We start from the raw sequence: 233982 nt of genomic DNA, 5'->3' as shown, positions 1-233982 counted from the left end.
GTTGTAGTTTGCCTGTATTTTATGTCTGAGGATATACTTGGACTTTAGAAGTGAATGGATATTATATATGCATGAATACTGTTGTTTATTTTTTTAAGATTATATAACGATATGAAATCGATTGTTGAATAATTAATTAAAACGACGAAAACTATTTATCATTCGTACCTACATTAGGACATAGACCAGAAAATCATAATTAGAATGCAATTGGTTGATAAAATAAAAATAATCTTAGTTGTGTTAGTTTAATGTTAGGAGTATTGAAATTCACCAATAAAAAAGGGGACCCACGACACATTAATGTTAATCACGAGACCATGCCATCGTTCACGTCGTAGTTATAAAGAAGACATCTCTTCTCGCATACAAGATGAGAGCAGAGACAACTATGTATAGCGTACAAATCAAATGAATACACAAAAGCCTAAATCAAATCAAATGACGAGTTTTTGCTGGATCATTGTCATTTTGACACATTGCATTCTTAACAATGCGGGCAGACAGTCACCGCCTTTAATGGAAATAAATGTTAGACAAAATTAATGGACTGTTAAACAATGTACATATTTTAAAATAAACATATAACATATCCTAGATGATTGCACCTCGTGACATCAAAACTCATTTTTAAAGTCAAGTTAAAGTATAAACAGTAAGCGTACGGAACTAGACTACGACGCTACGACGTTACGACGTAATAAGATTGGAAACTACGACTAAAACGTGTCAGTACTTTGCCCCGATGTTGCCCTAACTAATATTACAAATGCAAAAGTGAGAAATTACGAAGGAAACCTAATTCATGACTCCTTCACACTCTCTCATACATGTAGGCAAAGCTACGTGCGGAACCTAGTCGGAATGAGTTTTAAGACCACAAAAGGAATCTATACATTTACCTTACCAAGGTTCACGAAAACTCATGCAACGTCACGTAAAATGTACCCGAAAACATATTATACCTTACTATGTAATCATTATCATTTTCGTCATCATCAGCCCGTTTCAGTCCATTGCTGGGCAAAGGCCTCTGCTAAGGCACGTCACTAAGCTCGATCTTCAGCTCTCCTCCTATAATCCCTGGCTACGGGCCTATTATCGTCCCATCTGACTTAAGACCGTCCTACGCAATGTTTACCAACTATATTATTATGATAATTATTTATTTGTAAACGTAGTAGCATAATATTGATGTAAACGAATCTACTAATATTAACTAATGTATATGATGACTAATGTATGTGATGACTAATGTACATGATGACTACTAACATCTAAACCACTCCGAATGTATTTTAATCAAAGTGAAACAATCAAAACAACAAAAATCAAAGGTTACAATAAGGTTTAATTTGACTTTAAGATCGCTAATTTCCTGCCATACAAAGGCATATAATATTAAAATATAAAATCTAAATATAAGAAAAATACTAATATCAATAAGGTTTAATAGAAAAATACCATCAGTTACGACTTGTGAAAGTCTCGCCTCATCGATCGAAGAATAATTGTAATCTTGGGGATATTTTTGTCCGTGTTTTTTGGTATAATACGCGGATAAGTAATTTTATTAAAAGCTTTTATTTAACTTGCAATGTATGTATATATGTATGTGCGGGTGGAATCTTGCTACTCAATTTTGAAGCAGATATCTTTAACCGGAATTAGGGATACTGCACTCAGTCTTCTGATTTTGTATCTGAGCAATCGGATTCAGAGGGTTGATATAAATGGAAAGAGATCTCCCGGGTCTCCAGTTACTGTGGGGGTCCCTCAAAGATCAATTCTTGGACCATTTCTCTACCTTGTTTATATAAATGACCTGCCACATCTCCTAGGTGATAAACTCGAGTATGTTTGTTGATGATGTTGAGTATTGTTTGCTGATGATACTTCTTTAACTTTTAAAATAAAAAGACGTTTTTCAATATATGACCATGTGAACAATGCTCTCTCCGAAATAGTAAATTGGTTTAGTGTTAATAATTTAATGTTAAATAGTAAAAGGACAAAATGTATTAAATTCACTGCTCCCAATGTAAGATGTGTCAAAACGAGTGTACTTTTAAACGGGGAAGCATTAGATGTTTTAGAATCAACAGAGTTCCTTGGAATGACAATAGACTCTAAGCTCCAATGGGGCCCCCATATAAATAAATTGGCGAATGGAATCAGCTCTGCAGCCTATGTGGTAAAAAAAAATAGACTTTTGACTGATGTGGATACGGCTCGATAAAAGATCCGTTAAAAGAATTTAAAGAAATTAAAATAATGACTGTCGCTGCTCAATTTGTTTTTGATAATGTTATGTATGTACGCAAAAACATAAATGATTTTCCCAGAAACGGTGACGTACATTCTATTAACACTAGGAATAAAAATAAACTTGTTACTCAACGTACCCGATTATACAGGGTTAGTAACTCTTTTTTGGGGCAATGTATACATTTTTACAACAGGATCCCAGAAAATGTTCAAAATTATTCAATTATAAAATTCAAAAGAATCGTTAAAGAGCGTTTGTGTGCTAAAGGATATTACAAAACTAATGACTTTTTAGTTGACTGCACACCTTGGGAATGAAATGATCGCCTCCAGGCTGTTTCAAATAGCTAAAATATAATTATGTACAAGCTTTTATGATTTAAAAAATTGTGTATAATGAGGTTATAAATTGATAGTTAAAATTTTAAAGGAAAATTTTATTTTCTTCTTTTTAGAGCATTTAAATAAAAGCTTTTTTTAAAAAGTATTTTCACTTTGAATTTATTTCTTATAATAATATTATTTATCGTTTTATTTTATCTATATTTATATATTTTTTATTATTCGATATTCAAATTCTAATCTTTATAAAAATACGTACAGCGATGTGTCTTTATAATTATATCATACTAGCTGAACTTGCGCTATACCCGCGCCAAATTGATGAAACTTAACCTATAGCACACAAACCGTTACCCCCAATTTTACACATTTGAGGGGTAAATTAAAACAAATAGCCCATGAAGCTTGCTGCTTTAAATATAATCATAAAAATAATAAAATGTGATATCATTTAACATACAACCTGTATAATACTTAAGTAATATTCATTGATAACAACCTATATATAAATGGGAAAATATAGGAAATGGTTAGTAGAATAACATTTGGAACAGCAAAATGACTCTATTCTGGGTTTTGGGAGTAGCACTCTTCGCAGGTTGGCATTTGATCAATTATTACTACTTTTTTTATTATTATTATTACTTTTTTTACCATAATGTTTTAATAGTCCATTAAGTCATTCATTCCAAATTGAAATAATCAATTCTCAAATGTAAAAAAGTTAGCTTAACGATGTTGCTTTTTCATATTGTTTTCCAGGAGTTGCCTCGGCAGGGAACTATGCTTTGGAAACCTATCCATCAACGGTTCAAGTAGAGTCTTTGGATATCACCGACTTGGATACCTGGTCGCAAAGTTGCGCTGCCAGCGTTCTCACAACCAGATATGTCCTCTCTGCTGCCAGTTGCTTCTCTGGACCGTAAGTTTACAATTTATAAAGCTATATACTTAATAAATAATACTAGCTTTTTATTTCTAACATTTTTACTTCATTGACCATTAAAAAACAAACGAAAATAAAATTATAAACGCGATAGAAACTTTGTTATGCTTTCACTGTCCAACTACAGAATCGAAATTCATGGAATTTGGTATAAAGTAAATTTGAACCCCAAGGACATAAATTACTTTTTGATACCTAAAACCTAAGCCCTCCCCCCCACTACTGCGGGCGAAACTGCAGCCGAAGAGTAGTAGTATAGTAAACGCAAAAAAATCCTCGAATTAAACGAATCAGGTGTACAAAGGAGTTTAGATAAATGTCAATAATGTCTTTCACATTTTATTCATAGAAAATTTATGTTTTAGTCTCTACCAACGTGAATTCCGTCGTATTCGCGCTGGCTCAAGCACCCGTAACACTGGTGGTATCATCGCTTACGTCGAAATTGAAATCAACAACCCCAATTGGGCCAGCGGCACTCTTAACGACGTCTCCGTCGTGAGACTGGCTACCCCTCTAGTGTACAGCGCATGGATCAGACAAGCCACGATTGCTGGTGTCGGTTCAGTAATCCCTGAAGGAGTTGGCATTGTTCAAGCAGGATGGGGCACTGGCGAGGTAAGTTGAGAAATATTATTTACTAATTTTATTAATTACTATTTGTTTTAACTTCGTGACGGTAGGGCTTATAATTAAAAATACACCACCCACTTATAATTAAAAATATATTCTATCGCCAATTACTAAGTACTTAGTATGTATAAAGGATAAGTAAACCAATTTACACTGGTTATATGGTCAAGGGACAAAACATCTAAGTTCCCAGGGTTAATAGCACATTGGCGAAATAAGAAATGGTTAAAATTAATTTCTATACAAATATCTATCTGATGACTATATATCATTAGTATATATATACTTGCCGGAACGCCTGACAATTTTATTAAAAAAAAAAGTATTTTTCCTATCTGTACCTCAGTCATGAAATATACCTACCTATACATAGGTATATAAAATAGTTTGATACTTGTATCAACTAATTATTATTTTAATACGATGGGTTTTTTTTATGCATGAGTAGAATAAACAACAATTAAATAAAAATAAAAAAAAAAAAAAAAAATATATATATATATATATATTTATTAAATTATTTATTAATACACGACGACTAATTTTTAAAGTGTTAATTTACATTCGAGATATCAATCAAATCAGACTTAGCAAACACGTTTATTAAAACAGTACTGACAATGTCATTTTTTATTCATACATTGTTATAAATTTAATATTCCTCAAAGCGATCTGCTTGGCCTTAGATCGGATAGAAGAAGGAGATAGAAGGCCGATGGGCATACATCATTGGGTTTTTTAGTCTTTGTAACTTTATCAATTCAATAAACCATTAAATTTTCACACGACCGATGCACTATTGGTTCTAGATGGTTTCATTAAAATATAGATACTGAATTTTTCGCTAGTGAAAAAAATCCTATGACTGTTAACGCTACAGCTAGTAACCACTGTTCCAATCGTTCGTCATTAAGATATGTATAATCAATATTTCTGCATGAATTTCAGACATCCGACGAACTCAGCATCTATTCTATGGTCACCGTGAATGTTGCCCAATGCGGCAGACGTAGATTAACGAAGCGAATGGCAACTTTCGCTGAAGGTGAAGATAAAGAAGATATCGAGAACGAGAACGAAAATGAAAACGAAAATGAAAATGAAAACGAAAATGAAAATGAAAACGAAAATGAAAACGAAAATGAAAACGAAAACGAAAACGAAAACGAAAATGAAAACGAAAATGAAAACGAAAACGAAAATGAAAACGAAAACGAAAACGAAAACGAAAATGAAAACGAAAACGAAGATGACAACGACAATGATGAAAATGACGTCGAAAGTGAGTCTAATGAAAATGAAAGTGACGAAGAAGATGAAAGTGACGAAGAAGATGAAAGTGACGAAGAAGGTGAAAGTGACGAAGAAGATGAAGGTGACAATGAAGAAGATGAAGATGACAATGAAGAAGATGAAGACTATGAAACAGATGTCAATAATACCTTACTTTGCGGTGCCTACAGCGAGTATGTTAAAGACTCTAACGCTGACGTCGGTGGCCCTTGGTTCTTCGGTAACATAACTCTTGGTATTATCGCTGGAGTGAACAATGCCAACAATTCCTGGTCAGGAATCTTGAGTACATCTGTTGCATCTTACACCGACTGGATCATCAGTGTTGCCGTTTAAGCTTAAGCGATCGAATGATTTATAATATGTAATTTTTTTATGTATTAAATAAAACAAAATATATTTTATCTCTGTTTTTGGGCCTTACTCGCTTAAGTAATAAATATAATAAAACAATAAAAGAATACAGCCGGGTGGTAATTCATAAACCTCATATCGGCACTAACCATGGAACATAACATGTATTATCACTTATGCTTATAGTAACGCCTTTCAAACCAGATTGACGAATTAAAATCGAAATATACTTTATTCAAGTAGAGATTCACGAGCATATTAAATGCTGTGTTAAAAGTAAAGCTACTATCAATTCGGAATTTAGATACTACCAAGAAGAACTAGCAATATTCCTAGGCCTACATCAAGTACAATGACAACCTCGAAATGCAAATTCAGAAAACTCCCAGAGCATTCTGGACCTATCTAAAGTGCAAGCGTAGTAACTCAAACACATATCATCCATCTGTCATGAGTAATGGAATTGAAACAGCTATTAGTGGCATTGATATATGTAATATGTTTTCGAGTCATTTTGCTTCTAATTATGGTGATTCAAATGACGTCTATGGTTCAGACTCTACTTTCTACTTACGAAAGATTTGGGTATTAGCGAAAATCTAGCAACTCTAGATATAAGTCAGAATGATATCTTAAAAAAACTAAAAGAACTGGATACTTAAAGGGAGCGGGACCAGATAACATACCGCCAATATTCTTAAGAAAGTGCGCGACTTGTCTAACTTTGCCTTTACATTTAATTTTCTCAGCCTCGTTACGCTCTGGTACTTTTCCAACTATATGGAAAAAAGCAAAAGTTGTTCCAATATTTAAAAGCGAAGACAAGAAATATATACATAACTATAGGCCCATATCACTTCTTTCGGTTCTCGCCAAAGTATTTGAATCTCTGGTTTGTCCGCTCATTCAAATGCATTTTAATCGTTTTATTTCTGAACATCAGTACGGATTTTTGCCACTAACTTGGTTTTAGTTTTGTCTCTTCAATATCTGAAGCGATAGATTCGCAGAAGCAGATGGACACCATATACACTGATTTTAAGAAGGCGTTCGATAAAGTGCCCCACGACGTTCTTATTGAAAAACTATCGCATTATGGATATTCAGGCTCAGTGCTACAGTGGATATCATCATATTTACATGAACGTTCCTTTTATGTTGTCATGAATGGTTTTAGCTCTGAAACTAATATAATAACGTCAGGCATCCCTCAGGGTTCACATCTCGGACCAATTTTATTTAATGTATTTGTCAACGATATTGTATACTGTTTTAAGCATTCAACACCTTACCTATATGTTGACGACATGATTCAAGTTTACTACAGAGCGATTTAAATAGAGTAACAAATTGGTGTCTCTTTAATGGAATGCAACTTAATTGTAATAAATGTTTGCACATAAAATTTACCCTTCAGACCTAAAGACAAATCTTATACGAACACGATACATTTTGAATGGTAATACGCTCAAAGAAGTGGAGCTTATAAGCTTTTTATAACTAAATCCTGATTGATATTCAAATACAGTAAGGATGGGCATTTGCGCAGACAGTGTTAAATTCCTAATTAAATTAAATGTCATTATACAATTATTATAAGATTATTTATATTGGTTAATTTCTTTAAATATAAGTGAAGTGTTAAAATATAATCATTTCCATTATTTTGCCAACCGCTAAACATCTATACCCCATTCCAACCATAATAGGAAAAAAGCCAAATAAACAACATTTGACAGCAAATTGATGCAGTTGAGAGCTTTATCCATGATATTCACAATGGATCTGCGTAAAAATGGCGTTTTGAACGACGACGAAATTTGTATTGGAATTTTGTAAGTAAAATGAAAGTGGAAATAAGTATTTAAGTGTAATAGTGCTGTATTATAATTAATATAAACTCTCTCATATTAATCATAAACGTAATTGTGCACAATATAGCTGAGTTATTAGTTAATCGCATAAAATACGTAAATCTAAGGTTTGTTTATCTTTTTTCCTATTTCCACTGAAATGGGCTATGCATGTTGTTACATCCGAATATGAATTAAGGTCCCATCCGTTTTAAATATTCTTTACATACTTCGTTAATATATATGATAATCGAAAATCAGAAGTAACGTACCACAAACACCAAGACCCAAGACAACATAGAAAACTAATGAACTTTTTCTACATCGACTCGGCCGAGAATCGAACCCGAAATCGAATTTTATTTCATAACAATTTTTTCTGTTACTGTACTTTTCCCATCCATCATTATACACCCTCGATGGGTGAATTAAAAAATACCCTGTGTCCTTACCGGTACTTGAACTATCTACACACCAAATATTATCTAAATCGGTTCAGCGGTTGAAGCTTGAAGAGGTAACAGATTATTTACGCATTTAGAATTTTTGTATAGATAGATATGGATCAGGGATTACAGTTATTATTGGATTATAATTTGCTTAGAATTATCAACGTAATCAATTACATTGAATTGAACTTGAAAGATTAATTTATTTTTAGGTGTCATTGAATTTCAAATTTACCCGAAGACCACTTGATATCGCTTCTAATCTAAAGCAAATTTGATCCGTTTGAACGAGATATTTCCTATCATATTATAGCAACAAGAAAATATCCAAACTTGCCAAGTTTTCACTATTCTTATTAATTTTTTTTTGCGTTTCATTAAAATTGTTCTATCGATCGATAAATTATTAACATTAAAAGCCTCTAAATTTCCCACTGCTGGGCCAAGGTCACCTTTCATTTTGAGGAGAAGGTTCGAGCATATTCCACCATGCTGCTCCAATGCGGGTTGGTTGATACACAATGGTGCAGGATTTCGTTGAAATTAGACACATGCAGGTTTCCTTACGATGTTTTCCTTCACCGCCGTGATAAACACAAATTAAGCATATGATAATTCAGTGGTGCTTGACTGGGTTTGAACCCGCAACCATCGATTAAGATAAAGGCGTTTTAACCCATCTCGCCAGACCATCTCGGGTCTAATGATCGATAAATACTGATCATAATCAAAAGTTGTGATCCCGCTATTAGCTTACTTTTTATTAGAACATAGTACCACCAAACGTGGCAACTTTACCACCAGGAGAGTGCAATCCTTTATTTCTTTCATTATACAGATTAAATACATTTTTTAATTTTGTAACGATTTTTAAAAGAAAATACGGTTATCAGTTTCTAAAACCAGATTGAATAGAGCAATTCCGCGGCATCAATTTTTTGCAATTATCAATTCGAAATTCGTCAGACATTTATCGTCTAAACTCTGTGTTCAAGAACTTTTATGCTAAGGAATTGATTAATTACATTAAAAATGCCTTAGTGTTTGAATTGTGTTTTATAACATTATTAGCAATGTTTCCGGCCTATGCCGACTAGCATGGGATGGCAACTTTGTCATGATTTGTGTTGACATACGGGTGTAGGGGAGCCGAGATGGCCCAGTGGTTAGAACGCGTGCATCTTAACCGATGATTTCGGGTTCAAACCCAGGCAGGCACCACTGAATTTACATGTGCTTAATTTGTTTATAATTCATCTCGTGCTCGGCGGCGAAGGAAAACATCGTGAGGAAACCTGCACGTGTCTAATTTCAACGAAATTCTGCCACATGTGTATTCCACCAACCCGCATTGGAGCAGCGTGGTGGAATATGCTCCATACCTTCTCCTCAACGGGAGAGGAGGCCTTAGCCCAGCAGTGGGAAATTTACAGGCTGATTATGTATGTTTATTATACTTCATTGCAATCGAATCGGCAACGTATCGTAATCGTTCTTTTTAATTTTTAGTAGAATTGATACAATTTTATGATAATTATCTACGCGTGTAAACTAAATCTTTCTGTTTATTGAATCCTTATAAATATTTATGAATAACTTATAGGAACCATTCACACCTGACATATACTATCTATTTAATACCCCTGTATCTCGGTTATTAGATTTCAAGTGACATTTTCAAATTTCGCAATAAAGGCTTAAAGTATTTAGATATTATTTCGACTACTGTTTCTTGTACTTTAATAAAAAAACATATACATGGTGTTTATTTACTTGTGTAGAAATAAATATGAATACTAATTAAATCATTATCTTTTTGCGTTTTCTTTTAATAATCACAAAATTATAAACCCAAATTAAGCACATGAAAATTCAGTGGTGTTTGCCTGGGTTTGAACCCGAAATCATCGGTTAAGACGCACGCGTTCTAACCACTTGGCCATCTCGGCTTTTTAGAGATGATATAAATATATGTAAAATATTTTGTTTTAAAAAAAATATATGACATTTTTGCAATTTCGCTTACTTTCGGTCAGTCAAGATTAAATCTCTTTTAAATTTACGTCTCATCGCACGAATTTATTTTATTAGTCAACTTTAGTTAAATGTTTTGTAAGAGATAAAACTTTTTTTTTTATTTAATCTATAAAAAAAATTAAAAGCTTTCTTTTAGTATATAAAAATATTATTAAATCAAAATCAAAATATACTTTGGTAGCTGCGGCGGTAGCTCCGGCTTTAGGTCTAATTCATCACTGTAGCATGACGATTCAGAATTAAATAAATAAATAAATATTGGACAACATCACATACATTACTCTGAACAAAATGTAAGTAACTAAAACACTTATGTTATGGAAAATCAGAAGTAACGACGGTACCACATACACCCAGACACAAGACAACATAAAAAACTAATGAACTTTTGCTACGACTCGGCCGGGAATCGAACCCGGGACCTCGGAGTGGAGTAACAATGAAAACCGGTGTACACACTACTCGACCACGGAAGAATTTAATAGGAATTGCTTTTAAGAGCCTATTTGAATAAAGAATATTTTGATTTTGAAACTCAGTAGTTACTTTTACTTAAAGCACTATTCTAATTCGACGTTTTCCCTTTAGAAGGTGACAGGGGTGACTGCTGTCAATAATTTTACCCTCCATATGCATAATGCAAAAGTGAACCATTTTTGAATTATCGAGGGAATACATAGATTTACCAATAACCGTTTATATATCCTAAATCTCAACTAATACTAAGTCGACGTTTTTTATCTTTAGTATAATCTTGTATTGAATAATATGCCTTGTTTATCAATGCGTTTTTGACATGAGCTTTATATTTTTTAATAGGACAAGTTAAAAGTAACTGTGGAATCTTATTATAAAAACGAATACCCCAGGACGGATATATTAACTTTGCGAAGTCGAAAACTACGTGTTACTAACATACCTTCCTTCCTCTTGTCTATACAATGATTGTCACAAATTCTTTCGAAAAGATCTATATTATTGTGAATAACATAATATTGTTGTAAACATACTATAAAGTAACTACAAGTATATCTATTTTATCAAAATTATTCCGAAGGCAGCTCCAAGATTATAGATAGATTGAAGATAAAAAAAAACAGCGTAATCACTTGCAACCGTTTGATTAGTTCTTCGCTCGTTCGATTATTTCAGATAAAGAAAGTATCAACCAATCACATTAGTTCCTAATTATTTAAAATTATGTTTAATTTGTTAATAATAAATATATCAAGCGAAATGACATTAATACTAATCATAATTAAATAATTGTGCTTTATTTTAAGGACTATAGAGTACAAAATTAAATGCAATTAATTTAAAAAGGTATCTTAAAAATAATATTAAAATAGTATTTGATTTTTTAGGTGTTTTATATCACAACGTTTTATATTTTATATTAAATATGTTTGTCAACTTATAATCACTGAGAACTGAACTATATTTATGTGAAAAGGTGTTGTTTTTGTTTGATAGTGTACCCAAAGTACCATACCTAAGTACTTACCATAAGTACCATAATTTCGATTATGCGAACTAGTCTGGGTCTCAATTACTTCAGATACTCGAGGTTCTATTGTACATAAAAATAGTAGTACAGCTTGACAAACTAAAACGAGTTGGTGTAGCAACGTTTTAAGCTTTGCGGCGCTTTTTTGTCCGGGTAGACATGACTCCACTCCATCTGATGGTAAGTGGAAGTGGAGTCCAAACGCGAAGAAGACTAGTACAGAGCAAGAATGAGCTGCACTTGTCATGCCGGCCCGCAAGATGCCTCTTCACGCCTCATTTGAAGGTTATAAGGTTATAGGTTACAAGGTTACCCAGGTTATAAGAGGAAGGGAACTCGTGTGCTGGTAAAGAGTTCCGTTTTTTGGCGGCGCGACAACGAAAAGAGTTGCCAAATATCTTTGTGCGCGATGGGTTCGATGTCACAGTTAGGCGGTGACATCGCGAGCCAGCACGCGTAGATCTGCGTAGGAAAGGGGAAGCAGAAATTAAAGAAAATAATTCCTCAGAGCACTCGCCGTAATACAGTCGATAGAAAACGCTCAGCGCTGCTATTTCTCGAAACAAGCGTAAAGGTTCGAGGGTGTTTGTGACCTCTACGGCGGCCATAATACGGACCACACGACGCTGCAACCGATCCAAGGCTTCCATTAAGTACTTAGCGGAGTCATCCCTGAGATGCGAGTAATATTCAACGCGAGAACGCACCTGCGTTTTGTACAACAGGAGCAGTTGTTGTGGCGTGAAAAAACGCCGTAACTTGTTCAGGATCCCGAGTTTCCGTGAGGCTGTTTTGATAACAGCCTCGATATAATCCCTTGGATTAAAGTCACAGCGATCGTCAATACCCAGTACGGTAATTTGGCTTTGCATCGCTAGTGTAGTGCCACAGAGGGATAGAACAGGAAAAAATGGTTACTTTTTCGTAGTGAAGCGCATACCTCCGTTTTCTTGGCATAAATTCGACAATATTATCAGAACCCCATTTGGCAATGAGTTCTAACGTCCTTTCGAGTTCAACAACAAGATCCCTCCTCTTCTCTTTAGTTTCGGCTCGTCCGGCTACTGCGCGTCCGTAGTAACTCCCATGCACTGTACTCTGCTTGTAGTTATAGAGATTTGATTCTGCTATAAAGTGAATTTCGATAATTATATACGTTCTTTTTTTGTTTCGTCCAACTCCATGGCATAATATTTATTTTTGCCAAATTTTTTCTACCTAAAAATATAATGAACCAAGTTTTTAATCTATTAAATTATTTAAAATTTCCTTCGACCTAAAAATAAGTGGTAATTTTAAAAATAAATCGTCGTTTCAATTATTAGACAGGTAAATTAAATACTACCTACCTGGGTAGGTAGGGAAAACACAAGGACTCATTGTCAGTTTTGAATGAATATGTTAAACTAAGATTATTAGTTCGATTAGTTAATCGAAACATATTTTTTTTCGTAAAACAAATGAACAATACTCGCTTTTTGAAAAAGTTATTGATCAACACTTTACGTAGAGGTAGTAAAATCATCGATGTAAAGATGGTCTGAAAAAAAATGAGCAATAATAATTAAAAAATATATATAGGTATACCTAGTTCATAATTTTTATATAACTAACAATTTTTTAAATAATTAATTGCAATCAAGAATCCTTTTTAATGTTCTACACATCTACGGCTGGAGCTCTTCAAAATGAGACCATAACCGATTTTTTACGTGCAGCTATCGTGCCATACTCACTGGGACAATAATCGGTTTACGCTATTAATATGTAAGATATAGTTATTGTTTATAAGTTTTGGATAACTAACGAGTGTTTAATTTATTTTTCAATAAAACATTGAATCACTCACGACGCAGAGAAATAAGAGGCAGCAGAGAGCACGTATTTGGAGTTGAGGATGCTCGCGGCGCAAGTCTGCTCCCAGAAGCCCAACGGCCGGATAGTCTCTACTTGCACGATGGAAGGATACGCTTGCAAATAGTCAGCTGATGTTGCACCTGATGGACGAAATCATTTTGTAGAAATATATTCATAGACTAATTTATTCTTATACGCTAAAGAATATAACATTAATAATTTTCCGAAATTCGAAATCGTTGACGTTAATGTGTAAGACAGATGTCGAACTTACCCACGAGGGCGAGATTCAATAACCAGATGAGAGCCATTTTGATTCACTTCTTTACTTCGAATGATCCATTTAATGTTTCCCAAATATTTATATAACAGGTCGCAATCATTGTAATCTCCAATAATTACATCTACATAATATATCTATATATAATAACTTTATCTTTTCATTATAAAGGATAAACAACCAGATTACAGATTCTTAGTAACTACTGACTGCCTTTTTTTAATAGATAATATATAAATTATATTAGAATAGTTTTATTTATTTAAATAAAATTATGAGCCATATATCCTAAACATTTATATATGTGTTTTTTGTTTATTTTTTTTATATTTTAACCCAAGATCACTTATTTGCAACGCTTAATACTAACCTTCGTCGTTTCGACTGCGTCGTATAAAAGGAGGCTTGTAAGGGTTTATGGAATAAAATATTTATATGTGTTTTACTTATTTATTACAATAAACATGTTTATAAGTTTTTAATTTACTAAAATTCAATGTTGTTTACACCTGTAATGATTTATTCACCTAGATTTAATACCCTATATCTACTGCTAAGTGAATGTGTTAGTGATAAGTCGACGGTGTAACTATTTCCAATAAATAAATAAATAAAATGACATTATAATTATCTTGACAGTCTTTTGATTGAGACCAGAGTTTTTACTTAGAACATTTTTGTTTTTTTTTAAATGCTTAATTTTTTTAACACAATATATAACATAACTATATATAAATGCAATTTTTAGTATTCCTTAAAAATTACATAAAGGTTAACGTCGAGTTTTTCGACTGAAAGAAGCGAGAGAACACATTTGGTCCAAAGTGTCTACTCCGCCCTTAGTTTGATTGTAAAATTCGACAGTCGTGGGCTTTTAGGTCATCTCATAAATTGTCCCTTCCTCATCACAATCATATTACAAAGCACGAAAAGCTGTTCATTGTACGCCTGAACTATTTTCCGGTCGTGTCGGATTTTCCGTGCCATCGTATTATGAGATTTAGTGCACATGTGTTCCTGCATACAATTGTGCACAAAAATATGTCTTGCGTAGTCTAGTCTCTCTTGAGATAGGAAGCCGTGGCTGAAATCAGCCAGGGCGACATCATCATACATCTTTTTAATAAATAAAATCTATGATATTATCCATCCGATTATGATGAAATTATAGTGAGGTATTCTGCTTACGAGAGCAAAGGCACTGGATCAGAAACCATATTTCTATGCAGACCCTTATTATAGAATAAGGCAAGCGAAGCAGTTAGCATATATAAATAATTATTGGTGGTAGGGCTTTGTGCAAGCTCTTCTGGTTAGGTACCACCCACTCATCAGATATTCTACCGCCAAATAACAATACCTTGTATTGTTGTGTTCCGGTTACAAGGGTGAGTGACCCAGAGTAATCACAGGCATAACGGACATAACATATTAGTTCCTAAGGTTGTTGGTGCATAGGTGATGTAAGGAATGGTTAATATTTCTTACAGCGCCTGTGTCTATGGGCGGTGGTAACCACTTACCATAAGGTGACCCATATGCTCGTCCGCCAACCGATGCCATAAAAAATATATATTAATAAAATTTAGATGACAAACATAATTTTATCGATGAGTTAAATTAAATATGAATATCATTTTACCTAAAAAATTAATATTAATAGTTTATTATCTATATTCATAATATAAATTATATTAGGAAGAGATTTAATAAAGGATTTCATATGTAATTGACATTCACATATTGAGGTAATTCCAAGGTTTTCATAATCAATTTTTAATATTAATCAGTAGATGTTTACAATTTAATCATTCTTATCTTTTTTTAAGTTCAAAACCTATTAAAGGTATTTGACCCAGCTTGTTTTAAATTTCTTTGTAAAGATGCGGTCATCAAAATCAAAATAGGTTGTATTTGAGTTGGACTTTACTTGCTTTTAAATCGTCGTGTACAAGATTTTATTGAATGTAAAGCTACCACTGGTTCGGAATATAGCTTTTACGGTGATAAACAATGACTCAAATACATTATCTTAGGGAACCGTCACTGCTGTAAATTATATTATATTAAGTACATAACGGGTCGTTTAAAATATATGGCATAAGTAGGTGGAATGGGCACCTGATGGTAAGTAGTCACCAAAGCCCATTAATTCCTTACAACCATGGGAATTGAGATATTATATCCTCATGCATGTAACACTGCCTCACTAAACATTCAAACCGGAACACAAAAATACTAAGTATTGCTGCTTGGCGGTAAAATACATGATGAGTAGGTAGTTTAGCTTGTACTACCAAACCCAATGTACTACCAAAAAGCAAGTAAACAATTATTGACCGACTGCGCGACTGGTATACTATAGTTACTTTCACGGTATAGTCTTACGGCATTTTAATTTGTGTTCCCGCAAAGTAAATGTACATTTGTACAGCATTCGGTATTCAGTGAGGCTATTTACGTCATTTATTATAAGAATATTTGCATCGTTTGTTTGTTTTAGTAAACAATATGAATTGATTTAGCCCACCATACTTATCTGTTTATATGTGCGCGCACCGACACTACTGTAGGGATTTTCAAACTGTTTTCACTAAAAGATAAATTTACTGTTGTGTTATTTCATCATCGTCAGTCCGATAATTATTTGACAGAGGTGAGTCGTAAATCGAACGGCCGTGGAAAAATGAAAAAATCACGTCGCTTTTCATCTCATTCAGAATTCACCTACCGTCGCGCCACTTCGGTAGAACATCGCAGTTTTATTATTACTCTCTAACAGAATACTGTAATTGATAGGATATTCCATCAGAAACATAATACAGAAAGCTACCAGATTTATCTTGAGTTTTAGACTTTCTTGGTAACCTGCATTGAATTGAATTACGAGGCTTTTATTTAGAGAATTTATATTTATAATACGAATGAAACACAATTTGAAATAGGTTTAATAGTTTTCTTTTAAACTGCACATATTGTTGTTACCTATATTTATAGTTCGTAATCTATATATTACCTTTAAAATAGATCTTTACGTGATTTAGCAACTTACATTAATTCATTGACACCATTTTTTGATGTCATGTGCTGTCATACATGCAGTTTTCACAAAACAAATTGCAAACATTTTTTATCGCCTTCGTAATAATATAGGGGATCAATTTAAATAAAATGTTTTTCTGGACTCACGTACGTTCCGTTAGGAATTATTTTACAAAATAAAAACCTGCTACACCCACTGTTAAGTCCATGCGTTGTATCTAACTTAGTCATTCTAAAATTTTATTAAATTTGAAAACGCATAACACGATAAGTATATCGTGTAACCTCTTTTCCTCTATCAACTCATTAAGTCGTTTTATATCAAGTAGTTTGTAGTGTTACAGAGTTGTTCGAAACTGATGATTATAGGAGTATATATGTATATATATTTTTTACTTTAAGTCATTCATAATAAATGCGACTTAACGAAATACGTTTTGTTTTTTATTCATTGTTTATCTTGTTTGACGTTATTAAGTTTTTTTACATTTCATTGTGCTACAATGAGCAAAATATGCACAAATTAGACGCACAACTAATAACGAAAAGTATAAAGTTGCTCTCAGTAAACTTGTGACGAGTTTCCCTCCTGAAGAGATGGAATGAGTACAGTGTTTTCAGTGGGTATTTCGGTAAGCTGCGGTGCACCAGGCATTCTCGATACCTGTGAATCTCACATACCCAACGCGTAAGAACGTTTTGTTCAGCGAGAAAAAAATTTTGCCCTCATTAAATTTTTGCAATGTAGTCCAATCATTATAAGCAAAAAACAGGCTGAGAAATGCAAGTGAACCGAGAAGGCTGGCTGTAGAACGTAAATGAAGCGACAAAAAAGTATCTTATCATAATCTCGTATCACGACACACAGCCGAGTTATCGCAAAAAAATGCAACACTTTTTACAAGATGGCGGCGGACGCACATAGGAAATCACTTTTCTAAGCCCCTCCTACAACATATTCAAAAATCAGCTTGATCGGTTTATTTGTATATGATGACTGGACTAATGAACGAGTTGTGCGACCTTTAAGTCAGATAGAACTTAATTTTATATATCACACTTTTAGGTCTAACTTCTATTGAATACCCTAAACAGGTAATACGTTATCTCTTGTGATATTGCTTTACATATTGCCATCATATTTTTCTCATGTAAATTAATTACATAAGAATTTGTTTACATGATTTAAAAAATCTATTATCCATAAAGGAAAGGAAGTCAATTAAAAAAAATGTTCGAGTGTAATAAATATGTATTATTTATAAAATACATCTTTGGTAGGTACATGGCTAGGGGTCGTCTTTTGTTCGGATCACGTCGTTATATTATACAGCGGTTCTGACGATCCAGTTGGTGAAATAAGCGATGGGGGTAGCGATAATGCCAGACCACGAGCTATTTCCGTGGTCGACTCCGCTAACGACACCCACTGTGACGTTGCCCAAGAACCAGGGACTGCCGCCGTCAGCGTTGGAGACGTTGAACCCTTGAGTCAGAGTTCCACAGAGGACGTTAGAAGTGGAGTTGAAAGTTGTCTGGTTGGCCGGTTGGTTGACACCGCAATGACTACCACTGACCGTCCTTACTTGAGCAAAGCTGAGAGAGTATGAGGACTGTAACAAAGAGAATAATATATTTATAGACTCAATCGATTATTCATTAATAACTTCATACAAGTACATAGAGCTCCCATACGGAAACGTATCATGGAATTAATATACAACGAATAATATGCAGTAATCAACTCACATTGCCACGGCCCCAACCTCCTTGCGCCAAAACTATTCCATTAGGGATAATTGTCTGCGGCTCTGGAATAGCAGCCCGTTGTATGAGAGCGTTGTACGTGAGAACGGACGCTAGTCTCACTACGGAGATGTCGTGAACCTGGTTGGTAAAGTTTCCTGTGGGGTAGTTGGTCACACTGTCGACATAGTTGATGATACCACCGCTGTATCGGGACGCAGCGCCGGCGCGGATACGATGTAACGATGGTCTGAAAATATGAGCATTAAGATAATAAAATATAATAAGAGCAATTATTGTAAAATGTATTCTTAAATTAAGCACCGAAGAACTCACGATGTTGAGAAACAAGAGGCAGCAGAGAGCACGTATCTGGAGTTGAGGATGCTCGCGGCGCAAGTCTGCTCCCAGAAGCCCGACGGCTGGATAGTTTCCACTTGCACGATGGATGGGTATGTTTGCAAATAGTTAGCCGATGATGCACCTGATGGTCGAAATAGTTTTGTAGAAATAAACGCATCAACGAATCTCTTCTTTCAAGATACAGATTATATATAAATAAGGCCTTAACGTGAATAAGTCTTTTGAAAATAAAAATAAATTATCGCTTCCCGATATACAACTTACCGACGAGGGCGAGACTCAATAACCAGATGAGAGCCATTTTAATTCGCTTTTTTGTTTCGAATGATCTTTTCCGATCTTACCTAATATTTATATACAAAAACTCTGTTATCTTTGAAGATTACAACAACATAATATATCTTTAATAACTTTATCGATACGGGCTAAACAGACAGATTATAGATTCTGAGTAAAAAATATTTAATAACTTGATGTGAAAGGAATACCAAGAAAAAAATTAAATTTTTGCTTTTCTGCGAATCAATTAATATCATCTTGATTGTTTTTTTGTCTTATATTAAAATTTTACTCTTAAAATACAGACTTTTTAATTTTCGAGTATATTTTCGGATTTAGTTGAATAATTTGTCAGATTATATAATTAGGCCAGTCAATAAAGCCCGTGAAGGTCAAGTAATTATTATCATTATGATTTTTTGATATGTGGTTTGGGACGTTAAAATAATAACAAATTAAAATTTTCAACCCTCTGGGGTGAACGCTAGGGGGTGGGGAGGATGAAAAGCGTTTTTGTTTAACCTTTTTTGTTCATTGCAAAATTAGTTATTAACAAAAAAGTATGTTTTCCAATAACAGTAGTAAAAACTTGTTTAAACGAGTTTAAATGTTTATAGAAATTTGTTAATTAGTAATTAATTCAAGAATCACCCTCAATGGTACTTGTTTTATTAGTTTTTCATAAACAAATTCAAATTTAACAATAATAAATGTGAAAAAAAGGGGAAAGTAGGGCAAAATGATAGATAACTTAGAAAATTGTCTTTAACATTCGTATTACAGATACGATTTTTGCAAACAACATTTTATTATTATTTGTTAATTAACAATTACATAAAAATCATTGTTTTTAGTTTTAACAGCTCAAAAAAATTAAAGCAACATTTAAAAGAAAAATTGGAAAGACACTTGAAAGAAAGAAAGAAAGAAAAAACATTTATTGACATACACACATATAAAGAAAAAATATATATACAAAAATGGATATAAAAACAACATAATAATAAAGAAAAAATAATTAAATATAATGAATATGACACTTGTGTGCAGTCAAAAGGAGACAGCTCAGGCTATGAGGGATTTTTATCCCTCTGCTGATTTTCAGCTGTCTCCCTTGTAGCCACGCAATGACAGTATCAACTAAAAAATAAACATCTGAGGGGCACGGGACGCAAGGCGCCGGTTGCGGCCGATCACACCACCGCTAGTCTCGGGAGTGTTTATGAAAGAAAAAAACAGGTTTCGCGCGGGGCGGGGGGTGCGCGGTCGCAACGTGGATGTGGACATAACGGAACACCGTCGACGACCGACGTCAGTGTAATCGTCACCGCACGCCCATGTGGATTGCATCACGTTGCGTCATTACAAACCTAATATGTTACTTATTCTGTGACGTGTTGTTACTACCTTAAAGTGATTTTATTTGCTTACATGAATTGCAAAAACAATACAAAGTGAACAACAAACATAGTAAAAGCAACACAAAAGAACTACCATAGATTAATTGAGATCATTTTTCATTTTTATGCACTAAACGATATTCAGCAACACATAATGCAAATGTCCTGTGCTACTGTAAGGTATGTAAGGTATTATTTTATTTAGTATATCTGTTAATTATATATAAAATTTAATCTGTTTGTGTTATATATTATTTACTTTGAAATATGCATATTATTAATGTAATCGTATTTTTGTATGTATTTTCAGGGAGTGAAATATCATAGGCGAGTCGAGGCAATCCGGCATCCGTGTTCAAGTACCTAAGGAGCAACTTCCATAATGCAAGATGGCCATAACCGATAGGCAAGTAGTTTATCAAATTATATTGTATAGACAAGATCTATGTCTGCTTTTGTAAATTTAGCAGATGGCTCTTGAATTTTATTTTAAAATTATTAATGTTTTGCAGGCTACGGATAGGCGGTGGCAAGTTGTTCCAGATTTTGCTCGCGGAGTACCGGAAACTGCCTCGAAAACTAGCGGAGCTGTGCTTATGCTGTTTGAGCATGTATGTGGTCGCCCTGGTACCATACGAGGTGTTTTCGTCTCTCGCCTTCTTACACAACTGTTGCTTATTCATCTGGTCCTTCCTCGATGTCTTCAGTTCCGAGATATCTACCTTGCGGTTCTCCAAATTGGTCAGTTTCGACATTGAAAATGTTTCTTTCCACTAAATCAATCTCGACAACATCAAGTTCCACTTCATCAACTTCAAATGTATGCCAGATAATAAGGAGTATCAGGTCAAAAACGGCCACGGCTTCAACCATGCTAGGTTGGAGTCAAAGTCAAAATATAATCTAAACAAAGAAGTATTAAAGTAGCTAACTGATTGTCCAAAATCTACCACCAGTTTGGACATAAGCACCTCGGACTTGAGAAAAACCGGCGAAAGAGACTTAACCTTATTTTGTTCATTTTAAATTTTACATTTGTAATTAGCAATCTTATATATAAAATTCTCGTGTCACCGTGTTTGTAATCAAACTTCACCGATACGGCTTGACCGACTTTTGTGATTAGGGTCTAAGAATAGGGCGTAACTATTTTCAGACCCTTAAGTGATAAGGGAGGTCCACACTAGATTTTTTTTTTGGCCAAATAGGACATTATTTTTTGTGGAAGGCTTAAGAATATTATTTATGGATCTGTTTTGCAAATCACCTAATTCCATGGTGTAATTTCATAATCGTCAGTCCGGTATTTAAACACTTCCGGTTAAAACATTAACGACAGTAAGTCGTAAGTCGAATGGCAGTCGAAAAGCGAAAAAATCACGTCGCTTTTCATCTCATTCAGAATTCATGCCTAAAGTCGCGCCACTTCGGTAGAAGACCGCTGTTTTATTATTGCTCGTTAACTGAGAATACTGTAGTAATTGTTGGGATATTCAATCAAAAACAATTTTCTTAAGTTTTAGAGATTTTTGGTAACCTGCATTGAATTGAATTATGAGCCTTTTATTAACAAAATTGTATTTACGGCCAGAATATGAATGAGAAATGCAAGTGAACCGAGAAGGCTGGCTGTAGAACGTAAATGAAGCGACAAAAAAGTATGTTATCATAATCTCGTATCACGACACACAGCCGAGTTATCGCAAAAAAAATGGAACACTTTTTTCAAGATGGCGGCGGACGCACACGGAAATTGCTTTTCTAAGCCCCTCCTACAACATATTCAAAAATCAGCTTGATCGGTTTATTTGTATATGATGACTGGACTAATGAACGAGCTGTGCGACCTTTAAGTCAGATAGAACTTAATTTTACATATCACACTTTTAGGTCTCACTTCTATTGAATATCCTAAATAGGTAATACATTATCTCTTGTGATATTGCTGTACATATTGCCATCATATTTTTCTCATGTAAATTAATTACATAAGAATTTGTTTACATGATTTAAAAAAATCTATTATCCATAAAGGAAAGGAAGTCAATTAAAAAAAATGTTCGAGTGTAATAAATATGTATTATTTATAAAATAAATCTTTGGTAGGTACATGGCTAGGGGTCGTCTTTTGTTCGGATCGCGTCGTTATATTATACAGCGGTTCTGACGATCCAGTTGGTGAAATAAGCGATGGGGGTAGCGATAATGCCAGACCACGAGCTATTTCCGTGGTCGACTCCGCTAACGACACCCACTGTGACGTTGCCCAAGAACCAGGGACTGCCGCCGTCGGCGTTGGAGACGTTGAACCCTTGAGTCAGAGTTCCACAGAGGACGTTAGAAGTGGAGTTGAAAGTTGTCTGGTTGGCCGGTTGGTTGACACCGCAATGACTACCACTGACCGTCCTTACTTGAGCAAAGCTGAGAGAGTATGAGGACTGTAACAAAGAGAATAATATATTTATAGACTCAATCGATTATTAATTAATAACTTCATACAAGTACATAGAGCTCCCATACAGAAACGTATCATGGAATTAATATACAACTAATAATATTCAGTAATCGACTCACATTGCCACGACCCCAACCTCCTTGCGCCAAAACTATTCCATTAGGGATAATTGTCTGCGGCTCTGGAATAGCAGCCCGTTGTATGAGAGCGTTGTACGTGAGAACGGACGCTAGTCTCACTACGGAGATGTCGTGAACCTGGTTGGTAAAGTTTCCTGTGGGGTAGTTGGTCACACTGTCGACATAGTTGATGATACCACCGCTGTATCGGAACGCAGAGCCGGCGCGGATACGATGTAACGATGGTCTGAAAATATGAGCATTAAGATAATAAAATATAATAAGAGCAATTATTGTAAAATGTATTTTTAAATTAAGCACCGAAGAACTCACGATGTTGAGAAACAAGAGGCAGCAGAGAGCACGTATCTGGAGTTGAGGATGCTCGCGGCGCAAGTCTGCTCCCAGAAGCCCGACGGCTGGATAGTTTCCACTTGCACGATGGATGGGTATGTTTGCAAATAGTGAGCCGATGATGCACCTGATGGTCGAAATAGTTTTGTAGAAATAAACGCATCAACGAATCTCTTCTTTCAAGATACAGATTATATATAATTAAGGCCTTAACGTGAATAATTCTTTTGAAAATAAAAATAAATTATCGCTTCCCGATATACAACTTACCGACGAGGGCGAGACTCAATAACCAGATGAGAGCCATTTTAATTCGCTTCTTTGTTTGGAATGATCTTTTCCGATCTTACCTAATATTTATATACAAAAACTCTGTTATCTTTGAAGATTACAACAACATAATATATCTTTAATAAATTTATCGATACATAATACTGGCTACACAGATTATAGATTCTAAGTAAAAAAAATTTTATTACTTGATGTGAAAGGAATACCAAGAAAAAAATTTAATTTTTGCTTTTCTGCGAATCAATTAATATTATCTTGATTGTTTTTTTGTCTTATATTAAAATTTTACTCTAAAAATACAGACTTTTTAATTTTCGAGTATATTTTCGGCTTTAGTTGAATAATTTGTCAGATTATATAATTAGGCCAGTCAATAAAGCCCGTGAAGGTCAAGTAATTATTATCATTATGATTTTTTGATATGTGGTTTGGGACGTTAAAATAATAACAAATTAAAATTTTCAACCCTCTGGGGTGAACGCTAGGGGGTTGGGAGGATGAAAAGCGTTTTTGTTTAACCTTTTTTGTTCATTGCAAAATTAGTTATTAACAAAAAAGTATGTTTTCCAATAACAGTAGTAAAAACTTGTTTAAACGAGTTTAAATGTTTATAGAAATTTGTTAATTAGTAATTAATTGAAGAATCACCCTCAATGGTACTTGTTTTATTAGTTTTTCATAAACAAATTTAAATTTAATAATAATAAATGTGAAAAAAAGGGAAAGTAGGGCAAAATGATAGATAACTTAGAAAATTGTCTTTAACATTCGTAATACAGATACGAATTTTGCAAACAACATTTTATTATTATTTGTTAATTAACAATTACATGAAAATCATTGTTTTTAGTTTTAACAGCTCAAAAAAATTAAAGCAACATTTAAAAGAAAAATTAGAAAGACACTTCTTACACAACTGTTGCTTATTCATCTGGTCCTTCCTCGATGTCTTCAGTTCCGAGATATCTATCTTGCGGTTCTCCAAATTGGTCAGTTTCGACATTGAAAATGTTCGTTTCCACTAAATCAATCTCGACAACATCAAGTTCCACTTCATCAACTTCAAGTGTATGCCAGATAGTAAGGAGTATCAGGTCAAAAACGGCCACGGCTTCAACCATGCTAGGTTGGAGTCAAAGTCAAAATATAATCTAAACAAAGAAGTATTAAAGTAGCTAACTGATTGTCCAAAATCTACCACCGGTTTGGACATAAACACCTCGGACTTGAGAAGAACCGGCGAAAGAGACTTAACCTTATTTTTTTCATTTTAAATTTTACATTTGTTATTAGCAATCTTATATATAAAATTCTCGTGTCACCGTGTTTGTCATCAAACTCCACCGAAACGGCTTGACCGATTTTTGTGATTAGGGTCTAAAAATAAGGCGCATTTTTCAGACCCTTAAGTGATAAGGGAGGTCCACACTAGATTTTTTTTTTGTCCAAATAGGACATTATTTTTTGTGGAAGGCTTAAGAATATTATTTATGGATCTGTTTTGCAAATCACCTAATTCCATGGTGTAATTTCATAATCGTCAGTCCGATATTTAAACACTTCCGGTTAAAACACTAACGACAGTAAGTCGTAAGTCGAATGGCAGTCGAAAAGCGAAAAAATCACGTCGCTTTTCATCTCATTCAGAATTCATGCCTAAAGTCGCGCCGCTTCGGTAAAACATCGCTGTTTTATTATTACTCGTTAACAGAATACTGTAGTAATTGTTGGGATATTCCATCAGAAACAATTTTCTTAAGTTTTAGAGATTTTTGGTAACCTGCATTGAATTGAGTTATGAGCCTTTTATTAACAAAATTGTATTTACGGCCAAAATATGAATGAGAAATGCAAGTGAACCGAGAAGGCTGTCTGTAGAACGTAAATGAAGCGACAAAAAAGTATCTTATCATAATCTCGTATCACGACACACAGCCGAGTTATCGCAAAAAAAATGGAACACTTTTTTCAATATGGCGGCGGACGGACACGGAAATCGCTTTTCTAAGCCCCTCCTACAACATATTCAAAAATCAGCTTGATCGGTTTATTTGTATATGATGACTGGACTAATCAACGAGTTGTGCGACCTTTAAGTCAGATAGAACTTAATTTTATATATCACACTTTTAGGTCTAACTTCTATTGAATACCCTAAACAGGTAATACGTTATCTCTTGTGATATTGCTTTACATATTGCCATCATATTTTTCTCATGTAAATTAATTACATAAGAATTTGTTTACATGATTTAAAAAAATCTATTATCCATAAAGGAAAGGAAGTCAATTAAAAAAATGTTCGAGTGTAATAAATATGTATTATTTATAAAATAAATCTTTGGTAGGTACATGGCTAGGGGTCGTCTTTCGTTCGGATCGCGTCGTTATATTATACAGCGGTTCTGACGATCCAGTTGGTGAAATAAGCGATGGGGGTAGCGATAATGCCAGACCACGAGCTATTTCCGTGGTCGACTCCGCTAACGACACCCACTGTGACGTTGCCCAAGAACCAGGGACTGCCGCCGTCGGCGTTGGAGACGTTGAACCCTTGAGTAAGAGTTCCACAGAGGACGTTAGAAGTGGAGTTGAAAGTTGTCTGGTTGGCCGGTTGGTTGACACCGCAATGACTACCACTGACCGTCCTTACTTGAGCAAAGCTGAGAGAGTATGAGGACTGTAACAAAGAGAATAATATATTTATAGACTCAATCGATTATTAATTAATAATTTCATACAAGTACATAGAGCTCCCATACGGAAACGTATCATGAAATTAATATACAACTAATAATATTCAGTAATCAACTCACATTGCCACGACCCCAACCTCCTTGCGCCAAAACTATTCCATTAGGGATAATTGTCTGCGGCTCTGGAATAGCAGCCCGTTGTATGAGAGCGTTGTACGTGAGAACGGACGCTAGTCTCACTACGGAGATGTCGTGAACCTGGTTGGTAAAGTTTCCTGTGGGGTAGTTGGTCACACTGTCGACATAGTTGATGATACCACCGCTGTATCGGAACGCAGCGCCGGCGCGGATACGATGTAACGATGGTCTGAAAATATGAGCATTAAGATAATAAAATATAATAAGAGCAATTATTGTAAAATGTATTCTTAAATTAAGCACCGAAGAACTCACGATGTTGAGAAACAAGAGGCAGCAGAGAGCACGTATCTGGAGTTGAGGATGCTCGCGGCGCAAGTCTGCTCCCAGAAGCCCGACGGCTGGATAGTTTCCACTTGCACGATGGATGGGTATGTTTGCAAATAGTGAGCCGATGATGCACCTGATGGTCGAAATAGTTTTGTAGAAATAAACGCATCAACGAATCTCTTCTTTCAAGATACAGATTATATATAAATAAGGCCTTAACGTGAATAAGTCTTTTGAAAATAAAAATAAATTATCGCTTCCCGATATAAAACTTACCGACGAGGGCGAGACTCAATAACCAGATGAGAGCCATTTTAATTCGCTTCTTTGTTTCGAATGATCTTTTCCGATCTTACCTAATATTTATATACAAAAACTCTGTTATCTTTGAAGATTACAACAACATAATATATCTTTAATAAATTTATCGATACATAATACTGGCTAGACAGATTATAGATTCTAAGTAAAAAAAATTTTATTACTTGATGTCAAGAAAAAAACAAATTTTTGCTTTTCTGCGAATCAATTAATATTATCTTAATGTTTTTTTTTGTCTTATATTAAATCTTTACTCTAAAAATACAAGATAAAAATACAGATAGTAAGGAGTATCAGGTCAAATACGGCCTCGGCTTAGCCCATGCTAGGTAAGAGTCAAAGTCAAAATATAATCTAAACAAAGAACTTTTAAAGTAGCCAACTGATTGACAAAAATCTACCACCGGTTTGGACATAAGCACCTCGGACCTGCGAAGAACCGGCGAAAGAGACTTAATCTTATTTATTTCATTTGAAATTTTATTAGCAATCTTATATATAAAATCCTCGTATTACAGTGTTTGTAAGCAAACTCCCCCGAAACGGCTTGACCGATTTTTATGTTTTTTTTGTGTATATTTGGTGGGTCTAAGACTAGGGCGCAACTATTTTTCAGACGGATTTTTTTTTATGTCCAAATAGGACAATTTTTTTGTGGAAGTCTTAATAATATAATTTATGGATCTGTTTTGCAAATCACCTAATTCCATGGTGTAATTTCGTCATCGTCATATATTTATTAAATAAAATTTATGGGAATTTAGAATAACATGTGTATATTCCATAGAAAAACTGAACATACTTAAAATACTCCTTCTGTTATACAAGTCGGTTAAAAAATACGAAAATATTGTTGATCAGGCCTTGATTCTTTCTTAGAATAAAGACCCTTCGGCAGCGAAAGTGGATAGCAGTTAGTTGATAATTGAAGGCTTTAAATTTGATACATAATTCAATTTGATACTTTAATACATAACTAGCTACATGTCCCGGGTTTGCAGCAGTAGAATAAGGTTTCACATAAAATAACAATCGGTTTACAAACCGCACATCAGTAAAACACCCAGTCGGCATGAATTCATCCGAAATCAACAGTCATCGTCAGCTTTCAGCCCAGCTTTTCTCGTGAATACCATCAATGGTGAAAACCATAAAAGAATCCGTTCAGTAGTTCTTGAGGTTAATGCCGTCACTCAACTAGACTGACAGACGCAACGGGGCAATCTGTATTATAATATTTATTGATCATTTGATGCACAAACATTGAGCCCATAGAATCAATATTTTATTATCATTTTAAACATTCCAAACTAAATATGTCTTATATTAAGTCAACATTACTGTGAATTACTATTCTCAAACATTTTCAAAGATTTAACCCTTAAACTTTGCTTTACGAATGATTAAAGATAAAAAAAATATCACAAGGACTAACGACAGGTAAGTGGTAAGTCGAACGCCAGTTGAAAAGTGAAAAAATCACGTCGCTTTTCATCTCATTCAGAATTCATGCCTAAAGTCGCGCCGCTTCGGTAGAACACCGCTGTATTTTACTAGTTAACAGAATACTGTAGTAATTGTTGGGATATTCCATCAGAAACAATTTTCTTAAGTTACAGAGATTTTTGGTAACCTGCATTGAATTGAATTATGCGCCTTTAATTTACAGAATTTTATTTACGGCAAGAATATGAATGAAACACGATTTCAAGTAGGTTTAATAGTTTTCTCTTAAACTTTTTTTTTTTTATATTAGAGGTGGCAAACGAGCAGGAGGCTCACCTGATGGAAAGTAACTACCACCGCCCATGGATATCTGCAACACCGGGGGACTTGCAGGGGCGTTGCTGGTTCCACAGAGTGGTTGTGCGAGGCAGAAAATGTCTTAAAAATCGCGCTGTTGTGAATTTTCGGACATCTAGGTGGTGCGGGTGATATTTTGAATTTTGACGAGATGTCCTAAGGTGAAATTCAGCAGCTGGGATTAATCCGAACAATTCCTCGGAACATTCCCCGTGAAAAAATCTGTAGAAGATGCAGAGCGATCCAACATCTCTACGTAAAGCCAAAGGGTCAAGCATATCGGAAAGGGCTTGATCGTCGATAATTCGAGCCGCTCTACGTTGGATACGGTCAAATGGAAGGAGCTGGTACTGGGGAGCACCCGCCCAGAGGTGAGAGCAGTACTCCATGTGAGGCCGAATTTGCGCCTTGTATAGTCTTAGACGATGGGCCGACGTGAAATACTGTCTTGCCTTGCTGAGCACACCGAGCTTTTTTGATGCTAATTTGGCTTTGCCTTCCAATTGACCGCGGAACTGAACGAGGCTCGAAACATCGACGCCAAGTATTCCGATACTAGCTGTGGCGGCTAACGGAATGTTCTCGAATCGTGGAGATACGACAAATGGTGTTTTTTTAGCAGTTAACGCGCAAACTTGCGTCTTTTTGGGGTTGAAATGGACTAGGTTTAGCCGGCCCCATTTCTTCCATGTGATTCCATGTGACTTTGTTTAACGAAGACTCGATTTCAGACACAAGTTTGTTCCGGTTTTCTTCGACGTTTTCCAGAGAAATATTAACACGGCCGGTGTATGAGGTGCTGTCGTCTGCATAGCAGTGAATGTTACTGATTTGCAACAAGTCATTGATATGCAGAAGAAACAGAGTGGGTGATAGAAGCCTTGTGGAACACCAGCATTGACGAATTTTAAGTCGGAGCATGCACCGTCGACAACGACCTTGATGCTCCGATCTGCCAAAAAACTGGTAATCCAATTGAGTAATTTCCCGGGAAGCCCATAGGAAGGAAGCTTCGAAAGAAGCGCTTTGTGCCACACGCGATCGAAGGCCTTGGCTATGTCCAGACTGGCTGCTAATGCCTCCCCCTTGCTCTCAACTGCTTCCGCCCAGCTATGAGTAAGGTAAACCAGAAGATCACCGGCTGAGCGACCCCGACGGAAACCATACTGGCGGTCGCTAATCAGCTGGTACTCCTCTAGGTACCGCAGGAGCTGGCAGTTTATAATGGACTCCATTACCTTGGAGAACAAGGAGGTGATGGCTATAGGCCTATAATTGGACGGGTCTGAGCGGTTGCCCTTTTTAGGGATCGGATGTACCAAAGCAGTCTTCCAGAAGTTCGGGAAGACGCCGAATGCATAGGATTGCCGGAAAAGACGAGTTAAGACCGGCGCCAACTCGGGAGCACAAGTCCGTAGCACGATTGAAGGGATGCCATCGGGTCCACTCGACTTATGAATATCCAAGGAAAGAAGTGCTTTACGAACTACACTTTGCCGGAATTTAACCTCCGGCATCGTGGTATCACACTGCGGGATTGTTGGTGGTGACTTTCCTCGGTCATCCAGAGTCGAGTTCGCCGCGAAGAGAGAGCCTAAAAGATCAGCTTTCTCCTTCGCTGTATGGGCCAATAACTTACCGTCCTTGTGCAGAGATGGTAAGGAAGGCTGACAGAAATTCCCTAAGACAGCCTTGGCGAGAGACCAGAACGCACGTGTTCCTGAAGGGAGGCGCACCAGTCTCTCGCCAATTCTGCCAATGTACTCCGTCTTCGCCTTAGCAATCACGTTTTTGAAGAACCTAGAGGCAGAGTTATATTCCTTTCTGAATGCGCTGGTATTTACATCACGAGACACCGATGCGCCAGCCCAGTCTTGATAGCGTTCCCATTTTCGGCGTGAAGCCGTTTTGCAGAAACGACCAAACCAGGGCTGGGACTTGCCACCGACGGGGACCGCAGACTATGGAATGAATAGTTCCATACCATTTCATATTTATATCATATCATATTCATATCATTGTTCAACTAGTTTGATGTTATTAAGTTTTTTTTCACATTACATTGTAATCCGATGAGCAAAATATACATTTATAAGGCACACAATTAATAACGAAAAGTATAAAGTTGCTAACGTATCTGTATCTTCTGTGACTAAGTTGCCGCCGCTGAAGCATCTCTTCCAGGAAACTTAACTTATATTTGACATCTTATTCGTAAACTATGTAGAAATAGGCTCAATAAATAAAGTAGATACTGATTGCGAATAAAATAATAAACATATTATTAAGTATACAATCACTGAAACAATATAGTTAAGAACTTTAATTTTTTTATCAATTTCCTTAACGAAGGTCATTCTTTTAATCTAGCCAGCTGACCATAAATAAATATATATATATAGTATTTACATACTAATTACATTTATACTTACGCGTAAAAGCGTTATTTCAGCGAGAAAAAAGAAAAAAAAATTGCTCTCATTCAATTTTTGCAATGTAGTCCAATCATTATAGACAAAAAACAGGCAGAGAAATGCAAGTGAACCGTGAAGGCTGGCTGTAGAACGTAAATGAAGCGACAAAAAAGTATCTTATCATAATCTCGTATCACGATACACAGTCGAGTTATCGCAAAAAAAAATTCAATCCTTTTTTCAATATGGCGGCGGACGCACATAGGAAATCACTTTTCTAAGCCCCTCCTACAACATATTCAAAAATCAGCTTGATCGGTTTATTTGTATATGATGACTGGACTAATGAACGAGCTGTGCGACCTTTAAGTCAGATAGAACTTAATTTTATATATCACACTTTTAGGTCTAACTTCTATTGAATATCCTAAACAGGTAATACGTTATCTCTTGTGATATTGCTTTACATATTGCCATCATATTTTTCTCATGTAAATTAATTAAATAAGAATTTGTTTACATGATTTAAAAAACTCTATTATCCATAAAGGAAAGGAAGTCAATTAAAAAAAATGTTCGAGTGTAATAAATATGTATTATTTATAAAATAAATCTTTTGTAGGTACATGGCTAGGGGTCGTCTTTAGTTCGGATCACGTCGTTATATTATACAGCGGTTCTGACGATCCAGTTGGTGAAATAAGCGATGGGGGTAGCGATAATGCCAGACCACGAGCTATTTCCGTGGTCGACTCCGCTAACGACACCCACTGTGACGTTGCCCAAGAACCAGGGACTGCCGCCGTCAGCGTTGGAGACGTTGAACCCTTGAGTCAGAGTTCCACAGAGGACGTTAGAAGTGGAGTTGAAAGTTGTCTGGTTGGCCGGTTGGTTGACACCGCAATGACTACCACTGACCGTCCTTACTTGAGCAAAGCTGAGAGAGTATGAGGACTGTAACAAAGAGAATAATATATTTATAGACTCAATCGATTATTAATTAATAACTTCATACAAGTACATAGAGCTCCCATACAGAAACGTATCATGGAATTATTATACAACTAATAATATTCAGTAATCAACTCACATTGCCACGACCCCAACCTCCTTGCGCCAAAACTATTCCATTAGGGATAATTGTCTGCGGCTCTGGAATAGCAGCCCGTTGTATGAGAGCGTTGTACGTGAGAACGGACGCTAGTCTCACTACGGAGATGTCGTGAACCTGGTTGGTAAAGTTTCCTGTGGGGTAGTTGGTCACACTGTCGACATAGTTGATGATACCACCGCTGTATCGGAACGCAGCGCCGGCGCGGATACGATGTAACGATGGTCTGAAAATATGAGCATTAAGATAATAAAATATAATAAGAGCAATTATTGTAAAATGTATTCTTAAATTAAGCACCGAAGAACTCACGATGTTGAGAAACAAGAGGCAGCAGAGAGCACGTATCTGGAGTTGAGGATGCTCGCGGCGCAAGTCTGCTCCCAGAAGCCCGACGGCTGGATAGTTTCCACTTGCACGATGGATGGGTATGTTTGCAAATAGTTAGCCGATGATGCACCTGATGGTCGAAATAGTTTTGTAGAAATAAACGCATCAACGAATCTCTTCTTTCAAGATACAGATTATATATAAATAAGGCCTTAACGTGAATAATTCTTTTGAAAATAAAAATAAATTATCACTTCCCGATATAAAACTTACCGACGAGGGCGAGACTCAATAACCAGATGAGAGCCATTTTAATTCGCTTCTTTGTTTCGAATGATCTTTTCCGATCTTACCTAATATTTATATACAAAAACTCTGTTATCTTTGAAGATTACAACAACATAATATATCTTTAATAACTTTATCGATACGGGCTAAACAGACAGATTATAGATTCTAAGTAAAAAATATTTTATAACTTGATGTGAAAGGAATACCAAGAAAAAAATTAAATTTTTGCTTTTCTGCGAATCAATTAATATCATCTTGATGGTTTTTTGTCTTATATTAAAACTTTAGTCTAAAAATACACACTTTTTAATTTTCGAGCATATTTTCGGCTTTAGTTGAATAATTTGTCAGATTATATAATTTTAAGCTCCAAGTTTTGTTCGTGCACAATTGTCAAAGAACGTTATTCCAGCATTCCCTTATTCATTCCGTTAAATTATAGATATTGTTTCTTTATTTAACAATACTTACTTTTGAATAATTACAGACACATCACGTGATATCTATCAATGAGTCAAATACTATAAATAATTACTTCATAGTCAATAATTTGTATTTATGTGTGGTGAATCTATTAAAATACAGGTAGAGAAATATTATTTATTGTTATATGAATCTGTTGGCAGTGTGTGTCATACATAGTATTTACCATGGCGTCGGTAGAAAGGTCATTACCGTCTTATCCAGGTTTCGAAGACCACGGAGCCGGTGCTAAAGCCCCCGGTGTTATTATTATTCTCGAACAGATATGCAACATCAACTTTTATACAAGTGTTACAAGTTAAAAAGCACATGAGGCAACAGTTCCCAAGACCTGCAGCGCATTGATGATGTAAGCAATGGTTAATATTACTTACAGGGTGAATGTCTATGGGCGCTGGTGACTTATCAGCAGGTGGCCCATGTCCCCGTACACATATTTAAAAAAAAATCTATGCCAGATAGTAAGGAGTATCAGGTCAAATACGGCGACGGCTTCACCCATGCTAGGTCAAAGTTAAAATATAATCTAAACAAAGAAGTAGAAGTATTAAAGTAGCTAACTGATTGTCAAAAATCTACCACCGGTTTGGACATAAACACCTCGGACTTGAGAAGAACCGGCGAAAGAGACTTAACCTTATTTTTTTCATTTTAGATTTTACATTTGTAATTAGCAATCTTATATATAAAATTCTCGTGTCACCGTGTTTGTCATCAAACTCCACCGAAACGGCTTGACCGATTTTTGTGATTAGGGTCTAAAAATAAGGCGCATTTTTCAGACCCTTAAGTGATAAGGGAGGTCCACACTAGATTTTTTTTTATGTCCAAATAGGACATTTTTTTTTGTGGAAGGCTTAAGAATATTATTTATGGATCTGTTTTGCAAATCACCTAATTCCATGGTGTAATTTTATAATCGTCAGTCCGGTATTTATTTCACAAGGACTAACGACAGGTAAGTCGTAAGTCGAACGCCAGTCGAAAAGCGAAAAAATCACGTCGCTTTTCATCTCATTCAGAATTCATGCCTAAAGTCGCGCCACTTCGGTAGAAGACCGCTGTTTTATTATTGCTCGTTAACTGAGTATACTGTAGTAATTATTGGGATATTCCATCAGAAACAATTTTCTTAAGTTTTAGAGATTTTTGGTAACCTGCATTGAACTGAGTTATGCGCTTTTTATTTACAAAATTGTATTTACAGCCAGAATATGAATGAAACACAATTTCAAATAGGTTTACTTACATAGTGCTGTTACCAGTATTTATGATCAGAATCTATATAATGAATTGATACCATTTTTAATGTTACGTGCTGTCATACAAGCACTTTTCACAAAACAAAATACAAACATTTATATCCCCCTTTACAATAACGTAAGTGAGCAATTTTAAAAAATTGTTCCTCTGTGCTCACGTACTATTCGGTTCGGGAATTCCACACAATTAAAAAGTCCCGGGACACGAGACAGCCTACAATCGAAGTCCCTGCAATTCCATTGACATCCAGACTTTTTAGATTTTTTCCATTTGTTTTCTAAGAGAGGTAAACCACTTTTTGTAGAATTTTAATTTAGTTAATTTCTGGTCAAAATTATTTAAAAATCAACAATTATTTAACAGAAAATTTATTCTTAATAGCTTTAACGGTAATTCCAGTCTTAATAATTGCTTTTTTATTTCTTTTAATCACACACACTTTCACCTTTAAGCAGTTAAATCTTATAGTTATCAGAGATACGAGACGTCCCGCGACCCAAACCCTGTCACCCGCATACTTTGAGTCACTCATAATGAATGCGAGTTCACCGGCGTGAAATACGTTTTGTGACGAGTTCATTGTTCAGCTAGTTTGATGTTATTAAGTTTTTTTTCACATTACATTGTAATCCGATGAGCAAAATATACATTTATAAGGCACACAATTAATAACGTCATTCTTTTAATCTAGCTAGCTGACCATACATAAATATATATAGCTAAAATGTCTTCGTTGACTTTAATTTGCCCTCATTCAATTTTTGCAATGTAGTCCAATCATTATAGACAAAAAACAGGCTGCGAAATGCAAGTGAACCGAGAAGGCTGGCTGTAGAACGTAAATGAAGCGACAAAAAAGTATCTTATCATAATCTCGTATCACGACACACAGCCGAGTTATCGCAAAAAAATGCAACACTTTTTTCAAGATGGCGACGGACGCACATAGAAAATCACTTTTCTAAGCCCCTCCTACAACATATTCAAAAATCAGCTTGATCGGTTTATTTGTATATGATGACTGGACTAATGAACGAGCTGTGCGACCTTTAAGTCAGATAGAACTTAATTTTATATATCACACTTTTAGGTCTAACTTCTATTGAATATCCTAAACAGGTAATACGTTATCTCTTGTGATATTGCTTTACATATTGCCATCATATTTTTCTCATGTAAATTAATTACATAAGAATTTGTTTACATGATTTAAAAAATCTATTATCCATAAAGGAAAGGAAGTAAATTAAAAAAAATGTTCGAGTAATAAATATGTATTATTTATAAAATAAATCTTTGGTAGGTACATGGCTAGGGGTCGTCTTTCGTTCGGATCGCGTCGTTATATTATACAGCGGTTCTGACGATCCAGTTGGTGAAATAAGCGATGGGGGTAGCGATAATGCCAGACCACGAGCTATTTCCGTGGTCGACTCCGCTAACGACACCCACTGTGACGTTGCCCAAGAACCAGGGACTGCCGCCGTCAGCGTTGGAGACGTTGAACCCTTGAGTCAGAGTTCCACAGAGGACGTTAGAAGTGGAGTTGAAAGTTGTCTGGTTGGCCGGTTGGTTGACACCGCAATGACTACCACTGACCGTCCTTACTTGAGCAAAGCTGAGAGAGTATGAGGACTGTAACAAAGAGAATAATATATTTATAGACTCAATCGATTATTAATTAATAATTTCATACAAGTACATAGAGCTCCCATACGGAAACGTATCATGGAATTAATATACAACTAATAATATTCAGTAATCAACTCACGTTGCCACGACCCCAACCTCCTTGCGCCAAAACTATTCCATTAGGGATAATTGTCTGCGGCTCTGGAATAGCAGCCCGTTGTATGAGAGCGTTGTACGTGAGAACGGACGCTAGTCTCACTACGGAGATGTCGTGAACCTGGTTGGTAAAGTTTCCTGTGGGGTAGTTGGTCACACTGTCGACATAGTTGATGATACCACCGCTGTATCGGGACGCAGCGCCGGCGCGGATACGATGTAACGATGGTCTGAAAATATGAGCATTAAGATAATAAAATATAATAAGAGCAATTATTGTAAAATGTATTCTTAAATTAAGCACCGAAGAACTCACGATGTTGAGAAACAAGAGGCAGCAGAGAGCACGTATCTGGAGTTGAGGATGCTCGCGGCGCAAGTCTGCTCCCAGAAGCCCGACGGCTGGATAGTTTCCACTTGCACGATGGATGGGTATGTTTGCAAATAGTTAGCCGATGATGCACCTGATGGTCGAAATAGTTTTGTAGAAATAAACGCATCAACGAATCTCTTCTTTCAAGATACAGATTATATATAATTAAGGCCTTAACGTGAATAATTCTTTTGAAAATAAAAATAAATTATCGCTTCCCGATATAAAACTTACCGACGAGGGCGAGACTCAATAACCAGATGAGAGCCATTTTAATTCGCTTCTTTGTTTCGAATGATCTTTTCCGATCTTACCTAATATTTATATACAAAAACTCTGTTATCTTTGAAGATTACAACAACATAATATATCTTTAATAAATTTATCGATACATAATACTGGCTAGATAGATTATAGATTCTAAGTAAAAAAAAAATTATTACTTGATGTCAAGAAAAAAAACAAATTTTTGCTTTTCTGCGAATCAATTAATATTATCTTAATGTTTTTATTGTCTTATATTAAATCTTTACTCTAAAAATACAAGATAAAAATACAGATAGTAAGGACTATCAGGTCAAATACGGCCTCGGCTTAGCCCATGCTAGGTAAGAGTCAAAGTCAAAATATAATCTAAACAAAGAAGTATTAAAGTAGCTAACTGATTGACAAAAATCTACCACCGGTTTGGACATAAGCACCTCGGACCTGCGAAGAACCGGCGAAAGAGACTTAATCTTATTTTTTTCATTTGAAATTTTATTAGCAATCTTATATATAAAATCCTCGTATCACAGTGTTTGTAAGCAAACTCCTCCGAAACTACTACTTTGGTGGGTCTAGGGCGCAACTATTTTTAAGACCCTTAAGTGATAAGGGAAGTCCACACCATTTTTTTTATGTCCAAATAGGACAATTTTTTTGTGGAAGTCTTAATAATATAATTTATGGATCTGTTTTGCAAATCACCTAATTCCATGGTGTAATTTCGTCATCGTCATACATTTATTAAATAAAATTTATGGGAATTTAGAATAACATATGTATATTCCATAGAAAAACCGAACATACTTAGAATACTCCTTCTGTTATACAAGTCGGTTAAAAAATACGAAAATATTGTTGATCAGTCCTTGATTCTTTCTTAGAATAAAGACCCTTCGGCAGCGAAAGTGGATAGCAGTTAGTTGATAATTGAAGGCTTTAAATTTGATACATAATTCAATTTGATGCTTTAATACATAACTAGCTACATGTCCCGGGTTTGCAGCAGTAGAATAAGGTTTAACATAAAATAACTATCGGTTTACAAACCGCACACCAGTAAAACACCCAGTCGGCATGAATTCATCCGAAATCAACAGTCATCGTCAGCTTTCAGCCCAGCTTTTCTCGTGAATACCATCAATGGTGAAAACCATAAAATAATCCGTTCAGTAGTTCTTGAGGTTAATGCCGTCACTCAACTAGACTGACAGACGCAACGGGGCAATCTGTATTATAATATTTATTGATCATTTGATGCACAAACATTGAGCCCATAGAATCAATATTTTATTATCATTTTAAACATTCCAAACTAAATATGTCTTATATTAAGTCAACATTACTGTGAATTACTATTCTCAAACATTTTCAAAGATTTAACCCTTAAACTTTGCTTTACGAATGATTAAAGATAAAAAAAATATCACAAGGACTAACGACAGGTAAGTGGTAAGTCGAACGCCAGTCGAAAAGCGAAAATATCACGTCGCTTTTCATCTCATTCAGAATTCATGCCTAAAGTCGCGCCGCTTCGGAAAGAACACCGCTGTATTTTTTAGTTAACAGAATACTGTAGTAATTGTTGGGATATTCCATCAGAAACAATTTTCTGCATTAAATTGAATTATGCGCCTTTTATTTACAGAATTTTGTTTACGGCCAGAATATGAATGAAACACGATTTCAAGTAGGTTTAATAGTTTTCTCTTAAACTTCACATATTGCTGTTACTTTTTTTTTTCCTTTTTTTTATATTAGAGGTGGCAAACGAGCAGGAGGCTCACCCGATGGAAAGTGACTTCCACCGCCCATGGATATCTGCAACACCGGGGGACTTCGGACATCTAGGTGGTGTGGGTGATATTTTAAATTTTGGCGAGATGTCCGAAGGTGAAATTCAGCAGCCGGGATTAATCCGAACAATTCATCGGAACATTCCCCGTGATAAATTCTGTAGAAGATGCAGAGCGATCCAACATCTCTACGCAAAGCCAAAGGATCAAGCAGATCGGAAAGGGCTTGATCGTCGATAATTCGAGCCGCTCTACGTTGGATACGGTCGAATGGAAGGAGCTGGTACTGGGGAGCATCTGCCCAGAGGTGAGAGCAGTACTCCATGTGTTGCCGAATTTGTGCCTTGTAGAGTCTTAGACGATGGGCCGACGTGAAATACTGTCTTGCCTTGCTGAGCACACCGAGCGTTTTTGATGCCAATTTATGTTTGCCTTCCAATTGACCGCGGAATTGAACGAGGCTTGAAATATCGACGAGCTAAGTATTCTCATAGAAAGAAAACTTCGAAGAAGCGCTTTGTGCCACACGCGATCGAAGGCCTTCGCTATGTCCAGATTGGCTGCTAATGCCTCCTCCTTGCTCTCAACTGCTTTCGCCCATCTATGAGTAAGGTAAACTAGAAGATCACCGGCTGAGCGACCCCGACGGAAACTGTACTGGCCATCGCTTATCAGCAGGTACTCCTCTAGGTACCGCAGGAGCTGGCAGTTTATAATGGACTCATTACCTTGGAGAACAAGGGGGTGATGGCTATAGGCCTATAATTGGACGGGTCTGAGCGGTTGCCCTTTTTAGGTATCGGATGCACCAAAGCAGTCTTCCAGAAGTTCGGGACGACGCCGAATTCATAGGATTGCCGGAAAAGACGCGTTAAGACCGGCGCCAACTCGGGAGCACAAGTCCGTAGCACGATTGGAGGGATGCCATCGGGTCCACTCGACTTATGATTATCCAAGGAAAGAAGTGCTTTACGAACTGCACTTTGTCGGAATTTAACCTCCGGCATCGTGGTATCACACCGCGGGATTGTTGGTGGTGACTTTCCTCGGTCATCCAGAGTAGAATTCGCCGCGAAGAGAGAGCCTAAAAGATCAGCTTTCTCCTTCGCAGTATGGGCCAATGACTCACCCTCCCAGTGCAAAGATGGAAAAGAGGGCTGACAGAAATTCCCTAAGACAGCCTTAGCGAGAGACCAGAACGCACGTGTTCCTGAAGGTAGGCGCACCAGTCTCTCGCCAATTCTTTCAATGTACTCCGTCTTCGCCTTAGCAATCACGTTTTTGAAGGACCTTGAGGCAGAGTTATATTCCTTTCTGAATGCGCTGGTATTTACATCACGAGACGCCGATGCGTTAGCCCAGTCTTGGTAGCGTTTCCATTTTCGGCGTGAAGCCGTTTTGTAGAAACGACCAAACCAGGGCTGGGACTTGCTACCGATGGGGACCGCAGAATACGGAATGAACAGTTCCATACCCTGTATATTATAAATATACAGGTAACAGCAATATGTGAAGTTCAGGATACATTTCATTAATTTATACCATTTTTAATGCTATGTGCATCACACATGCACTTTTCACAAAACAAAATACAAACATTGATATCCCCTTTAATAATAACGTAAGTGATCAATTTTGAAAAATTGTTCCTCTGTGCTCACGTACTATTCGGTTCGGGAATTCCACACAATTAAAAAGTCCCGGGAGACGAGACAGCCTACAATCGAAGTCCCTGGAATTCCCTTGACATCGAGAACTTAAAGAATGTTTCCATTTGTTTTCTAAGAGACATATACCTTATTTTGTAAAATTTTAATTTAGTTAATTTGTGGTGAATATAATTAAAAAAGGTTTTTTAAAAAAATCAACAATTATTAAACAGAAAATTAATTCTTAATAACTTTAACGTTAATTCCAATCTTAATAATTGCTTTTTTATTTCTTTCAATCACACAGATTCACCTTTAAGCAGTTAAATCTTATAGTTATTAGAGATACGAGACGTCCCGCGACCCAAACCCTGTCACCCGCATACTTTGAGTCACTCATAATGAATGCGAGTTCACCGGCGTGAAATACGTTTTGTGACAAATTCATTGTTCAGTTATTTTGATGTTATTAAGTTTTTTTTCACATTACATTGCACTCCGATGAGCAAAATATACATTTATAAGGCACACAATTAATAACGTCATTCTTTTAATCTAGCTAGCTGACCATACATAAATATATATAGCTAAAATGTCTTTGTTGACTTTAATTTGCCCTCATTCAATTTTTGCAATGTAGTCCAATCATTATAGATAAAAAACAGGCAGAGAAATGCAAGTGAAGCGAGAAGGCTGGCTGTAGAACGTAAATGAAGCGACAAAAAAGTATCTTATCATAATCTCGTATCACGACACACAGCCGAGTTATCGCAAAAAAATGCAACACTTTTTACAAGATGGCGGCGGACGCACATAGGAAATCACTTTTCTAAGCCCCTCCTACAACATATTCAAAAATCAGCTTGATCGGTTTATTTGTATATGATGACTGGACTAATGAACGAGCTGTGCGACCTTTAAGTCAGATAGAACTTAATTTTATATATCACACTTTTAGGTCTAACTTCTATTGAATATCCTAAACAGGTAATACGTTATCTCTTGTGATATTGCTTTACATATTGCCATCATATTTTTCTCATGTAAATTAATTAAATAAGAATTTGTTTACATGATTTAAAAAACTCTATTATCCATAAAGGAAAGGAAGTCAATTAAAAAAAATGTTCGAGTGTAATAAATATGTATTATTTATAAAATAAATCTTTTGTAGGTACATGGCTAGGGGTCGTCTTTAGTTCGGATCACGTCGTTATATTATACAGCGGTTCTGACGATCCAGTTGGTGAAATAAGCGATGGGGGTAGCGATAATGCCAGACCACGAGCTATTTCCGTGGTCGACTCCGCTAACGACACCCACTGTGACGTTGCCCAAGAACCAGGGACTGCCGCCGTCAGCGTTGGAGACGTTGAACCCTTGAGTAAGAGTTCCACAGAGGACGTTAGAAGTGGAGTTGAAAGTTGTCTGGTTGGCCGGTTGGTTGACACCGCAATGACTACCACTGACCGTCCTTACTTGAGCAAAGCTGAGAGAGTATGAGGACTGTAACAAAGAGAATAATATATTTATAGACGCAATCGATTATTAATTAATAACTTCATACAAGTACATAGAGCTCCCATACAGAAACGTATCATGGAATTAATATACAACTAATAATATTCAGTAATCGACTCACATTGCCACGACCCCAACCTCCTTGCGCCAAAACTATTCCATTAGGGATAATTGTCTGCGGCTCTGGAATAGCAGCCCGTTGTATGAGAGCGTTGTACGTGAGAACGGACGCTAGTCTCACTACGGAGATGTCGTGAACCTGGTTGGTAAAGTTTCCTGTGGGGTAGTTGGTCACACTGTCGACATAGTTGATGATACCACCGCTGTATCGGGACGCAGCGCCGGCGCGGATACGATGTAACGATGGTCTGAAAATATGAGCATTAAGATAATAAAATATAATAAGAGCAATTATTGTAAAATGTATTCTTAAATTAAGCACCGAAGAACTCACGATGTTGAGAAACAAGAGGCAGCAGAGAGCACGTATCTGGAGTTGAGGATACTCGCGGCGCAAGTCTGCTCCCAGAAGCCCGACGGCTGGATAGTTTCCACTTGCACGATGGATGGGTATGTTTGCAAATAGTTAGCCGATGATGCACCTGATGGGCGAAATAGTTTTGTAGAAATAAACGCATCAACGAATCTCTTCTTTCCAGATACAGATTATATATAAATAAGGCCTTAACGTGAATAATTCTTTTGAAAATAAAAATAAATTATCGCTTCCCGATATAAAACTTACCGACGAGGGCGAGACTCAATAACCAGATGAGAGCCATTTTAATTCGCTTCTGTGTTTGGAATGATCTTTTCCGATCTTACCTAATATTTATATACAAAAACTGTGTTATCTTTGAAGATTACAACAACATAATATATCTTTAATAACTTTATCGATACGGGCTAAACAGACAGATTATAGATTCTAAGTAAAAAATATTGTATAACTTGATGTGAAAGGGAAACCAAGAAAAAAATTAAATTTTTGCTTTTCTGCGAATCAATTTATATTATCTTGATGGTTTTTTTGTCTTACTTTAAAAATACGGACTGAACAAGTTTTAAATTTTCGAGTATATTCTAGGCAACGTTTTAGTTGAATAATTTGTTGGATTATAATTTTAAGCTCCAAATTTTGTTCGTGGACAATTGTTAAAGAACGTCATTCCAGCACTCCCTTATTCATTCCGTTATTCGTCTATCAATGAGTCAAATACTTTAAATAATTACTTCAAAGTTAATAATTTGTATTTATGTGTGGTGAATCTATTGAAATACAGGTAGAGAAACATTATTTATTGTTATATGAATCTGTTGGCAGTGTGTGTCATACATAATATTTACCATGGCGTCGGTAGAAAGGTCATTTCCGTCTTATCCAGGTTTCGAAGACCACGGAGCCTTCGCTAAAGCCCCCGTTGTTATTATTATTCTCAAACAGATATACAACATCAACTTTTATACAAGTGTAACCAAAATCACATGGAACAACAGTTCCCAAGAACTGCAGCGCATTGGTGATGTAACAATGGTTAATATTTCTTACATGGTGAATGTCTATCGGCGCTGGTGACCCTCGTCCCAGTACAAATATTTTATAAAATAAAATTTCTCGCCAGAAAGTAAGGAGTATCAGGTACGAATGTTAGAAGTTTCGGACTTATTACAAACGAGTTTCGGCCCTCGGCTTCGCCCATGCTAGGTTAGATTGAAAGTCGAAGTTATCAGAGTCAAAATCTGAATAAAGGAGTATTAAACTAGCTAACTGATTGTCAAAAATCTACCACAAGAAAGAACTACCGGCGAAAGAACTCAACGGTGTCGTATATCGTGTATGTATATAATTTGAAACAGACTGGATATCATTTCATTTCCAAGGTATAGGCATTAATCATCAAACAATTCGTTAGTTTTGTAATATCCATTCACGCAGACGTTCTTTAACGATTCTTTTAAATTCTACAATTGAATCTTTTTGAACGCATATTGGATCCTGTTGTTAAATGGTATACGTTGGCCCAAAAAATATTATTAATAAATTAATCCAAACAGTGGTTATAAGTGGATGCCTATTGGTGTATTCAGTATGTACGACACATTTTCTGGAAAAATCTTTAATGTTTTGCGTATAAACATAACTTTATCAAACACATAATATACTGAGGAGCGACAGTCCTTTTCATATTTTTTTAATTCACTTTGTTGTAAATCTAAGATATATAGATATTTAGATCTAAGATATAAATTGATCTCTTCTGCTGAACAAAAATTGTATTCATATCGGCTGCGTTACCTCAGAATAGAAGACAATTAATTATATTGTGGAAATAATACTCTAAGCGGGCCGTATCTTCATCGATCAACATTCTAACTGTTTTTTTACCGCGAAGGCTGCTGAGCTGTTTACTCGTCAATCTATTTATATGAGAGCCCCATTGAAGCACGGATTCTATCGTCATACCAAAGTCTATTGTTTTTGAAAAATCGAATACTTCCCCATCTATTATGAGTGCATTCCCGTTTTGCACATCTTACGTAGGTTATTAACACTAAGGACAGGGTTTGTATTGGGTAAAATAACGAAGAAAAAAATACATAAGGGATATTGCATATAAATTACAAAAAGGGATATCCTTATGTGCCGATCCCGCTCGGTGGAGGCGTTGATTCGAACCTCCCACGACACCTATGCCACGGGTCAGAGGCTTTGGACGCGTGAGGTGGGTGTATTCGTATCCTCTTTTAGAAGGTCCTAAGGAGGAGGAGTGCTCGGGGGCCAGATTACGTTTGTCCTCTGAGGAGAGCTCCGCCAAGCCACGAGCGGAGCACTGCGCGGAAGGGTCTGCCGCCCCGTTATCGTTGCGTATCTTACAGCCTTTCCGATCTGTGTCGTAGATGGCAATGGTTTCAATTGAGTTTCATGCCCCCCTCCCGATGTAACCCTCATTGGGGCTTAAATCTAAAACAACTCTGATATTACTGCTTATCGATATGAAAAAACCTAAACATTATATTTGTGTTTATATGTTATCTATATAGACAAAGTATTGTAGCACCATTTGGTAAAACTTATATAGTAGGAAACCATAAAATATATTTTATCCCTTGTATTCCCTTCCATTCCATCCAACCGTTTGTTGTATTTTGTAACTTTTTACAATAAACGGTAAGTTACATACATTTGCATAGTTTCATCTTCAAAACTGAAGAACTTGTAAACACCACTTCATATCCAAATTTACCCCCTAGGCCTTTCTTTCATTTTTTAAGATATATGTAGGTAGGCAACATATAGGTAATAAGCAACCTGATGTTAAATGGTCACCACCGCCCATAGACAATAGCGCTATAAGAAATATTAACTATTCCTTACATTACCAAAGCGCCACTAACCTTGAGAAATAAGATGTTATGTCCCTTGTGCCTGTAGTTACACTGACTCACTTATCCTTCAAACCGGAACATAACAATTATGGATATTGCTGTTTAGCGGTAGAATATCTGATGAATGGGCGGTACCTACCCAGACAGGCGCAAAGGCCTACCGCCACATAGATGGGTCAATTAAAAATATTGCCTATGTCGGGGCTTATCAAACTTACTTTTTATATATTAGAGGCATACGAGTCTATATAAACAAAAGCCTTGATGTAAATGCACTTGCTGGTAAGGCTGGCAAGCCCATGGTTACGTACCACTCGCACAGACTCTACCTCCAAACAGCAATACTTAGTATTGTTGTGTTCCGGTTTGAAGGGTGAGTGAGCCAAGGTAGCTACAGTCACAAAGGGCATCACCTCTTAGTTCCCAAGGTTAATGACGCATTGCTGATGTAAGGAATGGCTAATATTTCTTACAGCGCTAATATCTTATTTATTTGCTCAACCATTTGCTTGCTTTGGGCAAGCCTATAAAAAAGTATGAAAAATTTAAGTTTCAACGAAAAATCTTTATTCATATTGTATCTAGTAAATTATTGCTATTAATAAACAAAAGGTGTAATCTTTACTAAACTCAATTTTTTATATCATCGTGACAACGTCGCGCGGAAACCTGCTTTTCTTGGATGAACATGTGCCAAATGTGTAATCGTTCATTGGAGAGGTATATAGGAATACCTGCTGATATTCTTCCCAAATGATCTGAATTTTCGTAAAGACAAAAATTACGAGATGCTGATTATGAATATGGTAGGCCAAATACAAAAAAAATGTTTAGCGTTCATACAAAGTTCGCCTAAGAAACTCAGATTATCAAGTTCTAAAAAACATATAAACTCTTCAAAGAAATTTATTGCCAAAAACATTTTCTATTTTGATGTTATATTTTAAATGACAACGTCGGTCACTGCTGATTTTAGGTTATTTTGCTCAATTTCATAACAGCAGTCTATTACTGCATGCAGCGAGGTATCCGTTGGCCTTGCTAGACCAACGGATATGCTTCGTAGAATACAATTTTCGCTTCATTTTTCACGGATACGGAAACGCTAGCTGAAGTCGAGATCAGCGTTCACAAAGACCGTAAATTAAGGTGAGTAAGCTGAGAGTTGCAGAAAACTAAGACCGTTGTCAAACACACATCAAGTCGAAACATTGATAACTACGTGTTACCAACAAAGTAATATGTCATTTACAAAATGATTCGTGTTTCTGGTAACACTGAGCGCTGAAAGCCCCTTAATTCTGTCACTTACCTAACAGACCCAGCTTTAGGTATAGCTTCGAATTTTTTTTTGTGAATTGGAGTAAACAGCGTGATACCATTGAAACGCTTATTTGATTTAAATGATATGAAGTATCCGCTAAATTTTAGTAATTGGAATGAATAATAAAAAACCCTAATAATAAAAAGAAGATTAATGAAACCGAATTTGGACTTTCTACTTTCATTTTCAAGATTAAATCTAGAAAAAAACAATTGATGCTTTCAACGTTTTAAAAAACATTTACCATTGAATACAATTTTATATTTTTTAGAATAATTGGAACATTTTATTCATTTCTCAGATATCAGAATAGTTATCAGAATTACATGTTTACAGATATAATAATAAATATTTGCCTGATTTGAGGATTACATTTTTTTCCCATAATTAATATTGGTTTTATTGTGTTTATCAATGATGAGATTAGAATAGAACTCTATTATATAGAATAGATAATCCGACTTAAACGCTCCTAAGTTATAAATATTGTAATAAAATTGTCAATGTGTTTTATTTATTTTTCGAAGCCAATTAGAAAAAAGGAAGTCTTGGATTCATCTTTGTATTTCAATTTTATTTAATGATTATTATTATTTGCTATGGATTCAGTCCAAAGCGTTCTTACAATTTAATTGTAAACTTTTTATTTTAATATAATTACAAACAGGGCCAAATTTTTGAAATTGACTTTTATTTATGTTGTGCAAAATCAAAATCTTTTTTCAAGTACGCTTTTAAAAGTACTTTTTAATCGTCATGTTACAGTTTTGAATTCAATGTAAAGCTACCACTGGTTCGGAAAGTAGATTCTACCGGCAAGAGTCTCAGTAGTTACACATTTGACGATCTCAGTGGTCGAGTAGTGTGTACACCGGTTTTCATGCGTACGCCACTCCGAGGTCCCGGGTTCGATTCTCGGCCGGGTCGATGTAGAAAAAGTTAATTAATTTTCTATGTTGTCTTGGGTCTGGGTGTTTGTGGTACCGTCGATACTTCTGATATTCCATAACACAAGTGCTTTAGCTACATACATTAGGATCAGAGTAAGGGAGCGTTCAAGTATTACGTAACGCAATTTTTGAAGATTTTTGACCCCCCTCCTCCCCTTGTAATGCAAGGGGAGGCCCTTGTAATGCACCGTAACGTTTTTCTGTACCCCGCTCCCCCTCTCTAAACGTTACGTAACACTCAAGTGACCATTTTTACCCTAAAGACGCAGAAAGTTATGTTATAGTTATTATCTTTGGTATAGTTTTAATTAACTTTGCGGTAATAATAATAATAAAACAAGAGATTTTGTTTATTTTTTATAAATTTTTGGCTTTACACGTAATCGTTATCGTCTGAGATCCGAGTTTCGAGACAGTCTTGCCATGCACGTAACGACAGTGCATTTGAACACTCTTGTGAAATGTGAAATAGATCCCACAGGTTGCCAATTTGGGAGCTTTAATTCCCTAATTTTTTATTAAAAAAAAAAAAATGTTACGTAAGGTGTTGTAAGAAAGACCCCCTCCCGCCCCTGTAACGCATCGTAACGTTATACGAGACACCCCCCCCAAATTATGTTACGTAATACTTGAACGCCCTCTAATGTATGTGATGTTATCCAATATTTATTTATTTATTTCCACCAGATTAATTAAAAAGTATATGTGACATTATATCATGTCTAGAAATCAGCAAATACTAAATCCACGCCTTTTTAGTCATTAATCTTGACTTATTTATCAAGTTTCTGACATGACACCTTATATATCAAATATCTTATTCGGCACAGTTAAAAATAACTGTTGAATCTTTGTATAGAAATAAATACTGTGCCCCAGATACACCATACAGATACTCGTACAGATACAGAATGACATGCGACTTTGCGATCTCAAAACAAGGACATCAGTTGTAAATAATCATTACTAACTATATATTTATTATTTATGTAAATATATTTTTCCTTAATAACTAATCTATAACCTAAATTGAGTTATAAATTCGTATAAATAATTTCCGAAACCATCTGAATGTATTTCACGATCGCAATTCACTTGGTAGTTTGGCTTTGTGCAAGCCCATCTGTGTAGGTACCACTCACATATTCTACCGCCAAGTAACAGTACTTAGTATACTTGTATTCCGGTTTGAAGTCAGAGTGTCAGTATCACTCTATAGTACAAGGAGCATAATATTTTAGTTTCCAAGGTTGATGGCGATATAAGGGATACTTAATATTTTATACAGTGCAAATGTCTACACTTTATAGAATTTTTTTCCATCACAGGACACTAATTGTGAAAAAAAGCATTGTAAATCCGTTTATATGAAAAGAGCAACTATGCGAGTTTCTTGCCGTTTCTTCTTTCAGTCTGCTTTTCGAAACGGTGGTAGTGTTTGAATATTGACGGTTCCAAAACGCTTCATTATGAAGTTTACTTGAATAAAATACATTTGATTTGATTTTATGGGCAGTCAGCCCATCGATTCAATTAAAATAAATATTAAAAGTATCATCGGTGCCGTTGCTCAATGCCCTTATTGTACAAACAGATAGATATACGAATGTATAAATCTGATGTACGTGAAATCGAGCGATTACGTCAAAGAGGAAGTTAAAATTTGAATAATGATGACTCTTGTATCAATATTCAGCGACACGATAAAATATTAATAATATAATACTTATTGAGAAATTAAGCATTATCGTTAACTTTATCCTAATCTAGCTTTACGCCGATGACTTTAATAACGATAAAGAGATAGATATATATATTTTTTAAGATACTGTACATCTGTCTGTGCGTTTAGTATAGCTATATATGTGGGTACCTTTTCAGGATTGCCACGCCCTACCACGAAGTTATTTTTAATCATATTCCATTCTGCTCTCGTGTGAGTTGATAGCACGTGGCTGATTATTGAAATTCAACCCAAACAGTTCCTAACGACCGTTTACCAGATGAATTATAAAGACAAATTAAGCGTATGAACAATGGTAGCTATACTTTATTGTATTGTATTTTCAAATAGTCACAAAATTCACTATTGATCTCAAAATACAATAAGTGAAGATACACTGAGAAGTTTCTAGGTTTTTATCTCTTTCAATTACACCGACTACTCGCCACCCATACTCTAGACAGCGGCTGGTGGTACTTGTTTTTGGCTTGGCGATGATAAAATAACGTAATCGCCTCAAAATCCCCATTAAAGACGATTGAAACGTGACAAGTGATATACAAATTGTTAATTAATACGAGATCTTCATTATCTTCTAGGTTTTTACTATTATTAAATGAGACAGACGAAGTGACGCGACTAATCTTGTTTATTATAAATATTTCCTCATTTAAACCGAATGTTTTATGAATAAACTAGTGACGCGCCCCGGCTTCGCGCGGGTGCAATGCTGCTACTGAAAATACTGCCGAATGTGTCACAACGTTCACAGTATTTCAGTCGTTAGACAATACAAACCGCTATGTACGTGCCTTTTAAATCTGTAATATCTTCGAAAATATTCATTTAAATTACATACTGTAAAGGGCTATATTGATCTATATTAAATGCACAATGTATTTAAGGTACATAATTGGATAAGGATTAATGCTGTATCGCTTAAAATCGCTTCGAAAATAAGCCATTATTTCTCGTAAAAAGTAGAGGATAAAAAATTGTGGGTTATCGAACATTCTATATAAGAGATAGATATATACCATCGCGGACTTTTTTGAAAAACTTTTTAGGTATACAATACTGTAGTGCATTATTTTGATCTATCTCGTAGGGTTGAGCCAGCATTTTCAATGTAAGCGCAAAAAATGTGTTTATTTACGACATCACTTTAGAAACCTCTAAACTTATTAGTGTTTCTCTACTATATTATCCATGTATTATAAATATAAACCTTCCTCTTGAATCAATCTTTCTAATAAAAAAAAACACACATCAAAATCCGTTGTGTAATTTACATACATAGGGACAGACAGTGGTAAGCGACTTTGTTTTATACTATGTAATGATGTTTAATCTTTACAGATAACGAGTAAGCAACAAATAAGCCGACTGTGTATATAAATATCACGAAGTATCAGATCTTTAATCAAAAATCAATCGACAACAACCAAAATGGCATTCGTCTGGATCTTAAGCCTCGCCTTCTTCGTGGGTATGAACTATCTTACTTTATAATAAGTCCTATGTAGCCTCGCTATTTTAAGATCATTTTTTTGCTCCTTACAGTTTGCTCATTACTCTTTAAATTCCTCCGTTCCCATGTATAAAAAAGCGTATGTCTTGAATTAATTAGGTTACCATCTACTTAAAAACTTTCTGTAGCGGGTATCTAACTAATTTGAACGAGACCTAACTTACAATTATATCAAATATAGAATAATTCCTTATATACTTATGGGTTGACCTTTATTCCAGGTGCCTCGTCGGCTTCTCACTTTCACGACATCGCTGGAGCTAACTCAACCTTAGCGAGAGTCCCGTCTGTCGTGCAAGTGGAGTTCCTACAACCGTGGGGTGTCTGGCAGCAGAAGGGTGCAGCTACCATCATCAACAACAGATATGTTCTTACTGCGGCCTCTCTGTTCTCTGGACCGTAAGTACTTGAACTTGAACTTAAATAAATAAATAAACTTTTAGATTTTTTTTTATGTTAATCATGATTTTGACGACCTCCGTGGTCGAGTAGTGTGTACACCGGTTTTCATGGGTACGCCACTCCGAGGTACCGGGTTCGATCCCCGGCCGAGTCGATGTAGAAAAAGTTCATTAGTTTTCTATGTTGTCTCGGGTCTGGGTGTTTGTGGTACCGTCGTTACTTCTGATTTTCCATAACACAAGTGCTTTAGCTACTTACATTGGGATCAGAGTAATGTATGTGATGTTGTCCAATATTTATTTATTATTTATTTATCATGTATTTGCGTGCCGTAACGGCAAACAACATAATCTCTTTTACCGTCGTCTCTACTTTTATAGGGGTTTATGGCGCCTGTAGTACACGTGTATTTCATTGCTTTATATTATTACATACATATGTAAGAACAATATATTTATTGTAATAACGTAAATTATTTTATAATTAATTTCTTTAACTTATCATCAATTTCGAAGTTTCACGTCTGTCGGGCGTTCCTGGACGTTAACATTATTTTTTACAAAATATTTAACAACTAACGTGATTTTAATAAACTTTCAGAGATTATAACCCGATGTACCGTCGCGTTCGTGCTGGTTCCAACTTCCTTAGCTCCGGTGGTGTTATCAACTACGTCGAAAAAGCAAACAACTACCCAGCAGGAAACTATACCAACCAGCCCAGAGACATCTCTGTAGTGAGACTAGCCGCCGTTATCCAGTACACTCCTATGATCCAGCGGGCTTTTATTGCGGCGGCGGGATCCATCATCCCCAACGGCCTAACTCTGTCCCAGGCGGGTTGGGGTTCTAGAAATGTAAGTTAATTATAAATATTGTGTAATACAAGGTGTCAGACATCACACAATATAAACTTTCAAATAAATGAATATATTTTAAATAGTTAATCATTCGAATAATAAATAAATTCTTATCCTTATTGTTGCAGACATCAAACGCTTTAACCGTTGCTCCAGTCATGACGGTCAGCACCAACCAGTGCGGTTTCAACCAGACCGCTTTCAACCAGACCGCTTTCAACACCACCGTCCTCTGCGGAAGCCTTGTTCAAGGATATAACTTCTCCAACGCGGACGCCGGCAGTCCCTGGATCTTTGACAACATCACCATCGGCGTCGTCTCCGGTTTGAATTTCGAAAATTCCTCTTGGCCCGGCATCCTCAGTGCTTCAATATCTTATTACACCAACTGGATCATAACAACCGCCGTCTAATTGATGAGCGCCGCATTTGTATAGACTGATGCCATTTATAAATTCCAATTAAACGAATTTATTTAACTCTTCATTATTTTTTTTATTTTTTTTTTTCGTCTTGAAAAACTTATCTCTTAATATATGGTTATAATGTAAACCTAATATAAATATATTAACACGGCGTTACAATTGTTATTTATGAGGGTATTACTTATATCGATTTCTCGTTTAGTAAAAGATATGATATCAATTAATGTTACCAGATATACGATTCAGTTTGTGTTACAAATTAAAAATAACTAATAACCTATTTATATATAATCTGTTTTCGTATGCTAGTCACTAGACTAAAATTATGGGAGACATGGATCTTGTCATGTCATGGTGTCATGGGGTCATATTCCGGTTTAAGTCAATAAAAATAACCTTACAGCAACAAGGACGTAATCGCATATTTTGTTGATAATACAAATTAATCTTTACTTATTTTCGTAATTTACTAGGTCTCAAACCTACCAGTAACACTTTTTCCTTCTAAATAAAAATCGGCGATATTCAACTGGAACGTTATAAATTTATTATTTATCTAATAAATTTTATTGCACTCATTTAAGTTTCGTGTCAGGATAAGAGATATTTTAAAATAATATTTGTGTCGCGTTAACTATACGAAGATGACGTCGTTTTGGTTTTTTATTGTCTTTCTTTGTGTAGGTAAGTATTTCATATAATTTTAATACATTTAAAGTATTGTTTTTTACAATGTATTACTACTTTTTGTATTGGACATTACAAAACCAATGACTTTTAGAAGATTGCTCATTTTAGGAATGAACGATGGGCTCAAGGCTAGTTCAAAAAAGGATTTTGTATATATTATTATCGAAGTTAACAAAAAAAAAGATGCGCTCAGTGTCTTTTATGGCGCTCCTCAACTTTTTCTTTTGGAAACCGGGGTATATTTTGACTGTCAATAAACAAAAGTAACGCTTCGATATTGAATAAAGATTTTGACCTGACTTTATAGACTGTAATCACATATTGTTTATTGTGTATCGATAATCTACTAATATGCCTAAAAGAGTCTGTTCTAGGCACTTTATAGTGTTGCTTATGAAATTTATAAACAATAAAAAATAAAATATAAAATTAATACACTGCACAATTAATGTCCCACTGGTGGATGTCTTATCCAATCGAGGAGAAGGCCACCCTACGCCAATTTGGATTTTCATGTTTCCAATACATCTGGTATATTTTTATCCAACACGTGCAAGTTTCATCACAATGTATTCCCTTATCACCAAACACGAAACGAAAACAGACAAACGAGCAGGAGGCTCACCTGATGGAAAGTGACTACCAACGCCCATGGACATCTTTGGGGCTTGCCGGTGCGTTGCCGGCCTTTAAGGAAGGAGTACGCTCTTTTCTCGAAGGTTCCCAAGTCGTATCGGTTAAAATCGACAAGAAACCCAGTCCTGTACAATAGTTACCATTTCTATTGTATTCCAACATTTGAAATATTAAGCTATGTCAATCAAATACAATGAAATTAATCGATCTACAAGTATTGATTCACTGCTAGTTGATAACGTAACATTTCAGGATCCATAACAGCATCTCCTGATCGCATTGTGGGTGGTCAACCCACGAATGTTGAAATGTATCCTTCTATAGTGCAAGTAGAATTCCTGAGCCAACTTACAAGCATATGGTCGCATAATTGCGGTGCCAGTATCCTAACCTCAAGATTCGTTTTGTCTGCGGCGCAATGTTTTACTGGATGGTAAGATTTGTTAGGGTATTTTTTTGTTCTTTTAATGGTAAGTACACATATTCTAGTCCTATGCCAAAACATATATCAACTCAACATAGTTGAAGTTTTTATTACTAAAGTACTTTTATGCAATCCGACAAAGAGCACTTTCTTGTTTCACTTTATGTAATAGGTAGGTGGACGAGCAAATGTCCCTTGTGCATGTAGTTACACTGGCTCACTAACCATCAAATCAGAACACAACAATACCCAGTATTGCTGTTTGTTGGTAGAATGTTTTTTGAGTGGCTGGTACCTAGAAGGGCTTGCATAAGCACTACACTATTGTTTGGTATTACGTGTGCCCGACGAATCCAAAATACAAATTCTTCAAATTTAATTTACAAAATTTATATAAGGATACATCCTTAAAAATGTTCAATCTATCTTGTGAAGTATCTGCAATTCTTAAAGAGTAGTGTAGAGTAGTGTGTACACCGGTTTTCATGGGTACGCCACTCCGAATTACCGGGTTCGATTCCCGGCCGAGCCAATGTAGAAAATGTTAATTAGTTTTCTATGTTGTCTTGGGTCTGGGTGTATGGGGTACAGTCGTTACTTCTGATTTTCCATAACACAAGTGCTTTAGCTACTTACTTTGGGATCAGAGTAATGTATGTGATGTTGTCCAATATTTATTTATTTATATATTAAATTCTATCTAATTCTTGTCAATAAATTGAATTGATATTTTAAAAGCAATATTAAAAAACACTTTATCCATATTATTATTAGATAAAACTGGTTAATGCTTCCGACTATTGATAAGGTTGGTGAAGAGTTGATTTCCTTTCTTACATATTTCATAGGAACTCAGATGCGCCATTCCGCCGTATAAGAGCCGGTGCCACTTACCGTCACTTTGGAGGTTTGGTTGTATACGTTGACGAGGCTTTGAACCATCCCAGCTACGGGTCCAGCGGTATAGGTGGTGACATCAGCGTGGTGAGACTTAAGACTGCGCTGTTCTACTCCCCCACTATCCAGCAAGCTACCATCGTAACGCATGGTTCAACTGTGCCCGACAATCATGCAGTTGTATTTGCTGGATGGGGACGGATTTTCGTAAGATATTTATTGTTATTTTGAAATTCGAATAAAATTTAAGTCTATTTTTTTATGATATCGGTTGGCGGACGAGCAAATGGGCCATCTGATCGTAAGTGGTCACTATCGCACAGACAATGGCGTTGTAAGAAATATTAACCATTCCTTACATCGCCAATGCGCCACTAACCTTGGAAACTAAGCTGTTATGTCCCCTGTGCCTGTAGTAACACCGGCTCACTCACCCTTCAAACTGGAACACAACAATACTGAGTACTGCTGTTTGGCGGTAGAATATCTGATGAGTGGGTGGTACCCAGACGGGCTTGCACAATGCCCTACCACCAAGTAAAATAAATAGTTTAATATTGTTATATATGATAAATAATTATAATCAATATTTCGATTCCCGGTTAATGGAGATAATTTTACTGGTTATATAGTTATTTTCATCAATAGTTACACGTTCAGATGATTTTTAATGATATTTGATAAATTTAAGTATTTTTTTTTTCTGAAACAATGTACACGGGGCGTAAATCTCAAAAGTTTAAGAGATCAAATAATGCTATCTGAATAAAGTTATGTTTTCTGAAGGAGGGGTGTGTACGCACTTCCAATTACCAGACACCGGATTGCTACTCAAAAAGTTTCGACAGAAAAAGCCAGTACATTTTATTAGCTCAACCCGGGGTTTTATTTCGGGACTTCGGAGACTGCAACCTTATATGCTGTTGTTAAATGCCCAGTTGGTGCGATTTAAATTAGAAGACATAATGTCACCATTAAATGTATAACATACGGGATGACTAAAATTATCGACTCGAATTTTATTTGTACATAAAACATCAACATTTCATGAATACACAGATTTTTTTTTTGTAAGATAATCATATTATGTAATAATTACTCTCTTCAGTCAGGTGGTCCTCATTCGCATGTACTCCGTGACGTCACAGTATATACCATAAACAACGACCTATGTGCGCAGCTATACGGGCAGCTGTCAGTGCCGCTTAACATTACACAGGATATGATATGTGCTGGTGTATTGAACGTTGGTGGTCGAGATGCCTGCCACGATGACTCCGGTGGACCGGTGTACTTTGGGGACATTGTTGTCGGTGTGATATCGTTTGGTTACGACTGCGCCAATGGCAGCTGGCCGAGCATCAGCAGCGCTGTTGGATCATACACTGATTGGATTGTTGAAACTGCAGTTTTGACTTAATAATATCTAAATATAATGATACATTTTGTTTGTTTTTTTTTTCGAATTTTATGTAAAAATCTTTTTGTTTTTTTAGAGTTGAGACTTTAATGTAAATAAATCTTTTGGACATAAATGTTTCATTTGATTCATTTTATTTAATATCAAAAATATAAAAGAATAAAACGTGTCTGGTGACCAAAATGCTCGATTTTTTTTAAGGACTAATCAATTGTAATACAAAAAACTAATTTGAATTCAATTTCATTTTAATTTAATTTATTAGATATGTGTTTTATTTGTGCATACGCATAATTTTCTAATTTTTTTTATATAATATGCGATTTTATTGTCTTATATTCAAATATAGTCATTAAGTAAAAATTACTTATATACAATATTAATTTAATATATAATATATTTATAGGAATAAAGAAAATCAGAACCCATATTTTTTGATTCCAAAATGCTTGTTAAAACGTAGATACTTGATATTTGATTTGATTTTTGATTAATTCAATTTGACCACATTTAACTTAAAGCGGTTCGAATTGTCGACGATCAAAATCCTTCCTATCTTCTTGATCCTTTGGCTCTACACAGAAATGTTCATTGTATCTCTGAATTGTACTGATTAATCCCGGCTACTGTATTTCACCATCGGACATCACGTCAAATTCCGAAATTTCATCCATCACGGTAGAACTCTCTAGAATATTACTATAAGATTAAAACATGATTCATCCATGATAATATTCTCTCATCACCATCATCACCTCTTGTCGTACAAATATATATTTTTTATTATTATTTTTATTAGTCACTGACATCTACCGGATAAATGAATAAACATTACATATCTAACAGTTCTGACGTGTTAATTTTAATTCGACGCTTATCAACTAGATGGCTCTGATTGCTTAAAAATATTTTAAATATTTTACAAAATTTAAGATATCAGTGCTGTCTCTATTATAATATTAAATATTAATTAAAATGGCTAGATACAGTTATTACTTATTTAAACTCACTCATCTCATACTGAACGATTTTTTTTTAAATCTATTGAGTGTTGAATTGTTTTTTAGCCACTTTATACCGTAGCAGATCAAGCGCTCTTTTTAAAATAGTCTGCGTCGGGCCCCGCGCTTGCTTAATCCGGCACTAGCTATGTATCCATTTGTTTCATAAAAACTCTTTATTGTTATTATTTATAAAGTTCTAATACAATTCCCTAATTTTTGCGTGCACTAATAATCCATACATATTTTAAATGCGATATTTTAAATGAAATTTTGGATGATTATAGTTTGAATTCCGGGAAAGGACATATGCTACTTTGATTTATTTCACCCCTCGAGGAGGTAAAATGGGGATAAAGATTTCTATGCTATAAAGTTTTATAAATTACAGCTAGTATATAATAATTGTTTTGTATGTACATTACATTATTATCGGAGTATATTTAAAAACAAGGTTACATGCAAAGTTTATGCTAGTGACCCTTGAGGAGTTCCTTCGTCCGGAACCAATCCTGATATAGAATCCGGTCGTGCTTGCTATAAAAATGCTTTCCCTTAGGAAAATAAACCTACGTGTAAAATCAACACCGTAGGATACGAGAAAGAGATTCAAATTCAATTTTGACCTAAACTAACTTGCAAGTAAAATAAAAACACAGAATAGATCATATAAAAATAAATCTTAGAAAAAATATTTCGATATAAATGAAAAATCGGAACACGTTTTATCACGGTTACAGCGTTCATTAACAAAGGAAAAATATTGAAGGGAATTTTTTATGCTCGTAAAAAAATATAGGCAATCAAGAACTTGAATGGACTGATTAAGGGTATAAAACTAAGGGTAAGGTTATAATATAAGATATTATGTTTATCGACTAAGGCCATATACACAGAAGTTGCATATGACCTCACAATTGCAACTTTACAACAAATTTCTGTGCACGCTTTAATCGCTTTATTTTTATATCGAATATTCGAATACTAAAGAAATGATTATAATACTATAATAATACTTAAATTCTAAAACAGAGCATTTATATGATTGATAGGGTTTTCTTATACTCACTACGTCACGTAGTTCGTAAGTGTTCACATTTTATTTATAATATCATTTCATTATTTGCATTATCCACGTATAATCTTTAATTTAAAACCGTGTTTTAGTAGTTAAGTTTGTAAAATATTTCCTTCATATTTTGCGTTATTAATCTAAGTGAGTGAAATTACTTTGTATATTATATATTATAATATGTTGATGACCCATAATGGATCAGAGTTACAAGGGACAGAGATAGGAAATCGTTGGTTGTTAGAAAAACCAATTGTTCATTATGATAAAACAGCAATTAAAGGGTTATTATATTTTTGAAGTGATAACTTCTAATGGGAAACCGCTTCGTTACGTAACGCGTTACGGCGCCAGTCTGTCTGGCTTCCCTTTCTCGTACACATACGGCAGCGGTAAGTAGGCAATAATTATGCCAATAATGTACATTGTACATACACAAAATTGTAAATAAAATATACTTTGTAATGAATAAACGATTTTATCAATAAATAACATGTAATAAGTAAATCAAATAAGCTATCTTCAAGTTAAACAATGTCAATATTATATAGTTCAACTTAGATATGAATAAGTTATTACTTCTGTCGGTCGTCCCGAGACGCACTAGTATCTTTTATTATTTATTTTTGTATATTGTTATCAGTCAGAAAATCTACCATCGGTACTTATTATTAAATCAAGCGCGAGAAATCATCCCCGAAACGCTACAACAAAGACGTTGATCTGAGTAATATTATTTCATATATATTATATGTATGTAAAGAACCTCCAGTTCCGGGAAAGCTATATAAAATGAGAAGGCACAATATATTATATAGATAATGAAAAAGCGTGCAAACAGAGTATGTTTATTTTCATGTAGGATATGAATTTATTCATATTATTTTGTTACCTTGCTTGTATTAATATTAATAAACTAGCGATGCCCGCGACTTCGTGCACGTTTGAATTTAACAAAAAAGGTTTTTGTTGCAGCCTAAGTTACTCCTTATTACATCAGCTTTCTACCAGTGAAAGTCCCGTCAAAAACCGTCCAGCCGTTCCAGAGATTAGCCGGAACAAACAGACAGACAGATAGACGGATAAACAAATAAAAAAAAAATTAAAAATATGTTATTTTGGTATATGTACGTTTGCATATAGTAAAAAGCGGTTATATGTTAATATTGCAAACAGACACTCCAATTTTATTATATGTATAGATAATATATTAAAATCAATAAAAAATAATGTTAATCAAATCAAACTATATTTTATTTAACAATTTTTTCACTAAAACATTTTATAATCGTAAATATTTCAACTTTACCACTGTATCGGAAAGCAGCTTCTACCGAGAACAAAATGGCAAGAAAGTCGAATAGTTACTGTTTTATAACATAGCAGTTTTATGGTGAGTTTAGTATCCACAATTATTGTTCTTGCTCAATTCTTTATCCAAAAAGTTATTTTATTTTGATTATTAACATTGATTGATTACTTGTGTATTTTAATATTTTTAAAAAGTTAATTAGTAATATTTTCCGTTATTATATAATATATGCGAATTCCTTTGCCCAAAAATGTTATCTGTGCCGTATACAAGCAGAAAGGGTTTACAAGTTAGATTCAATTCTAGTATTCGGAGGTCTCTTTTGTGCAGAATAAATATAATATAATTAAAAACATGTGGAACCAGCTTTCGCCAGCGATTTTTCCGAACCGATACGACTTGGGAACTTTCAAGAAAAGAGCGTACTCCTTCCTTAAAAGTCAGCACTGCATCTGTAAGCCTCCCAGTGTTGCAGATGTCCATGGGCGGTGGTAGTCGCTTTCCATCAGGTGAACCTCCTGCTTGTTTCCCAGCTAACGCATAAAAAAAAAAAACAATATTTGAGGTATTACTCAATAACATAAAGTATGACATTAAAAGTTACTAAAATAAAAGTACTGGCTTTTATGTTGATATATTAAAATCGCAAAAATATCTTATCTTTATAAAGAGTTATGGAGAAAAGGAAGAATATCTTATGAGGTTTATTCAAAATCAGACACAAAATATTTTTAGCCAAAGAGACTCTTACACATCGGAAGGACTTTTGAATCGTAATTTTACTATATTATATTAATGTGTTTCGTTTTTGAATAGTAATTCTACCGAGAAAAATAGAGAAATTAAATAATTTTTTTTTCACCAATTACATAACTATTCATTACAAAAACATAATGTAGGTACCACTAAAATTGTTATTATTAGTAAGACAAGCTTGATTTGTTTTAATTGAAGAAAATTGGCATAAAGCTAATTATAAAAAATATAGATTATATTTCTCTAGAATTTCCTTAGCTAGGTGTTCCCGGGGCTTTCGATCAATAGCCCACCGATCCCAGCGAGGGAGACGCATGCGCGGCGGCCATTTTTCGTTCGTATCTAGACCAGGATAGTCTGTGGCTTCGAAAACAAAAGACTGCAGTAAATATTGCCAAAAAAATGAGTCCGGAGAGAGAAGTTCAAGGTATTTCAAAGTATTGTATTTAACTAAAGTGACAGTGTTATATAATAAATTAAAATCTTGTGTAACAGTGATAAGGATTCGTGATATAAACAGGAATGTGTTATTCTAAAACGAAAGCGATGTTAAATTACACGTATATGAAAATATTGAGAAATGTCAATTAATTTTATGAATAATTCAATGAATTGGAACAATTCTTTCGTTGTTTTTTTTTTTTGTTAACTTAATTCTCTTTACCTTATAATAATGTCAGATCGAAATTAAAAAAAAATACATTTTTAATTCCAATTTTCGAATGATGTAAGGTAATCAATAAAATAACATAATTAAACTAAAAATTATTATGTCTTTCAGAATCAGTAGATGTGATGGAGTCGATAGATGAATTAAAAGAACGATTATCGTCTATGAAACGTATGATGGAAGAACGGAAAAATGCCGGATCAGGCACCAAGGAATTGTTCCAAGGTCAAGCGAGGAGTCTCCAAGGAACGACCATGATCGATGGAAACTTTCTCAGTTTCGTATTTGGCGGTTCACTATTCGTAATCCTAAGTGTATCAGTGTATGCTTTTTATAACTTATACCACGCTGTTCTGAAGAAGTTCCCTTCGACGCACACGGAATTGTAAATTGGACTTTAATTCGTAGACCTAAGGTTTATATCGCGATGGATGATACAATATCTTGTCTTAAAGTTTAGGTGAAAGAGAAATGCTGATAGAATTTAAATGCCAATAAAGTGTGATTTTTTCGAACAACGTTAATTGTGTTTCATTTCTATACTATTTTAACTTGTGGCTTTGTTCGTGTAATGTAATAAAATCCATTAAACTTATGATTATAATTTCTTACTGTTGATTGAATTGATGAAATTAGATCAAAATATAATTTCTTTAAATTTGCTCTTAGAAGTACCTTTGAATCATGAACATTACAGTTTACTGTGAAGCTATCACCAGATCGGAATTTACTCTTCCGCTAATTAAATTACATATGTTAATTAAATGAACTTAAGCTTATATATTCTGTATGAAAATCTACTTATCATAATTATATCTATTTAAATAATCTCGAACATTCACTTTATGCAGATTCTTGCAAATTTTCCTCAAATAGATATCCGAAGAATTAAAAACAAAGAATTATCAACAAATTCCCTACAAGTATAATATTACCCTATTTATCTAAAACTATTTCACATTTAATAGCCAGAGCCATTACATAATACTTAGACAGATGACGAATATGATCGTTTGTTCGTTATTTTTGTAGGCAGGTGGACTGGCAAATATGTCACTTGGTGGTAAGTGGTCACCGCTGCCCATAGATATTGGTACTGTAAGAAATGTTGATCGCTCCTAATACTGAATGCGCCATTAACCTGGCGAACTATGTCTCTTATCCTTTTAGTTACACTGGTTAACTCACCGGAACACAACAATACTAAGTTTTACTGTGGTACCCGACGGGCTGACACAAAACCGTACTACCAAGTAAAAAAGTAAGACTGGCCTCCAAGTATTTACAACCTTCAGCTCAAAGGAATATTAAAAATTCGAAAATCCACAACAGCGCGATTTTTAAGACACTTTCTGCCTCGCACAACCACTCTGTGGAACCAGCTTTCGCCGGCGGTTTTTCCGAACCGATACGCCTTAGGAACCTTCAAGAAAAGAGCGTACTCTTTCCTGAAAGGCCGGCAACGCACCTGCAAGCCCCCCAGTGTTGCAGATGTCCATGGGCGGTGGTAGTCACTTTCCATCAGGTGATCCTCCTGCTCGTTTGCCACCTCTACAATAAAAAAAAAAAAAAATTATTTCCGACATACAAGCAGGTTTCTTCACAATGTCTTCTACCGTCCCTACACCGTCTTAAACCATGACCGTGCCATAATCGTATCAGATATTACACGTACTATCATGCTCGCTAGAAAGTATCAACGGAGCGTAACGACACCGCCAAAATATTCTTGTCATTAATTGTTGACGCTCCGTGCATGACCCGCGATGGTTTTAGTTGATGACGAAACGATATTATAGTATACCACCTACTTCTCCATACAAATAATATGTTCTAGTCTAACACGTTCCCAGCGAGGTCATGGCATGATACAATTTAATGGACAAGCTCCTGAAAATTCACGTATTCAATCCTATTTACCAATAGACTTTTTGGCATTAAACGATTTAATGGACAAGTCCTGAAAATTCACGTATTCAACCCTATTTACCAATAGACTTTTTGGCATTAAACGATTTAATGGACAAGTCCTGAAAATTCACGTATTCAAGCCTATTTACCAATAGGCTTTTCATTTTAATCTTAATTCTCAATGATGTATTATAGATCTAAAAGGACCGTGTATTCAATATATAGATCTTCAAATTCGGATTCACTGAGATATAATTATCATTTAATAAATTTTCAATTATCTCGTGCTGTTTTTATTTATTAGATTTGCCGACGGACATGTTTGCCTGGTGTTAAGTGGTCATCAGATCACATAGACATTGGTGAGTTAAGAAATATTAACCATTCCCTAAATCTCGTTAATGTGCCAACTACCTTGGTAACGAAGATGTGATGATCCTTTGTGTCCGTAGTATATTGGCTCACTAACCCTTCGAACTGGAACAAAGGTGAGTGAGTGAGTTAGGGAGTGTAATTAAAATATATATATTTAGCAAATTAATCTCAACGTAAATTATTTTATTACTTAATTCGATGTTTCCATTTGTAAAAGCTATTGTAATATTAAATTTACATAAAAACTAATAAATCCATTGCGTGGATTACTTACCACACAAGCGAACATTTTAGTTTAAAATGATATAAATGACTCGCAAAAAAATGGAATGAAATAATACAATTTGATGAAGTGTATTTGATATTTTTGATTAAATTTCGAAGTAACGTAAACAAGTAATGGAGGCAATGAGAAATGCTTTTAAATAAATGAAGGTGTTATAACTAAAAGGATATAAGTAATAAAAGTTCCGTAGGCTTAAAAAGTCATTTTCACTACTATTCGGTAAGACTATATTAATATTGACCAATTTATGAATGAAATGTATCTTTAAGTGGTTATAAAATGTGGTCAAGTCATTACAAAACTACAGTAACAACAAGTGACAACTAAATGTCTTAATAAATGTTGCTAAGTGAGCACACAGACATTCTTCTGTAGGCTTTCGAACCATTTTAATGGTTAAGTAATAGAAATTTATTTTTATTCTAGTACATTTCTCTTTTCTGAAAGAAGATTATTTTCTGAGCTTCAATCCAGTGTAATTTCAAAAGGTATTTTTTCGTCACTTATGTCCTTTCGGCTTTTATCTGCTTCCTAAGCCTTAACATCGCGTGACGTTTCTGACAATTCAAATATTTAACACGATATGTCGTTTAATATTATATCCCTGTTATTATTTACTTCACAAGCTTGTGCCCACAACTTTTTTCGCGTGTTGATTATAAAGATACATTATACAGTTACGTGTTATACCAATGGAAATGTTTTAATTTCCTAGTATTAAAATAGAGTATTTAAAACTAATTCCCTTTCAATAAACCGATTTAAAAAAAAAACGTGATTATTAATTTAATATACGTTAACTATGAGTATAAATTATCATAGCTAATAGATAATAGACTTCCGGTTTCTAAAACGCAGGTCAATTTAATGATTTTCGCTTTAACCCGTATTCTGATTGGTCAATATATCATGAGTGAGTTACGAAGTGAGTTTTAACATAACAGGTTTTTTGGTAAGTATTCTAAAAGTATATTTTATATACATAAATCTTCCATACTTGTGTATGTCCTCTTAAGCAGTTGGACCGATGGCTTTAGAATTTTTCAAAGTGTTATTGAGTGGGGATCGTTTGAACTGGACCTGATAGGTGGAGCTGCTATCGGAAAGTAAATACAATTCTTATTTCACACAAACAAAGGGACGGTTAGCTAGTTATGTATAAAGGATATTTTTAGTTACAAAAAAACGCAACTTGTGAAAATGAGATACCAATAACGACAAAAGAAAAATGTCTTGAAATTTTCAGCTCGGCAGTGGCTGTAATTGTTCGCTGGCACACGTCAAAGAGATCGTTTAAGGATGAGAATGTGAGCCGCACAAAGACGATTGTCATAGATATTATAAACATGAAATTGTCTGTGAGAAAGTTAATGAAAACCAATTAAATTATAACATACCCTGTTCTTAACACCTCATGAATAAATACCTTGTAGCGTAATACATTAAAAATAGGCGCGCCTATCACGTATACCTTGAGTTCGCTTTTTGCCGCGAAGTTTAAATGCTTCGGATATGATATTTCTGAGACATTGAAATTTTGTCGTTTTAGTTGGATTTTGTATAAAAGTATATTAATATTCACCAATTTATGACTGCAATATATTTTTAAATGGCTATAAAATGTGGGCGAGGCATTACGACAACGACAACAACAGCAACAAAAAAAAATACAAATAAATGAGTTTACAAATACTCCATTAAGTTTTGACCAATTAACAAGTACAGCGAAGTAAGCACACATACATGCTTCTGTAAGCTATCAAAGTATTAAAATGGAATATGAAAATTTGTATTCACTTGAGACTAGACAGGTCTATTTTTTAAAGGTCTGGAGGCTCAAATTAACGTCCGTACTTTAACCTGCAAGAATAACGATAATTAATCGATTATTTACGTAGTTTGAATATTTTTCCATCTTAATTTAATGGCACTCCAATATAAAGTGGATGAATGACATGACCGAAGACTGGGCGCTCAAACCTTGGCATACTCAGTAACTGAAACTCAGTAATTACTCTTTTCATTAAACATATATAAGTAATTACTGATACTAACTTTTATTTTTATGTAACAGAACCACTTGACATCAATTGATGTCAAGTGGTCACCACCGCCCATAGACATTAGCAATGTGAGAAATATTAACCATTCCTTACATCGACAATGGTGCACCAATTTTGAGAACTCGAATGTTATGTCCCTTGTGTCTGTAGTTGCACTGGCTCACTCACCCTTTGAACCTGAACACAACACTACTAAGTATTGCTGTAACCGAACCAGACTGACATGCACAAAACCCCCCCATCGAGCAAAACTTTAAGTTTTAATATAAATTTCTTTAATCTCTTGGTGCAATATACCTTATTTATGCAGACTTTTTTACCGAAATTATTTCCAATACGAATCAAATATAACAACAGTCTTAATAAAACAAAAATTAAATTAACTATTAAAAATTAAATTAACTATTAAAAATTAAATTAAAAATCTAAATTGAAAAGTAAATTTGTCTATCGTAACTTTGGCGTCAGTAATATTTAAACTTTAATTTTTATTTACAATTTATAGAAGCTGTAGTTAATTTTGCCTGGCGTAATATACTCGCACGTTACAATAACTTGCCACGTTTGCTAAAATTACACAGCCCTTGCAAAATTACCTCTATCGTAGAGCCATTTCAAATTTCAGTTCAACACCACACTTTATTATACAGTCAAAATTAAGCTCCAAGCGTAAGATTTAGAGTATAAATTTGATTTTATTTGCCTTGGCTTTTGTAACGTTACTCTTATAAGAATATATTTACTCGATAAATGCATAATGCAATTTGTAAATTGGTCTAATATTCGCTTTAGACAGAAGAATATCGTTAAAACAAAATTAAATTGTAATATTTTCTGCTAGAATTACTTTAATATGTCTGATAATCTTGAGAACCCTGTAGAACTGGATGCTAGAGCTTTGTGCGAAGTTGCATTTATAGGCATCGCCCACTCATAAAATGTTCTACTGCCACAAGCAGTACTTATTGTTGTTTTGTTTGAAGGATGGTGAGGAATCCAAGGTTGGTAACGCATCATCAAATGTAAGGTCACAAACACCCTCGAACTCTTTACGTTTGCGTCGAGAAATAGCGGCGCTGAGCGCTTTCTATCGAATATATCACGATTAGTGCTCTGAGAAATTATTCTTTCTAACTCCTGCTTCTCCTTTCCTTCACAAGTCTACGCCTGTTGGCCACGGTGTCATCGCGGTGTCACCACCTAACTGTGACATCAATTCCAACGCACACGAAGAAATTTGGCAACCTTTTTCTTTGACGTACCGCCAAGAAATTGGATTCTCTAACAGCACACGTGTCCCCCTCCTCTTATAACCTGAGTTCCTTCAAATGAGGAGTGAAGAGGCATCTTGCAGGTCGGCATGGCGAGGGTGACTAGTGCAGTTCATTCTCTCTGTATTGGCCATCTTGGAGTATAAAAAAAAGGATTGTTAATATTTTTAACAGTGCCAATGTCTATGGGCGGTGTTGACCATTTACGATCAGACAACCTATTTGCCAGTCTTCTAACCCTTTTTCAGTACATAAAAACTCTTGTCAAATCAAATCACTGATTAAAAACAGGATTAGAGCTAGGATACCAAAAAATGCTTTGGAATGCTTTTATATTTTCTTATTTTTGTTAAGAAATGTTTTTGATATTTAATACCAATCAACGGCTCCTATTATCTTCGTTAAGTTGTATTACATTACGTCATTATATTGTATTACAGATCTTATACTCCATACAAGTATTTAACGCGACTTTGCCCGATAATTACTATATTAAAAAAAAAACTATATTTTATTCTTCTTTTAAGTATCTATATATTATTACTGAAATATTAAAGTGCACAAGTCAGTGCGTCATACGTCACATGGCCACTCTCTAGTCACTCAGTGCCATACTATGTGTGGGATTTTCTCATTTCTCACAGCCGGAGAAAGTTTAGGCGCAAGATCAACGCCGGATGCGTTCGGTATTATCCGAAGTACAGAAATATGACATTGCCAACTTCCTAACTCTGGGTTCCTAAAAACTTTTATTCTCCTCGATATTTAATAGAACTAGCCAGGTCCTTCAAAAATAACCAGGACTCCTGAAAACGTTGAGAAAGTGCGGAAGGCGGTTTCGAAAACCCAACTGCTCTTGGAGTTTCTGATCATACAGTGAGACGATCTGAATGAGCGTTAAAACAGTACACACGGTACAACACTATGAATTTTTATGGAGATATCTTAAATCCTTGGGTAACACCAATCGTCCGAACGCCTTCGATAAGCTAAAGAACAATAAGAAAACTTGGATTTCTATATAAAACTTAGACAACGAGGACTATAACTATAGATTTTGACTAGATGTATTGAGTAGAACAGTGGCTACCTTCGTGATCATGAGCCTTACTTATTCAAAATGTGTATTACTTCATTAATTGATATTCTAAATTCTAAAAGTGAGGTTCTTTGTTACTTATTCACATCTTACTCAACCGATCATCATGAAATTCAGCATCCCAGGGGTAAAGAAAAGGACGTAGGGTACCTAACACCTGCAAAGTCTCCCCCCTCTCCCCAAAACAGGTGAAGTCACGTGCGGAAACTGATATACTTAAATTAATACATAAATTTGCGTGTCTGCTTAAGTCAAACGGTAAAGTTATGAAATGTCTTACTTTGTAACTTTTTATGTTCGAACTTAATTACGTGAAAACCCTGAAACAAACGATTTGAGTAATTAAACTAATAATGTATCAGACACTGAAGTGCCAAATTACAGAAATAATTCACGGAATAATATTCCTTATCACGTGTGATATAAAAACGAAAATGGCTTACAAATACAACCGTACGTGTAATCGAATTTTCGAAATTTCGAAATTCAGTCCTATTGATAAATTTGTATATCAAGATTGAGTGGAAGAGAGACAGAAATAGGATGACAGGGCGGGAAAGCGCTACGAGAAATATGGTACTGTCAAAGATTGTAAAATAAATAGAAGCGACAATTGGTGCTAGATGCCTTTCATTGTTTACACTATTTAATTTATTCAATGCAAAATTCTAATAATTTGTTTAAATAATATAAAGCTAACTTTAATTAAGAGATGTTTATTACATCAACCGTCATCATGATCAAATATGTAATATTAACTATAAACATTATTGATAAGTACTATTTGAAAAATATAACACGTGCAACCATTATAAAAGTGATAAACCATCCGAAGATTTAAATTTGACCTTAAAAACATCCGCAAACGCACGCTAAGAGGCTCAAAATTAAAAGAATATCAATAATTTCAAGTTTAAAATTTAATATTTCTTACTAAGAATTTGTTCTAATTTACAAATATTAATTAACACGAATATTAATTATCGCGTTAGGAGAATCATGGCGGCGTTTCACACTATTCAAAGAATTAGTTACACACAGACCGAAACGATCCGAGCGCAAAACGAACTCCTCTAAATTAACTAATCTTTGATTCATATTCTTCTCTCTTTTTCGCTTAAGAGTTTCTACATATATCTAACCTTGTCAGTGCTTGCGTGTACATTGCGTTCATAAGTCTAACCGCGTCATAACTTTTTCACCCCAGCCCCCGCCCAGAGGGAGGTACTGTAACAGGTAAAGGTATAAAAAGCGGAGCGTTTCAGATTCAGTCAGTGTAGCGGTGGACGTCGAGGCGAAAAGACGTGCGCGTTGAAGCCTCATTACTTGTTGCTTGAATGTTTTTAGAAAAATTGCGTTGAATTGTATCGGCTTTACCACGAAGTGAACGAATCGGTAAGTAAATATGATTTTCTTATTTATAGATGGAGAATGATAACGGAATACTGATTTGCAGATGATAATATTTTTGTTCGTACATAGTACAAAGGATTTCAACTGTTGCGCGCGATATAATCAACAAGTTGGATGTTTTAACGCCAATTTCTGCTAAACTAATGTTAAATAATTATATGAAATGAAAAAAAAATATTATGAGCGGTTAACACGCAATATACGCAACACGAACGACGAAATATAACTTTACGATCAACATAAAACCGTCTGAATTGCTTTTATTCGAGCTTCACAACTATTTAGTTAATATGTTACTAATTAATTCGTATTTTTAAATAATAATTAGTTTGAAATATATCTAAATGAATTCAAACATTTATTACTACGTATGTTTTAACATTTACTCGTCATATGCGCATATAGTTAAGGAACGTTCGTGTAAAATAATTGTATAATTTAACCATACCAACCAAAGGAAATTAAATATGATAAGTAATAAAACAAGATTTCTGTATAAGTTTCTAATATCATTTACAAAAAAACGAGGGATTTCGAACTCAATATTTTTTACAAAGAAGTAGCTACGATGCATAAAGAGATAAATCGTCAAACAAATTTGTATGTACTCGTAACAAAAACAGCTCGTGAGTCATAACAAAGACGGGAAAGGTTGAGGCGTAAAAAGGTCCTCGGAGTTACGAGTTAATAAATTTACCCTCCTCATGACACTAAGGATGTCCTAATCTTCCTCAAGAATTCTTTAGAAGCATATTAAATAATATTTTCTTATTTAAATTTGGCATTATAAAATACGACTCAAGCCATTAAAAAAAAAAATATGTCACAAAATTAAATGTCAAGTTTTGAATAAATCAGCTCATAGCATGAAACCAAAAAACGTATTTGTTCCACTGGATATCGCAATAAAAACAATGCCCTGAATCAAATAAATGGCCTTGAATGACGTCACTTACTCTTTTGTCTCTTTCTTTAGGGTGACCACGCTGTTTGCTAATCGCCGGCATATGTTACACTTTTCCTAATTACCTGAAAAATAGGGGGAAAAATGGAGAGCAATATTATACCTAAAACTTATTGAAATTATAATATGGTAGATCAATTCTCAATATGAAGAAGACCTTATGGTGTTTCTTAATTATTATAATCTGGATTTAAATGTTCACTTGTTTTCAGTCGTTTAATTAGTATTGCCATATATTTAGTTTCGAAAAGCTGAAATATAAACAGTATTAATATTTTGTTACTTTTTTTTACGGTCTTCGTTTCCGGGCGGTATTATGAAAGACGTTGATTTTATAAACATAACCCTAACTGTTATTATTGAAATTTTATTTTACATTACTTTGTTAATAATACCGATATTTTTACTGGCTTATAATAAGATAATTGTATTTTATCTGATAAAATTAATCTGGATTAGACACCTGACGTATCTTCTAAGGTAAAACCTATAGACCAAAATTATAAGCGGGCTATGGTATTACTGTATTTTTAAATTTGGAATACATGATTAATTTATAAGCTTAAGAAAATTTGAAGTGGTATTGTAATAACGACACTACGGACGTTGCTTATTTTTAACACGAATATAGTTAGAAAAGTACAGAATGAAATAGATATATCATTAATCTATTGTCACACCGCTCTAACATTAATCATTCTTAATTGCGACTGCGATTTTAGGATAAATAACAAAAACTAAAATGTCTCATGTATCCCTCGAAGCAAAGTCCACCTTTTCACCGAAATAGATGGTGGCATACGCCCAGCAGGGAGAGATACACAGCCCGTAATTAACTCATTATTACTTTTTTTTTAGTTTAATTATATTATCTTCTCAGACGTTATTATGTTAACGTACTTGTATTTTTTTTAACATGCTTTTATTAGCTTCGAATGTATATATGTATGTAACGGAATCTTTGAATGTGATTTCGATTCGCACATCAAAACGTTGGATTAAATTGAATCTTTAATTATCTATATATACTTTAATAAGTTTGTGCCATAATCTTGACCAGAATCTACTGCAAAAAATTAATAAAAAGGTTTCGTATTTCGGTTTTTTTTTATACTACTACATTTTATTAATATTAAGTAGAATAACAACATCAATTATAAGCTTTACGATTGCATACTGATGACACATGTGAGCTGTAAACTCTACGACGATATATGGTTCATTGACTCACAATCTGTCTTTTTATTAACATACTTTAAAAAAAAATACTCTGGCTACAAATATAATGCGCCATTCAAGACTTGAAATATATTTACGATCTTGTTATCAATTTAAAAATATAACCAATAGTGATTTTATTATTGAGCCGAGATGGCCCAGTGGTTAGAACGCGTGCATCTTAACCGATGATTTCGGGTTCAAACCCAGGCAGGCACCACTGAATTTTCATGTGCTTAATTTGTGTTTATAATTCATCTCGTGCTCGGCGGTGAAGGGAAACATCGTGAGGAAACCTGCATGTGTCTAATTTCAACGAAATTATGCCACATGTGTATTCCACCAACCCTCATTGGAGCAGCGTGGTGGAATATGCTCCATACCTTCTCCTCAACGGGAGTGGAGGCCTTAGCCCAGCAGTGGGAAATTTACAGGCTGATTATGTATGTATGTATGTTATGTAGTGATTTTATTTAACCGTTATAAAGATGAAGTATTAAAATATTCAACTGAAGAATATTTTTGTTGTTCGCATATAATTAATTCATTCATTTTTATTGGGGTCGGTTTTATGGCCACTATTTTATTAGGGATGTGAGGATAGAATGATAACAAGATGGCCGAAACTCGACTGCTATAGTTTCTATATTTCTATACTAATATTATAAATGCGGAAGTGATTCTGTCTGTCGCTCTTTCACTGCCAAACCGATGAACCGAATTTGATGAAATTTGATATAGAGCAATCAAAGCCGCGGTCGACAACTAGTTGTATATATATAATGAAAACAATTTACTGATGGGGTTTAATTGTTTCTTAGAAATGCCTGTCAAATATATTCACTTTTAAACTATCTATGACTAAGTGTATGATTATATTTTCATTGTTTGATCTACAATTAGTGTGTATATCAAAATGAAACGATCGCCTCCTGGTTATATCTTTATTAAATTAATTGTAAAAAGTAACAAAGGCAAAAAATATCCAGCTGAATTTCTTTTGACGTTTCCTCTCAGGTCAGCGTATTTTCTTAATCGGTGGTAGATTTTACTTATAACAATAAGTAAATATATATGTGGGATCAGATTTTTTTTGTTTTTACATTTCATTGCTAATTCACTTAAAATTTTACGTCTACACAAATATATAAAACTAAAGTGACAATTAAATTAATTTGTAATCCAATCCTGTAATGTTGGATATTGGTATTCGGCATAGCAATAGTCTATAGTGAGTCTATCTGATACCACAAGTATGTCAAAATTTAACCATTGTACCATTTGGTTTTACCATTTGCCCAAATACTCATCTCATTCCAAAACGGCTTCTAGATTTAGAAATGGTCTCTAGAGACTGTATTGAGTAATGTGAATTCTTAAAAGATCGCATGATGACTGTTTTTCATGTGTCGTTTTTGAAACGCTTACTAATGAAAGAACTTTGACATTTTCATTCACGAAAATATATCAGTGGAGTTTTCAACAACATATTTTACTGCTAGTGAATTTTTTATGTGATGTAGGTAGGCGGACTGGAAATCGGCAACCACTGCCCTGCACTAATGATCAGTGGTCACCATTAGACATAGAAATTGGTATTTTAAGAAATATTAATAACTCCTCACATCAATGCGCCACCAAACTAACTAAGACGTCATCCTTTTTGCATCTAATGTCACTGGCTGGAAGTGCTCGCCATAGATAACTAATATTTCTTTATTGTTTTACACACATAAACAAAAGACATTGCTTTATATGTTGAAATTATTTTGATACATATTTAACACCGGCTCATTCACTTTTCAAACCGGAATACAACAATACCAAAAGCCGTTTCGCGGTAGAATATCTGATGTGTCGGTAGTACCTACCCGCACCGCCTTGCACTACGCTCTACCACCAAGTAAAAGTATAAATACATTATGAAGATTAATGTGAACGTGGACTTTAGTGGAGATATTTAAGTATTTTTCATCGAACTTTTTTTATTTTATGGCATAGGTTGGCGGACGGTCATATGGGACACCTGCGGGTAAGTCACCACCGCCCATAGAAATATTAACCATTCCTTACATCGCCAATGCACAACCAACCTTGCGAACTAAAATGTTATGTGCCTGTAGTTACACTGACTTACTCACCTTTCAAACCGGAACACAACAATACTAAGTACTGTTGTTTGGCGATAGAATATCTGATAAGTGGGTGGTACCTACCCAGACGAGCTTGCACAAAGCCCTACCACCATAAAACACATGATACAAAGCGCTATGCAGATAACTGCGAAGATAACTTACCATAGCGTTCCATCAACACGTCGACCTATATAATTTAAAATATATCCATATAATATTATGCAAACTATTAATTGCAACATAGTGGCAACCGCTATTGAGCTAGTATTGACACTCTGTGGTCCAGCTACGATTCAATACCGATAGAAAAGCGAAATTAATCCTGATCTTCGGTTTCCAATTCGGTTTTCGATGTATTCGTGATTGCTACAAAACCAAGTTCATTAAAGTTACCTAGTACGAATTTGAATACAAAATTTATAAATTAAATTATATTAAAGATTTAATAATTCGTTACGGATTAGAAAAATTAAATCATTTATTGAAACAGAAATAAAAAAGGTATTTCAGCAATGACATTTTTTACCACTCCGAATTTAAAGCCCAAAGGATCGTATTACATCATTGAAAGCTCGAGTTATCGAGGCTTTTAGAAAAGTTATCAGTTTAAATTTCTATCCATCTTCCAATTTCGATTTAATTGGTTTGGAAATTTAATTATTATTCGTTAACTTACAATTAAACAATTATTCAACTGGCTGTTTGCCACAAAAAGCCATTAGGCAAAGGAATTATTTACTAAATTGAATCTATTTCAACTCTCCCCTACCAGCCATTAATTAATAAATATTGGACAGCATCACATACATTACTCTGATCCCAATGTAAGTAGCTAAAGCTTGTGTTATGGAAATCAGAAGTAACGACGGTGCCACAAACATCCAGACCCAAGACAGCATAGAAAACTAATGAACTTTCTCTACATCGACTCGGCCGGGAATCGCACCCGGGACCTTAGAGTGGCGTACCCATGAAAACTGGTGTAATCACTACTCGACCACGGAGGTCGTCAAATTGATGCCATTGAAATTCAAGTAATCTTTCTATTATAATAATTAATAGTTCGAATATTTTTATATCATCTTTATATATTTTAAAAAGGTACACAATCTTCATTTTAAATATTCTGTAAAATGATATTATTATAATTTGTTTATTGCTTTACCGATATTTCTTCTCTACTGTAACGTGATTGGTCGAAATCGAAATATTTTTAAATGTCCTAAGTAATGTAAAATTTAAACTGTCTGATTTTCCATATTATTACCGAACCAATGAACTGTAAAGGCTTAGTGATATGTATAAGGTCACCTGATTAAGGTGGTCACATTTTTAAACGCGTATCTTTGTAAATACCACTCTCTAAAATTATACTCTCTAAAGTTATTTCTAAAAATATTTGAGAACATGTACTCGTTTGAGCTTGAAGATCGCTTTTCAAACGATTAGAACATTTTTTGTAGATACTTTTGTAATATTGATCTTTCTATGTTTTATTATTATTATTTGTATATAATTTGAAATGGGGCGGCAGATTAGCAAAGTTGACATCTGATAGTAACTTGTCACTAACAAAGTCAATTCAAATCAAAAATCGTCTTTTTTTTTACAAACGAGCAGGAGGCTCATCTGATATAAAGTGACTTCCACCGCCCATGGATATCTGCAACTTGACGTGAGAAGTATAAAATTCATTCGTAAGACTACAGATACAGACATGGAAATATATACTATATGATACACGGGAACACAGCGGATATTATTGATTTTGTTAACGAAAATAGCTAACCTCGACTTGGAAAGCTACTGCAAAAGTTGCACTTTCACACTTGATCTCTGTGAACTCGTAACTCGCCTACGTAAACCTGCAGTAAACAGTTCTCACGCTTTTGGTGATCGAACGATCGCGCAAATCAAAAAGTTAAAAAAAATCCATAGTGAACCAATTTAATGGTTTTTAACGAACTACTAAATGAAGTTATAGCTTTCATATTTTTGATAGCGTTATTCAGAACATTTTGTAGCACAAAATAACCGTGTCGCAAATTGATTGAATACGAATGCACAATGTGATAATGATAACGTAATGATAACTATGACTTTGTTGTTCGCACGAATGTTACGCTAAGGGAATTGCATTTAGACACGTAACTTGAAAAATATAATGAAGCTTAAATGCACCTTGAGTTAATAATAGCTCCGGCCCGCAATTTCACTCCGATTTTTTTTATATTATTGATCGGCGGACGGGCTAATTTGCCACCTGATGGTAAGTGGTCACCAGCACCCTTGGACATTAGCTCAGTAATATTAAACGTTTCTTACATCACAAATGCGCATTACATATTGTTTTAATTTGAAAAAAAAAATGTCAGTGTGGGCCACGTCTTCCAAGAAGACGACAAGCTCGAAGTCCAGCGAAGATCTGCTGATGTTCAATAAAAATATAAAATAACACCAAAATTTATAAAAATAAAATTAAAAAAAAGGCACGGGCAACTGTGATCCCGTAGATATTGTAAATTAAATTTAAAAAAAAAACCTTGGAAACTACGGTGCTATGTCTTTTGTGCCTGTAATTATACTGGCTCACTCACCCTTGAAATCGGAACACAATACTACTAAATATTGCTGTAACTATATATTAGTGCAATGTACCTTATTTATTCACACTCATTTTCATTTATTTAATGACAAAAAGGATTTCCAATACAAATACATTGGCTCACTCACCCTTCGAATCGGAACACAACAATAGTAAGTATTTGAAGTATTTGACGTAGACGGTTGAATATCTGATAAGCTTGAACAAGGCCCTACCACTGAGTAACATTTTTAAGTTAACTTTGTTATTTAGTACCATGGACTAAATTACTAGACTAGACTAGACTAATTATTCTAAACCTAAAAATCTTTACGCTGTTAATGGGTAAGTAAACCGGTTTAATTTCTATAGAAGGATTTTAATTACAAAAACCAAGACTGCGAATACTTACCATGAGCGGTGATCGAATCTTTGACCACCAGTATAATACTATAGATAAAATATGTTCTTAATTTAAAATCCAAATAAGATACTTTATTTATCCAATTACGTATCTGATTTAAAATGAAAATGAAATTCGTTTGTCTAAACAAAAAAGAATCCTTTGTTTCGTACATCACATTAAATTCAACCTTGTAAGTTCATTTTGCTGAATATACATGACGTATGAAAACACAACTCACCTTTTTAATCTGAACTTCAATGCCCGAGGATTGTGTATTAATGTAGATATTTGTATAAAAAAGACTTTATTGTGTACCGATTTGTTATAATAAAATCTCTTCTAAATATAAATACTTGTTTTCAAGGTATTACTTATATAAAATCCAACTTTCCTCTGTAGTGTAATATAGTGATAATGGATACGATACACCATTGATGTTATGGAGCTCCGTAAAATGTACAGCCTGTAAATTTCCCACTGCTGGGCTAAGGCCTCCTCTTTCTTTTGAGGAGAAGGTTAGGAGCATATTTCATCACGCTGCTCCATTTCGGGTTGATGAATTCACATGTGGCAGAATTTCGTTGAAATTAGACACATGCAGGTTTCCTTACTATGTTTTCCTTCACCGCTGAGCACGAGATGAATTGTAATCACAAATTAAGCACATGAAAATTCAGTGGTGCTTGCCTGGGTTTGAATCCTCAATCATCGGTTAAGATGTACGCGTTCTAACCACTGGGTCTTCTGAGCTCACGTAAACGAAACTATCCGATATCCGAAATAAAAAAAACTATCAGTACAGGAAATCGATAAAAGAAAATTTGTTATAATTATGTTTTTGCATAGTGTTACACTGTCTTAAAGAGAGCAGCTAATTGTATTTTAAAGCTATTAGTTTTCTTTCTGTGATGATACCTAATACTAAATAATAGCCCAAAAAAAAGTTAATATCTTGATATTTTTCTTATAGAATTTTTAAATAATATAATATCAGTAAACTAATAAAATATTATTCATATATCCGAATTCATATCCAGGTACGAAATGGCATATCCATAACATACCTGTGGCACACGATGGGTAGCTCTGTGTGTCAGAATCTAAATACAAACAAAATTGAATAACCTGTCAAGGTGCAAATTGTAATTAATCATAAGTATGCCTATACTACACGAAGTCGTAGTGACTTTTGAAAAAATATATCCGCTAAATCGAAAATGCGACTCCCAATCGTTCGGTTCGTTAATTCGGCTTAAAAAAAATGTTGCTGTCACGGGAAGCCTGGCGTTAAATATCAACTATAAAAATTGATGGTTACTGAAAAATATGACATTTAAAGAAAATCAAATAAAATTGTTTAGTTGAGTAAAAGAAACATACAGTTTCGTTATAAAAATAAATATATTATTCTTAATATGCGGCACACCCGCCATGCACTCACAGGGGATATGACGTCATATAGAAGCATCATGGCGTTTGCCGTCTTGGTGTACCTTACAGTTTTAGCCTAAAAATCAAATTTACAAAAAATAAAATTTAATAAGTTAAGCACTATTGTTATTCAGTATAAATTTATATTATTTAATGTCGTAAATACTCAATAAAACATTATAAATTAACTCAAACATTTTAACACTATTATTGCAAAGAGTTTATATTTCTGCAAAGAGTGTATATTTCTTGTTTAAATACCGTTTCAGGAAAACAGCTAACTAGTTAGTTTCTTGCCGGTTCTCGATCTACAATCCGAACCGGTGATATTTAATCTTTTAAAGTGACGATTTAAAAATTCTCGCAAATTACAAGAATAAAATATATTTTGTTTTTTTTTTTTTTTTAAATATGGTAAGAAATATTTTCTGAGGGTTATTTTTATCGCCATTTCCTCTATGACAAAGGACTCGTCCTGCGTTCATCGCGTTATTCGCTTCGCTGCTTGGTGTATTACGCCTTGGTTATTGTCTTCTGAGAGCCGAGATGGCCCAGTGGTTAGAACGCGTGCATCTTAACCGATGATTTCGGGTTCAAACCCAGGCAGGCACCACTGAATTTACATGTGCTTAATTTGTTTATAATTCATCTCGTGCTCGGCGGTGAAGGAAAACATCGTGAGGAAACCTGCATGTGTCTAATTTCAACGAAATTCTGCCACATGTGTATTCCACCAACCCGCATTGGAGCAGCGTGGTGGAATATGCTCCATACATTCTCCTCAACGGGAGAGGAGGCCTTAGCCCAGCAGTGGGAAATTTACAGGCTGATTATGTTTATGTTATTATTGTCTTCTAGAATTATTTTTTATTTAAAAGCTAGATTTATAACAGCGTGTTATTTCTCAAGTTATGACAAGAACTAGCGGAGTTTTTTTATATTGCTTTTTGTGCTTATCAAGATGAAACAAATACAGATTTATTATTTCATGGCAAGATTTATTTAATGCTCTTAAAGTGAATTAAAATATTTATAAATGATAATGCTTTTACAATAGAAGAAAATATATTAATGAATATTTATTTTCTCAAATACTGAAGTTCATTTTTCTCGTAATGAAAATTAGAAAAAATGCGTTAGTCACAATAAAATTGTAAAACGTTATTAACACTTGGTGGATTAGTTTCTTGTAAGGCCAGCTGTACTTGGTATTGTCATGTTCCAGTTTATATGTGATTTAAATAAAAAAACTCGTATAAGGTCGGTCTCTCACCGACAGCACTCTCTCGCCGACTGTAATGGAACAAGCGAATATTTCATTTTGAGTACTCGCTTGCAGCTTGTCTTTTGTTTTAGAATAGGAACGAGTGGGCCAGTGTATCTACAGGCACAAGGGAGTTAGTTCCTTCTATATTGTCTATGGGCGGTGGCTACTTGTTAACATCAGGTGACCCGTTTGCCTTACCATCAACATATTATAAAAAAATGTATGTAACATTCGAAGATTATTTAATACAGGCATTCACGCATGACGTTTCATATATACTCGTACGTCATGTATGTTTTGTATTACGTCACAGATAATTATTTAAACTTTATTGCAGAGTGGGTGAAAATGTGACGTCATCACGTTCAAGTCAATACGTCAACGTCAATGTCAAGTCCAGACAATAGCGTAAGCACGACTTACTGTCATTAAAATTTAAAGAAAAAAGTTGAACTAATATTTTTAAATGTCAACTATGTTTTTACTAACTATAATAACTAACCATAAATAAAAAAAACCTTTTACGTAATTAATCATAAATACACCGAATTAAGAACGGAATATTTGTTTCTCTCGTGTATATTTTAATTATTTATTTTGTTTAATAGAACAGCTCGAATAAATTAAATACTCTGGCAGCACTGTACAAACTGCATTATAAACAGGAACTGGGGAACACGTTGTCTATGCCAGACCTCGTAGTATCGATCGCTAGAGATTTTGAACAAGAGAATGTTATATTTTAGAAGCGTTCTGTTGTACCATTTCGGTTAATGCATTTTCAACGCGAGAAAATAGGTTTTCGTGAAATACTATAGAGGTTAGACTTCAGATGTAGTCAGATTTATTAAAACAAAATATAATGTTATATTACTGTACATTTTTAAGGTATTCAAAATAAGAACTATATTTGAATTCCAATTCTGAATATTTTTCTTTTGTTTTTATACAATTTATTATCTGTAATTAATAATGAAATTATAACTTTTATTCCAAATATAATGGTTATTTTTTATTAATTTATATCGAAATCATTCTTTTTTTTTTCACTTTTTACGCTTATTAAATCTGCAATCCGTTCCTTTTAAATCAAATTTACGCCTATTTAGCTTAAAATCAATTTAGAAATTTCAACTGTTTATTCGTCTTATTTATGGTACACATTTTAAAAAACTGGCTAAACGTCCTCTGTTGATGATCAATCATAAGTTTAATTATGAGAATAAATAAATTTACCAAGAAATAAATTATACAACATAATATGACAAGTATTAAATTTTAAACCGATGTTTTTTAGTCTGTACACAACAAAATGGTTCGCATGACGTCATCGTAAAAAAAACAGGTTCTAAAAACATATTAGCACAGTTTTAATGTTATTTAATTAAAATGTGTAATCTAAATCCCCTTCAACAGCGGAAATTTATTATTAATAGAAAAACTCAATAAACTTCCATTGGCCTCATCCGAGATTTTACCTCAGGACTTATAGGTTAACGTTTAATGTGAAAACACATTTTTTATATGTAACTTCTGAGTTTTTTCTTTAAAGCTAAACTATATCATTTTTTTTACATTAACAGCCTGTAAATTTTCCACTGCTGGGCTAAGGCCTCCTCTCCCTTTTGAGGAGAAGGCTAGGAGCATATTCCACCACGATGCCCCAATGCGGGTTGATGGAATACACATGTGGCAGAATTTCGTTGAAATTAGACACATGCAGGTTTCCTCACCTTCACCGCCGAGCACGAGATGAATTATAAACACAAATTAAGCACATCAAAATTCAGTGGTACTTGCCTGGGTTCGAACCCGAATCATCGCTTAAGATGCACGCGTTCTAACCACTGGGCCATCTCGGCTTCTATATCAAAACATTATTAAATCAAGCTGTCTTGTTCGTCGTTCCAAGATCCTAGTTTGGTGTATTTCGAAATTTGAACAGGTGAAAGCTCCATTTACTTTGATAGCTTAACCAGACAACAGTCGATTCGAACAACAGCCCTGAAAGCCTATCTCTATCTAAGTTGTAAGGCTTTGTGTTTGAAGGCGTGTTTCGACCGTGAGATTACGGTTTCGTCAACTATTTTTTTTCATTATTTTGGTATAATATGTTAACAATATTAGAAATACGAATGTAACTATGTTTGACATGCTTTCAATTCGCACACACCTTTTCAGGAATAAAATCACATAGGATACCTTTCCTCACACCTGGGAAAAGGGGTTGGGAACCAGTAATTTTAATATATGTTAAAGCAAAATCAAAGTCAACGTTATTCAAGTTAGTCGATAAACATTTCAGTATTCACATTACAAAGTAAAGCCACCGGCAGGTTAACATGCAGATTCTAAGAACAGTCAAGAGTTCTAGTGTTACACGATCCTTTATAGTTATCCTTTGTGTTCGTAACCATGCAATATAGACTGGTTCTACAAGTTCCTACAAGTAGGTGCTTTAGAAACTTAAATATAATACAGTACAGTGAGCGTAGCATTTGAATATTTTCTTTGTTATAACTTTTATAAAATAATTGAAAATTCTCTCTGAAATATTTTTATGGAGATTAAGTTGAAACTTTACAAAATCTGAAAACGTGACAGAATGACGGATAAGACGATTATGACAATTCCGTTTTCATCCTTGAAAATGTTCTAGTTTACTTGGTGGTAGAGTTTTTTTTAAAAAAAAAAAAGTTTTTTTAAAGAGCCGAGATGGCCCAGTGGTTAGAACGCGTGCATCTTAACCGATGATTTCGGGTTCAAACCCAGGCAGGCACCACTGAATTTACATGTGCTTAATTTGTTTATAATTCATCTCGTGCTCGGCGGTGAAGGAAAACATCGTGAGGAAACCTGCATGTGTCTAATTTCAACGAAATTCTGCCACATGTGTATTCCACCAACCCGCATTGGAGCAGCGTGGTGGAATATGCTCCATACCTTCTCCTCAACGGGAGAGGAGGCCTTAGCCCAGCAGTGGGAAATTTACAGGCTGATTATGTATGTTATGTAGAGTTTTTTTGTAAGCCCGTCTGGGTAGGTATTATTTTTTATATAAATGCCCTCGCCCATAGACATTTAGAAATACATCTTTATTGCGCCACTAAACTTGGGAACAAAAACGTCATATCCCTTGTGCTTATAGTTACACTGGCTCACCCTTTAAACCGGAACATAACACTACCAAGTATTGCTGCTTGGCGGCAGAATACCTGGTGGTACTTACACAGATAGGCTTGCACAAAGCCTTATCACCTAGAACCCCCCCCACTCATCATAAATTCTATCGTTATACTTAGTATTATTGTACTCCGGTTTGAAATGTTGGCACATTGTTGTGATTCAAGGAATGTTTAATATTTCTTAAGGCTCTAAAGTCTAATAAACTTCCTTATATTTTCAATAGAAACTATATATTCAGTACATTGACCTATTCTGTAGTTTCAAAGATCGAGATACCGACACATGAAACTATGTGTTTCGCTGTTATTATGTATATAACGTTACGAACGTTTTTTAGTGATCGCTATCAGGAACTAAGTCGAGAATTATAAGTCATAATAAAATGCTTATGATTTTTAAAACCCTTAATTATAGTCCTTTGTATTAATTTTTATTTACAATATTTAAAAATATAATTTTCAGTTCAGGTTTAGTTATAGTGGTTTAAATATATGTATATATATATAAGAAGGGACAAGTGTGCGATCTGAATCGCATTAAAGACGTCCACGTGACCGATTTTTCGGACTCGAACTTGAGCCAAGAGCCCAGGAATATCTGTCTGTCTTTGAGGTGTTTTAAGCTAACCAGTATAGTCCGGTTCCACGTCATAATTGTATACATATATTAGTCATACGTCGGAAAAAATGGCATATATTATGAGAATTATGTCGAGGCCTAGTAAGCTTAACTAGAAATTGTCGACCAAGATTTCCTAAAAGCTTTCTTCGCTATCTTAAAAAAGAGGAACACATTTTGTTTTTTGTGACAAGTCGGCGCTCTGCCTTGATTTTAGAGTAAGCGTTGGCAGCAAACTAAGACAGTTGATTTACATACGATTTTCTGATAATCCAAAGAACGTTACGAAACGCGATATCTATAAATGTAAAACCGTATAATAAATTATCTAGATACACTAGTTCATTTAAATAAGCCTAATTAAAATGCATTTCGTTTTCAAAAAGAGGGTAAATTATTTGAAAAATCCCATGTTCTCGATTCGAAATTTGAATATTTGAGTTTTTACATTTCACTAACAAAACTGTTGTTGAATGTTTCCTAACATACGTCTATACTTTTATTGTTTAAAATAAAAACATATAAGTACATTAATTCACTTTGCATTTAAACAATAACTATTGTATGTACACAGGACACACTCGATTCCGCGGCCCTTAGGCAAACCAAATTTTAATACAAAAAATAGCATTTTAAAATTAATTGTTAATAATGTCTTTAAAACCAAATATTTATCCTATTTGAATACAGCAATGGCATACTTTCCTAATGTTGTAAAAAACTTCATAATGCAAATAACTATCATAAAGCAATTTGCTTTATGAAAGCAAAAAAAGTTGTTTGAAGTTAGAAAAGGGGCCCTGAAACAATTTTCTAGGGACATCATATTGTGGGTTACTCTGATCCTGTATTCGCAACATCGTTCCAATAAAGAAAAAATATTTTCGTGGATAACTGTGGTAACAATTTTAATTCTCGAAGCTTCAATTCGTATGAAGTTTAAATCCATTAAAATATCGTAGTATGTTAATTTTTTGTCCGTTGGGTAAAAACATTAATAAACAGAAATATATATCCAAAGTTTGTTGAATTATTTTATTGAAAATTCAAATATTCCATATAAAACTTCCACGAATAGCCCGACTGTTTTGTTCTCGTATGACAATCGATTCAACGGCCTGTTTCACGGCCGAGTAATTATAGTCGTCAGGAAGTACGATAATTGAAATAAAATATATATAATTCCACGCTATGTCTTTATGAACATTTTTATGACCTTTTTTAGCTTTATTTGTCATTTTAAACTTTCGATATATGAATATATATCATTTTATATCGTTGATAAGGTCAAACGCGTAAATATAAATCATATATAATTTTTAAATATTTTTTCTAAAAAATACAGAATTTTATTCTCCTTGCCATGAATTTGGTATTACTTATTAATGTTTTATAGTCTGTTATGTGTTTCGAAATTAATTCATTTTAATTGCATGCCAAATTATGGCAGATTGTTGTATTAAGTTTTTTGTACATACATGCACCGTAAACTACAATCAGCAACAAATAAACGTATTGAAATTTTCAAATGTGTTATGCGCCCATACTTATAACACAAGTATGAACATCTTTAAGTATATTTTAAGCTGAACGGCGTACGAAAAATACAAAAAAAACACTATTGAACAAAAAACGTGTATGTCATAAATATAAGTAGAGTAATATTCTGTAAATGTTGGGACATTTACAGAACACCCACTGCTGGGCCAAGTCATTCTCTTTTGAGTTGCTTTAGAACTTATTCCAATGAGTACGATATTTTTTTAAAAATAAAATATACGTCATTCAATTTTAAACTGTCGATTTTTTTTTGTATTTAAGATTCGTGTGTCCTTTATGCCATCTCGGCTATAAGTTAAATGTAATATGATTATTAATAATGACTATATATTTATAAACATCCAGTTGACTTTTTAAATATTTAATTCAGAGCTATTTGTTTAGCTCACAAAAAATCATTCTGATCGTTGAATATACAATACTACATAATTTACACGAAAATATGAATTGATACTATGTGGTAAGTGTTTTTTCTTTCATATCAATCGACATTCGAAAATCATAATGACAAAAGGCCGACGACCTCCGTGGTCGAGTAGTGTGTACACCGGTTTTCATGAGTACGCCGCTCCGTGGTCCCGGGTTCGATTCCCGGCCGAGTCGATGCAGAAAAAGTTCATTGGTTTTCTATGTTGCCTCGGGTCTGGGTGTTTGTGGTACCGTCGTTACTTCTGATTTTCCATAACACGAGTGCTTTAGCTACTTACATTGGGATCAGAGTAATGTATGTGATGTTGTCCAATATTTAATATTTATTTATTTATTTATAAAAAGGCAATCTGAGAAATTTAAGGTTTTCAAAATAATAAAACACATCCGTACACTCAAATCGTTAATTGTATTTAAAATGATAGTTTATAATGGCGGATTAATAGTAGCACGACAATTCGAAAGTACTTCTAAAACTGTATCAATTAAAACTCTATGAAAACATGACTTATTTTATAATGAACGTGAAAAATGTAATGTATCTATAAAAATGTTATACGAATATCAATAAAAGAAATAATGCATCAACGTGTGAGGCACACGCACACTTATATAAATAAAAATATGACAACTGTCGGCAACTGAAACTTTATTGTTCAAATCGTAGAGCGATATGTATCAAGTCAGATGTGAGTTCAAGAACGACGGATAAAGAAATTATTATATTTTCCTAGAACTGTTTCTCGGAAAATTGAAAGAAAATATAACCAGAAAAAGTTTCTAAAGAATATCATAATGAAAAGGTGGACAAAGGTGGCAGCGGTCCGCACGGACGTAAAATATTTTTATAAGCGGAAACTTAGAGATAAATACCTTTGTTGGGAGCACGGGATCTGTGATATATTTTTAAGCATTGTAAAGTAAAATGAAATACACCATTTAATTTCTCACTTACAATGAAAAATTAAATATCAAACTCTTTCTGAACAACAATGTATTGCTACAATACTTGTATGAAAGGTAGACAAATACCATAACGTACTGACGCAATTGCTAAGAACAGTTTATTGTTTAAATTTGTTTAAATTCTTTATTGTACACGTAAAACATAAATAATTATATATTAATATGATTACATATAAAAAAACAATTTGTAGTTTTTCATTCAGCAATGGGATGACTCGACCAAGACACCATAGACATTGGATCTGAAAGATATATTAACCATCAGTTACATCGCCAATGTGCCAACAACCTTGAGAACCAAGATATAAAATACCTTAGTTCTCCTACCTATAAATTTATATATCTAATAGTCGCCTGTGTTTGAACACACTTCACATCTTCGGTAAGTTTTAATGAACAATGTAGACCCATGTAGTAAAACAGTTTAAAAAAGAAAGTTCTTTACCGTGATGTTAGTTTTAGCTTCGTGCAATCAAGTTATGTACATTTACTGTGATCTTTCACCCGTTAACTTGAAACTTAGGAAAGTTTAAAGTTCATTCAAGCGTAAAAGGTTCAGTGTTGCATCCTACACGAAGCGTTAAAAGGTTTCTTGTTAGAACTTAGAATATTCTGTGAAATTTTTACTAAGAGAAACAAATTTATATCCGTATTCAGGGAAACACTATGAATAAAATTCATTAACGACGAACGAAATAGAACCACGAGCGTATGATTTTATGAACCTCTTTGTTCTATATTTTTAAAACTACGTCCCGTGATAACACATAGTTCGTACTACTTCGAAGACAAAGATAAACTATTCTTTATTTTTAACAGGAGGTGAGTTTATTAGTCTGCGATTTTCTCAAAGACGACTTAATCGTTTTGAATTTTAATTCGATTATTATCGAAACTCTTTCACAACAAACGGCATATGACCTGCGATCGCTGTGATCGTTTCAACATATTATATTCACCAATCTATAATATAAAGTCGCGCCTGAACGACTTTAAGAGTTATACAGATATAAATAGTACGCCTTCATATATAGTTTACTCGCTCTTTTCACAGTTCCATTTCACTTAGTTTAGGAGGATTTTGGATTATACGCCCATTTTTTATATTCTATGTATTAATGAGCTTAATGAACAACGCATTCACGCGCTTCCCCGCATGAATTGGGGTCTTATGGCTTATGGCAACCGAGTGCCGGAATACCCACTAAAAAACCAACGGTACCGTGTCCGTCTCTTCGAAGGGCGCTTGTACATACAACCGTGAAACTATACGCCCCAAAGACTAAAATAAATAAAATTATTCATTACCTTTATTTGTAAATTTATAAATTGATAGCTTATTGCTACGATCACAAACGCATTCCTTAACGTTTCGTTGACTATACAAGACTGGGAAGACTTCAAGTGCAGAACCAATAGCTAACATTCTTTCAGTAGCACTGGAGTGTAAACTCTGTCAGCCTCCAGACTTCAGCCTTCTACTAAGAGATTATCTACAGAATAACGTGATTTTTTTTTTTTCGTCCTATCCTTGGCTTGAACCGAGAACCTTACAATCAGCTGTATTCCGGTTTGAAGTTGAATGCTGTTAAGCGTTAGAATAATTTACAAATATCTAATATATAAAAAAAAATCACCTGTGTAAAATTAACACAAAACTCCACTGTTCTCAATAAATCAAAAATAATATGAAATTAAAATAAATTTAAAAACTTAAACGAAGTCGTTTCATTTTTATAGGTGAAAATACGTTCACAAATCTTTCCTCAGTTTACGTTTTAAGCTATAAAATAAAATACCCTAATCGTATTAACGGACCGATAGCTCGCAATAAAATCCCTGAACACTGGATTCACAAGTCATTAGCCAGCAATTTACTGAGCCATTTGTCTGCAATAAATTAAACTGTCCCAAGCTGGTGCAATAGAACTTCTACTAAGTCAGGACTTGCGACAAATTACTTTAATGAACTCTGGACGCTCTTGTTACTGAGTTGAGTTGAGTTGAGATACAAGTTCGTAAACAGTTTGATGTATCCTGTTAAATGTTTCGGAAAACATACAAAAAAATTCCGCAACAAAATTGGTTAACCAAAAATTCTTGATCTTTGAAGGACAAACATATTGTCTATCCGTCTGAAGATATTTTCCTTGTTATAGATAACCCATTTCGTATGTTGCATGATATAAAACATATATTATCCAAAGGTGGGCTTAATACTCAAAGTATTCCCAACCAGTCAATCTCGAGAAATAAAGTTTGTAGATGTTTAAATAAATATAATTCAATTTAATAAAAAAATAATTTGTTCATACTGATTATGACGTCATCCAGACGGCAGCCAATCGCAAGGAAGACATATTATAGTACACGAGTGTGCGTGCAAACATAGACACACTCTTTATTCCCTCTCTCGTAAGGGGATGACAAATCTGACAAGACTGGAAAGAACTCAGGCGCAGGACCAACAGGCTTTACGTGCCTCACAAGGCATGGAATTAAACATACATCCAACTTCCAGATTTGAGACTTTTATTGAGATATTTTCGATGGCAAAACCTAATAACTTAATATGCTAGGACCTCAGGATCTGCGGCCATATGTCTAGCCATTAAACTAACGAGGCAGTCAACTCATACATAACATATATACCTAAATACGCATATACAAATGAAAATGAAGTAATTTACTTGGTGATAGGGCTTTGTGCTAGCCCATCTGGGTAGGTACCTACCACTTATCAGATATTTTACCGCTAAACAGCAGTACGTAGTATTGTGTTCCGGTTGAAGGGTGATTGAGCCAGTGTAACTACAGCCACAAGGGACATAAGGTTAGTGGCCCATTGACAGTGTGAGGAATGATTAATATTTCTTTGTAGCGCCATTGTCTATGGGCGGTGGTGACCACTTAACATCAGGTGGCCTATGCTCGTCCGCCTACCTATATCATAAAAAAATACAAGACTACATTGTTAAATTACCACCGACTTAGTGACCTAAGACGTTACATAATGTACTGGCTTACTCATCTGTCTAACTTAAATATAAAAACAACTGACAATGGACTAATTAAGGCATTCTACGAAATGTAGGGATTAGCGCATATCCATCCACCTAACAATGCTATAAAAAATTGGTTTATTGATACATACCGGAACTGGCCTGTAGAAATACCTACCTACCTAACTGTATTTGATACTCTGTTGTTAGGCTAGCACAAATACCATTAGCAGAGAGCGACAAATTGTGACGTCATTTATTTATATAGATCTATCGAAATCATTTTCTGTTAACGCCTTTTTTAATGGGTTCTTTCGTTCTCATCAAGACCAATCAAAGTGTGAAATTGAAGTTCAATTTACAGTTCATCTTCGAACATCGATTCTTGTTTTATTCTTCCTTTTTTACTGATTTAAATTATTTTATACAGAATTTCAAGTGCATTCAAACGAGTTCATCGCTTTGAGTTCTAGTATTACTATGAAACAGATTATGAAATTAAATTTTGTTATCTAAAAATAAGTTTTTACGCACTGCTTTGCCCGCGTGTTCGTTAGGGGGAAAGGGGATGGACGTAAGGTATCGCTTTTTTTGTTGACAAGGCGTATAAAATATTTTATGATGTTCGGTTGAGCAGTAAAGACGACTTTCGCATTCATAATATGTTAGGATATCCGAATAGGCACAAATTAATATAATTGGGGTTCCGTACCTATAAAGGAAAAAAATAAACTCTTATAAGATAATTTCGTGGTCCGTCTGTTTATCTGACCGTCAAGATCTTTTTTCTCAGGGACGTATAGCGGTATAAAGTTTAAATTAATACCAAAACCTAAGGTCTGCAGTTCCTTGCAACCGTCCGTCGACGCAATCAAAATATATGGCGGTTTATGTCGGTTTTCCCATACAATCGCAAAAGGAGTCAAAACCTATTGGGTACTCTTTGTTGACCTAGAATATTAAAATTTAGCAAAAAGCAATATCTTTTTGCACATGTATACGAAAAAACCGTAAATTTACTGTTACATAAGAATCTGTTTGTCTATCTGTCTAGTTGTACGGAACCGTCGGCACGCGAGTCCGTATCGCTCTTGCCCCGTTTTTTTTACTTTATATAAATTTTTACAATTTTATTCATATCTTTTTATTTTAAATTCAGTACTGACGACATAAGTTCAATTCGAATGATAACTTAAAGTAAAAGTCTTCGAAGTACATCAGTTGTGACAAATTACAGCTAGAAACTTCAGTCGTTCGTGTCGCGATCCAGTTTAGTTTGAAAGCTCAAGTTTCATTTTGACAGAGCGTCGGAGTGGAAAATATATGACGTGTCATTATTGAACGTGTAGTTTACAGTGTTGTGGAATATTTTATTCTTGTTCAAAGTTATGTTAGATTTTCAGTCGTTGAAAAGTGTTTTGCAAAAGAATTCGAACTTTTAACGAATGTTAAGTACTCTTTGTTTTACAGATTGAATATGAAAATACATGATTTTTTTGATTTTATTTTAATTGATATATTTTATTTGAGCCGAGATGGCCTAGTGGTTAGTCGCGTGCCTCTTAACTGACGATTGCGGGTTCAAACCCAGGCAAGTATCACGACAAGGCAAGAATTTTCATGTGCTTAGTATTTATAATTCATCTCGTGCTCTACAGTGAAGGAAAACATCGTGAGGAAACCTAGCATGTCTAATTTCAACGAAATTCTGCCACATGTGTATCCACCAACCCGTATTAGAGCAGCTTAGTGGAATAAACTCCAAACGTTCTCCTCATAGGGAGAGGAGGCGTTAGCCCAGCAGTGGGAAATTTAAAGGCTGTTAATTTTGTATTATGATATATTTTATGTTATTGAAAATATATCTCATGTAGGCTATTACGGATACTTTTTAATTGACACTTTACAAGGTTTAATTTGATTCGAAATTTAGATTTTACTATAATGAACCAGTACAAACTCATTAGTCGTTAACATAACTCTTTACCACTCATGAAATCACATAAATACGTCGATAAAACACAATTATATTTATAATTAACAGCTACCCGAAAACAAAAATATATTTATTATTAGGAATCCATACTAATATTAATAAATGAAAAAGTAAATCTGTCTCTCTGCTCTTTCACGGCCAAACTACTGAACCGAATTTGATGAAATTTGATTTTAAACAAGCTTTATTATGATGAACCAACCACAAAACGCGAGCGAAGCCGTGGCGTAAACTAGCATTTAATATTTCCTTTTTATCATTATTTATCTATATTAGTAAGAAATTATTGTAACATAAAAATCAGAAACATCCAAACAAATTTAAAATGACAATCTATATGCCGATGAATTATTATTTCTATAAACAAATGAAGTATTCATTTGTTTATAGAAATAATAATTTCCTGAAAGAAATATATTAATTCTAGATACTCCAACGAATAATACCGAAGGCCTATCAGATTGTGTAATTTAAAAACATCTGCAAGATTCCCAAGAAGTCGTTTTATCTGTGTTTTGTTTGAGCTACATTTTAACGATGCCTTATATCAAGCTAAGGCAGAGTTTCTGCAAGTAATTAGGTCGGGTAACATGGTACTTGGTGTTCAAGCTGGGTTTGTATTCAAATTTAGTATATTTATATTTATACAGCGAAAAAATGTACATACATACATACATACATACATACATACATACATAAAATTTACATACGACTTATATACGCATATCAACCGTTCTCTTGTCAACTCCCAAGAGTTTAATTTGTAGCCACAATCTGGTCCTGACTATTTCGTTAATTTACTGAAAACTAGGTGTCGCCGGCGGTATCCCTCGCGTTGTATGGTTAGTCGTCAGATTTTTGGTATAAAAAAATAACCCACTTCCTTCCTTGGATTTCCAGTTCACTTCATACCAAATTTCATGAAATTCGGTTTAACTTTTTGGCATTGAAAGAGCAACAGACAGACAGAGTTACTTTCGCATTTATAATATTAGTATTGATGCACGCGATAATAAAATTTGACAAAAACACCCATGAGTATCTTCCGTCGGTTCTTCTCGGGTCAGGATATTTTTTTCAGTAGGTAGTTTTAGCTTTAATTAATAAATTGGTGTAATGCGTCTAAATTGAATAAATAAACTCAATTGATCATTACCAAATGCCGTTGAGTTGAAAATTGAATAAGCACCAATTGAATATACCAGTTCTTGGAAAATATTTTCAATATTTTTGTCTGTTATACTGAGTCGACCTCAATTCCAACCACTAAATAAATAAGTTATCGTATAATTTTCAATGAGTGTTCGTGTTTCATAAAAAATGGTAAAGGAATATACATATATAAATAAAAATTGAAGCTAGTAACATTAACTCTTAACTTTCACTAACCAAATATTTTACTAGTGCGAATCCTGAACACGTTTCAAGTACCAAAAGTAGATCTATCACTGGTCTTTAAGGAATATTTATAATATTTAAATTATATTGGATTTTCCATAAATTGGAAAATCTTAATTTAGGCATCCTAATTTAGTGTTTTTTGTTTTAACTATAATATAAACAATTTATTTCCATTCCAATTTCTTGCCCAACATTGAATCCAAGGTATTGTGTCCCTTGTAATAAAATGCATTAAACGCTTAGTTACCGGCTGAACCAGTAACTAAGAGTTTAATTCTTCTTCTTCTCCCATAAAAATCCTTTTATATCCTTATCATACTTTATATCATCCTTTATATCCTTTAAAGCATTTTTGTAAAGTGTGCAAATATCGCTTATGTATGAGCACTCTTTATTTCCTCACCCTCATAGTCTAATAGGACCGCAGCCGCAACATAGCAACTGGAGCGAGATTAAGGGCGGGGCATTGTCAACTTTCGGACCGCTCTAACTAGTTGGTGCTAACAAGACATAAAAACTATATTTTAATAGCCCTCCCTGGAATTCGGACTCAGGGCTATGGTACCTACATAACCTAACTACTAAACCAGGGAAGCAGTTACGTAATATACCGTTATAAATTATATATAATAAATGGGCATATCTAAAGATAAAATCTTCAGACAATGCTGTACCTAAAATGTATCAACAAATCACAGTATAGCGTGACGCCGGACCATATTGTACTTAATATATAATGACATTCTTCGAGTAAATTCTCAAAATAGCGCCCATCGATATCGATAAAAAAAACATCAGACACGTAGAAATAACAAATATGTTTTGATACATAAACATAAATAACATAATCAGCCTGTAAATTTCCCACTGCTGGGCTAAGGCCTCCTCTCCCGTTGAGGAGAAGGTATGGAGCATATTCCACCACGCTGCTCCAATGCGGGTTGGTGGAATACACATGTGGCAGAATTTCGTTGAAATTAGACACATGCAGGTTTCCTCACGATGTTTTCCTTCACCGCCGAGCACGAGATGAATTATAAATAAATTAAGCACATGTAAATTCAGTGGTGCCTGCCTGGGTTTGAACCCGAAATCATCGGTCAAGATGCACGCGTTCTAACCACTGGGCCATCTCGGCTCATGTTTTGATACTAACAAATAATTCATAGGTACCGTTCGTATCGCAGAATATATTAAACGTTGGATTTTTTTACGTGTCAGGATTTACTTTGGTTATTGTCAAGGAAATTCAATTATATAGAGATCACAAAGGGTCGTAAACATGTATTTACTTGACATAAAAAAATCAGTACATTGATATTCTTTTACTTGGAATATTCACAGATCCGATTGGCTGAAATAAATTGGAATTATAATAAGGTTTTACAAAGGCGATCTGCTATTCGCAATTATTTTATTCAATTTTATAACAAACTGGATTCATTTTAGTACTGCATAAGAAAACCATGACCGAAGGACAAGTGACTAGACATGTGAATCTTCATCTGATTAGTTGGTGTTAATAATTCATCTCGTGGTCGGAGGTGAAGGTAAACACTGCGGAAATGTGAATGTTACGACTGCCAACCTGATGCTAATCTTTCTTGGGTTTACTTTTGTAAGTAGTTTGGCGGTAGAATAAATGAGTGGTACCTACCCAGATGGAAACAAAGCCCTTCTGCCAAGTCAAATTAAAAAGAAAAAGAAACAGGCAAAATAATTCTACGTTAAGGTTCCGATTTGAAAATTTGGAAGTAACTCTTTTAAACAGATGATACAACAAAATGTCTGCTCGAGCGTGTGTAGCGACCATTAATTTAACGAACTCAGTCGCTAAAACAAATATGTAACCATAACCTTGACTTTTTATTTTTGTCGTATGTATATATGTCGAATTAACAGAGTATCGTCGTTGCTTTTGACAATGACATTTATATACATGTACATGCTTAGGAACATATCGATTTTATTTATGTATTTATAGACATTTTATTGCCAATATCAGGATTATTCATGACAGGTATATTCAAAATATTACTCACAAATTCAGTAAGTTCTTAATTAAACAGATCAATTACACAGATAAAATAACAAAAGTCATCAATATCGTTTCGTTATACAATATCATATACTCAAACACCAATAAATCACTGAATGAACTACAAAACTTGACAGAATACAAAGTGAGTGTTGGGTGACGCCACTTACTCATCATATATTGAACAACATTACGCGAAAAATTTAAAAAAAATGGTGCTTCACAATATATTTATGACAATATAATGTTTATACAGAAGAATATACAAAAGTATTCCATAAAAGCTGATATACATACTATTAATACAAGAAATAAGAATAAACTTGTAACCCCTACTTTCCGTTTGCATACGGTACAGAGAACGCTTTTGGGCAATGGTATACGCATATATAATAAGATACCGGGAAATGTAACCAATTTACCATTTACGAAATTTAAAAAGTTTATTAAGACTAAATTAATAAATAAGTCTTATTATTCATTAAATGAGTACTTTAAAAAAAACCGCCTGGATTTAGGCTCGGGTTCCATCACAGGACAGTAATTATTGTAAAAAAAACAGCATTGTTAATCTGTTTATTTGAAAAGAGCAACTATGCGAGATTCTTGCCGTTTCTTCTCGCTGGAGGCTGCTTTCCGAAACGGTGGTAGTTTTTTAATATCGACGATTCAAAAACGCTTCGTTGTGAAGTTTACTTGAATAAAATTGATTTGATTTGATTTGATTTGTACCACCAAATTCCAATATGTAGTACAGTTGCGTTCCGGTTTGAAGGGTCTAAGACAATGCAACAAAACACAAGGTACATAGCATCTTAGTTCCAATAATAGATGGCACATTGGTAATATAAGGAATGGTAAATATTTCTTACAGCGCCAGAGTATACGGCGGTGGTGACCACATACAATCAGGTTGCCCATTTGCTCGTCCGTCTACCTATTTCCGAAACCAATCCTTTGCCCCTTTTTTCTTACTTTTGCCGAGTTGTATAAAAATATTTTACTAATAAAAAATTATATACTTATTGTTTAATTATAGGCAGTAGTGACCACTTACTGTCGGGTAGCCTATTTGCCTGTCCACCTACACGATTATATTAAAAAAAAACGAGCGAAATAAACTAACTGTCAATTGAAGTCTTGAATGAAATTTCTTGGTATGAAAATGATCTGCCAAAGTGTACAGAACACGTTTTACATGAAAGAGCTGTCTACGGGCTATGTCTGATTGCTCGTTAGTATTCTGAGCCCGACCGCTGTTTGTATCGATTTCTCGTTCGCGTTTTTCAGAAATCCACGTTACACACTTTGTTAGGGTTATAAAAGCCGAATTCACAATTGTAATTTATTATAAGATGTTACTATTGTTTTTTATGTATTGTCTATTATTTTAAGGGGGGGGAAATGTAAACTTTAAAGGGTATTTAATAAAATTGTGTAAGTAATTGTATGATTTTTACCCGAATGAAGTCGGGACGGGAAGCTCGCAAACAATAAATATTGGTCGATGACCTTTCGTTCCTTTCGTAGAATGTAGATATACCTAATAACAATTACCAAACAATCTGAAATGTTTGTTTTTTTTTTTGAAAACAGAACAATTTAAATATCTATTAATATACACGATATTATCCAATTAAAAACAGTACAGATAAAATCAAGAACCTTATATGTATCGACTCAAATCACCGCAATTCCCATTCAGACGTATCCTTAAAGCAAATTAGAGGAAACGTACTGTCAATACCTTGATTAATATTCAGAGCAGATCGTTTTATCGATCGCTCGGATACCGGATTTAGTTATAACGTTGTGCAGTTCACACAACATTTATGCCGCTTCATACTTAACTAAGTAACATTATGTTAGACAACTAATTGAATGTTCTAACTAATGTTATCAATGCTAAAGTTAGTAGGTATGTTTATGTTGGTTACGCTTTAACGTCCCATGTTGGAAATCAACTGATCATGTTGCACACATTGTCAGGAAACCAATGGACGTAGAAAGAGAGACATAAAAAACCCAACCCCCTCACTCAAGGACAAGGACAGCGTTCAGAAATTAGTCAAATATAAGTATAAAGTAAAGGAATTTAGCAAATCGACTTTCATGTTATTATATATATAATTTTCGACATTTTTAAAGTTTAAACGTTTTTACGTTTAAAGGCTAAAGTAAAGTAAAAGTAAATTAACAGTTTAAAAATCCCTTTGCGGTTTTTACCTCGTCTTCTCTTACAAATAGCAATTATCTGTTTTCGTCCACTACGCCATTTTGTTCGACTCTGATGTTACTTAACATTAGAACAAACTTGGAACATACTTGAGAACTCAGATGTTGCGTCCCTTTTAACTACAAGTCACTTTACATCATCAGCTATTACGGCCATCAAAGGAATCCACCACTGGCGCATCACATATTTCTCGCTAAGCAGCTATACTTAATATTGATGTGTTCCAGCTTCGCCACAGTAACTACACTTGTGTTAACACCTAGTACAGCTGATGGCTGTACTTAGCTGATTGGTAGTAAAATAAATAAATAAATATTGGACAACATCACATACATTACTCTGATCCCAGTGTAAGTAGCTAAAGCACTTGTGTTATGGAAAATCAGAAGTAACCACGGTACCACATACACCCAGACCCAAGACAACATAGAAAACTAATGAATTTTTCTACGTCGACTCGGCCGGAATCGAACTCGGGACTTCGGAGTGGCGTACCCATGAAAACCGGTGTACACACTACTCGACCACGGAGGTCGTCAATATGTGAAATGCAAAAAGCAATCTGGTTACTCATGAAAGCACCTCCACATTAAACGATCGATGTGCATTAACGAACATAATTTAATTCATAACTTTTTTGATGTCTCTATTCTTACCATGCGTTATATCACGTATACTAAGATCTTTGATTATTTATATGTTTAGAGAGACTGTCAGATATGAGAACTCGTCGAAAAAAATAGTGACCAACGGTTGGTTTCTAAGTACACGCACACAAGGAAGGTAGTATGACGTTTGGCTACTGTTATGCGTGGCTGTCACGCACACCAAGATAATAAGGTTGACTTGTATGTTTTAGTTATTTAGTATAATAAAATCTAAGACGCCGATAATTTGGCGTGACTTCAGGAGTGAATAGCCCTAAGCCATCATTTGATTCAGTCATTTAGATATTGTGACGCCACGTTATATGCTAAGCCGTCAAAGCCATGCCACGACTGTTTCTGTTGGAACTGCCAGCCATGCCCGCCTGTGACTTTTTGTGACGACACATCCGATTATACAGTGACAGGAATTGAATACCCGAAACATTCTTTTCGGAAAGTCATTCGCTAGTTTAAGCAAGAGAGACTGTTGCCGATGGCAACCGTAGTAACGAAACAATATAACAGAGTTGTAAAAATATAAAACATTAATAATAAAAAAGTATGACTATATCACATACTAGTTGTATTATATTATAATATTATTAAAATAAATAATGGTAACATTTATTTGTATCATAAATCTTAATATCAACGTCCACACAACTGTTTATTAATTACCTAGTACTTAATTATTTACAGTAAAACTGTTAGACACAGCGCAGCCCATTAAATGAAACAATAATTTATTCTATTAAATTTCTGTCGGAAATTTAATTCGTGTGTTGTTTCTGCTTCGTGATTGGTGTCAACATCGAATTCGGTTTTCATCCTTAATTGTATTAGAAGTGTTTCGTTCGGTAAAATGATTTCGATAGGAACAAAGGAACGACGGATTCAAGGGCAATTGTATATTTATAAATTATTATATATTTATAAAATATTAGTAATTGACTAAGCATATTATTCTACACGAATTCAAGGTCATTATTAAAAAGTTAAAAAAGCAGCATGCAGACAACCTGAATAAGTTTTGGGGGATTACTAAAGACTTCAATTACTCTCCGAGGCTTGCACAACGAAACTATAAGAATCGCTGGCATTTTGACAGATCGTTTTAAAGTCCTCTAAAGCAAATGAAAAAAATTATAATACAAAGATTAAACTTTTTTTTTACAAAAAAAGAAAGAGTAAATTTACCTATAATTATTAAATAGTTTATATGTTAAACGCTTTGATTATATTTTTATGGTTAATTAACCCGTCAAAGCTAAGAACGTGTCTAAAAATACATTAGCCCACAGTTGGCCCCTAAGTTCACGCACACTAGTAAAGTATGACGTTTGTTGAGTATCAAGCGTGGCTGTCACACACACCAAGATAATAAAGTTGGCTGTTTTGTTTGATTTATTTTGTAGGGCGACATTCTATTGATTTGTATTTACATATAATCTACGGTTAGCTATTTCTCTATAACCAATCGAACATAGCCGATATCAGCAAAGCTCAAAATTATATACCTACTTTTATTCTGGTCGTCGTGAAAAGTCTGAACTCTGTGAAAATAAGTCGACCTATCGATCTGTGTCTATTTTTAAAGTTTTATTTAGTTGATACGAACTATTCTCTAAACTATTCTCTCTGCGACTTTATTTGTCTTTAGAATGGACAAAAGTAGATAGTTTTATAACTGCCTACCGTAAAACCTATTATTTTTATTATTATTTTTTTTATGTCTTAAGTGGCAAACGGGCAGGAGGCTCACCTGATGGAAAGTGACTACCACCGCCCATGGACATCTGCAACACCGGGAGGCTTACAGATGCGTTGCTGACTTTTAAGGAAGGAGTACGCTCTTTTCTTGAAGGTTCCCAAGTCGTATCGGTTCGGAAAAACCGTCGGCGAAAGCTGGTTCCACAGAGTGGTTGTGCGAGGCAGAAATGGTCTTAAAAATCGCAAATATTATTTCCGAGGCCAATATTTATTCTATATGGTTCCAGGAGTCGTTGAAACAGTGGTCTAAGCCCAGGGTTGACTAGTTTATGAAGGTGAAAATGATAGCAACACGAACATTGATACAAAACAAAATTCAAAGAATAATAACGTATTTAATGAAACATTAAATTATCGTTGACAGCCGAGATGGCCCAGTGGTTAGAACGCGTGCATCTTAATCGATGATTTCGGGTTCAAACCCAGACAGGCATCATTGAATTTTCATGTGCTTAATTTGTGTTCATAATTCATCTCGTGCTCGGCGGTGAAGGAAAACATCGTGAGGAAACCAGCATGTGTCTAATTTCAACGAAATTCTGCCACATGTGTATTCCACCAACCCGCATTGGAGCAGCGTGGTGGAATATGCACCAAGCCTTAACCTCAAAGTGTGAGGAGGATTTTATAAATTACAATTAAATGAATATGGTCCAATATTAGTTCGATGTAAGCCAATAAAAAGGTCTGCTGATTTAGCACACGTGCTGCCAATTTAAACACGTGAATCTTAAGCGATGTTTGCTCGTTCAAATCCTAGCAAACACTACTGAATATTCGATGCACCGATTTTATTTGTATTTTTTGGTTCATTTTTTGTCCAGAGGATCGGAATTACATTTCCACTGAAATGTATGCTGTTTAATAATATGCTGCTATTATTTTTGCATTCCACGCATCGTCGAGATTTATAAAGTAAATATTTTTAATTTTTATTTGTATATAATTTAAGCCTTACTGTAAATGATTCTCATGTTCATAAATATATATTTGTATTTGTTGCTCAACGGTGAAGGAAAATTTGTATGTGTTTAATGATATTCTGCTACATGAACACCCATTGGAACAGTCTAGTGGAATAAGTTTCTCTTTAGTTCTCTTTCCTTAAAAGAAGAGAGGAGCCTTAATCCAGCAGTACAAGAAAAAGTAATTCTAGTACAAAATAAGTTTTTTTTGACGCATAAAATTATCATCAGTTAAAAGATCACATATATTGTGTTCTACTTGGAGTAGCTGATCAAAATACCTAGGAATACATTTAGTATCGACATTATCTTTATGTGGGCCAAGGCCGATCGAAGCTCCAACGATCGATATAAGTCTACAAACTGTTTTGTTAACCGTGACGGTTTGTTTGCTTCACAGTATTGCTTGTAACATTATATTGTAATTGGCCCCTTTGTGTTTTTTACCTTAATTACTTTTTAATTTTATTAGAAATATAGGAACCATTTATAAATGTGTATATGTACAGGATGTTTAATTGATTAATTTAATTAACTGATGTGTGGAGTTGTTTTCATGGATTTAACATGTTTTAAGCGAAGTTTACTGGTTTTCCGAAAAAGCAATTTTATTAATTCATCTGTAACATTTGCGGACTTCAATGAGGCGGAAGCACCCAGTGGAAACCTTCAAATTAGTACCCGGGCGGTGGTAAGGGGACGTTGTCACAACCATGCTATTTGGTATTTTTTCCGTCTCAATATAACGAATCTCAATCATCGTCGAGTTCTTTTATTTTTTTCTTGACAAGAGACAGAGTTTAATCATGATTAGTAGGTCCACATTTACTTCATGTGAATTTTTATCACATCTTAAAGTGTATTTGTCAGATAAATTATTGTATATATTAAATAATATATTATTATTATAAAGACGACATAGGGAAATTATCACAGTGATATTCCGATCATTTTACGATTGTAACTACAAGATTATTCTTAATATTTGAAACTTCGTTCCGACAAAAGCTTGATACATATATTTTTCTATATTTCTATTTTCATTTAAAGATTATTGGTTTTTTTTTATTTAGTTTATATAAAGGAAATAGTAGTTCATGAGATATTATTTAATATTATTATAATTTTAGTAATAAGGATTGATCTGTCTTTATTCAAATCAAATAGCCTATTTATTTACTACTTAAATTTATTCAGATCTCTAGAGTAAGTAGTTAAATCCACACAAAAGAGAATGAAAAGGACAAGAGAATGTGCAAATACCAGTGTATTTTCAATTCCCTGTTGAAATTCCATCAGAGAAATATCAGACGCAAGACCGTCTTTATGTGAATTCCGAGGTACCAGAACCTTATCTTGACAACTTCAATCTTCTAATGAGATTACTTGGCAGATCTAATAACTTTAATCAACCTACACCCGAATTTCTTATATGTTAACCACTAGACGGACGATGTTGTTGCTGTCATTTCTTCGTTGTCAACCAAGGGAATGACTAATTCTAAAAACTTCGGGTTAGAGTAGAGAAATATATTCACGCGAGCACTTAGGAAAATTTGTGTCTGGCATTATTTTTGACGACAAGATAGATTATCTTCGATGTGATCATGTATACCAGAATATCTATGTGTTCATTTAAGATAAATTTTGATGACCTTATACGTCTTGTCGCGTTTATTTTAACCAATATTTTGTGTACTAACGAATATTATAGTTCCAATAAAAACGTAGTTGCAATATTTGCGTGCAATTTACTTCTTAATCGTCGTGCATTTAAGCTTTTCTTTTCTATTTTGAATCAACTTTGTGAACTTTTAAAAGAGCAATTGGAAGAGTTACGGTATGTCGCTTGCTTGAGATAACACGCGAAAACCTCTTTCCGAGTTTATTGATAAGTTGTCATCATTATATGGGTTGTTATTTCGCTAATGACCTTGATAGATGGCTACGCTTAAAATACAACGATAGGACTTATAGTCAAATTGTCAGGATTCGTATTCTTATTTGATACCTGCCCTTGGAAACGGCTAAATAAAATATATCTAAAAAAATACTTTTGATGAACGCTTTTTGAATCAATATCATATATAATTATAAACCGACTTGTTGAAATGTTCATGTCAGAATATTAAGTTTGGAGAAAAACATAGCCTGTGCTTAAAACAATTTATATACGAGTACATAATATGAATTTAACTGAGTTCCTTGCTTAAACATTAATTAAACTTTAAAACGTTGTATCTGAGTCAAAGTTTCATAAATAATCTTAAAATATTACCTTTAAATATTATGCCATTACCTTGAAATCTGTTTATGCAAGCATTTACATGACCACCAAGTAAAATTCAAATAAAATTCAATTTAGCTAGTTTCCAGTTTTAGCCCACAATATGCCAACACAAAAATAAAAAGAACTTAGTAAAAATAATCAAATGAAAGGCAACTCAATGTATCTAAATATATTTAAACCATATAACTGAAAATGCCAGCGCATTAAATAATAATTTCATCAATCGTGGAATTATTTCTCATAAGAATTTACCATTCACTTAAAATGAGATAGAATAAATATTTCTATACATTTGCAAGAAAACAGTTTTAACATCTGGGCCGTTGGATATAAAAGGCTTTATTTACTATAGCGAGGATATTAAATGTTTTTTTTTGAAATATTTTAATTTGAAATATGCCAACATTTATTTATTTTCGAGCTCAAGGAGAACCTTTTTAATTTTAATATTATTCTATTATATTATAGGGTTGAAGGATTACGAAAGAAGGATTACATTTAGAGATAAACCACTCCTCTAAAAATGCTTTTACATGCAGAGCCATTTTCTTTTTGTATATTTCATTTTTCTTTTTTTAACGTAACAGTTTTTATTTAATTAATTAATGCACTTAGTGCTTACCTCGTTTTACAAGTTCAATGTTCCATGTATCTTTGTGTATGTTTAATGGGTATATTTTAGTTTTTATTTACGATTTAATGTTTACAGATTACTGTCAATAACGTAGTTTCTCCTTAATTTATTTTATTAAAGCAATAGAATTCGAACGGGTCGATGTGAATGGTACTAGGTCTCCTGGGATTACTATCGATATAGGAGTTCCACTAGGATTAATCCTTGGGTGTTTTGTATTATTTATTTACATAAATGACATGCCTCATCTTATGGAACGCACAAATGATAAAATGTCATTGTGTTTGTTTGTATGATCCGTCAATAGATTTTAAATAAAAAGTAATTATAATGTACGTGATGCTCTTCGTGGTATAGTATATTAGTACAAGAAAATGAAATTTACAAAATTAGGTAGGTACTTAAAAAAATACCAAAATGATTGTAGGTTTTTTTACCAGATTCCCAGAAAACTTAAAAAATACCTTTGCTGGAACCTTTTTAAGTCGTAAATATACGTTCGTATGGAGATTATTATTAAATAAACGAAAGCATACATTGGGAATAGGACGCCAGCCTTCAGGCGTTTTTTGTACTAAAAGTACTAAGCGAGTAAACTAAGTTAATAATAATAATTTCTTTCACCAATTCTTATAATTTAAGTTCAGAGTTTTCTTTTTTCATTTCCAAAGCGGTGATTTATACTTTAGCTGTAATAAAAAATTGTGATACTTATACAATATATTGAAAAATGTATTATTTTTTACCATTTTCTGGAACAGTATATTAGCTGAGTAATTGTTATAAAGTCTATAGGCATTTAACGTCGCAGAATGTGTTAAATTACGACCGTGAAAATACTTCAATCGTGGTTAGACACGTTAAAACATTTAGCGAAGCTATAATCGTAAATACCGCAATGGTTATGCCAAATGTATATAGTAGTCCATTAAAAGACCCAAGAACGAAACTATCTCGCCATCTTCAATTTCATCGCTAGTTTGAGATTTTATGGTTCAGGATCTCGTAAAATTATGACATAATTTTCAGTGGACATTTCTCATGCCATCTACTTAAATATTAAAACAAAAAACTTTAACTAAGTAAGGAACTTTAAGATAATGTTTCTAAAAGTAATTCAGCCTTTCCCACTCGGGTGCGTTTAAATATCTTTCTGTAGGCACGTCGCTAAATTAAGTTAGTTAAAAAGATCCAAGTTACATTTACTCGCTGTGAGGACGGTTTTCAAGTATCATTAGGCTCGATTACTGCAGAATCAAGTAGGGTAATGCACTTTATCTCAATAGTGTATATTACTCTACGACATTATAGGTATTGTGAACTTAGTATTTATTGACTTCTAGAAAGGATATATTCTTTTTTACTGACATACTTTGAAATTAAAATGGTGGAAAAGAGTAACTACTGAGTTTCCTGGCGGTTCTTCTCGGTAGAATCTACTTTACGAACCGGCTTTAAATTTGATTCAACAGTGTAACATGACGATTCAAAAGTACTTTTATGAGACAACTTTAATAAAGAATATTTTGACTTTGATTTTATCTAATATAATAAACTGCAAAAACAAGGCGATTTATACCACAAAAACAGAGAGATATTACATATACAGAAGATTGCAAGAAAATTTGTCATATATCCTTCATTGTTGACCTGGTTCCGTCATTTCCATTACGTACTCCATTTAAAATACCCCGTCATTTCCCAGGAGACGCGACCCTTGCACTCCATTGCTATAAAACTCCATTTCAAATTATAAAACTGTCGCAAGACCCATGGAAAGTAAATATGTTTTAATGGAGGATAAAGATGAAAACAACTTTGGTGTTATTGTGGCAAGAATTGGGGACATCGTGATGTTCAATCACTGTGATGAAAATAACTAAATCACGTTTCCAATCTAACATAAAAGCGTTTGGATATCGTGATTGTTTACTAAGGCTTAAAACAATACAATTTTACATAAAAATAAAGATTTAATCCATCCGGAGCTAACGAGATTTATTGTCCGACTAAATGGCTTAATATTTGATCTGTTTTTTTTTCCAGCAATCACGTACCTACATACGTCGCTTGTTAGAAATTACATCGTGCCATGGAATTGAACGATTTAAATTTAATCCTCGCATAAATTTTGCTGAAAATATTTAAAAAGATAATTAGAATTAAGACCTAAGCTAACCTAACCTAATATGTATTAAAACGTATTACACACAATTAACACACCTTTTTCTTAAGAGAAGAAGAAACCCGTGCTCAATAGTAGAAAATTTATAGCAGCTTTTTTATAAATAAAAAGTTTTTTATGTTAGGAAGAGGGAGGTCGTAGGTTAAGTCTAAAAAAAGGAGCCTATTTCTTTCCTTGGAGTTCAAGCTTGCTTCACTTTCTTTACAGACAGACAGAGTTACTTTCGCATTTATAGAATTAATTTAGATTAGTATAGATTCGCTATGGAAGGTTAACTCTATGGTCCTTGCCAGTCGCATTACTATGAAAGTTCTGTAATGTATCTGTAACTCATCATTACAAACCAAATGACTCAAAAGTCCTACTACTAGCCCTTGAAGAGTTGCAATATCCTTCTGACTATTATCAGATCAGATGTTAAGTACCTAATTACAGATCAAATTGTTTCAGATGTCAATGTCAATGTCAATGTCAAATAATAATGTCAACGAAAATAATAAATCTTTTATATAATCTACTCATCGCTCGTGACATTGGCGAAATAATCTGTGCCTTTTTGGCACAAATGAAAGCCAACAAAAAAAAATTATCTACTCAATTACCTATTGTTTTTATTTTACTGAATCATATAATTGACTAGCTTTCGTTTCTGACATTGTCTTTTTTAAATAATTTAACACGTTTACTACATAAAATTAGGTTTCTGCCGTGAATACGTCAAAAAATTCACGCCAGATGTTTAGAACGATTAAGAAATGTCGAATGCAACCAATACAAACAAACGGAAACGTAATATTGAAATAACTCAAACACAAAAAGTCTCATTTAGGTAACTTGTCCATTCTTATAACCGTTACTTCTAGATTGCATTTACGAACACCAGAAATGTATGCAAATTTTCAGATTGTATAGAATTAATTTAAAATTCAGTTGTAAACACTAACAGGTGAAATTAAAAAAAAGCTTGTAAAAAGTAAATGAATACGCTAAATTTCGAGTCCAATACAACGTTAAAGATTATTTCGAAGAAATTACCATTTATATTGAATAACTTTTCTCAGTTAAGTTATGTTTATTATATGAGGTTTGCTGTCTGTGAATTTTACGAAAAAATGGAGAGACCAAATATACCAAATATATAATATTTTTGTATGTTTCTAATAAAATACAAATGTTATACAACTAGTATAGGTATGTACGTTTTTTTGTTCTATCTATCTTAGTAGTTACTTTATGGACAAAGGATTTTTCAGTAGTCTAACTAGCTAGACGGCCAACGTGTTTGCCAATCCGTGACGTTCACTCAACGACACTTCTTTGAGATACGTAACCAGCATTGCTAATTCCGTAATTAATGTGAAAGTTACGTCCGTAACTGCCTCTATTTTCTGAATTATCTCGTTTAAATCTAAATCCCTCAAAGATACTTCGAGCAAAGTAAAGCAAGCTGTCATGAATTTCTGGACGAATTCATGAGTCAGTTTATTTCTCTTTAAGTCTAAAAATAATGATGTGGAATTTTATGTTTCCCTTCATTTCCGATCAAACTTTAAGTTTAGGAAATTCAGAATTTAAATAAGACAGGTTTTTACCTTTGGAATGAAAGATCACAAACAATCATAAACGTAAAAAAAATTACATATTTTTTAAAATAAATTCGCGTGTCAAGTCTTAATCATTCATTCCTTTAAATGAACGAATGAGTGAAGAAAAAAATATAACAGCTATTCTTCGAAATATTCCTTTACGTAAGTAATAAATTACAGGGAAAGGTGCAATTAATTTTGTGTGTTGATGTATGGAGCCGTTATTAACTGCCCTTTGGCTGTTCTTATCACTTTGACTCCATGCCATTTGTACAACAATCAATTTTACTTATGGTTATAAATTATGACGATACCCAACTCGTATTATAGTACAAAGCCCGTAACATTGTTTGTCTGTGTCTCCACAAAAGATGTCTTTTTTAGAACGAAGATCTTTTACTCCGGATACAGTAAAATGTAGTAAGATGAACTGGTAGTAAACGTCACGTAAGGAAAAAGTTTGATGTCCCTCCAGGAGAACCTTCTCTCTCCTTCTTTTTCTATTGTAAAATATTTATATAATTGTTTTGTTCTTTTATTTATACGGCTTTATAAAAAAAAAATATTTTTTTTTAAATTCACACGGTATGTTTAATAATAATTTTGTAATGAATTATCAATTAAATAATTTCAAACGTTTGGCAGTTATTTTATTATGTCTGTTATTTAATTCGTAATAAAAAGCTATTTATTCGTTCTAACCTTCGTGTCGACCACACATCTCGCTTTTTTTATTTTTTAAACTGTCGAATGAAATCTGAATAAACTCGCTACATCATGTGTAAATCTCGACTATATAAAACTCACAAAACAAAAGTCACATAAGTACTCGGTACAAAAACAAACTGCTTTAATATTCCAAGCCCGTTGTCAGTAGCTTTGATCTCATATTTTCGCATTGTCACAATATTCTGCAAACAAATACGACCATGTATTTTTCAAGCATTTACTTGAAAATAAGCTACAATATTTTCTAGTCAAGAATCTTCAATACTAACTAACCGTGCTACTAATGATCTATTTCTTTTTTATGTAATAAGTAGGCGGAGGGCAAATGAACCACCGATTGTAAGTGGTCACCACCGCCCATAGACATTGGCGAAATAAAAAACATTCCTTGCATTACACCAATGGGCTCAAGTTACACTGGCTCACTCACTCCTCAAACCGGAACACAAAAGTATTAAGTATTGCTGTTTGGAGGTACCTACCGTGACAGACACGAACCCCAATACTATATATGCAAATATATGTGTGTAAAATATTATCTCTTCGTTTTTTATACAACCGCGTAACATACTCACAAAAGTAGTTTTTTTTTTTTTATTTGCATCCTAACAGTATCTATAACTATTATTAACCGACTTAAATAAAAAGTTCTCAATCCGGCTGTATTTGTTATTTTTGTTGTTACCTAAAAACTCCGTAATTTTTTAAACGATTATGAAAAAAGGTTTTTTTTTTGCAGAGTATCATTACACTTTCAGTTTGGTCCCATTTAAATTTGGAGAAAAAATTTAATTTATAATTTATTTTGTCAGCGCGACCTTCCCCTCATTCCCTTTCACTCTGTCCATTGTATTGGTTTAATTAGCAAACGGAATTTTTAATAATAATTTATTTATTATAATTTATATATTCCTAATATTTATGTCTGTTATTTAATATATAATATATACACTCTTTTTTATACTTAGAACATTATTAGTATATGAATTTTGTAATACGTGTGTATTTACATATGTATATATTTATTTACAAATATATATGTCAGAGATTCACATGGTAAGCCCTCTAAACGCTTAACTATTGTCTTGTGATTTTACTAATTCAGTCAGTACGCACGTCTGGCGCTGGCGCTGTCCCAAGACCAAGAGACCAAGTGCGTCACTCAACAAAGGAACACACACTGACAGATACACCATTAAATCTTTATATTTCCATCTTTGAACTGTTTAACAAAATACTTGCCCGTCTTATATCTTACAATTGACGTCTCTCAACTGACAATCTTTAAAAAGTTAATCACGTTGCGTGTTATTGTCATTCTAATAAATGAGGTCGTATACGCGTGTAAATTAATTATCTCTAACATATAGATATATATATAAATTAAACAGTATATAAGTTGATGACGTAGTGGCGAGTTATAACAAAGAGGTCTTATTAAAATGAAAAAAAAAACAGTGAAACACCGAGCATTCATAAATATTTATATGGAATAATTTCATGCGAAAATTGCAGGTTTCCTCACCAACATAACATCCATCACCACCAAACGTCTGATTTTTACACACATTAAAACTTGTTGAATGCCTAGATTCATATTAAATTTAAAAAAATATTATGTGGGCAATGAATATGTACGGTACTTTAAAACTTGCTTCATACATCGTAAACATGTACTCTAATGAATACGAACACTCTGTATAATGTAATATATTCGACTCGAATTAGTCTACAACCTTGCCCTGGTGGAAATTACAGAATGCTAATGAAAATCGATTTTCCTTTCAAACTTCAATTTCATTTTACAGCTTGCTTATAACATAATAACATTTTTAAGTTCGCTCTACTTACTGAGATCATCTATTATTTTTATTTTTTTAAGGCGCTAATGTCTGGGGAGTTGTGTGTGCTTGCCGTCCACAGGCGGTGTGTTTGATGTGTCTTTTCAGCTGTTTTGACTATTAAATGTGCTTTGAGTGCTGATGTCTGTACTAATTCCATTTATATCTGAATGCATAAAATAATCTTGAAAAATATTGTTTGTTGTAGGCATAGCTCTTCTTTCTTGTGTTAGATTGAACTCCATTCGTATTTTAAATATATATATGTGACGGGGAGCCGGCAGTATTGTTTGGTTCGGGGTCACCATCTTCGTCATACATATTCACGAAATAATACAACAAATCGATAGCTGGATTATCGTATATTGATTTTTACAATATTCCATTGGCCGCGACCACATCTGTCTTATCCTTCTTGACAACTGACATTCCATGTTTTTCTAACGTGACAAAGAGCGATTGACCTCAGTGGCCATCCAGAATTAAATTCCAAAGAGATTACAATCAAAGTATTTAATTATCTGACGCTGCGATATATATATATCGCTAATGCTCAATTTTTTTTTGTAGCTTTGGAAGTCGGATGGCACGTGGACCATATATACAGTGGTCATCACTCCGAATAGACACTAGCTTTGCACCACCAATGCGTCACCAGCATTGATAAACATAAACATAACATAATCAGCCTGTAAATTTCCCACTGCTGGGCTAAGGCCTCCTCTCCCGTTGAGGAGAAGGTATGGAGCATATTCCACCACGCTGCTCCAATGCGGGTTGGTGGAATACACATGTGGCAGAATTTCGTTTAAATTAGACACATGCAGGTTTCCTCACGATGTTTTCCTTCACCGCAGAGCACGAGATGAATTATAAACAAATTAAGCATATGTAAATTCAGTGGTGCCTGCCTGGGTTTGAACCCGAAATCATCGGTTAAGATGCACGCGTTCTAACCACTGGGCCATCTCGGCTCCCACCAACATTAGGAATTTAGATATTTTGTCATAAAGTCACACTTTCTCAAGCATCGTTATAACGCTAATGTAACATGCTCAGTTCCATGGTTGGTACATTGAAATAGTGATTTTATACATTTTACAGTCATAAATAATATCAGATAGACCAATGACATTTGTGTGTGTTTGTGTGAAAGAGTGGGAGGGTTTTGATGTCTATCTGATATTTTACAGTCATATGTAATTGTATACTTAAGTCCTTAAACATATACAAATATGAATTAAAAATGATTTCTGTATAAATCTTGACCGCGTGGAATGGTGGCAAGAATGCTAGCAGCATTTCCCCGTTGAATCGCAATTCCGATCCTCTGGGCAAAAAACGAACCTTTTCCTTTTAATTTACCTTTTAATTTACATATGAATTAATAATTCATATGTAAATTAAAATAAATGGTATACTTCTTACATATTATTTGATATCTTAGTAACTATGCTTTAACCAAAACCGAAAAATGATTTCGGGTTATGTATCTATTTCTAGAAGCATTTCTGCTTTTCTCAAAAAATTTCCGTCTTAAAAACATACCGAAATCAACTTTTTTCATCTAAAGAACTCGCAAGATTCTTTAACAGAGTTAGCAGAAATATTCCAAGCACGTTTCGTTTTTCGGGTTTTCTGTATAAGGATGTATAATGTCTTTAGATAAAGTTATTCTTTCGCCCACGCACTCTGCGATAGAATAATAATATATTCGAAACAGATCTTTGAATTGTTGAATAATAAATAAGTCTGGCTTTTTTCACGAACTCGATTCGTCATAATAAATCATAATATTCTTTATTTATATTTAGGCCTTTGTACGGAGACACATCTGTGTATCTTTCAATTATAGCGCCAAATAGTAATACCCCATAATACTTTCGGTTTCAAGGGTGAGTTCCTTTGTATTTGCGTACTTTAGTGGTGGGATACGTCCAATATCTCATAGTGGCGCTTCACCAGCCGCTCTTACCGTGATGTGGTACTTTTGCGCACCTGCCAATCTAAAATTAAATTAGTAAAATCAAAACAAGATTACATTAAATGCAAACTATCAAGCTATTAGTTAGTTCATGTCGTAGTTTTACTAAGAAGACACGACAATAAAGTCAGTTGCTTCTCTATTATACTACACAGTGTCGTTGAATTACTGTTATTCTTCAATAGGTCAATTTTATTGCACATTGATTCTAGAGCTGTCTTCGAAATATAAAGTTTCAACCGGCACTTCTCGAGACTCCTGAAAAGTTTTTCACCGTACCAACTTTGGCAGGCTATGGCGATAATCTTATTACCGTAGTTAATTCTTTCCTCGTTTATGAACAAGGAGATAGAAACGATATAACTGAGCCAAAGACAGCGGGTTCAAAGCCCAGAAAGCACCACTGAGCTAAATTAATGTTTTAGGAGAAAACATTCTGATGGAATATCGATGTCTTAGATGAACACATTTGTAACCCCCAAACTGTACTAGAGCAAAGTGGTGGAGTCCTCCTATTTTAGACGAGAAGGAGTTGCCCATTACTTTTACTAATAATAAAAAAAACTTAAATTCAATCAAAATATAGTTACGATAAATCAAAATATGTTTTACTAATTTTTAGCCGCGATTTCACTCGCGTTTTAGGGATTTGTTGTCAGTTATAATTCACATAATATCTCATTATAAAGTTTTATTAAAATCAATTCAGTAGTTATTGCGTGAAAGAGTAACAAACATCCGTACATATATTTTTTCATAATATTAGTGAGGATTCAAGTAATGGCTGGAACTGACTTGCCGAGTTAGCTCAGATATGAACTCGTTGACTTTTATGAGTCACTGTTTAATGACAAACACTACTGAGTTTGGATTTCGTGACATTCAGACGGTTACGAGCACAATTCGTGTTTGTTATATTCATATCGTGCAATGGAAGGAAAACATCGTGAACCTCCATATGCCAGATGAAATTTCACTTATATGCAATTTTCAGTGTGGATTATGGTCTTGTTTTTTTTTCTACATATATATAAGTAAATTTTTGAAAGTTAAAATTAAAATTAAATTACTTATTTTAATAAATTTATGTAGACTGTACACCACGTCGCAACTTAAACTACAAGTCGTCCACCCAAAGATCGTCTGGAAAAAATGGCCATTCAAACAATAAAGTAAAATATAGTTGTATGTTATTTTTTGATAAAATAATAATAGCTAATAAACTAATGTTAATATAAAAAAGAAACTTTAATATTTAATAATTATTATTACAATTATGGTGTCTGTTCCAAAGCACAATAAATTGCCTACTCAGTTCAATGGCAGCTATACACCAAGAGTCGCGCCCCTTGACGTTAAATTATGTTCAGCTTGCATCAATATGAGTGGTTGTTCATGTTTGTGATATGTCTTAGTGTGCGTAAGACGTTAAAACAGCAAAAAAACAAATGAGATCATGTTTGTTTAGTTACAAAGCCGAAAATTAAAGATTAAGGGCGTCCCTTCGTTAGTCAATAGATCTTTTTTTTAACTTAGTGGAAACCTTCAGAAAGGTATCCGGACCATAGAGGGCTATCGATCGCATGGCATCAGTATAGAGATCGCGAACTTCCTCCCTCGCGCCCCCCAGGATTTGGCAGCAATCTGTGCATGGCATCCGATATCTTCTCGTGAAGCCCAGGTATTTCATGTACTACACCCAAACGTTTATGTCATCAACGCAGACGTACGAGTCGGGCGGTTCCATGCTCCTTGGCAGTTTGTGGAACCATAGCCTGTCTTAACAGACGCTATCTAAAGACCCAATTCGCAGGTCTTAACGACAATAGATGAGAACTATGTGTAAATTAATATAAGAGACATGATAATGAAGAATATAATTTGTTTAATTTATGTCTGTAATTGATCTGTACGCTTTTTCTATTAAGTCCAATTCAAGAGCAAGCTTAAGACATAAATACAAAATATGCTTGTAATAATATAAAGATAATTATGATTGCAAAACTCATTAAGATAACCTTCATTTACCTGGCGATTATCTTGGTCCAAGGTTTCAAAGTAATAAAATTATTTCTGATGAACGTCAGAGTAGACCGCAGTAACAGTAAAAGTAAGTTGAGTTTTATGAAATTAACGATTATTATAGAAACGAGTAACCTTAATAAGAATCTCAAATCCTTACAATCACAAACAGTACAAATAACAGAAGCTAAAATTTGCAATTTCCATCTTTTTGCGTCAGAAACATTTTATTGAAACGTAACATATAGAATAAGTAAACGATACACCTAAGTGCCTAAGTAATTTTAACTTGTAGCCGATGGTTACTTACTTAAATCCCAAACGAGTTTTTTACATAAGCAGCCTGTAAATTTCCCACTGCTGGGCTAAGGCCTCCTCTCCCTTTGAGGAGAATGTTTGTAGCATATTCCACCCCGCTGCTCCAATGCGGGTTGGTTCGTTGAAATTAGACACATGCAGGTTTCCTCACGGTGTTATCCTTCACCGCCGAGCACGAGATGAATTTTACTGCACGCGTTCTAACCACTGGACCATCGCGGCTTTTAATGAGTTTTTATAGGGTACATTTATGTTTATAATTCGTGTTGTGCTTTGCAGTGGATGTATCGTGAGAAAACCTAAATGTATCAGAAGTTTGTAAAGTGTAAAATATAAAATATTGTTTCAACGTAACAAATTCTATTCCAGTCTATAATAGGCATTATATCAAGCCATGTCTCCGAAGACACGCCATAAAGATTTTTACAGCAAGATTGTTTATTCTTTAATTAAAACTTTGTAATCGCAAAAGATCGCTTCGTATATTTTATAAACTTAATAACGACTTAAGAACACAAAGTGCACTTAAGTAAGAAATTGAACTTCATGGATTTACTATGATTTGTAACAATTGGATTCCAACTAATTTTAATGTTAAAAGTTCGCAACTATTACTGACTATGTAGCGAGAGAATGTTAACTTAATATTGTCTTTAAGTAATATCGTAAAATGAAACGACATACTTTAACGTATTATTAAAAGATTACAGAATCCATAAGATCAATATATGATTTCTGAGAAAGGTCGTTTTAATTTATAAAACTTCGAGGTTATTTTACTTTGCCAATTATGAAGACGATACAGGATTTAAAAGTAAATACTCGGAAATTTCAAAGCAAGTTATATTAACTGATTGATTAATTATGTTCCTAATTGATGAAATATACTAACATTGCCGGTTCTTCGTGGAATCTACATTCCAAAACGGATACATTTACGATCAATTGAATCATTCTAAATGACAATTAAGAAGTTCTTGCTACGTACTAATTCAATTACGAATAAATAAAGTATACTAGATGAAAACCCGGCTTCGCTCGGTAAAATAGATAAACTAAACAAATATAAATCTACTAACTAAAAAAAAAACACGAAAATATCATTTGGAACACACTTTCTGAACGCACCCGTAAACGTCAAACATGGCCGCCCGGTTTACAGTCATGTCATTGAATTTCATGGATTTCATTATGATTCTATGGTTTATACATTTCTGGAGCTGTAAATCGATCGACGTCATAACAATTACTTAACTATACTGCCGAAAAAAAATCCTTAAAGTGTTAAGTTTTTTAGTCATTTTGGCTCGTATTACTCGTATTAATAATGTATAAACTAATTTACCGTAAGTTCCGTCGACTTCTATTGTAATTAGATTTGGTTGGTTAGAAAATCTTCTAGGACGAAACTACGAACATAAATATAATTAACGTTAAAACTAACTAAAACTACTCTGAGTAACTTTTGAGTTTCTTATTTTGAATTCAGAGAGAATAGAAGTTAAGAACAAAGTTGGTATTAGGAGTTGTGGTTTCTAACACAAGTTTAAAATCAATACAGACTCAATTGGTACTGTAAGAATAATTATCCATCTTTTATATCGTCAATGCGTCCCTTGGGGGCTAAGATTTTTTGTCCCTTGTGCCTGTTGTAACACTGGTTCACACGCCCTTCAAATCGGAAAACAACAATACAAAGTATGGCGGTAGAATATATGATTAGTGCGTTAGTACCTACCCAGTCAGGCTTGCAAAAAACCCTACCACCAAATAATTCTCTGTCTCTTTCTAAATTTAAGTTCTCAATTCAATTGTACTTTTTTATGTTTTTTATGTTTGTTATATACAGAACTCCGACAACCGATTTAGATCTTTTTTTTTGTTTAGGATTATTTCCGTTTTGTGCCACTTAAATTGGAAAATACCACTTCTTAATATGAAAAAAAAGACACGATGAAATTTATTAATGGGCTCGAATTTTATCTTCAATTCAGTTTCTCGAAATATTATTTGAAATCACACATGAGTTTTCACATTGTTAAAATTTTACATTATTTTTTCGTTTACAAAGAAAAATAATATATACATATTCGACATCATTATATTATTTAACTACGTCCTTACATTATATTGTAGTTGACATACTCTAGTATAAATACGAGTAGACCCATGTGCACACGGTTCCCCTCTTAAAGTGACGAAATATAACAAGGAAATGCTCATTTATTTACTAGGGTACATAATTATGTTTAGCGACTGAAAGGAAAAAAATAAAACCGTTCTTTGTTCTTAACATATCTTTGTTTTTCTCCTTTTCAGAAGATTTTATGGTTCGAGTCTCTTTATTTAGAGTAAAGGCGTGTAATAAACTGGCCATATTCGTGAAATTAGCTTTACTACACATATAAATTCTCTTAACGAATGCTCAGTATTAAGAGCACTTTGCTGAAACCTTGAATTAAAACTTAATATTATAAAGAAGTAGATTTTGTTTTATTATATTATATGAATTATTTAGTATTCTTTTTTTAATCTACCTCACGAGTAAATTAAATTAAAGGTTAATCTTTCTGAATGAAGGTTCTAGGGATAAGATCCGGCAAATAAAAAATATTTAAAATTAAGCTGTACTATTATTTTCCACTGAGAAAATTATATAAATATAGAATTATTATCTGATATATAAGATTCTAGTTATTTATCCTTTTTACTTGAAAAGAAAATAATGAAAAATTTTGCTTTTTGTGGAAAAATATCTGATGATTTGGTGGTACCTCGACTTTGATATATAAGTATTCATTTCCATAGACTAAAGGTCAATATTCCAACATCGAACTGAGCATTTCAGTAGCGTTAGAGCAGTTGTAACGCCACGTAGCACCCCGTTGCGACTCGTAGCGAATCGTAGCGTATGAGTAATTGCAAGGTTAGAGATCGAGAAAAGACGATCTAACAACAAAGTTCAGTATTAGATATATAATATATAATATATAATATTTTTACAATAAGGACAAAATCTAGACTTCTAGAACTAGAAAAAATCTTGTTGATTTCGGCTTGGACAGTTAAAATACACGGCTTTTCTTTACTATCCTATGCATGTCAGTATTATACATAGAAACATACCTCAAATCACTCTGTGTATTCATGAAAACTGCATTAAACCTAAGCTAAGATGGTAAAAAATACCTTTTTTTAATACTATATAACATTTAATTATAATAATCATTAAATTTATATTCGTTAAATAACAATAACTGTAAAAAGTATTGACTGATTACTTACTGGACTTAAACTACAACGAAACAGAGAGTTTATTACAATGAGTTTCTTAACTGATACACATTCACATACAAACATACATACATTCATACATACTAATGGTTTGGTCTAATTTATTTTAACTCTTTTAAAAAAATATTGCATAACACTTTGATATGGTAGAGCGAAGCCACCTGACAACCACTACTCACTAAGTATTTTACTAAGTGTTGCTTCCTCACCTGTCCTTGTTTAAGTTCTTTGTATGTAACACAATAAATATTTTTTTTAATAATATAAGGCGGACGGGAAACTTGGCAACCCTTGATGAAAACATGGAATCAGTAAGTCGGAAATGCTGTAATCGTTCAGGAAGAAGCGAATCATCATTATTGTCATCATCGTTTCTAGCAAATCGTAAATCAAACTACTTTAATATAATATTGCAATCCTATGTATGCAATATCAATTATCATTCCTCCCGCGTATTATGTAAATAACAAATGTAAACATAATACGTATTATGAAAACAGTGCTGGGAAATCGTGGATCGGGAACAATACGCTTAAATGAGATACACGTGTACAGACGTATAAACATATTTGTTTCGTATGTTTGCATATATTTGTTAGTAATTATATCTTTGTCGTTATATGACATACATATGCTTTCCGAGATGGCCCAGTGGTTAGAACGCGTACATCTTAACCGATGATTACGGGTTCAAACCTGGGCAAGCGCCACTGAATGTTCACGTGTACAACACAAATTGTGTTTGTAATTTATTTCGTGCTCGGCGATGAAGGAAAACATCGTGTGAAAACCTGCATTCGTCTAATTTCAACTTAATTCTGCCAAATGTGAATCCACCAATTTACACTGGAGCAGCCTGGTGGAATGTGCTCCTAACCTTCTCCCCAAAAGACAGAAGAGGCCTTAGACCAGTAGTTAGAAATTACCGGCTGTACATATTGTATGTTGTATACATGTGATTCGTTCATTCAGTGTTTCTTATTTATATTGTTATGTTTTAAACTCTCAATATCTTCTACTACTTCACAACCTCACGTAAAAATACGTAAAACTGTTAGTCTTACACCTGATTTATTTCAAATCATGTTAGATTATCTCATCGGACTATGACAGTGAAGAAATATAGTGCACCTATTTTGCAATATAACATATCCTATAAAGTTGTTTTTTCTCCTAACAATGGCTACCGTGATCGGACAGGAGAACATTATCCGTTAAGACTTTTCGTTCCGTTATGTTTCTCCGTTTGTAAATGTATAAAAATTATCATGGCAATCAATTGAACAGTTAGTTGATCTGCTGCATCATCAGGCGGCAGGTTACAGCAAAATGTATAGTATCAAAATCTTCCCCTGGAAAAAACATTCAATATCTGCCAACTTGTCAAACGCTATCGGAATCTATTAACTCAAACTCATTTAATATAGAATAATATTTCAAATAATTAAATAAACAAATATATTTTTCATATAACATCTAAATACTTTCCACATGTCAATTTTTTGTCCAAAGTAATCACCGATCATAATATACAGCAATGATCTGTCGTTTGTTTATGGATATATAATACAATGAATAGTTCAGTTTCAAAATTTCCCTTATATCCTTTACATATGGAGTTTAACTTTCGCCCGCTCTCACGTAGCATTCGTTTTCCTTGTTCGAGTTTCAGATAAAAGTTATATATCTATTTGTAAGCTATATGTGAAACTCGTGATCATCGATTAAGACTACGGCAAATTCAGTTAATATTATGTGACATAATATTCCATTATTTAACAATGATTTTCTTAGGAAATTTAAATACGTATGTATTGTTTACAGATAGTAAGTTTTATTTTACTGCAAATGTTAGTCTTCTTGTTCTATGCTAAGAATCGATGTTTCATAGGGATAAACTTTAGGTCCTTTTTTATTTTTGGTATATATAAATGGCTTTCCATTTTATATACTAAATTCGCTGACGAAATTTTATTCTTTAAAGTGTATAGAAAATTGGTAATTATGTCGTAAGCAATGCGTTATCACTGATACACAATTTGTTTAGAACAAATATTTTAGTTATGGTTTAACTTTAAATGTCAAAACATATGTAGGCCCCTCACTTATAAAAAAAAAGGAATATTTTTAACTATCATTAAACAATCTTAAAGCAATAAATGCTACACTGGTTTTAAAAATTCTTTAGATTCTAAACATATAACTAATTACTGAGGAACTACTGAAGTTATTTTCTGTACAGTCTATATTCTGAATTCTTAACTAACCTTATTTTCTCTTTAAGCAATATCCACTTAGGTGGTTTATTTAGCAATGTATGTATAATATAATAATAAAAAATCATCGCTAATCAAAACCAAAATTTATATTACAATTACAACCACAATTATCAAAACACATATTATTATTACAAACACATACATTTTTTACATTCGAAATGAATATTAAATCGAGTTCTTGGCCTAGTTAAAGTAGACCACGAAATTCCGAGCGTGTAAAGTTAAATATAATACTAAAGATTATATGTCACTAACATTCATGCCGGAAATGACATTCTGGATTTACAATTCTATACGAAACGAAGTTTATTCATCGCTTTTAATAATAATTCATTCAAATTTCAAAAATAGAACGAGAAATTTCATGAAACATATTTATAAAAGCGTTTTCAAAAAATTAAGCCAAGAAAGCCCAGTAATTGGAATCTCAATCGATTATTGTAAGTTCAAAATTGGCAATTATCATGGAGATCATGTGCTTCCGCAAATTCATAAAATTTGAAGCACAAGACACATAACATCTCAGATCCTCTAGTTGGTGGAAAATTTACAGAATAAGAAATGGCTTATTTTCTTAGCGTCATGAGCAACAATAGCGCAATGGTTTACGGACCGCCTAGCGATGTAAAAAGTCGCAGGAACTATCCTGACCTCTTGGGCTATTGTCATCCTCACTCCTAACACAAGTGATAAACTTAACTTAAATAGAAAAATTAGTAATTCGTTAATTAATTTGGGGTATTGCTATAATTCTTTTTTTTTTAAATGAGCACATCAAGGAGAAAATTTTAGCGTCTGCCTTCCAAAAATAAAAAATATACTACAATACAGTGATATTAATAACAAGAATAAACCGAAACTAATTCGACACTAAATTAGACACAATTCCCAAAAACGAATCCTTAATAAATCTAATGCTAATAATTTCAAATAAAGGCCTGGAAGTTAAAGTCAGTATAACACACCGCAGTAGTCAAGTCACGTACACACACACGAGGCGAATACGTACTAAATCAGGATTAGCAAGCAATAGTCTGAACGAACGAAAGCAATACGTGGACGAATAAATAAATAGGAAAACCCTAATCTGAGATATAATCAGAACTAGAATTCGACTGAGCTAAATTTAAGAGTAATAAGAATGGGCAGTTTTATTTGGAAAGGAAACAAATGTGCAGAATGAACAAGAGAATGGAAAAGTATTCTTAATATGATATTCACAATTCGATAACTGGTTGCCATTTTGTAGGTCACATAATCCCATTTTTATAGAAATTCCGAATAAAAAAACTGCGTCAATTAGTTAAACAACAATGGCGGAAATCTACTTTTTATTTTTCTGTTTTTGAATTGTCAGATTTTGTTGCAAATTTTTTAGTTACAAAAACAAATAAAAAATCCCCGACTTAATTTCGTTTCTACAATAATGAGGCAAACGAAGGGACGGCCATGTGCGGTCCACCTGATGATAAATGTTCGTCATCCATGTACCTACAACAGAAGAACAGAAATTGCTGATGGCTGGTCTTAAAGTACACTGAGCTCAATGTTTAAAAACTCACCAAAATTAACTGATAACGATATGCACTAGCAACAACAAAACATATATATATTAAAAACACCGGAATTACAAATATACACTTATTTGTAATTCCGGTGTTTTTTTTTTATTAAAAAGTTTTTTTTTTATTAAAAGAGAAGAAGTATATTTTTTTTAAATAGTAGAATAATAAGGTGAATGTTAAAAATACATATTTATAAAAAAATATCAACTATATAATAGAAAAAAAGGAATAATAATTACATTTAATTCGAAATTTAAATTTATAGATACCACGACATTTTTCAAAAAGGTATTTCCGAAGTTGTCCGAAGTTGTTGTTCTAGTGTATTTAATGCGTCTTGTGTATTTTTACAAATTCAATTTTATTTTTATACAAAATTATGGCTTCATTACTCAATTTCGCCATACTTGCCAAGTTTTACAGACCTCCGTCTCCCTAGACAGTTGAATTCACAAACTTTTAATGAGGCCTCACTGCTAATTATATTAAGACAATAATTTTAAGTATCAACTTGAAAAAATATGACCTATTTCATACATTTTAAAGTGCATCATTTGTTCGAACAAATCAAAAACAACCGACCTAATTTTGCATTGAAGTCTTGTTCTACTTACATTTTCTTGATATGATTGATATCAGAAGTATTTCTCTACATCTTTGTATAATTATCTACAGCTTCAGCTAATGAGAATAATTTATACAAAACATCCAAACTAAATGACTTACATACAATGCCCAAGCACACACACAAACACATAAAATATGTGTATGTGTGTATCTCAAAACAATAAGATACGAAGATTATAATTTTGACCTTCTAAAATCAATCACACTGGTGCAAATGTTTACGTAGTAAGGATACAAGTCAGATAAAACTTGCGTATAATGTTATCGAAGGCATCTCGTGCCCTGGACGAGCAATTACCGTCTTTCATGGCAATCTTGTCATTAATACACGCATGCACGGTCAAAGGCTACGTTATTATTGCCATCCCGTATTTTATGGACGAATAGTCAAGGGGTATATATGCAGTTCCATTTAACCACTGATTGCTAGTTATTCAGTCCATTTGTTACAATTTAATTATATATATTTTTTTAATTTAATTAATATTAATTGCAAATTCATTAGCTTGATAAAAGTCAAGCAATATATTTGTAATAAATATATTTGTTTTACTTTTTTTTTTTTTCATTTTGGCAAAGGGGACATAGAATGGTTAGTGGTCACAGCTGCCTATGGGCATTATTTCTAACAGAATATTTGCGCCTGCAACTTTGAGAACTAAGATTTTAAGAGTTTTTTTTTTAATGTTATATGTAATTATTGGTGGAAGAGCAAATGGGCCACCTGATGGTAATTGGTCACCACCACCCATAGACAATGGAACTGTAAGCTATATTCCTTACATTCCTTACATCGCCAATGCACTAAGATGTTATGTCCCTTGTGCCTGTAATTACACTGGTGCACTCATCCTTCAAACGGAAACACAACAATACGGGGTCCTCCTGTTTTATTTCTATTATATTTACTCAACCCTTTAAACTGAAATACAACAACTATTGTTATTTGGCGGCAGAATATATAATAAGTAAGTGGTTCATACACAGAAGCCAAAAGTAAAACTGCAAGTGGAAGACTGTTCTATAATTCTGATTACAACTTTCTTATATATGACACTAATTGTTTATATTGACTACGCTCGTATTTTAGAAGTCCGTCAGATGTTAAATATAAAAAAAGTCTATGTCTTTTCTAGGTGCTCAAACTTGTTTCAAAAGAAATTTCACCAAATTCAAAGTAACAGAAAGATACAGAGTTACTTTGGCATTTATAATGACTATACGTATCTGTCGGTTCACTGTCAGAACAGTGATTGAATAAGGTCCAAAAAGCCTTCTATTTATAAAGAGAGGCGACCTAAGATCAGCGACAATTTTTTTACAGGATTACTTTACTACGTTACGTTAAAGATAAGCCAGATTGGCCCAGTCGATAGAATAGATTAATCTCAAATGAAGGTCGTGGATCACACAGCACGACTGAGTTTGACATCTACTTAATTTTACATTGTACTTCTTTTATCGTTAGAGATGTAGCAATACATCAAAAGAACATTACAGGATAGATAAGTACATTCCGAATTGGTGGTTTAAATTTTAAGTTATAGTGGTTTTGTTTTTAGATAAGTCCTATAAAATTACAATTGAATCAATTATGCTTAAAAAACTTTGAACACGTTCTCCTTTTCATTTTTAAATCACAAATAATCAGACTGACATAATTCGAAATACTAAATAAACTGGTCAATATAAAGAGGTTTTATATCTCGCGTAACAAATTTCAAAAGCAAATATAAGTAAATCCTCTGAGCTTCAGCGACAAAACTTGTCACTTCTATAATACCCTCAAACCATTTTATGTAATATAATTGGTTGTTTAATTTATTTTGTTAGTAGCAAAGGCCTTTGAACGAATAACATTTATAGTAATATTATAATTAATTAAAAATAATAATTAGAGTCGATTCATTTAACAAGACATAAATCATGTATTTGGTAGATTTTTTTAAAACTGTAATATTTTTTTTTATATAGTCATAATGGAATAGGCGTTTGTCTTCCATCTCACCTGATGGAAAGTGTAGATGAAGACGAAGGTAGTTCACACCCATCTAAATTCTTCTTCTTTTGTCATTCTGTTCTTGACAAAGGCACTAAGGCTGTAACATGCTTGACTATTTATTTCTAATCAGACTGGCATATGCCTTTCTTACGCACTCATGCAAGGGAAGGTCCATTATAACCTTCACTTGATCTGTCTATCTCATGGGCGCTCTGTGACGTGCTCAAAAAACTTCTTGGACCCACTAGAAGCTCAATGAAAACTTTAGGTTCACCTGTAGGTATGTGACCTAAGAAATTAAGCTAAATAAATGATTAACTAGATGTTAAGTTCTTTAATATCGCATTAGTTGATCAGAAATTCTTTTCAAAACACTCTTAACATTCTTCTCCAGCACCACATCTCGAGAGCATCCATCTTCTTCTTCTATACTTCTCACAGGGTCTACGACTTTGAATCGTAGAAGAATATTATGTAGAACAAAAGAGGGGAGATTGTGATCATTATAATGTATTTTTTAATATTTTAGGAAAGCATTGGTGCAAATGTATTCAAACTGGATCAAAGATGCTACGCCCTTGTGTAATTATTATTACTAAAAAAAAACAGCTATGCATATAGCACAGAAATTTTGTATCTTAACTTTCTTATTAATTAACTAGTACCCGCGGATTCATCCTGGTAAAATCTGTATTATGTAATGGTTTATTTATCGACGTTCATCCTCCTTAGAACCGTATGATTAAGTTATATATCTTGTAACCTTCCATATATAAGTATACCATATAGACAACATATCGATCGCAAAATTATTCAAATCGGTCAGGTAGTTACTGAGATTAACACTTTAACAATATAACCTTTCTCTCTCCAACATATGTATATACAAATGTAGGTATTTATAGCAAAACTGGATCCCCTTTAATAATAAGCGTCGAACCGGTTGTATAGTATCACAATGCTTTGTCTCTTCCTTTCAAATGTAAAATTAATAAAGATAGAAAGAGATAAATCAGTGTGTATCTATTTCCTCGTTATATTTTCTCGTAAGGCCGTTAATCTATTCAATGAATATTGTATTATATGCAAGAATCGAATGCTTTATATAAAGGAAGCAATAACATTGCGGAATCGTAAGCTTGTTTATATAAAATTATCATACAAATGTCTCCGAAGCTGAAATGTCTCTTTATGTTTATTTCGAAGGAAGACATTTAATTTAAATGTAATTTTATTCAAATTTAGAGATTTGGATTTAAATGTATCGACAAACAGAATATAATGTACAATTTTTCATCACGTTAAAACATTTCAATGCAAACGATTGATTGTCTTGCTGATACCTACCTACCTATAGTCTTTCAATATTTAATTACGGATATGATAATGCACAAGTTTATGTGCAAACATAGAAGAACTATAGCGTTAGCGTTCGATGGTGACACATGACTGAAATCAATTCAAACACAAAACGATATGTTGGACAAATTCAACGTCAAAAATCTGTGTTCAATAGACATTACTTACTTAATTGTCAAAAAAATCTACCACCGGTTCAGAAATATACAAACAGACCCAAGAGGAAACGACAAAGGATACCCAGAATAAATCGTATATGTTTTTCAGCGAAAGCGTTTACAATACAATTATTCTTATTTCTATTTGGAACAACATAGCGGCATCATTCATTCTCGAGGCATGTTATTTTATATAAAAAGTAACGAGTCATATGATATCCTTTAACGTATAAACGTTTCCTTTGAATTTTGCGAATGAATAATTTTGATCGTCGGTATACATTGTCCAACAAAAGAATCATGAACCCTGTGAGTTCAGGTGCGTACGTAACTAAATAATTCTTGTTCATAATACCAATAATATGTACGTAAAAAATTCTACAAAATTTTAACGATTATACATTACATTTTTAAGGATATATTTAGAAGTGATATTCAATACTTTAATTTCTTTAAATTAACACTTTAGTTAGCACAGATGTTTTCGAAAACTGCTCGATCTGCTTTACCATTTTCTGTTGCGAAAACCCAATTACTTTCATTGGCCTGACCCTGGATTTAAACCCATAATCTCATGAACCGATTGCTGCTACAGCTGGCTATTAGAGCTCGATTACTAAGCAACCTAATAACCTTCTAATTGCAACATTTATCTCTATCACGGGTGAATATTAAAACTTTTTTAATTATTAACGCTGAAACTCAACCCTAAGTACATACTTGTCAGTGCTGCCTCTTGATTAAATTAACCTTAACATTATACACACGAATATAAAACTTATGTCATATGCGATAGAAACAAAAATAGAATGTGTAGAGATCGGGTGGAGGAAGCTAATAGTTCTCATGGGAAGTAAGTTGCCTAACAAAAAGGTTTCACACATAATACTTCGGTGAAAATAGTTCCTGCTTTAATAGAAATAAAATACTGTTTATACGAAGCTATTAAAACTGCTTGCTTAGTTTAAGGAAAATCCAATCTGAAAATTAAGTAAACGGTAATTTATAGAAGAATTAAAACTAATAACTGCTCCGCTGGTGTAATTCTTAACTTATATGGCTAAATATACTGAGATCATCATCGTCCTGCCCTTATCCCAATTTTACTTGGGGTCGGCGCAGCATGTCTTCTTCTTCCATACTTCTCTGTCGGACGTCATCTCACAAGTAACATTATTTCTAACCATATCGTCTTTCACACAATCCATCCATCGTTTCTTTGATCGTCCCCTACCTGTATATCCATCCACATCCATGCTCAAGACCTTCCTCACAACATGAAAATAAATATACTGAGATCCGCAGATCAAATCCCGGATTGGGAAGGTAAAAATTTTCTCAGTTTTGTGACAAGAAATTCTCAGTTTGGAGTCAGTAACACTGCTTGTGTCTAAGCCAACATGTAATAAAGATGACCTAGGTAGTAAGGACAGTATTCAGTAAGTTAGTCCATAAGATTTGCCGCCGTAAATGTTATTTATTAAAGCTTGATTTACTATAACACAATCACTTGGAACAAAAGGTGGACTTATCGCCATCACGATATCCTTGAAAGTCAACCTTTTTGATATGATATAATTCACGATAGCAGCAAAAAGAGTGTAAATTTATATTATAAAAGAGGATTTTTCGGCTGACGAATTAAAAAAAATATACCAAAATCACTTATGGATTATTTAAATATCTATTTTTCAAATATATTTTTTTATTTTATTTATTATGTAAACATTTTACCCTCATATCTTAGGTTCCTAATTCATCGAGACATTAAAAAAATATAAAACAAAGTTGATCTTTTTGTACATTTCCTTTCATCAATCACTTTTAAAAACAAGGATCACTTTTAACGAGTATTTTAAATATGGCAAAGAAATATAATGTTACCAGACCTTTTGTAATTTTGATGTTTCATTTTTATTTTGATGAATGTGATACCTATATAAAAACACCTTCGAATATTCAATAAAAAATAATGAGACAAAATTATATTCTTGTTTAAATATTTATAAATAATTTTTACTTTTAGTTTTTACTTGGTGGTAGAGCTTCGTGCAAGCCGCGTGGATAGTTACCACCCAGTCATCAGATATTCTACCGCCAAAAACAATACTCAGTATCGTTATGTTCCGGCTTAAAGGGTCAGTGAGCCAGTATAACTACAGGTACAAAGGACATAACATTTTAGGTTGGTTGTGCATTGGCGATGTAAGGAATGGCTAATATTTCCTACAGTCTATGGGCGTTGGTGACCACCTTACCATCAGGTTACTCATAAAAAAAATATTAATCTTATTTAACTTTGCCTGGAAAATGTGTATATTGGAAATTATTTTTGGCACATTCATGGTTGGTCATATTCCAACTGGATAAAAGCTCTAAGAAGGGTTGAGAATTTTCCACAACGCTACACCAGTACGGGTTTTTTATTCATGTTCAGAATTAAATCCGTCACATGGTCTTCTCACGATATTTTCCTTCAGCGCCGAGTACGAGATGAAAGTGGAGTAGTAAAATTATACGCTCGTATAAGTTGAAAAAATATGTTACGATGACGACAAAGTGCATCAGAGTGCTGCAACACTCGGAACTGAGGGTACAGCGAGATTGCTAACATAATAACATGTGACGTGAAATACGAGCCGGAAAATGTTTCCAAACAAGATTTCTCTTTGTTTTGCAGCAAAGTATATAAAATTTTTCTTTGAAATTGTTTTTGATGTACCAACATACAATTGAATGCTACATATGTTATAAGAATTAAAAATACTTTATTCGAGATGCCTTTAGTACCGTTAAATCGTTATTAAACGTAATTAGTCAAATTAAACACTACCGTCTGTTCGGAAAAGAATATCTGACCTGAGAAGAACCGGCGAAAGAAACTCAGCGGGCTTTTGTCGATTTGAAGTTCTTTATATATATTCAATATCACAAAGAAATAGGCTGCTATCAACCATGAACGTACTAAATGTATAACCTTTTGCACACAAGCGTTTCTTTAAATATTTTTTTTTAAGTTGGAAGTAATTCAGGGGTAATTCTTTTCCACCAATTAAATTAAAGAGGTTATAATTAAATACAATTAAAATAATAAATATTTAAGTTATTATTATCAACACTTCTCGTTTGTTAGAGAAAATCATCATTAATTAAACCATTCATGATCAATTCCTATTTTTGTACTCACAATTGTTGACTTTCTTTGAATTATACTAAAATATAATTTAATTGTATTGAAAAAACTTTTCTTTAAATATAAAACTATAAAGACCCTAGAGGGTTATTCCCGAGGGTACCTTACCTTTAAAAATTATTATCATTCAAGTAAGGATGGGAGGGACAAAGGAGCAACGTTTCAACGACAAGAGTGCCTTTTATACCGAGCTACTTTATTCAAATTGATAAAAACTTTAAATAATTTCATTGGTTTTTATTTGAAAATTGTTAGCTGTGTGATTTATAATATACTTCGCAGACTAATGTTGTTTTCAAACAAAAATATTTTTTAATAAATCTAGTAAATCTAGTTTTGATAGGTAGGCCAATAGATACCCTGATGGTAATTGGTCACCAATGCTTGGAACATGTTTGGGCATTGGTAAGATACACTAATCATTCCTCACATCACCAATGCATCAAAACCTCGGAAACTAGGATCTTTCTATTGTTTTGTATCACGCTATATTGATGTGACTATGTTAGATTTATTTATAGTATAAGTATAAGAAGAATTTATATTTCCTTTTTATTTATTATATTTTAAGGTTGTAAGACAATATTTACTTAAGCGTTATAATAGCTGTGGTAATGTTAACACCTTGCTGGTCCAGAAAAGACTGTCATATAAGGAGCTTCCTTTACTTATATAAGCCCCACTACAAATCACATGATACACAATAATGAACAGAGGAGTCAAAGTAGCGTCTTATAATAATAGTTATTATTAATACATTTATTGATTAAAACATACAGTAAATAATGTAAGGGATTTTTGTAATTATTTCATCATGTCTTACTTCACCCTGTCAACGTATATTTTCATTTATTGCCAGCATCACAATCTTAAAATACTGTAAATTTTGATGATCACACTCTCGAATGATTATGACTTATACATGATAATACTTTGACAATCTAGAATGAGATCTACTGGTCACGGAGTCACGTCAATATTGGTCTAGTGGTCAGAGTCAATCAATTGATTTCGCTTGTTAAGTGAGGTCGTGCGGAACTAAATGAATGATTCGTGCTGGTATTGCAAATTAATCTTTGCGTACCATCCTTTGAGTGCATTTGGTTTGATTAATTTTGACTTCAAAGTTGATTGTTCTTCAATTTGACGTTGGCGATTTCGTGCTGGACTTCATGCAATGCTGTCAGTTTAGATATCCATGATGACAGGAAGTTGGATAAGCTTAAAGATAGGCTTCTTTGCTTTGATATTAATAACAAAAAATGGTATTGGTTCCGTACAAATCTGATAAACGAAAACATTTATTTCGTTTGGCCGTCTGTTTTATTTGTTTGTTGTTGATAAGAAAATATGTGTGTGAGTTTTTTTTAAGATTTTCGTACAATATTTCGTCCACCACTTGACTTGGTGATAAAACTTTATGATGGGGTAGCCTTCTGGGTAGGTACCACCCACTCATCATATATTCTAACGCCAAGCAGCATTATTATTGTTGTGTTCGATTCCGATTTGAAGGATGAGTAAGTCAGTGTTACTACAGGCACAAGAGACATAACATCTCGGTTCCCAAAGTCGGTGATGTATTGGCTATGTAAGGAATGGTTACAATTTCATCAGGTAGTCTACATGCTCGCCCGCCTACCTATATTAAAATTAGAATCTTGCGGTTTAACCATTCTCAGATATGGTAGGCAGCTTTGATACATGCGTCAATTGATGCATAAAAATATAGTACAGATTGTAAAAAAGACGGTTAACATTATTTGGGCAAAATAATTTACAAATTATGAACACATAAGTATTATATAATAATATATACATATATATGACGCAAAGTTTATAATGAATATTCCATTTAATTTATTTTCACATTTACAAATACATACATTCAAATAAAACACTTGTAACGTATGTTCGAATCTCATGGGACATGTCTCTGTTTGGGGTTTGCAATATAGAAAAAAATGCAATATCCTTTCATATGATAACCATGTATCCCTCAGAGTGAAATACAGACACGTTCTATAAAATTGACTTGATTTCAACACAGACGTAGAATAAGGAAATATTGTTTTATATTTACTTCACCTTCCTTGTATACTATAACATAATAAAGTCATGTAATATAGCAGCAGGAACTTATCAGGAATCGTCTAGAAATCTCTGCACACCAGTTTTCATGGGTACGCCACTCCGAGGTCCCGGGTTCGATTCCCGGCCGAGTCGATGTAGAAAAAGTTCATTAGTTTTCTATATTGTCTTGGGTCTGGGTGTTTGGTTACCGTCGTTACTTCTAATTTTCCATACCACAAGTGCTTTAGCTACTTACATTGGGATCAGAGTAACGTATGTGATGTTGTCCAATATTTATTTATATTTATTTATTTACTCGTCTAGTGGCTAACTTAGAAGACCGGTAATTCTAAAGTCCTTAATTCAAACCTTTGGCTTGATTCAATTATATTTAATATTAAATTATAATTGTAAGGCCGACAGATCCGATATTGAACTTGCTTCAAAGTTTATTTCAACCGTTGTGTTAAATTTCGACGTTACTCGTAGATCATTGTAGCATCTTGCACGCTAAGCTACGAACGTAGCGCCTCGTAGCGTAGCATGTATTTTGCAGACAAATGGTTGGCTCACTGACTAAAATGCTTACAGTTTTTTTGAACTATGTTGGATATTAAAATTTTGTTCTACATCTGAACAAATAAAAAACAATATAATTGAACAACTAGCTCAGTCAATTCCAAGGATGCTCCACTATACTAACGTTTTACTAATAAAGCTATTAGGTGCCACTGGTAATCATATTTATTCAAAAAATTCCCAAATGCTATATGCAAACAATTAGCGAATCTTGCCATCGCGATTTAGAATTATCTACAATTTGACATAACGCCATCTAGTATTTATAAGTTGAAATATATATGTACATTAATTACGTATACAATAATTAAATGCGAATGTGAGTTTGTTTATTCATACATTCACGCTTTAAATACTTTAAAAACGATCATTATGAAATTTTACATACTTTTTCATAGTACGGAAAAGGAAGTATCGTTGCCTATCGCTTTTTTTTACTAATGGACAGATGATTTATGTGCAAGGTTTAGATGTATAATTGAATAAGGTTTTTTCTAAATTTAACTGATGTATGGAATTATGCCGATTTTTTTTATACAACAATTGTATACGGACTTATACGGACCAGCTGATATTTTAACAAATTTTAATCATTTCTAGTATACAGTATGTCCCTCATAAATGTGGTTAGACAGGCTCACTCGCTCTTCAAACCGTAACACAAAACAAAACTAAATATTGATGCTTGTCGCTAGAATGGATGATGAGTAGGTGGTACCTACCCAGACAGGCTTGCACAAAGATCAACAACCAAGTTAATGATTGTATTACAATAACAATACTGCAAACTGCAACTTCAGTGCAAAGACATGTTATTTAACGAATCTATTTACGGGAGAATATAGTAGTATTAAATGTTAACGTACATACAATGGAAATTAAAATACCATTAGCAATTTATGTTGTTCGTAGTATAATGTTTCATAAAATATATTTATAATTAATTAGAATTTTAACAGGTTCGTTGAATGTTTTAATTTATTTTAATGCTAAATATAATATAAAATTTAGGATTTAAGGAAATTAGGGCTTAGGGTACGTTGGTTAATTTTATCCTCGATTATATTTAAAATATGATTTACATGAATGTACTCGTACTAAAAATACAGGAAACTAAGTTATAGAGTACTCTATTTACCAAAGAGCTTATTACTACAACAAAATCTCTTCTTTCTCTTTTGATATCTTAAATCTTATTCGTTCTCTCCTATCTTCCAAATACTTTAGTTATGTCTAATTATAAACATAAATAAGGCACATGAAATGGAATGCATGGCTATAAATCATCATCATAATCATCCTATATCACCACTTCTGTGGAACCAGCTTTCGCCGGCGGTTTTTCCGAACCGATACGACTTAGGAACCTTCAAGAAAAGAGCGTACTCTTTCCTGAAAGGCCGGCAACGCACCTGCAAGCCCCCCGGTGTTGCAGAGGTCCATGGGCGGTGGTAGTCACTTTCCATCAGGTGAGCCTCCTGCTCGTTTGCCACCTCTAATATAAAAAAAAAAAAAAATATTAGTCCACTGCTGGACATAGACCTCACCCAGGGCGCGCCAATAAGCCCGGTCTTCGACCCTTCTCATACACATTCTTACTTTTATTCATACTTCTTCCACTTTGTGCCACAAGGCGTCCTACACTACGCTTGCCGATTCGCGGTCTCCACTCTAGAACCTTCTTGCCCCAACGGCTATCGATTCTTCGACAGATAAATTACGTCACTTGAATTCAACCGACGTACAAATGTAGATGGACAGACAATTTAAATGCAAATGTAATTAATGTGTTGACGCAGAGCTAATGTAATTCTGTTAGGACAACCGCAGACTTAATATATCAACAATTGTAATATTTTTTTTATTGCTTTCTAATATCGCCTTCATTGGGAACTAAGATGTTATGTCTATAGTTACACTGGCTCACTCACCATTCGAATCATAATACAACAGTACTATGTATTACTGTTTGGTGGCAGAATATTTGTCGAATGAGAGGGGCCCACACTCACGACGCACACAAATTCCTACCACCACGTTATGTGTACCTTTTTATATATATTTTAATATGTACGGTTATAAATTGAATTATATCAAATTATGTAGTAGCTTGTGGTAGCTATACGTTTAATACACTTCAAAAATGCTTGCAAAAGTCTACTTGAATAAAGTATATTTTAACTTAATAAACTTACTATATAACAAAATTAAGAAAATCTTATTCAATATAGAAACATTACACATTCCTCAGGCCTGTGAAGAACCGTCGAAAGAAGCTGACATACATAAAAAAGTATTCATTTTAAAAATGGCACAAATAATTATTCAAATCCGACCATTCGTTCCTGAGACTAATGCATTCGAACACTCAAACTCTCTACGCTTTATAATATAATGAAGATTTATACTAATTCTATGCTCGAAGTGATTTCGACTAATATTTGTTCCGTTCATAAAACCTCGACTCATAAATCATGGTTAGTAGTAAAGCCGTCGAATTATACATATAAATAACCAGCTGCTTTGCGCGGTTTCACGCACGCTAAACGTTCCTGCTCCGCCCCAGTTCGCTTTAACGTGATGCTAAATAGCCTATTATCTTCCTCAAGAATTGGGCTATAAAGAACATTTCAAGACTAATATTTAGATAGCACAAAAACTCTACAATGTTATTATATATATGACTATAGTATAACTAGTAATAATAAAAAACCAAGAGTATATAAATACTATGGTAACACACTAATCAAAGTTTCGAAGGCATTTTTAATGTGTTTTCCGGAAATTTATGTGGGCCTAAATGAACCGTTCTAATGTATTCCGGAATTTCCGAATTTTAATGAGCCGAAATGAACAGTTATGGCCCAGCTGTACATAACGTGTTTTACGGTGACTTTCGAGTTACTTCGATGTCAAAATGTGATATGTCATGGCTATAGCAATTATAAAATGTATACGATACACGTATCAAAATGATATCACCATAAGTAACTTACTTAAGTCAACATTTCACGAATGAGATACGATGTGAATTATTACCGAATCGCACACCATTAAAATTCGGTGAACGTAAACGTCACTGACAGGACCAGTTATATAAAACCTTTTAAAAATAGAAGACCTTATAAATGGGATAAACGCTTTACCTATTTTCGTTGCAACGAAGTTATTTAACAAAGAGTATTTTTGTCAATACAATTTTCTGTTTATATAAGAAGAAATATATTTTATTTTCATCTGACCAGTAGTTTCTAACTATCAAGCCTACTACTATTACTACGTAAGAGGCTACAAAAAAATCTCTTTTAAGATAAATCACGCCATCCTTGCCAACCACGGGTGTAAGACATTCCTTTCTTCAAACAACATTCAAAACTAAAAGCATTAGAAAGGATAGGTTTTTATCAGTAAATAAGGGTGTTAATATCACACATACGCACACACAACACAGGTTTTACTTTCACAATATTAATGATTTTTATTCGAATTTATAAAAGTAACAGTCTGGAACTGTACTGTGTACTGCTGTGTAATGCCTTCTTTGAAGAGATGAGTTGGAGCCAATTCCACCATGCTGCTCTAATGCGAGTTTTGTGGATGGAAGCACACATGTGGCAGAAATTCATTTAAAATTTGACAATTTGTTTCCTTACGATGTTTTCCTTCACTGCCAAGCACGAAATGAATTATAAACACGAATTAAGCACATGGAAATTCAGTGGTGCTTCCCTGGATTTGAACCCGCAATCATCGATTAAGATACGCCTGTTCGACCCACTTGGCCAGGTCGGCTCTCTTCAACATTTTTATAATAAATATATTTTTTTCTTTAAAATTTAATGAATAATAACGATATATTTATTCTAATAGAAGTCTGTAGGCGCCCTAAGTTCATAAGATTGTAATGCACTTATAACGCAGTTATGAACGTATATTACACACTATAGAATGTTACGATCCAATTAAGTTTACATGACTTGATGTTACACCACATAAAACAAATTAATAAGAGAAAAATGTATTTTGGTTTATAAATTGCTTTTATTGTTTCTATAACTAAATAGAGAATCCTTAGATTATTATTTTTTTATCTAAAAAGGGTGTCGCACTACAAAATAACTAAAACAAACTAGCCAACTTTATTATCGTTGTGTGCGTGACAGATACGCTTGACAGTCGCCAAACTACATACTACTTTACAAGTGTGCGTGTACTTAGTTTCCAACAGTGACCATTATTTTTTCGATGCATTCTCAGCTTTGACAGTCTATCCAGACGTATAAATATCAAAGGTCCTTATTTACCTTGATCACACCATAACTTAAGAACGTCTTAACCAATTTTAGTCATATTTTTAAAAATAATTTTCTTTTAAGAAAAATGTGCAGAAAATTGGAAATGTTTCGAAAAATTTTGAGCGTTTATGCCGTGTTAACAGTTTTTACGAGTTTTCTAATACGGACTGTGGGTCAATAATTATGTATATCTATATTGCACCTGTGCGAAGCCGGCGCAGGTCGCTTGACATTTTTTTAGCAGATGTACTTTCTAAAATTTTATAGATACTGTACATGTCTGCATGAATTCTATAAACTTCACTTTGAAACTAGAGCTATTTAACGAGTAAGGCAATTTACATAAGGCTCACCACGCAGAACGTACGCGAACATAAATATCTCTAGACATAAATGGCAGCCCGTTTAGCGATGTGTACTTCGTAAATCTAAAGCCTGTTGGCGATATTCTAGTCTAGTTCTTATATACAGTGTTCCATTGAATGGATCCATAAATATTATAGTTAAATTTTATGTCATAGTAGCTTTAATCCGCTAAGTCCGGCTATATATTATACTAAAACCCACAGGAGATCCATCAATTATCACTTGTATTATTATGTAAATTCACCCCTTTTTACCCTATTAGGGATGATTTATATGATGAAAATTCACGGGACTTAAACTATCTCTATAGAAAATTTCATTTTAAACGTTAATAGGTACATTTCATTGGCGTGCATTCAACAAAAATAAAAAGACCCTACCTAATATGACTACCCAGGTAATATGCTATAATGATTTATTTCAATAAAGAATTCTACGCTGTCTTGTGATGTGACAGCCTCTGTGTTATTCTGACGTATAAGGTGATGGTAGGTAGTTACCATTGCCTACAGAAATTGGTACTTTATGAAATATTGATCAGTCCTCATATTATCAATCAATAACCTTGGGAACTAAGATGTTTTGTCCGTTGTGCCTGTAGTTACACTGGCTCACTCAGCTTTCAAGCCGGAAAAACATTTTTGATGTCGTTTGGCGGTAGAGTGTATGGTACTTACCTGGCCCGGGCCTGCACTAAGCTATCAAGAAAACTCTATATTCTAGTTTGTCTATTGACAGTTATGAAAGTATTTGGTCCTGTGCTTAATTTCTTTGTATGTACGATGGGTTTTCGTCGTGAGACCATTTAAATTATTTAGACATAAATTATCCAGAATTAAAAATACTATAAGCTTAAGTTATATTAAATTGAGAACTGACGGATGAAACGAATTCCATAAGTTTTAGTCATTTTTTGTGCCATTGGAAATACAAAATGGCGGCCTAAAACTCGACAGGCTAATATTTAATTCATGGCAATTTACGTGGCGTTAAATATATACAACTTTAAAATAAATTTTGCCACTATATTTTTTTAAAGCTACCCAGCTATTTTGTGATCACGACCGATCGATCTGATTCCTTTCTCCTCCATCCATCGTGGCATTGATGAAATAGTAGAATGGTTTAAATGTGTAAAACAAACAATATATATAACATCTATTATATTGCTGCTTGGCAATAACATGCAGACACTTCATATTACTGAACTTAATATAATAGAAAGATACCCAAAAGACACACAGAAAGACAAAACGTCTTTGATTGTATTAGTTAAATGTAAAATGTGTATAAAGTATACATATAATAATTGTAGTTGAAAAAACTGTCAAAAATTATTCAATAACTTAAAATAAGAAGTCTAATATTATACTATGAAATTAAAGTAGTCTTTTAGTAAATTAACTATTTATAGAATTAGAAATAGATTTTGAAAAATCATTTCTACATAGAAACTGTTAAGCGATATAGATTATTTAAATTATTCTTTAACGATAGCGTATAAAAATATAACAAATCGAAAGAAATCTATTAATACAATATGAATGTTTCAGTCGAAGTTTTTCGGTTTAAAAAGTAAGTCATGTCTTTTTGTGATTTTTAAACGAAAAATAATTACTAAGTACATTTTCCTTATGAATTTTTGATATAGCGATACAGAACATTAAACAGACATGTCATATATTATGCAAGCAATTTAATTGACCGAAAAACCTTCTAGGGTTACTTACAATACAGTTTTAATATGTCATAAGAAGCAAGAATTTTTTGACCTGAAGGCCCTCATAAAACCTCATTAAGTCTGAAATTAAACAAAAAATAGCTTCGTGATGACATCCACATTAACATAAAGGACCGTAATAGAAGCCATTAACTTTAATAAAACAAAAAAAAGCATCAAGAAAAATGGTATATTTAGAATGATATACATATCCAAAAAAACACGATCGCCATGACAATGTCATAATCTGACAGCAAATGTCACTTGTCAAACGCCTCAACAAAACTGTCATTATGACTGACAGCTGTCTAACAGGCACGGGTGTCACCTCAACTCGCAGTCTCGTACGCGCAAGTGTCATTGGTGTAATAATCTGTGCTCTGCTCGTACAACAAAAAGCCTTTAAAAAACTGATATATTACAGGCACACAATAATTTTCTACACTATATATTCAATTGTTAAACACGCTCAAATAAAGCGCTTACAAGTTAATGTAAGCCAAACAGCTATTACGAAGAACATTCTAGAAAACTCATTTCAAATAGCAAACATTTAAATGCATTACTTCTGACATCCACGGAACGCGAGTGATTACATAACATGACCATTGCTTAACCTCATAGGTACCCTGAATACATAACATGTTAACAACGACATAGCTTTTCATTATCGTGACAATAAAAAGGACGCCAACTTCAATCTTCCTGTATTTAAATTTAGAACACTAACGGTTTTTATTATTTAGGAAAGAAGCTATTTTAATACAGATGAGCAATTTTAATAGTTCAGGTCTAAAGAAGAAGAGGAAGAATTAGAGATGGAAATTTTTAATTAAATAAAAAAATACCAGTTTCATTGTTAGTTACTGAACGTTTTATCCAGAATATATGAATTTGAAACAAAATTCAGATTGTTTTTAACCAGCTTTAAAGGTTTAAATTAATAAATGTATCTTTATGTAATTATACATTTAACTTTATTAACATTTATAGAATTTTGTTCTGAAAACGCTTACACAGAAGTAACATTATAATAATCTATCCTTATATTATAAAAGTGAAATTAACTCTGTCCGTCTGTCTGTATGTTACTCTTTCACGGCCAAACCACTGAAACAAATTTGATATGAAGCAAGCTTAAACCTCAAGGAAGGATATATGTTTTTTTATACATAAAAGCATTAAAACGCAAGCGAGGCCGCTGGCGACAACTAGTTAAAAATAAATTAACTATTACACAAACAAATGATTACTGGTTATGGGATAAAATATCGGAGAATTAATACGAATTATATCCGTACTTATTATTTAGTAAAAACATACAATAAACTTACGTCATAATTTATCACAGATTGTAAAAACAATTTGCAGTCACTTAAATACCGAACATAAATTTGTACTTCAATTAGTTTCCTTTGTGAAAGTATAACTCATTTCCATATTGTACTTAAGTAGCGTTATAAAGTGTATAGAACATTATTTCCAACCTAAATTAACACACGCTTTGAAGCTTAGAAGCAAATTCCTAGACACTACCTTTGATTAAGCAATTTATAATAAACTAACGCTACTCCATGGCTACGTAGGTTTAATATTGGAATTTCTATTTAAACCAACATAAATGTTAAATACTAGTTGAACCCGTTTATCTATCGCACACAAACTGTCACCCCCGTTTTACCCCCTCGAGGTATGATTTAAAAAAGTAGCCTCTGTCCTTCCCCGGGACTCAAACTATTTCCATACCAAATTGAATCGAAATCGGTTCAGCGTTTTAAGTGGGAAGACGTAACAGTCAGAGTTACTTTCGCATGTATAATATTAGTATAAATAATTTAAATTCAATTTTTATTTACAAAATTTTTAATTGTCCCGTACAAATCAGGTCTGTGTATAATTGAATGACAATTCCTATCCCACCAGTAGGGACAATGAGTGTATTATATTTTGGTCTCTTTAGTCTAGTAAATCTCGAGGTCCTAGGGTTAAACCCCAGGCTAAAGTACTCTGCGCCTGAAGTATTTCGTGTCCGATTATGAGAGTGAGGATACAGAGAATGCCCAGGAGCAAACCCAGGGGTTTGCGCAAACAGTTGTGCATATGGTTGCGTAGTTGACTGGTCTCCCGTGATCAAAATCGGTCAGAACGTCATCATATTTTTTATAAAGGTTTTTGCACTAATACTCTAAAGTCTAAGTGCTTTCAACGGCGCAAAGATTTAATTTGCAACACCGACTAATCCCTTATTATTAATAGATAGACCTTATCTTAATATACAGTACGATATGCCCTTTTATTTATACAAAGGTTTATAAAGACATTAAGAATAATTAAAAATACTTGACGTCCGAACGGCACGCTGTTCTTATAATCTTTCATTATTATAATTAAAACACGAATAGCTCATTTATAATTTTCATTACGAAATGCAAACAATTCCGTATTCAACTTTTCACTAAAAGAGAAAATTTTAAAAGGTGAATTAATTTTAACTTAACAATAGATTATAATTACATCCTGTTTTCTTGTTATGTTTTGTTAAAACATTATATTTAGATAGAATTATTTTATTAATTTACTTTTATAATACTGTATTTTTACAAATAACATTATAAAAATGTTTGGATATCGTAAACGTCTTATTTGTCCCATTATAATAAATCTTAAATTATTTATGTCTAGATAGACTGTCAAAAATTAGAGGCCAACTTGGCCACAACGTTGGCGACAAAATTGGCGTCAAGCGTAGCTTTCACGCACACTTAAATAATGAAGTTGGCCATTTGTTTTAATTCTTTTGTAACTCAACTATGTTATAAATATGTATAATTGTATGAACGAATATCTTCTATATATAAATAGGCAAACTTTTCCGTTTGTCTGCTCTTGTTTGATAGCCACTCGTATTAAGTAACTTTAGCTTTAGTTATGGATAAAAGAGCAGATGCACATGTTTAAGATATGGAAATTTCTATATGGTTTTCCTAATTTTTCAATATTGATTAGAGCTCATTTTCGACAACGAGTACGAGTTCATTTAAATAAAAATGTTATGTAGTTTATAATTACTTATAAAATATATTATACTATAAAATATCATCTTTAAGTATATACGTTATATTTTTACTCGAGCCTTGTAATAAAAATAAAGCATTTTTATTTCCTTAATATACATAGAAAAGTTAAAAAACGTAAGAATATATTACATTTCGATTTTTTCTCTTAAAGTCCCTGGCGGTTATAGGAATCTTCCATCAGTTTCCAGGTTTCCTTAACTGTGCTTTCTTTATCCAGTTTTGTTTTAAGCTCCAAAATTTCACCTCATGAGAAAAAATGCTCTTTTCTCAGCAATGGGAAAGGTTATTATATAATTGTATATGATGTCAATCAATGTCGAGTACACTTTTATGCATGTTTAACAGAATAAATATCGAATTACTGACGTAGCGAGGAAACGTTATATCTTTTTGAAGGGCACCCAAAAGACGTTTCATATCAAAGGTTGACAAAGGGACTTCGTCAAACAACCCACTTATGCTTGTTCTCAGAATAAACGTGTCCTTCATGCATGTTATGTTTTTTTTTTTATTTAAATCGTACAGATAAGTTGATATATTCTTTTGTACAGCCAGTATCTCATAACGAATTCCTAACATGGAATTCGGCCGGCTGTCAGTTATGTAGTGAATTTAGTAATGACATTTTTAGGCCAATAGAAAGCAATATTTTAATGCTTACGATTCTGGAATATCTCTCAATTAGGTTAACAGCCCTAAAATAATTTATTGTGCTCTGTTATTTCAAATTGGCTTAATTTAGAATATCTCAGGAATACTTTATTAAATGAGCCGACATGGCCCAGTGGTTAGAACGCGTGCATCTTAACCGATGATTTCGGGTTCAAGCCCAGGCAGTCACCACTGAATTTTCATGTGCTTAATTTGTGTTTATAATTCATCTCGTGCTCGGCGGTGCAGCAGCATGGTGGAATATGCTCCAAACCTTCTCCTCAAAGGGAGAGGAAGCCTTTGTCCGGCAGTGGGAAATTGACAGGCTGCTAATGTAAAAATGTAACTTTATTGAAACCGGAACACAACCATAGTAAGTATTGCTGTAAGGCAGTAAATATCTGATGTGTGGGTAGTACCCAGGCAGGTTTGTATAAAACTCTACACCAAGAATAGAGGTGCGTTCTAGCTTGGGAGCTCTTAAGAAGCTCATCTCACGTGGGCACCACTCTTCTCGGCTAAGTCAAAATCAATTTCGTTACTCCAATTTGATATACATTCACGACAAATATATAATTAATATAAATAAAGATAAACATTAATATTTCGCCCTTTTACGTCACAAAATAAAAATATTTTTCTCTCATAATTTTGATATCGTTACATTTCATTTCATCCAATTCCAGCCTGCTCGAGGGACTCTATCGATTCGAGTGCTTTATTTATTTACTTAGACCGAGTCGAATTTCCCTAGTGATTGTAGTGGATTTGACAAATTGGCCGCCATTTTAGTTACGCAATATTGGCCCAACGTAGCACTTGTTAAGTTCTTTGACAGTTTTTTACTAAAAACTTATTTTCTTACGTTAATATATATTTTTTTTAATTAGTCTAATTTTTAATTGGTAGCGCAAAAATAAAATTTCGAGCTTCTAACTTCAAAATGATGGACTTCCAGACTAGCCTGTATACGAAATGTCAACCCCCTACTTTTTCCCTTTAGGCCTAAAATATCAAGAAACGCTTAAATACGTATCAACTCATTTTTAATCAGTAGCCCATATATAAAGCTTCATGCTTTTAACTTCAAAAAAGACGGACTTTCAAACTAACCTATATAAGAAATGTCAACCCCTGTTAAACCCTTTAGAGGTAGAATATCTAGAAACACTTAAATACGTATTTAATCATTTTAATCAGTATCTCAAAAATAGTTTCATATTTTTAATTTAAAAAAATGACGGACTCCCATAAAAACTTTCAACCCTTATTTCACCCCCTTAGTGGTAGATTATCTAGAAACGCTTAAATAAGTATCTACTCCTTTTTAATCAGCATCCCAAAAATAAAGTTTCATGTTATAACTTAAAAAAATTGCGGACTTTCATACAAACGTTTTAGCCCTATTTCACCCCTTTAGTGGTAGGATTTCCAAAATTCTTCTTTATTCTACTTAGTGGGTGTCGTGATAAGTTAGTTTTTAAATGACAATACTTACAAACAAATTTCTACCTTTCACCCCCCCTTTTCAACCCTTTAAAGCACTTTTTTCCAAATAAAAAATATCCTATGTCCTTTCTCAGGGTCTAGACAATTTGTGTACCAAATTTCATTTAAATCGGTCCAGTAGTTTTGACGTGAAAGCGAGACAGACAGACAGACAGAGTTACTTTCGCATTTATAATATAGAATGGAAGTATGGATTGTTCTGTTATGGATTGTTATATTATATTATTACATAAATAATAAATAAATAGAATATAACATTGTATTTGTGTAATTGTATAGTGTAATAAATAAATATGATAAATTAATAAACTAATTATAAACACAATAATAATTCACCTACGTACCTAATAAAGTGCGAGTCGGACTCGTGGACCGAGGGTTCCATATACATATTTATAGGTATGTAAATAGCTCATACATCTACCAAAAGGGAACGATGCTTAAAGATATTTCCGTATTTTCAAGTTTTTTATTTTTTGCAATGTAAGCAGAGCCCTACTCCTAAGCAAAATGTACGCAGTGTGGGATCAATTTATATTGGTTTGTTATATAAACAAAAAAAAAAAATCATGATTTTCAGTTTTTTTTTAGTTTATTGTGCTATAATAACTATCTTCATGCCAAATTTCAAGTTTCTAGGACTACGGACTTTCAAGTAAAAAATACAATTCCCGTTTATTCCCTATCCCTTGGGAATACCGAAATATCCTAAAAATAGTTTTTAGTTCTTGTTATAACCTACTTGCATGCTAAATTTGAAACCCCTAATAATTATAGTTACGGAGATACTTTGGTTCGAAAATATAAATCCTATTTATTCCCTATCCCGTGGGAATTTTGAAAAATCCCGTCTTAGTGCACCTCTCGGATACTCAAAGTATACGTGTGCCAAATTTCAAGTCTCTAGGTCCAGTGGTTTAGGCTGTGCGTTGTCTGTCAGTCACTCAATCACTCAGTAACGGAAGAGTTTTATATATATTGATAATTGTAGATTTTTAACCAAGAATTAAATATTTTATCTATCTTCAATTTATCTTGCATAGTCTAAATTTTCTTGGTGTATCCAATTTATATATTTTATCCGGATTTTATTGCGAGGAAAACTTATGTAGTAGTATCGGAGGGCGACCGCAATTTTCATAGAGTTCGTGACCGAGTCTGACAACTGTCAAACGAGATAAAAAATGCACAAAAGCGGTGCAAACCGGAATTAAATTGATGAAATGGAATTTGTTTATTTGTCTCTTTTGTGGAAGCTTCTATAATAACGTATACTAATATTATATATGCAAAAGTAACTATGTCTGTCTGTCCGTTGCTCTTTCACCAAACCTCTGACATAGGTTATTTTTATAATTGACTACTAGTAGAGGAATATTTTATAACAAAAGTGTCGGGTCGGGTACCGGCTGCAAGCTCAGTTTAATAATATTTTTACTGTTTTTTTTTCTATTCAATCTATTTTTAATGTAAAAAACTTCATCAATTATTTTCAAAACCAACACACAAAATTCATTTTGTGTGTTGGTTTTGACTCCAATAAAGTCTATAGCAATTTTTTATTAAAAAAACTAGTTCACGAACCGATTTTAATCATCGAATGTACAAGTTGTTCTGTCAAAACTAATTTAATTAAGAAAAAAAAAAACAATGAATAGCTTAATTTCAAAACATAGTAATTATTTAAATTGATTGTATCTCGTTTATAATGCTGCCTTTCACAAGGAATCAAATACATTAGAATGAGCAGTTCTATTATATAAGAACTCACTCTGCACCCTGTGACTTGGTGGTGCATCTTTGTGCAAGCCAGTCTGGGTAGATGCCTACTTCTCATATATTCTACCGCCAAACTGCAATGCTTATTTATCGTGTTCCGTCTTGAAGGATGATTGAGTCAGTGTAACTACAGGCACGAAGGATATAACATCTCAATTCCTAAGGTTGGTGGTGCAATGACGCTGTAAGGAGTGGTTAATATTTCTTAGAGCGTCATTGTCAGGGCGATGGTGAACACTTACCATGGTGTAGCGTGTAAGGAAACACACGAGATGTTATTTGTCTATAATTTATTTACATTATTTTAATATTCTAATTCCAGCAGCATCCCAATTTAAATTATGTTTGCAAGTATATAAGTGAGCGTGTCCTTGAGTTACAATTACATTATACAATTATACTAAATGCTATAATTTTTATGGCAAATGGCATTTAAAACTTTCAAACATTTAAGTTTGATCTTACAGAATGGCTCACAACGGAGAACTCGTTACAAGTAACACCATTATGGACATACGAGCGAAGGTTATCCTACCAAATTTTGGAGCCCATAAAAAGTAGAGTAAACCAGTTCCCGTTTTACGAGACACGTATCGCAATATCAGGACTTAAAGTTTTTCTGTTTCGTACCGCGATAAAAACTTTATAAAACAAAAATAAAAATGATTGCTCTTTTGTAATTATAGATAAGTTATGCATTTTCGAGTACAAAGTTACAATAAGATGTAATTTAAAAATTGTATTAAAGTCACTAGTCATTTCTTTAATATCTTAAAAATATTTTATTTTGTCTGAAAACGGCCAAAAACGTCACCTGCGGCGTAGAAGTCTACTTCATAATTACTAACTAGCGACTGATTGAAAATTGCTTTAACTATTTTTTTTTTTTATTATTGTAACAAAATAAATCCAATGCTTATTGGGTTATGACAACAACGTTAAAATAAGGTTTGACAAAAACGCTAAATGAACGCATTATTGAAATTTTACACGTTATTGATAGTAATTGTATCTATAAGAGATTTTTTGAAAAGAAATATCGAAAATCACAAAGGTAAAAATCAAAATGCCTAAAAATAAAACGCTTGTGTTGTATAAAAGTATTCGTAATAAAACGTAAGCTTGGGTAACTATTTCACTCTGGATTTGCAACAGATTATCCGCGCTAACACTTGGAACGAAGATTAATTGCGTAGTTTCTGTGAAAAATCTGTTTGTAGCCGACGGCTTATTCGGACTCCAAACTGTCCTGTTGCCCTGAGATCTACTAATGATTGTTTGTTTAGCACTTGTAATAAATGTTTTTCTTTCATAACATAGATAGATTTAATATTCAAGTAGGATTATTTGTTGAAAAGACCGATCAAGTGCGAGTTGGTTCTAGAAAGATACTATAATAAATACTTTAAAAAACATTATTGTATTTTTTTTTAAGTCTTATTAAAATATTATCTTTGTTTTGGTCTATATTGGTTAATATTATGTTGATCTATATTTGTATATTTTTTTATTGTTTTCTAAGTTAATTATTTATCGTAATAACGATTCCTTTTCTTCGATTTCATTTGATACCTTATTTAAAGTTCTTTCAGTTTATTGTCTGAAAAAAAATAATTTTCTGAATTATTCAATTTTGCGCAACAAAACCGTTCACAACATACTCGTAATTCAATATCTAAAATTAAAACTTTTGAAACTGTTTTCTTTAGGCAAAGTCAGACAAAATAAGCCAAAAAGACGGACATTTTTCCAAAGGATGCAAAGAAAATGAATACGAAAACATGTATAAATACGGAAATTACCTAAATCAGTGTTTCACATAAATATAAATATATTATAAAGTATTATGTCTGGACAATAAGCTCACTCGATCCTAAGCATAATAAAACTAATACGTGCTACTGACAACCAAGTATCTTTAAAATAATTCATAGCACTATATGTATAAAACAGTAAACACTATATAAACAGCGAATCTTGCCATCGCGATGTAGAAATGTCTACACTTTGACATAACGCCATCTAGTAATCCTAAGCTGCAATATATTCATTAATCACGTGTACAATGTCCCTTATAATAACATAGCAATACAAATAATTTTTGATGACTGACTTTTTGATGAATGAAAACTGATGAGTCCGTCGTACCACCCAGACAAGAAAAACACGAAGCCCACAGCTCTAAATGTAATACAAAAACAACACTTACTATGCTTTTGAAATTTCTTCGAATTAAAACATAAATATCAATTTCGTTAAAAGGAATCGATTTTCAACTTCCTGGAACAAGTAATCTATTCAGTTATCAAAATTCAGAGAATTCTGTGTAATGACGTCAGTTGATATCAAATTCCTATTAACCTTTGTCAATACATCCCATTCTGAGTGGGTGGTTAAAAAACATTCGCTCGCACAACTGTTTCCATTTCAATAAATGATAAAAATAAACGTTGTGCACGTTATTTTTCTTGTTATATATTATTCGAAATTCAAAAATATATATTTGACTATATTATCATTTTAATCATTTCATTATATGCGTTTATTTATGTAACAAAAACTAGTTTTGCTCCAAATTTAAAAATATTCTATAAACAATATTTTAGGTATTTTAGGCTTTTGAATGTAATGTCTTGAATGTGACTTATATATGTGTTTATTGGTCAACATAAAAGAGTGTTTTGATTTGATTTGAAAAAATAATACCAGTGAACATACATAGCTCGTATCTATCTATAAATTATCTTACTTAAATACAGAGAAAAAATACGTAACTTAAACGGAAACCTGATGTGATTCCTTTATTAAAATCCGTCACTGTCTCTTAACTTATAAAAACAACAACAAGTCGGATTTTTCCCGCATCAGCCTCTGGGGTATTCAAATGTAAACAAGACATTGCTTTAAAGCCTTCATTTGTCTTAGTGATGACAGTTCATAATCCTCTATAACTTAAACAATGTTTAACAAGGATCAAGCTATAAGGGCGGTGACCTTTACAATAGAAAAATAAGTTATATTCTTATAATAGAATTGAAATACCTATTAATATAATAAATGCGGGAAAAAAAAGATTCTTTATTTAAAATTGTTACTGATAAAAAACAAGGCATTTTGGAGAGAACACATAAACTAGAATGGGGATACCAGCAAAATAATTAAAGCCAGAAACTTATGATATTTTTGAAATTAATATTGAAATAACTTTATTTATGACTAACAGCGCTACAGAAAAATATGTTAAAAATAAAAGGGCATACTATATTATAACAATAAGATGTCTACACAGCAGTGTACCGACACAAGAAGGTCAATCAGCTTGTGTTGAAACTCGGGGAAGCAGACAATGACGCTGGTTTTCAGTGACAACATTGACAGCTACAAATAAATCGATAAAATAAACTTCTGGCTAATATTAAATACTTTTTTAATTATTGACTAAGATTTCTAATACTTGTAATTTTATTGTATACAGATTTTATTTTTAAGTTAAGGTTAATGCTCGACGTAAACAAATAATATAATTTTCAAAATTGCACTTTTGCATCCAGCCACCACCAATCACAATTCTTCAATAAGTCCACCTGACTGAAGAGACATTTAATATTCTAGCTTCCGCCCGTGGCTTTGTCCACTTATGAGGGGGCATATTTTATGTACCTGTGTAAGTAAACCTTTAAACACTTTGTTGAATTATTATGAACTGAAAGCGTAACAAACTTACTTTAGAACCCTGTAAGATAATCGAGTTATATTTTTTTAACAAGTACGGATTCGCGTAATACAGCGATGTATATTAATGTCGATGTCAAATCAGTGCGACTATGTACCGTATGATATATATGTTTACATATCCCGAATTAATTAACATCGATCGATTCCTCACGGACGTGTTAAGGCGGAGTTTACAAAGCGTAACTTTTACCCGTGACTTGGTTTTAGACATTTCTTGTTCTGTACTCTACCTTAATTAAAACTTTGCTTCAACAAAATTAGATAGCGACTTAATCATTTATCAACGAGACTAAGAAATTAAGCGTAAATAAGTACAAAAGGGAATAACTAGCAGCAGACCCTTGAAGTTTAAAATAAAAAAATAAAAAATACCCCTCGAGTCGTAGCGTGATGTCATAGAACCTGTTAATTTTTTAATTGAGCTGGTATAGCCCGAGGTCAGCGCTTTTTTTTATTGCTCGAGTAAACAAAAAAACTCATCGCCATAAAGGTGAAGCAATAATCGTATAACAATTAATTATAAAAAATAACGTATTGGTAAATTGCCAATGATATATAAACATTTTTTTACCTTAAAATAAAAAATAAAAACTCTGCTGCTGACTGGCTGCACTAAATGAATTAATTCATTCATTTATAGCGGAGTGTCGAGATGACGTAAGGACACTTATGATACATTCAAATCTGTTAAAGTATTAAAAAGTTAAATGCGAATAAAGAAACTCACACACATAAATACGAGCACATACGTACTCCTTTTACGGCCGGCGTGTAAAACTATTTAATACAAAAAGAGTACGGGTGGCGTGAAGGAAGTGTGACTTTTTTGCGTCAAATGCATTTTAACAGCTTCAACTATATATAATAGTTATTTTAAATGTTGAAAAAGAGTAACTATTGCCGGTTCTTCTCGGTAGAATCTACATTCCGTACCGGTGGTAGCTTCATTTAATATAATTTTTAAAATATCTATCAAATGTACTTGTAAAAGCCTCCTTAAATAGAGTATATTTTGATTTTGAAACAAAATGGCATCTAATGATAAGTTAGTTCCATCCATTTGTATAATTCAAGAAGTATCAATACTATATGACCCTTATAAATTATAATCCCTTATAGCTTATCTAATACATGTCCTTTGTGACCCTAACTAAACTGACTCAGTCTTGAAACTTGAATACAGCATTATGCAGTATTGTTTGGCGGTAAAATCGCCGTGATCTCTAGTCTCTACTACCGAATGTTTACCTACCACAGTCCGCCTTTATGCTATAAATAAAAATTAAAAAGCGTAATACAGACATTATTTAAAAAACGCATATTCAAATTAGTTAATGTGGAAACAGCCTAATGAATAAATATGTTTCACAGTCGAGGATTTATTTGCAACCCATTTTGCTACAGATTTCGCTCGTTCGGCGGCTGTTTTAATTACGTCTGTGGGACTGTGAACATCGTCGAAATATTTGACACACAGCATGATAAATATTCGATATGATGTCGTTTGCAAATGTAATCGGGTTTCGGTTGGACAATTTGAGCTTTTGTTGAATGCGTTATTGATAGTTGCATTAATTATCTCACTTGTCTCATTGTTTTTTTATTTAAATCTGAACTGACGCTAATTGGAATATATTGCCATGGTGCGTGTTCAGATGAGATTCAAATTAGATCATCCTTTAGAAGCTACGTTTACTATGCACGCCTTCTCGGCTCAAATAACTATAAATATGAACTAGATTAAATAAAGAATATTACTTTTATCACATAAGGATATGTGTAATATATATATATACACACACTCACGAAGTCCTGCCCCTGCGTGCTAAATTTTATCAACGTTCATTAGTCGAGTGACACACGTGTAATGTATTAATATAAACAGCAAAAAAAATACGAATTAGATTATATTTTTAATGCAAACCGACAATTTAACGTGGAAAGGCAAAACACAACAATTCCCTAAAAAGTTGGAAGGTAGCGCGACCTAAATCACAAATGCATATAAAAGAAGAAAAACCGTGAACTTTCCTACCTTGAGAAATTCTAAGCAGATAGAAAAGCAGTTGATTGCGATTGACTGAACGATAATGCTTGTCATAATTTATTTATTTACATTGTATAATAATAATAGTTTTTATTTGAGCCAATTAATCAAATCCATAGTTAGAAATATACAAACAAAAAAGAAAAGAATTTTACATTTTAAAGAGAGAAAATAAAATTAAAATAAATCTTTTGTTTCCGCACTGATGCAGGCTACACGATTCTTATTCTTGGTCAAAATGAAGCCGTCATTGTCTCTGAGAATATTTAAGAAATCAGGGACTCTCACAATCATTTTGATCGTAATGTAAACATTATACACTAAAAGAAAAATGATTAGCCATTTCTTAATTTCTTATATATATATACATATAATAAAATTGGAGTATCTGTTTGTAATATTAAAATAACCGCTTTTTACTAAATGCAAATAGAGTATACACGGTACGTATACCAAAATAGCATTTTTTTAAAATTTTTTGTCTGTCCATTTGTTCCGGCTAATCTCTGGAACGGCTGGACCAATTTTGACGAGACTTTCACTGGATGATAGCTGATGTAATAAGAAGTAACTTAGGCTACTTTTATTTTAGATTTATTTTAAAAAATAATAATAAAGTCACACTGCAATGTCTAAATACTGTCCAATATCGCGCGCAACCCTTACGCATTCCACCACTCCGCCGTCACGTGGATGCCTCCCACCAACCACTTAATATCACAAAAGCTGCCTAATACAGAATTAATAAGTTATAGTAGAATCTGCGAACTACAATAACGTTTTTGTTTAATTAAAACGCGCATGAAGTCGCGGGCACAAAACATAAATTAATTTTGAAAAATTTAACAAAATTTTATGAACACTGAATAATTATATCTTAGCATGAAATCGCAAAAGTATCCAAAATTATTTTAAGCCTTATAAAAACACCCATTTTCATTACTTCACTAGAGTTTCTCGGCAATAACGTAAGTGCCGTGAAATACTCTTCACGGTTATTTAAAAGATTTTCGTTGAATCTTCTTAATGGCCCTTAATAAAAATGTAAGTCCCTTTTATAAAATTGCTCTCTGTTTCATAGACAGTAATAGAGTATACTTTATTGACACTTAATTTTTCACTACAGCAATGAGAGTGAGATCTTTTTCTATTTAACTTTAATTAAGTATTATAAAACTACAATTATTGTATATAAATTTATTTAATCATCTAAAGACGTCAGTGCCTTTTTCAGTTCCCTTTTGTATTAAGTCGTTACGTCTCCATTTTATTCTTATAAATAAAATTTGTCATATACAACCACATACCTAAGTTTACTTGTTCGATCGCAAATCAATATGTTGCAAACAAATATGATTAGCTATAATTATATTATTAGCACAACAAAATTTCTTTTAATAAATATATTACAAGATTATAATAATTAATAACAAATTATATATATAACAGTACAACAGTATTACGCCGACCGTATTACGTGACCAAAAGTGAATAAAATTAAAATCAATCTGACAGCTAACGTCATGACGTTCGGATAGTTAGACTAATTCTCCTTATAATATTATGTTATTTTATAGCTAATCGTTCGCTTATATTTCATTTTTCATGACAAATATTTGTATAGGACATAGGTTTTGGTCACGGGCTTGTTAAGTGTGTAAAAAGTGTTTGTCTTATATTCCTTGGAGAAAATGACGCTTTAGTACCTAACAGTAAGCAACAGTTACACGTTACATTTATTAAACTCGAACGTAGAAAAAATATAAGTCATATTTTTTGGTTTAAACAAGTGATTTTGAGTGAATCACTGTGAGTTATTACTATTTTTCATTCATCAAAGCCTATATATATACCAATACGATTATTTAATACATAGTATCGAAATAAATATGACGAATATATCCATTTAAAATATTATTCCTATGTATATCATTTTGTAAGTTTGATTGTATTGTTGAACTTCCTAGTCTCGGTGATTTCTAGTGTAATTTGTATTTAATAATCGATTTATATAAATTAAAATATTTTTTTGTGTAAATATAAATGTTAATTTATCTTTACATTAGAATTATTCACGTGATGGATTTAACTATATCCAAATTAAAAAAAGTTACTATACATGACATATTTATAATATTCTTATATATTTTTTTCCAGTTATGTCTCCGTGTCGTGTAGTGGCGTGTGTCGCCGCGTTGGTGGCTGTCTGCTGCGCCCCGGGGTCTGTCGAGTCTCTTGACCTCAATCGACTTTATGGACACCATAATAAACGCTCCGGTAAGTAAACAGATCGAAACATTTGTACAATATTATTACGAAACATAACTCTTAAATTCAACATTTTATTACATTCAGACATAAAAGATTAATTCCGTCTTGAATAACAAAAAATTATAACAGTCAACACTCACTTTACACCGACACACACACATACATACAGATACACAACTACAACTTTTACAGTTAAAGATGTGTATTTATTTATGTGGTGTGGTATATAGTATTTTCAGTTTTAATTCCCAATGAAATATTTTATGTATCAAATGTTTGTGAAATAGTGGGAACTAAACTAACCACATATTTTATTCCTATCCGACAATAACAATAAAATAGAGTATATAAAAATAGGTATATTTATATAGTTATATCACAACAGCACGCATGCTATTACTGATAACATTAAAAATTTCACACATTATTCATTTAGTTTGCTGTTTTTAATTAAATTCTGTGAAACTTTACTATGATACAAAGTCAAAGCCATCGTAAGTTCTGAGGTTTCGTCATTTTCTCGACTTTGAAATGCCACAAGTAAACTTTATATTTATAACGAACTTAAGATAAATGTTAGGTACGAACTTTGCCGTTTATAGAACTTGTTTCTTAGAAATATTCATTAAAATTAGTCTACAGTACAGTTTGGTCTGCCCACACTAGCGATTTTCATTTCTCAGAGACGATATATAATTAATTCATGGACGTTTTTATCTTGGTATTTTGTAAAATATATTCATTTTATAAAATCTTACTTTTTTATCTATGATGAGTCTATTTTAACTTTTTATTTTGCGATGTTATAATAAAATTCATTAATTTCTTAGAACTGCCTTAAGGAGCACTTTATGAAAAAAATTATAAACTATAGCAATAATTTAAAAAGTAAAAAACTTTTTTTTATTTCATATAGGTAGGCAGTCTGCCAAATGGGCTATTTGATAGTAATTGGTCACCATCGACCATAGACTATACCACGACCACAGACATAGATTAGCACTGTAATAATAACTAAACTTTACATTACCAATGCGCCACAACCTTGGAAATTAAAATGATTTGTCCCTTGTGCCTGTAGTCACACTGGCTCACTCACTATTTAAACTGGAATACAACTACATATGTTGTATGTATGTTTGGCGATATAATATGTGACGAGAGGGTAACCAAGTAAACCTATTGGGTATTCCAGTGCTGATCACTCTTATTTAGGCTTGGAGCTTATTCCATCTCGCCACTCAGTCGACATTCGAAACATTTTGCAATCATTATTATTTATAAAAATGTTTAATTTTTATTTCTAATAAAAAATCCCGCGTTGATAGAAGCTTTATCAAGTAGGCATCTTGATATTACGCATTGAAAATCGGCTTAGGAGTCGATATCGAGTTGATTTTAATAGATGAACATGTACATTTATATCTGCAGATATTCACACAAATATAAAGATACTGTGTGAATATCTATAAATATAATCATATGTTTTTAATACTATTAGAACAAATCACATGCTTTATAATTGTTTTTATCGTAGGGAATCTAAAATAATTACTTAATTATCTAAGGAACCACTATCTGCCCTTGTAATTGAAAAGCAGCATCTAATTACAAAGTTCCACACACCAAGAGAATTAGTAATTTATACGACTATTCATTGAGTACAAATTCGACACTCACCGCAGGAGACGATCGTAAAATAACAGAATGTTATGTACGACGAAAACTTAGAATTCCTTTTCAAATTAAATATCAAATTGAGTTCGACGTTTTTTCAACGCTCGTTTTCAAAATTTCAAGAGCGAGATGACTAGTGAGAATAGCACTGGTGATGTGAGGGGTGAGTCCCAGTGGCGGAACTAGATTACAATTTTGGGCAGGGCCGTCTTAACCATTCCAGGGGCCTTTATCGCGGATGACTTTATGACGGATGATTTTTTTCAACTATTTTAATATATATATATATATATACAGGCATTAGCCTGCACGATGCGAAGAAAACATCTTTGATATAATTTTCGTACATTAAGAGATATTTAATTAAAAATTTGAAACTGTACGAAACTGAGGTATGTATATATCCAACGCAGGAACTTTTAGTCTTAACTTTGGGAGCGCAAAGCTCCTTTAACTTTAACCGCGAGGTCGTGGGCGTCCCACGTCGCCCACTCCTTACGCCACCTTTGAGTTTTCCTGAGTAATTACAAACGGAAATATAACAATGTAGGTCACTACCTAATAACTTAGACGTACCGTGACGTACAAGAAATGAAAGATAAAGTGTCTATTACTTAAGTTCACGTAAAGGTCAAAAGTTTGATGCTGACCCTTTAATTCTAACATCACGCTTAATTAAATTAAAAATAATTATTAAAATGAACTAATAGTCATTACAAAAATTATCGTAATGGAATGTCAGTAATCAAAAAAAAATCAATGGTTTCTTAGCCGGATGAAACATTAGTGGAGTAATCAATGCCGTAAAATCAAAAACAAAATATACTTTATTCAAGTAGACTTTTACAAGCACTTTTGAATCGTCATTTAACAAACTATATTAAGTGAAGCTATCACCGGTTTGGAAGGCAGATTCTACAGAGAAGAACCGGCAAGAGACTCAGTAGTTACTCTTTTTCAATATTTAAAAATACAAAGTCATGTTAGTTAAATACAATTATACTTATATGTATGCAATACATCCATGCCGGGAAGTCAAGCTATTAGCTCCACGCTTTTTTATCATCTATATAATCTTGTATTGAATAATATGTCTTTTTACCAATGTATTTTTTACAAATGATCTGAATGTGTGAATCGGCAAAGTTAGCGTAAGTTGTTATTAAGGCAAGAGTCACTGGTTCAAATACTTGCACCCAATTATTGTTACGACACAGAACAAGACTGCGTCGGAATTTATCACGATTTACAAATTGATAAGACTGAGCCATTGTTACCACGACGGGTGTAACTCTTTCAAAACGTCGAGAAAAACAATAAAAAATATTTATGACCTCTGTTACCGACCCAAATATATTTGCAGTGTGGCGGAAAACGGTCGAACTACTTAAGAAGTTGACGCTCAGCAGTAAGACATTAAAGAGTTCTTCTTTTTGTGGTTTTTTTTTTGTAAATCACATATATCAAGATAAAAAAAATATTTCTCATTTTTACATTTAAAACACGTTTCATTTTCACGTTAGAAAACATAAATTAAAACGTAATTAGAACATCCTATTTTAATTACAACACAGGCAGCACTCGCCAATAATGTAACAATCCAAGAGTATTATTATATTCGCCTACAGTGGAGTCAGTTGTTTTTACAATTTCGGGCGAAGCGGTATAATGTTCTATTCTCCTGGCTCACTGACGTATTGTTACAAATTCTATCATTACAAGTCACTCACTTATGTAATACTCTAATCTGAACAATAATAAAACAGACAAATGCTCCCGGTGAGGGACCGCCTCATATAGCAATGCAAGAATCGATTTTGAGTGTTATATTACACACTGCATTCTGTTCTGTTATGTTAGAAATAGTATTATTACAAATAGTATTATTACAGATTGCATATTAAAATGCTCAGTTCTTCTCAGTCACAAATGTAATGTTCGAATCTGAATTGTTACATTTCAAAAGAATGATCCTGCTGAGTGATCGCCATTAACTGAAACCAAACTAGAAGATTATTCATCTTATACAGTGTTCTAATTAAAATTTTAATTTTAATGTTCTCGTTAAAATTTTACAGATCAAATTAGTACAAAAACTTTTGACAACTTTATTAATTTAATCCAGTGATTACAGAATGTCTAGCGGAATTACAGGATCATTTATCAGTTTAGCCTAAGATGGCGCTAATTTTATAAGACAGACATATCTGCTAAGTTTATAAGATTACTTTATACGGTAGCTAATATATTCATTTCATTAAAAGATATTTAATTATCAAAGTTAAAATATTATTTATTCAAATAGGCTATGTTGAATTAAATGTAAAGCAACTTAAATTTATTTCATTCCGTATCAAATTTTAATAAAAAAATCTTATTTTATTAAGAACAATATATTTTTCTCCCACGTATAATGAAATGTACCGAATTAATTTAGGCAAACGTTTTTTTTAATAATAATAAATTTTGGACAACATCACATACATTACTCTGATCCCAATGTAAGTATCCATGAAAACCGGTGTACACACTACTCGACCACGGAGGTCGTTTTAAATACGTTGTTATAAATTATTATCATAGAGAAAAAAGATTATCTTTAAATTGTATACCTAATACAAAGTCGACGTACGATCGCTTAATAATGGATTTTTAAACAGTTTTTACGATAAACTTTGTAATATCTTCCGAAAGGATTATAGCGTAGTGTAGTATATTCAAGAAAATGTAAAATGTCTAGTAGTAAAAATAAATGTACAAGAAAATTACATAAGTTGAACTAATATTTCAATAAATAGTTCTAATTATTTTTCTGATATCTTGTGTGCTTTTGTATAATTCAAATAATATTTATTATATTTTCATAAATCGATTTAATCGAATCGTTTCAGATTAACTTAACGATGTCTCGATTATCGTTCTTATTAGTTTTAAGCATTTTAAATAGACTTTTTACATAATGACAGGCAATTATTATTTGCGCTTTATCATGTTAAAACAACTTTAAAAGCAAAAGCAAAACTGTGTAAAATGGAAAATTAGGCGTTTTTTTATTGACTTTGATAAAATCAATCTTTATTTAATTTCAATTCAATTATTCCAGACTTTTATATTGACAATTGCTTTTCTTAACCTAGGCCTATACAAAATTACATCACGTCCTTTAGTCATATAAAAGAAATTACGGATATGTAATAAACATATCTATGTAAATTAATTGATTAAAAACAAATGTTCGTTTTCATTCCGAACCAATGGCAGCTTTAATATGTTTTTAATTTAAATATTTTGACACTGACACATGAGTCACATGGTCACCACCGCCTAAACACATCTGCACTATAAGAAAGAATTATCATCACGTATGCCTATCGAATGTGTCACAGACTACTTCGAGTACTAAATGTTATGTCCCTTGTGTCTGTGTACTACAGGGATGGATGGATATAAGGGACGGTTAATATTTCTAACAGCGCCAATGTCTATGGACGGTCGTGACCACTTAACGTGGTCAGTGTGTCGTGTTCAGGTGGCCCATTCGTCCGCCTACTTATTACATTATACACAAAAAAAAGTTACACTGGTTACTCACACAAACCGGAACACAATATATTAATACTAAGTATTTTTATACTGTTTGGCGGTTGTATGAAATATGTGCTACCATCTTACCAAGTAAAATAATCATCATCAATCACCCGACTTGAAAAAGTACATTTTGATTTTGTTCGATGAAAACAATTTTATAGAGTTAATTTTCTATCTTCATATAATATGTAGACATTAATTGTTGAAAGTTATGATAAACTAACAGGAGTTTCTAATTAAGCCTAGGGGACAACTCTGAAGCAATCCTAACTACGTTTAATTACTCGTCAGCCACGAGAATTCTCGAGTACCTATATCTTAAATGTTCAACATATTTACTAATTACATTATGAGAATATTGGAAACGTTAAACTTCTAAGAATCATTTTGAATCACTGACCGCACAGATCTGATCTGCACTGTCAGCGTTTTTAACATATTATTATTATTACAGATATTATTATACCAGTCAAAACGTAGTTTATCCATATCAAAATCAAAATCAATATATACTTTATTCGTTTAGGCTACTAGAAGCACTTTTGATGCGACATTTAACAAAACTATATTAAGTGAAGCTATTACCAGGTCGGAATGTAGATTCTACCGAGAAGAACCGACAAGATACTCAGAAGTAACTCTTTTACAACATTTAAAATACAAGGTTATATTAGTTAAATACAATTATATATCCTGCCTGAAAGTCAACAAGTACTTAGTTATTATTAATATATTATATATTAATGTATTTTTTACAAATTATTTGAATTTATGAATCGGCAAAGTTAAAAATATCTGCGGAGTTCTATTATAGAAACGGATACCTTGAACCAAGAAGGATTTATTGACTTTGCGGAGTCGGAAACTTGACGTTATAAGGTCTCGTGTACATACAATGATTATATCACTGATTCTATCAAAGGAAATAATGAATGTACGTACATACATTTGTGCAAATGTATGTTTGTATTTTTGTTTGAGATTAATAAACATCGACAATATTTAACCGATTAATGAGTTGGTACATTCATATATTTTTTCATAGAACGGGTTTTTCTAGTATCAATTTTGTTGTAGCATGCCGGTGAGAGATTTATGAGTAGGTACCATCCACTCATCATTATACCGCCAAGGAGTAATATAGAGTATTGTTGTGTTCCGGTTTGAAAGATGAGCCAGAGTAAGTACAAGCACAAGGCAGATAACCTAGGGCCCAAGGTTGGCAGCGCTTTGATGGTATGAGGAATGATCAATGTTTTCTTATAGTACCAATGTCTATGGGCTGTGGTAACCACTTACCATTATGTGGCCCATTTGTCCGACCTATGTTATAAAAAAAGAGTATAACAAAAAAGCAAATTCACCCTTCAAATACGTAAATATTTTCCAACTCTTTTGAATCCTTCCTCTCATTACGGCTTGCCTCTCCGGGGAAATACTTATAATCACAGCGCGGTATCTAGAATACGTCGTTCCGGCCAATTTATTTTGTACCCTCTGATAGGTCTGTTTGAAGCGGAAAATTTAGATAACGAATCAGTAAGCACGAATGAAATTTCAACGATATTATTTGTGTATTCACTACATTTATTTATATCAAATCTTAATTGCCGAGATGGCCCAGTGGTTAGAACGCGTGCATCCTAACCGATGATTTCGGGTTCAAACCCAGGCAGGCACCACTGAATTTTCATGTGCTTAATTTGTGTTTATAATTCATCTCGTGCTCGGTGGTGAAGGAAAACATCGTGAGGAAACCTGCATGTGTCTAATTTCAACGAAATTCTGCCACATGTGTATTTGTGGTGGAATATGCTCTTAGAAGCACTTTGGAAACGTATTACACAATTATTGGGTCCAATGATTTTCTTATATGGAAGAAGTATTTACATTGAATCCTCTACAACTATTCATCTAAGAAAAATACTCGTTGATGATGTGGATGCCACGGGCCAGCTCTAGGCCATTAAAAAGTTGTTCAAAATCAAAATATACTTTACTCGAGTATTAAGTTATGGCTTTTATAAGCACTTTTAAATCATCATTTTACCACCGGTTCGGAATGTAGATTATATCGAAAGGAATCGACAAAAACTCCGACTTTATCTATGTCCATTAAGTTTGTCTATGGTTTTACTATGTCAATTAACTACAAATATATTATATATGCTTCCTGAAAATCAACAAGTATTAGCTCCACGATTTTGATCATCTATATAATCTTGTGTTAAATAATACATCTACATATTATTTACTTTTTCTAACAGACGATTTGAATTTTTGAATCGGCAAAGTTAAAAAATCCCGTGCATTTTTATTATAGGAATCAATACCTTTCCCCAGGAAGGATTTATTGACTTTGCGGAGTCGGAAACTTGGTGTTATAAGCTTATCCTTATTTCTCGTGTTTATACAATAATTATCCCTAATTGTATAAGTGATCAACATTACTGGGTATATACATAGCATTGTTGTAAATATATTGTGACGAAACTGTAAATATTCGTACTCTCTAAAATCATCCCGCAGATAGTTTCTAGCTCCAAAATTATAAATAGACCAGACGGCTCTCCTTTATTAACTAAACTCGTTAGCCCATAAGACGTAATACTATGAAAGAAGGAAAATATACTAGACTATCATCATAACCATAAAAATTGATATACATGTATAAAAGCGAAATACCACTCACTGATTAATCACGAAATCTCAGAAACTATAACTCCTACAAAGTCAAAGTCAAAGTCAAAAATCTTTATTCAATATAGAAGTGTTTACACTTGCTTATTGATTGTCAAAAATCTACCACCGGTTCGGAATTTAGTAACTCGGACCTGAGAAGAGCCGGCGAAAGAAACTCAGCGGGATATTTTTTTTTTTTTTTAACCGTTTTCCATGTACAATGATAATTATATTTTAGTTATTTGAAGCAGCCTGGAGGCGATCATTTCATTCCCAAGGTGTGCAGTCAACTAAAAAGTCATTAGTGTTGTAATATCCTTTAGCACACAAACGCTCTTTAACGATTCTTTTGAATTTTATAATTGAATAATTTTGAACGTTTTCTGGGATCCTGTTGTAAAAACGTATACATTGCCCCAAAAAAGAGTTACTAACCCTGTGTAATCGGGTACTTGGAGTAACAAGTTTATTCTTGTTCCTAGTGTTAATAGTACTACAAACTTGAAATATGGCAGGTAGTCTCCTTATAGGAGTAGACATGCGTTAAGAACAGAACTAAAAACGGGGTAAGAAGTTTGTGTTTTATAAATTTCGCGCGAGTAAAGTCGCAGGTTCAGCTAGTTAAAAATAAAGCTTAATCGTATAACACGTTCCCTTCGAAGCCGGATACTTAAAAAACATGGTAATTAAGTTAAATGGATTTTGTTATTAAATAAATAATTAATTTACATTTTGTTTGAATAGAATTCTTGACTTGAACCTCGTTGAGTCGAGATGGTACAGTGATTTGAACACGTGCATTTTAACCAATGATTGCGGGTTCAATCCCAGGCAAGAACTTCAAATTTTTGTGTGCTTAATTTGTGTTTATAATTCATCTCGTGCTCGGCAGTGAAAACATCGCGTGGAAACCTGCGTATTATGTCTAATTTAATTAAATTACTACAAACAAATTGTATAAATCGTGTTTGGTCTGGTTTGAGATTAAATTAATAAAAGGCTCGAATACTATACAAAATATACATATATAATAATTAATTTTCTCAGAATATTTTTTGAAGTAGATTTTTTTCATGAAAATTTTATAATATTTTAATATGCAATGTAAAATCAAACTAAAGTGTACCAGATTAACTGTGCCGTGATTTATCAATGAACATTGAAGAACGTATATATTTATCGTAACTAACTAAACTATATACAAATCTGTTTTATTCTCCACTCCTACGTTTTCTAATCTATACTAATATTATAAATGTCTGTCTGTCTGTCGCTCTTTCACTGCCAAACCAATGAAACGAATTTGACGAAATTTGGTTTGAAGCAAAATTGAACTCCAAGGGAGGACATAGATTACTTTATTTGCCTAACACATGACAATTAACCCCTAAAACACGGTCGAAGCCGCAGGTGACAACTAGTTTATTACAAAGAACTCTTAAATGAACCTGTACAAATCCAGTGGGGATATAAAGTATATAAAACTTTGAAACGAGCTAATATTTAAATTAGAAAATATACTGAGTACAATAAAATGAGCTCCTTACATTTTTCAGAAATTACTTTTATGTATTTTTTTTTTTATTAAATAATTATATTTTTCCCAGAACCCTCCGTAAATGGAACACGTAATACAGAACCATTAAATTATTTTAATTTTGTAGACACGAGGTTTCTTTGCTTCTGAATTACCTTTTTATTCTATCTCGTTTAGGTAAAGGATAATAATTATTTAAGTGATAATAAAATTCTTAATTTTCTATTGCCTTCGAAAGTTGGTTTAAATTTATAAAAGTTTCATGCATAGTACCGTAGAAGCAAACATTATCATAAATTAATCAAATCAAATCTATTTTATTCATGTAAACTTCACAAAGCGTTTTTGAACCGTCTATATTTAAACACTACCGTTTCGTTAGTTATTAATATAAATAATTAATCTATACTTATATTATAAATGCGAAAATAACTCTGTCTGTTATGCTTGCAAGGCCAATGAAACGAATTTGATGGAATTTGGTATGAAAAATGTTTAAAAAATAAGAACATAGGCTACTTTTTCTATCAAATACCTGACAATCAACTCCTGTAGCGCGACCGACGCCGCGGGCGAAATCTATTTTAGAATGTAAATGCAACGGAGCGTAAATCAAAAACCTCAGAATTAAAAAAAAATACAAAGAAATTTAACATAGTTAAAAATTCATTATAAGTACACCTTTTTTAATTTTATTACCATTAAGATTTTTATTGTTTAACATCGAACGCTTACAAGTTAAGTAACAACTGTCACAGACGCAAATAAACTTAAACATCACAAAAAATATTTATTTATTTTTATCAATCGATCTCCATATATATCTACGTAACTTGGTTTGCTTTGAAATTTTTCAGAATACTGTCACCCCTACGAGCCATTCAAGTGTCCAGTCGACGGAAACTGTATCTCGATTCAGTATCTCTGCGACGGAGCACCGGACTGCATTGACGGCTACGATGAAGATTCCAAGCTTTGCACGGCAGGTAAAAATAACCTCATACCTTAATATAATCCACAGCTTCACGGTTTAACTTTTTAATAAAATTTGGGACATATATCGACGACCTCCGTGGTCGAGTAGTGTGTACACCGGTTTTCATGGGTACGCCACTCCGAGGTCCCGGGTTCGATTCCCGGCCGAGTCTATGCAGAAAAAGTTAATTAGTTTTTTATAGTCTTGAATCTGGGTGTTTGTGGTACCGTCGTTACTTCTGATTTTCCATAACACAAGTGCTTTAGCTGCTTACATTGGGATCAGAGTAATGTATGTGATGTTGTCCAATATTTTTTATATATATTATTATTCAATCACACTACTCCACTGTGAGTTAAAAAGATGTTCTATATTTGAAGAAATAACTATCGTATTTCTATTTTATTCAGAATAATATGTATCTCAGCATTACTTGAAATTTATTTATTGGGAGCATTTATCCAATGATTATTATAAAGGCAATTATTCCATAAAATAAAAAATGTTTAAAGTAATTGTGAATATACTTTATTAGTAGTTTATTCTATGTAGATATCATACATTTTTCTACGTGTGATTACCGCAACCAGAAACGTAATATCATGCTTTGGTTGGCGGTTTAAAAAGTGATTTATAATTCTTACAGTACCGTAACCAGAGGTCTAAAGATACAGCCGTAATATTGAGAGGAATATGTAAATTTTTATTTGCCTTTTAATTTTATTACCCATGGTGGGTTGTGGAAAGGTACCTAATGTTGTTGACATAATTTCTTCGATGTTTATTTTATAACTAACTAGCTGAAAGCGCGAAATTTATAAAACACAAACTTCCAACCTCCGTTTTGCCCCTTTAAGGGTGTATTTTCGTAAAATCCGTTCTTAGCGGATGTCTACACCCTTTAAGGAATACTACCTGAAAAACTTCAAGTTTGTCGGTGTTATAGTTTCTGAGATTTCGTGATTAATCAGTGAATGCTATTTCGCTTTTATACATATAGATATAGTAATGTTTATTTCAAGTATTGCGATGAAAACAACCGTTTTTCGAATTATTCACGAACTTCCATACAAATTTTCATCCTCCTATTTAACCCTCTTGGGAGATGAATATTCAAAATCCTTTAGTGCTCACCTACGTTACTACCATTCGTGTGCAAATTTACATACCGACTGGATTTAAACCTCGGTTTGGGAGAATGTAATACTATCGGGATTTCCTGTCAATTTTGTTGGCAGATTTTATACTCTCTTGCCTTGAAACGAACGTAAAGCCTGATCGCCTATACTGTTTCCGGTCTTATCGGATTACGAGTGATAGAATAGAGAGTACGCATGTATTTTCTCACAACCACGTCCGATTTAATACACGACGCAATCTTGCAAATGTTTTTTTTTTATTTAAGAAAAAAATTAAATGGAATGCAACTTAAGTAATTCTAAAAGTATTGTCTTATGAATAAGTTCGAAACAAAATACGAAAAAAAATTAATCAATTTCAGACTATTTTGAAGAGAACTTAAACAACATGTTACTAACGCTAATTGTGTAATAAGATAATTAAAATATAACATTTCCATATTTTTCTTTACCCGTAAACGGGGAAGCTGTTTAAGCTGATATTATTATCTTATACTTAAGCATTCCTTTGTAGCGTAACTTTCCATTATGTATATAAGCTATAAGTATAATGCTGTAAGGTACAAGTTTATGAAGATGTTTATGTATATGTATATTAAAATGTATATATTAAAATATACTCATATGGAGTATTAAGCTTAGCTTAGGAGTCAACTACAAACAGATGTAATTATAAACTGAGTTTCCGTAAATAGGAAGATGTTATGTGAAGTGCTTAAGAATAAATTGTTATTAAGATAAATATATCTTCTGACCAACTTTTTATTTCGAAGGCTAATAATTACCCTTTACTGATAATGAAAAAAATAACTATTTCTTCGAGCTGTCACGTCGACTTAAAATAGTAACTGTAGCAGATTCAGTAGGAGAATAAAATATAATTAAGACAGCTCTAAAGGTTTGTTTCCACTGATACATATGCGAATTTCCATTAATTAATAATTTAATTAAATAACGAAAATATGCACTTTAATGAACGTTAACATATGGTTACTTTATACTTACTTAACACATTCATAAATTCTTGCGAAAACCCACTCGGTCAAACAGTTGTTAAAACACAATTTATTACAAATTATACATTAAACTTGCATAAAATATACATTTTGGTCGAACTTTGGAAAAGTGTAGCTGAACCTTATTTGAATACATTTGAAATTCTGTAAGTTTCCGAAATACGGTCCGCTGTGCTTCGTTAATAAACCCACTGAATAAGTTTTGCATAAACACGTAATATTTTCTTTCAAAGAAAATTCGCATCAGTTTTCATCAAAACGGTTATACATTATGTAAAAAACATTTAGAGTTTTTATTCTATTATTTCTTTTAAATACTTCATTTCATTGAATGACGCTCACTCCGACATACGTTTAAAATATTATTATATCATTTTTTATATTTATAAGTACTCTAAGTAGCAACGTAGTCCTTCAATAAAATAAAAAATATATTTTCAATGCTACTTGTCAAAAGGTAAAATTTGAAAAGATACACTCATAACCACCTAATATTTTGCTCCACCACGAACTAGGTATCAAATAATCGTAAAATATCTTCAGACACATTGTGAATGCTCTCTGCGTGATAAAGATCATGAGCTGAATAACATCTACTGTTTGTGAAAAAAATAAACAACCAACAATTAAGAATACCTAATATTTTAGGTCTTTTACATAAAAAATTAGTACTTCTACTTCATAAAAAGAATAAATAAATGGAACCTTGTAATAAGGAAATCTGAGAGAAAATACTTGTTTGTGCAAGCCCGTCTAGATGAAAATGTACCTACCACTCATCATGTATCCTAGTGCCAAACAGTCAACAGTATAAAAAATAGTCAGTATTTTCTTTAAAAGCATACTCAACTTCTGATCAAACAAAACAAACGTTACAAACGTACATACATAAACACCAAACGAGTTTATAAAAATTAAGTGTTTAACGAGTAATTATTTATCTAGTCGCGTCACATGTTGCCATAAAACTGTTTACTTGGTCCAAACACCTAATCCAATCTTCTAATTGGTTTTTCGTTTAGAAAAGCTTTTAAGTTAATTGCACTAAGTATGATTAATGTTGCGTTCATAGAACTAACGTAAGATGTTCTTTTAAATAACTTTATGGTATTTTTTTTTATTTTCGATAACCTTAGATCAAATTATTTGACACAAAGTTTTAATCCATTTGAAAATAATTAATAATACATTTATTTCAACCCTTCGGCGAAAAAAAAACTATCGCTAAACAATTTAGAAAATGCAATTTCGGTTAATTAAATAACCACCTATGTATAAATACAACATAAAAATCTTTAAGAAAAAGAGTAATGAAGGCATATTATAATATCGGGTCGCTATTTGGCTATCCTTTAACGTTCTCTTAGTTTTTTCCTACTAAGCACCAAACACTTGCCAAAAATATAAACTTAACGAATAAACTAATGTAAATGGACAGCACTGCGGTTATATAACGAGCAGAGCATTTTTCTCTAAAGTTATACAATACTACTCTTGCCTTTAAAACGAGAAAAAGAAACTGCTTCTAAATAACAGACAAATCAAAACAATATCAAACAAAAATAACTTAATTTGTTATTTTATTAAGGTTTTATACAAATATTTGAAGTCGATACCAATTTATTTTAATCGAGTTCAGAATCAGAATGATTTATATTTTGTTTGAAAGTACATATTATATTTACTTGGCTCTTTGCTAGTCTTGTCGAGTCGTGTACCTTATACCCATGAGGTTCTCCCCACTCGACATTTATTCTACCGCTAATTAGCAAAACTAAGTAATGGTGTGTTTCGGTTAGAAGGGTTGAATGAGCATATTTATATATACTCGTATATATACTACGACACTAATTGACACAACTTAATATTTCAAAAATATACCTAAGCAGAGTATTTTGTTCAAAACTCATAAATATTTCTGAATACTTTTAAATTTTTTTTCTACATTTATTTTCAGCTAAACGACCACCTGTAGAAGAAACCGCTTCGTTTTTACAATCACTCATAGCTTCGCATGGACCCAATTATTTGGAAAAGCTGTTCGGGAGCAAGGCCAGAGATGCCCTAGAACCACTCGGTGGCGTGGAGAAAGTCGCTATTGCTCTATCTGGTAAATAATCTTAATATTTTCTAAATAGTAATTGAAACAGGAAATATATATAGGATTTTTTATTAACCTTATTTTCTATTGTAATATATTTAATGGCATACGTTATGGCTTAATTTTTTAAAGTACACAGCATATAATTTTCCCACAGCTGGGCTAAGGCCTCATCCCCCTTTGAAAAGAAATCTCGGAGCTAATTCCAACACGCTGCTCCAATGAGAGTTGTGGATACACACATGACATAATTTCATTGAAATAAGTCACATGTAGGTTTCCTCACGATGTTATTCTTCACTGCCGAACACGAGATGAATTATAAACAAACATTGAGTATATATAAATTCAGTGGTGCTTGCTTAAAACCGCAATGATCGGTGAATATATACATACGTGTTCTAACGAGTCGGCTATCTCGCTTCTGAACTTAATTATCTTTTTTATATATATAATCCTATAAAATATTTATATAAGTAAATATACACGAAATAATATAATAAAAAGGAGTGGCTTAAGCTCATTGGTTTTGTTACTATACTCAAATTCGCTTGCTCTAAGCAACGACTATAAAATACCAAACTACTTTGCTCTCAGCAATTGTCGCCAAATAACATTGAACTCATAATTTGAATAAATTATTTTACATTTATATTTTTATGCCCCGGTTTTATCAGACCTCGATATTATAACTATGAACTATTACTTAAATCATAATCATATTAATTGTATGAATTTATCCATTGATCCACATCATTTGGTCGTAAATATACTCATGATAAAATTCCGCACGTAAAGTGTCAAGTCAAGATTTTAAGTCGTATCGTATAATCTTATCAAAATTGGACTATTCTATGGACTAAAATTATAATTAATAATTATTAATTCCAGAATCGCAAACCATTGAAGACTTCGGTGCAGCTCTCCACCTGATGAGATCTGACCTCGAACACCTCCGCTCCGTATTCATGGCAGTTGAGAACGGAGATCTTGGTATGCTGAAATCTCTTGGCATCAAGGACAATGAACTTGGCGACGTCAAGTTTTTCCTGGAGAAGCTGGTTAACACCGGTTTTCTCGATTGAATAGCACCGGAGTCGGCCTCTGACTACTACCACGTCGTCCAATTTGGTCCCATCAGCTCCTCATTCTACAGCTATCTTCCCTACGACTCTTTTAAGTATAAGAGAAATTGAAATTTCTCTTTCCGCGCCCGTGAGAATGATGTATGCTTGAAATAAATTTCACGAGAAGCACTTGTTCGTATTCGTAATCTTCTTCTACAACCGGCCACGTGGAATCGATTCGAATCGAACGATTGCATCTCAATTTTTATTAAATATCTCGAATAAATCACTGCGTCTCTCGCATTTCTACATTTAAAATCATTTAGGTAGTCGATAACGATTAATTTTCGAATAACAGTTGGATAAGTAGATATATTTTATCTATTGTAAAATAGGCTTTATTTTAATTGTTTTTAAACCTGAGTTTTGACCAAGGAAATACTCGCGTCTACATCATGGAAGTGCTAATAAAAATGCTATTTCTAAATAGTATAGAATGTCTAACATCTGTAAAACTAGTAGTAAAAAAATATCACGTGGTGTGATTAAAAATACAAGTAGGTTTAAAAGCACTGTTCATAATCTTGGTTACGACTTTTTTTCGCTACGTTTGAGAGAATGAATGTCGCCCTTAATGAAAAATATACCTAAGGCTTTCTACCCCAAAACGATGTCAGAGGCGACTCCATTGATACGGCAATGTCCAAAAAAATAAAGGAATATATTATCTTAACGTCAAAAAAAAATTCATTTCTTAGGTAGATATATAGAAAATATGTATAAGGAAAAGTAAGGAATGCATGCGCTTTGTATCTGGCTTTTGGAAAATATTCCAAAGTAGGACCACGAGAACATATCATTGTAACTTAGAACTATTTAATATATTATAGATAACAATCAGTAGTGAATAAAGTACAATTATTTTAATATGATCGGTATTGTAGTGTTTATGAAACATTTTTAGATCTTTTTAGTAATTAGTGGAGTTCGATACATATCAAGCATCGATGGTGCTCCATTCAACACATACATATCAAAATTATGTGATTTAATAAATGTTAGAACGTGTTATTTAATAAATATAGTATATACGTAGTGGAGAACAAATCATAACTTTCTATCTTTATGGCTACGGTTTTGAAATTCGAATTAATTCTTACATTTGTCTTTTTAAAACTTTTGTCAAATGCGGGCTACGGTGACAACGAAAAGATGCTTTATGCAAATGAGTAGGCTTATATTCTGGCGATTGAGAATTAAAAGCGTAGTTTATAAAAAATGTAGCAACAAATATATTCTTACTAAATTAGATAGCAATATGGTGTGAATAACAAAATTTTACAAAGCACAATAAAGAAAGGAGAGACAAAAAAATGCGAAGATTTAAAAAATAAATACGTTATGGATATTTTTCATTAGTGCCCTAAGGCCACAGATTAAATTGGTAGGATTGAAAAGAGTGTGTACATGCCTGTATTTGTCAGAAGTTACTTGAGAAATCTTTACAATTCCTACTCTAAATATCACGTAGGTAATATATAGCAGCTACATATTACATTTAAAGTAGCGAACATCTTTTTAAGGGTAAAACCGTATATTTAACTTGCGTCTGATCTCTATAATTATATAGTTTTAAGGACGGTGTTGTCTATATAAATCTTTTAACTCTATTAGTTAATGTGTTTTGATCTATGTATATGGCTTATCTGTTCTTAAAAGACAAATAAATAAATGAATCATCTCGAATTCGACTTTTATTACAACCTAATTGTCCTTAAGGTATATAATATAATAACATATCTGAAGTACTAAAACTTTATATAACTCAAGACTTCTCTCTCCTGCCAGACTGTCAGTACACTCCACTCCACTCGGCTAACAGCCTCTTTGGTCATCCCATAAATTCAAATTAATTTATTCAATTCTATTTATACACACTAAGAGTAAAAACTACCGCCGAATCTGAAAAGAAAATACCCTAAACTAAGAACCAGCAAAATAAACTCAGTGAGTTTTAGAGTAAGATTAAATAATTTTCAATATTATATAGAAATAGCAGAGTCAATGTGAGCTTTCATATATGAACTCTGCGGTCGGATTTAGAGGCCCCAAAAAGAAAAGAGGGTGCGCCTCCCTCCCACAATACAGATTTCTTTCTATATAACAAAATGTAATAGTAATTAAATAATCAACAAGTATAGAAAAACGTTTGACGAAAGGCTATTTTATCACATAATTGTCTTTGAAAATATAGCCAATATTAAAATTTTAGAATGTCAAAGAATAAACAGGTTTCTATAATGGAATAAGTCCGTCTCTCTTCTATGAATGAGTGTTCTGGATCAATTTTAGGTCCATTTTTATTTTTGGTATATATAAATGACCATTTTTTTTTTAATGTTAAAGGTATTTGTGATATTGTATTGTTTGCTAATGATACTTCATTACTTTTTAAAGCTGACAAATTACAAGCTAATTATGACGACGCAAGCAATGCATTATCACATATTGAAACCATTTTTATGCTGCAAATAAAAGTTGTCCGATCTATGTTTTATCTTGTAGCTCGAAAGTATGGCCTTTGGGAATGTTTTTGATAATGTCTGTATACTTAAAATTGTGCGATAATATATTTACAATATCTTTATATTTATTCGCAATAATATACGTATTTTTGAAAAAACAAAGAGAAAAAACTAACTTCTGATTTTTTTCGCCGAATCCTTTTCGTTTGAATCTGCAGTCCAAGCCGATGGTAGTTTTACATTTAATACTATACACGACGATTCAAAAGTGCTTTTATGAACCTACTGGAATAAAGAATATTTTGATTTTGATTACTAATGAAGAGCATCAAACTGAAGTGCCCTAAAATATTTGCACAAAAGGAATTAGTGAAGTAAAGAAAAACAACAAAGGATATCTAAAATTTATAATTAACATATTTCTCAAAGTTCAACCTCAATATTTACAAGTACCTTATCAACTAAAAAACGTGGAGAAACGAACACTTAAATTATACTTACAAATTTACTTTATAACATAAAATAATATATTCAATACATATATTTTTAAAAAAAAATTATTCTTAATTCGAATACCTATTAAAATTTAAGCAATACTTCCTACATATACATTCATATGTATAAATATATAGAAAATATTAATTAAAGCTTTTTAAATCAACATAACAGAACATCTCCATAAACTAAAATATCGATATAACATTAAAATTACAATGACAAACTAAATTGCATGTAGGGTATATCAGCGCATCATTTGTTTTTTTTTTTGCGTCAAAAAATTATTTTCATGAAAATCAACTTATAAAAGGTTTAAAAAAATGGCTCTGAACAATGAACATGCTACAATTCTCGACAATAATATCACATAATCAAAAAATCACATAAATGACCAAAACAGAATTCTCTTCTTTTGAATTTATATAAAAATAATATATAAAAAAATATGAAATTCTCATCTTCCGCAACATACATTCGTCGCACTAAAAGACTCACACTCGTTAAAAAAAAGGTCTTAAATGTGTTAAGGATTTATTCTTCGACATATTTATCATAGACAATTTAGAATATACGCTAAATCCTGAATTCTACAAAAGTAAGAAAGTAACAGCCGTAACTGTCCTTATATAGGGCTACAACATTGCTGTATGGATCGGATGATCTTAAATGTAAATATTTTTCGCATTTTTTCGTTGACCTCATATAGAGATGAACTGTAACATTAATAATTTTAAAGGTTATATTGTATAACCTCTACGTAGAATATAAAGCAAAGGGGAAATTGTGCCTTGCCACTGAATCACCTTTAAGGAATATTCACCAAATACCGACAGCACTCGCGATATGCGTTAGTCTCCATTCTTTTACATGACGCATTTAGATCACTAACTTTTACATACCTATGTAATTTAAACTTGTGGTGCATCCTTATTTTTGATACATATGACATAAAAGAGGTAGGATCATCATGAAAATGTCACTCTTGGGCAATAACACTTCTATTAAAAATGACTGAATTGATGTCCATTGGAATGATATATATCTCATAGTTTCCAAATTATACGAACTTGTACAAGTGCTGCTCAAACTGAATTACGTCAATACAAGCATAAGATAAAAAATGAATAATCCTTATAAGAAACTATTCTAATTTACAAATACACTTTATTTCTTCCGTTTTCTTGTATTTCTTTCAGATCTCAATTGATCTTCTTCATCCATCTTACTATAATGAGATTGTATGTGTGCCAGTAATTTCTTCTCTCTAGTAAAAGATTCATCGCACATATTACACGTATATTTACTTGTCTCTTTTTCCTTTTCGCTCTGTTTCGAAATACTCGTCGAAGTTGAGATTTGCGATTCCTGAATTATATTATTAGTCGGCAACACATAGGACGGCTGCAACAATGGGTCAACATTGATGAAAGTAAAAAACCCGGTGTCTCTCGGTGGCGCGGCGTCTTCTAAAGTTACTGAAAACGGCTGCTTATTTGCTAAATCTGCTTTTACTTCATGTTTCGTTTTTCTTTGTTTCTTTTTAGGAACTTCCTGGACTGCTGTTTGTGGTTTTGACGATATAAGTAGTTTACTCGGGTTTCCAGTTTGTACAACAGTATATGACTGTTTTTTCATTGCTGGTGTGGTGAAAGTAGGCTCAGTCTCTATTTGAACATCAGAACAAGTGTTAGTTGGTAATGTTTTAAACAAACCCACTGGATATGGCTGGTTTGACGTTGAAGTATTATCTGATTTCGAAGCATTATCTGCCTTTGCAGCATTTTCTGTTACTGAAGATTTGCTTGCCGTTTTACTTCTTTTTGAATTAATATTTTGGCGACTATTTACTTTATCATTACCTGACACAATAGTTTCGACACTATTTGGAGTAGTGACTGATTTCTCGTGAGGTGAAGCATCGTTTTCTACAACTTTCTCTTCGACTAGTGTAAAAGTGTTGTTTGGACCCGGTAGAAGTTTATATCGGGTATTAAGACTGGGTAGAGTGGGAAATTGAATTGTTGGCTCTTGTACTGTTGAACTCAACTTTGGTTTAACATGAATCTGTGTTTGGTTATCAGATACAGGAAGTGAACTATCTTCTGAGGTGCTAGTGCTTCTACGTTTCACTCTACTAGCGGGACCTATTCTGGGTTTAGGCTTTTTTATTACTAAAGGTTTATCATCTTCGTCTTCGTCATCTAAATTGATAAACTGACAATTTTCATTGTTTGATACAACAGGTTTCTTAACTTCTTTTGTATTTATGTATTTAACGGATGGGATTTTTGGTGGTTCAGGTGGAGTAAAGCTTTTAGGACCAGCTATTTTAACAAGACCGTTTTTCGCACATGCATGAGACATAACAACTTCCTTTTTCAAGAAATTCCTATTACATATTTTACACTGAAATAATACACCCACGCCGTTTACTTTAATCATACTAACATGATCCATAATATTAAATGTGGATTCTGGTTGAGGTTTTGATGAATCATCTAAACTAAATGTATTTGTTTGCAAAATTTTCTTTTCACTACCATTCTTATTGTTAGATGAAGACTCAAGAGATGTATTACTATTATTAACTGTCTTATCCACAATCGTTGCACGTTTTTCATCAAGTCTTGTAGCTTTCTTTTCAATTTCATCTATTGTTTTTTCAACATTTGATCTCAAAGATTTTGTGACTGGTTCTTGATGTGGATTCTTAATTGCTAAATTACCCATTTTTGTTGGAGCATCTGTTTCTTTTGCTTCTTTTAAAATATTTAAAGTACTATCTTCCTCCTCTTCCTCCTCAATTAAAGGAGTTTTTTTAATCAACTTATTTATAACTCGAGTATCATCTTCACTTAGAGGCGGCGGATTAAGAGGTATATCTTTAATACCTTCCATCGCTTTTTTAATTAATGCATCACAGATATCATCATTGGATATATTTGACTGATTAAGTTTCTCTTCCCAGAGCTCCCGATGCCTTGGTTTGTTGAAAATAGGTCCTTTTGCTCCAACGGCTTTACGCAAACTTTTTTGCGTATTAATACATTTTTGTATAAATTCATATAACTCCTCCACCTTCGCTGAGCACCGAAAGCAAATTTTATGCGGTAAGTCATCATTTTCTGCAATCTAAAAAATAATTAATTATGTATCAGCAGCATAGCACTTGTTTAAATATAATCTTATCCTAAACAATCTTATCAAGATTAGATTTGTACTATGTTCAATTATAATTTCAATTTTTTATAATTTCAATAAGTCTTATATGTTAAATAAACAAAAAAAGCCTTTGAAAATCACAAATGCCTACGTCATAACTGGCAATATTTTTAATCCAACCTTAAATGTGTAGAGCTAGATTTTTGGCCATAATCTTAGCTCTATAATCTTGAAGACATAGATCTTAAGATCTTCGACATGGTTGAATCAGTAAGCAGAAAACTATCAGTGAATAATATTTATTCACTGATAGTTTAGATCATTAGATAGTTAGATTCTGGATTTAACAACACAGTTTAGAATTCACATTACAGAAAAATTAACTAAACCAAACATTATAAGTACAGCGCAAATAGGTATCAAGGTAATAAAGCACCGTTTGTTTAAAAAGATTTGCTCAAGAATAATACATTGGAGATCATTTATGTATACTGTATATAAAATAAAGAATAGGTCCTGAAATTGATCCTTGTGGAATGACAATACACAATAGCAAATAATGCATTTATGAAAAATTGTTGAGGAGACTCTAATTTACTTTAATATTATTTATTTTACATAAAGTGGTTTTAGCTTGTTTCACTGATCTGTCACAAGTATACAATAAAAAGTCTATATTTTTAGTGTAGTCTATTCCAACCACAATACAACAAAAGCCAAATACACAAATTTTACATTAAAGCGATTTTATTTTATTTTCTTAATAAAATAACATACAAAGACAAAACATCTACCAATACAGTTTCCAAGAGTAAAAAATACATAACAATGCAAGCAAACAAAAAATGGTGTTTTAAATAATGACAAAACTGTTATAGAGATTTTGGAAGTAAAATTCAAGTGGATATAAGTAGTTAAGTGGAACAGTGGTGTGTTATAAATAAAATTATATTAATCAAAAACTATTAGTAGTACACAATATAGCAGAGCTTTTAGAAAATGAGTGCAAGGTGGAATATGTAGATTTATCTTTATTCCTTCTTTGATTGAAATAGACTATACATATATTGTTTACATTACATAATAAACAAAAGATACTTTAAAATATTGGCAAAATTTTATGACAAACATTTTATCATCATCATATTATGTCATGTCAATCATTTTTCAAGTCCATAAAAATCCTCATTGTATTTAGTATAGTTACTAAATATTTGTAAAAGTATTTATATTAAAAGAATGTCTTTAAATAATCCCAGAACATAAAAATGGAGTCTCAAAATAATTCACCATAAAAAAGACTATGTTTGGAAAGTTAATAAATATATATCTATCAGAAATTTGTTTTTATTATATTTAATAAGTTTTTTATGTGTGTTTATAATTGCATTTGAAGCATGAAGCAGAATATTTTCAAATCTTCTTATTGAGCATATCAACATTTTTTTTCGCATAGCTGGTTGTGGTATATTCGATAGATTCTATTAAATTATTGAATAAAAATTTCATAATTTGTATGTATTTATGTAGCTGTGTTATAAACCCATTCTTAATGGCAAGAAAAGAATTAAAAAAGGGTACTAGTAATATTCATAAATAATAATTCATTGCAATGATAAAATCAAGGGATTCAAATAAAAATAATATAAAATGAATTACACAATCACATTTTTTTTTTCTTTAATTAAACACCCAAATCAATTGAATTTGATATTTAATTATTTTATCTTTTTACTTTTTATCACCCAATTTCTAAAAATATGAAATATCACTATAATATCATATTAACTGTCCTATATTATACATGGATAATTTCATTTTGACTGATATTCTTTATTTTCTATGATAAAGTAAATTACCACTAATTAGACAATGTTTTGAATTGAAAAGTAGCATTCTTTATAAATACAACACTGGCTTAGTCTCTCTCATGAATTGTTACATTTCTTCAATTAAAAATTCATAACAGTCTTAAATTAACAAGTGCTGTATCTTTCCTATCCTACATCTCTTGAATCCTCGCAGTATAACTGGATATCTAGTAAATTATAATACGAAATAAATATTTTTTACGCAAATCTTTAATTTTAACTTTCAAAACATAACTTACCCCAAAAGGCATCACAATTTCAATTTTCTTAGCAGTTACCTTATCAGCATCAAAAATGTTAAGAAAAGGCCCATCTTTCGTCTCGCAAAGTCTGCAAACCTTTAATAAAACAGGTTGATTTACAGAACTAAGAGCTGCGGCTATGACCTCAGAATTAATCGAATCAGTTATGGAAAGTGTTTTAGCTGATGTCACTTTCTTGGCATTCTTTTTCGCTCCTTTTTTCTTTGCCATTATAAAGTTCTAGACAGGTGTATTTTGAAGAAATATACAAATCCACGATGTCTGTTACTTTTACTAATCGGCCATATTGACCGCTTAACAGTTAACACAAAAAAAGGAAACACATTCACATTTGTCATTTAAATACAAGTCTTCTATTTTATTCAACGTTAATTTTGTTTCAGTAATAATCTCATTATAAATGAAAGTAATCAAAAGTAAAACCCGAAATATTTTTTTATAAGTTTTGGATATAATTAGTCTATGGATCTTATAATATCAAACATGACAGATCGTAGACAACATTTTCGAATTTAACAGGTGAGATTGATCGAAGGATAAAATAATTCGTTTCTTGGATTACTAAAATATGAATATCTATATAGTTTTTCATTTAAAACTTTGCTTTGGAATATTGTTTTTTATTTAATTACTTGAATTAAAAAAAAACTAATTATAATTGTTATTGAATTATTATTTTTATTTTTTACACTTACTACTACTTACAAATGGCTAACATAAAATTCGGCAGATGTGCAGACCCCAAGATCCTGAGCTCAAGCCTAACTTCATTAATTACATTAATAAGTTACTAAATTTTCTTCTAATTAATATTCAGTGGTAGCTCTAGTAGTAGAAAATTAGCAGTATTTACACTCAAGTGCTCTAAAAACAGGAAAATGGTTTTTCTTGAACCTGAAATATTTTAGAAAGTAGTGCATTCATGCTCTTGTCTCAGTTAACATACTTTAAATAGATAGGGTAGCTAGAATGAGCTAAAACGACTTTAGCGACATTTAAAATGAAAAAAATATTCTACAATTTTTAAGTTATATTTGTAAAGTATTTTTAATTTTGAAGTATAACTTTCATTAGTGTCTTGCCATTATTCGTTCTTTAAATTCACGGAAAAATAAAAAATGCATGTTTGAAAGGCTTGAAAATATTTTAGTAGTATTACTTTACCATAGCAACACTTTGTAAATTTGAGTCAGCCATCTTGAAATTAGTATTGTGCCAGTCGGGGGGGCGGTGACATATTTTACCCGTCATCGTCCTACATAATTTTGTAAATTTGATAAAACACGAAAATAAGTGTTTAGAAGTGTATAAAATCAGTTTATGTCCGGACTGAACGTGAGGATGGCGGGTCAAACTATAAACGACAGGCTCCTTGCCGCTCGCCACAGTATCGCGGGGCAGGGTTTAGCAAAATCTGTATGTAAAGCCACAACTGAAGAAATGATTGCACCTAAAAAGAAACATTTAGATTGTAAGTATTATATTTGATTAGTCAATAAAGATCTTATCAAATACGTCACGGACAATGTACATTTCTTTTTGCGATGTTCATGACATTGGCACAATCATTCTGGTCGATAAGCTTAGCACCCGAATAGTACCGACGGTGACAAATCTTTGAATCCTAAAATATTACTTTTACTAAATTATAGACTTCAAAGCGGTATTTACTTCGAAGGCTTTTACATAATTTTGTCCCACGATGTTAATTCGGCCTAACACATTCTCTATTATGTCATATTCAATAGACTGGAGGAACGGCTTAACAAGTCGGTGTCAAAATAAAAAAAAAATTGATTACCCACTTACAAGAATTTATGTAAGAATCTATTACATACAACCTACCATTAAATTTGTGTCATAAAGTGACAATTTTTCTTATAAGCTTTTGTTGATCGCTTATTTTTTTTAATTTTGTTATAAAAAAATATAAAACATCGATCTTAGTTACTAAAAAAATATTAACCCCTATATTTAAAGAAAGTTGAAAATCTAAAAATAAGTGTAGTAAAAAATACTATATGAATAACTAAGCTTGAAAAACATTTATTAATATCTGATTAATTGCCAAATACTTATTCTATTAATGAGAGGTATTATATTTCTGCACTACAATATAATAATATTACAAAATGAAATTTATTTGAAATGCATTATTATAGCAAAAAGATTTTCTTTTTTGTGATAATTGTCTATCTATTTATTATTTTGTATGTATTATCAGTGCAGTTAATGGTTTGTTAAAATAATGATAGACATTTATTTAAAACAATTTATTGTTCTATTTTATGATCTAGAATATGTTATTCAAGTTATTTTAATAAACTTTTGGCTATTATTACTTTCAATTAGTAAATTTAAAAAAGGTTCAGGTTAATTTTCAAAATCAGTGTATAGCTATTTATAATTAAGAAAACCATGTGTACACTGTGTATATGAATGCTACAGTACTTTTTTGGTACTAGTGTTCAAAAGATGGTGTGCAATTTATTGCCGTAATTACAATAAATAAAAATAAAAAAGACTGTGGATTAAAAATATAAGATATGGCAATATCATACTATATTCATTCCTTTGTTCAATATAGTCCGATTGTTTCTTCTATTTTAACATTATTATGTTGATTTACACTTGTTCTATGACTCAACCAACAATCATATGATTTATGTGAAAAAGTTCCCTAAATAAAAGAATCAAAAAATATTTTTACATTATATACATTAATGCAAAAATTATTAAATTCCTAAATTAATATTTCTATGTCTTATTACTAACTATTTACTAAGTAATTGTTATCTACGAAAAGATAAATTTATATTCAAATAAGAATTATGAAGATTAAGCTTAATATATAAGATTTGAAATTTAACTTTAGTTTTCTTTTCATGAAATAAAAATAAAAAAACATTGAATGTTCATGTCGTACAAATTGATGTGCATACTTTCTTCAAATACTTTCACAATAAAACACTGTTTTTTTTTTTAAATAAAATAAAATCATTGATTTATAAGGATGTCAACATATTACTAGTGCCTGTACGTCAAGTGTACTAATGTCAACCATCTTTTCTGTTGCACAAAATATTCTAAGTAAATTTATAGCACAACAATATATTTCTATTTCTATAGAACTTATTAGTTATACAGGAATTAATTACATTAAAATCCTAATTATAATCAAAATTACTGTATAAATAATGACCATGTGGAATGGTAACAGGAATCCTATTAGCATTTTCCTTTTGAATTCTTATTCTCAAGTCCGATCCTCTGGGCACCAAAAAATGAACCAACCCTCCCATTTCCAGTGGAAGCAATAATATGAGATGTTATACTTTTAATAAAGGTGCTAGTGTTTCAACTGAAAATAAAACAAAGACATAATTTTGAATAAGAGACTAATATTATTGTTATCAGTAGAATTACAAAGGATAGAATAGCAGCCCCTGTAATTTATAGTTGTATTTATTCATTGAATTGTCAATGTTTTTTTTTATAATCGATATTGTTTTCTGGTGATACGACCTTGTGATTCATCCGAAATAAAATCGAAAGTTTTTGTTTTCATTGTAACTGATAGCCATGTGTTTTGACCACCATATCTGGCTTAGGGACACATGCTAGTTATTAATTGTGATTGCAGTGAAATACGATAAACGGGCGGACAGCGCCGCTTCCTGTGTTATCGTTCTGTTTATGATATTGTCAATTGCTATAGGGTTACCAGTCCAAAGATATCGTTTTCAAATTCATTCGTATTTTGAAAATAAATTCGGAAAAACTACATCTAAATATTGTAAGTTTTTTTTGGAAATAGCCATTGTGGTAAAATTTCTATAAAGTATAGGTTTTTAATTTCTATTACATGAGAAACTGATTATTATATTTTAAATATTATAAATAAAAAAAAATATATGTGCGCCGTGGATATGATTTTTTTGTTAGTCAGTAAAAATGTTATTAATTTTAAGTGGTAACCCTAACTTTACGTATCGGTAAATTGCCTTTTAAGTCTTTGTTATTTAATAATTGTACGATGTATTTATTTGCGTAAATATTATTCATAAAAAAAAATACTTAAAAAAAAAATTTAAATTACCTACCTAAAAAGTTTTAGCGTAAAATTTTAGTAGAGTATTAAACGGTAAACAAATTAACCACCATAAATTCTACCGAACATATTACAGCGTTGAAAGCATTTAATTTAGTTTATTACATGCAGGCAACCGCCTGACGAAAATTCAACAAAATTAGATACAATTTATTTAATAGAAGGACTGAAGGATGCTTTTCTCCTCTTAATAAGGAAATAACGGTAATACAATAATGTACTATATAATATCGAGTTAAAATCTTTAATATTTGAATGCGACCATTTCATTTAATTATAGCTGAGCGAGCGAGCGGGCAATCCTTTTTATAAACATTGACGTTGTAAAATACTGAGATAAAAGATGTAATGATTATAAAATTAAACATTGGTAAGAGGGGAAAAACGTAGTTTTACATAAATCTACTGATTTATAACAAAACTTTTAATAATATCATTCGAGTATCGCAATTTTTGGAATTTAATCAGCAAGATTAAATGAAGTAAGGCTTATGTTTGCGTATTTTTTTTTTAAAAAGCATATGTTTTCTTAATATTTCTGTGTATAGGTTTACAGATTACAGATATAACGATTATTTTGTATATAGTGGATTAGCCATTAGATACTGCAGTTTGGTTGGTTGGTTGGTGTAATGTGTGAATTGTGTGTGAGTCAGTGTAATTATAGATGTACGTTAGGGACAATACAAGTTACGATCCCACAATCAGCAGTCGACAATACAGCTAAATTTGCTAATGTTCATGAACATATGACCTTTTGCCGTCATAACGTACATAATTTTCCTAAGACAAAGATCATTCAGTGATGAAAAGTATTGCGTATGCGTGAATTCCTCATTACCAAATACAAAATATACTTTATTCAAGTAGTCTTTTTAATTCGCAAGGATTATTTTAAATGCAAAGTTACCGATATTTTGTCTGTGAAAAATACTCCAAAAATTATACAATATAATAATCCGATATTACATTAAGCTCCGGTTTCCAAAACTGTCTAAAATTTGACATCGAGTCAAATTTTAGGTATCGATGGAAACCGATGACGCATTAGTTGACCAATGAGCGTTCAGTACTTATTCAGATTCATAAATCTGACTTTGACAAGGGTTTCAAAAATTAAAGGTTCGTTATGCTAAGAGTAAATGATATTTCTGAAAATTTCATTTCCTCATAAATCATTCAGTGCATTAAAAAAAGAAATGGAAATCATTTCGTTTAGATCGTAAAATTTTGTAATTTGGAACTTCTTTAGGTGCGATGGGAGTGACATTTCAATGTTGTGTAACGTTAACGTGAAAAGATTCTTATGATGTTTCACTTCTGTCGAATGAAATGAGCCTTAATAAAGTGTCTCAAAGTTATTGCCCCATATCCATTTGAAGATTGCTGAACCCATTTGATGAACCATTGAATGACATGCTGCATATATATGCAGCATAGAAACACTCACAGTCATAGATTCAAATTAAATGACATGAAACCGTGGATATTTGCATCTAACTGATATTCCATTATCATAAACTTTCAATATGTTTATTTGAAGATTTTATACGTAAATCTTCTAGGTCTGGATGTTTTAGTATTCGATATAATATTTTAATAATTTGCAAAATTAAATTGCAAACTTAACGTAATAAAGATCTCTTTTATTACGAATTTGGATATTATTTCGCCACGCTTCTTCACTATCGTATTATTAAATGTATTATTAAATGTAATTAAATGTATCGTATATTTAAATGTGGTAAAAATTTAATCCGCCACATAGAAGTTTCGTCATAATGTCCTTCACCGCCGATCACAAGATCAACCAAATTAATCATATGTCTCTGATTTGCACCTATGAACGTCGGTTAAGGTTTTATCGACTGGACAATCTATGCAATTTAAAATTGTAATAAATATGATATGTGAAAATAAAAATAAACTTAGGGGAACATGCAAACAAATCACACGGAACCCTCTTTCATTGGGGGAGCTCAAAAATCAATAAAATAGTCTCGACTATTAGTCAGACAATATTTTTTTCTACATACAGTCGCATAAATTGTAAGGTGACTAACGTTTATATTATGCATTTCTTTCTTTATTGCGTTTTGCAAACCATTTTTGTATGGAAACCTCTCGAATAAATTGTAAAATTTATCTTAGGAGTGGGGACAACGACCCAGTGGCAAGAGTTAGGATTGAACTTGAGACTTATATCGTTATATATTAAATAAATACAACTGCGATCCATTGCGCTGCCGATGCTTTAAATCTATACTAATATTATAAATGCGAATGTAAATCTGTCTGTTACTACATCACGCTTAAACTGATGAACCATACTTTACTTTTTTTAATTCACCCCTGGACGATTTGTGTGCTTTAGGTAAAGTTTTATAAATTTCCCGCAGGTGAAACCTGCTAGCTGAAGGCTCATGTATTGTATATTTTATAACATGTCAAGTATCGATTGAGTCGAAATGGTCCAGTGGTTAAAACACACGTATCTTAATTTAAAATCACGTTAAAGATAGAACAAGCACGGTCTCCCATTTTATGTACAGTTTACTGTATTCAAGAAACGATTCGTTATGTTTACGAACAATAGAATTGTCTACGGGGCCTAATTCAGTTGCTGCCTTTGGCTTGCTACTTATGGATCAGAAAGCGACGAAGAATGGATAGTAGTACTGTTGTTTCGTTTACAACTAATGGCCAATTTTAAACTTCCACCAAGTTAGAGCTTTTTGCAAGCCAGTCTGGATAGCTACCATTTATTCATTATATTCTTGGTGGTAGAAGCAACACTTAGTTTTATTGGGTTCCAGTTTAAAGGGACTTTTTTATTTTCTTGGTGGTAGGGCTTTGTGCTAGCCCGTCTGGGTAGGTACCAACCACTCATCAGATATTCTACCAGTAAAGAGCAGTACACAGTATTTTTGTGTTCCGGTTTGAAGGGTGAGTGAGCCAGTGTAACTGCAGGCACAAGGGACATAACATCTTAGTTCCCAAGGTTGGTGGCGCATAGGCAATGTAAGGAATGTTTCATATTTCTTATCGCACCATTGTCAATTGGCGGTGGTGTCCACTTAACATCAGATGGCCTATTTGCTCGTCCGCCTACTTATATAATAAAAAAAGGGAGAATGAGTTGTATAACTGCATCCAAATGTGACATACATCTTAATTACCAAGCTTAGTGGAGCGCATTGTAAGGGATGGTTAATATTTCTTACAGTGTCCATTTCTATAGTCAATGGTGGTAGCACATGTAATAGTCTGTCTTCCTATTTGTATTTTTTTTTTATCTATAATTTAATCGACTTAATAACATACAATGACATTAAAATCAGTCCATCGATAGATAATTAAATTTTTATTTGTAACAGTCGGTAAATTGAAGTATTATTGGGTCAAGTGCGAACGGACAATGTTCATTTTGTTACTCCTGACCTCACGCGCTTGATGGCCTTTATGACCTTCGTTTTACGCCGAGTTTTCAATTAAAATCTCTTTATTTGCCGTATGCCTAGGTAAAATTTTATTTTCATTTGTTGCTCGACTTGTGAAAGAAATAGGAGGGTTATGTTTTGAACCGTCTCTTCGTGTTAATAAGTTGATACCTTTTAGGGTTATAATTTGCATAATAAAAACATGTATAATTAATATAGGTATAATAATATAAAATTACTTGTAACGATTCAGGCCGGATGTAGTTTTATAAAAGATAAAATGTTTTATTTACCGTGTTAATTTAATTGTTAAATAATTAATTCACACTGTAATTCACACTGTGTGGAGTTGAAATGTTTGTTTTTTTAATATTTGAAAGTCATATTAAAATGGATTTAATTAAACTTCCCCTAAACAACATTTGTAGATCAAGCTGTAAGTTGATGATTAAACGATACGGTCTCCTTTTGTCCAGTGTACATCAGCGATTATAACAGGGAGATAACAGAGATTAACTAAATAACCGCTTATAAAGTATATAAGTAATTAAATTCGCTCAACACCATCTAATATTAAACATCACCATGAGAGCTATTATTTTGGTTTCTTCCCCAACTTGGACCACTTTAGTATTGAATATATGCAACGGTAAATTTAATATTTATCAATAGAACTAAGGAATTACCATAGCTTAACAAGGTGGCAGAGGAATATAAGCAGAATTAAAAAAAAGCTTTGAAGGTAATTTGTGGAATTGAAAGTTTAAATTAAAATTTCTTTATTCAATGTCCAATCATTCAATTTATATATTGAGTCGTAATAGAAACTACATAGCGTTGAAGCGATCCCGTGACGTCTCCCGTAAAGACGGAGTGGGTACCGCTGGTTTTTTAGTGGGTATTCCGGGGCCTTCACCGGTAGACCGGGAGCCCCATATACCAACAAAAACGGTTTTTCCGGCGAAAAAAAAACATTCGGCAACTCTTTGACAAATTTTTTTTTTTTTGTTATACTCTATATGAAATATAACCGCTTTTACGAGAATCGATATCTATGAATTGACTGATTGCATAAAAGTTTCTACTTATGAATTACTTAAAAATATCCATAATTTACTAACAAGCGTATATTTACAAAATCTTTCGATTGTCAAATTAATTATGACATAAAGATAGAAATACATTTTTTTTATCTATTTCTTACAATTTCAATTACAGCAGTGCGCTTCTGTAATGATAATATATGACTATTATACTCAATGTCGCATATTACATTCTGACATTTCGCGGTCGTGTTCGGAGGGTAGTTGCGAAGACGTGCCAGTCCAAGTTCAATTATTATTATCGGCATTAGTGCATTAGTGTGAGTGACGCTTGCGAATACGAATTGTCGTAGTGTGCGTGAGACTACAGACAAACTAAAGACAGCAAAAAAATAGTTAGTGTTTTAATGAAATCAATAAATATAAGAATTGCTTTATAAATGCAGTTATTACAGAAAATATATTAATTCAATATGTTATATCTCTGAAGCAGAGGCCTACTCTTCGCGATCTTCACAGGTATGTCTTATACATTCAAGAGATAGATAGATACGTATATCTACTCACTTCCGCATAGTACACTGATATAGCTGTTGCGACTCGCAACTTAAATTATTTTAATGCAAATTAATTAGTTATAAAGATTTTTGATTTGGTTTCCACAGTTACAATTCTTAGTAAACAGTTATATCGTATATATTTTGATGTAATTATTACTTAATTAAAAAAAAAAATGTAAAAGAGTTGTGTTTAAACGCATTACGAAGCGTGTCACCGGGTCAATTTATTGGCGAATTAAGGTCAACGTTACTTGTTTGTAATGTAATTAAGGCTCTCGGATCATTTATCATAATAAACGGAATACAAAATATTACATATAAAATCTTATTTTTAAAGCAGGAGTACTATATATCCTGTTATTCTATAGTTATATGATGATCGGTCTCATTCCATAGTCCATTAATTTCACTCGCTTGTTTATCCTGTACTTTGCAGAATACATTCGCCACCGTCGACATACACAATTGTTGTATATCGATTGAAGCCATATTTTAATCATTTCAAAAGTAAATTAGGAACGACTCAGACTGTGTGTCGTCTTTGAGCACGTATTTGTAATAGTTAATTCAGAAAATACCAAAATATGGGTTTAATATTTTTTTTATGAATAAAAACAGAATGTTCTTACATCTAGTACATTTTATATATAGCAGCAATTCACTTCACAAGCTACAAAAAGCCGCATTCATTCCAGGATAAAAGGTAAAATATGAAAAATTTTGAAGAACGAGATAAAGTATTGACCTAAATAAGTTCGCTTTGGACTAACTTCTAACCATCTCTTGGTTGGTTAGTCTCTAAAATCATTCGTGTAGGTTAAATTAAGATAAAATCGCTATTTATTTAATATTTGTAAATTAATTAAAGATTTTCTTCCTAAATAGTATACCTGCGGCACTCGTGACTTTCTGACCGGTCAATTAAGATCGTGCGTATTGTAATATACTAAGCAAATTAATCGTACCCTTCGTATACTTGCAAATCCTTAAAGTAAAGTTATTGTCTGTACACGTCTCACTCCTAGGCTAAGGAGCTAGTTAAGGAGCTAGAGCTTATTCAACGATGCTGCTCTAATGTGGGTTGGTAGATACAAATATGGCTGAATTTAATTGAAATTAAACACATGCAGGATGATTTTTTCCTTCACCGCCGACCACGAGATGAATTATAAACAAAAATCAAGTTAATAATTCAGTGGTGCTTGTCTTTGAACTCGCAATCACCGCGTAAGATGCACGCGTTCACACTACAGGGGCATCCCAAGCAAATCCCTAATAGAGCTGCAACTGCATTGTCATATGAAGAAATACATTTTCGTCTATTCCTAACATTTATCAAATTATTTTTTGTATTGCATCGTTTTACACGAGTTCAATTATCGAAGTATGTTTACTCGATTGGACTACCACGCGATAAAAGGAAAATCCCAGACAAAAAAATAGTAAATTCCATAGGAAATTTAAGGATACGTATGCGACTATGAATGGTTCACCATTAGTAGGTAGGTAGTTAAAATGTAAATAATAATCTATGTTAAGGTTAGCAATGGAAATTGTAGAAATATAAATTTAGAACGATCTCAACGTTACAGTTAGTGCAAAAGTTATTAAATGTACATAAACGATATTTATGTAATTATAATAATAATTTATAAAAATCCAAAACTGCTTTTAGATCTAAAGTCATAAATATAACAGCACGGATCAACGTTCATGTCGTAACCTCACAACTTACACAGCAATGGTCACGCAATATTGGAACTAAAACTGTACTTTACCTACTCATTGATGTTGAATTAACTTGCATGTTAAATTATTTCATGATAAACATGTGATATTAAAAAGCCTCTTAATGATGTACTTCTCTTTTAATACGGAACCTAAAATTGCTCTCCAGGCAATCCTAAGACTGAGGAAAGAAAGGTATGACTGTATTAAGACGAATATAAATTCGTTTACTAGGTTGTATTGTCACCAACACTGAAACTGCAAAATTTTCATTTGAATTTCTCAGGCGGAGTACACTTTGACCTTGACCCACACCCTAGGTAATAGGAACGTTGGATGAATGCTTGTAAAATAAAACAATAAATATATTTATCTTCCTTTTATTGAGTTTAGTTATCGTATTATTTGGATCCAGTACAAGTGTAACCGAATATTGCGGGTTCAATCTTGGGCTAGTAGGTACCACTGCGTTTTCATGCGTTTAAGTTGTGTATAATTCATCTCGTGCTCGACGCTAAAGGAAACATCGTAAGGAAATCGGCATGAGTCGGATGTAGTTCTGCTTCAAGAATATGCACCAAATTTCAGTTAAACAGAAAAATTCAAAAAGTGCCTTTGCCCAGCAGTGGAACATTTTCACTTTACTTAACTTACTTGGTGGTACAGCTTTGTGCGTCTGGGTAGGTACCACCCACTCATCAGATATTCTACCGCCAAACAGCAGTACTCAGTATCGTTGTGTTCCGGTTTGAAGGCTCACCCTTCAGAGCCAGTGTAACTACAGGCACAAGGGACGTAACATTTTGGTTCCCAGGGTTGGTGGCGCATTGGTGATGTAAGGAATGGTTAATATTTCTTACAACGCCATTGTCTATGGGCGGTGCTGACTACTTACCATCAGGTGGCCCATTTGCTCGTTCGCCTACTGCTATCATAAAAAAAAAATATCTACATATTTTGTTTTCTGCGAGTGAATGTCTATGTTCTTTAGCCTGCTCTATATTCCAAAACGATATCCAATCGAGTGTGCCACATTTATTTACAGCCATTAAACAATATAAATTATGAGTATCGACGTATTTATAGGTCAGCGCCTAAACCGCGGGTAAGACCAAGATCACATAAAGCGTGAAATTAATTTTACAAGATCATGTTACTGTTTAGCTTTCGCTAGGATACTCATTCATCTTATTCTCTTTACGCTTCAATGAATCGTATGTTTTATATTACGTCTTGATATATATTCCGTAGGTCTAGCATCTATCTACTTTGTGTATGAGTATTTACAAGTACGTGATGATACTCCCAAAAGACGGTCAAGGCGGCCGTGCTTAATAGAGACTTGCCGCCTACTCGGGACATATTATATTAAATAAGTATATGCGCTCTATTCGCATATACTTGTTTAGTATATGTCTCTCATAATGTGTGTGTAGTCTCATGACTGGAAAGAGTTGAGACGCTAAAGGCTTTCTTTCCGAGACACGACTCTGCCAACTTCCAGACTGCTGTCTCTTACTGAAAACTTCTAGATGTAAAACCTAATAACTTTTTTGTTGACCTCACTTTGGGATTGAAGCTATTCGAGAAGCCTGCTAACTTAAAAGGTAGCCACTAGCGACTCGACCAATGAGCGAGTTAAGTAGTAAAACAGCGTGGAAATTTCCCACTGATGCCGGGCAAATGCCTCTAGCCTTCTTGAGGAGAAGGTTTGGATCATATTCATAAACGCTGATCTAATGCCGTTTGGTGACACGCATAGCAGATTCGTCCTAAACATTCAATCGATGAATGATGATTGATGATGATGAATACCTCATGATGTTTTTCTTCACCGCCGAGCACGAGAAGTACATACAAGTTCAGCATATGATAACTGAATTTAAGGGAGAGTCCTCGCCGAGAACAGCAGCGTTCATTACAGTACTGCCTCACTGACTAACGAGCATTCTCTTGTAATCTTAACAATCTAAGATTCTAATCTGAACACACGACTGGAATCGAATCGATTGTTTTAACATTGTAATGCTCGATTCATCTCTCTCACTGATGTAATGTTACAAATTGTATAAATACAGCTGGTGCACTGTAATGCGTAGTTCTTATCACACATTGATGTTATGCTCGAATCTGTAAACTCTAAAAAAAATATTATGTATATTCACAGTAGCATTGATCACTTTGATAAAATCAGTGATAATCATTGTATGTGCACAAGAAGTAAGGATAAGCTTATAACGCTAAGTTTCCGACTCTGAAAAGTCAATAAATCATTCTTGGGGCATGGTATCCGTTTCTATAATAAAATTCCGCAGACATTTATAACTTTGCCGTTTCATAGATTCAAGTCATTTGTAAAAAATACATTGGTAAAAAGAAGGCATATTATTCGATACAAGATTATATAGATGATAAAAAAGCGTGGAGTTAATGCTTGTTGACTTCGAGGCAGGATATATTACGTACATATATAATTGTATTTAACTAACATGACTGTATTTTTTGATGTTGAAAAAGAGTAACTACCGAGTTTCTTGCCGGTTCTTCTCGGTAGAATCTACATTCCGAACCGGTGGTAGCTTTACTTAAAATAGTTAAATGACGATTCAAACGTGCTTCTAAAAGCCTACTTTAATAAAGTATATTTTGATTTTGACGAGAATAATAAGAGAATAAAGACGATTGCTCCCAGTGAGGGACCGACCTAAGATTCACATGTTCTATCGAATTGGCCATCTCGGCTTTTATGAGTAGTCTCTAAGCCGATTACACTAATCTAAAGCCCTTTATGAGTCATGTGTATTCCAACAGTTTGTTTTCTATGTGATTTGATTATGTATAATATGAGTTTGGACAACATTCATTTTATAATAGCATACGTCATATCTAACTAAATCGATTATTTAATATTGTCAGACAACAGAAAGATAATTCAATCATAATAAAAATAAATCGAACTTGTTTTTTTATAAATGGTCATGTCTAGAATTTTGAAGGGGAAACCTGTCGATAAATCCATTTTGGAGAAAAATTACCAGCGAATATGTTAATTTTTTACGCGAGTTTTTAAAAATTAACATATTGTATCGTAGCTTAGCGATATTAATATACCGGCAATATATAATATTATATATCGAAAATTAGGCTACACGAGACCAGAAAAAATATCGAAATTTGGCACATAACAAAACATTAGTTTAAATGTTTACACTTTAATATTAATCAATCAAAAATTTAAAATGTTACAATCATGAAATTGTTATTGTTATAATTATTTAAATAAATTCAGTCAAGCGATGGATAAGAAAAGCCATTGCAAACACTCTTGTAAATGACGTAAATGACTTAATTTCCTGACTTAAACCTCAGAAGTCGACAAACAGATGGTACACTTTGGCCCAGTTTTGCAATATAACCAGCTTTAAGACAAAATTATGCAGATTTAACAAGATAATTAACATATAATTTTAGATAAGTATTGAAAATTATTTATCACAGTTGCTAGTTGGCGCCCGCGGTTTCGCTCGCGGTTTGCGGGTGTTAGCTATGAAATGTTATGTCCTTCCTTGGAGTTCAAGATTGCTTCATACCAAATTTCATCAAATTCTGATCTGTGGTTTGGTCGTGAAAGCGCAAAAGACAGACTGAATTGGTTTCGCATATAAAAATGATATTAATCGTGAGTCTAGTCACTCAGGTGAAAGTAATGTTTCTTACAGTGACCATGTCTGTTGTCACTTTTGGTCACTTATTAACATTTGCTCGACTAAATTCATAAAATTAAATAAAAGCCTGTAAATGTCGCTATGCTGACCCATGTCTTACTGTCCTCTTGAAGCCTATTCTACCGCTCTGCTCCAATGAAAGATAATGGTAATTTTTCCACACAGGTTTTCTTATGGTATTTTTCTCCACCGCCGAGCACGAGACAAATTAATATAATTTGAACCCATTGAGAGTTCGTTTAAGTTTCGACATCTAAATATATATGGAAAAGTATATAATGATGAAATAAATGTCACGCAAGAAAGTACAGATATTAATAAATTATGTAAGAAATGTACGGTAATATATAACGGTGTGCTTTTGTATCTGTATTGTATGTAGTGTATCTTTATTCAATCTCAAACGCTTCAATTTTGTTTCTAGACTTAGTCCACTGCACAAACGAACCGAACGTGTCAATACCGCAGCTCGCCAACCTACTTGTGGAGCGTACACAGAACACCAATTGGGTGGTGGTTTATAAAGCCTTGATCACGGTTCATCATCTACTAGCATATGGAAATGAGGTAAGAATACGCTAATCATAAGAATGCCCAATTCGTTGGGCGTATTTTGGATTTGTAGGTTGGGGGTTGAAACCAAATATAAAAGCAAAATTCGTCAAACGTTGGAACAATAGTTTGATTGATTACAACATTTGATGAAAGAAGTGCATCGTTCATTTAATTATTCGGAAAATATTCAAAAAATTTAATTGAAGCAAAAACATTGACTTAAATAATAAAAATAAGTATACTCTTAATACAAAACAATGATAAGAGAACTAAATATAAAATAATCCATTAATGTTTTTTCGATATTCGGATATAATATCGGTCATTGGGAAAGCTTAAGAAGCTTTTATACGAACGAGCATGAATAATTCATAATGGGTTCTAAGAAAAGGTTGTCGTCAATAATGGTTTTCCCGAAACCGGGTAAACGAACTGAAATCTGTATATATTTTTAATAATAAAATTTGAATCCCTTATACATTTTCTTGCATTAGCTCCTTTACGGGGCTTTCTTCTTTTGAAACGTACTTGCTCGCCCCCCGTGGTCCGTAGTGTATAGTTATAGCATTGATATCTGTCTATATTATTATTCCCCCTTTTTTGGGTGTGCTGGAGGAAATCTCTTCAAGGGATAAGTTTGCCTTTCATACAGAATTTTCGTCCACATATATGTTATTATTATTAAGTTTTTCTTATATAATTTTATGACAATTATAAATAATGTTTTACTCGATGCCCAATGAAAAATATATATCCGAGTGTAAATTTTCCCGCCATGGCGATCTGTCAATAATTATGTTGCCAGATTAAAAAGATAATATTATAACGGTAAATATAGAAAGTGACAGATACTAGTCTGTAATATACAGATAATAATAATTCATATAATATTTAATATCAGTTCTTATATTGTATCATCTTTGCTTTATTATATTAATAGACTTGTATTGTGTAATAATTCTTTAACTATTAAGATTTAGAAAAGTTATATTCAAATTTATAAATAGACACATCATATCTAAATTATTATAAATATACATATTGTTGTGAACAAAAAGTTAACATATTGAATCTCGTGTTTATTTAATAAATAATAAAAATTTGCCTTACACTTTTTTTAACCAACAATAATAATTATAGGATAGTATTGTTCTTGAAGTTAACTCCAAAAACATGCAGACACAAATTAAAGATATCATGTCTGTGGAGCTAAAAATATAGACAATTTCGCGTACCACCAAGTCTGACTATTAAGCAAGTCTTCTCTTCTCTTGAATTAAAGGCGTGGAGCTTACTCTACCAAGTTGTTCCACTGTTAGTTGACACACACACACACAAATAGCTAATTTATAATATTGCATGGGTTTTTTGTGTTATATCGCCAAAGAACGATGAATATAAAACAAGAGTTTCTCCGATAGGCCTAAACGTAGTCACACTAAGCTTAGATTCCCTAAAAATTATATATATGGAAGTTAATGTTTTAAGAATTAAACAGTTATCAACTCACGCCGTTTCATCCTCAGATCGTTTCAATATATCCTTTATACTATTGACATACGGACCATAATTGTGTACGTTCAGTGTCACACAATGCGGCTAAAATGATCAAGTGTACTAAAATAGCGAGACATTTATTGACACAAGTGGTCGCATTGACGACATACAGCTGTAGATGTAATGTTACCTTAATTAAAATTCAAAATATTGTTATTGTAATGGACTTTAGAATTTCAATTCTTATGTCCTGGCACTTGAATTAGCCACAGCTAAGACGTGTAAATCTCAACCGATACGGTACGTAAGTCAAGAAATATAAAACAGTAGTCCTTAAAGTTAATGTCAATATAGTTATATATATATAGGCAAATGTCCATCTTTGTTAGGATAATTCATTTGTTTATTCTTTTAAGCTTTGAATTTTAAAGATGGCGCTGGCGATGCGCCGGCATTTATTTGACGCTGTAGGAAATATTAACCATTCCTTCAATAGCCAATGCCCGCGAACTTTGGAAACTAATTTAGTATGTCCCTTGTGCATGTAGTTACACTGGTTCACTCACCCTTAAAACAAGAACACAGTAATACAAAGTATTGCTGTTTGGCGGTAGAAGATAACCTGTGTGTCAAATTCAAATCAAATTAACCAATTTAAGTAATTTAATTATTTACAATTAATTTAATTTAAGTTCATACTTCCTCCAAAATTAAGGGAAAATACTTACTAAAATAATCGTAAAATTGACCATAATTAATACTTTTTAATTATTTATTATTAATAACTAGATCTGCTCAGTATGTTATTATGTTATTTAGGCCATGAGATGCCATAATATATAGATCATAAATATGAGATTTAAACTTAAGGTATATTTTAATAGTTTCCGTGTTATGTAACAGACCATTTAATGTATCTTATTAAATTATTTCCTTATTTATTACCACAGACATCCTGTAATTATCATTATTAAAATATATACAAAACCAACCCGTCAGTTTTGCTATTCTATTGTATATAACCTCTATAGTTAAATAATTTGACACGGTTTCAAGACTTGTGATCCCTTTTTAACCCCAAACACGCGATAGAGATAGCATTCTATTTAAGTTTATTTTATTTAAAAAGCTCGAAATATTCTGACATTGACACGTTTAATTGACCAAATCGTAGACTGTTCCAAATTTGAATGTTTAATTTAAAATTATATGATAGGATATAATGAAAGAAAACAATAGATGTATAAACTCATTTGAGTCTTGATTTTTCTTAATGTATTGTCTAAAACCGGAATCGAAACCATTGTAACTTGCAATGCAGATCAAAAACATACGCTTCGAACATAGTTGCTCCTCGTTTAGTCTGTTTAAGTAGACGGTAATCAAACCCGTCACCTCTGACGTAAGATGCAAGTTCAACGACTACCATGCCAGATGATGGATGTATCATTTTATGAATAGATTATGTAATAAAATCATTACAATTATTATATATTTGTAATGTGCAAAGTGACACATGCTAAGAATTTGCGGAAATTAAACTCGAGTTGGGTTGAATGGAGAAATTAATTACCATAGGATGACGTATCGCTGCAGTTCATTATGTATGCGATAAGAATACTACACTTTGTGAATGATTTTTAAAGAAATGACTTCGATATTTATGTTCTGAAAGCGTTGCTATTTTTTTTTTTTATTTAAATTTGGAATCCCGGCGAGCGAATGGTTCGGGTGGTGATTAACACGTAGGTAGTCTGTGCAAGCATAAACCAATTACACCGTCCATACACCTTCAGACAGGGGGACCTTCTTATATCGTTGATTTAAGAAGGTTAATATTTCTTGCAGTTCCATTGTTAATGAGTGAAGGTGATCACGTAACGTCACATGTCCCATTGCGAATATAAACTAAAGCGTATCAATAAAAAAATAATATTTTTATAAATAGAACGTTAATCTTTTTATTTATAATGTTGCTATATACTAAGAATAGTTAAAATTTATGTTTTATCCCGTTCTATCTTTTAACAAGTGATGTATAAACATTCGCCAATCGATCTATTCGATTTCGCACGTTACGTGGTAATGCATCATTGAATATTTTTTTCACGTGTTTATATATAATACACACAATATAACGAGATGTATTTCTAAAAGTATCGATTCGATTCGAATCGTAAATATTGCCTTTATCACATTACGATTATTATCTACATAAAACGTTAAAAATGAAAATGTCGTTTGATAACGATTGTTAGTTTCTGTCATTTAAACGAAAGGTTTGTAATAATATTTATATGTAAAGTAAAATCTTTGTAACCCCTTTTACGAAAACTGTAGGTATGGAGGGATACGAAATTTAGCAATGAAGTTATACGGAGAAGGATTGCAGAAAGAATATATTTTGCATTATATATGCATTAAAAATACGAAAAATTACACACACTACCGTGCGTTTGACACACACACATATATATTTAGTTTAAAATATTCATAGTTTACGTTTATACTACCAATGGCAACAAACGTCATGTCAAAATTATCGAATTATATCGAATTTTGACTAATGAGCCACGACTAGTATGTATAAATCTCTGATACACCCTTTTTAATATTAGTATGATGTTGCAATTAATCTTGAAAAAATAATAGTTTTATTCGCATTTTAAAAATATTTATTCAGCCGTTTATCCGAAGTGGAGTAACATCAGTTGTCACGACGAAATCGTGTCATCTCAATAAGAATAATTAATCGTTGCGTTGCGACGTCATTTCCCAAGCAATAAAGTCTATATTATGATATACGTGACTCGGTGGAATGGGGCGGGCGAAATGAGATATTATATAAATGGGTATGCCTACAATTTGAGGGTAGCTGTCTCGAGCGTTCTATATTTAAATCTTAAATAGTTAGTTGTTTTATTCTACTGTTTGAGGTTTGTTTAGAACGTTCGAATGTTTTTTTTTTGTTTATATTGCTATCGAGATATAGATACTCAACTTTGTACGCCCTATGGGAAAACTTATTTTAGTAAAATGACTAGAACATTCTGTATTTGAATTATTTGTATAGCTACACTTTCATCAGTTGGTTCATTTAGGTAATATATGATCGTTATAAGATAATAACTGGATATGTCTTTATTTGCCGGGATTGATATGATGACTTACCATCAGGGGGCCCATATGCTCGTCCGTCAACCAATGCCATAAAAAATATGATTTATGTATTTTTAAAATACAAATCATGTTGTTTTATCATGTTTTTACAATATAACTAAAATTCTGACAGTCAGTAGTTAACGGTACAAGACCCGAGAAGTACTTGTGCTCGCCTATAGACACGTTTGACGGTTAAGCTAGATATAAGGAAGATCCCGATGATCATGGCTTTGAATCGAAGGTCGAGCCGATAAAAAGTTATTGTGTTTTTCTATTGAAAAATTCACTAACAGTCGGGAAGTTGGAAGTGTGTACACTCCCGTGCCTCAGGGAGCATATAATGCCGTTGATTCTGCGCCTGAACCCTTACCGTTCTTATGGGATTTGTCGTCTCATCGGATTATGATATTGAGGTAAGACAGAGTTCAGCTGTGATTGCGCATACACGCGACTACATATACTAATATTATATTAGAATTTATTTGTTTGTAGGGGATACCACATCCGGAACTAAAGACTCAATTCTAAAAAAAAATCACTGGTTGAAAGCTACATTATTTCAGAGCGCTATAAGATGTAATTCATAATCATATGATTGTCTCTATTGCCAAATCGCATGTGCGAAGCCGGGGTGGGTCGCTAGTACACTATAATAAGTTGCGTAGACCAACGTGGGCTGGTCTCCCATGAGATTGGCTATCCCATCATCAGTATATATGTATGTAACAATTGTTGTATGCGTACATAGTAGATGTTCGATTTACGTAGAAAAAAAACTAGCTTAGACGTCGATGCGTGAAAACCGGAATGAACTCATTTACTTTCACAATAAGAATTTAAATTATCGACTATACTGTAATGTAATCACACTTTTAACTTCGTTTTCAGCTTCAATATAATGGGATGACTTTTCTTCGGCTCTTTAATTTTCGTCCCTCCTTTTGTTAATCCGTCTGAAGTATGACGCGAGGGTAGACTAAATAAATAGTGCCATTATTTGTACGCTCGGAGTTTTTTCTAAGGCTTTTCAGTTATCTTAAGCAATTTTGAATGGAAGTGTATTTATACTGTAATTTTTCCACTGACTGACTTATTACGAGGTCTATCGAAAGTATAGTTATATGGTAAATGCTATATTTTGCTATAGTAAAGTGCTATATTTAAGTAAAGCATAGTGATTTCGCGACGTGGACGCTTATTAAAAAGGATTTTTGAAAATTTCAATTTAAGAGAGAGAAGTTGGAATTTTGTATTTGTATTAATTTTACGAGATGGCCGAGATGGCCCAGTGGTTAGAACGCGTGCATCTTAACCGATGATTGCGGGTTCAAACCAAGGCAAGCTTCTCCGTAAAAGGAAAATTGCCAACGGTCTATCAGTGGTATATTTGCGAGTTTTTACTGATTATACGTTATAGCCCTAGAGCTTTACTAGTCCTACCAACCGGTATTAAATATTAATATTTCACTTTATATAAGTAGGAGGATGAACGGAACGGTCGTCTGATGATATTAACCATTCCTTACAACACCAATGCGACTCAAACCTTTTAAACTAAGATTAAGTCCCTTGTGTCAACCGAATACACAACAATACAGAGTTTGGTAGAAGAATATCTGACGAGTGGGTGGTACCTACCCAGACAGACTTGCACAAAGCCCTCCCTCCAAGTGAATTTTCATTTACAATGAGTTTTATTATTATTATAATGTAATAATATGTATTTTTGTATAATTCCAGAGGTTCACACAATACTTAGCGTCGAGTAATTCAACGTTTCAACTAAGTAATTTCCTAGATAAAAGTGGAGTGCAAGGTATGTTATCTTTTTGTTAAGTACTTTTTATATATTTATTATTAATAATAACAATCAATATTAATGCTGCAAATACAATGTGTATCGACGGTCATTTATTTTTTATTCGTTATTTAAATGATTTTCTCACAACTACGTCGTGAAATTTCACGTGACGAGTACTCAGACTACTTGAATATATTTTATTTTGATTTTTAACCTTTTGGTGGACTTCACGTGTGACTTGTGGATGTATCCTTCAGCTTAAAAAGGAATAAACGGATTTAGACATTGTAACATAATATTCTGTAAAAAATCTTGCTATTATAGAATACGTATTGATGAAAAAAAAATTGAAATAATGTCTTTTATATGCCAAGAAAACTTAAAATGTTCTAGAACGTTCTATACGATTCGGCCTCATTCGAACAAAGTAAAGAGGTCAAATTGAAATGTTTCATGTTATAACATTTGCAATGTTGCATGTTGTGGAGATGACATGATAAACTGTCTTTTCAATTTGTTAGTACTTTTAGACAATATTCTGAAGTTTTCGATATAAAATCCGTTAAAATCTAGCAAAATCTGCTTTATAATAACTTTGTTATCCTTAAATTTTGCTCATAATTCAACATATAAACAATATTTTTAATAGAACTTACATAACATACAATAATCATAACGTCAAAATTATTTCAGCACAGATTAAAACAGCATAATAGCGAAACCTCATTTCAAAAAATCTTACGTAACGCATACGTCATTCAGCTCAAAGCCTATGCCAAGATGCCTTGGCGCCAGTCACGGCCGTTATACTATATGTAATTACATATTGACCCGATATCTGAGTTCATCGACTCGACGTGACCCCGAGAACTAGACGTGTCCTTCCACAATTCATAAAAATAGATAGTTTAATTATATAAATAATTAAAAGGAATTCGTTTTTTTATACTTTAACAACATAACACTTGACGTATTATTTACATTAATAACTCAATTATATACAAGTGAAAATTAAAAATAGCTACGAAGAACTCGTGCAACATTTCCCTGTTGAATTGCAATTCCGATCCCGTAGGCGAAAAATGAATCGTACTCACCAATGGAGTTTTACATAAACCTTCATAGGGTGTACCTATATCAACTATGCTTGAGATACAGTAATTTAATTTTAATTAGTCATTTTAAACTTTAAGACGAGCTTGTATTTAATTACACCTGTTACGTATAGGTAAATTTTTGCAACTAAATTTGAGGCCCAATGATGAAAGCAATTAGAATTCAGAATCGATTGTTCCGTTGCCTAGATATTTATTTATTTATTTAATTGGAGAAGATACAACCGTTGATAAACAATAACATTAGAGAGACTGAGAAAAGGAAAATAAATGAAAAAAAGAACAAAAATGATCACAACAATACATATAAAACTAAGTGTCTGTAATAAAAAGGCCAGTGGGACCACAAGTTAAAAAGTTAAAAATTACTGCCTTTGCAAACATTTCTGTCATGTATCGCTTAACATTATTATGCTTTCTGCAGAAAATATCAAAATCTTCACAAACTTCGACAAGCTCATTAAGACTACCAGACGCTCTTATCAGAAAAGAATTCTGCCTATAATTTGTCTTAGCCGTTAGGACATGCAGTAGGGGCTGACGACGTCGATTTATGGTTTTAGTCAATGCGGCTATTTAATATATTTACAAGGAAGGTAATATCAGCGGTCCTTCGACGGACATTTAGTGGGAACAGATGAATCCGTTTACACGTTTGTTCATATGTTTCAATAGGTAGGTTAAATTTATATCTAATAAAATTCACAATTCTTTTCTGAATCGTCTCCAGTCTATTTACATAATGTTGGTAACGTGATATATTGATATCATATACTTATATCGGAATTGTATATTTATACAGGCATGTAAATCTTCTAAAATTATTAAAATAATAAACAAATACATAAAAACATATACATACAAACTTAATCTGTGTGGAGATTTGAAAGATTAAAAAAAACAATGACGTGAAACACAATCTATACCTACCTACTGGTTCTCTTGTTTCGTCTCTAGTTTTTTTATTCGAAACGAAATCTAAAATGATAATAAAATTATATTCATAATAGAGAAATTCACTATTGTTATGTGTAACCACTATTATTAAAATGGTGGAAAAGAGTAGGTAGGTAGGTAACTACCGCGTGGTCTTGTCGATTCTTCTCGATAGAATCTACTTCCCGGATCGGTGGTAGCTCTAGATTTAATTCAACACTGTGACATGATTATCAAAAGTGCCTACTTGAATGAAGAATATTTTGATTAGTTACAAATATAGGTTTATACAATTCAATTCCAACCAGGTAAATTGCTGTACTCCTAGCTAGGTTAATATTCGTATCAATTGAAAATAATTATTTCGATCTCCGCGCATTCTCTTAAACTTTCAAAGTAGTCTCAAACTGGAGAGGTATTTAATAAAAGCACATAAATATATTTTTTATATATTTTATCGATCGTTGTATTAGTGAGTATAAACTTAATATTACAAATGTGAAAGTAACTCTGTCTGTTTGTCGCTCTTGTACTGCACTGCCAATACAATGAACCGAATTTGACGAAATTTGGTATGAAGCAAACTTGAACTCCAAACATTGCCTACTTTATTTGCCTAACACATGACAACCAACCCCTAAATGCGAGCGAAGCCGCAGGCGACAACTAGTAGTAAATATACTGACTTATTAGTTAAATGTGTATACCGAGTAAATAGTAACCAACCGAGTCCTCGGCGTTTTAAAGAGAGAGGTACTAGATTATATATATAGAAGTTATAGATATATTTAATTTAAAAACGCATCAACACTCATACGATTCACATACTAATAGATTATGACATACATTAAATTAAAACATATATATTCGATCGAAAGTCATAGATTATTATATTTTCATGAATGATTCAATGTGATATATTAAAAAATGTTATAATTGTATGAATGTAATTAGATGACACGTTTTTATTATTTCAAGGTTGACGATATAAAATTTTTTGATTCATTTCTAAATATCGAAATTAATTCTAAACGAAATAATAATATAATGTTGTATCTTATCTTGTACTTAACCTGATTTCAAGTAATTGAATTTAATTGTTCTTTGCTTGAATCCTTGATGGATTTTGTTTCAAACACATGGAAATATATAAGATTGGTTTTCGCCTGTGTGTTGGAGGGCGTAGGTTTATATAAAAGACTATGTCGTTCCTTGGGGCTGAAGCTTTCTTTACTGTAAATTTCATCAAATTCGGTTCAATGGTCTATCACTGAAAGCGTAACAGCTAGACAGTAAATAATTTTTTTCTTTACTTTCGCATTTATAATATAATATAAATTAGAAATGGTATAGGTTATATATAAAGTATTAATATTATAATACAGTATTAACACTGACTTTATGACTCTCTTCGGGATGTTTTTAACAAAGTAGGAATACTTACTGTTGCGTTACAATATATTTACAACAATATTCACATATCACTTTGATAAAATCACTGATAAATAATCACTGTGTATGTGCACAAGAAGTAAGGATAAGCTTATAACGCCAAGTTTCCGACTCCGCAAAATCAATAAATCATTCTTGGGGCATGGTATCCGTTTCTATAATAAAATTCCGCAGACATTTTTAACTTTGCCGTTTCATAGATTCAAGTCATTTGTAAAAAATACATTGGTAAAAAGAAGGCATTTTATTCGACACGCTTTTTTATCATCTACATATATAATATATGTAGATGATAAAAAGGCGTGGAGTTAATGCTTGTTGACTTCCAGGCATAACATAACATACATATATAATTTTATATAATTAACATGACTGTATTTTTAGATGTTGAAAAAGAGTAACTACTGAATTTTTTGCCGGTTCTTCTTGAATTGAAATAATTTTATAAATGGTTAATATTATAGAATTTTGAGAATATTTTACTGTAAAAGTTTTCAAGTCTTGATTAAAACCTGTGGAGTGCGGCTTGAAAATCTTAAAGATAAACTACTTTTCTACCTTTCTAGACAATAGTTCTGAAAATGACTTATATTTAATATGTATTTGCTGCTACTGGCATCGTCGTAATTAAATACGTTATATTTGATATCTTATTGATAAATATTATCGGTAATTTAAAGAGCAGATCTCAAAAGTCGAGACGTAATACTAATAATAGAAATATTTTATTCCAATTATTCTTCTGACAGTACCTTCGGGGGCTTTTATACTTTCTCTTGTTGACAAGGAAAAATATCTCCAATATTAAATATAACCAACGTTTCATTATGTTGTTTATCTATGTACGAATTATTTTCATTAAATTGAGTTAAAATAATAGTCTTATATAGAAAAATAATAATAAAGATAACGATTCGTTGATCCGACATATCCGACGGAAATTGAATACATTGTATTTATCAAAGTATTAATAATTATACTATTTGAAATCAGCGCCTATATAAATTGCTGTTGATAATTTTAATATGCAGATAGATTATGGAAAGTTGACTTTATCCGAAAATAAATGCGAGGCAGCTTAAAAAAAAATAAAGTCCAGGGAGGGTTGCCAGGTTTAAGCCGGACGTGTTTGGGTTTTTGATATCTGTCCGAGCGGAATTTGTTAAGCTTTTTGTCGGCATACTGCACTGAGTTCAATGCAGTCACACGAGGTAATTCCGAATATTATAAAAGCGATGTCTAGTTTTGCAACCGAACTATGGAGATTTTAAAACAATTTTGATATTTAAATAATATGTCTGACTATTAAGGCAATATCATTGTTAGATAATTATCATCCACTCTTAGACATGGCCTGTCCCAGAGTGCGCCAAAGCTTTTAAACCTTCCGCGTCTAGTACTGATTACAATATCCCCATAGTTCCGAACTCAACTGATGCACAGTTTTCTGTTTTACAATCTGGCAACCCTATTCGAGAGTATATAGTAAACTATTTAAGCGCCACTAAATTTAAACAATGAATATTCATTAATATTATATTTGCAGCATTAATCATTATAATTGTTGAAATACGAACAAAAATGCAATTAATTATAAAATCACTACGTAGTTAATGATTCATTGGTCTTACATATCCGACGGTTATTGAATACATTGTTATTTATCAAAGTAATGTTAATATTTACGTGCTTGGAAACCAGTAACTATGTAATTAGATACAAGATTATAGTTAAAGAGTTTTTTGACCTCTTATTTAACTATTGTTATTATTAAAGAAAAATATTTCTTTCCTTAAATATGCGTCACTTTTTTTCTATTAAAATATATTTTAAATATGGAATGACAATAATATTTACATTATACTTACGACATGGCTGTATAACTTGAGCATGATGTATAAACAAGTACTGTTGTCACATACGTAATGTCTAAAAAAAAAAAACTTAAGCACCGCATGTCGATAACTGCATATTCTTTTGACTAAACTCTAGTTGGTTATAATATTTATATAATTACAATTTCGTTTCATTGAATTATGATGCATATACAATGTGCAACCAGTTTAGTATTATGTAAAGTTTTAATACATACTTATGCTATTTAATAGTCGTATTAAAATTGCCGATTTATGTTTTTATGTTTAACATAAATTTTAAAACAAATTAATATATAAATCGTTTTGCATTTGAATTTAAAAAAAAAAAAAAATTATTTCTTAATTTTGTGAATATGAAACATTTTTTTTTTGATTCAATATAATTTGAACATAACTAATTCCTTCGTATGAAACTTGTAAAATTACATCACAAATTACGTTGTGATAAATATTTGAAGCAAATCGACATGAATATAGCAGCTGAAAGAGTCTTCTTTAATTCTATATAATATGAATGTGTAGCATGACAGCGCTTTAAATTTTACTGGTTTCCGCACATAAATTTTCCGTACTTGATTGAAAATTTCACATATTCACTATCAAATATCCTTTTCTAACTTGAATTTCTTATCGCAACGGGAAGGCGCGGCCGGGGCCCGGATCGGTGAGTTGAAACAATATGGCCGCTTTGTTATGTGCTCGTATGTGTGAAGCAGAACACGCTTTGGATGTGGGTGCAAATGTCTTAGTCTTGCACTGTTTTTTTTTTATGCCCATTAATTTAATTCTTTTTTTAAATATAATTTTCATCGGCGAGTTCTTTTTTTAAATTTTCATTATTGCGTGGTTTTTGTTATTCAAATTTATTTGTAGGTATGTATGTGCTTGCCGTTACGTTTTTCGAAAATGCTATTTTGAGAAAATCAGACATTGACTTTGGTTAGACATTTTTGTCTACTTTTTTTTTTATTTAAATTGATACGATTAATAATTTTTCACTAGTCAGATATTGGTCAGAAATTATTTTCTTTTTTTTATATATATTTACAATAACGTTCAATGATAAAGATATATTTGTATATTATAAAGTCATTATTTTTTTAAATGAAGCCGTAAATCTAATAAATTATATGGCAATTGAATGTAAACAGCAGATAATTGTTCGTTGACTCATAATAGTTGCAATAACCTTGTCATGTTATATAGGTCGTAGGTACACCTAAGTTTATGCACTTATATAGATAAAATATGCACGTACACATTGCACGGATTTGTTTTTTTTTTGTTCTTATGTGTCGTCTAAACGCTTCCATGGAGTTTTTATATGTCACCCCCCGTATTCATAATTCAAATTTAGTTATTCGAAGGTTCATTCTTACGTAATACAGAATATAGAAAAAATATTATCATTTAGCAAAATCTCATTATATGTTTGTAATATTTAATCGTATGGTAATGTTTAATGAGTCCGTATACCTTTAGGCTATGATATGTCGCCGTTTATCCGGCGATACGCCAAATACCTGAACGAGAAGGCACTCTCCTATAGAACCGTTGCCTTCGACTTCTGCAAGGTCAAAAGGGGGTGAGTTTATTTATATTTTTTTTATAAACATAACATGGTTATTAATAAACAGACAAGATGGCTGGAACACGTTGATCTTAATTGAAGGTTGCTGGTTCAATTACTGGACATCAATGCGCTTCATTTGTGTTTATATTAATATGTGAATTATGCATCTTGAGCTCGTTGAGAGAAATATAGAGAGGAAACCTGCTTCCGAATTAAATTCTAAAATATATGTATCCACTAATCCACATTAGAGCAGTACGGTGGTATAAAGCTCTAAACTCATCCAAATTACTATATGCGTTAGTGAGTTTAATATAAATAATCTCAAATTAATCAAAATGGAGACACTGAAAATTTAACCGTGTTTTGTTTGCAGTAAGGAGGAAGGTTCCCTGCGCATGATGAACGCGGAGAAGTTACTCAAGACTCTGCCAGTGCTGCAGGCCCAGCTCGACGCGCTACTCGAGTTTGACTGCACCGCCAACGATCTCACAAACGGTGTCATCAACATGTGTTTCATGTTGCTGTTTAGAGATCTCATCAGGTGAGTTACATCTTACCAGCAAACCCCAGCAGACGTCCTGCAGCAAGCAACTAACTAACTAAAGATAAATTAACCTTCAATGAAACGCCTGGCTAGTTTACTAAACAGCGGACTGGATGACATCAGCCAATTCATCTTCCGTTTCGTGGCAAAGAATTTATCCAATAAAATGAGATTCATGGAAACATAAGTCATTGTTTTTTATTACAAAATAAAACTATATAGATCATATAAAATTCCACGTGTTCTTATAAAATTGTTTTTGGTAAGAAAAAACGTATAAAAGTAGCGTTCACGAAAGAACTAAAAACTTTTTTTTTTATTTATGTCATTAATATGACATTATAATTAATATTTTGGGGTTTTTTTCTGCAGATTGTTCGCTTGCTACAATGATGGCATTATCAATCTTCTGGAGAAGTACTTTGACATGAACAAAAAGAACTGTCGGGATGCTCTCGACCTCTATAAGAAATTCCTTATCAGGATGGATAGAGTTGGAGAGTTTTTGAAGGTCAGTTTCAGTAGTTATATAACACCAGTTTTTTTATTTTACAAGCAACATAACAGGTTTTTGTTAAATTTACTGAAACATTTGATCGTATTTGTGGCACACGCATGTATTATGCAAAAATAAATAGTCGGTAGCAGTGCTTTGCTAACGGTACCAACAAATGTCAATCTACGTCATACGTCATCCTTTCAACATTTGGAAATTTCGAAAACCACAGAGCTACAGATTATTATATTATATTGGTCTGTTCACTGACGAAGGCGTAAACTTATCGGTTTTAATAAAATAAACTTAACAAATATAATCTATTTGTTTTTTGCTGTCTGTAGTCTTAGTCGGCTCTCGCACATTAAACGTTTCGTACGCTCACGAGCTTATTTCACTTAATCTAATTAAAGCCGATAACAATTTAACATGGAGGGACGCGCCTTCGTAAAGAATCTATTATATAAGCGTTTTTAGATGTTTTGAAGCAAACTTGACATAATCATATATATTACATTTAATTTTAATAACCTATATTCGAAATTAAATTATATTTCATTCATTGCTTCAGGTAGCAGAGAACGTTGGTATCGACAAGGGTGATATACCAGATCTCACCAAAGCGCCCAGCAGTCTGCTCGATGCGCTGGAGGGTCATCTCGCGACGCTGGAAGGCAAGAAAGGTTCCGCGGCTAACACGCCTACACAGACCGCTAGGTAAGCCGACGAGCATCCTAATACCGCTCGTAAAATACGACATTGGAATGTTATTTTATAGCTTAAGATAATGTAGGTGTATGGATATTTTCTAATAGATTTTGGATTTAGGTCGGAAGCCTAAGTTGCTTCGGTTCAATAAGCTACATGAGATTTTTTTTTTATATTTTTGATATATGTAAGTCAAAAATCGTTTTAAATTCGGATAAATGCCATAAGCTCGGCAGTGAGGAGGAAACATCGTGAGGAAATCCACTTTTCTTGTGTGAAATTCTGCTATGCATTTCCTAATCCGTTGTGGTTCGTCGAGGCAGAATAAGCGCAATAATCTTTTGCTTAAGAAGCCTCTGTCCAGCTGCAACGCTGCTACTATTTGGTACCGTGATTACTTTTTGAGTAATCAAGTAACTCCATTCGGTGGTAGTTTCTGCATGCTGCTCCGGCTGACGAGTTCGGAGGCTCGTTGGCCACTTAGGGGCAGGCTGTTATAAAAAAGCTAAATAAGTATATCTATGTGCTCAGCTCCGAATCACTAAACGATACAACCCCCCCGCCCCCCCCCCCCCCCCCGGCCCGCAGCGCGCAGAAGAACGTAGCGAGCGTGATGGGCGCGCTGTCGTCCACGTCGACGTCGTTCGGCCACGCCGCCGAGCAGACGCACAACGGCGGCCTGTTCATCGACGACTCGCTGCGCCGCCAGGCGCTCGCCGAGGAGGAGGCCGCCATGAACCAGTACAAGGTAATGCAGGCGGCGGCCTTACTATTATTATTAGCTGGTAACTATATCTATAGTTTGAGTAGATATCAATTAAAATGCAAAATTTCTCAGGTACAATTATACCAGGGCGTAGAATTGACCGGTGAGGAGGACGTAACTCAGATATCGGAGCAATTTGTAAGATTCTGTCTCATATCGGGTATAGCTTTGTTCTAAGGCCGTGTCGTCGCGTGGGTCTGGGAAATTCGCTTCACTATGTTTAGCTTTATATATTATAACGTTCATTATTTCGTCTCTGGGTACGATGTGGTTCATTCAAGCGTTTTTGTAAGGTTTATATCATAATTGCAACATCCTGTATATGTGTTAAGTTGAGATGGATTTATAATTACTTTTTTTTCGATTTCCAATATTGATTGCTAAGTCGACCTTTATGATAAGGCTTATAAAACTTTCTCAACTGTTCATATTTTTGCTATTTGTCTATCATTGTGAAAATGTCATTTTGTATGTATTCAGCTCTTGGAACTGTGATGCCGTTCTTTTCATTGGGATTTGGTTATTCATCTTATGTTATAGGATATATTTATATACATCACGAAGGCGCGATCTTGAATGTTGAATTATCGACGTGCGTCTTAGTGTGCGTGAGATGACTAATGCAAGAATAAAGATAGAAGAATTAAATCAAACTAGTTGTCCTCCGCAGCTTTGCTCGCGTTGTAGGGATTGGTCGTCTGCTGCTAGGCATAAAAAGTTGCCTTCGTCCTCCTAGGAGTTCAAGCTTGTTTCGTACCAAATTTTAACAAATTTGCTTCAGTGGTTTGGCCGTGATAGACAGACAGACAGAGTTACTTTCGCGTTTATAACATTATTATGGATTACGGATTTGTTAGTGCACGCCGATAAAATTTAAAGTGGAGAGGCGCGCCTCCGTGATTTAACAGATGTACATTTTTATCACTTGTCATTTTCATTGTGGGCGAGCGCAGTGTACTCCTAACAAAATGTATCAAAGTATGCACTCGGCCTATGCCGGAGCGGGCGAGCGGGCCGAGCGGCGCAGAGAGTACATTCGGCTGCGTGTGTCGCAGAACAAGGTGCAGTCGCCGGGCGGCGCGGCCGGCAACCCGTTCGCCAGCGCGGCGGCCGGCGCGGCCGACCTGTTCGGGCCGGCGCCCGCCGACGCGCCCGCCAAGGCGTCCGACGACCTGCTGGCGCTCGGGAACCCCTTCGCCGACATGTTCGCGGGTGAGCCTCCTCGCGGCCTGTTGCAGCCGCAAACTGTTCCCACATTACACGGCCGTGGTGAGCGGTACCTCTTCGGGTAGCGTGTAGACGTTGTGACCTATTGATCTGTCGTTATGAAATATGACGATTGAACTATTTCCGTACTTAACGATTCGCACTCGACGCACGTTTTCAAAATAAATGTCGATGTCAGAAATTGTCTAAAACTCAGGAAAATGAACTTTCCTGCATAGAGTTTGAGGTTGAAATTGTTGATATGGACATTCTAAATATGTTGCACACAAACACTGTATAATAAAAGCACCCGCTTTCAGTAAACCCCCTGCACTGTATCTAAGAAATTTATTAATTTTATAAACCTCCTGGACACCGACAGATATGCGTTTATAGTTATTTTCCACTTCCCGTTAGTGGCGATACTGTTGTTTACAACTTCTGAAGTAAATTGAGCGAATTAACAATATTGCTATATTTTTCTGATAGGTACAAATTAATACATTTAGAAAATGATACATTATTCACTTCAAGATTACACGAACGTTAAAAACAAATAAAATGATATATTTTTGATTATTTAATTTAAAGAAGAAATTAAGTACTGTACTGGTAAGAAATTCGAATGGTCAAAAATCCTCTATATGTTATGAAGCTGTATTTTGTCTGGTTAAACGAACTTCAGGAACTTTTATTAGAATAATTATTTTTGTGTTTAGAATAACAATAATAGTACCAGTGTAGGGGTAGGATACCGAATATCTTCGTAGGAAAGATATGAATACAATCGTTCCTGACACCAATCAGGCTAAGCTGAGTTATCTAGTATAAAAGGTCGTAACCGACAATTAAAAAATGGAGCCGGCGCGCCCGTTCTAGCGGCGCCGCAGCCCGCCGCGCCCGCGTGGCAGAGCAACGGGTTCGCCGCCTTCCCGGCCGCCGCGCAGAACAACACGTTCGTGTCCGAGGCTAGCTTCACTAACGTTTTCAGTAACTCCGACGCCGCAGGTGAGGCGCTTTCTGTCCCTAGCCCGGGGTCCTCATGTGGCCGCGGTCTGACTCGTGTCGGGTTCTAAATTACTTTTCACTTTGTGACATATTATGAGGCACATGACGACTCCCCACTTATTGCAATTTTGATTAAAAGTAATTCCTTCTCTTTGGTGATGGGTAATTTTTACGATTGTTGTGTGCTATAAAATTGTGTACCCTCTAGATTATCTGTGTACTGATCTAGAATATTCTTGTGCAAGCCGCCGCGAACCCGTTCATGGGCATGGGGGATCCTACGCAACCGATGACGGCCTCCCCCGCCCGTCCCCCTCCCCCCAATCCGCAACCCAAATCCGCGTTCGATGACCTCGAAGACGTCATGCGGATGTCCCTCGGAGGATCTCCGGCGAAACAGAACCAATCGCAACCGATTACGCAGCAGCCTCAGCCGATGGGAGCGCAGTCTTTCGGTGATGTCATGTCGATGCCGATGCCGATGCCGATGCCGATGTCATCCCAGCCGATGATGTTCGGGTCGCCTGCGCGGCAACCGATGATGCCAATGGCAGCTATGGGTTCGATACGTGTTTAGACGGAATGATTTAGCTACCGGTTATATGTTTGGAACTAATACTGCAACTTTTATGAAATTTTAATAACAAAAAATCAGTTTCCCTTGAAAAAACATTAAATAATTGTATTTAAGTGTAAGATATTCTTGTTTAAACATAAAACCGGCGATGGCTCGTCAAATTAGCCTCGTGAGCTTGTTTCCAGGGCACGCGCTTGAACGATCTGTTCCTAGTGTACTCGCCGCACTGCGCATCACCGCCATTAACATTAATAATATATTTTTATTTTTTGTAAATATTTGTAAATTTCGTATCCTTGTGTTGTAAATAATAGCATTTTTGTTTTTTTTTTTTTTTATTTCAGACATGTTTCTTTTTAAGTAATCGTGGTTTTTTTATTTATTTTTTATTTACTTACATTGTTGAGCTAAAGCTATTTTTTTGTGAAATATTGTATATATATTTAACTGTAAACCAAGCATGGTGAGATGTTTAATTGTACCCCGACAACATTTAACATCCGATCCCGAGCTGCTTTTTCCATTATTTTATATTTTTAATAGTTATTAATCTATGGCAAAACTTGGCAATTTAAATTATTAATTATTATTATTAGTTTTTTTTTTAATTAATTTTTTTATTGTTTAATATATATTTGTTGTTGTATGTCTCAGCGTAAAGTTAATCACTTATAAAAAAATCTTAAATAGTTCGTCATGGTGGTGTTGACAATTTCCAGGACAGCAACAGCCGCAACAACAACCGGGCAAAGTGCTCACCGGTGACCTCGATTCGTCCCTCGCCCAGCTCGCTAACAACCTTACTATCAACAAAACAGCCACCGCTCAGAAGTGAGTATCAAAATTGTAGTCAGTTTTGTAGTGTATGAACCAAGTTTCTCTAAATTTTTCATAAAATTCAAAACCTCCTTTGAGACATCTATTGATGCATCTATTCTGTTGTACAAAATCTCTAAACTAGATTAGTTCGGTAGACTAAAGGCTATAAAGAAACAGGAAAGACGTTTAGTCGCGCCTAATTAATTTAATTAACAGATTTTGGACAACGATAATGAAGTCCTTGAATTTTAGTGTCAAAAAAATTTATGCGAGTCTTGGTCTATCTGGAATGTTCTATGATGAATTTTAAATTAAATATCATTCATAGGAGGTACCGAAGATTGCTTATTATTGAGTTTGAATTTAGTAGCTAGTTCAATCAAATTTCTTTTGATCATTGTCAAGTGACGTTTTTGTGAAATCATTATTTTTAGGTTTAAATCATCATCGAGGAATATTATGTAGATTTTTATGTATAAGAGTGTTTTATAAATTTTTGAAGTAAAACGTCTTATATCAATAATATTCTTGAAAGCATCAACGTGCACTTATTTTTATATTGTTGAAAAAAAATTGACAGATAATTTTTTCCGTAGATTATATTTTAATTACAAGTAGAATAGTATCACGATCATTCACATAAGTTTGAATTATTATTTATGAAGTAGATTCACAGCTAAGTATAAGTTCCGAAGACGGTTGTAGTTGAAACGAGACGGGATGATTACATGTATATGCTTTCACGTGTTTTATTGTTAGATTAGTCTGTTCTGATGTTTTTGACTCCGATTTCCCCCGATTTCCTTCATCTTTTGACAAAATTTGGTACAGTTTTAGTTACCTTTATTCTTCTGGTTTCTTTCGGGGGAGACCTACACCTTAAACATCCGAATGTAATCCCATTGCACGCATGCTTGTCTCGTGCTAGACCGATGCAGTGGAGCTCCCCAAAGAACGCGTCGAAACCGGGCGCCGCCTGGAGCCCGCAGCCGATACAGGCCACCACGGGCGCCGGCTACCGACCCATGGTAAGCTTAGCCAGCGTGACCAGTCATTATGTGTACTTTGAACAAACGAATAAACAAAGTTTACTTTTCTTTCGATGAAAGCACCGTTTCCTTAGTTGTTGTAATCTGTACCAAAAGCACATGTGGCATCTGTACTAGTATATACTATGTCGTATTTTGAAGTAAGAAAAGGAACCGATATCTAATCGAATCGTAAATGTCATTATTTAAAAACGGAATACCGATTTTCAATGTTTAACTATTCCCAAGTGACATTGCTGTTGAATAAAACGCTTACTCTTTGTTCTCGTTGCCAATGCTCTGGTCGTCCATCGTCTACTCCTGTTGCTTCTTTGTGTTGCATTGCAAATATCTGTTTCTTTTTATTTTTATTTCTTATTTGCAACGAACTCCCCGTAGCATGCCAGCATCCCTTTTATTTTGCGTTTTCCAGGGTCCCGGCATGACTCTGCCACCAATGCCCCATACATTACCCCATACGTATCACCCCCCGCATTTTGTTCTGGTAAGTTGCTATTTTTTTTTTTTTTTATTTGCTATTAGTTTTCTCCAGGTTCGAACATTCTTTTCACTGTTAGAAATATTAGAGCTATGTTATTTTTTTTAATAAAAATTTGTTGTATAATTAGTAAGCTAAAACTTTTTGATGAAAGTTTTGATCAGTCGAACTGAACTTATGAATTCTTAATTTGTTTAAACAGGACGTATCCTCGCCTCAGGTAAAGTACATTTCTATGACCGAATGCGTTGAATGCACGTGTGTGATATCAGCATGGCTACGATCATGTGTGCTATGTTCTTACACAATTCATTCATTCATCTCTTTTAAATCATTAAATGATTCTTGGCATTCAATTATGAAATGTATTTAGTGTGGATTTTTTTGAACGCGTATTTTTTTCCTATCTTTATTATCTAAAATAAAATAGATATGTGACGACAGTAATTTTTTGTTTAATCAACTGATTAGCAGTCGGTCATGGTATCTCATCTCATTTTGCCGTTGAGCGCCATCTTGTTTTATAAACTGATACGTCAGGGTATTTTTTTAAAACTTCATTATCAATTTTTCGAATATAAATATATAAGTAATTTAAACTATATTTTCGTAAATTCCAGCAACAACCGGCCATGGTAATGGGAATGAACTCGTCCCCCATGATGCCGATGGGAGCCATGCCCCCCATGCGGCCGACCCTCCCCCCGCAGCCCGCCAACCAGTTCAGTTAAACGTCACGTGTCGTATAAGAGTTTGAGTTCTTATAGCCTTCGAGATTGAGTTGATAATCGTATATAAAATATTTTGCTTATTGGAATTCAACGAAAACTCTCCATTAAACTTTTCTATTGAAGTCTTCTGATAAATATTGGCACAAAATTAAATTTGCATCGCTATTTATAATGCGGCTTTTTTATAGATTATGCTCAAAACATATTTAGTAATATTTTATCGTTTTAATCAATACAATCTCGACCGGCCTTCCACTCGGAACCTCGTCTAGCAGCAACGTTAGCGCGGCTCCGTGAGGTTATGTTTACTTAATATAGTCACAGATTATAATTGTCACAGATAACAAATGTGTGTGACGTAGTGTTTCAGCGATGTACATACATAACATGCTTAGTTTCGGTTTACTAGAAGGGTTCTGAACGGTAATCCTATCGTAGCTGACTTGTGAACCAGGTAGGTAGTTCTTACATATATTTTTTTTTACCTAGATTATGTCGAATTTCATAATTATGAGGTGTTCACATAAAATATTCAATATTTAATTATTTCATATTTTTTTAACGAATTAAATCATAGCGTTTCTTTGAAGAGAAACAGATAATAAATGAAATTAATAAATTGATTTAAGTTCTGCTTTGAATTTAAGTTATCTATAATTATATATATTCTGTCCTTCTTTCTTAAACTTTAATTTAATAGGAAATTTTACAATTATAGTCATCTCGCTTCTGTAATTAATTATTTTAAATAAAATTAAATTCTTATGAAACGGTGCGTAGCTATATGTTTTATTTACACATAAAAAAACAACTGAACATCACATTCCAAGTACGTACAAAATTGTATCATTATCTACAGTATAACATATAATATAGTTTTCATTCCTACCTTTTGACATAGTCAGCATTTATGATTTCGTAATGAAATATGGTACAGCCATTTATACATTAAATTCGACAGGTCTGTTTGAAATAATTAAAAACTCATCTCACTTAGGACGTCGAAATTTGAAATGTTATTCCCTTTATATCTCACTTAAATCACTTTAAAGAAAAAAAAGCTAATTACAAAGGTTGCTACACATAAAACTCATAAAAAATTACTTATATAATAAATAAGTAACGATATATTTTTCATTAATTTGGATTAAAAAAAAAATTCGTAGAAATATATTTTTTATCTGTGGCAACCTTTAAATGTAACGTATTAACTTATGTATAGTTACTGTATTAGATTGTTATAAAATTAGATATTACGGGTGTACATTTTACAATATGGCTGTCGATCATGTACTAGGTGCTTACTGTGTTGCCAGGTTTTTATTTGCTATTATGTATCTTAATAAAATCGCTCTTATATATAATAAATGTCTATTGTAAACAGTTACGTAATAATACATTGTTTGTTAACACCACTAAAGCATAAACCAATTATTGTATTTTCTTAAAAATTGCAAAGAGAAAGTTGAAAAAATATAAACTATAATAGATTTAAAAAGTCAGTCATATATTATTATTGGTGTGATATTTATTGTTTTCATAAGACTGTCATATATTTCGAAGTATTAATCCCTTATTATTTTTGTCTTATGAGTGCTTTCAGTCGTAACTAGTTTATTACAATGTTGCCATTTAAATTTTATTATTTACCTTTAATATAGTTGTTGTAAAAATGGTAGAAATGTGATTTTTAAATGGCAAATTAATGTTACTGCTTAATGAAATTGTTGTTTAAGATACATATTTACTGATCATGTAATACGTGTAGCTGTTTATTAAAATAATCAATATATTAGGTATAGAATTTAATGATTACGTTCAAAACTCAGTACGAGACACAGTAGTTTGTGTAAATATGTAACCTTTTTACATAGTAGATGTTTATTTTGCTGCCTTTACTAGACATTTAACAACAAAATATATCTTAAGAAAATTGTATTTTTACGGTGTCGGCTCAAATGTCTAATAAATGTATCAAAGTACTTTGTTCCCTATAGCTTACTTATGAATATTATTAGTATTTGGTTTAGATTAAAAATTAATGATATATAATATCATTTGCAATTGAATGTATGAAAGCAGATTTCGGTAGTATTATTGTGCAATATTTTATTAAAATTGTGTATCCGCTGTTATGAAAAAAAAAATATATCAGGTTTTAATAAAGACTTGCCGTATGAATCGTTTAATAATTACAGCTCAGCCATAATGATTAATTTATACTGTGATTTATAGTGGATTCGACTGATATGTTTTAGACGGAATTCGCTGTATAGTTGTATAGGGAATTTCGATTTTGAATACTCGCGTAGATAAAGTATGGGACTGAATATGACGCCTCTATTCACCTCCTACTCGCACACTATCGCTGTCTCTTTTCATAACCCGCGGGCGTGAGCTGAGGCGGCGACCCTGTGCGAGGCAGCTCAGCCCAATCTTTATTTGCACGGGTAGTATATTATTTTAAGAGCGAAATATTCTTCTTTTTTATTTTATTTTACTCATGGAAATTGTTAAGTTGTACATTTTATTCAATCATTTATCTTTTATGTAAATATCCTTTGCTGTTATACGCTAGCTGTCGTGCCTTTAGATATCCAATTTAGTTTATTTATAAAATAAATAAAATGATTTAAGTCTTCATTTATGTTTTTTATTTATTTGTGTTCGTTTTAATCTCGGGTCCAGTGTCAGCCTTCACGAGGTGCGTTCATTCACCCATATTTTTTTAACTGTAGTAATGTCAGTAAAAGATTAGCGTTTTCTACTTGAAATATATTTACCTCTTGTTCCAATGACAATACTATTAAAACCTACTATGTATTACGGCAAACATGAAAAAATATTGTAGTCTATACAATCGAGATGGATTTTTAATAAGAAAATGAAACTAAAATTCGTTAAAATTGTAGAACGAAGACGACTCCTGAACGGGATTATACTGATCATAAAGAAATAATGTGTAAGTTTTCTATTAACCATAGATTATGTCTATGGTTAATAGAAAACTTACACATTATCTTTTAATGAGGATTAAATAACTGGTATATGGTTGCTATGGTGTACACAAACAAAACAAGGTATCCGTCATTGTTCTACGATTATGACGAATTTAAGAACGGTCGTATTCGAATAAGTAATCTGTTTGGGTGTATCAGTACAGTAGTTAAAATAAGTGTTATTTAAAAAATATTCTTAGATAACTAAACTAATAATATAAAGTAGACTTCTGTTATTTAGCAATATCAAGCAAATGTTATAAGAATGTTCACAAGCACGTTATACTTAGCTTCTTGATAATTCATTTAGCGGTATATAGTCTTAACTTATATAATTAGACAAGTTATTCCCAAGAATATATGTCTAATTATCTAAGTGGATTTACCATTTACTCAAGAGGTATTCAACGTATAATCCTATATTTGTAAGTAAGTATATACCCGTATAGACGAGATATATATTTTTGTTAAAAATGGATTGTTTTCTTATTGTCCGTTTCCATAAAATTTGTATAAAAATCCTCGGCTATGTAAAATATAATTTTATGACTATTAAATGTATTTCAACGGAGAAAATTAATTCTGCACTATTATTAATATTGGTATTTGGTTTTTATAAAAGTTGAAGCGAAATCAGTCATTTTTTATTTGTAGAAAACAATCCATGTAAAGCTTAAAATGTGTGTGTTGTTGGGCCGTAATAGAAGCGGTTAATTATGTATTATAATACACTAAATTAAAAATAAATTGGCAATTTTATTTTTATACCACCTTTTTTTCAAACCTCCACTAACAATATGCTAAGTAATGTATAAAAGCGTTGTTAGTTTTAAATTTAAATCGTACAATCATGACGGTTACTATAAGAATATGTTTTTTAATTGAGTATTTTATTTTATATTTAAAATTAATGTTGCTATATATGTATATTTCAAATTATTACACTGTTAGGCCGATGACCGTAATAGTTGGCGCTTACATGTATTTTTCAATGGAGAAGATTTTTATAATATGTACTTTGTTGTAACTCACCAGTACATACTACAGTAAACTAGTTGTTTTAACGTTCTTTTGATATTCGAATATAGGTAGGTAATTACACAGTCAAGTTCTTGTCAAATGGCAACACTATGTGTAAAGTTTGAAAGGAAGAGCCAAAACACAAAATAATAAATTCATGTTTTTTCGCTTGTGTTAGCTTTCATTGACACAAGTTTTTCTGAGTTATCTGTGTTTAAATACTCATTTTTTGCAATCCTTTCATTAATTTTTAGTGCAAAAAAATAGTTTTTATAGTTTCTGAGTCGGACATAATTCGTTTTCAGTAAATGTTATATTATTATTATAGTATATTAGTTATTAAGTTACAGTAGATAGTAAATAATGAATGTCGATCCTCCTGAACTTCTCGATAATATGATTATGTTCTTCCGTTATTGAGACGGAAACTGAGACAGCTGAGTATCTCATAGGGGATTACTTATTTTTAGAGGATTATTTTGCAAATCAATTTTTGTTAAACATCAAAATTGTACTTTTCTCCCAAATTCGTCTGGAAAGGTCCCCCGCAAAGTTAAGTCCTCAGCCCTCTGCTTTACAGCATTTATACCCACAATCTCGTAGTGGCTGTTAATAACTTCTGTAACATTCTCCTTTAAGCTGATGATATTATATTATATATTATGTCATGATTTTGTTAAATATACTTATATTGTTATGTTTTTATGTATACTTATATAATTTTAATTGAAATAATAATATTTAGTACTGCTTTGACTTTTAAATAATTTTTTTTAAAATTGAAATAACATTTATGAAGTATGACTATTGATTCGGTTATCGACACCGTGTTGTGGCACTCCCGTCACTTCCGTCTCGTGGCGTTTGGAGGCGAGCTGGTACTGCCTGGCACGGAGAAGCGCGGGATTTTTAACTGGAGAGAAAAACTGAGGACGAAGGACGGATTTGCTGTTAAAGTTATAAGTAATATATTATGTTTCGAGTGGTTTTAATATAATGGAAGTTAATTTGATGTGAGTTGTTTTATTTTACTTCAGAAATGACACGGACCGGATAAAAAGGTATGTTTAAACAAATATTATACTGGTATCGAGAGATTTTTGTCTGTTGGAATGTTGTTTCAACGCCCACCAGCGGTAAATTATATACCATTGATTAATTAATATTTAATACTGTTAGCAGACAAATGAACTCGATATAACTTATTTCTCTTTGAATTGAGCTGTTGGCCGGCTTATTAAATTATTTAACACATGATATACTAGGATTTAGGAATTATATTGTTATTCTTATAAATAATCTACCATCCTGCCTACTTATTTACTTGGTTAATAAATCGTAGTACTGATTTTCTTTTTCCTTTTTTTTTATTTTGTCTTAATCTGATAATAAATTATCTTATTGATTTCTAGTCTTAAAATATTATAGAAGGTGATATGATATGGGTGAACTATGTGTGTTCATCGGATAATGTTAGGGGGTGACCTATGTTTGTTCATCGGATAATGTTAGGGGGTGAACTATGTTTCTTCATCGGATAATGTTAGGGGGAGAACTATGTTTGTTCATCGGATAATGTTAGCGGGTGAACTATGTTTGTTCATCGGATAATGTTAGGGGGTGAACTATGTTTGTTCATCGGATAATGTTAGAGGTGGACTACGTATGTTCATCGGATTATGTTAGAGGTAGACTATGTATGTTCATCGACTTATGTAAGGGAATGAACTATATTTTGTTACGTGTACCATTCTACTAGCGAGTATACTTCTCGCTGGTTACATTCTATTCATATGTGCTGGTTATAAGTAATATAATATGTTTCGAGTGGTTTTAATATAATGGAAGTTAAGTGATGTGAAATTTTTTATTTTAATTAGATCTGTCAAAATCTTAACATTGGGGAGCTCACCCCTATTCTCTTAAACTATAGTATAATGCAATAGTTCGTAGTCATTAGGACTATGGAATTTTTGTCTTAAATCCACTTAATAAAGCCGTTTTGGAAAAACTGAAAAAAAATCGATATAAATGCCTCAGAATAATTTAAGGAGCTATGTACACTTTTTCCCACTAACGCTCTGGAGTTGAATGTTTTGATTATCCACTTCAACTGAGAAGACAATTTTTATGCGATCGCTTTGTGGTAAAATCATTACCTTTATTCTATTCTTATCATTTAAGAAGATTGTCTCATTTATGTGCTCGTCCTAAAAGTCCATCCTTGTTATTAGGCAGTTCTTCTAAATTTATCAGACTCCCCCATCCTATCTTAAGTCTTCAGTCAAATCCTCTTTTATCCACACCTTTTGGATCTCTTTCAATAATCTACCAATTATCACAGAACTTGGTCTTATTAAAAGGTTTCTTGATACAAACTCTAAATTTCAAAGAAGTTTTCATCAAAACTGGTGAAATAATTCTTATTTTTACTGATCTACTTACTAACTTACTGCTCCTAAAATATCCTGATAGTTGTGTCGGTTCAGCCTGTTGGATCCCCAAATTCAAATTTATCCTACAATTTAATTCCCTTCCAAAACGCCCATCATTTACAGTGAAACGATTACCATATTGGAAGACAGCCCACTCCCATGACCTAAGGCAAACTGAAATTCGGACAGACTATATGAGTTGTTTTTGGCAATAAAGGAAAATCATAGAGGCATTGTTTTCTCGTCATCAAAAAAAGGTTTGTAATTTCGCTTGTCTATATTCCAAGCGACTCTGGAATAACCGGTAATGACGCTGCAGACATGTTCGCTAGAGCTGCTATAACAACTTGTTCAACTGAACATTTTAAAAATTCAACTCACTACTTGCACGCTCCAGCGAAAATTCACCTGGATAAATCCTGGAACTCTGTTTGGAAATCAAAATCAAAAGGTAGATTTACGTAGTAACTAGTCTTTTCACATGCAAACTAATAGTTAAGTCAACAAACTATCTGCCGCCTACGAACTGGACTTCCATGTATACATACATCTATACGCTATTCCATCCATAAGAGGAGAAAAGCCAAATTGAATTGACAACATTTTAGAGCAAATTGACACGATATCATTGGTCGAGAGTTTGTTAAATCTATGATATCCACTATGGAATTGAAAAATAAACTAATCATAAACTCTTAGTATTGCACAATATAGCTGAGTTATTAGAAAATCGCATAAAATACCGAAATCTAAGGTTTTTTAAGGTTTAGTGTTATCTTTTCCTACTTCGATTGGAATAGACTATAAATGTTAAATTAGGGTTACAGATGACTGTCTATGTGAATGTAGCCTAGACAAAGATTCCTTATTTCATGTACGACGTTCTCCCTTCTAAAGTACGTCCTCCGTCCCATTATCGTTGAATGTTGGAAATGTTTGTGACTTGTGTTTAGTCCACTTTGCTATTATTTATGTAAATACATTGAGCGTAATAAAATTAAGGTGTAAATAGTTTTGTGGTTGTTTTTATATGTTATTTTAATAACAATGTATATTAATCTAATCACACACAACTTATCATCAGGTGGCCATTGCTCGTGTGCCAAAATTTTATAACTCCTCATAAATCTTTAATATTATTCTTTTAAATCTTTATATAAAAAATAAGTTATCAAATGTGTTTACTTGTCGAAGTAGCCTAGACAAAGGGAAGGGACCTAGGAATAATATTTTGCTGTAAAAATGTATATAGTGTCCTCTCTTGTGGACACCCCAGGGTGTATCCGGTGTGTACTCCCAAAATAACTAAATCGAGGCCTTGTATTGATATTATTTATTTACGGTTATGCGAAAATGTACTGCATGATTTATTTTACAGCAAGTAATGTGTGCATAATATTTTTCCTAAAAAAATTAACATTAACGAGCAGCTGCATATGTATAGTAGTCCTTATAATAGTACAAAGTTTTAAACTTAATTTTTTACATGGCAACACAAATTGCACAAATCGATGACAGCAACGGGATTTTTCAGTCGGGAGGAGTGACGACATTTTGTCAATAAATTATTAATTTCGTTCAAGGAATTGTTAAATTTTTGTAACTAGTAGTGTTAAAAGCCCCAAAATGGGAGACAATGAGCAAAAAGCGATGCAATTAATTGCGGAGGCGGAGAAAAAGTTAAATTCGTCGAAATCGTTCCTCGGTTCATTATTCGGGTGAGGACAATGAGTTTCCTATTATTTTGCTAATATTAGCTCTAATGATCTTTATATTCTATTTTTTTGTTTTATGGATCCAACAAACTACCGTATTGTATATTTAGAAACACTTGTAAAAGTTGTTTAAACTTTGCAAAGTCATCAAAGTGAAATACTACATGAGTCAAAAATAAGGCCAGGTTTCAGTTCTAAAAGGTTGTAAGCAAAAAATTACGACAATGATTAAGGTACAAATGTCGATAAATATATTTATCCTCTCATGTCTGTCTGTCTTACAAAATGTAAGTGTTACATATTTAGACAATTATAAATATTAATTGAAACCTTTTGGTGTTCCCATCGAAATCAAAAATCATATAATACTGACATTATTTGTTGCATTACATTTTCTGTGGTAGCTTTCTAATGAAATCTAAAACTAGGGTTAAACAAATTCTTTTAGAATAATGATCAATAAACCATGTAAATAATCTTTATTTAAATCCACTTTTAGGGCAATCTCAAAATATAGTTTGCTTTTTTTAACAGTCTGTATTATAATTTTAAATTGCACATATATTTTATTAAAAACATTGTACCAACGTTATATATGCACTATACAGTATTTTATAATTACTAATATATTAAAAATACAATTAGGCATCCTATTCATTCTGTGTGCAAGTTACCATTATGCATATGATAGATTTATAAAAAAAAACTTCATACTAGTCTATAGGTAGATGACCTATAAATGTGCCTATACTGAGATAAAGATATCAAATCCTACTACATAAGATCATTCCATCTCATTTTACCACATGTGCAACTAAAATTCTCTTACATATACAGGATTGACCAATTGATTAAAACAAAATTACAAAGCAACATAGACATTTATATCATAACATATTTTTATTGTATGTTATACTCTAGGCGGTACTTTTCCATGAGACTAAGGACTGTAATTTCCTATCTTCATAAACATTAGGTAATTTACAAATTATATATATGATTAAAATGTGTGATAATACTGATTGTTTGTTGTCAGGCAAAGTCAAATTAACATGTCTATGTCTTTATTAATAAATTCCATCCATACAATGACAGGGTCGATCGCTAGCAAAATATATTTTTATGTATTCATTGATAAATTCAATCTGAATGTCACAACTTTTTTTTAATAGAGGATCATCCAAACTGGAAGAAGCCGTTGATTGCTACCTCAGGGCAGCAAATCTCTTCAAGATGGCCAAGAAATGGCCGCAAGCAGGTCAGGCTTTCTGCACTGCGGCACAACTCCATTTGAAGGCTGGTGTTCGTCATGATGCCGCAACTAACTTTGTCGATGCCTCCAATTGCTACAAAAAGAGTGACCCTAATGGTGAGTGCTGATTCTTGATATATAATTAACATTTATTTATGAGTCCTTATAAAAAAAGTGGTTTAAAGTTTGAAAACTTTTCTATGATTGTGTTATATCATAGGTTATTAACTAAAGTATTTTACATTAGACAGGACTGTTTTTATCTATTATTGATGAAATTAATTTTAAATATCATAATCGCTTTCCTAGTTAGTCGAGACAATAGATAACTATTATTACTCTAAAATATATAAAATAATTCGACTCATATAATCAATAATAAATATCTAATTTTCATGCAAATTAAATAATATCATATAAAAAACAAATTTATTAATAATATTACGAAATAAAATCCACACGCTCGATACATATTGAATGTATCGAGATAACTTTACCATACTGGTTTGTATGTTTTATGTAAACTGGTTAAGTAATTTTTCAGTTATGTATTACAAAATTAGGTAGATATTTAACGTGTCAAATCTATATCGAAGAACGTTAAGTAAACGATAAATGTCTCAGTGTGACAATGTTTCAAAAGCTGAGATATGTAAGTACTTGTATGTACTTTCCATGAGCGTGTTTTCGTGAACGTTGCGTGTCAAAACTGAAAAGTTTGCAAAGTTTTAACTTCAATTGAAAGTATGAATATTTTAAAAAACCTTTCCACAATTATGAGCTATAAAATTTAAAATTAAACAACCATTTATGAATTATAATCGCGATCGAAGTCTGCGTTATTTCTTTGTTAATAAGGCTACTGTTATTCTTTTAGTAATACCAATGTAATCATACACTATTTCATTTTTCATAATTAGTATTAACAATTAATAATTAATTCTTATATAAACCTGTCTGGTTCATGGTTCATGGAACTGGTAGCTAGCTGATTATTAAAAAATATCGGGATTGCAATTCGAGAGTGTTTAATGGTAGTACCAACCACTTTACGTGCTATCCTAGATTATGGGAGCTTTACTTAAAATAGTTTGTTAAATGACGATTCAAAAGTGCTTGTAAAAGTATACTTGAATAAAGTAGATTTTGATTTTAATATCTAAGAGCAATACTGTGGTCTAAACTGCAGGATACTTAAAACGTTTTAAGAAAACCAAATTATTTTTGAATTGCATGAGGCCGGATCTTTTTTTTATAATAAATGGTAAAGGGTAATACCATCGCCCAATTTATATACATTGATGCTGTACGAAATATTAAACATTCCGTTACATCCAAAAAGACACCGCCAGCATTGGAAACTTACATTTAACGTCCCTTGTGCCTATATTTACATTGCCTTACTCACCCTTCAAACCGGAACACAACGATACTAAGTACGGCTGTTTGGCAGTAGAACTAGATCAGAGAATCATTATTGATTTTAATGTATATACATATAAGAACCACGAATAATATGTACTGTGTTATTTCCGTATTAGAAAAGAGCTTTTGAGTATCCACTGGCATTGTAGTTGATAACAACATATTACGTAACTCAGAAATACTAGATTTCTCCTGACTGACTATGAAAGCACAGCCAAAACTATAGAGTACAGAAGGTTCATATTTTAACATAGGAATACTTTATGACGTAAGCATAAAATTAATTGGTTAGCTTCGACTTTTAGGACTAGAAATGGGAGACGTTATATATGAGTTTTGATTTTAGAAACATTAATTGATGATAATTATTATTTTACAATAATGTAGAAATCAGAGTCGTTGGTAATGTGCCTGAACTCTTTCCGGTCGAGACGGATTTGCCGTCACGTCGAATTTTTTTTTTTAATATATTTAAAATGTAATTGGACCGGTAAATGGGCGACCAGATGTTAAATGGTCACCACTGCCCATAGACATTGGCGCTGTTAGAAATATTAACCATCCCTTACTTCGCAAATGCGCCGCTATGACCTTGGGAATGAGTGGGTGGTATGTACCCAGGGTTTGCACAAAGCCCTACCACCAGGTATTAAGAGAGTAGAGAATGCACACGTGTTTGAGCTCACACTTGTTCACTTCAATATGTCCTGCATAGTTGGTTGGTGTCCCTTCAGATTGACCACATCATCATCACCGATGCAATAAATGTCGAACGGTTCACACTCTGTCTTACATCGTCTTGCTCACTGGGGACAAGAGCATAGTTCATTAGAATTGCCATAATTAACATGAACAGCCTGTAAATTTCCCACTGCTGGGATAAGGCCTCCTATCCCTTTGACAAGGTTTTGGAGCATATTCCAACACGCTGCTCCAATACGGGTTGTTGGATACACATGTGGCAGAGTTTCGTTGAAAATAGACACATGCAGGTTTCCCCACGATGTTTTCCTTCACCGCAGAGCACGAGATGAATTATAAACTCAAATTAAGCACATGAAAATTCACCGGTGCTTGCCCGGGTTTGAACTCGCAAACATCGATTAAGATGCTCGCGTTCTAACCACTGGGCCCTCTCGGCTCACCACCATAATTAATTAATAATAATTAATGCTGCTAGCATTCCTGCCACAACTCAACGCGGTCATGATTAGTATAGTAGCAAAAAGCTGGTGTTAATTTTGATCTATATAATTAAGTCCTTATTGTATTGTGTCTTGATAAGTTTTCTCCAGCGGTCTATCAATGATTAGATGAGATAGCTCCGTGGCCAAAACACGTGAATCTTAATATAAGCGCTACTAAGTTTTCTTTTGCGTAATTTGTTTTTAAATGTTTATAGTATTCGGCGGTGAGGGGAGATATCGTGACGATATTCGCATGTGGTGGATGTTCTTCTGTCCACAGGGGTTTTCTAAAATTGGATTTAGTTGAGCTTGCTCAAATAAGCGCCAAATTTTCTATTGAGGCTGGAGACACTTACTTTACTAGTTTCAGCCCGCGACTTCGTCAACCCTTGAGAAAATGGGATATAAGTTCAATCTATTTTTGTAACTTCACCGTCATAACTTTTGTAAATTTAAGACAGAACAAACAGAATCACTTACGTGTATAAAATATTATATTTTATTACTCGCTGTAACAAACGTACTAAAGATTTCATTCACAGAGCACATTTAATTAGGGTGGTGTCGAAATAAACTTAATGATAGACATATGGAGCTTTATCGTCTATCGTTAATACTGTTAAGGGTCAAGCCCTAGACACAACCACTGTCCCTCTTAAAGTTATAGAACAAAAAAGTTGTATTGCATTTTATGTTATGATTTTATTTTCAAAGGTAATGTAATTGCTTATCGAGCTAACTAGTCTACGTCCTCTGTTACACGTAACTTAAAGATACAAGATTCCCCCTCATTAGACTGGCACATCATTACAGTTCCTTATTTAAACCTCCCTTTATATTCTTTGAGGTCATAGTTAAAGTGCCTTTTTACAGTCGAATAAATATAACAAAAATATTGCGGGCGTTGAGTTTGTACAAAGTTCTATCACCGGTAATTAGATAAAAAAATCATAGATAGTCGTTTCCGCGAATGGCCTAATGGCCAAGAGCCTCGACCAACACCTTAAGAGGCTCTCGTTAGGCAGCTGGGTCAAGGGTCTGATGCAGAAGGCAGTACTCCTCGGCACGGCGCGTATTGTGAGGAAGTTCCTCTCTTTGGGGCCCTGACCACCGGTGGCTTGGACCCTGTTCCCGCCACTGGTTAGCCTCTGTATTTTATATTTTTAAATATATTTTGTATTTTATATTTAAAAAATGTATTATACATGATTGAGAATAAATTAATAATGTGAAACATCTTTCCTCTCGCTTTACCGTAATTGTGGGAGTGTTTTCGTTAGCGTGCGATTTGATTTGACCAATGAGTGCGCGCGATGCTAAAGTTGGCTGTCAGATAGTTCTAACTCATTTTCCGAAATTATATAATGTTAATGATGCTTAATAACAAGGTGAGATGTCAGATGTTTCACATCTCGAAGGCTCAAACGTATTACACATTATTACATTATGTTTAACAAATGTACGTAACTATGCATATATTATACGTATTCTTGGCACAATGTTGAATGGCAATCTGTCAAAAAAATACTGTATGAGGTTGTTCAACTCTTAGCAAATAACCTTCTTCGTCGAGTCGTCTTATTTTCTTTATTAGACTGTGTATTAAACATTTTTGTATTAATTTGGTTTTTTCCATTTATGTCAAAGACACTATTAGAACGTAATATAAGCATTGCATGCAATTTTTTTAAGTTTATTTTAAATCTTAATAATAAGCAAGTATTGTTGTAGACGCGGTAACTAGGGTAAATCCTAAGATTTAAGAGTAAGTCTTATGGTTTACCGATATAATGTAAGTATTTCTGAAAATGGGACGATTTTTTCGGGCGTTTACCATTCGAATTCAGTATATGCTAGGTTTTAACGCTGTCAGTTGGTAGATGTTGGTTTTAGGAATAAAACAATGAGTAATTCTTAATCACTTATTTCAATTAACTATTAGTCAAAACCTTGGGTATCAAACGATAGTAATTAAATAACTAACCTAACCTATTTAAATTATTTTCATTTCGGATATTATTTTATAAAAACGTTATGACATGATTTTTTTCAACGCTCACCGTGCCTTAAATGTAAATGTAAATCCTAAGATTTACTAAGTAAATGGTGGCAAAAATTCGAACAAGAAATCTTAGGTTTTACTGGAAAAATCTTAGGATTTACCGTAGTTCGAGCTTTTACAGTAACATATATACATACATAATTAAGATTTTTTTAAAAGATAATTAGAATTTTTGAGGAATTAGTTTTTACCCGACCAGCGATTATTTATATTTAATTATATAATATTTTCTTTTACGTATAAGCTTGGACAGTTTACATGTAATTAATATTAAAATGAATAGACTGTGTAAAGACATCCTTGAAGTGATGTTAATTGTCGACTTGCAAATTGCAGAAGCAAGTCTGGAAAGTTATGTTGAAATATATATCAAGGTTAATGATTCAATCGTTACTCATTTTGATATGAACGTTCTGTATATACTGGTATCGTTATCATATTAATTATTAACGTTATGTAATCTTTGTTATCGGTTATATATGTTCATGTTAGAAAAACACTGTTTTTTTTTTTAAAAAAAAACCTGGAAAAAAAAGAATCTGTTTAAGATTTTATTCCTGTTAAGATTTGGACCCGCCATCACGCTTTGCTTTAATAGTTAACTGAATGTAGTTTTGAGTGATACATTAATAGTGTAAGCCGATTATTGTCCCAGTGAGTATGTCACGATAGTTGCACGTAAATAATCGGATATGGTCTCATTTTGAAGAGCTCCAGCCGTAGACGTGCAGAAAATTAAAGATAATTCTTGATTGGAATTTAGTAAATCGTTACAATTTAACAAAGGATTAATTTTAGAAAGCGGAATAAAGTTACCGGCCGGTTAAAGAGCAGTTCTACGGCTGTATAAGAAAAAAAATAGAAAAATCCAATTCTAACTGAACTAATTTATACTATATGGCATTAAAAATTTAATTTAAATAAGGTTTCATACTTATGGCGCCCAATGTAGACGAGTGACTTGCAGTTTACAATGAAATGAAATCAAAATAGGTTTCGAGTTCCTAAAAAATCTTTTGAATAAACGCAAAGTTTCGCAGGAGACCCACGAGTTCGATATGAATACACGATTTATCGTTAATTTTATATTTGTCACCAGCGACTTGTGTTTTAAGGGTTGGTCATCAGGTATTGGCCAAAGAAAAGCCAATCCTTGGAATTCAAACTTGCTTCATACCAAATTTCGACAAATTCGGTTCCGTGGTTTGGATGTCGAAGACCTACAGACAGACAGACATAGTAACTATCGCATTTATACCAATATAATTGGAAGTTGGGTATAATTGAAGACCTCCGTGGTCGAGTAGTGTGTACACCGGTTTTCATGGGTACGCCACTCCGAGGTCCCGGGTTCGAATCTCGGCTGAGTCGATGTAGAAAAAGTTTATTAATTTTCTATGTTGTCTTGGGTCTTGGTGTTTGTGGTACCGTCGTTACTTCTGATTTCCCATAACACAAGTGCTTTAGCTACTTACATTGGCATCAGAGTAATGTATGTGATGTTGTCCAATATTTATTTATTTACCGGTGATAGAACTTTGTGCAAACTCGATGCCCGCACTATTGTTGTTATATTTATTGTTGTGTCCTATTTATGTGTGTCATTAAAAAGTGACAAAATATAAATCCTTAATAAAAAAAAACGGGCAATTGTAACTGTAGTAACCATAAAGTTGTTCCATTTTTAAAAATAGGATTTGTATTAACTTTGTTTTCTAATATAGAGGCTGTCTCGTGTCTACTGAAAGCGATTGAAATCTACACTGACATGGGTCGGTTTACTGTAGCTGCGAAACAGCATCAGGTATTTAAGATATTTTAAGTAAAATGATTAAATTTATTTGGCGCAAGACCAAATTTTTCTTATAGATAGATTTTTTATTTAATTTAGTAATCATATTTGATTATTTAATAGCGCTTGTAGGAAATATATTTTATTTTTAGGTACCGATCAATAGTATTAATCATAAATAAAACAAGAAATACTTTTTTTTTAGAACATTGCGGAGTTATACGAGACCGAGGTCGTGGATATAGCTCGTGCGATGCAGCACTACGAGCAGGCGGCCGACTACTTCCGCGGCGAAGAGTCCACCTCCTCCGCCAACAAGTGCATGCTGAAGCTGGCTCAGTATGCTGCACAGCTGGAACACTACGACAAGGCCATACAGATATACGAACAAGTAAGCTTTTCGGATAAATTGACATGGGCGAGTTACTACAAGAAGGTTTCATATTTCTTTTTTCGTACTAAATTTTCTTTTGAAAATTGCTATGGAAATGTTTTTGGAGCGTAATGATTCTGTCTCATAAAAAAAAAAATTGGTAGTGGTCTTTGCAAACCTTGGTACCAGATATCACACAGTCGTTATTAAAATTTCCTACGGCAAAATTACGTTTTGTTTCTGTAGTTTTAAATGTCAATAGTTCAACGATAAACGGGAAATCGCTGCTTCAACCACTCCCAACATAAGCTTAACGCTTTCCATGGAGGCGCGTAGGTATATTGAAATTTCTTGTAATAAAATGCATTATTATTATATAACGAAAGCATTAGGTGTAACCCCGGCCAGGGGGCAATTACTATTATAATGACTACTAACATGTAACGGATATGGCACGTAGCTAACCGGGTCGTGGTCAAGGATAACGTTTCGATAAAGTGCGAATCTGCTTGTAATATCGGTGGTCCTTTCCCGTATCGCCCCAGATAGCGAAGTCGTCGCTGGACAACAGCCTGCTGAAGTACAGCGCCAAGGAGTACATGTTCCGCGCCGCGCTGTGCCACCTGTGCGTCGACCTGCTCAACGCGCAGCACGCGCTCGACAAGTACGGCGCGCTGTACCCCGCCTTCGCCGACACCCGGGAGTGCAAGCTCGTCAAGGTACCCGCGTTGTGCCGCGTGCCCGCTGCACGTGGCCCTGTCTCTGTTTAACCTTACCTTGTACGATACGTGGGAACGAGATGAAGCCACAGACAGACATACATAGACTTTGCTATTCGAAGAAATGTTAACCATTAATTACATCGTCAATCAGCCACCAACTTTTATGAGATGGTATATCCCTTGTGCATGTTTTTACAATGACACTCACCCGTCAAAACGAAATGCCATATAAAGTATTGGCTTAAATTTTAGTCCATCTATTTCCTAATAAAATAAATTAACATATCAATTACAGGAGCTGATCGAGCACCTCGAAGACCAGAACATAGACGCATTTACCGAAGCGGTTAAAACTTACGACAGCATATCGCGCCTCGACCAATGGTACACGACGATGCTCGTGCGTATTAAGAAACAAATCAACGACAACCCGGACCTTCGTTGAATCACATTCAACTTGCCACCCGTCTCGAGTGAGTTATTTATCTGTGGATGGTAACGACAGTATTAATCTACATATTAGTTGTGTATTCGTAAATTTTTTTATCTGTGGTCAAAAGTTTTGGCTGAACATTTTGTAGTGAGTATGTCTAAATTTATTTAAAAAATATAATAGTGGCATCTTCATATAGTGTATAAAAAGTAGTTAATTTTTTTCGATTTGAGTTAAAAATGTATTGAATTTTTTAGTATTCAAATGTTACAACGTTTGAACGTTTTACATTACGCTAATGTGTAGATTAAATGTTACAGATCGCATACCTGTGTTGGGAGCTAATAAATTAGAATCAATGCCTTTAGTTAGTTCAAAATATTTAAAAAAAAATGTTTTTCCTCAAAAAATACTGCATTTAGTATAAGATTTAATTCATATTGAAAATGTAATAATATAATATTTCGACTTTATACTTAAGTAATAAGGTCGATATTTCAAGGGATATTACTCGTTTAGAAAATTAGGCATTGAATAATATGATACTAATGGAAAAAGCTCAAAGTATAGTAGAGACGGCGTGGGTAATTATTTTCTCTTAAATCTTGTAGCATATTTATTGCCTATCCATTATAATTGATTGTATAAGTTAGGTGACATTACACCACCGGTCAGAGGAATGAGCTCAAAATCTAAGTATACTTAAAGTTCTTTCTTAAGTATGAGGATAAAGAGGATAGTGAGATTTTTGGTTTTTTAAGATATTGTGTATAACAATTAAAACTTGACGAAATTCTATTAGATACTCTAAAAATTACTTCAAATTTGATTTCTCATATCTTGTATATTTGAAATAGATTGATTATGAATTTTTGATCTGGTAAACTTTTTATAAAAAAATGTAGCGCTTGCAACACTAATAAATTGATTGTCAAATTATTCCTATCTTGTTATTTAAATTACGAATGAAAAGAGCAAATCGTGAATGTTCGTAAAACATCGAAAATTTTAAAAATGAAATAAATTTATGTTTGATTATGACGTAATTTAAATAACATTACGTCTGTTGGTTCCTTTGACCGATGATGCGATAAATCTTAGTATCGATAGTTAAGTAGTGATTAAGTCGAGAAGTTTTTCTAAGATTCGTGTTATAAGCGATGCACCGCAAACTATTCCATATATATAAGTACATTAGATGATAAATTGCAATGCTAGTTACAAATATTTACCGATTTAAAACAATTTAAACGCAATGGAAGTTACGGATTTAAATAGCTGAGTATTTGCTAATAAGTGTTGCTACACTGAAAAATTAAAGCTTTATAGTTGGAATTTTATAAGACATATGCAGTTTTTTTTTAATTAATATGGTAGGCAGATTGGAAGAATGTTTCTGATATGATAATCAATACTATATATTATTATAAAAAATGCCTGAGGATATTTAAGCTTCGTGCATATCCTGAAAAGATTTAAAAGATATTATGCACGTTTAAAAAATGACTTAATATTACAAATATTTCTTTTGTTAATTACAATGTTTACTATTAACGAGGTACCTTGTAGCTCTAACTAGGATTGTTAAATACATTTGTGGCCTAGTCTCATGTGTACGTCTTTGTATGATTCATTTGGTATTTATATTTTGTTGTTGTAAATATGTATGTTAATTTTTATTATTAAATACGAGTTTCGTTATTAATAAAATATTTTTTTTGTTTTTTTTTTTTTTTTATTTCAATGCCTCAGTTGATCGCCTCTTTTAATAGACATATCCAAATAATCTATAATCTATGGTCTCCCATTTAAACTGTTAACAAAGATAATCAATGTAAACTATTAAGTTCGATTAAAACTTTTTGATTCTTAGATGTTTTTTTTTTTTAATTTATTGTAGATGTTTGTTGTTTGACACTTAACAATCCAGAAATTCGAAGTCGGTTAAGATTATTTATTAAATTTTAATATGTTAAAATTAATTCCCAATAATTTGATAATGTCATGCTCCAATGATTGGATATGAATTTTGTTTTCAGATATAATATATAATTCCCTATATATATATTTTATAGAATTCCATAGATAAGCAATTTCCCATTGTAATAATATTTGGAAGAATAGTTTGGGCGTTTGTCACTTTTGTTGTATGGTGATATTAAATTAATAATTCATCTAAATA

At 33.1% G+C, this 233982-nt stretch overlaps 14 protein-coding genes and 2 long non-coding RNA genes across 26 annotated transcripts; 8 read left to right on the top strand and 8 right to left on the bottom strand.

Annotated features, from left to right (window-relative positions):
• Positions 1–3121: 3121 nt before the first annotated feature.
• On the top strand, positions 3122–5886 carry LOC113391458 (uncharacterized protein DDB_G0290685-like). Its single transcript, XM_064218060.1, has 4 exons — positions 3122–3208; positions 3373–3532; positions 3922–4174; positions 5138–5886. The coding sequence occupies exons 1-4, from the start codon at positions 3169–3171 to the stop codon at positions 5816–5818; spliced, it is 1134 nt and encodes a 377-aa protein (XP_064074130.1). The 5' UTR covers positions 3122–3168; the 3' UTR covers positions 5819–5886.
• Positions 5887–18135: 12249 nt separating this feature from the next.
• Positions 18136–19277, bottom strand: LOC135193846 (trypsin, alkaline C-like). The gene is made up of 4 exons (XM_064218015.1): positions 19235–19277; positions 18944–19091; positions 18611–18857; positions 18136–18474 (listed from the first exon to the last, which is right to left on the bottom strand). The coding sequence occupies exons 1-4, from the start codon at positions 19269–19271 to the stop codon at positions 18187–18189; spliced, it is 720 nt and encodes a 239-aa protein (XP_064074085.1). The 5' UTR covers positions 19272–19277; the 3' UTR covers positions 18136–18186.
• Positions 19278–20585: 1308 nt separating this feature from the next.
• LOC135193852 (uncharacterized) lies at positions 20586–21366 on the top strand. Its single transcript, XR_010309477.1, has 3 exons — positions 20586–20829; positions 20960–21055; positions 21162–21366. It is a non-coding gene; the product is annotated as an uncharacterized LOC135193852 (long non-coding RNA).
• Positions 21367–22758: 1392 nt separating this feature from the next.
• On the bottom strand, positions 22759–23896 carry LOC135193849 (trypsin, alkaline C-like). The gene is made up of 4 exons (XM_064218020.1): positions 23848–23896; positions 23557–23704; positions 23224–23470; positions 22759–23087 (listed from the first exon to the last, which is right to left on the bottom strand). The coding sequence occupies exons 1-4, from the start codon at positions 23882–23884 to the stop codon at positions 22800–22802; spliced, it is 720 nt and encodes a 239-aa protein (XP_064074090.1). The 5' UTR covers positions 23885–23896; the 3' UTR covers positions 22759–22799.
• Positions 23897–26236: 2340 nt separating this feature from the next.
• LOC135193850 (trypsin, alkaline C-like) lies at positions 26237–27382 on the bottom strand. Its single transcript, XM_064218021.1, has 4 exons — positions 27309–27382; positions 27018–27165; positions 26685–26931; positions 26237–26548 (listed from the first exon to the last, which is right to left on the bottom strand). The coding sequence occupies exons 1-4, from the start codon at positions 27343–27345 to the stop codon at positions 26261–26263; spliced, it is 720 nt and encodes a 239-aa protein (XP_064074091.1). The 5' UTR covers positions 27346–27382; the 3' UTR covers positions 26237–26260.
• Positions 27383–32149: 4767 nt separating this feature from the next.
• On the bottom strand, positions 32150–33358 carry LOC135193851 (trypsin, alkaline C-like). The gene is made up of 4 exons (XM_064218022.1): positions 33285–33358; positions 32994–33141; positions 32661–32907; positions 32150–32524 (listed from the first exon to the last, which is right to left on the bottom strand). Exons 1-4 carry the CDS (start codon positions 33319–33321, stop codon positions 32237–32239), a joined length of 720 nt encoding a protein of 239 aa, XP_064074092.1. The 5' UTR covers positions 33322–33358; the 3' UTR covers positions 32150–32236.
• A 3018-nt stretch (positions 33359–36376) lies between these two features.
• Positions 36377–37517, bottom strand: LOC135193853 (trypsin, alkaline C-like). Its single transcript, XM_064218032.1, has 4 exons — positions 37444–37517; positions 37153–37300; positions 36820–37066; positions 36377–36683 (listed from the first exon to the last, which is right to left on the bottom strand). The coding sequence occupies exons 1-4, from the start codon at positions 37478–37480 to the stop codon at positions 36396–36398; spliced, it is 720 nt and encodes a 239-aa protein (XP_064074102.1). The 5' UTR covers positions 37481–37517; the 3' UTR covers positions 36377–36395.
• A 4534-nt stretch (positions 37518–42051) lies between these two features.
• Positions 42052–43228, bottom strand: LOC135193854 (trypsin, alkaline C-like). Its single transcript, XM_064218034.1, has 4 exons — positions 43185–43228; positions 42894–43041; positions 42561–42807; positions 42052–42424 (listed from the first exon to the last, which is right to left on the bottom strand). Exons 1-4 carry the CDS (start codon positions 43219–43221, stop codon positions 42137–42139), a joined length of 720 nt encoding a protein of 239 aa, XP_064074104.1. The 5' UTR covers positions 43222–43228; the 3' UTR covers positions 42052–42136.
• An 8022-nt stretch (positions 43229–51250) lies between these two features.
• Positions 51251–53088, top strand: LOC113401719 (trypsin, alkaline C-like). The gene is made up of 4 exons (XM_064218031.1): positions 51251–51312; positions 51576–51753; positions 52357–52612; positions 52744–53088. The coding sequence occupies exons 1-4, from the start codon at positions 51273–51275 to the stop codon at positions 53026–53028; spliced, it is 759 nt and encodes a 252-aa protein (XP_064074101.1). The 5' UTR covers positions 51251–51272; the 3' UTR covers positions 53029–53088.
• Positions 53089–53604: 516 nt separating this feature from the next.
• LOC113401718 (trypsin, alkaline C-like) lies at positions 53605–57108 on the top strand. Its single transcript, XM_026641749.2, has 4 exons — positions 53605–53724; positions 54619–54799; positions 55639–55894; positions 56796–57108. The coding sequence occupies exons 1-4, from the start codon at positions 53685–53687 to the stop codon at positions 57105–57107; spliced, it is 789 nt and encodes a 262-aa protein (XP_026497534.2). The 5' UTR covers positions 53605–53684; the 3' UTR covers position 57108.
• Positions 57109–61553: 4445 nt separating this feature from the next.
• LOC113401613 (uncharacterized) lies at positions 61554–62442 on the top strand. The gene is made up of 2 exons (XM_026641591.2): positions 61554–61675; positions 62030–62442. The coding sequence occupies exons 1-2, from the start codon at positions 61651–61653 to the stop codon at positions 62305–62307; spliced, it is 303 nt and encodes a 100-aa protein (XP_026497376.1). The 5' UTR covers positions 61554–61650; the 3' UTR covers positions 62308–62442.
• A 7752-nt stretch (positions 62443–70194) lies between these two features.
• LOC113401670 (IDLSRF-like peptide) lies at positions 70195–170852 on the top strand. Its single transcript, XM_026641667.2, has 5 exons — positions 70195–70318; positions 153210–153329; positions 163665–163793; positions 167896–168048; positions 168931–170852. The coding sequence occupies exons 2-5, from the start codon at positions 153212–153214 to the stop codon at positions 169122–169124; spliced, it is 594 nt and encodes a 197-aa protein (XP_026497452.1). The 5' UTR covers positions 70195–70318; positions 153210–153211; the 3' UTR covers positions 169125–170852.
• A 1172-nt stretch (positions 170853–172024) lies between these two features.
• On the bottom strand, positions 172025–177910 carry LOC113401629 (uncharacterized). Of its 2 annotated transcripts, XR_010309472.1 has the most exons (3): positions 177402–177910; positions 173237–175261; positions 172025–173204 (listed from the first exon to the last, which is right to left on the bottom strand). XR_010309472.1 is itself a non-coding variant. In XM_026641617.2 (2 exons), the coding sequence occupies exons 1-2, from the start codon at positions 177633–177635 to the stop codon at positions 173294–173296; spliced, it is 2202 nt and encodes a 733-aa protein (XP_026497402.2). In that variant the 5' UTR covers positions 177636–177910; the 3' UTR covers positions 172025–173293. The 2 variants fall into 2 exon arrangements, 1 of the variants encoding a protein (XP_026497402.2); XM_026641617.2 differs by having other exon boundaries at positions 172025–175261.
• Positions 177911–178623: 713 nt separating this feature from the next.
• Positions 178624–217028, top strand: Lap (like-AP180). Of its 10 annotated transcripts, XM_064218116.1 has the most exons (18): positions 178624–178896; positions 192457–192599; positions 198987–199062; positions 205071–205091; positions 205910–206012; positions 206377–206544; positions 206920–207058; positions 207615–207760; positions 208340–208499; positions 208590–208655; positions 209573–209729; positions 210603–210731; positions 210977–211291; positions 212028–212139; positions 213056–213155; positions 213589–213660; positions 213857–213874; positions 214275–217028. In XM_064218116.1, the coding sequence occupies exons 1-18, from the start codon at positions 178746–178748 to the stop codon at positions 214383–214385; spliced, it is 2187 nt and encodes a 728-aa protein (XP_064074186.1). In that variant the 5' UTR covers positions 178624–178745; the 3' UTR covers positions 214386–217028. The 10 variants fall into 10 exon arrangements, with proteins under 10 accessions (XP_064074186.1, XP_064074187.1, XP_064074188.1 ...); XM_064218117.1 differs by lacking the exon at positions 205071–205091; XM_064218118.1 differs by lacking the exon at positions 208590–208655.
• On the bottom strand, positions 216526–217210 carry LOC135193867 (uncharacterized). Its single transcript, XR_010309489.1, has 2 exons — positions 216797–217210; positions 216526–216759 (listed from the first exon to the last, which is right to left on the bottom strand). It is a non-coding gene; the product is annotated as an uncharacterized LOC135193867 (long non-coding RNA).
• Positions 217211–222330: 5120 nt separating this feature from the next.
• On the top strand, positions 222331–233672 carry Alphasnap (alpha Soluble NSF attachment protein). Its single transcript, XM_026641615.2, has 6 exons — positions 222331–222557; positions 223727–223923; positions 230205–230284; positions 230478–230663; positions 231191–231364; positions 231663–233672. Exons 1-6 carry the CDS (start codon positions 222466–222468, stop codon positions 231810–231812), a joined length of 879 nt encoding a protein of 292 aa, XP_026497400.1. The 5' UTR covers positions 222331–222465; the 3' UTR covers positions 231813–233672.
• The last annotated feature ends 310 nt before the right edge of the window (positions 233673–233982 follow it).

The sequence above is a fragment of the Vanessa tameamea genome, chromosome 20 (genome assembly GCF_037043105.1).
Source record: "Vanessa tameamea isolate UH-Manoa-2023 chromosome 20, ilVanTame1 primary haplotype, whole genome shotgun sequence".
In the NCBI taxonomy this organism is placed as follows: Eukaryota; Metazoa; Arthropoda; class Insecta; order Lepidoptera; family Nymphalidae; genus Vanessa; species Vanessa tameamea.
The sequence above is the reverse complement of the archived record's forward strand: the minus strand, read 5'-3'. Positions and strand labels throughout refer to the sequence as shown.

Bases quoted from the DNA above. Each gene is read 5' to 3' on its own strand.
- LOC113391458 (XM_064218060.1), top strand. From the start codon at position 3,169: ATGACTCTATTCTGGGTTTTGGGAGTAGCACTCTTCGCAG. The intron at 3,209-3,372 runs GTTGGCATTTGA...ATTGTTTTCCAG, and splicing joins GGGAGTAGCACTCTTCGCAG to GAGTTGCCTCGGCAGGGAAC. The intron at 4,175-5,137 runs GTAAGTTGAGAA...CATGAATTTCAG, and splicing joins CAGGATGGGGCACTGGCGAG to ACATCCGACGAACTCAGCAT.
- LOC135193846 (XM_064218015.1), bottom strand. From the start codon at position 19,271: ATGGCTCTCATCTGGTTATTGAGTCTCGCCCTCGTCG. The intron at 19,092-19,234 runs GTAAGTTGTATA...TTCGACCATCAG, and splicing joins ATTGAGTCTCGCCCTCGTCG to GTGCATCATCGGCTAACTAT. The intron at 18,475-18,610 runs GTGAGTTGATTA...TCTTTGTTACAG, and splicing joins GAGGTTGGGGCCGTGGCAAT to TCCTCATACTCTCTCAGCTT.
- LOC135193849 (XM_064218020.1), bottom strand. From the start codon at position 23,884: ATGGCTCTCATCTGGTTATTGAGTCTCGCCCTCGTCG. The intron at 23,705-23,847 runs GTAAGTTGTATA...TTCGACCATCAG, and splicing joins ATTGAGTCTCGCCCTCGTCG to GTGCATCATCGGCTCACTAT. The intron at 23,471-23,556 runs GTGAGTTCTTCG...TCATATTTTCAG, and splicing joins GCCTCTTGTTTCTCAACATC to ACCATCGTTACATCGTATCC.
- LOC135193850 (XM_064218021.1), bottom strand. From the start codon at position 27,345: ATGGCTCTCATCTGGTTATTGAGTCTCGCCCTCGTCG. The intron at 27,166-27,308 runs GTAAGTTTTATA...TTCGACCATCAG, and splicing joins ATTGAGTCTCGCCCTCGTCG to GTGCATCATCGGCTCACTAT. The intron at 26,932-27,017 runs GTGAGTTCTTCG...TCATATTTTCAG, and splicing joins GCCTCTTGTTTCTCAACATC to ACCATCGTTACATCGTATCC.
- LOC135193851 (XM_064218022.1), bottom strand. From the start codon at position 33,321: ATGGCTCTCATCTGGTTATTGAGTCTCGCCCTCGTCG. The intron at 32,908-32,993 runs GTGAGTTCTTCG...TCATATTTTCAG, and splicing joins GCCTCTTGTTTCTCAACATC to ACCATCGTTACATCGTATCC. The intron at 32,525-32,660 runs GTGAGTTGATTA...TCTTTGTTACAG, and splicing joins GAGGTTGGGGTCGTGGCAAT to TCCTCATACTCTCTCAGCTT.
- LOC135193853 (XM_064218032.1), bottom strand. From the start codon at position 37,480: ATGGCTCTCATCTGGTTATTGAGTCTCGCCCTCGTCG. The intron at 37,301-37,443 runs GTAAGTTTTATA...TTCGACCATCAG, and splicing joins ATTGAGTCTCGCCCTCGTCG to GTGCATCATCGGCTAACTAT. The intron at 36,684-36,819 runs GTGAGTTGATTA...TCTTTGTTACAG, and splicing joins GAGGTTGGGGTCGTGGCAAC to TCCTCATACTCTCTCAGCTT.
- LOC135193854 (XM_064218034.1), bottom strand. From the start codon at position 43,221: ATGGCTCTCATCTGGTTATTGAGTCTCGCCCTCGTCG. The intron at 42,808-42,893 runs GTGAGTTCTTCG...TCATATTTTCAG, and splicing joins GCCTCTTGTTTCTCAACATC to ACCATCGTTACATCGTATCC. The intron at 42,425-42,560 runs GTGAGTCGATTA...TCTTTGTTACAG, and splicing joins GAGGTTGGGGTCGTGGCAAT to TCCTCATACTCTCTCAGCTT.
- LOC113401719 (XM_064218031.1), top strand. From the start codon at position 51,273: ATGGCATTCGTCTGGATCTTAAGCCTCGCCTTCTTCGTGG. The intron at 51,313-51,575 runs GTATGAACTATC...CCTTTATTCCAG, and splicing joins AAGCCTCGCCTTCTTCGTGG to GTGCCTCGTCGGCTTCTCAC. The intron at 51,754-52,356 runs GTAAGTACTTGA...ATAAACTTTCAG, and splicing joins GCCTCTCTGTTCTCTGGACC to AGATTATAACCCGATGTACC.
- LOC113401718 (XM_026641749.2), top strand. From the start codon at position 53,685: ATGACGTCGTTTTGGTTTTTTATTGTCTTTCTTTGTGTAG. The intron at 54,800-55,638 runs GTAAGATTTGTT...CATATTTCATAG, and splicing joins GCGCAATGTTTTACTGGATG to GAACTCAGATGCGCCATTCC. The intron at 55,895-56,795 runs GTAAGATATTTA...TACTCTCTTCAG, and splicing joins CTGGATGGGGACGGATTTTC to TCAGGTGGTCCTCATTCGCA.
- LOC113401613 (XM_026641591.2), top strand. From the start codon at position 61,651: ATGAGTCCGGAGAGAGAAGTTCAAG. The intron at 61,676-62,029 runs GTATTTCAAAGT...TATGTCTTTCAG, and splicing joins TCCGGAGAGAGAAGTTCAAG to AATCAGTAGATGTGATGGAG.
- LOC113401670 (XM_026641667.2), top strand. From the start codon at position 153,212: ATGTCTCCGTGTCGTGTAGTGGCGTGTGTCGCCGCGTTGGTGGCTGTC. The intron at 153,330-163,664 runs GTAAGTAAACAG...GAAATTTTTCAG, and splicing joins ACACCATAATAAACGCTCCG to AATACTGTCACCCCTACGAG. The intron at 168,049-168,930 runs GTAAATAATCTT...TATTAATTCCAG, and splicing joins AGTCGCTATTGCTCTATCTG to AATCGCAAACCATTGAAGAC.
- LOC113401629 (XM_026641617.2), bottom strand. From the start codon at position 177,635: ATGGCAAAGAAAAAAGGAGCGAAAAAGAATGCCAAGAAAGTGACATCA. The intron at 175,262-177,401 runs GTAAGTTATGTT...ATTATTTTTTAG, and splicing joins AAATTGTGATGCCTTTTGGG to ATTGCAGAAAATGATGACTT.
- Lap (XM_064218116.1), top strand. From the start codon at position 178,746: ATGTCCGGACTGAACGTGAGGATGGCGGGTCAAACTATAAACGACAGG. The intron at 199,063-205,070 runs GTATGTTATCTT...CGCAACGGGAAG, and splicing joins AGATAAAAGTGGAGTGCAAG to GCGCGGCCGGGGCCCGGATC. The intron at 205,092-205,909 runs GTGAGTTGAAAC...GTATACCTTTAG, and splicing joins CGCGGCCGGGGCCCGGATCG to GCTATGATATGTCGCCGTTT.
- Alphasnap (XM_026641615.2), top strand. From the start codon at position 222,466: ATGGGAGACAATGAGCAAAAAGCGATGCAATTAATTGCGGAGGCGGAG. The intron at 222,558-223,726 runs GTGAGGACAATG...TTTTTTTAATAG, and splicing joins TTCCTCGGTTCATTATTCGG to AGGATCATCCAAACTGGAAG. The intron at 230,285-230,477 runs GTATTTAAGATA...CTTTTTTTTTAG, and splicing joins TAGCTGCGAAACAGCATCAG to AACATTGCGGAGTTATACGA.